The sequence below is a fragment of the Loxodonta africana genome, chromosome 18 (assembly GCF_030014295.1).
Source record: "Loxodonta africana isolate mLoxAfr1 chromosome 18, mLoxAfr1.hap2, whole genome shotgun sequence".
Classification (NCBI taxonomy): domain Eukaryota; kingdom Metazoa; phylum Chordata; class Mammalia; order Proboscidea; family Elephantidae; genus Loxodonta; species Loxodonta africana.
In genome coordinates, this window is record NC_087359.1 from 3,166,071 (window position 1) to 3,454,428 (window position 288,358).

The 288,358-nt window shown below is 39.1% G+C and overlaps 1 protein-coding gene across 8 annotated transcripts; it reads right to left on the bottom strand.

The window, feature by feature from the left end:
• Positions 1-95,688: 95,688 nt before the first annotated feature.
• Positions 95,689-231,214, bottom strand: RB1CC1 (RB1 inducible coiled-coil 1). Of its 8 annotated transcripts, none has more exons than XM_010599544.3 (25): positions 231,033-231,214; positions 184,112-184,226; positions 182,924-183,050; positions 176,812-176,933; positions 175,485-175,611; positions 175,102-175,272; positions 154,012-154,214; positions 151,825-152,251; positions 145,677-145,847; positions 136,928-137,112; positions 136,496-136,682; positions 136,335-136,416; positions 135,341-135,402; positions 134,103-134,206; positions 133,556-133,682; positions 131,572-133,469; positions 113,162-113,315; positions 110,273-110,381; positions 109,917-110,157; positions 105,900-105,954; positions 103,395-103,442; positions 101,412-101,470; positions 99,386-99,522; positions 97,436-97,506; positions 95,689-96,666 (listed from the first exon to the last, which is right to left on the bottom strand). In XM_010599544.3, exons 4-25 carry the CDS (start codon positions 176,880-176,882, stop codon positions 96,589-96,591), a joined length of 4,767 nt encoding a protein of 1,588 aa, XP_010597846.1. In that variant the 5' UTR covers positions 176,883-176,933; positions 182,924-183,050; positions 184,112-184,226; positions 231,033-231,214; the 3' UTR covers positions 95,689-96,588. The 8 variants fall into 8 exon arrangements, with proteins under 8 accessions (XP_010597846.1, XP_023394636.1, XP_010597847.1 ...); XM_023538868.2 differs by having other exon boundaries at positions 182,918-183,050; XM_010599545.3 differs by lacking the exon at positions 182,924-183,050 and having other exon boundaries at positions 99,395-99,522.
• Positions 231,215-288,358: the final 57,144 nt, after the last annotated feature.

Here is a 288,358-nt window from a genome sequence, read left to right on the forward strand (position 1 = left end):
CCATACAGCCCAGCAATTCCACTCCTTGGCACATACCCTAAAGAAATAAGAGCCTTCACACAAACAGATATATGCACACCCATGTTCCTTGCAGCACTGTTTACAATAGCGAAAAGTTGGAAGCAACCAAGTTGCCCATCAGTGGATGAATGAATTATGATATATTCACACAAAGGAATACTATGCAACAATTAAGAACAATGACGAATCTGTGAAACATTTCATAACATGGAGGAATCTGGAAGGTATTATGCTGAGTGAAATTAGTCAATTGCAAAAGGACAAATGCTGAATGAGACCACTATTATAAGAACTCCAGGTAAAGTTTAAACACAGAAGAAAATATTCTTTGATGGTTACAAGGGTGGGGAGGGAGGGAGAGGGATATTCACGAACTAGTTAGTAGACAAATTTTTTTTAGGTGAAGGGAAGGGCAACACATAACACAGGGTTAGTCAGTAAAACTGGACTAAACCAAAAGCAAGGAAATTACCTCAATACAAACAAAAGCTTCGGAGGCCAGAGTAGCAGGGACAGGGGTCTGGGGACCATGGTTTCAGGAAACATCTATGTCAATTGGCATAACAAAATGTATTAAGAAAACGGTCTGCATTCCACTTAGGTGAGAGACATCTGGGGTCTGAAATGCTAGCAAGTGGCCATCTAAGATGCATCAATTGGTTTCAACCCACCTGGAGCTAAGGAGAATGAAGAACACCAAAGATACAAGGTAAATAGGAATCCAAGAGACAGAAAAGACCACATAACCAAGAGACTCCATCAGCCGGAGACCTGAAGAACTAGATGGTGCCCAGCTACCACAGATCACTGCTCCGACAGGGACAGAGAATCTCTGATGGAGCAGGAGAACAATGGGATGCAGATCTTAAATTCCCATAAAAAGACCAGGCTTAATGGTCTGACTGAGACCAGAGGGACCCTGACAGTTGTGGTCCCTGGACGATTTGGTAGTCCAAGATTGGAACCATTCCTGAAACCAACTCTACAGACAGGGATTGGCCTGGACTATAAGATAGACAATGATTCTGGTGAGGAGTGAACATCGTGGCTCAAGTAGACACATGAGACTATGCCAGCGACTTCTGTCTGGTGGCAAGATGAGAAGGAAGAGGGGGACAGGAGCTGGTTGAATGGACATGAGGAATACAGGATGGAGAGAAAGAATGTGCTGTCTCGTTAAGGGGAGAGCAGCTGGGAGTGCATGGCAGGGTGTGTAAGGCTTTTTGTATGAGAGACTGACTTGATTTGTAAACTTTCACCTAAAGCACAATAAATAAATTGGAAAAGAATAAGCTCTGACTACTCAGCAGAAACCATGCAGACAAGAAGGGAATGGAATGACATATATAAAGCCTTTAAAGAAAAAAATTGCCAGCTAAGAATTATATATCCAGTAAAACTGTCTCTCAAATATGATGGCAAAATTAGGGCATTTCCAGATAAACAAAAGCTAAGGGAATTTGTACAAACTAAACCAAAATTACAAAAAAAATATTAAAGAGAGTCCTCCGATTAGAGAACCAACAATATCAGACAACAACACAAGACTAGAACACAGGACAGAACGACCAGATATCAACCCAGACAGGGAAGTCACAAAAACAAGTCAAAGCTAAAACACAGAAAATAAGGAAACAGAAATGTCTATATGCAAAAGATGACAATATTAAAACAAAAAAGAGGGACAAATAGCATAGTCATATAACTTTCCTACGGGGAGGATGTTAAGGCAGTATGAAGAAATAAAAGATTCGTTTAAACTTAGAAAAATAGAGGTAAATTTTACAGTAACTACAAAGGAAACTAACAAATCTACCCATCAAAATAAAAAAGAAGAAAATCATAAAGACTCAGCAAACACAAAATCAACAACAAAGTAAAGAGGAAAAGAAAATATATAAAGAAAAATGATACAGCACAGAAAAATAACTGGAACAAAGAAACTGTCAACACCATTAAAAAAAAGGAAAAAAGAAAAAAAAATCAAAGCAACAGCACTAAACTCATAAAAAAAAAATTCATACCTATCAATAATTACACTGCATATAAATGGACTAAAAGTACCAATAAAGAAACAGAGAGTGGCAGATTGCATTAAAAAAACAAGATCTGTCTATATGCTGCCTACAGAAACAACGTATTAGACTCAAAGACACAAACAAACTGAAACTCAAAAGATGAAAAAATATATACCAAGCAAAAACAATCAAAAGAGAGTAGGAGTGGCAATATTATTCTCTAACAAAATAGACTTTAAAGCAAAGCACACCAGAACAGATAAGGAAGGACACTATATAATGACTAAAGGGTCAATACATCAGTAGGAAATAACCATAATACATTTATATGCACCCAATGGCAGGGCTTCAAAATACATAAAACTAACTCCAACAGCATTGAAAAGAGGAATAGACAGCTCCACAATCGTAGTAGAAGGCTTCAACTCACCACTTACAGTAAAGGAAAGAACGTCTAGAAAGAAGCTCAATAAAGACACCAAAACAAACAAACCTGTTGCCGTCGAGTTGATTCCGACTCATAGAGACCCTATAGAACAGAGTAGAACTGCCGCATAGAGTTTCCAAGGAGCGCCTGGTGGATTTGAACCACTGACCTTTTGGTTAGCAACCGTAGCAGTTAACTAGTATGCCACCTGGGTTTCCAATAAAGACACAGAAGCTCTAAATGCCACAATCAAACACCTTGACCTCATGGACATATATGGAACACTCCACCCAACAGCAGCCAAATATACATTCTTCCCAATGCATATAGAACATTCTCCAGAATAGATCATATTTTAGGCCACAAAGCAAGCCTTAACTGAATCCAAAACTTGGAAATACTACATGTTTCTGACCACAAAGCCTTAAAAGTAGAAATCGATAACAGAAACAGCAATGAGAGAAAAAAAAATCAAATACTTGGAAACTGAACAACACCTTGCTCAAAAACTACTAGGTTATAGAAGAAATCAAGGCTGGAACAAAGAAATTCATAGAATCAAATAAGGATGAAAACACATTGTCTTAGTCATCTACTGCTGCTATAACTGAAATACCACAAGTGGATGGCTTTAGCAAAAAAAAAAAAAAAAATTAGCAAAGAGAAGTTTATTTTCTCACAGTAAAAAAAAAAAACACACAGTAAAACAGGGTAAAAATCCAAATTCGGGGTGTCAGCTCCAAGGTAAGATTTTCTCTCTCTGCCCACTTCTCTCTTTTATATCTCAAGACACAGTCCAATCTTGTAGGGTCAATCCTGCCTCGATAACACAACTGCTACCCATGCTCCCATATTAACACCATAGAGGCAGGATTTACAGCATATAGGAAAATCACACAATACCAGGAATCATGGTCCAGCCCAATTGATATGCAAATTTTGAGGGAGACCTAATTCAATCCATGACACACATCTTACCAGAAACTTTGAGACACAGCAAAAGCGATGCTCAGAGGGGGGCCAAGATGGCAGACTAGATAGAAGCTACCTCGGATCCCTCTGCAACAAAGACTCGGAAAAACAAGTGAATCGGTCACGTACACGAACCCTGACCATCAAATACAGATCTAAAGAGTTGACCTGAGTGACAGAGACTCAGCCAGCGCAAGCAGGCTGCACGCTGACGCGGCTAATGAGAGAAGGAGCCACCACGGGGAAGCAGCGACTGTTTTTGGAGCCTGGAGCCAGCGTCCCAGTCAGAAAACCTTGGCGCCGGGCTTTGGACTGGGTGCAGGAGGGTGGAGCATGGCTTTCTGAGACGGTGCAAACACAGACGCAGCTCTAGCCCCCAGAAGTGACCTCGGGGGAAGCTTAGCCAGTGCACGCAGACAGCGCAGCGACGCGGCTGACAGGAGGAGAAGTCACCAGGAGGCAGCAACTGGTTTTGGATCCTGAAGTGCAGCGTCCCAGCCAGGAAACCTTGGCGCTGGTCTTTGGACTGGGAGCGAAGGAACTGACCACGGCTTCTGAGACAGCACAAGCACAGGACGCAGGCCTGACCCTCGGGGGCACTCTCGGCCCAGCCAACGCACACAGGCTACACGCTCCTTGGGAATCTCAGATAAAACAGTCATTGCCAAGCAAGATAAGTAACTTTGTCTTTATTCCTGGGTGCTACTCTCTCCTATCTATCTGATCCCTCCCCTCCCTGCCCCAGACAGCTTCATTAATATTGGAATTTCCTGGGCCTGAGAGTGAAGTGCTCTGCGGTTTTTGTTTTCTGTTTTTGTCTTTTCCTAACCCATTCTCCTGGCCTGAGAGAAGCAGCTACAAAAAACCCAGGGACCAAAAGTCCTTCCCTGACTTCCCAAAATTGGACTAAAAATACAGAAGCAGCTCCAGCCAAGCATATGAGATCCACAGTCTTGGGCTTTCATCCCTACAGGGAAAAGGTGGCTATTATAAACCAAAGGCAATTCCAATACTGATCTGACTGTAATTGTTTTAGTGGATTACTAGAAAGACAAGTTTCCCAGGTCTGATAACTCTACCTATTAAACAGAGTCCTCACTGATCCACAACAGGGAACTGAGGTTTGAAGCTCCACCCAAACCACCTAGCCATCTGCCAAAGGGGTCTGAGGATACCGACACCTACCAATCTTTAGAGGTACATGCATTGGGTGCCTAAGGTACAGCTGCAGAGCCCACCCACCAAAGTGCTTTAGGAATAGAGACACACCTACATCACTGGCACATGGGGGAAGGCTGTCAGCCTTCTGCCCCCTCTGGAGTGTGACCCCTGCTGCTACTAGAATCTGGTGCACACAACTATCACCACAACGCCTCTAAGTGAATAAGAGACAGTCTACACCACACACTTGGTGACCCAAAATCAGAACACCTAAGCTGATTCTATCCAAGAATAGTGAATGGGCTCTTGGGTTATATATCTGGTAACAGCCCAAACCAGCTGGTAATAGGACATAAGTGATTCAAGGGCTACAACAATCAAGACAGCGCAATCTAGTAGCCATCGATGTATATTGAAAAAAAACAAAACAAGACTCAGTGAGCAAATATAAAATAAATCATTACAATATCTTATAGATGCCTCAGAGACAGCAGTTGATATCAAACCACATAAAGAAGCAGACCATGATTGCTTCTATAACTCCACAAATTAAAGAATAAAAATCTTTCCCAAATGCATATACGATCCTGGAATTTCCAGGTGCAGAATATAAAAAACTAATTTACAGAATGCTTCAAGACATCAGGGATGGCCTCAGAAATGAAATAAGGCAATCTACAGAAAAAGCCAAGGAACACACTGATAAAGCAGTGGAAGAAATCAAGAAGATTATGCAAAAACATAGTGGAAAAATTAATAAGCTGCAAGAATCCATATAGAGACAGCATTCAGAAATCCAAAAGATTAACAGTAAAATTACAGAATTATTCATCTCAATAGGAAGTCAGAGGAGCAGAATCAAGCAATTGGAATGCAGAGTGGGGGAGGTGGAGGATAAGGCAATTGATACCAATATAGTTGAAGAAAAATCAGTTAAAAGAATTTTAAAAAAATGAAGAAACCCTAAGAATCATGTGGGACTCTATCAAGAAGAATAACTTGCGTGTGACTGGAGTTACAGAACAGGGAGGGATATCAGAAAATACAGAGAGAATAGTTGAAGATCTGTTGGCAGAAAACTTCCCTGGCATCATGAAAGACGAAAGCATATCTATTCAAGATGCTTATCAAACCCCATATAAGATTGATCCAAAAATAAAATCACCAAGACATATTAGCATCAAACTTGCCAAAACCAAACATAAAGAGAAAATTTTAAAAGCAGGCAGAGACAAAAGAAAAGTCTCCTACAAAGAAGAATCAATAAGAATAAGCTCAGACTTCTCAGCAGAAACCATGCAGTCAAGAAGGCAATGGAAAGACATATATAGAGCACTGAAGGAGAAAAACTGCCAGCCAAGGATCCAGCAACACTCTCTCTCAAATATGAAGGTGAAATTAAAACATTTACAGATAAACACAACCTTAGAGAATTTGCAAAAACCAAACCAAAGCTACAAGAAATACTGAAGGAAATTGGTCAGAAAATCAATATCAGATACCAACACAACACAAGGTCCCAGAACAGAACATCCTGACATCAACTCAAATAGGGAAATCACCAAAACAAATTAAGATTAATTTTAAAAAGAAAACAAATGCTCAAAACAGGGCATCATTGAAGTCATTATATAAAACATCACAACAATCAAAAAGAGGGACTAAATACAGAAGGCATAGATCTTCCACATGGAGAGGAAAACAAGGTGATATAGGATCATACAAGTTAGGTTTTTAGTTAGAAAAATAGGGGTAAATATTAAGATGACCACAAAGAGGTATAACAACTCCATAATTCAAAATAAAAACCAAGAACAACATAACGGCTTAGCAAACATAAATTCAACTACTATGAAAATGAGGAAAACACAATTTACAAAGAAAAACATCTCAGCACAAAAAAGTAAGTGGAAAAATGAAATTGTCAACAACACACACAAAAATGCATCAAAATGACAGTACTAAACTCATACTTATCTATAATTATGCTGAATGTAACTGGACTAAAAGAAACAATAAAGAGACAGAGTCTCAGACTGGATAAACAAACACGATCCATCTGTATGCTGCCTGCAAGAGACACACCTTAGACTTAGAGACACAAACAAACTAAAACTCAAAGGATGGAAAAAACATATCAGGCAAACAACAATCAAAAAAGAGCAAGAGTGGCAATATTAATTTCTGACAAAATAGACTTTAAAGTTAAATCCACCACAAAGGATAAAGAAGGACACTACATAATGATTAAAGGGACAATTGATCAGGAAGATATAACCATATTAAATATTTATGCACCCAATGACAGGGCTGCAAGATACATAAAACAAGTTTTAACAGAACTGAAAAGTGAGATAGACACCTCCACAATTATAGTAGGAGACTTCAACACACCACTTTTGGAGAAGGATAGGACTTCCAGTAAGAACCTCAGTAAAGACACGGAAGACCTAATTGTTATAATCAACAAACTTGACCTCATTGACTTATACAGAAACTCCACCCAACAGCTGCAAAGTATACTTTTTTTTCTAGTGCACATGGAACATTCTCTAGAATAGACCACATATTAGGTCATAAAACAAACCTTTGCAGAATCCAAAACATCGAAATATTACAAAGCATCTTCTCAGACCACAAGACCATAAAAGTAGAAATCAATAACAGAAAAATCAGGAAAAAGAAATCAAATTCTTGGAAACTGAACAATACCCTGCTCAAAAAAGACTGGGTTATAGTAGACATTAAGGAGGGAATAAAGAAATTCATAGAATGCAACGAGAATGAAAATACTTCCTATCAAAACCTCTGGGACACAGCAAAAGCAGTGCTCAGAGGTCAATTTGTATTGATAAATGCACACGTACAAAAAGAAGAAAGAGCCAAAATCAGAGAACTGTCCCTACAACCTGAACAAATAGAAAGTGAGCAACAAAAGAATCCATCAGGCACCAGAAGAAAACAAATAATAAAAATTAGAGCTGAACTAAATGAATTAGAGAACAGAAAAACAATTGAAAGAATTAACAAAGCCAAAAGCTGGTTCTTTGAAAAAATTAACAAAATTAATAAACCATTGGCCAGACTGACTAAAGAAATACAGGAAAGGAAACAAATAACCCGAATAAGAAATGAGATGGGCCACATCACAACAGACCCAACTGAAATTAAAAGAATCATATCAGATTATTATGAAAAATTGTGCTCTAACAAATTTGCAAACCTAGAAGAAATGGATGAATTCCTAGAAAAACACTACCTATCTAAACTAACACAATCAGAAGTAGAACAACTAAATAGACCCATAACAAAAAAACAGGTTGAAAAAATAATCAAAAAACTCCCAACAAAAAAAAACCCTGGCCTGGGCGGCTTCAGTGCAGAGTTCTACCAAACTTTCAGAGAAGAGTTAACACCACGACTACTAAAGGTATTTCAAAGCTTAGAAAATGACAGAATACTACCTACCTCATTCTATGAAGCCACCATATCCCTGATACCAAAACCAGGTAAAGACACTACAAAAAAAGAAAATTACAGACCTATAATCCCTCATGAACATAGAAGCAAAAATCTTCAACCAAATACTAGCCAATAGAATTCAACAACATATTAAAAAATAATCCACCATGACCAAGTGGGATTTATACCAGGTATGGAAGGTTAGTTCAATATTAGAAAAACCATCAATGTAATCCACCATATAAATAAAACAAAAGACAAAAACCACATGAACTTATCAATTGATGCAGAAAAGGCATTTGACAAAGTCCAACACCCATTCATGATAAAAACTCTCAGCAAAATAGGTATTGAAGGAAAATTCCTCAAACATCATTCTAAATGGAGAAAGCCCATAAGCATTTCCCCTGAGAACAGGAACCAGACCAGGATGCCCTTTAACACTGTTCTTATTCAACATTGTGCTAGAGGTCCTAGCCAGAGCAGTTAGGCTAGACAAAGAAATAAAGGGCATCCAGATTGGCAAGGAAGAAGTAAAATTATCTGTATTCGCGGATGACATGATCTTATACACAGAAAACCCTAAGGAATCCTCCAGAAAACTACTGAAACTAATAGAAGAGTTCGGCAGAGTCTCAGGTTACAAGATAAACATACAAAAATCACTTGGATTCCTCTACATCAACAAAAAGAACATCGAAGAGGAAATCACCAAATCAATACCATTCCCAGTAGCCCCCAAGAACATAAAATACTCAGGAATAAATCTTAACGTAGATGTAAAAGACCTATACAAAGAAAACTACAAAGTACTAGTGCAAAAAACTAAAAAGGACCTACATAACTGGAAAAACATACCTTGTTCATGGATAGGAAGGCTTAACATAGTAAAAATGTCTATTCTACCAAAAGCCTTCTATACATACAATGCACTTCCGGTCCAAAATCCAATGACGTTTTTTAATGTGATGGAGAAATAAATCACCAACTTCATATGGAAGGGAAAGAAGCCCCAGATAAGTAAAGCATTACTGAAAAAGAAGAAGAAAGTGGGAGACCTGACTCTACCTGATTTTAGAGCCTATTATACAGCCACAGTAGTCAAAACAGCCTGGTACTGGTACAACAACAGGCACATAGACCAATGGAACAGAATTGAGAACCCAGATATAAATCCATCCACATATGAGCAGCTGATATTTGACAAAGGCCCAGTGTCAGTTAACTGGGGGAAAGATAGTATTTTTAAGAAATGGTGCTGGCATAACTGGATATCCATTTGCAAAAAAATGAAACAGGACCCATACCTCATACCATGCACAAAAACTAACTCCAAGTGGATCAAAGACCTAAACATAAAGACTAAAACGATAAAGATCATGGAAGAAAAAATAGGGACAACCCTAGGAGCCCTAATACAAGGCACAAACAGAATACAAAACATTACTAAAAATGACGGAGAGAAACCAAATAACTGGGAGCTCCTAAAAATCAAACACCTATGCTCATCTAAAGACATCACAAAAAGAGTAAAAAGACCACCTACAGATTGGGAAAGAATTTTCAGCTATGACATCTCCGACCAGCGCCTGATCTCTAAAATCTATATGATTCTGTTAAACTTCAACCACAAAAAGACAAACAACCCAATCAAGAAGTGGGCAAAGGATATGAACACGCACTTCACTAAAGAAGATATTCAGGCAGCTAACAGATACATGAGAAAATGCTCTCGATCTTTAGCCATTAGGGAAAGGCAAATTAAAACTACGATGAGATTCCATCTCACTCCAACAAGGCTGGCATTAATCCAAAAAACACAAAATAATAAATGTTGGAGAGGCTGCGGAGAGATTGGAACTCTTATACACTGCTAGTGGGAATGTAAAATGGTACAACCACTTTGGAAATCTATCTGGCGTTTTCTTAAAAAGTTAAGAATAGAACTACCGTACAACCCAGAAATCCCACTCCTCGGAATATACCCTAGAGATACAAGAGCCTTCACACAAACAGATATATGCACACCCATGTTTATTGCAGCTCTGTTTACAATAGCAAAAAGCTGGAAGCAACCAAGGTGTCCATCAACAGATGAATGGGTAAATAAATTATGGTATAGTCACAGAATGGAATACTACGCATCGATAAAGAACAGTGAGGAATCTGTGAAACATTTCATAACATGGAGGAACCTGGAAGGCAGTATGCTGAGTGAGATTAGTCAGAGGCAAAAGGACAAATATTGTATAAGACCACCATTATAAGATCTTGAGAAATAGTATAAATTGAGAAGAACACATTCTTTTGTGGTTACCAGAGGGAGGAGGGAGGGAGGGTGGGAGAGGGTTATTTACTGATTAGTTAGTAGATAAGAACTACTTTAGGTAAAAGGAAGGACAATACTTAATACAGGGAATGTCAGCTCAACTGGACTGGACTAAAAGCAAAGAAGTTTCCCGGATAAACTGAATGCTTCCAAGGTCAGCGGAGCAAGGCCGGGGGTTTGGGGACTATGGCTTAAGGGGACTTCCAAGTCAATTGTCGAAATAATAGTATTATGAAAACTTTCTGCATCCCACTTTGAAATGTGGCGTCTGGAGTCTTAAATGGTAACAAGCGGCCATCTAAGATGCATCAATCAGTCTCAACCCACCTGGATCAAAGGAAAATGAAGAACACCAAGGTCACACGATAACTACGAGCCCAAGAGACAGAAAGGGCCACATGAACTAGAGACTTACATCATCCTGAGACCAGAAGAACTAGATGGTGCCCGGCCACAACTGATGACTGCCCTGACAGGGAGCACAACAGAGAACCCCTGAGGGAGCAGGAGAACAGTGGGATGCAGACTCCAAATTCTCATAAGAAGACCAGACTTAATGGTCTGACTGAGACTAGAAGAATCCTGGTGGTCATGGTCCCCAAACCTTCTGTTGGCCCAGGACAGGAACCATTTCCGAAGACAACTCATCAGACATGGAAGGGACTGGACAATGGGTTGGAGAGAGATGCTGATGAAGAGTGAGCTACTTGTATCAGGTGGACACTTGAGACTGTGTTGGCATCTCCTGTCTGGCGGGGAGATGGGAGGGTAGTGAGGGTTAGAAATGGGCAAAACGGTCACGAAAGGAGGGACTGGCAGGAGGGAGCAGGCTGACTCATTAGGGGGAGAGTAAGTGGGAGTATGGAGTAAGGTGTATATAAGCTTATATGTGACAGACTGACTTGATTTGTAAACTTTCACTTAAAGCACAACAAAAATTATTTTTAAAAAAAGCAATGCTCAAATTAATGAATGCACACATCCAAAAAGAAGAAAGGACCAAAATCAAAATATTAATCCTACAACTCAAACAAATAGAAAGAGAGCAGCAAAAGCCCTCGAACACCAGAAAAAAGGAAATAAGTATTAGAGCAGAAATAAACGAAGTAGAGAATAGGAAAACAATTGAAAGTGTTAACAGGACCAAAAGCTTCTTCTTTGAAAAGATCAACAAAATCTAAAAACCATTGGCCAAGCTGACAAAAGAAAAACAGGAGAGGAAACAAATAACCTGAATAACAAATGAGATGGGCGATATCACAACAGAGCAAACTGAAATAAGAAGGATCATAACAGAATACTATGAAAAATTGTACTCCAAGAAATTTGAAAGCCTAGATGAAATGAACAAATTTCTAGAAACACACTACCTTGTTAAATTAACACATACCAAAGTAGGAAAACTAAAAAAACTATAACAGAAGAAGAGATTGAAGAGGCAAAAAAAAAAAAAAACCTCCCAGCAAAAAAAAAAAGCCCTGGCCCTAAGGGCTTCACTGGAGAAATCTACCAAACTTTCAGAGAAGAGTTAACACCAGTACTACTAAAGGTATTTCAGAGCTTTGAAAAGGATGGAATACTCTCAAACTCATTCTAGGAAGCCAGTGTAACCCTGATACCAGAGCCAGGTAAAGACACACAAAAAAGAAAATTATAGACCAATGCCTCTCAAGAACATAGACACAAAAAACCTCAACAAAATTCCAGCCAATAGAATTCAACAATATATCAAAAAAATAATTCATCATGACCAAGAGGAATTCATACTGGGTATACAAGGATGGTTCAACATTAGAAAAACAATCAATACAATCCCTTGCATAAATAAAACAAAAGATAAGAACCACATGATTTTATCAATCGATGCCAAAAATTTATTTGACAAAGTCCAACACTCATTCGTGATAAAAACTCTCAGCAAAATAGGAATAGAAGGGAAATCCCTCAACATAATAAAGGGCATTTTTACAAATCTAACAGCCAACATCATCCTAAATGGAGTCTGAAAGTATTCTGCTTGAGAATGGGAACCAGACAAGGATGCCCTCTATCACCACTCTTATTCAACATTGTGATGGAGGTCCTAGCCGGGGCAATAAGGTGAGCAAAGGAAATAAGGGTATCTAAATCGGTAAGGAAAAAGTAACTGTATCCCTATCTGCTGATATGATCTTATACACAGAAAACCCCAAAGAATCCACAGGAAAACTACTAGAAGTCATAGAAAATTCTAGCAAAGTATTAGGTTACAAAATAAACATACAAAAATCAGTTGGATTCCTATACACCGACAAAGAGAACTTCAAAAAGGAAATCACCAAATCAATACCATTTACAACAGCCCCTAAGAAGATAAAATACTTAGGAACAAACCTAACTGAGGACATAAAAGACCTATACAAAAAAACTACAAGACACTACTGTAAGAAACCAAGAGACCTATATAATTGAAAAAACATACCATGCTCATGGATAGGAAGACTCAACATTGTGAAAATGTCAATTCTACCCAAAGCAATCTGTAGATACAATGCAATCCAGATACAAATTCCAACAGCATTTTTTAACGAGATGGAAAAACAAATCACCAACTTTGTATGGAAACAAAAGAAGCCCTGGATGACTAATGTATTACTGGTTTTAGAACCTATTATACCACCATGGTAGTCAAAAACCTGATAATGGTACAACAAACAGATACATAGCCCAATCGAAAAGACTGGAGAATCCAGACGTACGTCTGCCCACCTATGAGCAACTGGTATTTGACAAAGGCCCAAAGTTCGTTAAAGGAAGAAAAGACAGTCTCTTTAACAAATGGTGCTGGCATAACTGGATATCCATGTGCAATAAAATGAAACAAGACCCATGCCTTACACCATGTACAACAACTAACTCAAAATGGATCAAAGACTTAAATGTAAAATCTAAAACAATAAAGATCATGGGAGAAAAAATAGAGACAATGTTGTTGTTGTTGTTGTTGTTGTTGTGTACCATCGAGTTGATTCCAACTCATAGCAACCCTACAGGACAGAGTAGAACTGTCCCATAGGGTTTCCAAGGAGTGTCTGGTGGCTTTGAACTGCTGATCTTTTTGTTATCAGCCTGAGCTGTTAACCACTTCATCACCAGGGTTCTAGGGCCAATGTTAGGAGCCCTAATACATGGCATAAACAGAATACGAACCATAACTAACAATGCACAAACATCAGAAGAGAAACTAGATAACTGGGAGCTCCTAAAAATCAAACACTTTTTTTTATGCTTATCAAAAGATCTCTCCAAAAGAGTAAAAAGAGAACCTGCAGACTAAGAAAAAAAAATTGTCTATGACATATCTGATCAGCGTCTAATCTCTAAAATATACAAGGTACTGCAACACCTTAACAACAAAAAGACAAATAACTGAATTAAAAAATGGGCAAAGTATATGAATAGACACTTCCCCAAAGAAGACATTCAAACGGCTACCAGACACACGACGAAATGCTCAAGATCATTAGCCATTAGAGAAACACAAATTAAAGCTAAATTAGATACAATTTCACCAAAAAAAAAAAAAAAAAAAAAACTGGCACTAATCCAGAAAATACAAAATAATAAATGTTGGAGAGGTTGTGAAGAGACCGGGACACTTACACACTGCTGGTGGGAATGTAAAGTGGTACAACCACTTTGGAAACTGATTTGGCACGTCTTTATAAAGCTAGAAATAGAAGTACCATACGATCCAGCAATCCCACACCTTGGAATATATCCCAGAGAAATAAGAGCTGTCACAGGAGTAGAAATATACATACCCATGTTCATTGCAGCACTGTTCACAACAGTAAAAAGACAGAAAAAACCTAGGTGCCCATCAAGGATCAAATGGATAAATAAATTTTGGTACATATACATGTTGTAACACTATGCAATGATAAAGAACAATGATGAATCTGCAAAATATCTCACAACATGGATAAATCTGGAGGGCACTTTGCTGAGTGAAATTAGTCAGTCTCAAAAGGACATTGTATGAGACTTCTATTTTAAGAACTCAAGAAAAGGTTTAAGTACGAAAGAAACTTTCTTTGATGGTTAAGACGGTGGGGAGGGAGAGCAAAGGGGATTCACTAACTAGATAGTAGACAAGAATCATCTTAGGTGAAGGGAAGAACAATACACTATACTGGGGAAGTCAGCATAACTTGATTAATCAAAAGCTAAGAAGTTTCCTGAACACAACCAAACACTTGGAGGGACAGAGTAGCAGGGGCGGGGGTCTCGGGACCATGGTTTCTGGGGACATCTAGGTCAATTGGCATAACAAATTTTATTAAGAAAATGTTCTGCATCCCACTTTGGTGAGTGGTGTCTGGCATCTTAAAAGCAACAAGCGGCCATCTAAGATGCATCAGTTTGTCCCAATCCACTTGGAGCAAAGGAGAATGAAAAACGCCAAAGACACAAGGGAAATATTAGGCCAAGAGACAAAAGGGCCACATAAATCAGAGACTCTATCAGCCTGAAACCAGAAGAACTAGATGGTGCCTGGCTGCCATCAATGACTGCCCTGACAGCGAACACAACAGAGAGTCCCCGACGAGTGGGAGAAAAGTGTGTAGCAGAACTCAAACTCATGTAAAAATACCAGAGTTAATGGCCTGACTGAGACAAGGAACCCCCAAAGCCACGGCCCCCAGACACTCTGTTAACCCAGAACTAAAACCATTCCTGAAGCCAACTCTTCAGACAAAGATTAGACTGGACTATGAAACATAAAATAATATGAAGAGTGTGCTTCTTAGTTCAAGCAGATACATGGAGATCGGATGGGCGGCTCCTGGCTGGAGGCAGGATGAGAAGGCAGGAAGAGCAGGAACTGGTTGAATGGATACAAGAAACCGGGGGTGGAAGGAGGAGTGTGCTGTCACATTATGGGAATCGCAGTATTGTCATATGACAATATGTGCATAAATTTTTGAATGAGAAATTAACATGAGCTGTAAACTTTCACCTAAAGCAGAATAAAAAAAATTTTGTTATTAAAAAAAAGAATTTCGTAAGACAAGTACATAAAAATGGTGTCTAAAAGGATAGTAGATATGAAAGAAAAAGATCCATCATTAGCATAATGGTGGTGTTTCTAAAGAACAGAACAGGAAAAAAAGGAATGGAAGAATATGAATTATGAATGGAAGAAAATTAATTATGTAATAGAAGACAACTTAATGCTTGGATTTTTTAATATGCCTAGCAAATACATGGTTCCAAAAATTCACATAAAATAATCAATACTGTTTCATATCTCGGTGAAATTATTGAACTTCAAGGATAAAGAAGGAAATTTATGAGCATTTAGATAGAAAACCAAACACAATTTGGGAAAAATCATAACAATATCACTGTGGGAAACTGTTGGAACAGTTGGTAAAACATTTTAACAAAACCCTTCAAGTTTTTAGTACAGCCAAGTTTTTCTCTAAGGATAAAGGCAACAGGCAGACATTCTAATCATGGAAGATTCAAGAAACTGTTGCTGTTTCCCTTTTTCAAGTGTCTACTTGACCATGAAATCCAGCTATGAAGAAGTGAAAATAAAGAACTCAGAAGTAGTGAAGACACAGTAAAAAGGTTGGCAGTGAGCACTAAATCCACTTAAATATAGCACTAAGTAGACACTTACCACATGTTCCAGCAGTTCTACTCCTGGGTATTTACCCAGGAGAAGTTAAGACACGTGCTTGCTGGGTTTGGCCCACACGCAGACATGCATGCAATAGTCATAATAGCCAATATCTGGAAACAATCCAAAAGCCCATCAACTGGTGAGTGAATGAACAAATTGAGAGTTGCTACTCAGGAATAAAAAACAATTAAATTGCTAATACATGTAACGACATAAATAAATTTCAAAGGCTTAATGCAAAGTGAAAGAAGACAAACACCAAAAGCTGCGATTTTCTGAGATTTCAGGATGTGGACATAGACAGTGATTAGAACCTAGTGGCCTTTGGGAGCAGCCACAATGGGCCCATGTCTATATACAGAGGAAGAACACGGGACAACCAAACAGACAGAAGCAGAGAAAAAAATTCTGCCCAGCCTTGCAAGAGAGAGTAATGGAGAGAGAAACTGCCTGACAATGTGAAGCAAGCCATGCTACATATTATTTTTAATTCTTAAAATAAATCCTTTTCCTAAGCTGGCAACCAAACGACACTAGCCTAAGACAGCCACATTTAAATCTCACCAATACTCACAGAGTCCTATAAAAATCAAAGAGAAGGGAAAAAAGACAGGGTTTCTGCTTGGCAGTTTCCCATCTACTTGCTCTACCGATTGCAAAGGGAAATATTGAAGTCTCCAGGTAAACAGTAGATTTGTCTATTTCCTCTTTCAGTTCTATCCATTTTTGCTTCAGGTATTTTGAAGCTGTGTTGTTATTTGTATACACATGTAGGACTGCTCCGTTTTCTCGGTAAATTGACCCTTTTATTAATATATTATGTTATGTTCCTCTTTATCTTGTTAACTATCCTTGTTTTGAGGTTTACTTTGATATTAAATTTAAAAAAAATACCATCACTTAATTTTCTTTTGCTTAGTCTTTGCATGGTATATTTTTCCCATTCTTTTACATTTAAGCTATCAATATTGTATTTTAAAATGGAATCTTCCAGAAAGCATAGAGTTGGGGTTTTTTTTTTATCCAATCTTACAATTTTTTTTTTAACTGTTGTGTTTATATCATTTACATTCAGTGTACCATTGGTTCTTGATCATATGCTACCTCGTGAAATGGTTGAATGCTGACGCCTTGGTTTTGGTCTACACACGGGTTCCTCATGAGCACAATTAAGTGTTATGGAATTTTTCTGGAACTTTTTGGTACAGTGACTCCGTATTTCTTCCAACTTCTTTTGATGCTTCCTGCATGGTTTAATATTTTCCCCGTGGAATCCTTCAGTAATGCAACTTGAGGCTTAAATTTTTTCTTCAGTTCTTTCAGCTTGAGAAATGCTGAGTGTGTTCTTCCTTTTTGATTTTCTATCTCCAAGTCTTTCTACCTTTCATTATAATACTTTGTCTTCTCAAGCTACCCTTTGAAATCTTCTGTTCAGCTCTTTTACTTCATCATTTCTTCCTTTCGCTTTAGCTACTCTATGCTCAAGACCAAGTTTCAGAGTCTCTTCTGACATCCATTTTGGTCTTTTCTTTCTTTCCTGTCTTTTTTTGTGTGTGTGTGTGTGAAGAAAAATTTTTATTTCACAGATGATGGGACAGGTCAATGAGGTTAACAGCTTGCTCGAGGTTATACAGCTGATAAGTGGACCTGGTTTGAAATCAGGTCAGCCTTGCACCAGAGCTTGTGTTCTTTCCACCATACCTCTCTGCCTCAAACGTAAACAATATGAAGTCACCTTTCCTTGCCATAGAACTATAGAAGCTTGTTGGGGTTTTTTCTCTATTTTCTTTTTTTAAAAAATGAAACTTTCTATTTTAACCATTTCAGTGACTTTAAGTACATTCACAACGTTGTATAACCATTATCACCCTCTACTCCCAGAAAGTTTTCATCATCCCAAACAGAAACTCCGTTTTCATTAACCAATAATTCCTCATTCCCACTTCCCTGCCTCCGGGTAACTTCTAACCTACTTTCTGTCTCCATGAATTTGCCTATTCTAGATAGTTCAATTTTTTAGATATTTCTTTTTTGCATAGGGTCGCTATGAGTCAGAACCAACTCAGCGGCACCTAACAACAACAACAAAGATATTTCATATAAGTGAGATCATGCAATATTCATCCTTTTGTGTCTTGCTTATTTCACTCAGCATAATCTTTTCAAGGTTCATCCATGTTGTAGCATGTATCAGAACTTTGTTTCTCTTTTTTTTCTAATAATTTTTATCGAGCTTTAAGTGAATGTCTACAAATCAAGTCAGTCAGTCACATATAAGCCTATATACAACTTACTCCATACTCCCACTTACTCTCCCCCTAATGAGTCAGCCCTTCCTGTCTCTTCTTTTGTGACAATTTTGCCAGTTTCCAACACTCTCTACACTCCTATCTCCCCTCCAGACAAGAGATGCCAACACAGTCTCAAGTGTCCACCTGATACAAGTAGCTCACTCTTCATCAGCATCTCTCTCCAACCCATTGTCCAGTCCCTTCCATGTCTGATGAGTTGTCTTCAGGAATGGTACCTGTCTTGGGCCAACAGAAGGTTTGCGGACCGTGACCACTAGGATTCCTCTAGTCTCAGTCAGACCATTAAGTCTGGTCTTTTTATGAGAATTTGGGGTCTGCATCCCACTGTTCTCCTGCTCCCTCAGGGGTTCTCTGTTGTGCTCCCTGTCAGGGCAGTCATCAGTTGTGGCCGGGCACCATCTAGTTCTTCTGGTCTCAGGATGATGTAAGTCTCTAGTTCATGTGGCCCTTTCTGTCTCTTGGGCTCGTAGTTATCGTGTGACCTTGGTGTTCTTCATTCTCCTTTGATCCAGGTGGGTTGAGACTGATTGATGCATCTTAGATGGCTGCTTGTTACCATTTAAGACTCCAGACGCCACATTTCAAAGTGGGATGCAGAATGTTTTCATAATACTATTATTTCGACAATTGACTTAGAAGTCCCCTTAAGCCATAGTCCCCAAACCCCCGGCCTTGCTCCACTGACCTTAGAAGCATTCAGTTTATCCGGGAAACTTCTTTGCTTTTAGTCCAGTTGAGCTGACCTTCCGTGTATTGAGTATTGTCCATCTCTTCACCTAAAGTAGTTCTTATCTACTAACTAATCAGTAAATAACCCTCTCCCACCCTTCCTCCCTGCCCTCTTGTAACCACAAAAGTATGTGTTCTCCTCAGTTTATACTATTTCTCAAGATCTTATAATGGTGGTCTTATACAATATTTGTCCTTTTGCCTCTGACTAATTGCCCTCAGCATAATGCCTTCCAGGTTCCTCCATGTTATGAAATGTTTCACAGATTCCTCACTGTTCTTTATCGATGCGTAGTATTCCATTGTGTGAATATACCACAATTTATTTACCCATTCATCCGTTGATGGACACCTTGGTTGCTTCCAGCTTTTTGCTATTGTAAACAGAGCTGCAATAAACATGGGTGTGCATATATCTGTTTGTGTGAAGGCTCTTGTATCTCTAGGGTATATTCCGAGGAGTGGGATTTCTGGGTTGTACGGTAGTTCTATTTTTAACTTTTTAAGAAAACGCCAGATAGATTTCCAAAGTGGTTGTACCATTGTACATTCCCACCAGCAGTGTATAAGAGTTCCAATCTCTCCGCAGCCTCTCCAACATTTATTATTTTGTGTTTTTTGGATTAATGCCAGCCTTGTTGGAGCGAGATGGAATCTCATCGTAGTTTTAATTTGCATTTCTCTAATGGCTAATGATCGAGAGCATTTTCTCATGTATCTGTTAGCTGCCTGAATATATTCTTTAGTGAAGTGCGTGTTCATATCCTTTGCCCACTTCTTGATTGGGTTGTTTGTCTTTTTGTGGTCGAGATTTAACAGAATCATATAGATTTTAGAGATCAGGCGCTGGTCGGAGATGTCATAGCTGAAAATTCTTTCCCAATCTGTAGGTGGTCTTTTTACTCTTTTGGTGAAGTCTTTAGATGAGCATAAAAAAGCATAGGTGTTGGATTTTTAGGAGCTCCCAGTTATCTGGTTTCTCTTCATCATTTTTAGTAATGTTTTGTATTCTGTTTATGCCTTGTATTAGGGCTTCTAATGTTGTCCCTATTTTTTCTTCCATGATCTTTATCGTTTTAGTCTTTATGTTTAGGTCTTTGATCCACTTGGAGTTAGTTTTTGTGCATGGTGTGAGGTATGGGTCCTGTTTCATTTTTTTGCAAGTGGGTATCAGTTATGCCAGCACCATTTGTTGAGAAGACTACCTTTTCCCCAATTAACTGACACTGGGCCTTTGTCAAATATCAGCTGCTCATATGTGGATGGATTTATATCTGGGTTCTCAATTCTGTTCCATTGGTCTATGTGCCTGTTGTTGTACCAGTACCAGGTTGTTTAACTACTGTGGCTGTATAATAGGTTCTAAAATCAGGTAGAGTGAGGTCTCCCACTTTCTTCTTCTTTTTCAGTAATGCTTTACTTACCCGAGGCTTCTTTCCCTTCCATATGAAGTAGGTGATTTGTTTCTCCATCCCATTAAAAAATTTCATTGAAATTTGGATCGGAAGTGCATTGTATATATAGATGGCTTTTGGTAGAATAGACATTTTTACTATGTTAAGTCTTCCTATCCATGAGCAAGGTATGTTTTTCCACTTAAGTAGGTCATTTTTAGTTTCTTGCACTAGTACTTTGTAGTTTTCTTTGTATAGGTCTTTTACATCTACGTTAAGATTTATTCCTGAGTATTTTATGTTCTTGGGGGCTACTGGGAATGGTATTGATTTGGTGATTTCCTCTTCGATGTTCTTTTTGTTGATGTAGAGGAATCCAACTGATTTTTGTATATTTATCTTATAACCTGAGACTCTGCTGAAATCTTCTATTAGTTTCAGTAGTTTTCTGGAGGATTCCTTAGGGTTTTCTGTGTATAAGATCTGTCATCTGCAAATAGAGATAATTTTACTTCCTCCTTGCCAATCTGGATGCCCTTTATTTCTTTGTCTAGCCTAATTGCTCTGGCTAGGACCTCTAGCACAATGTTGAATAAGAGCGGTGATAAAGGGCATCCTTGTCTGGTTCCTGTTCTCAAGGGAAATGTTTTCAGGCTCTCTCCATTTAGAGTGATGTTTGCTGTTGGCTTTGTTAGATGCCCTTTATTATGTTCAGGAATTTACCTTCAATACCTATTTTGCTGAGAGTTTTTATCATAAATGGGTTTTGGACTTTGTCAAGTGCCTTTTCTGCATCAAATGATAAGATCATGTGGTTTTTGTCTTTTGTTTTACTTATATGGTGGATTACATTAATGGTTTTTCTAATATTAAACCAGCCTTGCATACCTGGTATAAATCCCACTTGGTTGTGGTGAATTATTTTTTTGATATGTTGTTGAATTCTATTGCCTACGATTTTGTTGAGGATCTTCGCGTCTATGTTCATGAGGGATATAGGTCTGTAATTTTCTTTTTTTGTGATGTCTTTACCTGGTTTCGGTATCAGGGATATGGTGGCTTCATAGATTGAGTTAGGTACTATTCCGTCATCTGCTACACTTTGAAATACCTTTAGTAGTAGTGGTGTTAACTCTTCTCTGAAAGTTTGGTAGAACTCTGCAGTAAAGCCGTCCAGGCCAGGGCTTTTTTTTGTTGGGAGTTTTTTGATTACCTTTTCAATCTCTTATTTTGTTATGGGTCTATTTAGTTGTTCTACTTCTGATTGTGTTAGTTTAGGTAGGTAGTGTTTTTCTAGGAATTCATCCATTTCTTCTAGGTTTGCAAATTTGTTAGAGCACAATTTTTCATAATAATCTGATACGATTCTTTTAATTTCAGTTGGGTCTGCTGTGATGTGGCCCATCTCATTTCTTTTTCGGGTTTTTTGTTTCCTTTCCCGTATTTCTTTAGTCAGTCTAGCCATGGTTTATCAATTTTGTTAATTTTTTCAAAGAACCAGCTTTTGGCTTTGTTAATTCTTTCAATTGTTTTTCTGTTCTCTAATTCATTTAGTTCAGCTCTAATTTTTATTATTTGTTTTCTTCTGGTGCCTGATGGATTCTTTTGTTGCTCACTTTCTATTTGTTCAAATTGCAGGGACAGTTCTCCGATTTTGGCTCTTTCTTCTTTTTGTATGTGTACATTTATCAATACAAATTGACTTCTGAGCACTGCTTTTGCTGTGTCCCAGAGGTTTTTTTTTTTTTTTATTAACTTTTATTAAGCTTCAAGTGAACGTTTACAAATCCAATCATTCTGTCACATATAAGTTTACATACATCTTACTCTGTACTCCCATTTGCTCTCCCCCTATTGAGTCAGCCCTTTAAGTCTCTCCTTTCGTGGCAATTTTGCCAGCTTCCCTCTCTCTCTATCCTCCCATCCCCCCTCCAGACAAGAGTTGCCAACACACTCTCAAGTGTCCACCTGATATAATTAGCTCACTCTTCATCAGCATCTCTCTCCCACCTGCTGACCAGTCCCTTTCATGTCTGATGAGTTGTCTTCGGGAATGGTTCCTGTCCTGTGCCAACAGAAGGTCTGGGGACCATGGCTGCCGGGATTCCTCTAGTCTCAGTCAGACCATTAAGTATGGTCTTTTTATGAGAATTTGGGGTCTGCATCCCACTGATCTCCTGTTCCCTCCGGAGTTCTCTGTTGTGCTCCCTGACGGGGCGGTCATCGATTGTGGCCGGGCACCAACTAGTTCTTCTGGTCTCAGGATGATGTAAGTCTCTGGTTCATGTGGCCCTTTCTGTCTCTTGGGCTCTTAGTTATCGTGTGACCTTGGTGTTCTTCATTTTCCTTTGCTCCAGGTGGGTTGAGACCAATTGATGCATCTTAGATGGCCGCTTGTTACCATTTAAGACCCCAGACGCCACATTTCAAAGTGGGATGCAGAATGTTTTCATAATAGAATTATTTTGCCAATTGACCTAGAAGTCCCCTCAAACCATGTTCCCCAGACCCCCGCCCCTGCTCTGCTGACCTTTGAAGCATTCATTTTATCCCGGAAACTTCTTTGTTTTTGGTCCAGTCCAATTGAGCTGACCTTCCATGTATTGAGTGTTGTCTTTCCCTTCACCCAAAGCAGTTCTTATCTACTGATTAATCAATAAAAAACCCTCTCCCTCCCTCCCCCCTTCGTAACCACAAAAGTATGTGTTCTTCTCAGTTTTTACTATTTCTCAAGATCTTATAATAGTGGTCTTATACAATATTTGTCCTTTTGCCTCTGACTAATTGCCCTCAGCATAATGCCTTCCAGGTTCCTCCATGTTATGAAATGTTTCACAGATTCCTCACTGTTCTTTATCGATGCGTAGTATTCCATTGTGTGAATATACCACAATTTATTTAACTATTCATCCGTTGATGGACACCTTGGTTGCTGCCAGCTTTTTGCTATTGTAAACAGAGCTGCAATAAACATGGGTGTGCATATATCTGTTTGTGTGAAGGCTCTTGTATCTCTAGGGTATATTCCGAGGAGTGGGATTTCTGGGTTGTACGGTAGTTCTATTTCTAACTGTTTAAGAAAACGCCAGATAGATTTCCAAAGTGGTTGTACCATTGTACATTCCCACCAGCAGTGTATAAGAGTTCCAATCTCTCCGCAGCCTCTCCAACATTTATTATTTTGTGTTTTTTGGATTAATGCCAGCCTTGTTGGAGCGAGATGGAATCTCATCGTAGTTTTAATTTGCATTTCTCTAATGGCTAATGATCGAGAGCATTTTCTCATGTATCTGTTAGCTGCCTGAATATCTTCTTTACTGAAATGTGTGTTCATATCCTTTGCCCACTTCTTGATTGAGTTGTTTGTCTTTTTGTGGTTGAGTTTTGACAGAATCATATAGATTTTAGAGATCAGGCGCTGGTCGGAGATGTCATAGCTGAAAATTCTTTCCCAGTCTGTAGGTGGTCTTTTGACTCTTTTGGTGATGTCTTTAGATGAGCATAGGTGTTTGATTTTTAGGAGCTCCCAGTTATCTGGTTTCTCTTCATCATTTTTGGTAATGTTTTGTATTCTGTTTATGCCTTGTATTAGGGCTCCTAGGGTTGTCCCTATTTTTTCTTCCATGATCTTTTTCCTTTGAGTCTTTAAGTTTAGGTCTTTGATCCACTTGGAGTTAGGTTTTGTGCATGGCGTGAGGTATGGGTCCTGTTTCATTCTTTTGCAAATGGATATCCAGTTATGCCAGCACCATTTGTTAAAAAGACTATCTTTTCCCCAATTAACTGACACTGGGCCTTTGTCAAATATCAGCTGCTCATATGTGGATGGATTTATATCTGGGTTCTCAATTCTGTTCCATTGGTCTATGTGCCTGTTGTTGTACCAGTACCAGGCTGTTTTGACTACTGTGGCTGTATCATAGGTTCTGAAATCAGGTAGTGTGAGGCCTCCCACTTTCTTCTTCTTTTTCAGTAATGCTTTACTTATCCGGGGCTTCTTTCCCTTCCATATGAAATTGGTGATTTGTTTCTCTATCCCCTTAAAATATGACATTGGAATTTGGATCGGAAGTGCGTTATATGTATAGATGGCTTTTGGTAGAATAGACATTTTTACTATGTTAAGTCTTCCTATCCATGAGCAAGGTATGTTTTTCCACTTAAGTATGTCCTTTTGAATTTCTTGTAGTAGAGCTTTGTAGTTTTCTTTGTATAGGTCTTTTACATCCTTGGTAAGATTTATTCCTAAGTATTTTATCTTCTTGGGGGCTACTGTGAATGGTATTGATTTGGTTATTTCCTCTTCGGTGTTCTTTTTGTTGATGTAGAGGAATCCAAGTGATTTTTGTATGTTTATTTTATAACCTGAGACTCTGCCAAACTCTTCTATTAGTTTCTGTAGTTTTCTGGTGGATTCCTTAGGATTTTCCATGTATACGATCATGTCATCTGCAAATAGTGATAACTTTACTTCCTCCTTACCAATCTGGATACCCTTTATTTCTTTGTCTAGCCTAATTGCTCTGGCTAGGACTTCAAGTACGATGTTGAATAAGAGCGGTGATAAAGGGCATCCTTGTCTGGTTCCCGTTCTCAAGGGAAATGCTTTCAGGTTCTCTCCATTTAGAGTGATATTGGCTGTTGGCTTTGCATAGATGCCCTTTATTATATTGAGGAATTTTCCTTCAATTCCTATTTTGGTAAGAGTTTTTATCATAAATGGGTGTTGGACTTTGTCAAATGCCTTTTCTGCATCAATTGATAAGATCATGTGGTTTTTATCTTTTTTTTATTTATGTGGTGGATTACATTAATGGTTTTTCTGATATTAAACCAGCCTTGCATACCTGGTATAAATCCCACTTGATCAGGGTGAATTATTCTTTTGATGTGTTGTTGGATTCTATTGCCTAGAATTTTGTTGAGGATTTTTCCATCTATGTTCATGAGGGATATAGGTCTATAATTTTCTTTTTTTGTAATGTCTTTACCTGGTTTTGGTATCAGGGAGATGGTGGCTTCATAGAATGAGTTGGGTAGTATTTCATCATCTTCTATGCTTTGAAATACCTTCAGTAGTAGTGGTGTTAACTCTTCTCTGAAAGTTTGGTAGAACTCTGCAGTGAAGCCGTCCGGGCCAGGGCTTTTTTTTTTGGAACTTTTTTGATTACTGTTGCAATCTCTTTTTTTGTTATGGGTCTATTTAGTTGTTCTACTTCTGAATGTGTTAGTTTAGGTAGGTAGTGTTTTTCCAAGAATTCATCCATTTCTTCTAGGTTTTCAAATGTGTTAGAGTACAATTTTACGTAGTAATCTGAAATAATTCTTTTAATTTCATTTGGTTCTGTTGTGATGTGGCCCTTCTCGCTTCTTATTCGGGTTATTTGTTTCCTTTCCTGTATTTCTTTAGTCAGTCTAGCCAATGGTTTATCAATTTTGTTAATTTTTTCAAAGAACCAGCTTTTGGCTCTGTTAATTCTTTCAATTGTCTTTCTGTTCTCTAATTCATTTAGTTCAGCTCTAATTTTTATTATTTGTTTTCTTCTGGTGCCTGATGGATTCTTTTGTTGCTCACTTTCTATTTGTTCAAGTTGTAGGGACAGTTCTCCGATTTTGGCTCTTTCTTCTTTTTGAATGTGTGCATTTATCGATATAAATTGGCCTCTGAGCACTGCTTTTGCTGTGTCCCAGAGGTTTTGATAGGAAGTATTTTCATTCTCGTTGCATTCTATGAATTTCCTTATTCCCTCCTTGATGTCTTCTATAACCCAGTCTTTTTTCCGGAGGGTATTTTGTTTTTTTTTTATTGTTCAGTTTCCAAGTATTTGATTTCTTTTCCCTAGTTTTTCTGTTCTTGATTTCTAGTTTTATTGCCTTGTGGTCTGAGAAGATGCTTTGTAATATTTCTATGTTTTGGATTCTGCAAAGGTTTGTTTTATGACCTAATATGTGGTCTATTCTAGAGAATGTTCCATGTGCGCTAGAAAAAAAAGTATAATTTGCAGCAGTTGGGTGGAGAGTTCTGTATAAGTCAATGAGGTCAAGTTGGTTGATTGTTGTAATTAGGTCTTCCGTGTCTGTATTGAGCTTCTTACTGGGTGTCCTGTCCTTCTCCGAAAGTGGTGTGTTGAAGTCTCCTACTATAATTGTGGAGGTGTCTGTCTCACTTTTCAATTGTGTTAAAATTTGATTTATGTATCTTGCAGCCCTGTCATTGGGTGCATAAATATTTAATATGGTTATGTCTTCCTGATCAATTGTCCCTTTTATCATTATGTAGTGTCCTTCTTTATCCTTTGTGGTGGATTTAAGTCTAAAGTCTATTTTGTCAGAAGTTAATATTGCTACTCCTCTTCTTTTTTGCTTATTGTTTGCTTGATATATTTTTTTCCATCCTTTGAGTTTTAGTTTGTTTGTGTCTCTAAGTCTAAGGTGTGTCTCTTGTAGGCAGCATATAGATGGATCGTGTTTCTTTATCCAGTCCGTGACTCTCTGTCTCTTTATTGGTGCATTTAGTCCATTTACATTCAGCGTAATTATAGATAAATAAGTTTTTAGTGCTGTCATTTTGATGCCTTTTTATGTGTGTTGTTGACAATTTCATTTTTCCACATACTTTTTTGTGCTGAGACGTTTTTCTTAGTAAATTGTGTTTTCCTCATTTTCATAGTGTTTGACTTTATGTTAGTTGAGTCGTTACGTTTTTCTTGGCTTTTATCTTGAGTTATGGAGTTGTTATACCTTTTTGTGGTTACCTTATTATTTACCCCTATTTTTCTAAGTAAAAACCTAACTTGTATCGTTCTATATCGCCTTGTATCACTCTCCATCTGGCAGTTCAATGCCTCCTGTATTTAGTCCCTCTTTTTGATTATTGTGATCTTTTACCTATTGACTTCCATGATTCCCTGTTATGTGTATTATTATTATTTTTTTGATTAATCTCAATTTGTTTGTTTTTGTGATTTCCCTATTTGAGTTGATATCAGGACGTTCTGTTTTGTGACCTTGTGTTGTGCTGGTATCTGATATTATTGGTTTTCTGACCAAACAATATCCTTTAGTATTTCTTATAGCTTTGGTTTGGTTTTTGCAAATTCTCTAAACTTGTGTTTATCTGTAAATATCTTAATTTCGCCTTCATATTTCGAGAGAGTTTTGCTGGATATATGATCCTTGGCTGGCAGTTTCTCTCCTTCAGTGCTCTGTATATGTCGTCCCATTCCCTTCTGGCCTGCATGGTTTCTGCTGAGTAGTCTGAACTTATTGATTCTCCCTTGAAGGAAACCTTTATTTTCTCCCCGGCTGCTTTTAAAATTTTCTGTTTATCTTTGGTTTGGGCAAGTTTGATGATAATATGTTTTGGTGTTTTTCTTTTTGGATCAATCTTAAATGGGGTTCGATGAGCATCTTGGATAGATATCCTTTTGTCTTTCATGATGTCAGGGAAGTTTTGTGTCAGGAGCTCTTCCGCTATTTCCTCTGTGTTTTCTGTCCCCCCTCCCTGTTCTGGGACTCCAATCTCTTGCAAGTTATCCTTCTTGATAGAGTCCCACATGATTCTTAGGGTTTCTTCATTTTTTTTAATTCTTTTATCTGATTTTTTTTCATCTATGTTGGTGTCAATTCCCTGGTCCTCCAGATGTCCCAGTCTGCATTCTAATTGCTCGAGTCTGCTCCTCTGACTTCCTATTGCGTTGTCTAATTCGTAATTTTATTGTTAATCTTTTGGATTTCTACATGCTGTCTCTCTATGGATTCTTGCAACTTATTAATTTTTCCACTATGTTCTTGAATAATCTTTTTGAGTTCTTCAACGGTTTTATCGGTATGTCCCTTGGCTTTTTCTGCAGTTTGCGTTATTTCGTTTCTGATGTCTTGAAGCATTCTGTAAATTAGTTTTTTTATATTCTGTATCTGATAATTCCAGGATTGTATCTTCATTTGGGAAAGATTTTGATTCTTTTGTTTGGGGGGTTGGAGAAGCTATCATGATCTGCTTCTTTATGTGGTTTGATATGGACTGCTGTCTCCGAGCCATCACTGGGCAACTAGTTTTTCCAGAAAATCCGCTAAAAAAAATGCAGTCAGATCCCTGTCAGAGTTCTCCCTTTGGCTTAGGCTATTCGGATGTTAATGAAGCCACCTGGGGAGGGTGGGGGAGGGATCAGAGAGATAGGAGAGTAGCACCTCAGAATATAGCCAGAGTTGCTTGTCTTTCTTGGAATGACTATTATATCTGAGATTTCTGCGGGGCGCGTCGCCTATGTGTGCTGGCTGTGTGGAGATTGCCCCTGGGGCATCTGGCACCCTGGAGTCACGGTCAGATCCTCCTATGCCAGCCGCACGCCCAACGTCAAGGTTCCCCTACTGGGACGGTGCACTCCCGACTCCAAAATCAGTCGCTACCTCCTGGGGACTCCCCGTCCCGCCAGCCGCGTTGCCGCGCTGCCCCCTAGAACTGGTTGGGCCCCCCCCCGGGGTCAGCTCAGGTGAGCGGACCAGCTCTCCGCACTTGCGCCTCGACCGCGTGTCCCGGTTGGGATGCCGCTCTCCCCACTCCAAGACCAGTTGCTGCCCCCCAGGGACCTCCCCCAACTGCCGCCTTGCCACGCTGCCCACGCGAACCGGCTGGCCCCCCCTTGGGGCTAGTTCAGGGGGTGTAGCAGCTCTCCGAGCCTATGCCGTGCCTGCGCCCAGTCAAAATTCCGGCGGGACAGTTCCCAGCTGGGACGCCGCTCTCCCCGCTCCAAGACCCGTCACTGTCTCCCAGGGACTTCTCCCACCGGCTGCGTCACCACGCCACCTGTGGGAACCGGCTGGGCCCCCTCCCGGAATGAGTTCGGGGGCCAGGGCTGGGCCCCTTATTTGTGCCGTCTGCCCCGCTGTGCTCTGCCCCAAATCAGGCGCCGAAGGTCACCTGACTGGTACACTGGCTCCAGGCTCTTAAAACAATTGCTGCCTCCCCGTATTTGTTCCTTCTCCGTCTCTAAATCTGTGTTTGTTGTTCAGGGTTCGTAGATTGTTATGTATGTGATCAATTCTCTTGTTTTTCTGAGTCTTTGTTGCAAGAGGGATCCGCAGTAGCGTCCACCTAGTCCGCCATCTTGGCCCCGCCTCCATCCCAGAGGTTTTGATAGGCAGTGTTTTCATTCTCGTTGCATTCTATGAATTTCTTTATTCCCTCCTTAATGTCTTCTATAACCCAGTCTTTTTTCAGCAGGGTATTGTTCAGTTTCCAAGTATTTGATTTCTTTTCCCTAATTTTTCTGTTATTGATTTCCACTTTTACGGCCTTATGGTCTGAGAAGATGCTTTGTAATATTTCTATGTTTTGGATTCTGCAAAGGTTTGTTTTATGACCTAATATGTGGTCTATTCTAGAGAATGTTCCATGTGCGCTAGAAAAAAGTATACTTTGCAGCTGTGGGGTGGAGTGTTCTGTATAAGTCAATGAGGTCAAGTTGGTTGATTGTTGTAAGTAGGTCTTCCGTGTCTCTATTGAGCTTCTTACTGGAAGTCCTATCCTTCTCCAAAAGTGATGTGTTGAAGTCTCCTACTATAATTGTGGAGGTGTCTATCTCACTTTTCAGTTCTGTTAAAGTTTGTTTTATGTATCTTGCCACCCTGTCATTGGGTGCATAAATATTTAATATGGTTATATCTTCCTGGTCAATTGTCCCTTTAATCATTATGTAGTGTCCTTCTTTATCCTTTGTGGTGGATTTAACTTCAAAGTCTATTTTGTCAGAAACTAATATTGCTACTCCTCTTCTTTTTTGCTTATTGTTTGCTTGATGTATTTTTTTCCATCCTTTGAGTTTTAGTTTGTTTGTGTCTCTAAGTCTAAGGTGTGTCTCTTGAAGGCAGCATATAGATGGATCGTGTTTCTTTTTCCAGTCTGAGACTCTCTGTCTCTTTATTGGTGCGTTTAGTCCATTTACATTCAGTGTAATTGGAGATAAGTATTTTTTTTTATGTGTTTAGTGCTGCCATTTTGATGCCTTTTTATGTGTGTTGTTGACAATTTCATTTTTCCACTTACTTTTTTGTGCGGAGTCGTTTTTCTTAGTAAATTGTGTTTTCCTCATTTTCATAGTATTTGACTTTATGTTTGCTGAGTCTTTATGTTTTCCTTGGTTTTATTTTGAGTTATGGAGTGGTTATACCTTTTTGTGGTTACCTTAATATTTACCCCTATTTTTCTAAGTAAAAACCTATCTTGTATTGTCCTATGTCGCCTTGTATCCCTCTCCATATGGCAGTTCTATGCCACCTGCATTGAGTCCCTCTTTTTGATTATTGTGATCTTTTACATAATGACTTCAATGATGCCCTGTTTTGAGCGTTTTTTTCTTTTTAAAATTAATCTTAACTTGTTTTTGTGATTTCCCTATTTGAGTTGATATCAGGATGTTCTGTTCTGTGACCTTGCGTTGTGCTGGTATCTGATATTATTGGTTTTCTGACCAATTTCCTTCAGTATTTCTTGTAGCTTTGGTTTGATTTTTGCAAATTCTCTAAGCTTGTGTTTATCTGTAAATGTTTTGATTTCACCTTCATATTTTACAGAGAGTGTTGCTGGATATATGATCCTTGGCTGGCAGTTTTTCTCCTTCAGTGCTCTATATATGTCACCCCATTGCCTTCTTGACTGCATGTTTTCTGCTGAGTAGTCTGAACTTATTGATTCTCCTTTGTAGGAGACCTTTCTTTTATCCCTGGCTGCTTTTAAAATTTTCTCTTTATGTTTGGTTTTGGCAAGTTTGATGATAATATGTCTTGGTGATTTTCTTTTTGGATCAATCTTAAATGGAGTTCGATGAGCATCTTAGATAGATACCCTTTCATCTTTCATGATGTCAGGGAAGTTTTCTGCCAACAGATCTTCAATTATTCTCTCTGTGTTTTCTGATATCCCTCCCTGTTCTGGGACTCCAATCACACGCTAGTTATTCTTCTTGATAGAGTCCCACATGATTCTTAGGGTTTCTTCATTTTTTTTAATTCTTTTATCTGATTTTTTTCAGCTATTTTGGTGTCAATTCCCTGGTCCTCCAGATTTCCCACTCTGCATTCCAACTGCTCAAGTCTGCTCCTCTGACTTCCTATTGCATTGTCTAATTCTGTAATTTTACTGTTAATCTTTGGGGTTTCTGAATGCTGCCTCTCTATGGATTCTTGCAACTTATTAATTTTTCCACTATGTTCTTGAATAATCTTTTTGAATTCTTGAACTGCTTTATCAGTGTGTTCCTTGGGTTTTTCTGTAGCTTGCCTTATTTCATTTCTGAGGTCATCCCTGATGTCTTGAAGCATTCTGTAAATTAGTTTTTTATATTCTGCATCTGGGAATTCCAGGATTGTATCTTCATTTGGGAAAGATTTTGATTCTTTAGTTTGAGGAGTTGTAGAAGCAATCATGATCTGCTTCTTTATGTGGTTTGATATCGACTGCTGTCTTCGAGCCATCCCTAAGATATTGTAGTGATTTGTTTTATATTTGCTCACTGAGTCTTATCTTGTTTTGTTTTCTTTCAATATACGTGGATGGGCTACTAGATTGTGCTGTCTTGATTGTTGTAGCCCTTGAATCACTTATGTCCTATTATCAGCTGGTTTGGGCTGTTACCAGATATATAAGCCTAAGAGTCCATTCACTATTCTTGAGTAGAATCTGATATTGTGTCACGAAGTCTGTGGTGCAGACTGTCACCTATCCACCTAGAGAAGTAGTGGTGATAGTTGTGTGCACCAGATTCTAGTAGCAGCTGGGGTTCACACTCCAGGGAGGGTAGGATGCTGACAGCCTTCCCCCAAGTGCTAGTGAGGTAGGTGTGTTTCTATTCCTAAAGCACTTTGGTGGGTAGGCTCTGCAGCTGCACCTTAGGCCCCCAATGCAAGTACCTGTACAGATTCGTAGGTGTCACCCTCCTTAGACCCCTAAGGCCAGAGGCTAGGCGGTCTGGGGGGAGCTTCAGCCCTCAGTTCCGTGTTGTGGGTCAGTGAGGGCTCTGTTGAATCCGCAGAGATATCAGACCTGGGAAACTTGTCTTTCCAGTAATCCGCTAAAGCAATTAAAGTCAGATCCCTATCAGAAATGTCTTTGCATTATAATAGCCACCTTGTCCCCTGTAGGGATGAAAGCCCAAGACAGTGGATCACATATGCTTGGCTGGAGCTGCTTCTGTGTTTTTAGTCCAATTAGGGAAGGATTTTTGGGCCCTGGGTTTTTTGTACTTGCTTCTCTCAGGCCAGAAGAATAGGTTAGGAAAAAACCAAAAAAAAAGAAAGGAAAGAAAAAAAAATGCAGCCCAGTTCTCTCTCTGGCTCAGGAAATTCCAATGTTAATGAAGCCGCCTGGGAAGGGGAGGGGAGGGTTCAGATAAACAGGAGAGAGTAGCACCCCAGAATATAGACAAAGTTACTTATCTTGCTTGGGATGACTGTTTTATCAGAGATTCTCGAGGGGCGCATTGACTGTGTGCGCTGGCTGGGTAGAGATTGCCCCCGAGGGTCAGACCCGCGTCCCATGCTTGCACTGTCTCAGAAGCCGCGGTTAGTTCCTCTGCTCCCAGTCCAAAGCCCAGCGCCAAGGTTCCCCGGCTGGGATGCAGCACTCCTGGCTCCAAAATCAGTCGCTGCCTCCTGGTGACTTCTCCTCCTGTCAGCCACGTCGCTGCGCTGCCTGTGTGCACTGGTTGGGCTTCCCCTGAGGTCAATTCTGGGGGTAGGGCTGCGTCCCGTGTTTGCACCATCACAAGATGCCCTGCTCCGCTCTCCTGCACCCAGTCCAAAGCCCGGCTCCAAGGTTTCCTGACTGGGACGCTGGCTCCAGGCTCCAAAAACAGTCTCTGCTTCCCCGTGGTTGTTTGTTCTCAGTCTCTGTCACTCAGGTCAACTCTTTGGATCTGTGTTTGATGGTTAGGGTTCGTAGATTGCCATGTATGTGATCGATTCACTTGTTTTTCCGAGTCCTTGTTGCAAGAGGGATCTGAGATAGCTTCTACCTAGTCAGCCATCTTGGCCCCCCTTTCCTGTCTTTTTAATGATCTCTTGTTTTCTTCATGTTTAATGTTCATGATGTCATTCCACAACTCATCTGGTCTTCAGTCATTAGTGTTCAGTGCATGAAATCTATTCTTGAGATGGTATCTAAATTCAGGTGGGATATACTCAAGGTCATACTTTGGCTCTCTTAAACTTATTTTAATTTTCTTCAGCTTCAACTTGCATATGAGCCGTTGATGGTCTGTTCCACAGTTGGCCCTTAGCCTTGTTCTGACTGATGATATTAAACTTTTTCATCATCTCTTCCCACAGATACAGTCAATTTGATTCTTGTGTATTCCATCTGGCAAGGTTGGTGTCCATTTATGTTGTTGAAAAAAAAGGTATTTGCAATGAAGAAGTCATTGGTCTCGCAAAAATACTATTATGCAATCTCTGGCATCATTTCTATCACCAAGGCCATATTTTCCAACTACCAATCCTTCTTTGTTTCCAACTCTCACATTCCAATCACTGGTAATTATCAATGCGCATTGATTGCATGTTTGATCAATTTCAGACTGCAGAAGTTGGTAAAAATCTTCAGTTTCTTCATCTTTGGCATTAGTGGTTGGTGCATAAATTTGAGTAATAGTGGTATTAACTGGTCTTCCTTGTAGCTGTATGGACATTATCCTATCACTGATAGCGTTGTACTTCAGGATAGATCTTGAAATGTTCTTTTTGATGTTGAACATGATACCATCCCTCTTCAATTTGTCATTTCTGGCATAGTAGACTGTCTTTAGGCTCAGTTCTCTAGAGAAGCAAAACCAGTAAAGCATATAAATATATAGATACAGAGATTTATATCAAGGAAATGGCTCACGTGGTTGTGGAGGCTGAAACATCCCAAGTCCACGGGTCAGGATAGAGGTTTCTCCTGATTCATGTAGGAAACCCAAGAACAGCAGGTCAGACAGCAGACCTCTTGCTCACAGGCTGCAAGAACTGATGAATCCCAAAATCTGCAGGCAAGACTGCAGGTAAACTGCTAGCTCAAGTCCCAAGAACTAGAGATGAGATGAACAGGAGCCAGCAGCAGGATCCAGAATGAGCAAAAGCTCCCAGGCCCTGCTGGAATGTCCACCCACACTCAATGCAGGCCACACACCCAAGGAAACTCCCCCTTAACTGATTGGCTACTCACAGCAGATCCCATCATGGGGGTGATTACATAACAAATCTCAATAGGGAAGTGACCACAACATCTCATGACTGCAAAAACACTGAGAATCATGGCCCAACCAAGTTGATGCACAATCTTAACCATCACATAGACCATATGATTGTCTGATTCAAAATGGCCAATACCAGGCCATTTCAACTTACTAATGCCTAGGATATTGATCTTTATGTGTTCCATTTCATTTTTGACCATTTCAATTTCCCTAGACTCATGCTTTGTACAGTCCACATTCCAATTATTAATGGACATTTGCAGTTGTTTCTTCTCATTTTCAGTCATGCCACATCAGTAAATGAAGGTCCCCAAAGCTTGACCGCATCCATGTCATTAAGGTCGACTCTACTTTGAGAAGGCAACTCTTCCCCAGTCATATTTTGAGTGCCTTACAACCTGAGGGGCTCATCTTTTGGCACTATGTCAATGTTCCACTGCTATTCATAAGGTTTTCACCAGCCAATTTTTTCAGAAGTAGACTTCTAGGTCCTTCTTCCTAGTCTGTTTTAGTCTGGAAGCTCTGCTGAAGCCTGTCCACCAAGGGTAACCCAGCTGGCATTTGAAATACAGGTGGCAAAGCTTCCAGCATCACAGCAACACACAAACCATCACAGTATGAAAAACTGACAGACATGTGGTAGTGATTAAGTTTAGATCTACCATTTTAGTATTGGTGTTCTATTTGATCCCTCTGATCTTTGTTTTCTGTTGCCTTTTCCCTGCCTACTTTTGGGTAATTTGAATAATTTTAGCATTCCATTTTAATTTATCTTACTTATTTTTATTATATATACTATATGTTATGTAAGTAACTTATATAATCTATAGTATATTATATACATAGCATATTATGTGTGTATATTGAGTCATCAAGTTCATCAATATGATATCTGTTCATTTACTTAGATCTTCATTGATTATCAGTATTTTCTAGTTTTCAACATACAAGTTTTGTACTTTTTTTAGATTCAGTCATAAGAATTTATTTGCAATTGTTAATGGCACTGTATTTTTTATTTTGATTTCCAGATATTACTTTTTAGTATATAGAAATAAAATTGATTTTTGTATGTTGATATTGTATTCTGTAACCTTACTGTACTCACTTACCAGATCAAGGAGTTTTCGTTCATTCCTTGGGATTTTCTACACAATCATGCCATCTGCAAATAGGGACAGGTTTATTTATTTATTTATGATCTGTATATTTTTAACTTCATTTTCTTGCTTTATTGTTCTGGCTGACATTTCCAGTACTATGTTGAAAAAATGGTGAGGGTTGATATCCTTGCCTAGTCACAAACTTAGGGAGAAAACATTAAGTCTTTCACAGTAAATTTGATGTTAGCTGTAGATTTTTGTAGATGTTCTAGCTTTCAGAGAGCCTTTTCATGAATGGGTATTGAATTATGTGAATACTTTTTCTATATCAATTGATGCGATTATGTGATTTTTATTAGCCTGTTAATATGATAAATTATACTGATAGATTCTCAAATATTGAACCACCGTTTAATTTCTGGAATAAACCCCACTTGTTTGTTCTCTAATTTCTTAGTGCTGCTACAACAGAATTATCACAAGTAGGTGGTTTTAAAGAACAGAAATTTATTTTCTCATCATTTAAGAGGTCAGAAGTCCAAATTCAGGGTGCCAGCTCTAAGGGAAGATTCTCTCTGTCCATTCTGGTGGAAAATCTCTGTCTCAGCTCCTCTTAAGGTTCTTCTCAGCATTCCTTGGAGGTCTCCATGTAGCATCTATCTTTCCTCCATCTCTGCTTGCTTCTATTGTGCCTAATCTCCTCTTTTATATCTCAGTAGATTGGCTTAAGACACACACTACTCGGATATGACCTCATTAACATAATAATAAAAACCCTGTTCCCAAATGGGATTACATCCAGAGATATAGGAGTTAGGATTAACAACACACATTTTGGGGGGAATCAGTTCAATCCATAACAGTCATGGTGTAGAATTCTTTTTATGTATTGCTGAGTTCTATTTGCTGATAATTTGTTAAGGATTTTGTACCTGTATTCATGTGGAAAATTTTCTGTAGTTTTCTTATTTTCTACTGCCTTTTTCTGGTTATGGAATCGAGGTAATACTGGCTTTGTAAAATGAGTTGGGAATTACTCCCTTCTCTTTTATTTTCTGGAAAAAATTGGGTTACTTCTTTAAACATTCGATAACATTCTTCAAGGACAGCATCTGGGCCTGGAGAATTTTTTTTTGGGGGGGGCGGGCAGTTTTTATATTGTTAATTCAATTTGTTTAATAGTTACAGGGATGTTCAAATTATGTATTTCATACTGGTTGAGTAGTAGTGGTTTATGCTTTTTGGGAAATTGGTCTATTTCATCTAGGTTGTCAAATCCATGTGTGGAGTTGTTCATAATATTTCCTTATCCTTTTGATAATTGCAGAATATGCAGTGATATTCCCTGATTTATTCCTGATATTGATAATTTGCATCTCTTCCTTTTTTGTTAGTCTTCCTAGAGGTTTATCAATGTTATTAACATTTTCCAAAAAAAAGCTCTCTTTTCATTGATTTTCTCTATTGTTTTCCTGTTACCAATTTCCTTGGTATCTGTGCTCCTCTATTATTTTTTCCTTCTCCTTGCTTTGAGTTTATTTTGCTCTTTCCTCTAGTATCTTAAGGTTAGTGTTTACATTATTGATGTTAGACTCTTCCTGTTTTCTAAAATAAGCATTTAGTGTTGGAAATTTCCCTCTCAGTACTACTTTAGCAGCATATAGATTTTAATATGTGTCATGTCAGGGCAGTATCAATTACCACCACCAGAGAAGTCCCACCATGTGGAGGATGGCAAAGAGAATACCCCCACGACCAACAGCTCCAGGATGTCAGCCCACCCCATACCTAATATGTATTGAGGTCACCAAGGAAGACATGACTCACAGGCATTAAATAGAACACAGTTTACTCACAGAAAAGAGAAGTAGAGTACGATCACATCAATAGTGGGTATCAGTCCTCTATGGCCAGCAGGCCACATTCCACCACCAATAACAAATGGTAGGATGCACACACCCCTCTCATGCTGCAAGTGAGGGACCTGCTCCCTCCCCAACAGGAGCAGATACAACAGTGGCGTGGCATTGACCAAGTGCCATGTGACACACACACATAATCAGAACAAAGAAGTGCAAATTGAGCCTGGAACAGGGAAATATCACTGAACAAGAGAAACCCCCCAGTGCAGACTGTGCCATCTTCAGATAAGGAGATGTTCCAGGCCTGAGATCCTAATTAGGCAGTTCAAAAAAGTGGCAGAGAGTCATGCGAGGGCTGCTTTGCCAACATGTTATTTTCATTTTATTCAGTTCATTTTTTTTTTTTAATTTTCCTTGAGACTTCTTCTTTGACTTATGCATTATTCAGTAGTGTTGTTGTTTAGTTTCCAAGTGTTCAGAGATTTCAGTTATTTTTTTGTTATTGAATTATAGTTTGAGTCCATTGTGTTCAGAGGACATACTACGTATAATTTTAATTCTTTTACATTTTTAAGTTTGTTTAATAGACCAGGACATAGTCTATCTAGGCGTATATTTCATGAATGCTTGAAAAGAACATATATTCTGTTGTTGCAGTATTCTATGAATGCCAATTAGATCCTGTTTTGTTGAGTTCTATATCCTTGCTAAATTTCTATCTAGTTTTTCTATCAGTTGGTGAGAAAGGGGTTTTGAAATCTCCAACATGAACTTGGATTTGACTGTTTCCTCTTTCAATTCTAACAATTCTATCAGTTTTTATTTCACATATTTTGCAGCTCTGTTGTTTGGTGCATACCAATAGGGTGGTAATTCTTCTTGGTGGACTGACTTTTTAATCATTATGTATTGTCCCTCTCTCTCCCTGGTAATTTTCTCTGCTCCAAAGTCTACTTTTTTTTTTATATTATCATAGCCACTCCTATTTTCTTTTGTTTAATGTTTCCATGGTATATATTTTTCTAACCTTTTACTTTCAACCTACCTCTGTTATTACACTTGAAGTGAGTTTTTTGTAGACTGCGTATAGTTGGGTCAGGGTTTTCTTACACTCTGCCAACCTCTGTGTTTTACATTTACGTGCAGTATAAGCATTGTTGTATTAGAGCTTAAGTCTACCGTTTTATTTTTATTTTTGTTTTGTTCCCTCTGTTCTTCGTTTCTCTGTTTTCTTTTTGCTGCCTTGCTGCAGTTAACTTGTACTTTTTTTAGAATTACGTTAGTATGGTATTTTTTAGTGTAGTGTCTCTTTGTGTAGACTTTTTAGTGGTTGTTCTAGGTGTTCCATTATACATACATGACTTACTAAAGCCTACTGGTATCAACATTTTACCAAGTTGCATGAAGTATGCTGTCGTAATTGTCTCATATTCATGCCAATTATAAAGGGAGGGATTCTGCTCTAGGGTTAGGTTGTTGTTACATTGTTAGGTGCCATCAAGTCAGTTTCAACTCATAGCAATCCACTGTACAACAAAACGAAACACTGCCCAGTCCTGCACCATCCTCACAATCATTGCTATGTTTGAGCACATTGTTGCAGCCACTGTGTCAATCCATCTCGTTAAGTGTTTTCCTCTGTTTTTGCTGCACCTCTACATTATTGAACATGATGTTCTTCTCCAGGGGCCGGTCCCTTCTAACAACATATCCAAAGTACATGAGATGGAGTCTCACCAGCCTCATTTCTAAGGAGTAGTCTGGCTTTACTTCTTCCAAGACAGATTTGTTCATTCCTCTGGCAGTCCATGGTATAGTCAATATTACTCGCCAACACCTTAATTCAAAGGCATCAATTCTTCTTCAGTCTTCCTTATTCAGTGTCTAGCTTTTGCACGCATATGAGGCAATTGAAAATATCACGGCTGGGGTCAGATGCGTCTTAGTCCCCAAAGTGACATTTTTGCTTTTCAACACTTTAAAGAGATCTTTTGCAGCAAATTTGTCCAATACAGTATGTCATATGATTCTTGACTTTTGCTCCCATTGGTGTTGATTGGGGTTACAAATAAAATGAAATCCTTTACTACTTCAATATTTTTTCCGTTTGTCGTGATGTTGCTTGTTAGTCCAGTTGTGAGGATTTTTGTTTTCTTTATGTTAAGGTGTAATCCATACTGAAGGCTGTAGCCCTTGATCTTTTTCAGTAAGTGCTTCAAGTCCTCTTCCCTTTCAGCAAGGAAGGTTGCGTCATCTGCATATCATAGGTTGTTAATGAGCCTTCCTCCAACCCTGATGTTGCATTCTGCATCATGTAGTCCAGATTCTTGGATTATTTGCTCAGCATACAGATTGAATAAATTTGGTGAAAGGATACAACCTTGATGCACACCCTTCCTGATTTTAAACTATCCAGTATCCTTTTGTTCTGTTTGAACAGCTGCCTCTTGGTGTTTGTACAGGCTCTGCATGAGTACAACTGTTCTGGAATTTCCATTCTTTGCAATGTTATCCATAAGTTGTTATGATCCACGCAGTCAAATGCATTTGCGTAGTCAGTAAAACACAGGTAAACATCTTTCTAGTATTCTGTGCTTTCAGCCAAGTTCCATCTGACATCAGCAGTGATATCTCTGGTTCCACGTTCTTTTCTCAATCTGGCTTGAATTTCTGGCAGCTCCCTGTCAATGTACTATTGCAACCATTTTTTAATTATCTTCAGCATAATCTTACTTGTATATGATATTAATAATATTGTTCAATAATTTGTGGTTTCAATTGGGTCATCTTTCTTTGGAACAGACTCGGTTATGGATTTCTTCCAGTCAGTTGGCCAGATGGCTGTTTCCAAATTTCTTGGCATAAACTACTGAACGCTTCCAGTGTTGTATCTGTTTGTTGAAACACCTCAATTGGTATTGAATCAATCCATTGTTCCTTGTTTTTCACCAATGCCTTCATTGCAGCTTGGACTTCTTCCTTCAATACCATCAGATCTTAGTATTAGGATTATGGGGATGCCCTATATATAACACTGACAGCAAACAATGAGATCAACAGCAGTTTATTAGTCACAAACTTCACAGTGTGGGGGTGGACACAGCACATCACTCAGGGCCACAGGGGCTGTAGGAGGTAGGCTTTGTAGTACAAAATGTCAGGGAGCCCCCTGATTTCAACAGGAGGATGTAATTGGCTTGGTTGAGTGATTCCACAGGCTTTCTATTTTCTCATTTGTTTCAGTTGAAACCCAGTATTCAAGAATAAGCAGGACAACACACAAAATATGGAAAGTCAGCCCAACTGGACCAAAACAAAGGCATAGAAGTTTCCTAGACACATTCAAACGCTTTGAAGGACCAAATAGCTGGGGGCTGGGAGCTGGGGACCATAGTCTCGAGGGACATCTAGGTCAATTGTCACAACATAGTTCATAAGGAACGTTCTACATCCCACTTTGTTGAGTATCATCTGGTGTCTTAAAGACTTCTGAGTGGCCATCTAAAATATATCTTAATCCCATCCCGTCTGGAGCAAAGAAGAATGAAGAAAATCAAAGACAAAGGAAAATATTAGCCTAAAGGACTAAAGAACCACATGAACCAAAGACTTCACCAGTTTGAGACCAGAAGAACTAGATGCTCTCCAGCTACCACCAATGACCACTCTGACAGAGATCACAACAGAGAGTCCCGGACAGAGCAAGAGAAATATGTAGAACAAAATGGAAATTTATGGAAAAAAAAAACAAAAAAAAAAACAGACTTACTGGTCTGACAGAGACTGGAAGAACCTCTGGTCCCTACACACTGGTAACCCAGAACCGAAATGATTCCTGAAGCCCACTTTTCAGGCAAAGATTAGAGAGGTCTATAAAACAAAAAATAACATATATAAAGAACGTGTTTTTTTAGTTCAATAATGTATGAGGCCAAATGGGCAAATCCTGTCCTAAAGGAAGATGAGAGGGCAAGAAGGACAGGAACTGGACAAATGGGCACAGGTTGGAAAGGGGGAGCATGTTGTCACATTGCAGGGATTGCAACCAAAGTCACAAAACAATATATGTATAAATTTTTGAATGAGAAATTAATTTGAACTGTAAACTTTCACCTAAAGCACAATAAAATTAAAAAAAAGAATAAGCAGGAACTGCACCTGGTCCCTTAATGAGGAGGGTTTTTCACTGGGGACCTTATCTACAGAAGCAAAGTACAGAGAGTAATTTGCAGTTAGGTCATTCAAGGCCCTCCAGGTTTCACCAGATTCCAAGACTCATATAATATTTGGCCTTAATTTTAGGTCTTAAGCCACATGTACAAACCTTCCCTTCCCTTAAGCCTGTTTACCTTCACCTGCTTCTAGTAGAATTGTCTTAAATGTTTCCTTTACATACTTGGAGAGCCACATTAGATAATATTATTTTTGCTTAAATCATCAAACATAATTTAGAAAACACAAGCGGAGGAGAATTGTCTATTGCATTTTCCCCTATTTTTACCCATTTTGTTATTTCTTCTTCCTTCCTGAGGTTCCAAGATTCCTCCATTTGTCATGGCCTTTCTATTTCAAGAACTTCATTTAGTCATTCTTTTAGGGTAGGCCTGCTGGTGACAATTTTTCTTAGTTTTCCTTCCTCTGAGTTTATCTTGATTAATACCTTAATACCTGAAGGATATTTTTGCTAGTATAGCGTTATGTTTGACAGCTGTTTTCTTTCAGCACTTGAAAAATGTTGTGCCATTTCCTTCTAACCTCATGATTTCTGATAAGAAATTCACTGTAATTCAAATTGTTTTCAACAACAACTATGGGTGATGGTTGCATATCATAATTAATGTAACTAAATTGTGCACCAGAAAAATTTTGAATTGACTAATGTGTATGTTTTTACAATGATAAAAAATATTTTTTATAAAAGTGCTTATAATAATACCACCAGAAATCTCTTTTCTGGATTAAAACTTTTATAATTCAGTATCAACCAAGGCAAAACAAACAAAACATAAACTTCTCCACATTCCATCTGGAATTTGCTCTATATTTGGTCTTGAAGTTGCTTCAATTCGATTCTACCCATCACCAGTTATACAAAACCATTTATTGCTTTATCACCTTCTGATGTAATTCACATCAAATTCATTCACAGCCCAGCTTTCCTATGAACTCATATTTTATCTAAGATTTTCTTAAATTTAATGAAGAAATGCTCAAATAATTTGTTTTAAAATTGCGTCCTTTCATAAAAACTCTTGTATTATTTTCAATTTCTGGGTTGCACTTTCAAGTTTTTAGAGTGTTTAATGTGCATTTTCTCAATTTTTCTTCAGCCTAGGAAATTAAACCTCACAGAACTTAAATTACTAATTCAAGTTAATGGTGTGGTTGTAATGCTTAGGATAGGTATTGTCCATATTAAAAGGTTTTCTGTATGGAAGATGGATCTGAATTGTTCTGTATGCCTTGACAAAAACCAGCAAAAGAGGCCAACAGTAAGAATATTTTAGGGATGGGAGATTATGACAGATGACATGAGCTGTCTTGAGTGTAGTAACTTTTTTCATCGCTGAGCAATTATTTCAGCAATTATCAACAATTGAATGTCCCTAGGGAATTCAAAAATATTATAGATGAGATTTAAGCATTGTTTAGGCTCTTGGTGATGATGACCTTTATGGTTTTTCATTCATCTCATATTTTATGATTATTACAACTTTATTGATCATTTATACTAGGTATGAGTTTTAGAATACTAGGGTTCATGCTTTGTATCCAAACAACAGCTGAGCAGATCATATGCCATTCACAGAAATCATCTACAAAATTTTTATTTTCAGCAGAAATTACCTACTAGTTAGGGGAATTCATTTTGAGTCATTAATTACAATAAGAATCCATTAAGTATTTATTTTAAGAATAAAATCTAGATAATTGACAAAAATTACATCTTTATATCAGATATTTCATTCATTATCCTTCAGCTCAAAAAGAGATTTGAGGTAGATGTGTGATTAAAAAAAAAAGCTCGCTGCAATCTGCATCTGAATATTACCCAATTTCAAGGAAACAAAGTCAATTTCATATGTTCTTTTGGTGCCCTTATTAAAGCCTTTGCCACTTTTATAACTAGTACTTATAGACATCAAACTGAAGAGAAAAAAATAGAGTATTATAAACTTGATTACCAATAATTAAAACACTGCACTTACTTTAGCAAAATAATTATCATTTTCCTCAGTGGAACAATGCTCTGACAATTGTGAGATTTTGCCTATTCTCACCTTCTGCCACTCGGAAACATGTTCAGTCGTATTTTAGAGGAGCTGATGGGCAGTGATAATATGTGTTTCCTAAGTATGTCACTTAAAAGCTAAATGCCCTTTTGCTTATTTTCTTATTTTACTGTTAGTGGAATTCAGTTTAAGACATGTCTTGTTCACAGGATATTGCTTCAGTTGCTAAAATCTGAACTATTTTTTTCTGACACTGTCAGTAATTGGTGTTGAGGCCTTTGTTGTACTTCCGGGTTAACAAACTTTGGAAGATATACTGGAGACCTTCTTGTAAGTTTGTCCTCCAGGATTTTACAAGAAATTAGAATTAAAAGAAAATGACTTTTGTAGCACTAAATGTAGTCTTATGTAAAAAATATCTTCCAATTGTGTTTTACCCCTGGAAACAGGATATTTTGTCTTTATTTCTGGTCAAATAATTTTATTTAAGTATTATCGCTAATTTAAAATAAAATTTGAATATTGTAATAGAATCATTAGAATATGATTATGAACACTAACTAACTTGAGAAACACTGGCTTATACCTTATGTTTTTAGAGTATCTTTAGTCATAAGTATAATTTTAAGTACAAATGGCTATTGCTTAGATCATTTTTATTATGAAATATTGTCAGTATTAAGTTTGATGATGCAAAACTGAGATTATCTATGGCTATTTTTCATTGGTTCTGGGTCACAACTTCTAACAGATAATGCACTTAAAATAATTGATACTCACCAGTAAAAAATTAGTAATAAATTTCCATGAAAATTTAGTCTGTAATAATATCTAGGAATGCAGAATAAGTTTACTGAAGTACATCATAACTTTTCCTTCTATTCTTAATATATATGAATTTTGGGAGTAACTTGCTAATTATGGGAAAGATATTTAAAAAAAAGAATGCAGTGCCATGTGGTGACAATAGTTGACCATAGGACCTTTAGATTATTTGGCGTCATCCTGAGCACTTTACATGTTCTAACAACTTTCATCCTCACAACAGCCCTTTGAATTGCTAGTATTATTATTCCAGTTTTTTCATCGTATAGATGAAGAAACTGAGTCATGGGAAGGTTAATTTATCCAAGGTCATAGGGCTTAAAAAATGGCAGAGCCAGGATTGGCATCAGGCAATCTGCTCTAGGCCTCATTGCTCTTAACTTGCACCTAGTAACGAGTTAGTTTCCTCAGTCTAAACCAAAAAAACCAAACCCAATGCCGACGAATCGATTCCAACTCAGAGCAACCCTATAGGTCCGAGTAGAACTGCTTCATAGAGTCTCCAAAGAGCGCCTGGTGGATTTGAACTGCCAACCTTTTGGTTAGCAGCTGCTGCACATAACCACTATGCCACCAGGGTTTCCTCAGTGTAGCAGCAATTTATTCATCTTGCCTAATCACCTACACCAAATCAAATTTCACTAGTTTTGCATATCAAGAGGTTTTTTTTCTGACACTTTTTAGGAAGGTACTTGAAAGATTTATATTAATTTGCCTTTCCTCTTCTACAGACAGTACATTTGCATCTCTGAAAATTAGCAATTAGTTTGTTGGCTTGGATGCAAGTATTTTTACATAATTGTTACGATAATAAACAACTCCTACTTTTCAATAAACAGTTATCTATTAGAAGGCAACGGCCACAAAGGGGCCAAACACAGGACTGGCCTTCACTGGAACTTCTGCGCACATATATACACCCTTGAGTTCATTGTGTGAGGCCCTCCTGCACTACCAGCAAGCCTGCACATCTTGTACTGCAAGCCATCACACTCACCAGGCTGGGTGGCAATTGCCCTTTTGCCACGGTGTTCATGTGCATCACTTGGGTTAGATGTGTTCCTGTCCTGAGCATGCTTCCAAGGTAACATTTATTAAGGCAAGGTTTCCTAATTTGAGGCAATTTGGAAAAACCTATGTCTCAAATATGTGTTGACAAAAATTTTTAATTGTTTGTAAAAAATTAATATTGTTTTTGTTAGCTGCCATCTAGCCAGTGCCAACTCATGGCAACCTTATGCATAACAGAACAACACACTGCCTGGTCCTTCACAGTCTTCAGGATCGTTGGGAGGTTGAGTCCATGGTTGTGACTATTGTGTCAATCCATCTCGTTGAGGGTTTCCCTTCTTTTCGTGTGCCCTCTGCTTTACCAAATATGATGTTTGTTTCCAGAGATTGGTCTTTCCTGCTGACATGCCCAAAATAAATGAAACAAATCTTTGTTTCTAAGGAGCATTCTGGTTGTATTTCTTTGGTCTGGCACTCCACGGTATGTTCAGTATTCTTCACCAGCACAATTCAAATGCATCAGCTCTTCCTTGATCTTCCTTTTTCATTGTCCAGCTTTCACATGCGTATGAGGCAATTAAAAGACCATGGCTTGCGGCAGGCTTACTTCAGTCCTTAAAGTGACATCTTTGCCTTCGAAAACATGAAAGAAGTCTTTTGCAGCAGATCTGCTCAATGTAATACATCATTTAATTTCTTGACTGCTGCTTCCATGGCGATTTATTGTTGATACAAGTAGAATGAAATAATTACCAACTCAATTTGTCCTCATTTATCATGGCGTTGTTTATTGGTCCAGTTGTGAGGATAGGACATGTGTGAAACAGGCATTCTTTCAATATAGTTATTACTAGCATTTTCACTTGCTTCTCACTTGAGCCCTGCAGGAAGAACAAGCATAACCTGGACTTTCTGGGACTCCGTCTGTTTCACTACAGATAGTCATTCCAATCTGGACTAAGTAATGACAGACACCAGACCACTGTGGTCTTCCCAGGAGACCTCTCCTTCTGGGAGGCAGTTTAGAATGTGAATTCATTGAGGCAAAGTAAGCCTAAGAGGAGAGGCCTAGGAATAAATTTCCAAAGAAAGAAAGGAATCAGACAGCTTGGGCATCTCAGTGAGGACAGCCTCACCCTATCCACTTAAGGCATCACCTGCCTCACTGGAATGCAGATCACTTAGGGTAGAGGAAAGGCCCAGAAGTGCTGATACTTTAAGTTTTTAAGGAGAACTTGGTGCTTGCTAAAACACAGTTTCCTACAATTCTTAAGCCACTGTGACCTAACAATTTGTACAGCATAGATTAACTCAAGTGTGACTAGAATGCCAAAATTTTGTTGAATTTATTAAGATACCTAATTAAATTTTCTGATACCCCCATTAAGGTTCAGAGCTCAGAGATTTCCATGAACAGTCCGGTGAGATATAACTGTAGTGTTACATTTACCAGTGATTTAGAAAATAATACTGGAGTCGTTATTCCCTGTCCTTAAGCATAAATAGTATGACCCAGCTGGGACTGCACTTACAAGGACTCACAAGGACACATCACTGAGCCCTGAGGTATAAAGACAATAGCTAAGATAATCTTGGAAAACATCTTTTAGGGAAACATTCACATAAACAAATCATCAAAGGAAACACAAGAGACTTTCCACTCTTATATTTTTCTCTTAGCATTTAGTGACTACAAAATGTGTTGGACCAATGAAGACGCTCCTGACTGTCGTTACTGAAACCTGTACCAATGATTGTTAAGAAAGACCATCCAAAACGTGGGATCACAGTTTCTAGCCAATCTGTGAAAAGGTGAAGCTTTTAATGGTTTTGCCCGTTTGTAATGTTAATGTATACTGATGATTCTGTAATATTCCTTGGACTTTGGCAGACATGCCTCTGGCAGCATGCTTGTCTGTTTCCTGCTTTTGCCTTTTTGAATATAAGCCAAATAAAACTTTCTTTTTGCTTTACTAAACTTTGTGATGTTTTCCCCTACAATATCACGTGTCTCAAAGTATTGTAGGTATAAAACAGAAACATATAAATTAGGAAAGGGAAAAGGGAAATAAAATAATTATTGTTAAGTCGGGCTTCTATCTTTATGTAATAAATAACGGTTATCAAAGGTTTTAAAGTGTTAAAGCTATAAAAAGAAATAAGCCTAAACAAATGAAACTTATGAGCTTGCTAAGATTTTTATTTTGTTTAGGGGGAAAGCATGAATATAAATAAATATAAATAAAGCTATAGACACATAAGGGAAAAAGAAACCTATATATGGGTCTCAATAAGTTATAGATAACCACAAGATTATGATGCTATTTAAAAGTTGAATTTCCTCTAGAATAAAAAATAAAACCCACTAAAAAAAAGAAATAGGTAGGATTAAATGATTAAATCATCCTTTAGAGTAAACGACTTGTGATTTAGACCAGTGGGTGACATTTTTATAGTTTCAGCTTTATTTTTCTAAAGTTAAAAACTATACAGGTTCCAATTTGTGTAGAGGATTTCTTGGCATCTTTTGAAATAGTGTGATCTCATTCACCTATTGATCTTAGTAACTTTTTGGTTAATTTGTATTTATTTTTAATTATATAAAAATATTAAACCTTTATCATATTTGTAGAAATGTTTCTTTGCATGTCGTTTGCCATTTTATTTGGGTTAACACATTCACTGTGCAGAATTTTTCGTTTACATGTGGCCAAATCTTTTTTCTTTTCTATTTAATTTCTTCTCTTTGTAAGATCAGAAAGTCTTCCTGCTTCCAGGGGTTTGAAAATATTTAATTCTGTCATTGCTCTTGTTTTCTAATTGTGTGTAGTAGATTTTTCTATCTTCATCTAGACTTGAATTTAAGACATGAATGGGGTAAGGAACTGGGTTGATTTTTTCAGAAGCAAGGTCGTTGTCTTCCCTGACTAAATTTATAAGGTGTGCTTTAGTTACCTAGTGCTGCTATAACAGAAATACCACAAGTGGATGGCTTTAACAAGCAGGAGTTTATTCTCTCACAGTCTAGTAGACTAGAAGTTCAAATTAGGGAGCCAGCTGCAGTGGAATTCTTTCTTTCTCTACTGGCTCTGGAGGAAGGACCTTGCCATCAATCTTCCCATGGTCTGGGAGCTTCTCAGTGCAAGAACCACAGGTTCAAAGGACACGCTCTGCTCTTGGCACTGCTTTCTGGGTGGTACGAGGTCTCTCTGCTCAGTTCTTTCTTGTATATCTCAAAACAGATTGACTTAAGACACAAGCTAATCTTGTAGACTGAGTTCTACCTCATTAACATAATTGCCTCTAATCCTGTCTTGTTAACATCATATATACAGGATTTACAACACATAGGAAAATCACATCAGATGACAAAGTGGTGAAAAATCACACAGTACTGGAAATCGTAGCCGAGCCAAGTTGGGGGCACAATTCAATCCATGACAGTGTGTTTATCTGACACTAAATTGGCCTCTTTCTTCTGCTGCTTTATAAAAGTGAGCCAGGAAGGACCCCAGCTCTGTGCTGTGTGGGTGCTGCTACTGTAGGTGGTGGCTGTGGTCCCTGGGAAGAGGGGGCTATGGCAGGCATGTTGTCAGTGGACGCAGCTGCTTCTGGTGGATGAAGGGGACTTTGTGGTGCTTCATTGCTTAACCAGGTACCAGAACAGGGAATCAGTCAGTAATGGGGAGATGGGTGGCTTGTTTTAAGAAATCAAAATACAGCATCCTGTTATTACCTTATCAACATCACTAATGGTATAAAACTGCCCTTTTCTCTCTCTCTCTCCACAGACTTCAATTTTTGGAGCTCTTTTTCATGCATATACCTCTTAGGTGCCAAGCTACTTGATTTTATTTGCTTTAATTTGAATTTCAAAATCAGACAGATTATTTGTTCTGAATACTGAATCTTTTACTAAGGATGTTGTTAACCTTTGCAACAACTCACAACCTTTTAAAGTGTCACTGATAATAAAAATATGGTTTTCCCAATTTTCTTTCTTTGGATTCCCTCCAAAAGACCACGTTTACTATGTAAGCAGACATGGATAAAGGGTTCTATAGTCTGAAATTGCCTCAGGATAGATTTGGGCTCAATACAAAGAACTTGCCCATGGTGAGGACAAGGACTAAACTTGTTTTAAGCACATTCTGCCAGGACTTTTTTTTTGCCTTTTGGAACTCATGCAATATAAAGACATGCAAAGGTAAATAACAACAACAACAAAAAAAAAGACTTTTTCCCTGTATACTGAATAGCTTAAAGTAGTGATTCATTTTGAATTTTAAAATGTTTGAGTTTGGGAGACAAAAGGGAAGGCAGTGGCTACTTTGGAATGACAACATAGTCAGACCTGACTGGAAGTACCTGAGGGCTGGGATGGTGGTGTCTTCTTAACAATATCTCCCTTCACCTCACAATATATAGTAGACAATGAGTAATGAAAGGGAGAATAATGCAGCTTGTGGTAGCAAGTGGGAAGCTATAAAGAAGAGCTCGTTTTACATAGAAGGGATTTCCACTTGTCTGCAATAGTTGAAAGGCTGAGTAATGAATAGCATTCAGAGTCCCTGCTCCACTGTGACCTTGATCCATTAATCTCTCTAAGTGTCAGTATCCCTATCCACAAAAAAACAAAGAGAGGGATTTCCAGGTTGGAAAAGATGGTATACCTGTGTCCCTTGGCTAAACCCAATCATTGAAATTCCAGGCTAAAAATAGTCTGTCAAAATAATTTGGAACTGAATGAGAACACAATATACAAAAAACCTATGGGTGTGTCCCCCAGTAAAGGCAGCGCTCAGAGGGAAATTCATAGCATGGAATGCCTACATTAAAAAAGAAGATGCCAAGTCAGTAGCTTAACTCTCCAACTTGAGAAACTAGAAAAGAAAGAGTAAAGGAGCCCAAAGCTACCAAAAGAAAGGAAATAATAAAGATAAGGGCTGAAATAAAGAATAGAAAAACAATAAAATCAATGAAACTAGAAGTTAGTTCTTTGAAATACCAAAAAAAAAACAAAAAAACAAAACCAATCACACCCTAGACTGACAAAGGAAAAAAATGAGAAGATGAAAATAACCAAAATAAGAAGACATTACACAGATCCAACTGAAATAAAAAGGATCATAACAGCATTCTATGAAAAGTTATACTTCAACAAACTAGAAAACTTAGATTAGATGGAAAATTCCTAGAAACACATAACCTATTGAAACTAACACCATAATGAAGTAGAAAATCTCAACAGACCCATAACAAGAGAAGAAATTGAATCAGTCATCGAAAACCTCTCAACAATAACAACAACAAAAAAAAATCCAGGGTCAGATGGCTTTACTGGAAGATTCTACCAAACATTCAGAGTAGGACTGACACCAATCCTACTCAAACTCTTCCAAAATAAAGAAGAGGAAGTAATAATCTCTAATTCTATGAAATGACCATTACCCTGATACCAAAGTCAGACAATGACATCACAAGAAAATAAAGCTACGGGCCAATATCCCTCATGAATACTGACGCAAAAATTCCCAACAAAATTCTAGCAAACAGAATCCAACAACATATTAAGAGAATTATATCTCACATGGAATTTATTCCAGGAATGCAAGGATGGTTCAACATTAGAAAATCAATTAATGTCATATAACACATCAACAAAACAAAGGAAAAGAACCACATGATCATCTAAATAGCTACAGAAAAGGCTTCTGATAAAATCCAACACCTTTTCCTGATAAAAACTCCCAACAAGATAACAGTAGAAAGGAAATTCCTTAACATGATTAAAGGTATCTATGAAAAACAAACTGCCAGCATTATACTCAATGGAGGAAGACTGACAGCCTTCCCCTTGAGAATAGGAATGAGACAAGGATGCCCACTATCACCACCTCTAATCAATACCACTCTGGAAGTCCTAGCCAATCCAGCAAGAAAAAGAAATAAAAAGTATTCAAATTGGAAAGGAAGAAATAAAACTCTATTTGCAGATGACATGATACTATATATAGAAAATCCCAAGAATCCACACAAAAAAATTACTAGTACTATTATAAGAATTCAGCAAGGTTGCAGGCTATAAGATCAATACAAAAGAATCACTTGGGATCCTATAGACCAACAATGAGAAATCTGGAAAGGAAATCAAGAAAACAATAATTTACAATAATTTAGGTGCCATTTACAATAGTACCAAAAAAAAAAACCCAAAGAATAAATCTCACCAGAGACATAAAGGACTTATCCAGTGAAAGCTATAAAACACACTAAATGGAAATATATTCTGTGCTCATGGATTGAAAGATTTAATATTGTGAAAATGTCAATACTACCCAAAGCAATCTATAGATTCAATGCAATCAAAATCAAAATCCCAACTGCACTGTTTACAGGAATGGAAAAACTAATTTTTAACTTCATATAGAAAGATAAGAGGCCCCAGATAGCCAAAGTAATATTGAAGAACAAAGTAGAAGGCCTCACACTCTCCCATTTCAAAACATATTATACAGCTACAGTAATCAAAACTGTCTGGTACTGGTTTAATGATAGACACATAGAACAATAAAATAGAATTGAAAACCAAAACCAAACTCGTTGCCATTGAGTCTATTCCAACTCATAGTGACCCTACACGACAGAGTAGAACTGCTCCATAAGGCTTCCAAGGAGTGCCTGGTGGATTCAAACTACCGACCTCTGGGCTAGCAGCAGCAGCTCTTAACCACTACGCCACCAGGGTTTCTGAATAGAATTGAGAGCCCAGAAAAAACTCCATACATTAATGGACAATTGATATTCAACAAGGGTTCTAAGACCATTGAATGGGAGAAAGAACAGTCTCTTCAACAAGTGGTACTTGCAAAATTGAATTTCTACACACAGAAAAATGAAGCAGGGCCCATATCTCCCACACACACAAAAATTAGTTCAAAATGGATCAAGGGTTTAAATGTTATAGCTAGAACAAGAAAGTTCTTGGAAGAAAATGTAGAGACAAAGCTATGGCACCTAATATTCTTTAATGATAGATATCACATACAAAAAAAAACAATGCATAAGTAACAGAAGACAAAATAGATAACTGGGATCTCATGAAAATTAAATACTTATGCTCACCAAAAGACTTTATCAAAAGAGTAAAAAGACAACCAACAGACTGGAAAAAATGTTTGGGAACCACATCTCCAGTAAGGGTCTAATACACAAAATATACATAAAACTTCTACAACTTTACAACAAAAAGACAACCCCATCAAAAAATGGTCAAAGGATATGAACAGGCACTTCTCCACAAAAGATATTCAACCAGCCAACAAATACATGAAAAAATGCTCATCATCATTAGTCATCACAGAGGTGCAAATCAAAACTACAATGAGATACCACTGTATTCCTACTAAAATGGCAATGATTGAAAAAAAAAAAAACAGAAAATAACAAATGTTGGCGAAAACAAGGGGAGATCAGAACTCTCATCTACTGCTTGTAGGGATGTAAAATGGTACAACTTTTGTGGAAAACATTGTGGTGATTCCTCAAAGAATTAGAAACAGAACTACCCTATGGTCCAGCAATCCCAACCCTAGGAGTATACTTCAGGGACCAATAAGTAGAGACACAGACATATGTACCTGATGTTCAGTGCAGCAAAAATATGGAAACAACCCAAGTAACCTTCAGCAGATGAATGGATAAATAAAATGTGGTACTTTCATAATACTGAGTACTAAAAAAAAAAAAACCAAACCTGTGGCTGTCGAGTAGATTCTGACTCATAGCGACCCTATTGGACAGGGTAGAACTGCCCCATAGAGTTTCCAAGGAGCACCTGGCGGATTTGAACTGCTGACCTTTAGATTAGCAGCCATAGCACTTAACCACTACACCCTCAGGGTTTCCTACTGGTACTACTCAGCCTTAAATAAAATTGAACCCCTAATACATGCTATGTTATGGATAAACCTTGAAGACATTATGCTAAACGAAATAAGTCGCAAAACAACAAGTATTGTATGGTATCAGTTATATAAAATGACAAGAATACGTCATTCTTATCAGTCCTTATCAGGGTTAGGGACCAAAGGAAGATGGGGAATCATTCTTTGGGAAGTATTGAATTTCTGTCCACGTTGTTGCTGGTGGTGGTAGGTGCCGTAGAATCGGTTCCGATGCATAGTAGTACAACAAAATGAAACATTGCCAACCCTGAGCCATTCTTACAATCCTTGTTATACTTGAGCCAATTGCTCCAGCCGTTGTGTCAATCCACCTTTTTCAGGGTCTTCCTCTTTTTCACTGACCCTCTACTTTACCAAGCACAATGTCCTTCTCCAGGGATTGATCCACTCTGATAATATATCCAAAGTATGTGAGACGTAGTCTCACTATCCTTACTTTTAAACAAGCATTCTGGTTGTGCGTCTTCCAAGACAGATTTTGTTCGTTCTTTTGGTAGTCTATGGTATATGCAATATTCTTCACCAGCACAATAATTCAAAGGCATCAATTCTTCTTTAGTCTTCCTTATTCATCATCCAGCTTTCCCATGCATATGAAGTGATTGAAAACGCCATGGCTTAGTCTTCGAGGTGACATCTCTGCTTTTTAATACTTTCAAGAGGTCTTTTGCAGCAGATTTCCCCAATGCAATGTGTCTTTTGATTTCCTGAATGCTGCTTCCATGGGTGTTGATTGTGGAAACAAATAAAATGGAATCCTTTACAACTTCATTCTTTTCTCCACTTATCACGATGTTGTCTATTGGTCCAGTTGCAAGGATTTTTGTTTTCTTTATACTGAGGTATAGTCCATACTGAAGTCTGCCATCTTTGAACTTCATCAATAAGTGCTTCAAGTCTCTTCACTTTCAGCAAGCAAGGTTATGTCGCCTGCATAACACAGGTTGTTAATTAGTCCTTCTCCAATCTTGATGCCCTGTTCTTCATGTAGTCCAGCTTCTTAGATAATTTTCTCAGCATATACGCTGAATAAGTATGGTCAAAGGATGCAACCCTGACACACACCTTTCCTGACTTTAAACCATGTAGTATCCCCTTGTTGGGTTCGAATGACTGCCTCTTGATCTATATACAGTTTCCTCATGAGGACAATTAAGCATTCTGGGATTCCCATTCTTCGAAGTGTCATCCATAATGTGTTACAATCCACACAGTTGAATTGACGGAATATCAACTGAGATGTTTCAACAAACTGATGCAGCACTGGAAGCACTCACTCATCTATGCCAAGAAATTTGGAAGATAGCTACCTGGACAACTGGTTGGTAGAGATCCACATTTATGCCTGTTCCCAAGAAAGATGATCCAACTGAATGCAGAAATTATCAAACAATATCATTAATATCACACACTGGTAAAATTTTGCTGAAGATCATTTAAAACTGGCTGCATCAGTATATCGACAGGGAACTGCCAGAAATTGAAGCTGGATTCGGAAGAGGAGGCAGAACCAGGGATATCATTGCTGATGTCAGATGGATCCTGGCTGAAAGCAGGGAACACCAGAAAGGTGTTTACCTGTGTTTTATCCACTATACAAAGGCAATCGACTGTGTGGATCATAACAAATGATGGATAACATTGCAAAGAATGGGAATTCCAGAACACTTAATTGTGCTCATGAGGAACCTGTACATAGGTCAAGAGGCAATTCATTCTAACACAACAAGGGGATACTGCGTGGCTTAAAGTCAGGAAAGGTGTGCATCAGGTCTGTATCCTTTCACCATACCTATTCATTCTGTATGCTGAGCAAATAATCTGAGAAGCGGGACTATATGAAGAAGAATGGGTCATCAGCATTGGAGGAAGGCTCATTAACAATCTTCATTATGCAGATGACACAATCTTGCTTGCTGAAGGTGAAGAAGACTTGAAATACTTACTGATGAAGAGCAAAGACCACAGCCTTCGATATGGATTACTGCTCAACATAAAGAAAACAAAAATCCTTACAAGTGGACCAATGAGCAACATCATGATAAACGGAGAAAAGACTAAAGTTGTAAAGGATTTCATTTTACTTGGATCCACAATCAACACTCGTGGAAGCAGCAGTCAGAAATCAAAACATGCATTGCGCTGGATAGATCTGCTGTGAAAGACCTCTTTAAAGAGTTGAAAAGCAAAGACGTCACCCTGAAGACTAAGGTGCACCTGACCCAAGCCATGGTATTTTCAGTCACATCATATGCATGTGAAAGCTGGACAATGAATAAGGAAGACTGAAAAGAAGAATTGATGTCTTTGAATTGTGCTGTTGGCAAAGAATATTGACTATACCACAGACTTCCAAAAGAGTGGAAACCCTGGTGGCGTAGTGGTTAAGTGCTACATGTGCTAACTAAAAAGTTGGCAGTTCGAATCCAGAAGGCACTCCTTGGAAACTCTATGGGGCAGTTCTACTCTGTCCCAAAGAGACGCTATGAGTTGGAATCGACTCGACAGCAACAGGTTTGCGTTTTTTTGGCCAAAAGAATGAACAAATCTGTCTTGAAAGAAGTACAACAAGAATGCTCCTTAGAAGCAAGGACGGCGAGACTACATCTTACTTTGGGCATGTTATCAGGAGAGATCTGTCCCTAGAGAAGGACATCATGCTTGGTAAAGCACAGTTGTTGTTGTCAGGTGCCATCGAGTCGGTTCTGACTCATAGCAACCCTATGTACAACAGAACAAAGCACTGCCCAGTCCTGAGCCATCCTTACACTCATTGTTATGCTTGAGCTCGTTGTTGCAGCCACTGTGTCAATCCACCTCATTGAGGGTCTTCCTGTTTTCCACTGACCCTGTACTCTGCCAATCATGATGTCCTTCTCCAGGGACTGATCCCTCCTGACAACATGTCCAAAGTATGTAAGAAGCAGTCTCGCCATCCTTGCTTCTAAGGAGCATTCTCGTTGTACTTCTTCCAGGACAGATCTGTTCGTTCTTTTGGCAGTCCATCGTATATTCAATATTCTTCACCAACACCACAATTCAAAGGTGTCAATTCTTCTTCAGTCTTCCGTATTCGTTGTCCAGCTTTCACATGCATATGACACGATTGAAAATACCATGGCTTGGGTCAGGGGCACTTTAGTCTTCAAGGTGACATCTCTGTTCTTCAACACTTTAAAGGTCCTTTGCAGCAGATTTACCCAATGCAATGCGTCTTTTGATTTCTTGACTGCTGCTTCCAAGGCTGTTGATTGTGGTCCAAGTAAAATGAAATCCTTGACGACTTCAACCTTTCCCCTTTTATCATGATGTTGCTCATTGGTCCAGTTGTGAGGATTTTTGTTTTCTTTATGTTGAGGTGCAATCCATACTGAAGGCTGTGGTCTTTGATCTTCATTAGGAAGTGCTTCAGGTCCTCTTCACTTTCAGGAAGCAAGGTTGTGTCATCTGCATAATGCAGGTTGTTAACGAGTCTTCCTCCAATCCTGATGCCCTGTTCTTCTTCATATAGTCCCGCTTCTCGGTTTATTTTCTCAGCATACAGATTGAATAGGTATGGGGAAAAAATACAACCCTGACACACACCTTTCCTGACTTTAAACCAATCAGTATCCCCTAGTTCTGTCTGAACAACTGCCTTTTGATCTATGTAAAGGTTCCTCATGAGCACAATTAAGTGTTCTGGAATTCCCATTGTTTGCAATGTTATCCATAATCTGTCATGATCCACACAGTCGGAGTTCTTTGCATAGTCAATAAAACACAGGTAAACATCCTTCTGGTATTCCCTGCTTTCAGCCAGGATCCATCTGACATCAGCAATGATATCCCTGGTTCCACATCCTCTTCTGAAACCAGCCTGAATTTCTGGCAATTCCCTGACGATATACTGCTGCAGCTGTTTTTGAATGATCTTCAGCAAAATTTTGCTTGTCTGTGATATTAATGATATTGTTCTACAATTTCCACATTCAGTTGGATCACCTTTCTTGAGAATAGGCATAAATATGGATCTCTTCCAATAGGTTGGCCAGGTAGCTCTCTTCCAAATTTCTTGGCACAGATGAGTGAGCACTTCCCGTGCTGCATCCATTCGTTAAAACATCTCAATTGATATTCCTTCAATTCCTGGAGCCTTGTTTTTTGCCAAAACCTTAGTGCGACTTGGGCTTCCTCCTTCAGTACCATGGGTGCCTGATGATATGCTACCTCCTGAAAGAGTTGTGGATGTCAACCAGTTCATTTTGTATAGTGACTATCTGTTTTCTTCCCATCTTCTTTTGAAGCTTCCTGTGTTTTTCAATATTTTCCCTGTAGAATCCTTCAATACTGCAACTTGAAGCTTGAAATTTTTCTTCAGTACTTTCAGCTCCAGAAATGCCAAGCATGTTCTTCTCTTTTGGTTTTCTATCTCCAGGTCTTTGCACATGTCATTGTAATACTTCTCTAGCTGTCCTTTAAAATCTCCTATTCAGCTCTTTTACTTTATCATTCTTTTCACTTTAGCTACTCGACTTTCAAGAGCAAGTTTCAGAGTCTCTTCTGACATCCATTTTGTCCTTTTCTTTCTTTCTTGTCTTTTTAATGACCCCTTGATTTTCTTCATGCATGACGTCTTTGATGGCATTCCACAACTTGCCTGGTCTTTGGTCATTAGTATTCACCGCATCAAATCTATTCTTGAGATGGTCTCTAAATTCAGATGGGATATACTCACAGTCCTACTTTGGCTCTTGTGGACTTGTTTCAATTTTCCTCAGTTTCATCTTGAACTCAGCCCCTGGCCTTGTTCTGACTGACGACATTGAGCTTTTCCGTCATCTTTTTCCTCAGATTTAGTCAATTCGATTCTTGCATGTTCCATCTGGTGAGGTCCATGTGTATAGTCACCATTTATGTTGATGAAAAAAAGTATTTGCACTGAAGAAGTCATTGGTCTTGCAAAATTCTACTTTGCCATCTCCAGCGCCATTTCTATCACCAAGGCCATATTTTCCAAATACCAGTCCTTCCTCGTTTCCAACTTTCTCATACCTATCACCAGTAGCTGCCAATGCATCCTGATTGAATGTTCAGTCAATTTCAGACTGCAGAAGTTGGTAAAAATCTTCAGTTTCTTCATCTTTGGCCTCAGTGGTTTGTGCATAAATTTGAATGATAGTGGTATTAACTGGTCTTCCTTGTAGGCATATGGATGTTATCCTATCCCTGACAGCATTGTACTTCAGGATAGATCTTGAAACGTTCTTTTTGACGGTGAATGCAATGCCATTCCTCTTTAAGTTGCCATTTCCTGCATAGTAGACCATATAATTGTCTGATTCAAAATGGCCAATACCAGTCCATTTCAGTTGACTAATGCCTAGGATATCGATTTTGTGTGCATTCCATTTCATTTTTGATGACTTCTAATTTTCCTAGATTCATGCTTAGTACCTTCCATGTTCTAATTATTAACGGATGTTTGCAGCTGTTTCTTCTCATTTTGAGTTGTGCCACATCAGCAAAAGAAGGTCCCAAAGGCTTGACCTCATCTCCATTATTAAAGTTGACTTTGAGGAGGCACTTCTCCCCCAGTCATATTTTAAGTGCCTTCCAACCTGAGGGGCTCACCTTAGGGCAATATATCAATGTTCCACTGCTATTCAAAAAGATTTCACTGGCCAATTCTTTTCAGAAGTAGACCGCTGGGTCCTTCTTCCTAGTCTGTCTTAGTCTGGAAGCTCAGTTGAAACCTGTCCTCCATGGGTGACACTGCTGGAATTGAATACCAGTGACATAGCTTCCAGTATCACAGCAAGACACAAGCCCCTACAGTATGACAGACAAACTGACAGACATGTAGGGATTCTGTTCATAGTGTGGTTGGAAAATTGGCATTGACTAAGGATAATGGATTCATGAATTTTGTAACTGATATCACTAAACTGTACACCAGGAAAAAAAAGGTGGGAGGGGCGACATGGCAAATAGAGTGTTATATATAATTTTACAATAAAAACAGCAGCCTACGGCTGTTGACACTACATAAGCACAAATGAACACTTCATGGGAATAGTTTTCTTAGTTCAAAGGTTTAGGGGAATGGTTTCATGGGACTCTCCAGTCAAAGAGCCTAATATTGTTTTTAGAGTTTCTGCTGTTCCTCTAGTTCAGTGAGTAGTGCCTTGTGTCCTAAAAGCTTGTGGGCATCCACCAAGATACAGTTGGTGTTCATTCACCTGGAGAAACAGGACACCCAAGAAGCAGAGCAGGAAATGGACTGCATGTCTAATTGCCCTCCATGAACTACTACCTCCTTTGCCATGAGACCAGAAGCAATGGATGGTGCCTGGCTACCATTACTGAGCAAGTACTTAGTAGTTGGATCTTGATCAAAATGAGGAAAAAATGTGGAACAGAACTTCAAATTCATATTGGAAACCAGACTTACTGCATATATTGAGACTGAAGGACTCCCCCAAATTTATTGCTTGGTGTCATGTGTTGAATTGTGTTCCCCAAAAACATGTGTATCAATTTGGCTAGGCCATAACTCCCAACATTGTGTGGTTGTTCTCCATTTTGTGATTGATATAATTTTCCTGTGTCGTAAGTCCTAATCCTATGGTTAATGAGGCAAGATTAGATTATGTTAAAGAGGATTAGGATGGGAAGTAACATCCTTACTCAGGTCACGTATCTGATCCAATGTAAAGGGAGTTTCCCTGAGATGTGGCCTGCATCACATTCCATCTTAAAAGAAATGAAAGGAAAGGGAAGTGAGCATATAACTGGGGACCTCATACCACCAAGAAACAGGAGAATAGCACATCCTTTGGACCCTGGGTCCCTGTGCTGATAATCTTCTTGACTAGAGAAGATTAATGACAAGGACCCAGAGCTGACAGACACAGAAAGTCTCCCCCTGGAGCTGATGCTCTGGATTTAAACTTCTAGCCTACTAGACTGTGAGAAAATTAATTTCTTTTTGTTAAAGCTATCCACATGTGATATTTCTGTTACAGCAGCACTAGATAACTAAGACACGTGGAAACAACTTTTAAGCCTTGAACCAAAACTATCCCATGAAGTTGTCTTGAAACTAAACAACAGTTTAGCTCATTCAATAATGTTTGATATGAGCATTGCACTTTAAAAATATATATATATGTGAGAATAAATGGACAACAGTAACTATAAAACAGCCAAAGCTTTAAGAGGCATAGACTAAGTTAACAGTGGTGAAACAATATGGGCAGAAATAGGGAGAATGGTGACACAAAGTGAAGTATGCAACCAACATCAATGACCTGTACATGTAAAAATTGTGTAGGTGTGAGTTTTGTTGTGATATTAATACCAAAAATTTAATAATTAATTAATTAATTAAAAAATAATAATTTGGAAATAAAACTCTGAACAAACTAATACAAAAAAAAAAACTAATACAGGCAGTGTCAAAACAAACATTTGGAATTTATGAGCTTGTTAAGAACTCTTTGTTAGGGGGAAAGTATAGATATAGATAAATATCAAAGAAGTTATAAACATGTAAAAGGAAAAAGAGGCATATGTGTGTGTGTGTGTGTGTATTGGGAGACAGCTACCTGGCCAACCTAGTGGAAAAGATCCATATTTATGCCTATTCCAAAGAAAAGTGATCCAACCAAACTCAGAAATTATCAAATATCGTTAATATCACACGTAAGTAAAATTTTGCTGAAGATCATTCAAAAGTGACTGTAGCAGTATATTGACAGGGAAATGCCAGAAACTCAAGCTGAATTCAGAAGAGGACGTGGAACAAGGAATATCATTGCTGATGTCAGATGAATCCTGGCTGAAAGCAGAGAATACCAAAAAGATGTTTACCTGTGTTTTATTGATTTTGCAAAGGTATTTGACTGTAGATCATAACAAATTCTGGACATTTCGAAGAACAGTAATTCTGGAACACTTCATTTTGTTCATGAGGAACCTGTACATAGATCAAGAGGCAGTCATTCAAACACAAGAGGATACTGCGTGGCTTGAAGTCAGCAAATGTGTGCATCAAGTTTGTACCCTTTCACCATACCTATTCAATCTGTATGCTGAGCAAATAATCTGAGAAGCTGGACTCTACGAAGAAGAAGGGGACATCAGGATTGGAGGAAGACTCATTAACAACTTGCATTATGCAGATGACACAACCTTGCTTGCTGAAAGTGAAGAGGACTTGAAGCACTTATTGATGAAGATCAAAGACCACAGCCTTCAGTATGGATTATACCTCAACATAAAACAAAAATCCTCACAACTGGACCAGTAAACGACATCATGATAAACAGAATAAACATTGAAGTTGTCCATGATTACATCTTACTTGGATCCACAATCAACATTCACGGAAGCAGCAGTCAAGAAGTCAAAAGATGTGTTGCATTGGGCAAATCTGGGGCAAAAGACCTCTTTAAAGTGTTGAAAAGTAGGGATGTCACCTTGAAGACTAAGGTGCTGCTGACCCAAACCATGGTGTTTTCTATTGCCTCATATACATGCGAAAGCTGGATGATGAATAAGGAAGACTGAAGAAGAATTGATGCCTTTGGATTGTGGTGTTGCTGAAGAATATTCAATATACAATGGACTGCCAAAAGAACAAACAAATCTGTATAACCAGAACACTCTTTAGAAGAAAGGATGGCAAGACTATGTCTCATATACTTTGGACGTGTTATCAGTCCCTGGAGAAGTACATCCTGCTTGGTAAAATAGAGAAAGGCCAGGGAAAAAGAGGAAGACTCTTAATGAGATGAATTGACACATTGGCTGCAACAATGGGCTGAAGCATAACAACAATTGTGAGAATGGTGCAGGACCGGGCAGTGTTTTGTTCTGTTGTACATAGGGTCACAATGAGTTGGAACTGACTCAACGGCACTTAACAACAACACAGTGCGTGTGTGTGTGTCAATAAATTATAAATAACCACCACAAAGGTTTTTTTTTAAGTGAATAAATTTCAAACAGAAATAAAAAGGAAGCAGATAAAATTCTGCCAATATCAGGTAGGAAAATTAAGTCTTAAAATAACAATAGTTAAAATAATTTTTTTTGTATTGTGCTTTAAGTGAGTGTTTACAATTCAAGTCAGTTTCTCATACAAAAACTTATACACACATTGTTATGTGACCCCAATTGCTCTCCCTACAATGTGATAGCACACTCCTTCTCTCCACTGTGGATTTCCCGTGTCCATTCAACCAGCTCCTGTCCTCCTCTGCCTTGTCATCTTGCCTCTGGACAGGAGCTGTCCACTTAGACTTGTGTCTGTGTGAGCCAAGAATCACACTCCTCACCAGTATCATTTTTAAATCTTACAGCCCTGTCTAATCTTTGTCTTAAGAGTTGGCTTCGGGGCTGGTTTTAGTTTTGGGCTAACAGAGGGTACGGGGGCCATGTCTTCTGTGATCCCTCCAGTCTCAGTCAGATCATTAAGTCTCTTTTTTTTTTTTTTTTTTTTTACTAGAATTCAAGTTCTGTACCTCGCTTTTCTCCTGCTCCATCAGGAGCTCTCTGTTGTGTTCCCTGTCAAGGCAGTCACTGGTGGTAGCCAGGCACCATCTAGTTCTTCCAGTCTCAGGCTGATGGAGTCTCCGGTTTATGTGGCTCTTTCTGTCTCTTCAGCTCATATTTTCCTTGTGTCTTTGGTGTTTTTCATGCTACTTTGTTCCAGGTGGGTTGGGACAAATTGATGCATCTGAGATGGCCACTTGCTGGCTTTTCAAACCCCAGATGCCACTCACCAAAGTGGGATGCAAAGCATATTCTTAATAAACTTTGTTATGCCAATTGAACTAGATGTTCTCTGAAACCATGGTCCCTAGACCCCCGCCCCTGCTACTCTGTCCCCTGAAGTGTTTGGTTGTATTCAGGAAACTTTGCAGCTTTTGGTTTAGTCCAGTTGTGGTGACTTCCCTTATATTGTGTGTTGTCCTCCCCTTCACCTAAATTAATTCTTGTCTATTATCTAGTTTTTTTGTTAGTTTGTTTGGTTAGGGAATACCACCCTCCCTCCCTCCCCACCCTCATAACCATCAAAGAATGTTGTCTTCTGCATTTAAAACTTTTCTTGAGTTCTTATAATAGTGGTCTCAAACAATGTTTGTCCTTTTACAACTAACTAATTTCACTCAGCATAATGCCTTCCAGATTCATGCATGTTATGAGATGTTTCATGGATTCATCATTCTTTATCATTGCATAGTATTCCATTGTGTGAATATACCATAATTTGTTTATCCATTCATTCATTGATGGACACCTGGTTGTTTCCATCTTTTTGTTTTTGTAAACAGTGCTGCAATGAACATGGGTATGCATGTGAGGGCTCTTATTTCTCTAGGATATATTCTAAGGAGTAGGATTCCTGGATCATATGGTACTTCTATTTGTAGCTTTTTAAGGAAGTGCCAAACCAATTTCCAAAGTGGTTGTGTCATTTTACATTCCCAAAAGCAGTGTAAGTATTCCAGTCTCTCCACAACCTCTCCACCATTTATTATTTTGTGTTTTTTGGATTAATGCTAGCCTTATTGGGGTGAGATGGTATCTCATTGTAGTTTTGATTTGCATTTCTCTAATGGCTAATGATCCTGACCATTTCCTCATGTATCTGTTAGCTGCCTGAATGTCTTCTTCGGTGAAGCACCTATTCATATCCTTTGCCCATATTTTAATTGGGTTGTTTGTCTTATATTGGACAAATTGACTGATTTCTTTCACAAGGTATTATTTAACACTATATTAAAGTAAATTTACTTATGTAAAAGTTATGCATACATTGAAATTTTGTAAGTAAGTCATATTTTATATGTTCTTGGATAACTCATTATTTAAAATACTTTTGTTTTCTTGATATATTTTTTCCATCCTTTGAGTTTTAGTTTGTTTGTATCTTTAAGTCTAAGGTGTGTATCCTGTAGGCAGTGTATAGATGGGTCCATTTTTTTAATCCATTTTGCCACTCTGTCACTTTATTGGTGCATTTATTCCATTTAGATTCAGTGTAATTATTGATAAGTATGACTTTAGTGCTGTCATTTTGATGTCTTTTTTTGTGTGTGTTGACAGTTTTTTTTTTTCCACTTAATTTTCTGTGCTGAGTCATTTTTGTTTATATATTTTCTTTTCTTCTTTTTCATTGTTTTTGTATTTGCTGAGTCTTTATGTTTTTCTTTTGATGAGTAGGCTTGTTAGTTTCCTTATGGTTGCCGTAATATTTACCCCTATTTTTCTAAGTTTAAACCAATCTTTTATTTCTTGGTATAGCCTTGACTACCTCTCCATATGAAAGATCTATGGCCATATTTTTAGTCCCTCTTTTTCGTTTTAGTGTTGTCAACCTTTTCATACTGACATCTCTGTTTCCCTGTTTTGAGCATTTTAAAAATTTCCCTATCTGGGTTGATATCTGGTTGCTCTGTCCTGTGTTCTAGTCTTGTGTTGTTATCTGATGTTATTGATTTTCTAGCCAGAGGACTTCCTTTATTATTTCTTGTAATCTTGTTTTGTTTTTTGCAAATTCCCTAAACTTCTTTTTATCTGGAAATGTCTCAATTTCGCCTTCATATTTGAGAGGCAGTTTTGCTCGATATATAATTCTTGGCTGACCTTTTTTTTTTCCCTTCAAGGCTTTATATATGTCATCCCATTACCTTCTTTCCTGCATAGGTTCTGCTAAGTCGTCCAAGTTTAGTCTTACTGACTGTCTTTTGTAGGCGGCTTTTTGTTTATCCCTAGCCACTCTTAAAATTCTCTTTATCTTTGGTTTTTGCAAGTTTGATTTTAAAATGTCTTGGTGACTCTTTTGGGATCTACCTTGTGTGGGGTTTGATGAGCTTCTTGGGTAGATATCTTCTTATTTTTCACCATATTATCAGGGAAGTTTTCTGCCAACAAATCTTCAACAATTCTCTCCATATTTTCTGTTATCCCCCCCCTGTTCTGGTCCCACATAAATCTTAGGATTTCTTCTTTTTTTTTTTTAATTCTTTTATCTGATTTTTCCTCAAACATGTTGGTGTCAAGCGCTTTATCTTCAATCTCACTAATTCTGATTTCCATTACCTCAGTTCTGTTCCTATGACTTTCTACTGAGCTAATTCTGAAATTTTATTGTCAATCTTCCGGATTTCTGTTTGCTGTCTCTCTATGCATTCTTGCAGCCTATTAAATTTGCTCTTCTCTAATCTACTTAAGTTCCTCTCTTGCTTTGTCTGCGTGCTCCTTGGCTTGTTCCGTGTTTTGCCTGATCTCTTAAAGAGTTCTGTATATTAATATTTTGTGTTCTACCCCTCTGGCACTTCCAGGAAATTCTCTTCATCCAGAAGATTTCTTGATTCTTTGTTTTGGGAGCTTGCTGAAGCCATCATGCTCTGCCTCTTTATGTGATTTGATATTGACTGTTTTCTCTGAGCCATCAATAAGTTATTGTATTTATTTATTTTATGTTTGCTTAATGTGCCCTAGCTTCTGGTTTTGTTTTGTTTCAATGCCCAAATAGGCTGCTCAAGTGAGCTAGTTTGATTATTGGTGGCTTTGAAGCTCTAATGTCCTGTCACCATGTGGTTACAGCTGTTACTAGGTGTGTGAGCCCAGGAATCCATTTACTTTTCTTGTATGGATTCAGCTCAGATGTCCAGGTAGTTGGTCACCAAGTGTGTGGTGCACGCTCTCACCTACAGTCCTAGACAGGCAGGGGTGGTTGGTGTAGGCACAGGTATCTGGCTGCAGTAGGAGGTCACACACTGAGCAAGGCAGGGAGCTGACAGCCATCCCTGAGTGCCTGTGGGGAAAGCATGTCCCTATTCCCTAGAGCACATAGGTGGGTAGGTTTTGCAGCTGGACTATGGGCACTCAGTGCTGCTGGCTGTAAGGACTGGGAGGCACCACTTATTCTTGGACCCCTGTCATAGGTGTCTAGGTGGCATGGGTGTAGCCACCAGTCCTCAGGCCCCTGATGTGGGTAGGTGAGGACCCTGCTTAGTAGGCAGAGCAGTGTCAAATGTCATGAACCTATCTCTCCACCATAGAGCTGAAACAGCTGAAGGTAGACTTCAGGTATATACCCAGTTGTACTGTACTAATGAGGCCTACACTGTTGAAGTGGGCCCACATAGGTCTATACAAGCATTCAAAGTCTGTGGATCCCTTATGCCTGTGCCTAGGCAAACGAGCTGTTTCTGCCCTGAGTTCCCAGTTTAGGGGAGCTGGCAGATTATTTTTTCCCAGTTTCTTAATTTGTTCCTTCCCCAAGGCCAGGAAAATGGTTCAGGGTATGTGACGTGTCCTACTTCCAGCCCAGGGGACATGGCAATCTCTGAAGCCAGCTCTGACCCAGTTCAGAGTGAGAAAAGGGCAGGTAAGTGGGAGAGAGGTTATTCCCAAAGGGACATTTTTGATCTGCACATTATGTTAGATGCGTTACTTATCTTTTGCCAGCTAAGCATCACTTTTCACTGATTCTGGGGGCATGAGTAGACTGTCCATTGCTCCATCTCTCTTGATATGGAAAATGTGTCTCGAATGCCACTGCTTGCCTCACTGGTGGCACCAGCCGATCCTAGCCTGCAGAGTGCTGCTTCCCGCTGGGTCAGTTTTGGCATCTCCTTGCTGCCTTTGAACTGTCTTTCCCTCCCCCGCCACTCAGTCCAATTCCTCAACTTTGCCTTTGATGTTTGGGGCTCCTAGATTGTCGTATATAATTGATTCACTTATTTGAGGGGGTCTTTTTTGTAAAAGGGGACACAGGAAGCATCTGACTACTTCTCCATCTTGGCCTGGCCTCAAAAATAAATGTTTTAAAAAATTCATCAATATATTTTCTACAAAAGACATTTAAAACAAAATTCAATAAAGGATAAAAATGAAGAGATGGGAAAAGATATGTCAGGCAAATGTGGATTGAAAGAAATCAAGGGTTGTTTTTGTCATTTTTAGTGCCATCAAGCCGGTTCCAACTCCTAGCAACCCTATGTACAACAGAACAAAACACTGCCAGGTCCTGTGCCATCCTCACAATCATTGTTATATATTTGAGCCCATTGTTTCAGCCACTGTGTCCATTCATCTAGTCAAGGGTCTTACATTTCTTCACTGACCCTCTATCTTACCAAGCATGATGTCCTTCTCTAGGGACTGATCCCTCCTGATTACATGTCCAAAGTATGTGAGACAAGCCTCACCATCCTCACTTCCATGGACCACTCTGGCTGTACTTTTTCCAAGATAAACTTGTTCATTCTTCTAGCAGTACATGGTATATTCAATATTCTTTACCAACACCACAATTCAAAGGTATCAATTCTTCTTTGTTCTTCTGTACGTATAGTCCAGCTTTTGCCTGTATATGGGGCCTAGTGCATAGTGGTTAAGAGCTCAGCTGCTAACCAAAAGGTCAGAAGTTCAAATCCACCAACTGTCTTGAAAACCCTCTGGGGAAGCTCTACTCTGTCCTATATGATTGTTATGAGTTGAAATTAACTCAATGGCAAGAGGTTTTTTTTTTTATGGGAGGCAATTGAAGACACCATGGCTTGAATCAGATCCTCAAAGTGACATCTTTGCTTCCGAACACTTTAAAGAGGTCTTTTGCAGCAGACTTTCCCAATGCAATGTCGTTTGATTTCTTGACTGCTGCTTCTGTGAGCGTTGACTGTGGATCCAAGTAGAATGAAATCCTTGACTACTTCAATTTTTTCTCCATTTATCATGATCCTGCCTATTGGGCCACTTGTGAGGATTTTGTTTTCTTTATGTTAAAATGTAATCCATACTGAAGCCTCTACTAGTCTTTGATCTTCATTAATAAGTGCTTCAAATCCTCTTCACTTTCAGCAAGCAAGCCTGTATCATTTGCATATCACAGGTTGTTAATGAGTCTTCCACTAATCCTGATGCCTCATTCTTCTTCATATAGTCCAGATTCTTGGATTATTTGCTCGGTATGAAGATTGAATAAGTATGGTGAAAGGATACAACCCTGATGCACACCTTTCCTGATTTCAAACCACTCAGTCTCCACTTGTTCTGTTCGAACAAGTGCCTCTTTGTCTACATACAGGTTCTGCACGAGCACAGTTAAGTGTCCTGGAATTCCCATTCTTTGCTATGTTATCCATAATTTGTTATTATCCACACTGTCAGATGCCTTCACATAGTCAATAAAACACAGGTAAACATCTTTCTGGTATTGTCTGCTTTCAGCCAGGATCCTTCTGACATCAGCAATAACAGCCCTCCATTCCATGTCCTCTTCTGAATCCAGCTTGAATTTCTGGTAGTTCCCTGTCAATGTACTGCTGCAAACACTTTTTAGTTAGCATCAGGAAAATTTTACTTATGTGTGATATCGTTTAATAATTTTCATATTCTGTTGGATCACCTTTCTTTGGAATGGGCACAAATATGGGTCTCTTCCATCATTTGGCCAGGTAACTGTCTTCCAAATTTCTTGCCATAGATGAGTAAGCAGCTCCAATGCTGCACTCATTTGTTGAAACATCTCAGTTGGTGTTCTGTCAATTTCTTGAGCATTGTTTTTTGCCAAGCCTTCAGTGCAGCTTGGTCTTTTTCCTTCAATATCATTGGTTCAATGATATTTATTCCATGTCATTGGTTCATATTCTACCTTCTGAAATGGTTGAACATTGACCAATACTTTTTGGTACAGTGACTCTGTGTATTCCTTCCATCTTCTTTTGATGCTTCTTGCATCATTCAATATTTTCCCCATTAAAAAGAAAAAAAAAATTGCTGTCCAGTCAATTCTGACTCATAGCAACTATATAGGACAGAGTAGAACTGCCCTATAGAATTTCCAAGAAGCACTGGTGGATTCAAACTGCCAACCTTTTGGTTAGCAGCAGTAGCACTTAGCAATTACACCACAAAAAAAAAAAAAAAAAAAACCTGTTGCCATCGAGTCGATTCCAACTCATAGCGATCCTATAGGACAGAGTAGAACCCCCCCGTAAGGTTTCCAAGGAGTGCCTGGTGGATTTGAAGTGCTGAACTTTTGGTTAGCAGCCTTAGCTCTTAACCAGTACACCACCAGGGTTTCCATTTTGCCCATAGCATCCTTCAAAATTGTAACTCAAGTATTAAATTTTTTCTTCAGTTCTTTCAGCTTTAGAAATGCAGAGCATGTTCTTTCCTTCTGATGTTCTAACTCCAGGTCTTTGCATATTTCTTTATAATACTTTACTTTGTCTTCACACCAGCAGCCCTTTGAAATTTTCTGTTCAGCTCTTTTACTTCACCATTTCTTAAATTTGCTTTAGCTGCTCTACGTTCAAGATCAAGTTTCAGGGTCTCTTCTGATATCCATTTTGGTCTTTTCTTTCTTTCCTGTCTTTTTAATGGCCTTTTGCTTTCTTCATGTTTGATATCGTCCTACAATTAGGCTGGTCTTCGAACATTTTTTTCGAACATTTTTAGTGTTCAATACATCAAATCTATTCTTGAGATGGTTTCCAAATTCAGGTGGGATATACTGAAAGTCATAGTTGGGTTCTCGTGGTCTTGTTTCAACTTTCTTCAGCTTCAATTTGAACTTGAATATGAACAATTGATGGTCTGTTCTGTATTGAACTTCTCCATTGTTTCCACAGATGTGGTCAGTTTGATTCCTGTGTATTCAATCTGGTGAGGTCCATGTGTATAGTCAACCATTTATGTTCTTGAAAAAAGGTATTGGCAATGAGTAAATTGTTGGTCTTGCAAACTTCTATCATGCGATCTCTGGCATAATTTCTATCACAAAGGTCATATTTTCCAAGTATTGATCCTTCTTCATTGTTTCCAACCTTTGAGTTCCAATCACCCGTAACTATTAATGCATCTTGATTGCATGTTTGATCAATTTCAGATTGCAGAAGTTGGTAAAAATGTTCAATTTCCTCATCTTTGGCATTAGTGGATGGTGTGTAAATTTGAGTAATAGTCATATTAACTAGTCTTCTTTGGAGGCGTATGGATATTCTATCACTGACAGCATTGTACTTCAGGATAGATCTTGAAAAGTTCTTTTTGACAATTAATGCAATACCATTCCTCTTCAATTTGTCATTCCTAGCATAGTTGACCATATGATTTTCTATTCAAAATAGCCTATACCAGTCCATTCCAGCTCGCTAATGCCTAGGATATCAATCTTCATTTGTTTCACTTTATGTCTGATGACTTTCAGTTTTCCTAGAACCATGCTTCGTACATCCCATGTTCCGATTATTAATGGATGTTTGTAGCTGTTTCTTCTCACTTTGAGTCGTGCCACATCAGCAAATGTAGGTCCCAAAAGCTTGACTCCATCCATGTCATCAAGGTCAATTCTACTTTGAGGCAGAAGCTCTTCCCTGGTTGTATTTAGAGTGCCTTCCAACCTGAGGAGCTCATCTTGCAGCACTATATAAGACAAAGTTCCACTGCTATTCATAAGGTTCTCACTGGCCGTTTTTTCAAAAGTAGGCTACCAGGTCCTTCTTCCTAATCTGTCTTAGCCTAGAAGCTCCACTGAAACCTGCCCACCATGGGTGACCATACAGGTATTTGAAATATCAGCAGCATAATTTCCTATATTTCAGCAACACACAAGCCACATAGTATGACAAACAGAAAGAAAGTAAGGGTAGTAAGTAAACATAAGATAAGACATATTTTTAAAGCTGAAAACTTCACACAAAACAAAAAGGAATACTGTAGAGAGGTTAAAGCAAAAATATAGCAAGAAAATATAAGAATTTTTAACATAGATCCACCTAACAACATAACCTAAAAATACATATAGTATCATCAGACAAAACTGTGAAAAAAATATATGCCATTGAAGTTAATTTTTTAAATGAGATAAAACACACATATAATAAAGTCTATATGTGCTCATATAGCCCATTTAGCTCCACCTTTTTGAAAATACAGAAATTTCTAGCACCAAGAAGTCTCCTTCACACCCCCATCTACAAAATTAACAATATTATGATTTCTATCACCATGGTTTGTTTGGCTATTCTTGAACTTCATATAAATGGGATTAATTATTCAGTATGTAATTTTATCTTTATGTAGCAATTATTATGTCTATAATATTCCTCCATATTGTGTATAGCCCTTTAAATTGCTACATAATTCTACATTGTGTGAATATACAACTGTAAAAACTGCATGGCATCAGACCTCATTGCCTAACTTCAGGAGCTTGGAGAAGAATCAAGATCAACATCAGCCCAAGGTTGATTTCTATGAGGTCAAGGTCAGACGTACCTCCACTCTTCGACATTTTTACCAATTCTGACACCAGCCATCTCTCCCACAGCACTCTCTACTTCTCTGCAGGGCTTGAACATTTGTTCCAATAGCCACACAGAACTCATAGACCATACTTATGACTATGAGGTTTATTAGGGAAATAACAGGTTACAATTCAGGGTCAGGACCAACTTAGAAGCAACAGGAACAACCCAGAATACAGTTCTTTGATCAGGACAGATTCTTCTCAACTGTGCCTGCAGGCAGGCCTCTGCTGACCCTTTTGTTAAGGGCTCTTAACCACTTTGCCACCAGGGTTCCTTTACCACACTAGGTAGAAGTATCACTGTCCATAGCGCATTCCAGTAAACACATAAACCTGTTCTAAACATTCCGGTTTTATCTCTTATCCACCCCTTTACTATCTTCCCTTTCATATGCTGGGTGCAACTAGAAGACCCTGGAACCCTATCAATTAGCTTGTTTAACCTGCCTGGTTTTTGCCCCAAGCCACTCTAGATGCAGCTTTTCTCTCTTAAGCTGCAGCATAACATTTCTTAATTTCCTTTCAGCCATTGAAGATAACAAAGTAACCATCCGATAATCAAAAGTTTCATTTCCTACACCCCTTCATCCTTTCTCTTCCAAGGTTCCATACTTCCATGAGTTGGGATCCATTGCAATGAATCACACTTCTGACACCAGTTGTAAAAATGGCGTGGCATCAGGCTTCCTTGCCTAGCTTCAGGAGTGGGAAGAAGAATCAAGATCAACATCAGCCCAAGACTGATTCTTATGAGGTGGAGGACATTCATACCTCCACTCTCCAACCTTTTTACCAATTCTAATGCCAACCATCCCTCCCACAGCACTCTGTATTTCTCTGCTGGGTTTGGTAATTCATTGCATTGGCCACATAAAACTCACAGACCATACTCACAATTATGGCATTTATTAGGGAAGTAACAGGTTACAATTCAGGATCAGGATCAACTTGAAAGTAACAGGAAAAACTCAAGATAGTTTTTGCTCAGGACAGCTTCTTTCCGGTTGTGCCTGCAGGCAGGTCTCTGCAGCCAGGCCCTGCTCAGTCCTGGCTTCTCACTCTCAGCCTCCATCCTCACTCTTACAAGTAAGACAAGGCTATTTAGCTCTGCCAATAAGCGCTCAGAGGCACCTCACTCCCCCTGGAAGCCTCCTGCCAGAAGGCTCTCAGTTCTCTTACCCCAAGGGCTGGGAAGCCTACTGTGGCATCTTACACTGTTCTCCTAGTTCTGCTGCTGCTGGACTCTGCCGTGCTTGCCGCCACTTCTCACTGCCACTTCTTGCTGTCTCATTTTGTATCCAGTGTTACATCTCTCTCTGTCTTCTGGGTCTAGGATGTTCTCAGCACAGGGATCCTGTGTCTAAATGCACTCCATTCTTGGTTCTTCTTCTTTCTGGTAATGAGATTCCCCTCCAACCTCTGGTATTGGCTTCCTTCAAACCTAGCAGGTTGGCAAAACAAACCAATCCCCTACAAGAGTTCCATGAACTCTATTTGTATAGTCCCATCCCCATGAGTGTTTCACACACCTTACTTGCATTAGCAGGCTGTGCAATCCCCTTGATGGGCCATAAGCACTTCATTTGCATAATTCCATCCAATCATTTTGAGAGAGTTAAAAGACCATGGCTAAAAGGGCAATATAATAGCAATCTACTGCACCTCAATGACAGATTATTTATCCAATCTTTAATTAAAAGGCATCTTGGTTGTCATAGTTTTTATCCATGAACATTCTTGTATATGTCTTTTGGTGAACATATGCACATATTGAGTAAATACCAAAGAGTGGAATTGCCATGTCACAGCGTTGGAGTATGCTTAACCTCAAAAGATATGCTATAGTTTTTTTAATTATATTCCCACCAGCCATTTATGAGAGTTCCAATCGCCCCCACATCTTTGGCAGTATTGTAACTCTCATGAATTTTAGCCACCCTAGTAGGTGCATAGTGCTTTGATTTGCATTTACCTTCAGCGAGATGGATTGACACAGTGGCTGCAACAATCAGCTAAAACATAGCAAGGATTGTGAAGATGACACAGGACTAGGCACCATTTTGTTCTGTTGTATATAGGGTTGCTATGAGTCAGAATCAACTTGATGGCCCCTAACAACAAATAATAACAACACCAATGATGTTGAGCTTTTTTTTTTTTTTTTTTTATAGCTTATTGGCCATTTGGTTATCCTCTTTTATGAAGAGCCCATTCAAGTCTTTTGCCCATTTTAAAAATTGACTTCTTTGACTTTTTCTTATTGATTTGTAGGTGTTCTTTATACAGTCTATATACTGGTCCTTTGTTGGATATATTTATTATGAATATCTTATCCCAGTCTGTGACTTACATTTTCACTCTCTTAGTGAAGTCTTTTAATGAAGAGTAATTCTTAGTTTTAATAAACTCCAAGGTAGCAATCCTTTCTTTTATGTTAATTGTTTTTTATGTCCTTTTAAAATATTTCTGCCTTCCCAAAGAAGATAATTTTCTTCTAAAATTTCATTGTCTTACCTTTAACATTTAGTTCTATGACTCATTTCAAATAAATTTTTGTGTTTCAAATAAATGTGCAAAATATGAAGTCAAGGTCAAGGTTCATTTATTTTCCATCTAGTACCTTTTACTGAAGAAAACAACCCTTACTGACTGAATCGCAGTGGTGCCTTAGTAGTGGTAAATCAGATGACCTTATATATGTGGGTCTGTTTCTGGACTCTATTTTCTTTTTCATTTTAACTTGTGAGAACAAGACAGGACTGTATATGAGAGACCAGAAGTAGCAGTTTCCCAAGATGCTATTTTTAGGTTGCAAAGTGAATAATTTTGTCTTGGCAGAGTTCTCTTCCCTGATATGCTTACCATCCCTTTATAAGGACAAAGGTGGCAAGGAGCTTCAGGACATGTATTGATAGTGACAATCTTTTTCCATAAATTCTATTATGTATACTTTCTCTAATAGAAAAATATAAAATTTAGTCTGTTCCTTAACCCTATATCCTGAATGAAAAATGAACCTACATGAAGGCTAAGGAATATTTATTTTGCATTTTCAGCAGTCATTTTCTATATTCCTGACTGCATGTATGAATACCAATTAGAAATACTCTTCAGTGTTTTCAAATCTCAGAGAGAAAAAACATAGATATTACTACATTCTGGGATTTTCACTTTTTTTTTCTATTTTTTTTATGTTAAAAAAAGTATAACTTCATTTTAACATTTAATTTAATACATATACAATCTATGTGCAATGTATAATATTTTAAATTATCTCTTAATTAGGAAAATATATTTTTAGCTCCTGTGAATGAAAACATTAGCTACAAGAAGAAATATTTATATAAACTGGCTGTGATGTTTTATGAACTAAAATTCCACATTGCCTTCCTAAAGTGACAACTTAAAATCTTCTGATGTAAGTCTTAATTAATTTCCCTGATGCGTCGGTGGAAGTAGGATACTTCACTCAGTTTTCTACTAGTACTTAGAAACTGAACATTTAGTGCTTTTGGAAACAAGTTCATCACAGGATGTCCCTAACGAATTGATTGAGTTATATGTGGAGTTTTAGTTCTGGAATTATGGGTTTCTCTTTTCTCTGCTCCCTAGAGACAATATTGCTTCTCAAAAAGTTAAATGAGCTCTTCGGAGGTCCCTCCTAGTACGAGAACTCTTTGACAGAAAAACAGTTACATTCGATCATTCAGGTGAGTAAGGTTCTCTTATGAGAATAAATACAGACTGAGTAAGCATTGTCCAGCAGATGTCAACTCTGGCTTTTTAGCACTGTGAAAAACAGTTTGTTCGCATTCACATTATATGACAAGTATGAGGATTAAATCAAATATCCAATCTACTTATTTTCTTCTCGACTAGCTCTGACCCCATTTGACCCTAGCCATTTGGAGTTAGGTCAGATCTCACAAGTTAAAAGGACGCCATCCTTCAGACTCTCAAACAAGCGGACTCCAGCCAAAAGTTTCAGAATCCATACAACACCCTCACTTTTGACCTGCTGGCCACAGATTCAGAGGATTCCCTTTATCCCTTCACAATGCCAGCCATAAGCTCAGCAGTCCCCTTTGAACTCCTTACCTGCTGACCTGCCGGCTTCCACTACTCTTTTGGATTTGGTAAGTCCCTAAAACAATTCACAAACTTAGGGATAGTACAAGACTTATGATTACAGCTTTATCATAGCAGAAAAGGATACAAAGAGACCCACATGGCAAGGTCTGGGACGCTCCCAAATGTGGAGCTTCTGTGTCCCAAAAAGGAGTGAAAAGGGACAGGCTCCCCTCCCATTTGCATGGATGTCTTTTACCAAAGAAAAAGCCCATGGATTTTCCATGTCCAGATCCATTATCGGGGGCCTCATTGCATAATGCCAACTCCAGCCCCTCTCCCCTGAGGTCAGTTGATATCACGAGGTGATCAGGAGGTGGGGCTCTCCAGCCTGGCCACCAAGAGGTAATTATCGTGAGGTAGGTCCCTCAGGCCAGGCCAACCCCCACCCGAGCTGCCTCTCTGTCATAACCTGTCAGCTCTGGAGTTCTTATCGAAATTCCAAGGTTCCAAGGAGCACTTCTCAGAAATCAAGGACAAAGACCACATCACTTTTTGAAAAAAAAGAAAAATCAAATCAAACCTGTTGCTGTTGAGTCAATTCGGACTCGTAGTGACCCTATAGGACACAGTAGAACTGCCCCCATAGGGTTTTCAAGGAGTGGCCGGTGGATTTGAACTGCCCACCTTTTGGTTAGCAGCTGAGCTGTTAACCACTGTCCTCCAAATCACTTTATGTAAAGCAAAATCTTTTATCTTACGCCAAGTAAGACTAAAAAGTAATCACGTTTTTGCCTGATCTCTTTCAGTGAAGACCTTAGTTTGTAAAGATAAGCTAAAGGATATATGTGTGGAAGCAATGATATAACTCATCCTTTTGTAGTTCAAATATTTTTGATCATGTAAAGTGACTTAAGAAACATTTAGCAGACATTTTTGTAACAGACCAAAAAGTGATCATTTCAATTTCAAGATGGTTAATGAACATCTCTCATTTGGAGATGAAAAATTAATTTGTACGTGTACTTTTTTTATTGTGTAATTAATTTGATCAATTCTCTCAAGTCTTAAACTCATAAAGTATAATCACTTTTCATATGTGTCATCTTTTCCTAGAAAAAAATATTTGTATTTAATTTAATAGAAAAACAAATATTGAAATAGTGAAAATAAAAAGACTGTCTCCAATGAATTATATAAATTAAAATAAGGATCAAAATCTTTAAAAATGTTAAATATTTGCTAAAATTACTTTAAAATATAAAACGTGGATAATAGTCTTTATATGCTGCTCCACCATTAATTTTGGAGTGGAAATTAAAATATTTTATTAGCAAATGCTTGTCCTTCTTTGATATGTAAATGAATTCTGTGTCCCAAGAAAAAACAAGGAAGAAAGCAAAGATGCTTTTTAGTGCCTCTTTTTTTTGTGTTGGTAAATGTATCAGGGGTCATTGGCTATTTATGTCTGAGGGTATTATGATTCAACTTTTGAGGGATTTTGGTAGTGGAGCAGGTTAGGGTTAAAAATGTATAAACCCTTCTGAAAAGAAACTTTGAGTAACAATAGCATTGATGTAGAAGCCTAAGAAGTTTACCGTGAAACTTTTTGAAATATTTTTAGACATTTTTTTTTTTTTTTCTAGAAAGGTAGTTGTGCAGCACTTTCTCTCACTGCAATTATCACAACAATCTGTGTATGCAATTTGTTTCTTCCAGGTAAGGGAATTGAGGCTAAACTTATGTAATTTAACCAGTATGAGGACTTGGCTCTATCAACTAAAAGTGTTCTGCCCCTTATGTCAGAATGTTACATTGTACCATGCCTGGGATTCTAGGGAACAGTATCTGCATAAAACAAAGGAATTTTCCAGAGAAAAAAAGGTGTGAAGATGCTTAAACTTAGAAGGCCTTTCAAATAAATTATGACCGCTGTCTTGGTTATTTAGTGCTGCTGTAATAGAAATACCACAAGTGCATGGCTTTAAAAAAGAGAAATTTATTCTCTCACAGACTAGTAAGCTACAAGTCCAAATTCAGGGCGCTGGCTCCAAGGGAAGGCTTTCTCTCTCTGTCGACTCTGGAGGAAGGTCCTTGTCATCAGTCTTCCCTTGGTCTGGGAACATCTCAGCCCAGGAACCTCAGGTCCAAAGGACACATTCTGCTCCTGGCACTGCTTTCTTGGTGGTATGAGGTCCCCATGTCTCTCTGCTCGCTTCTCTCTTTTATATCTCAAAAGAGATTGGCTTAAGACACTATCTAATCTTTTAGATCTCATCAATACAAATGCTGCTAATCCATTTTATTACATCACAGTGATAGGATTTACAACACATAGGGAAATTGCATCAGATGATAAAATGGTAGACAATCATACAATACTGGGAATCATGACCTAGCCAAGTTGACAGATTTTTTTTTGAGGTACACAATTCAATCCATGAGAATGGCTACTTTCGATCCAAGTATTCTTGAGGTCTGACCATGGATATTGATGACAGCATTATGGATGAACTTGGGCAGAGCACAGTATTGAAGCCCTAACATGAACAGGAAGTGTAACCTGACCCTATGAATGCCAGTAAATTTCCAGTTAGTCCTTAAACTAGCCCAAGCTGGATTCGGCCTGCCTCCCCTGTGCAGGAGGGCCAGCTGTGATCACTAATTAACCTCAACAGAGGACACAGCAACAGGTGGAATGAATCAGAAGAAAAATCATCACCCAGGCCCTATTCTGAAGCGAGAGGTCTGACAAGAACAGGGTCACCTCCAGTTTCCTGGCCACTTTCTAGAATTTTCCCTCCCCAGTACTCTGCGAAGCCAGCACCTTGCTGCTCAGATCACATACAAGCCCTGTTTCCCCATAGCTCAAGGAGTCAGATCTGAGGAACTTCCTCTCAGCTCCTTGCTCTGCACATTGCTATAAAGTTACTTTCTCTTTCTCAAAGATTGGTGTCTGGATTATTGGCAGGTCTGAGCGTGCCAGACAGAACTCACCTTCTAGGATTTGGTAACAAAAGTATTTTTGTTTGTGAGCTGAGCACAGAGGAGCTTGAATGTCACTCTTAGGCACACAGTCGCCAATGTATTTTCCTAACATTAGGCTTCAGCACCGTTGTGGCTGACTGGCTGTGAGTAACTGGTTCAACACACCTTTTTTGACCAGGTTCAGAATTTTGTCTTAGAGCAAAAGGTATATTTCTATCTTTCAAATACAAAGACTAGGTTCAGACGGAAGGCCAAAGATCAGCCTTATAGACTCTGAGTTTCTTGAGCACTGTTATGGACTGAGTTTACAAAAATATGTGTTATAAATCCTAACCTTGATGCCTGTGGCTATAATCCCTTTTGGGAATGAGTTGTCTTTGTTATGTTAATGAGACAGGATTAGTGTAAGGTGCATTTTGAGTCAATCTCTTTTGAGATGAAAAGAGATTAAATAATGAGCAGAGGAAAGATGGGATAAGATAGATGCCAAGACACATGGAGATCTCCAAGGAACCAGGAAGCGGATGAAGAAACAAGGACCTTCCTCCAGAGCTGATAGAGAAAGCCTTCCCTTAGAGCTAGAGCTGTGAATTCAGACTTAGCTTCCTAACCTGTGAGAAAATAAATTTCTGTTTGTTCAACCATCCACTTGTGGTATTTCTGTTACAGCAGTACTAGATGATTAAGACAGGCATCATCTTTGAAAATGTTGACAACTCCCTGTAGTAGGTAGTTCTTACTATTACAAGAGCCTCCTAAAGAAAATTGTCAAGACATTCCTTGTCTAATGACGCAATCCTCTCAAGGTATGGCTGTGCTATCTCTGTTTATATTCATGTGGAACTTGCTCCAGGAAGGAGTCACATCACTTCCAGTAACAACCAACTTTGTCATTGTATTGCTCTTGAATATATGGTCATCCCAAAACTTTGAAAAAAAACTTGAGAGAAAATATTCTGCAAAGTAATTTAATGAGTTACAGATTATCAATCCTGTAATAACAGTGAACTTTTAAGTGTTGCTACAAATGCAGTAGGAGACACTTTGCTTTGAGCCTCCTAACCAAAAAAAGGCCTTTGGATTTCACTGTTATATAAGTAAGTGGAATTATTTTGATGTCAGGAATTGTTCAATGGAGACTTTCTGAACTTCATTCTAAACATAAACTGTTAGTGACATGCTCCTTAATTAAAAGAATTAGAAATAACATGGTAGTGAGTCATTGGGCTTGTATTTCTTTTGTAAAAATGTGTTGGAATTTTCAAAACTTATGTAAATAATCTGGGCTATTTCTGAATCCAGACTGGATTATTCTAATAACATTACAGAGGACACATGCAGGTAATTAAGCATCCCTAGACCCCCCCCCCAAAAAAGCTTGAGCAAAATTAGAAAAGTTTAAAAATAATTCAATAAGTCATCTGGAGAATAAGCCCAGAGGTTGGGTCTCTGTGGTTAGAATTTTTTAAACACTGAGCAGTCCAATGTGGATTGGGCTATGGTCTCAGGGAGTCATGACTAGAAAGTCATAATTTTGAAAAAGCTAACATCCAAACAATTGAAAAAGACAGCTTTAACCGAAGAGGGGTGAGAGGATGGGAGCTAGAAAAAGGAGTTGGGGGAAGGAGTGTCATGTAGAAGCACACTGAGGAGCATGCTCCCACATTAGACTACCATAGCTCTGGGACCATCATGGCCAGTGAACTACCAAGCTCTGTTTTTCAGCTAAGCATGGAACTTCATGATGAGTTTGATGTCCAAGGGGAAATAATTCATTTATTTGTCCATTTGTGTATTTCCCTTGGTGAGTAGAGTATGTGTCTGTGTGTGTATACATACACCAGTTGCTTCAAAATTACAAGCAGTGATATGACTACTAAGAGGAGGATTCTACTACTCAATCCAATTCGGTCATACATACAAAGATGCTTTAGGAACATTGGCAATTGAGAGCCGTTATTATTATTTATAGAAAGCAAACAGCAAACAACAAGAACAGATTTCATGGTGAACAGGTCCCGCCATCCTACACGTGACCCACTTTGTAGGAGAGGATACTGCTTACATCTACAAAAGGGACTCACTTACCCTTTCCCAAAAACCAATGTCCATTCTTATGTCACCAGGAGGGCTAGCAATGGCACAGGTGTCAGCAGGTGGATAGCCAGCTGTGGTCAGGTGCTGGGTTCACGTCACCACTGCCTCAGGCTCCCGCTGGCAAATCCCCAGACTAGGTCTCCCAGGACTCTGCAGGCAACCCCTTTACTGGATGTGCTCAGGCCTCTGCAGGCAACCCCTGCTTTTTCAAGTGTTACAGCCTTCAACTGAGCCAGGGTTTCTGCCTATGCCTTCTCAGGCATACTGCCTAGGCCCCATGCCACCATCTGCTCGGCTAGCTGGTTTGGCCTGTGTAATGGTTAAGGATGTGTGTCGGATTGGCTGGCACATGATATTCAGTGGCTTGGCAATTATGATGTAGTTTGGAGTTAGGCAATGATGTAATCACCTCTGTGATAAGATCTGCTATAAGCAGCCAATCAGTCGAAATGGAGTTTCCTTGAGGGTGTAGCTTACATCCAATATATATGGACTTTATGGCAAAGCTTGCTGATTTTTGCTGTACTCTGGATCCTACGTTCTCCTCGTCATCACCTGACCTTCGGATTCTTGGGACTTGAGCCAGCAGCCTACCCTCTTACCTGCCGATCTTGGTTACCTCAGCCACCACAGCCCGTGAGCTAGCAGCCTGCTGTCTGCCCTGCTGACCTTGGGTACATCACCCCCTGTAGCTACATGAGTCAAGAGAAGCTTCCAGCCTGAAGCCTAATCGAATCTGGTACTTTCCAGCCTCTACAAATGCGTGAGCCGTTTCCTTGAGATAAATCTCTCTCTCTATATATATGTGTGTGTATGTATGTTGTCGCTGTTAGGTGCCATCAAGTCAGTTCTGACTCATAGTGACCATATGCACAACAGAGCAAAACACTGCATGGTCTTGCGCCACCCTCACAGTTGCTGTTATACTTGAGCCCATTGTTGCAGCCACTGTGTCAATCCATCTCATTGAGAGTCTTCCTCTTTTTCACTGACCCTTTATTTTATTAAGCATGAAGTCTTTCTCCACAGACTGGTTCCTCCGGATAACCTGTCTAAAGTACGTGAGAAGAATTCTTGAGATCCTTGCTTCTAAGGAGCTTTCTGGTTGTACTTCTTCCAAGACAGATTTGTTCATTCTTCTGGCAGTCCATGGTATATTCTTTGACAACATCATAATCCAAAGGTATCAATTCTTCTTCAGTCACCACCAATAGATCAAGTATCAGCTAGAGGCGAGGCTCTGGATGATTACATGTTTGGTATTTTTCTACAATTTTGTCAGAATGAGAAGTATAAGGAAGCTGGTTGGTTGGTCCTACTTTTGTCAAAGTAGTGAAAGAAAGGGTTGAGTTCAGGGCTTCAGAGTCAAAGCTCAAGCACCACATAAACCACTGAAGAGTTGCCACTTATGCCACAAAAGAGAGCCTCATATGTAGTAGCAACAGAGCTGATATTGCTGAAACCAAACCCAGAGTCTTATTGTAAGACTAGCTGAATTACACCACCACTTGAATTTCCAGCATTGAAAGATGTCTGAAGTTAAAGTGAGGGCACTGACTGAGAAGAAATGGGATCCTGAAACTTGGGATGGGGATGTATGGGAAGATAATTAGGAAGCCAGGGACACTGAGCCCCTAAATTCCACTGAATTGCTCCTGACAACAGAAATATCAGCCCTGCCAGCCCATTGATAAGATTAACCGAGCTTATTTGAAGAGTCTTTCTTTGTCTGAGATATCACCTGGGGTGGCATTTGGGGTCACTGCCTGGAGCATCTCCTCAGGCAGATGCCTTACAAGACACTGCTGAATGTTTTCTAAACAATCCCGACCACCCGTTTTTGTTTCTAGACCTGTAACTAGACTTAAGTCCCAGCAAGCCTCCAAAGGCAAAGTGTGACTCAGGAGGAGGTACACTACATTCCAAAAGAACTGCTTGAGTTTTTGAATATGTACAAACAGAAACATGGGGAATATGTCTGGGAATGGCTATTAAGGGGGTGGGATAATGGTGCAAGGAACATAAAGTTGGATCAGTCTGAGTTTATTGATATGAGCTCACTAAGTGCAGGTTCTTCATTCAATGTTTCCGCTCAAGGGGTTAGGAAAGTATCTAATAGTTTTTTTGGTTGGGTTGTTGAAGCATGGATTAAGTGATGGCCTACACTAAGTCAAGGTGAAGTAGCAGATCTGCCTTGGTATAGTGAAGAAGGTATCCAAAGCCTTAGGAAAATTGGCATGTTAGAGTGGATTTATCAGGTTAGATCCACAGAGCCCCACATGGAGTGCCCAGAGGACATACTTTTTACCACAGTAGTGAGGGACAAATTTGTGAAGAGAGTGCCAGCATCCTTGAGGATTGCTGTGATTGCTATTTTATGTAATTCAGAATTGACAGTGGGAACACCCCTAATCGAATTAAGACACCTAGCTACAGTGGGGCTGACTGCGCCCCATTATGGAAGGTGTAAGGTGAGGGGCATTCAATAGACAAAGACAAGGTAGGTGTGGTTACTGTAATGGACAACCAAGTCAAAGTAGTAATCAGAATAATCTGACTCATATGGATTTATGGAGTTGGCTACTTAGTCATGGTGTCCCTGGGAGTAGAATAAGTGGCAAATCTACTAAATATTTACTTGATCTGTACAAGTGGAAGAACTGTAGGTCAAATGAAGAGTAGTCTAATCTGAATCACCAGAATAGTCATGGCCCCTCAATCAATCCCCAGATTTGAACCAGTTTACAGACCCACAACCCCTTGAATAAAGGAGGGGCTATGTCACCTTGAGGAAAGATCCCACTACACTGCCAAAAACTTATACTGTTAATCTATTCTCCCAGCCATCCCCAAAGTGATCTTCAGCCTTTTATGAGAGTGACTGTTCACTGGGAAAAGGAAACAATCAGACTTTTCAGGAGTTACTAGATACTGGCTCTGAACTGATGATAATTCCAGAAGACCCAAAGTGTCACTGTGGCTCACCAATCAGTGTGGGGGCATATGGAGGTCAGGTTATTAATGGAGTCTTCGCTCAGGTTCATCTCATAATGTATCCAGTGGATTCCCAACCCCATCCTGTAGTGAATGTGTAATTGGAATAGATATATTCAGCAGCTGGCAGAACTCCCACATTGGATCACTGAGAAGTGAGTAAGGGCTATTATGGTAGGAAAAACCAAGTGGAAGCCATTAGAACTGCCCCTACCTAGGATACCAAAAGCAATACAGCATTTCTGGAGGGATTATAGAGATTACTGCCACCATCAAGGAGTTGAAGAAGGCAGGGGTGGTGATACCCACCTCATTCCATTCAACTTGTCTATTGGGCCTACGCAAAAAACAGATGGGTCTTGAAGAATGACAGTGGATTACTGAAAACTTAAAGAGGTGGTGACTCCAATACCAGCTGCTGTTCTGGATATGGTTTCATCGTTTTAGTAAATTAATACATCTCCTGGTACCTGGTATGCAGCTGTTGATCTGGCTTATGCCTTTTTCTCCACACCTGTTTTGAAGGACCACCAGAGTTTGTCTTCACCTGGCAAGGCCAGCAATACACCTTCACTTGCCTACCTCAGAGCTATATCAACTCTCCAGCCTTACGTCATAATTTAGTTCACAGGGACCTTGATTGCCTTCCACAAGACATCACATTGGTCCATTACATTGATGACATTATGCTGATTGGGCATAGTAAAGAAGAAGTGTCAATGACTCTGGACTTATTGGTAAAGTATTTGTGAGATAAAGGGTAGGAAATTAACCCAACCAAATTTCAGGTGCCTTCCACCTAAGTGAAATTTCTAGTGGTCCAGTGATGTGAGGAATGTCAAGATGTTCCTTCTAAAGCAAAGGATAAGTTATTGCTTCAGGCCCCTCCCACAACTAAAAAGGAGGCACAATGCCTGGTGGGTCTCTTTGTATTTTGAAGGCAACATAGCTTTCATTTGGGTGTGCTACTCCAGCCTATGTATCAAGTGATCAAAAAGCTGCTAGTTTTAATTGGAGCCCAGAATAAAAGCTGGCTCTGCAACAGGTTCAGGCTGCTGTGCAAGCCACTCTGCCACTTAAGGCCATATGATCCAGCTGATCCAATGGTGCTTGAAGTGTCAGTGGCAGGTAAAGATGCTGTTTGGATTTTGGAGCAAAGCTCTGCCATCTGCAAATAACTACTCTCCATTTAAGAAACAGCTTTTGGCTTGTTACTGGGCCTTAGTAGAGACTGCACGTTTAACCATGGGCCACCTAGTCACCATGCAGCCTGAGCTGCCCATCATGAACAGGTGTTGTCTGACCCACAAAGCCATAAAGTTGGATATGTACTCCATCATTAAATGGAAGTGGTATATATGAGATCAGGCCTGAGCAGGACCTGGAGGCAAAAGTAAGTTGAATGAGGGAAGTGGCCCAAATGCCCACAGTCTCCACTCCTGTCATCACCTATGGCTATCTCCCAGTCTGCACCTATGGCCTCATGGTGAGTTCCTTATGATCAATTGACTGAGGGAGAGAAAGCTCATGCCTTGTTTACAGACGGTTCTGTGCGATATACAGAGAGTGCTCAAAAGTGGACAGCAGCAGTACTACAGCCCCTTTCTGGGACCACCCTGAAGGACAATGGTAAAGAGAAATCTTCCCAATGCCCAGAACTTTGAGCGGTGTACCTGGTTGTTCACTTTGCTTGGAAGAAGAAATGGCCAGTTATGCAATAGTATACTGATTCATGGACAGTGGTCAATGGTTTGGCTGGATGGTCAGGGATTTGGAAGGAACATAATTGGAAAAACTGGAAACATGGAGGTATAGGGAAGAGGTATGTGGATAGGCTTCTCTGAATGGGCCAAAGAAGTGAAGATATTTGTGTCTTATGATCATCAAAGGGTGGCCTCAGCAGAAGAGGATTTTAATAATCAAGTGGATAGGATGACAAGTTCCATGGAAACCAGTCATTCTCTTTCCCCAGACACTCCTGTGATTGTTCAATGGGTTCATAAATAAAGTGACCATGGTGGCAGGAATGGAATTTATGCATGGGCTCAGCAATGTGGACTTCCACTCTCTATAGCCAACTTGGCTACAACTACCACTGAGTGCCAGCATCAGAGACCAACACTGAGACCCCAATATGGCATCATTCTTTGAGGTGATCAGCAGTAACCTGGCAGCAGGTGGATTACATTGGACTATGTCTATCATAGAAAGGGCACTTTGTCTATCATAGAAAGGGCACTTTTTTTTTTTTTTTTTTTTACTGGAATAGACACACTTACTCTGGATAGGGATTTGCCTTCCCTGCATGCCATGCTTCTGCCAAAACTACCATCTGTGGACTTACAGAATGCCTTATCCATCATAATGGTTATCTCACGTAGCATCGCCTCAGTTCAAGGGACTCACTTCACAGCAAATGAAGTGCAGCAATGGAACCATGCTCATGGAATTCACTGGTCTTACCATGTTTCCCCATCGTCCTGAAGCAGCTGACTTGATAGAATAATGGAATGGCCTTCTAAAGACACAATTACTGTGCCAGCTATGTGGCAATACCTTGCAGGGTTGGAGCAGTGTTCCCCAGGGGGCTGTGTATGCTCTAAAACAGTGTTCTTTCTCCCATAGCCAGTATTCATGGGTCCAGGAATCAAGGGGTGGAAATGGGAGTGACACCACTATTACCCCTAGTAATCCACTTGCAAAATTTTTGCTTACTGTCCCCATTACACTATTCTCTCCAGGTCTAGAGATCTTAGTTCCAAAGAGAGGAATGCTACCATCTGGAGACACATCACTAATTCCATTGAACTGGAAGTTAAGAATGCCACCTGGCCACTTTGGGCTCTTATGCCTCTGGATGAACAGGTAAAGAAGGGAATTTACCATACTGGCTGGTGTGATTGATCCTGATTACCAAGAGGAAATCGGATCGATACTATGTAATGGAGGAAAAGAAGAATATGTCTGGAATTCAGGAGATCCCTTAGGGCATCTCTTAGTACTACCATGCCTTGCGATTTAAGTTAATGCGAAACTACAGCAACCCAAATCTGACATGACTACTAATGGCCCAGACCCTTCAGGAATGAAGGTTTGGGTCACCCACCAGACAAAGAACCACGACCATATGAGGTACTTGCTGAATGCAAAGGGAATATGGAATGGGTGGAAGAAGAAGGTAGTTCTAAATACCAGTTACGGCCACATGACCAGTTGCAGAAATGAGGACTGTAATTGTTGAGTATTTCTTCTTTGTATGTGTGCATCAATTATTTTTGTTTTCTTCGCTTATAAAATATAAGACGTAAACAGGGCTAGTGTGTTTTTGGTTGTATGCATGTTAGTTGTATCATGTTAGGCACAAGTATGTCTTTATAATTGTTTTTACTTAGAGATTATGAATAGTTTAAGGAGGTGTGTACGCCTGCTAAGTTGACTATGATGGTTAAGGTTGTGTGTCAACTTGACTGGGCCATGATTCTCAGTGGTTTGGCAGTTATGTAATGATGTGATCACCTCCCTGTGAGATTTACTATGAGTAGTCAATCAGTTGAAAGGGAGTTTCCTTTGGGATGTGGCCTGCATCCAATATATATGGACTTTCTGGCAAAGTTTGCTGGCTTTTGCTCTGCTCTGACTCCTGCATTCAGCTAGTCATCATCTAACCTCTGGTTCTTGGGGCTTGAGCTGGCGGCCTGCTTTCTTACCTACATAGCTTGTGTTCACAAGCCTTTGCAGCCTGTGAGCCTGCTGTCTGACCTGTCATTCTTGGGTTCATCGGTCCCTGCAGCTATATATATATATATATATATATATATATATATATATATTCACTGGTTTTGCTTCTCTAGAGAGCCAAGCCTAAGACAGGCTGGTAGTGCTACTGCTACTCCTGCCGCAGCTACAGGCTACCAGTCTCGTGGCTCTCACCACTCACTCTGCCTCTCTCTACTCCGTGGGCCAACCTTGGCCACTGCCACCGTCTGCTCCACCATTTCTCAGTCTTCGGTGTTATGGTATCAGTGTTAAGTCTCTTACTGGTATTACAGCTCTTTTGCCCTGGTCTAGGCATTTCTCAGAACAGAGACCCCAAGTCCAAACGACATGATCCTCTGCAGGCTCATGGATTAGGAGGTCCCAAAAAAAAAACTGTAAGATTGGCTGCTTATAGAGGAAAACTCCTTGTTAACTTTAAAGGCATGGCTTTCCTGGCAGGATCACAAACTGACCAATCCTTTAGGTGGGTTACAAACCTACAATCCTCTTAGATGACTGCAAGCTGCTTAGGCAGATGGCAAACCAACCAATCCTCTCAGGTAGATTGTAGCCCAACCAACCATTTTAGAAAACTGCAAACCCAGGGCTAGAAAGCCCACATAAGAGAAACTCATTGTATCACAGTAAGATTCTGCTCTCTGGTCAGAACTAAACTGCTGTTAATGAAACTAAACCCCTATTGTTTGAAATGTCTCTGGGGTGTCTGAAGGGACACGTGATTGCTTGTACTCCTCACAGTTCAATGTGGAGGCCCATCAGGAAATAGCTGGTACCGGAGTTAGAAAGTGATCACTGTCCGTTCGGTGCTCCTAGTCTATATGGGAGTACCAGGATCAAAGTGATGAGAGGATTCTTGTAGGCAGTAACGTTTTTAAATGCACTTGCCTATTTAATAGGATGATACTGTTATTTGTAAGACATTTAATAACATTTTAAATTATGCACGATTGCTTTTAGTGCTAAGTGGTTACTAAGAAGAGGCCTCCGGTAACAAGATTTCCAGAGTGTGCAATGACCATTGCCAAAGTTTAAAGAGTGAGCCACTCACTCATGGTCCCTCATATTCTTCAGTGCTATAGGTTAACTGTGAGGGATATACAGGAAAATGTGTTACTTTTAAAAAGGACCTAATCAATGTATGGTGGCACCAAAACAGAAGGGAAAAAAGGACACTGCATAACCTGTATAAAGCTGATGCCTACACGTAAGACAGTTCCAGAAGTCATATTTTCAAACAGGTTGGATGTAGAGATCAGCTTGCAAGATATGATTATGACAAATTGCTGCTGAGAGAATCCAGGCAAATGCTTGCGAGATTAGACTTCACACTTTTGTCAGAGTTAAGAATTCATTCTCTAAGAAACTAAACAACTCATGTTGGAGGCCTGGGCTGGTTATGTAGACATCCACTGATGCTTGCTTTCAACAGAATTCCAAAGAGATTACAAGGAATACTTACATTAACTATTCACTGAGTAATATTACCACTATGACTATTAGAGAAATTAATTGCTGTTATTTCTAAACCAGTCTAAGGATAGTACACCATTGATTTGGAATTAGGATTAGATCGTCAGAAGCATCTTTGCAATTAAGTTCCACAAAACTGTAGAGATAATTCTGAAGCAACACGTATTTGTAAAACAGCTCTTGAAAAGCCACTGAAAGTGTTTGAAATTTCTAAACTACTGACACTGAATTTTAGTGATAAATTCTAGAGTTGTGGAGACTCCTGCCTGTAATAGGCCTTGCACCTTGCTCTGTAGGAAAAGGGTGACATCTGTTAAAATGGTTCAAGAAAACAGTGTTTCAGTGGGCATGGTCACCAGATAAAGAGGCATCCCTTATGTGATGTATTCTTATTGCTTGGGTTACACGAGTACATGAAGGACTAATCTTGCATTTTGTTATCCTGGGGCTATTACGTTTCTACTAATAGAACTGATATTGCTTCTAAGCGTTATTAATTTTAAGGTGGGAATGAAACAAACAGGTGGAGCTCAAGCTAAACAGCCTCCAAGTCTGAGACACCTAAGAAGTATGTAAACCACATAGCTCACAGCTGACTGCTCAGTCTCATTACCACTATGCTAAGAATTGTTTGAAAGAATTTCCATTTTACCCATTAGACTATAATTACACAATGTATTTTTTTAATTGGCCAAAGACATCCTATTTATATACTAAGTGTATGACTGACATAAATTAGTGAATGTTAATAACAATTTTAACTGTTTATCAGTTATCACTACTTAGTAAAACAAACTGATGACAATTGGATTTTAAAAATAACACCCAGATCGGTGACTTTAAGAAGCATCATTAAGTCAAATGCTTTTTTATAACCTCCAAGGATATCTATTAATCTATATCTAAATCTTAAAGGATTATAGCTGTTTTAGGCCTAACTTCAAAATGAAGTTTGGTGGTTTAAAAAGGCCAGTTTTGAATATTTTGATCAAAGATTCTATAGAAGAATCCCGATCAAAAGGGGGGAAATGAAAAAAAAAAATTTCAAATTCTCACAGAATCCAGACTTTCTGGAGCCCTGGAGGCTGGACCTGAACATATTTCCCTAAAAAAATTTTTATACCTTAAATCAAAAATATTTCCTGATATCTACTTAAAACCAACCGTTTAGCTTAACTATTAAAGCATATTTGCCTTGAGCATTATGCAGTCTTTAAGATCTATGTGGAATCAAATTGACAACTCAAAATGTTAGATAGGAACCTTAGGGGGCAGTGAGTTTGTGTTAATGGGGGAGGAGCAATTCAGAAATGGAGGGTGAGAATGGCTGCACCGCTCAAAGAACTTAATCAGTGTTACTGAGCTGTACATGTAGAGAGTGAATTGGTGTTACGTTCTGCGGTGTATTCTCAATTAAAAAAAAAAAAAAAAAAGCCACAGTTGTTTTTTTTGCAGCTGCTCACACCCATTGGTGGTAGAACAGACGTGGTTTCCAAGCCTTAAATTTCTGCTGTCACGTCTTGGAATGCTCCTGCCACAATGTAAGACAACCGGGCTCTTTTGGAAGCAATGTGAAGAAGGCGTCCCTGTTGGCACTTACCTAACTACCAGATGCGCAAGGAGGGCATTTTGGATCATCCAGTTCCAGTGGAGCCAACAAATGACTGCAGCCATTGGGCTACTGCAAGGGAGAGTAGCTGAAGAACCACCCTCGAGCCCGGCCCAATTGCAGTCATGAGCAAAGAAATGGTTCATTTAAGCCAAGTTTTGCACTGATCGGTAAGACAGCCTCGAGCCCGGCCCAATTGCAGTCATGAGCAAAGAAATGGTTAATTTAAGCCAAGTTTTGCACTGATCGGTAAGACAGCAATATATACATACCTAATATAGAAATTGGTGTACAAAACTCAGAACATGTGGTATTGCCCCACCAAGGCTAGAAGCGTGAGATTGGAAAAGGGGAGAAACTGTTACTAAAAATGGGAAGATGGTGGCTCATGTTTTGTAGTAGCTACTCAATCAGCAAAATTACCAAATTTGTCAATCTGGTTAAGATTTCCAGGAAATGTTCAAAGTGTCAACTGGCTTGAAGCACGGGAAGAGAGATTATCTAGAGAAGAAGCTGTTGAGTTGGCAAGCAGAATTCAGCAGAAATAAGGGAGACCAGGACCTGCTGCGTTGGGCTCAGTCTCTCTGGCAAGCTAAGGACTCACAAAGTAATAAATTGTTTCAGGCTTCTGCTCAAATCAAGAGTGTGTCTGTTTTGCTCTTTACCAAGACTTCAAAAGGATTTAAGTCAGTACTTAATAAACCCTATTAGCTAGACCTTGTAAGGGCTTCTAAGAATCGCGTTTTCTTACAGCACTCTAGCACTACAGAAGCCTCTCTCTGAATTACGGTTTTAAAGAGCATATGTTGAATTCCAATCAGATTTATAGGAATAGGAAGCCCACAAAGTTTTCAAGGGAGTTGTACTATGCTAAACTAAAATGGCTCAAAATGAAAAGCCTCCGGCTCCCAACTTTGAATAAGCAGCTTCTTCAAAGAACTCGAAGCAAATACTGGAGTCTTAATTGCCAGCAAATGCACAGCTCTCAGACCCTATTCATTCTCTCAGGCTCATGTCTGAAGAGTACCATTGACAGGAACTATTTATTCTGACCACTGGAGAAAATCAGGCCATTCATTTTACTACTAACCAGAAGACCACTACGCTAGAACTCAGGAGCCATCAATTCAACTCTCAGCTTAGCTCCTGATCGCTCTGCGTCTGCTTTCTTATCTTGAAAAGGGCTAGGTCAGGTAATTTTTAAGATCTTAAATAGGTTTAAATTAGAATTCTAGAACCAATTTCTTTTCCAGGTCCTGGATTCAGGGCACAGGAAAGGGTTAAAAATAAAGTTTGAAACCAGCTTTTAATGTCGACTTTTGAAAATGAGAGGACAGTTAATCTGTTGGTGGACATTTAGGTTGCTTTTACCTTCTGGCTGTTGTAAACAGTGCTGCAATGAACATCAGAAGTTGTTTCTATTCCTGCTTTCAATTCTTCCGGATATATTCTTGAGTGGAACTGCTGGACCGTGTTTAGTGTTTTGAGGAAGTGATGGTTTTCCACAGCTGCCATACCATTTTACAACCCCAACAGTGGATGAGGGTCCAAATTGCTCCACAACAGCTGTCCCCTTTCAGCCCCCCAAGTCCTAGCCATTTCAGTAGGGGTGGTTTCTCATTGTAGTTTTGATTTGCATTTCCCTAATGATTAATGGGGGCCCTGGTGGCACAGTGGTTAAGCATTTGGCTGTTAATCAAAAGGTCGGCAGTTCAAATCCACCAGCCGCTCCTTGGAAACACCATGGGGACAGTTCTACTCTGTCCTATAGAGTTGCTATTAGTTGAAATTGACTCAACGGCAGTGTCTGGCTTTTTTTTTAATGACTGATGAGTTTTGGTGGTGCAGTGGTTAAGAGCTCAGCTGCTAACCAAAAGGTTGGCAGTTCAAATCTACCAGCTGCTCCTTGGAAATCCTATGGGGCAGTTTTACTCTGTCCTATAGGGTCCCTTATGATGTAACTGAAGTGGTATTTTCAATTGCATCACATGCTTGTGAAAGCTGGACAATGAACAAAGAAAACCGAAGAAGACTTGACACCTTTGAATTGTGGTCTTGGCGAAGAATATTGAATATACCATGGACTGCCAAAAGAACAAACAAATCTGTCTTGGAAGAAGTACAACCAGAATGCTCCTTAGAAGCAAGGATGGCGAGACTGCATCTTACATACTTTGGACATGTTGTCAGGAGGGATCAGTCCCTGGAGAAGGACATCATGCTTGGTAAAGTAGAGGGTCAGCAGAAAAAAGGAAGACCCTCAACAAGGTGGATTGATATGGTGGCTCCAACAGTGGGCTCAAGCATAACAATGATTTTAAGGATGGTGCAGGACGGGGCAGTGTTTTGTTCTGTTGTGCATAGGGTCACCATGACTCAGAACCGACTCGACAGCACCTAACAACAACAACAACACAGGGTCAGTATGAGTCAGAATCCACTCGATGGTTAATGGTAATGACTAATGGAGACATACATGAAATGGGATATAATCAGCCATAAAGAAAAATGAAGTCCTAATATTGCTACAACATGGGTAAACCTTGAAAAAAATGCTGAGTGAAACATGAGTCACAACAGGACAAATATTGTATGATCACATGAAATACCCAGAACAGACAAATATAGAGACCAAAAGTTAATTCATGAATACCAGTGGTGGAAAGGAGGAGAGAATGGGGAGTTACTGGTTAGGGGGCACTGAGCTTCTGTTAAGACTGATGGAAAAATCTGGAAATAGGATGGTTGTACAATATGATGAACTTATGTTAACATTACCTAATTATGTTAACAATTATGTTAACATTACCCAATTGTATATGTAAAAAATGTTGAAATAGCAAATATTGTTTTATATATATATGTATATGTATGTGTGTACATATATATATATATATAAAACACATGCACAAAAGGGACAAGAACAAAGATTGTCAGACATTTGAGTATGGATTCCAAAGTGAAACATTAAGACCAAATATAATTAGAGAAATGAATACACAGGATTCATGAAAACGTAATCAGCACTCTTGGAAATTAAAATCATGACTACCAACATAAAAAAAGAACAATGAAATGGTCAAAAAGAAACATTGAGGAAACTTCCAGAGAAAAAGAATGGAGGCCTACCAGGATTAACATTGGGTAAGAGTTTGAGAGAGGTGAGAGAAAACAGAATGTATTTTTCTCCCAGTGGCATTGTCTGTAAGAGTTCACTGGGGCTTGGGGTGGGGAACTGCACAGCATCATGTTGTTTTATTATACCAGGACTACAAAAAAGCTTCTAAAATTTCCTGGGGACCAATGGGAGTGTACAAAAGAACACAAAACGGAAGGGCACAAGATTTCTTAACAGAAGACAATGGAATGGCTGCAAAATTCTGTATATGATTAAACTATCAATCAAGTGAGATCCTATTACATTTACAGATATGTAATCACTCATGAAATTTATCAAGTAAAACAATGATGCAAAGTTGATTTACAAAGAAATAGCACTATAGCCTATAGTTTAGTGCAACAGATAAAAATAGCTAAAAAGAGAAAACAGTGGCCTCTAAGGGAGCAGAATTATGGAATAGGGCAGAGGCTTTGGGGCATACCGTTAAAATCATTATTAGTATTTTTTTAATCATGTTTATGTTTTACACTTTGATGACTTTTTTAAAATCAATAAAAATTTATTTTTCCTCATTCTGTTCTTACGTCCAGGTACCTTTGCCAAAATAAATAAAACTATATAATTCAAGTATGCTTAAAGTTTACTTGAAGTACAATGAAATTTAAATATTCATTCAGGTAATAAAGAAACTGACATTTATTTCTAGCAGAGTCCAAACTCCGAAGCTCACAGGATGCCTTTAACTACCCAAAAAGGGCAAACAATGAGTCTAGATTTCCAGTTTCATTTTTTTTGACATAGACAATCATTTCATTTTTTTGTTTTGTAAAGGTATACATGAAAAGTGATAGGGTTGTTACAAAACAGGATATAAGAAAAATTATAAGCAACAAAACGCAACATCAACGAGCAATACTAACGAGAGGGGGGATGTGATGCCATGTGCCAGCACGGCACAATGACCACACGGTACGTTTTAGGGCCAGAAACTGTCAAAATGGCTTATCCGGCAGATTCATTTAGACCCAACCAAACCTGCTTAACAAAACCACTCTGGAAATTTATTGCTTTTGTATGCTCTGCATAAAGATGTCATCATGGAAGGATTAAATAGAAACATGTGAAATCGTTTGTTCATTTATTCAGGAATATGTTGTCAGTTTGCTATACACTATGCTGTTTATTCCACTGTCTGTACTGCTAGATATACATATTTAAAAAAATACTTCACTTATTTTTGTGAAGAAATTATTTTCTGAAAAAAGAATCAACAAACCTGAAATAAGTCTCACCCAACTCAACTAATTTAAATACTCTTGCTCAGTGGCGTCTTCTCTACAGATCTAGTTTACACAATTCTATCGTAATTAACACTGCTTTACCCTGGGGTACATAGTATATAAAGAACAGTTTTGAAATAAACATGTTTCTCTTTGATATGATACAGAACAATTTTTTCACACTTCTCAGCAGTCACTCAAATTCGTTGAAAATGTATTCTTTAAAAGGCACACACATTTACAGGTTCAAATCTTTATTGTTTTAAAATTCTACATGTCTTTTACAATACAACACTTTGTTATTTAAATGACCTCTATATGGTTAATGTACAATGAATATCTTTTTTCTGAAACTCAACCATGAATTACGATTTCATCAATATGATTATTCTAAACAGAGTAATAAAGAAGATGGGAAGATTTGAGTGCTTCATTTGAAACTGTCTGGCACAGACTCTTCCCTTTAGAACCCAGATGACCAATCACTGAAAAGTGCTTTTAAAGATTGCTGATAATTTATGGCTGATCTTAAAAATCAGTCAATCAAATTACCGAGTTCCTTTTTCCTTGAAACATCAAAGGGCATTTAAAAAAATAAATGAAACAATTTGCTTTAGTAATCTACAGAGGCAAACTCAAAAGTATGATTATCTGCATGCAATAATACTCCTCTTTAAATAGTTTTAAAGAATTTACACATTTTATAAAGAATGTGTTAAACAGTGCAAGTATCTGATACTGATTTCACAAAAGGACAAATGCTGGTAATAATAACTAACATTTAACACCTAAGTTTAAGCTAATGTATACTTAACAGGCAATTAATATGGCTAATTATAAGCCACAATGCACAGGGTATGTATGCCCTTTGAGAAAATGAACTAGTTTGGTCCTCATTTCTAGAGTTATCTGGGTAAAAAAAACAAAAACAAAACCATTTTAATTCAGCCAAGGGTTTCAATGAATTTATTGTTCCTAAAATGAAGCCAGTTAAAAAGTCAATGTTGTACACCAATGGAGAGTATTGTCACGCTGAAACTGTATAAAAAGATGGCCTGCTGTTTTTTGGAGTGATGAGTGAGCACTATAGGACAGATCAGAAAAATGTCACAGAATGTTATTACTGTCTTCTATAAATTATACTTTCTTATTCCAGGACACTGCTTTCACTCTATAGAACTTTGTCCCCAAAGGAACTTTAAATCTGTTTTGTGCCTAGAAAGGAAAGAAAAGAGGGAATCACTTAAATGACTAAACCAAGTTACACAAGTCACCTTCTGTCACACTACGAATAGCTGGGGTAGTGAGGAGACTTTGTTCAACTACACAAAACTCATGCCCCGTCAGCTGAGCGTATTTTCAGTCACTATTACTGATGGAAGAAAAAGTTGGTAATCATGGCTAAAATGTATGAATTTTAGTACAACGTGAGCCTTATGTGATTACTTCAAGTATCAAACCTCAGTAACACACCGTTTGAAGTTATCTTAGTGTTTTGCAGCACTAAGGCCCCAAATTACAGTCAGGCAGGAGGAATGCACAGTCGATCTCCCTAATTCTATAGCACTGATATTGCTGACATTACTACCAGGTGTATTTTTAGTTATCAAATTTTTTTACATTTCACTCTTCACTGGGGGTAGGGTATAATAATAAAAAGACATCAAGTCTTCCTATAAAAAAAAATTCACCTTGAGCCAGCAGTTACGCAATGCTCTTCTGCATATGAAAACACCAGCTAGAGAAGAGAAAATCTGTAGTAGCGATTTTTCTTATAGGGATGGATTGTGGAGAATTTATTCTGATGTCTACAAATAGCACAAACACTTAAAAAATCGTTGGTTCAAACTCACCCTCAATAAAATTAAGCTCACACTGAAGTGAAAGGCTAAGTACAGCGCTAGCGCCAACTCCTAATTAAAGCAGCATGAGTCTCTTTCTGTAACTGCTAAATTCTTATCATATATGGTGGCAGCTGTTTTACCTTCTTGGCTTGACAGTATTCCTTTTCCATTACTTTTCCAAGTACCCAGGGTCTTCTAGATGCACCTGAAGCTGATAAATCAAACTGTTAATTTCTTTTTGAAGGTAAGGTTATTATTATTTATGTAAACGTAACAGCCAGTGTTAAAACAGACTCCTGAGGTTCACAGGAGCGAAAGAATACATGTAACTCCTGAAACTTTTGAAATCAGTGAAATATGTGCCAATTTATAAAATAAAACAAAATCCATGTTACTTTTCAAATAGCAACCTATGGCTTTTGTTACTCACTAACGAAATATAGATGGCGTATCAAATCACAGAACTGAGTTCAAGAAATGCTAATAATCTACGTATAAATCAAGAACAAAGAAATCTAGGAATTCTAAGCTAACTCAGTAGTGCCATCTACTGAAAGACCTAACAAAGTTGACCTTTCTCTTATCTGAAAACGAAGTTATGTAGACAAAACTTATTTTTTTCTTGGTTCAAAGTAAAGCATGATTGTTTGGGAGTCACTGTTCGAGACAAAAGTCCTCAACGGTAGGAACAGCTCCATTTACATGTTTGTACTCCACAGTGCCTGGCAGAGTTAAAACCCGATTCCGACTCTAACTCACGGTGACCCTACAGCACAGAGTAGACAGAACTGCCCCATAGGGTTTCCAAGGCTGTAATCTTTATGGACCCACACTGCCACATCTTTCTCCTGTGGAATGGCTGGTGGGTCTGAACCACCAACCTTTCTTTCAGCAGCCAAGCACTTAATCATTGCAGCACCAAGGCTCCATTGTGAACAGAGCTGTTGTTCAGTGGCTACCTAGTGGGATCTAAGAACCAAGAAAGTCTAGAAGGGCAGTACTTGTGTGGAAAGGAGATGGAGAATGTGTGTGTTGAGGGGGGTGGGGAGAGGCAAAATGAGAAGCTGTGTGATAAGCTTTTTAAATTCATCAGAAGAAGTTGCCATGAAAAAGTTGATTCTAAAAGCGCTTGGCCAATAAATTATTCTGTTTAGGCCAAAGCCTCTGAAATTCCAACAGAAGCCATAATCAATCTTTATTCCATAAAAATCTTTTAGCAAGATACAAATTCAAGACATCCTGAATAAATTATTTTTCATGTCAGAACTGAACGTATACCAATACTGTTACGTGATAGAAAGATAAAAGCCCTTGGACCACAGGATATGAAAAATACTCTCAACAGTGAAATAGCACTTCACAGCCAGTTCATAACGCCTGAAAGGGGTCATCTAGAATGAAGTGCTTGCTGACACCTGGGAAGTAACGTATTCAGTTATGAGTCTCACTATCACAGGAATAGAAACACTCTGGTAATCCACACACCCCTAGCGCAACACTACAGGGTTAGCACTCTCCCAACTGGGATCCTCTGGTTTGAATTCCTTAAAGAAAAAAAGTTTCATGGTTAAGTAAAACCATAAAATAAAGTGTCTGAGAAACACTGACCCACTTATGAGTGAACACCTCAGCTTGGGCAGTGTGACCAATTACTATGCTTTCTCTTTGAATTCCATAAAGAGTGGAGAAATAAATAAGAGACATTTATATCCAATATATTTAAATAAAGCTTACTGCCATTTAAGACAAAAGTATTGAATAGATTAATGAAAACCAAGGTAGGAACACAGGATGATAAATAGGATGGAAAGAACATTTTATAATTTATTAAAAGAACTAATAATTTTGACTTAATTGTGCTACTGCTAGGGTATGAAACATCTGAATCAATTACACACTATTCTGTTCAATAGACTGATTACATGAACTATAATCTTAATTTTCAAATGTCAATGGAATCCATTAACAAAGCTGGGTAATACAGATTTTAGATAAAAAGCAAAACGGATTAAGTAGCATTTCCTGCTAGAGAACTAATTCTGATATAATTAGACAATGGAAAGAAACAATCTTAGGAATGTGACACTTACCACCCTCACCTGGTTTGAGGTCCAGGCCAGGCAGAGATTCTGAATGCAGAAAGTATAAGGTAGGACTAACAGTAAATAACACGTAATTGTCATGGCGTTCATCTAGGATGATGAGTACCAAATCTCCCACCTGAAAACTGAATAAAGTAATGTAATTTTATTATATAGAAGAGTGGCCATCACCCTACTCTGGAAAATTAAGGATATAGTCTACAACGCTCAACCACACCGCCAAGCGTTAACGCTGCATTAACTTTCACGTTTAGATGATGTCCTTGTGGCCTTCTGTGCAGCCTCCCCGTGGGAATGCTTCAGCATGCACAACAGACGTTGCCAGGATGATACCAGCAACTGTCAGAGGTCAAGTTTCCTGAGGCAAATTTCCAATACTATCTAACATTTAAAAAGAGAAAAAAAGAAAAACACCTGCTTGGATGAGGAGGAAAATAAGCACCTATTATATTTCATCCAGTAATAGGATGATTATAGTCCTAAATATTTTATTTTACAAAAAGAAATCTAAGTTTCACTGAGACTTCAGAGATAGTGAAGTTATATGCAGTCACAGTGGCAAATAAAGAGCTGGAACCCACTTCTCCAAGCCCCATTCAGTGTTCTTTACCATGAAAGAGCTTGACAGGGTGTAAACAAGATAATGAATTATCACTGGTTGAGGGTATAGGCCTGAAAGAAATGAGCAAGGAAAGAAAGAAGTACGTACAACTGCTTGCATGCTCTAAGTGGTTGTCTATCTCTTCAGTACCCTTAGAAATGTGTTCAAAACATATTCAGTAGGCTGGGAAAGTTAATCTTAGATTTCTTCGTTGTCATGATCATTTAATTCAGTAGGTCCCATACCTGATAAATCATCACATCAAAGGCAGCTGGGGAGGCTTTTAAAAGTGAACAGTCTTATATTCATTCATCATCTGATAAATACAGCTTACTGACTTACTATGTGGCAGGCACTGTTCTGGCTGAATATCAAAATGTATTATCTCAAAAAGGGGAGACAGGGGCTCTCTGAAGCAATGTCATTTAAGCTCATCTCTCTCTAACCTCTGCAAGACTACAGACTACCCATTCATTTGACACACAGCTGTTACAACAGATGCCACCCAGCCCTTTCAAATTACTGAGAAAAGATAAAGTTATAATGAGATGTCAGAGCCCGGTGACCATGAGGTACCTCACAGCCAAAAATTGAGTCAACAAATCTATTATAAATAAAACAGCTTTAAAAAATATTTAGAGTTCAGTGATTTCTGGATCCATCTTGTCAGGAGCCCTGCTGACGTGCTGGTTAAGCGTTTGGCTGCTAACCAAAAGGTCAGCAGTTCGAATCTACCAGCCACTCTTTGGAAACCCTATGGGGCAGTTCTCTACTCTGTCCCATAGGGCTGCTAGGAGTTGAAATTGATTTGATGGCAATGGGTTTTTTTTTTATTGGTTGTCAGGTATAGGAGAGTGACACTGTTAACAATGCTTTTCTTTACTATTCCAGAGACCCTCATTTCAAATAACACAAGCCAAAGAATAATAATGTTATGGGTTAGTTTGGCCCAGGAAGACTGACTATTAAATCATTTAGCTAGTAAATTTAATAGTGTATTATGAATTTGTAGCATGTCAATAAAGTCTGAAAAAGAAAATGAGGAAATACTATAACTTTAAAACAAATTAAGACCCTCCAAATTAAAAATGAAAACCGCTAAGGGGATGAGATTTAAAAGAGTTAAATTTAGAAATTTAACTAGGGTCAGAAAGGTTCCAAGAATATTTATGTGTGAACTAAGACGTAATAGGAACATTTTAAAACGTAATCCTAACATTTCCAGAATAATAATATAGAACCTTCATTTTCCAATTAAAAAAACTGTAGTACTACTGAGTGAAAAAAAAAAATTAATTCAATGAACTTGGATCAGAAGGCTTTTAGCCACTGAAATACATTTTTCTTAATCAACAAATACTATTTAATACTTTTTTCCTACAAGAAAACCCTAGGTATAAATAAAATACTTACTCTCGAATGGCTATTTTTTCAGAATGCCTTGAAGATACTGAAGACATGCTCTGAGACATCTTAAAAAAAAAAAAGTTCATAAAGCTTATAAAATTAGAGCACCATTTTTTTTTAAGTAGGTCCACACTACAAACATTTCTTTTGAATATGCTACACACAATTAAGGCTGTATCACAGCTTTTAAGAGCCCAAACTTCTTCATTATTTATTTTCATTAACGCAATTCTATTACTTTAACAATCAGTTTCACCTGACAAATTTATCTACATTTTTTCTTATGTTACTTAATCAAAGCTGGTTGGATGAAAAACTGAATCTAGAACTGCATTTAATTTATAATTACAAATTTAATTTATAAAAATCAGTAATAACACAGAGAAAGAGACGGAAATCTTTAGATAAGAACTGCAAAACTCTAGCACACAGATTTTCAAACTTCCCTGGTAGAAAAAAATCTTTAAAAAAACCTTACTAGGAAGCGCAGTATCTAATCAGCAATAACAAACATTACTTTGGTTAAAATGGGCGTTGGTAAAGTCTCCTCTCTCTTATCTCCAATTCAACTCCTGAGATGCCTCAGTTTAAAAAAACACCATTTTTCGTCATCACTAAATAATAAAAGATCTGATGGGCCACCTGTTTCCTCTGCTGCTGATGAGTACAGGGACTGGTACACGCTAACTGCCTAGCTGTTGCCCAGACAGCTCTGCTCTTCGAATAGGCTTCAATCCACCATCTGTCCTCACACCATCAAGAGATACATGGACACTTGTTCAAAGAACTGGACCTAGGAGAGTGGCACAAACACCAACCCTTCTCCAGCAAAGTGGGCCCAGTGCACAGTTATACAAAGCAAGGGCAGAAAAACAAAAAATAATGAATAGAAAAGCCTGTAAGTAAGCAGCACAGATTTACACTTAAATGATTTACATTCTCTCTGGGCAGGAATGGGAGACTCTTTGGATTCATTTATAAATACTCATCAAGCAGGTATTATATACTTCTTACCATTCTAGATGCTGAGACACAACACTGAACAAAACTGACAAAAATTCCTGCTAAATACAGTTTACATACGACTGAGGCTACTGCATAAAACACATGGTAAGTGGTATCTGGAATAGGCAGTTTTTCCAAGTAGTTTTGAGAAACTGTTTTCTCTACTTACAGAAATAACAATTAGCCTTAAGAGTGTATTGGTGATAAATTAATGACTAACAGTCTAATTACTGTGGAATTAATATGTGATCCATCATGTTCAAGGTACTGGAAAGCAGACAGTTCACTATGACACTTTCCTTTTTAAAAGCTTTATTCTAAACACTATCTTAATGCCTGCTCAAAAGCATTGAACACAAGCCTTAAACTGGTACCTTAAACTGATTCTATTTCCTCGTAAGCAGTATTTACTAGAAGCTGAAAAATGAAGTAATTGCTTAATTAAAGCAATTATCATTGGCTACAAGACTTGAGTTGGTCGTCCAAGTAATCAGTTAAGTTCACCGGTCAGAGTAAAGCCAAGGTAATTCAGAACACTATACAGGTTCCTGTTTTCCAGACTTCATTTAAAAAAAAAAATCAAGGTTCTTTAGACTGCATCATTTTGTTGCTTTTAAAAATATCTCAGTGAGTTAGTTCATGTGGTCAGATTGATAGTCTTTTCTCACCAAAACACATTTCCTTTTATGCCAAGAAAAAAGTCTAAATTTACAGGTGATAGTCTACACCTACAGCAATGGTAAGCCCTGACCTAAGGAGACCTGGTAGTGGGGTGGTTAAGAGCTCAGGCGCTAACCCAAAGATCAGCAGTTCGAACCCACCAGCCACTTCCTTGGCGGGAAAAGCTCACAAAAAGATTACAGCCTAGGAAACCCTATGGGGCAGTTCTACTCTGTCCTATAGGGTCATTATGTATCTTTATAATAAAATACAATGCAAATAACTAAAAAATATCAAGACCAATTTGGCAAGAAAAAAACTTACAAGTCTTTGATTTAACCGCTTATTTTCTTCTTCTTTCAACTGCAATGTCTGTGGGGGGGGGGGAGAGGGGAGAACAGATCTGTGGTTTATTCTCATAGTTACTCAAAGAAATCCATACAGAATAATCATCATCAGACTACTGTTTGGGTTTCCTGGCAAAAAATGTTAATGGTGATATTATTTTCTATGAATCCTTTCCAACTCTTATTTACTGGCTTAAGCCAAAGGTTCTCAAACTTCAATATGAATTAGAATCATCTGTGGAACCTATAAATATGGAGGTATGTGAGATCCAATCCTAAAGACCCTGTTTTAGTAGGTTTGGCCTAAGGCCAAGAAATCCACATTTATAACATACACTTCAGGTGATTCTGAGGTAGGTGGTCACACAACCCTTTAAGAAAAAACAAAACATGCTACATTTGAAAAAAGCTATACGATTTTAATTTTGGGTATTTATTATGTTTATAGATACTACTGAAAAGACATCGTTGAAAACCTTCAACTCCTTAAGGGATAAAAATTGGTCTACGAACAAAGATTTGACAAATGTGTACAAAAGTTAGATCTTATCTGAGAGTACAACTAGAGTAAACCTCTTACGGAAAAATTTCTCCTATTCATTTCAATTAACATTTATAAAAAAAATAACTCTTTTCTTCACCATTGTTTATTTTTTAATGTTTTCATTCATTACTGTGGTATGTTGCTCCACCTTTTTTTTAAAAATATTTTACTGTGTTTAGGTTCCCATTCAACAATTTCCACACAAGTTTTTCAGTGACATTGGTTACATTCATCACAATATGTGAACATTCTCATTTCCATTCTGGTTGTTCCGTTTCTGTTAATCTAGTTTTCCTGCCCTCTTAAATTCTCATTTTTGTTTTAAAGTAACTGTTGATAATATGGTCTCACATAAGTGATTTTTTAAAGGAGTACAGTACTTATGGGTGATAGTGATTATTTTTTGAGCCAATGTGTTATTTAGCTACAAGGTGATCTCAGGGGTTAGTTTTGGTTCAAGGTTTAAAGAGTATCTTAGGAAAATAGTCTCCAGTTTCAACCAGTCCAGTAGGTCTGAGTTGTTTTTTTTTTTTTTTTTAACGAGTTTGAGGTTCTGTTCCACATTTCCCACCCACTCTATCAGGGTCCACACCTCTTGTGGCCATGATTAGAATGGTTGGTGGTGGTAGCCGGCTATCATCTAGCTCTTCTGCTCTCAGGGTAGATGAGGCCGTGGTTCGTGTGGACTATCTGTCCTGCAGACTAGTTTCTTCTTTGAGTCTTTGGCTACCTTCTTTCTCTTTTGCTCCAGATGAGTAAAGGCCAATAAATGTATTTTAGATGGCTGCTCAAAAGCTTTAAGACACCAGATGCTACTTTACCCAACACTAGGACGTAGAACATAGCTTTATAAACTATCATGCCAATTGACCAGGATGTCCCACGAGCCTGCAGTCCTAATCACTCAAGCCCAGAAATGTAATCCCACAAGGTATCTGGTTATGTCTGAGAAGTATCCGTAACTGTGCCTCCTATGTGCTTTAGTATATATCTGAATATATCTGCACACAATCAATAGATGCATACGTATATACATATACACACACACGTATGTCTAAATATATATACACAGGTATAGTTTTTGGTTTTTGTTGTTGTTTCAAAAGTATATATACGATAGCAGTTACCAGTAGGTCTTTTTTCTTGTGTGCTTTTTAGCCACATTGCTTACCTTCGTCAAGCCGTGTGCACTTCACCCTCGTTTCGTGTTACCTTTCCCATCACCCAGCTGGAGAGCAAATACCCCTTTCCCCACTCCTCTCTGTTGTTTACTCTTACGGCCCAAGTTTTTAAAAATGTGTATTTAACATTTTTTAATGTTAAATGTATATTTAACATTTTTAAATAAACCCATAAAACTCTTATTTATAATATTCTTCTAAATTTTGAACTGTTATTGAATAAATCATATTTTCTACATGTTGTTCTTGTTGTTAGATGCTGTTGAGTTGGTTCTGACTCACAGCCACCCTATAGAATGAAGCACTGCCCGGTCCTAAGCCAGCCTCACAATCACTGTTATGCTTGAACCCACTGTTACAGGCACTGTGTTACTTAGTTATTTTCTACATAAGGGAATAATATTCTGTTTTATAAAGATTAGCAAATCCTGAATTGTTATTGAATAAAACCACATTTTCTATGTAATAGAATATTATTCTATTTTGTAAAGACTAGCAACCCTTTTCTCTGACAGTTTATTAATTGGTAAGTTATGACAAATGAGGGGCTTGAAATATTACTGCCAATTGTTTAGGAGCTTGAATCACAAAATGGTAAGATTTCTCAAAACTTCAATTACAAAAATAAATATAAAAGATTTAATTTATAAGCATAAACAGAAAATCTAATAAAGTATGTTTTCAGAACTAAGATTATTTAACTGCATCCCCAAAATGAACATACTACACATCGTATTTCAAAAAAAGATTTACTTACCCGTTCTAACAGCATTATCCTCTGTTTTTCTTCAGACAACATATGGATATTTTCTCTAAAAATGAGAGAATGATTTACTTTAGTTTTATTCTTAATTTTGATGTAATAACATTTACTGGGAAATTCTATAGCTATTTAAAAAAACAAACTCCAAGACATGTGTAATTTATTTTTGCATATAACATAAAACGTAAAGCTAGCCGTTCTCCTACACACACACACACACACACACACAAAATGGGAAATCAGTTACAAACGTCACACTCTGAGGAGCCTATCCTTTTCCAAATGGACTTCAAACGCCATATATCAATTCTCACATACCCGTGGGTTTGTTTCAAGACTAACAATTCTGCTAACACACTTGCCTGTGGATGGTTAAGAGCTATGGCTTTTAACCAAAAGGTCAGCAGTTTGAATTCACCAGACGTTCTTTGGAAACCCTATGAGGCAGCTCTACTCTGTCCTATGGGGTCGCAATGAGTCGGAATCCCTCGATGGCAACAGGTTTGTTTTTTTTTTTAATACCAATAATACACTGAATAGTTTAATACTGTATCTTAATTGTATCTTAACATCTGGTAGGATAAACTCCATTCTCTGACCTTTTAGAAAATGTTATCAACTGTTTTTGCACATTAATTTTTCTGCATGAATTCAGCATCGAACTTACCAATTTTTATCTATTTTATCCTGTTTGGATTTTAATTGGGTTTATATTAAATCTGTAAGCAAATCTGGTGGGAAAACATCTTTACCTTACTGTATTTTCATCCATGAACATGGCGTATCTTTCCGTGTATAACTTTCAGGCCTTTTCATATACTTCAGAAAAGTTTTATAATTTTCTTCATAAGGATTTTGCCCATTTTTTTGTTAGATTTACTCTTAACGAATTATTTCTTTAAAATTTCATCGATATTTTTGTATACATATCCAAACTGATGGTAAATATGCAAACTACTTTTTGGATACATTTATGACTTACACCCTGATGTACTCAATAGTAGTTTTAAAAGTCTATTCAAGTCTTCATGATTTGAAAAAGTTATTATCTTGAAACGGTGACAGTGCCGTCTCTTCCTTTCCAGTTTTTATTGTTTATTTATTGTCTTGCTGAATAGCAATGGTGACAAGAGCTGGAATTCCTGTGGACTGTCTAAATTTATAGAAAATACTTCTAAATGTTTCAACATTAAATATGTTTCTATAAGTATCTCACATATCCTGTTTTATCAATTTAGAAAGTTCTATTCCTACTTTACTAAGGTTTTATAAAAAGTTATTATTTTAACAAATAAGCACTTAACTTTATCAATTGCCATTTCTACATCTACTGAAATGACCACACTATCCTTCTCATGTCTTCTGTGAATACAGTGAGCTACACTGAGAGATACTCTAATGTTTAACTATTCCTACTGCTTTCCTGAAATACTCCACTCAGTCATGTTAATGCTCCATTGTATTTGATATGGCACGATTGTCTTTAGGATTTTTTGCATTTATATTCACAAGTGAGATTAACCAACATCTTATCCATTTCTGTACCTGTGGTTATATCCCCTTTTGCATTCCATATATTTATTTGTACCCTGGTTTTACTTGACCATCTACCAAACAGCTTTTACTTTATCTTCGCTCATTTACTTTTATTATTTTCATTTTCTAAAAAAATGTAATTGAGGCTATAGAGGTCTCCAAGAGTATCATCTTGATTATATCCTTCAGCCTTTGATAGTTACGTTTAGTTCTGACTAACTCAATTTCCATTTTTATATCCTCTTTAATCCTAAATGGAAGGAGGTATTTAAATTTCCAGATGTATGGGCTCCTATTTCTGTTACTGCTATTACTTAGTGGCCTAAATTATGTTACTATTTGGAATTTTGACACTTCCTTTGTGATCTGGTATATAGTTGATTTTCTTAACTCTTCTATTAGATTAAAACTGGTAATAACTATATTATTCTATTTCTCCATTTATATTTACTTCTTTATTGCTTCTTGTGGGAGAAAAGTATGCTAACTATGGGCCTGAAAATTTATTTTATCTGTAACCATTTTTGATGCAAAGACAGTTCATTAAAATCACATTTTTTTAAAAAAAGAACTTTTTTTAAGCACCAACAAATTAATAACTAATGGCTTCCTGGTGATCTGTGCCCTTTTTCTATATGAAATATCCCTCTTTAGCTTTTTAAAAGCCCTTTGCCTTGAAATCCAGATTTGAGGGTAACACAGATAACCAGCGCCATTTTTCTTATTAGTTTTCTTACACATCTTTTCAATACCATTACTCTAAACTTCCTGTATCATTTTGCTTTAGGTGCTTCTCTTGTACATAGAGGGTAGCTGGATGGGTATGTTCTCCTTTGCCCCCCTCCCCCGAAGAGGTTTTGTTGCAATAGGTCAGTTTATCTCATTCAATCTGTTTGAACTAATTTTGTCATTTATGTTATGTTTTTTAATTACCATCTGTAGGGTAAAGACTTTAACTGTACCCAAAGATTCTGATCTTTGTCCTTCGATTCCAGGAGGTAACCTCTAAAACCGCGGAATTTCCTCAGTGCCAGAAGTGTCTCTTTTATCTATAAGGGCTCCAGACCACACTTACCTTACATGTTATGCTAATAACATAACTAAGGTGGGAGCTGGCCAGGCCAGAGAGACCAGGTGTATTATTAGCCCACCTCAGGGGAGAAGTGAGAGATTCAGTCAACCACACCTACAGGACCGAAGCCCCAGTAAAGGCTCTGGACACAGAAGCTCCAGGGGCCTTCCTGGTTGGTGAAAAGACCAGCACGTGGGAGGGTAGTACACCCTTTGATAAATGGATGCTACACACTGGGACCCCTTTCAGACCTCACCCTACGCCTCTCTTCATTTGTATCCTTTTTTGTAATAATAAAACTGTAATCTTAAGTACAGTGCTTTCTGTGAGTTCCGTGAATTGTTCTAGCAAATTATCAAGCTTGGGGGAGTAGTGGGAGTCAACAGGTTAGATTGTCTCGGTGTGAGGCAGTATCCTGAAAGCGTAGAAGGAATCCCCAAACCTGGAGCCAGGAGGTCAGAAGTGAGGAGCCCGGGTGGCGCAGAAGTTCAAACACACCAGGTACTCGGCAGGAGAAAGACGTGGCAGTTCTACTCTGTCCTATTGTGGCTATGAGTCGGAATCGACTCCACGGCAAAGGTTTTGGTTTCATATCGGACCCCTGAGCTTGCGGCTGGCATCTGAAGCCTACGGGAGACTTCGCAGTCTGGAGGACTGTGACCTTTAACTTGTGAACTCTGACTTAGCTCCCGCAGTTAGGGTCAGGGGTGAAGAGCTGCGTTTGCAGCTGGTGTCGGAACAGAAGGGGAACAAAGGGGGACAGGATTCATAATAAACCGATTTGGATTCACGCAGCACATCTGGTGTCAGAGAAGCGGGGTCTGATTTCTCAACATCGTGTTTGTATATATACGGCTTGGCTGCTCTTAACATATACTCTTAAGCTTTGTATCTTTCCAAGTCTAACCAGTTTCTATACCCTTTTCTTTAAACTAGACAGGAACCTTAACACACTTAAAGCTTTTCAAAAACTTCTTCAGTCCCATCTTTCCTCACCCAAGACACCTGCACCACAATCCAAATGCTTCTACTATGTATGATAATTCATTACTACAGCAACATGTTGTCCTACACATTGGAACTTGAGGCTTAAATATTGCCTGTAAATAAAAATGGCTCACCACCACTTTGCGATACTTAGCCTGGCAGCGTAAGAAAATTCTGATATACATACATGTGTGGTATCAAAACATCCTCCAAGAGACTCATATGGGCATACAGTCAGCAATGTTAAAATGATTTCTCACATTTACAGCTTAAAGAATTGTAATGGCACAAGTTTTCAGACATGTGGACTGTGGACAACCAGTAATGTTCCGTATTTCCCATCTTTATAACTTTATAGCTTATAGAATTGTAACCAGTGGCTTAAAACCCTGAAGTAATATAAAAGACAGACGTACTGTACAGACATCATGCTCGTCTCCATTGCTGAATCCAATCTCCCTTCGTCTGTGGTTTCCACGGCAGATCTCTCTGTTTCACCAGGTAGTTCAGGTGCACAAGCTCCAAAACGTTCTGGGGCTGCAGCTACATGGGGTGAAGGAAGCAAGCTGCTACTACGCAACTTACTGACTTCTTCTTCAAGTTTTTTCTTTTCCTCAAGCAAACGAGCTCGATCTTCAGAAAGTGACTCTATCAAATCTGAGGGTTCCCAAATTGAAATAAGCATTACATAATGAAAAATCATTTCAAATGAATACATATCTTTAGTTTTCTTAAAAAGGAATTAAAAATGTTACAACAAAACAGTACTAACCTTTATCTCGCTCTTGTTGCTGCATTGTACTTTTCAACTTATCACTTAGATCATTTATTATGTTTTCTTTCCTCATTTTCTCTCTTGTTAGAACAGTGTTAAAATTGGTCTGGAAAAACAGAATAACAACTACTTAAATAATCCATATGCACTTAGCTAAGGCTAAGAAAAGAAACCTGCAAATATTTTTGTGTGTGGTTGTGTGTGGAGAAGACACAGTATGATTTAACAATGACAGTTACTTTCAAACAAAAATGACAAGTTATAATACAAAGCTATGATACTGTGGTAAAGGTTATATTTTCTTGGCTCCACATTTAATATCTTGAAAACGAATTCTATTTTTCCACTAATGTTCACATATTTCTTGTCAGAAGAAAAGCATTAGCAGGTGATTTTGAAATTTTGGGTAAGGAACTAAAATGATCGAATACTTAAAGATGTTGTTAAGCTAGTAGCCCTAATACATGGCATAAACAGAATACAAAACATTACTAACAATGCAGAAGAAAAAGTAGATAACTGGGAGCTCCTAAAAATCAAACACTTATGCTCATCCAAAGGCTTCACCAAAAGAGCAAATAGATTACCTACAGACTGGGAAAAAGTTCTCAGCTATGACATTTCTGATCAGCATCTGATCTCTAAAATCTGCAACATACTACAAAAATTGAACAACAAAAAGACAAATAACCCAATTTAAAAATGGGCAAAGGATAAGAACAGACACTTCACTAAAGAAGACATTCAGGTGGCTAAAAGATACATGAGGAAATGCTCATGATCATCAGCCATTAAAGAAATGCAATTCAAAACCACAATGAGATTCCACCTCACTCCAACAAGGCTGGCATTAATAAAAAAAACACAAAAGAATAAATCTTGGAGAGGCTGTGGAGAGACTGGAACACTTACGCACTACTCTTGGGAATGTATAATGGTACAGCCACTTTGGAAATCCATTTGATGCTTCCTTAAAAAGCTAGAAATAGAACCCCCATACAATCCAGCAACTCCACTCCTTGGAATATGTCCTAGAGAAATAAGAGCCTTTACATGAACAGATATACACACACCCATGTTCACTGCAGCACTGTTTACGATAGCAAAAAGATGGAAGCAACCAAGGTGCCCATCAACGGACGAATGGATAAATAAATTATGGTATATTCACACAATGGATTACTATGCACTGATAAAGAACAATGATGAATCCGTGAAACATTTCATAACACGGAGGAATCTGGAAGGTATTATGCTGAGTGAAATTAGTCAGCTGCAAAAGGACAAATATTGTACAAGACCACTATTACAAGAACATGAAAAATAGTTTGAACAGAGACAAAAATATTCTTTGATGGTTACAAGAGTGGGAGGGAGAGGGGTTTCCACTAACTAGACAGTAGATAAGATTAGGTGAATGGAAAGACAAGACACAATACAGAAGAGGTCAGCACAACTGGACTAAATCAAAAGCAACGAAGTTTCCTGAATAAACTGAACGCTTTGAAGGCCAGCGTAGCAGAGGCGGGGGTCTGGAGACCATGGTTTCAGGGGACATCTAATCAACTGGCATAATTAAATCTATTAAGAAAACATTCTGCATTCCACTTTGAATAGTGGCGTCTGGGGTCTTAAACACTAGCAAGCGGCCATCTACGATGCACCAATTGGTCTTAACCCACCTGGAGCAAAGGAGAATGAACACCCAAGACACAAGGTAAATATGAGCCCAAGAGACCAATAGGACCACATAAACCAGAGACTGTATCAGCTTGAGACCGGAAGAACTAGTTGGTGCCCAGCTATCACCGATGACTGCCCTGACAGGGAACACAATAGAGAATCCCTGATGGAGCAGGAGAACAGTGGGATGCAGACCTCAAATTTCTCGTAAGGAGACCAGACTTAATCGTCTGATTGAGACTGGAGGGACCCCAGAGGTCATGGCCCCCAGACCCTCTGTTAGCCCAAGACTGGAACCATTCCCAAAGCCAACTCTTCAGGCAGGGATTGGACTGGACTATAAGACAGAAAATGACACTGCTGAGGAGTGAGCTTCTTGGCTCAAATAAACACATGAGACTATGCAGGCAGCTCCTGTCTGGAGTGGAGGTGAGAACGCAGAAGGGGACAGGAGCTGGCTGAATGGACACAGGGAACACAGGGTGGAGAGGAGGAGTGAGCAGCTAGGGTTACACGACAAGGTGTGTATAAGTTTTTGTATGAGAGGCTGACTTGAATTATAAACTTTAACTTAGAACACAATAAAGAAAATAAATAAGATATTTAAGGTGGAGTCTAGTCATAAGATGTCCTGGGCATTACAGTATATTCTAGAATTTTGGAACTGAAAAATCTGAAATAACCTATTCTACTCCCCTTTCTTCATTTTAGGAGCTCTGATGGCACACTGGTTAAGCGCTCAGCTGCTAACCAAAAGGATGGCTGTTTGAACCCTGCTCTGTGGGAGAAAGATGTCAGAAGTCTGAACTAGACTTATTTCTTACTGTACCCTAATTTTCAATTTTCCAATTCTAAAATGACACTAACTTAATCATCACTTTTGAGGAAAAGGAAAAATACCACATAATATTAAATACACACAGCAATTTTAACATTCATACTAGTTTTAGAAACGTACATCATCCCTGGCCTGAATTCCAACAGTCATCCAACCGTGCCCACAGCGCCCGCACCACAGTCCCCTGATCTGTCTCCATGTTGCGATGAGCGACCTTCACAGTAAATGTAAATCCAGTGACATTGCTCCCAATCTCTCTTCAACTGCTGTCCAGAACCACATCTAAGAGGGACCTTCAGCTACACAAGTTATATTTGTTAATTTATTAATATGTTCCTTAAGCCTCAAATATGGGGAATACACACCTGTTGTTCAGCAATCAAAGATGTTCGAACATTTTGCATTTCTTCATTCTTTCTTTTTTCTTGCTCTTCAAGTTGTTCTAGAAATTTGGCTTTTTCTTCCTGAAGCTTTTCTTGAAGTTCAGCAACTAAACTTGAAGACTCCTCTCTGGCAGGACTTGAAAATTAAATATTAAAAGTTTAAAAATCAAAGAAGTAATCACAAATATAGTAGATATTATATTTAATTTACATCAGAAAGGATATTTAGCCTAGTTAAATGTAATAGTAGTTAATTGGTGTTAAAGATATTTCTGTGTGAACCCTCTCATTATATCTACCAAGGAAAGGGAAACAAGTACAAGGGAAAAGTTTAATACAGGTTATATGCTCTTTGTAATTTACATCAGATAAATTTGGGGTAATCTGTTTCTATCAGCAAATGGTAATGCTTTCCATATAAAAATCAATATTCCTCCCTAGAGTCTAGATTCTAATTTCAGTTTTGCAATTCCTCATATATATATATATCTATATATATATATAGATATATATCATATATATCCTCATAGAGCTACTGAGAGTGGAAACATGAAACATGATTGAAGGTTAAGTATGTTTAAAGGTTTTGATTTCTTTTGTTAGCTAATGAACAATACTACAAAGCTAAAGCTGAACTTTACTACTCACTCCTGAATTCACATTAATTTCCCTCAAAACCTGCCAACACCTTAGGAGTGGCTGACAAAGCCTGAGAGAAGAAGACAGGGAAAGAAGAGAAGTACCTTACTGATTTTTTAACTTTTGGTATCAATACTCTATTAATCTTACCTACTTTTAACCTAGTCTCATCAAAGACATTAAAATATGCTAAAGCACAGCAAATAGGCAGTGTAAGTTTCCAAACTATTTTGGTTACTAAGTAAAATGACTGCTTAAATGTACAGCTATTTGATTTTAAACCATATTTTAATGTTTTTGGAATCAGGATACACCTTACCATCAATGTGGATATTTAAAATATTTGCTTTATTTATTCTTTATATAATATTTCCTAGTCTACAGAAGTGCAAAATGATAGCTAAAAAATTCAGTTGCTGTCAATTTTGACTCATGGCGACCCCGTTTGTGTACAAGCAGAACTGCACTCCGTATATGTCATGGATTAAATTATGTCCCCCCCAAAATGTGTGTATCAACTTGGTTAGCCCATGATTCCCAGTATTGTGTGGTTGTCTTCCATTTTGCAATTGTAATTTTATGTTGAGAGGATTAGGGTGGGATTGTAACACCACCCTTCCTCAGGCCACCTCCCTGATCCAGTGTAAAGGGAGATTCCCTGGAGTGTGGCCTGCACCACCTTTTCCCTCTCAAGAGATAAAAGGAAAGGGAAGCAGAGACTTGGGGACCTCACACCACCAAGAAAGCGGCACCAGGGGCAGAGCGTGTCCTTTGGACACTGGGTCCCCGTGCCTGAGAAGCCCCTCGGCCAGGGGAAGACTGAGGACAAGGACTTTCCTCCAGAGCCAACAGAGAGAGAAACCCTTCCCTTGGAGCTGACGCCCTGAATTTGGACTTGTAACCTACTAGACTGTGAGAAACTAAATTTCTCCTTCTTGTTGAAGCCATCCACTTGTGGTACTTCTGTTATGGCAGCACTAGATGACTCAAACAGCATGATTTTCATCTTTTGGAAACAGATCACCAGGCCTTTCTTCTGAGGTACATGTGGGGGGACTGGAACCTTTTGGTTAGTAGCAGAGCACTTAACCATTTTCGCCATCCATAACACACTGATACCATGTTAATTGATAATCATACTAGGACTTGTTAATAATTATGATTCTTTATTAATGTTTACATATTTACTGATAAAATCTACCAATTCAAATGAAGTTGTCTGTTTCTTCTGTTAGGGGTCGTTTTAAAGGGTCAAACACTGAAAATGAAGTTTGGTTTTCTTTTCCTCCTTGCATGCCTGGGGAAGACACACACCTCTGAGTATAAATCTTAGACATCTTGCTTAGTTTCCAGAAGAGCTGGTCTGGGGAAACCCTATTCTATAAGAAAATAAACTGCAAGGTATAAAGGAAGAATTTGTTTTTAAAGTTAATCCTTTGGGGCTAGAGTGGAGGGCGATATGGAAGTTAGAAATTATGGCTTTGCTGGAAAACTGACAGGCTGCATAGATCAAACTATTACCAATGAACTGGAAGGTTACTAATAATCAAGTCCTCAGGATAAAACCAGGCATAATCCATTGCAGTGGAGTCAATTCTGACTCATAGCGACCCTACAGGCAGAGCAGAACTGCCCAACAGGCTGTAATCTTTACGAACTTTGGACATGCTATCAGCAGGGACCAAGCCCTGGAGAAAGACATAATGCTTCGTAAAGTAGAGGTCAGTGAAACAGAGGAAGACCTTCAACGAGATGGACTGACAGTGCAGCTGCAACAATGGGCTCAAACATGCCAATGATTATAAGGATGATGCAGGACCAAGAAGAATCTCCTCTGTTGTAGTATGGTTGCTATGAGTTGGAACCGACTCTACAGTGCCAAACAACAATCTTCATGGAAGCAGACCGCCACATCTGTCTCCCTTGAGCGGCTGCTAGGTTCAAACCACTGACCTTTCTTTTAGCAGCTAAGCACTTAACCACTGCTCCATCAGGGCTTCCAAAGTGATTTACAAATACAATGCAGTACTGATCCAAATATCAACAACATTCTTTAAAGAGACGGAAAAACTTATCATTAACTCTATATGGAAAGGGAAACAGGCCCCAGATAAGTAAAGCACTACTGAAGAAGAAGAATAAAGTAGGAGAACTCATGCTACCTGACCTCAGAACCTACTATACAGCTACAGTAGTCAGAACAGCCTGGTACTGATACAACACACACACTAACCAATGGAACAGAATTAAGGACCCAGATATAAATCTATCCACCTACAGTCACCTGATCTTAGACAAGGGCCCAAAGTCCATCAAACGGGGAAAAGACAGGCTTTTCAACAAATGGTGCTGGCAAACCCAGATGTCCATCAGCAAAAAAACAGAACCCATACCTCACATCATACAAAAAACTAATTCAAAATGGTTCAGAGACCTAAATATAAAGCCAAAAACTATAAAGATCACAGACAAAAAAATAGAATCAATATTAGAGGCCCTAATACATGGCATTAACAGGATACAAACCACAACAACGACACACAAACTCCAGAAAATAAGCTAGATAACTGGGATCTTTAAAGATTAAACGCTTCTGCTCATCAAAAGACTTTGCCACTAATCTCTAAAATCTACAGGAAAACCCAACTCCTCTACAACAAAAAGATAAATAAACCAACTAAAAACGGAGCAAAGGAGAGATATGGCCAGGAAGATGGAGTAGTCAGAGCAGAATTTAGGCAAGGAAGGCAGAATTAGTGACAACAACTTATCTGAGAAAAAGTCAGATAAAAGAATTTTAAAAAAAATGAAGAAACACTAAGAATTATGTGGGACTCTATCAAGAGGAATAACCTATGAGCAAATTGGAGTACCAGAAGAGGAGTGGATGACAGAGAATTGTTGAAGATTTGTTGGCAAAAAATTTCCCTGATATTGCAAAAGATGAGAAGATAGCTATTTGAGAAGCTCACTGAACCCCATACAAGATAGATACCAAAAGAAGGTCAATGATAATCAAACTTGCCAAAACCAAAGAGAGAATTTTAAGAGCACGTAGGGATAAACCAAAAGTCATCTACCAAGGGAGAGTCAATAAGACTAGGCTCTGACTACTCAGCCGAAACAATGCAGGCAAGAAGGCAATGAGATAACATATATAAAGCCTTGAAGGAAAAAAATTGCCAGCCAAGAATTATATGTCCAGCAAAATTGTCTACCAAATATGACGGTGAAATCAGGGCATTTCCAGATAAACAGAAGTTTAGGGAATGTGCAAAAATGAAACCAAAATTACAGGAAATACCAAAGGGAGTCCTCCAGTTAGAAAATCAATAATATCAGATAACAACCCAAGACTAGAACACAGGACTGAGCAACCAGTTGTCAATGTAGATAGGGAAATCGCAAAAATAAATCAAAGCTAAAACACTCAGGATAGGGAAACAGACATCATTATGTAAAAGATGACAACATTCAAAAAAGAAAGAGGGAATAAATAATGTAGTCATAGATCTTTCATATGGAAAGGAAGTCACGGCAATATCAGGAAATGAAAGATCAGTTTAAACTTAGAAAAATAGGGGTAAATATTAAGGTAACCACAAAGGAAACTAACAATCCCACACATCAAAATAAAAAACAAGAAAAACATAAAGACTCAGCAAATACAAAATTAACAATGAAAAGAAAATACATATACAAAAACAACTCAGCACAGAAAATTAAGTGGAACAAAGAAACTGTTCAACACTACAAAAAAAAAATGCATTAAACTCATACCCTATCAGTAATTCCGCTGAATGTAAATGGACTAAATGCACCAATAATGAGACACAGTGACAGAACCCTACAACTCAAACAAGCAGAAGGAGAGCACCACGAGAAGCCCTCAGGCACCAGAAGAAAGCAAATAATAAAAATTAGAGCAGAATTAAATGAAATAGAGAACAGAAAAAACAACTGAGAAAGAGTTAACAAGGCCAAATGCTGGCTCTTTGAAAAGATCAACAGACTTGATAGACCACTGGCCAAACTGACAATAGAAAAACAAGAAAGGAAGCCAATAACCTGAATAAGAAATGTGATGGGCAATGTAACAACAGACCCTACTGAAATAAAAAGAATCATAACAGAATACTATGAAAAATTGCACTCCAACAAATTTGAAAAACCTAGAGGAAATGGGCAAATTTCTAGAAACGCACTACCTACCTAAACTAATACAAACAGAGGTAGAACAACTAAATGAACCGTAACAAAAGAAGAGATTGAAAAGGTAATTAAACTCCCAACAACAACAACAAAAAAGCCCTGGCCCTGACAGCTTCACTGGAGAAATCTACCACTTTCAGAGAAGAGTCACTACTACTAAAGGTATTTCAGATCATAGAAAAGGATGGAATACTCCAAAACTCATTCTATGAAGTCAGCATAACTCTGATGCCAAAACCCAGTAAAGACACCATGCCATAGATTGAATTGGGTTCCCCCAAAATATCTGTCTACTTAGCTGGGCCATGACTCCCAATATTGTGTGACTTTCCACCATTTTACGTGATTTCCATTTGTGTTGTAAATCCCATCGCTCTAATGTAATGAGATGGATTAGCGTCAGTTACACTGATGAGGTCTACAAGATTAGGTAGTGACTTAAGCCAAGGCATTTGGGGACATAAAAGAGAGAAGAAAGCAGAGAGACAGGGGTACCTCATACCATCAAGAAAGCAGAGCGAGGGGTAGGGAGCATCCCTTGGACCTGAGGTTCCTGTGCTGAGATGCTCCCAGACCAAGGAAAGACCAATGACAAGGACCTTCCACCATAGCCGACAGAGAGAAAGCCTTCCCCTGGAGTCAGTGCCCTGAATTCGAATTTCTAGCCTACTGGCCTATGACGGAATAAACTTCTCTCTGTTAAAGCCATCTACTTGCAGTATTTGTTACAGTGGCACTAGATGACTAAGACACACCACAAAAAAAAAAAAAAAATTACACACCAATATCCTCATGAACACAGTTGCAAAAATCCTCAACAAAATTCTAGCCAAGAGAATTCAACAACATATTAAAAAAAAAAAAAAAAACCCACCATGACAAAGTGAAATTCACTCCAGGTATGCAGGGATGGTTCAACCCTAAAAAACCAATCAATGTAATCTTTCACATACATAAAAGACAAAAATCACATGATCTTATCAACTGATGCAGAAAAGACATCTGACAAAGTCCAATACACATTCATGATAAAAATTCTCAGCAGAACAGGAATAGAAGGGAAATCCCTCAACATAATAAAGGGCATTTATAGAAAACCAACAGCCAATGTCATCCTAAATGGAGAGACACCTGAAAGCATTCCACTTGAGAATGAGAACCAGACAAGGTTGTCCTTCATGATCACTCTTATTCAACAGTGTACTGGAGGTCCTAGGCAGAGCAATTAGGCTAGAAAAAGAAATGAAGGGTATCCAAATTGGTAAGGAATAAGATACACCATCCCTATTTGCAGATGATACGATCTTATACACAGAAAACTCTATAAAGAATTCACAAGAAAACTACTGGAACTAAAAGCAGATTTCAGCAAAGTATCAGGATACAAGATAAACATACAAAAATTAGTTGATTCCTCTACACCAACAAAGAAAACTTCGAAAAGAAAATCTCCAAACCAATACCATTTAGAGTAGCCCCCAAGAAGATAAAATACTTAGGAATAAATCTTACCAGAGACGTAAAAGACCTATACAAAAAAAAAAACTACAAGACACTACTACAAGAAACCAAGAGACCTGTGTAAGTGGAAAAGCTTACCATTGTCATGGACAGGAAGACGCAACATTGTGAAAATGTCAATTCTACTCAAAGTGATCTACAGATTCAATGCAATTCGACCCAAATTCCAATGACATGAGATGGAGAAACAACTCACCAACTTCATACAGAAAGGGAAGGGGCCCTGGATATGTAAAGCATTATTGAAGAAGAACAACAAAGTGGGTGGCCTCACACTACATGATTTTAGAACCTATTATACCACCACAGTAGTGAAAACAGCCTGGTGCTGGTACAATACGTACATAGACCAATGGAAGAGGACTGAGAATCCAGACATAAATTCATCCACCTATGAGCAGCTTATATTTGACAAAGGCCCAATGTCTGTTAAATGCGGAAAAGGCAGTCTCTTTAACAAATGGTGCTGGCATAACTGGATATCCATCCGCAAAAAAATGAAACGAGACCCGTAACTCACACCATGCACAAAAACTAACTCAAAATGGATCAGACCTAAATATAAAATCTAATACGATAAAGAAAGGTCATGGAAGAAAAAACAGGGACATCACTAGGAGCCCTAATACATGGCATAAACAGAATACAAAATTTAACTAAAAATGCACAAATACCAGAAGAGAAACTGGATAACTGGGAGCTCCTAAAAATTAAATACTTACGGTCATCCAAAGATATCACCAAACAAGTAAAAAGACAACCTACAGACTAGAAAAAAATTTTTGGCTCTGACATATTCGATCAGGGTCTAATCTCTAAAATCTACAAGATACTGCCAAACTTCAACCACAAGAAGACAAATAATCCTATTAAAAAATGGGCAAAGGATATGAACAGACACTTCGCCAAAGAGGACATTCAGGCAGCTAACAGATACAAGAGGAAATGCTCATGGTCATTAACCATTAGAGAAATGCAAATCAAAACTATAATGAGATACCATCTCACCGTAACAAGGCTAGCATTAATTCAAAAAACACAAAAGAATAAATGTTGGAGAGGTTGCGGAGAGACTGGAACACTTATGCACTGCTCGTGGGAATGTAAAATGATACAACCACTTTGGAAACTGATTTGGCGCTTCCTTAAAAAGCTAGAAATAAAACTATCATACGACCCAGCAATCCCACTCCTTGGAATATACCCTAGAGAAATAAGAGTCATCACACGAATAGACATATGCACAGCCATCTTCATTAAAGCATTGTTCACAACAGGAATAAGATGGAAACAGCCTAGATGCCCATCAACAGAGGAATGGATAAACAAACTCTGGTACATACACAAAATGGAGTATTACAAAATGCTAAAGAACAATGATAAATCTGGGAAGCAACTCATAACATGGATGAATCTGGAGGGCATTATGCTAAGTGAAATAAGTCAATCACAAAATGACAAATATGGTACGAGACCACTACTGTACTGAAAAGGTTTTCACACGAAAAGAAACAATCTTTGATGGTTACGAGGGAAGGGAGGGGTGGGGATGGAAAAACACTAAACAGACAATAGATAATGGTAACTTCAGTGAATGGTAAGACAGTACATAATACTGGGGACGCTGGCACAACTTGCACAAGGCAAGGTCATGGTAGCTCCATAGACACATTCAAGCTCCGTGAGGGGCTGAAATGCTGGGCTGAAAGCTGTGGGGACCATAGTCTCAGGGAACATCTAGCTCAATTGGCATAACACAGTTTATATAGAAAATGCCCTGCATTCTACTTTGCTAAGTAGCATCTGGGATCTTAAAAGCCTGTGAGCAGCCATCTAGGATACTCCACTGTTCTCACCCCTTCAGGAGCAAGGAAGAATGAAGAAAACTAAAGATACAAGGGAAAGATTAACCCAAAGGACTAACGGGCCACATCTACAATGGCCTCCACCAAACTGAGTTCAGTACAAGAAGAGGTGCCCGGCTAACACCACTGGCTGCTCTGACAGGGAGCAAAACAGAGGGTCCCACACAGAGCTGGTGAAGAATGTAGACCAAAATTCTAACTCAAAAAGAAAGACCAGACTTGCTGGCCTGACAGAGACTGGAGAAACCCTGAGAATGTGGTTCCCAGATACCCTTTCAGCTCAGTAATAAGGTCACTCCTGAGGTTCAGCCAAAGATTGAACAGGCGCATGGAACAAAACAAGACTGAAGGGGCACACCAGACCTGGGGCAGGGACTGGAAGGCAGGAGGGAACAGGAAAGCTGGTAAGAGGGAACCCAGGGTTGAGAAGGGATAGTGTTGACATGCCCTGGGGTTGTTAACCAATGTCATACAATGATGTGTGTGCTAACTGATGAGAAACTACTTTGTTTTGTAAACCTTCATCTAAAGTTCAATAAAAATAAATAAAAACAAAACAAAAAAAGCCAGAAATAGAAGTACCATATGATCCAGAATCCCACTCCTTGAAATATATCTTAAAGAAATAAAAGCCGTCACATGAACAGATATATGCTCACTCATGTTCACTACAGCACTGATCGCAATAGCAAAAACATGGAAACAACCTAGGTGCCCATCAACAGATGAATGGATAAACAAATTACGGTATATTCACAGAATGGAATACTATGCAATGATAAAGAACAACAACGAATCCATGAAACATCTCATAATATGGGTGAATCGGGAAGGCATTATGCTGAGTGAGCTTAGTCAGTCCCCAAAGGACAAATATTGTACGACACTGCTATTGTAAGAACTCAAGAAAAGGTCTAAACACAGAAGAAAACATTCTTTGATGGCGGGGCGGAAGGGAGAGGGGAATTCACTAACTAGATAGTAAAAAGACAAGAATTATTTCAGGTGAAAGAAGGAGAATACACAATACAGGGGAAGTCAGCTCCAATGCACTAAACCAAAAGCTAAGAAGCTTCCTGAACACACCCAAACATTTCGAGGGACAGTGTACCAGGGGTGGGGGTCTGAGGACTATGGTTTCAGGAGACATCTACGTCAAATGCCATAACAAAGTTTATTAAGAAACTGTTTTGCATGCCACCTTGGTGAGTGGCATCTGGGATCTTAAAAGCTAGCAAGCGGCCATCTAAGATGCATCAATTGGTCCCAACCCACCTGGAACAAAGGAGAATGAAGACCACCGAAGATACAAGGTAAATATGAGCCCAAGAAACCAAAGGGCCACACAGACCAGAGACTCCATCAGCCTGAGACCAGAAGAACTAGATGGTGCCTGGCTACCACCAATAACCATACTGACAGGGAACACAACAGAGAGTCCCCGACAGAGCAGAAGAAAACTGGGGTGCAGAACTCAAATTCTAGTAAAAAGACCAGACTTAATGGTCTAAGACTGGAGGATTCCCAGAAGACATGGCCTCTGGACTCTCCATTAACCCAGAACTAAAACCATGCCTGACGCCAACTCTTCCGGCAAAGATTAGGCTGGACTGACTATAAGACATAAAACGATACTCTTGAAGAGTGTACGCCTTAGTTCAAGTGGATACACATGGCTAAATGGGCAGCTCCTGTCTGGAGGCGAGAGGAAAAGGCAGAGAGGGATAGCAGTTACTTGAATGGACAAGGGAAATCCGGGGAAGAAAGGAGGAGTGTGTTGTCACATTATACGGATAGCAACTGGGGTCATATAACGATGTGTGTATAAATTTTCATATGAGAAACTAACTTGAGCTATAAAGTTTCACTTTAAGCCCAATAAAAATAAAAAATAAAAATACATGGGCAAAGGAAATGAAGAGACACTTCACCAAACAAGACATTCAAGTGGCCAACAGAAACATGAGGCAAGTGATCAGGATCAGGAGCCATTAGAGAAATGCAAATCAAAACCACAAGGAGATACCATCTTACCCCAGCATTACTGGGGGGAATTAAAAAAACACAGGAAGTAACAAATGTTGGAGAGGCTGCAGGGAGGTTGGAACTCTTATGCACTGCCACTGGGAATGTGAAATGATACAACCATTCTGGAAAACAATATGATGCTTTCTTTGAAAGACAGAAATAGAAATACCATATGATCCAGCAATCTCACTCCTAGGAACATATCCTTGAGAAATAAGAGCAGTCACATGAATAGACATATGCACACCCATGTTCACTGCAGCACTGCTGACAATAGCAAAAAGATGGAAACAACCTAGATGCCTATCAAAAGATGAATGGATAAACTGTGGTATGTACACACAATGGAGTACTATGCAACGATAAAGAACAAAGATGAATCTGGGAAGCACCTCACAACATGGATGAATATGGAGGGCATTATGCTGAGCAAAGTCAATCACAAAAGGTCAAATATTGTACGAGACCACTATTATAGAAACTCATGAAAAGTTTTATATACAAAAGTAAACAATCTTCAATGGTTTTGAAAGAGGAGAGGGGTGGGGATGGAAAAACCCTAAATAGGCAATAGATAATGGTAACTTTGGTGAACGGGAAGCCAGCACAACTTGTACAAGGCAAGGTCACGGTTCCATACACACATCCAAACTCCCTGAGGGACTGAATTCCTGGCTGAGGGCTGTGGAGACCATGGTCTGGGGGAACATCTAGCTCATCTTGGCATAACATAGTTTATAAAGAAAATGTTCTGCATTCTACTTTGGTGAGTAGCACCTGGGGGTCTTAAAAGCCTGTGAGCAGCTACCTAAGATATTCCACTGGTCTAACTGGAAACGACTAGATAGCACTATTTTTTTTTTTTTTTAACCCCTTTGGAAGCAAGTGAGAATGAAGAAAACTAAAGACATGAGGAAAAGATTAGTCCAAAGGACTAAGGGACCACAACTACCATGACCTCCAACCGACTGAGTCCCGTACAACCAGATGGTGCCTGGCTACCACCACTGACTCTGACAGGGATCACAACAGAGGGTCCCTGACAGAGCTGGAGAAAAATGTAGAACAAAATTCTAACACAAAAAAAGACCACACTTACTAGACTCACAGAGACTGGAGAAACCCTGAGAGTATGGCCCGCAGATGCCCTTTTAACTCAATAATGAAGTCACTCCTGAGGTTTACCCTTCATCTGGAGATTAGATAGGCCCATAAAACAAAATGAGACTAAAGGGACACACCACGCCAGGGGCAAAGACTAGAGGGTAGGAGGGGACAGGAAAGCTGGTAATAGGGAACCCAAGTTTGAGAAGGGAGAACGTTGACATGCCTTGGGGCTGTTAACCAATGTCATAAAACTATATGCGTACTAACTGTTTAATGAGAAGCTAATTTGTTCTGTAAACCTTCATCTAAAATACAATTTAAAAAAAATGGTTGGAAAAAAAAAAGCTTACTATCTGACACTTAACAGAAAGTTTACCTACCATTTTCTAAACCAATGATTCACAATGTGTGACCCGCAGAACCCTGGGGGTGCCCAGGGCACTTTTGGGGTTTGGTGAGATTACAACTATTAAGGTATTTGTCTTTTTCACCTAGTAGACATTTGACCTAATGGTAAAACTGCTGGCAACCGAACGTGAATTAAGACAGTAGCACCAAGCTGTACTTCTAATTATTGTATTCTTCACTGTAAGATACTCAGCTTGTTTTTATACAGGTGGTTTATTTTTGAATGTCCTTGATGAAGTAGTACAAATTATTTTTATTAAATTTTGATCCCTGAGTACGTATCTGTTTAATATTCTGTGTGATCAAAAGGGAAATACAAATAAACACTTCCCCTGCTCACTGAAGTAGCACAGCTGTCTCATGGAAAAGCACTTTACAACTGTTTGAGTTGTGTGCTGATGTAGTTACTGGTTTTCAGGGTGTATGGTTTTTACCTGAAAAAAATTTGGCAATCTACGGTTATTCAGACTTGGACATGTGGCAAACATTTTCTCAAAACTGAAGTGAGTCTGCATACTTCAATGAAAACTGACAATTTGTTACCAATGATAAACTATGAGTCTCTAAAGAAATTTAGAATTTTAGAAAATGTTTATCAACTACTACAAGTTTGATATCTTCCAAATACTTAAGATCTAAGATTGGTGGTGATATTTACAAACCTAATTTTTTTTATATTGTCAATAACATGTGCTAATGTTTGGAAAATATGTGTAACTCAATGAATAAGATTTTTCCAAATAACTAATTCATGACATTATGAACATTACTGGGTAAAACTGCAGGACAGATCAGTGGATTTTAATGTAACAGAGTATGAAAAGTTCAGTGATAGTTTCACATGCTACAGGGAAACTAACCTTCAAGAAACTACTCCTTACTGAATTTTGATTTAGTATTAAAGAAGAGTCTCTTAAAGAAGAAATATACTAGAAGAGATTTATTATGTGTATCCTAAGAGGGTCCAAAGAGAAGTCCCTTCACAAAGGCTCTGACAAATACAGCCTTAAAGGGCTCTGCAGAGGTGCTATGCAGGACAGGGTTCTGGAGTGGCAGAGGCCAATAACTGGCACTTAACCATCAGAGGTGATGTGGTCCCATAATAGGCAGCAGGACCAGGACAAGCGTGACCCAGAAGAATCTTTGGTGGTGGTTGTCCTTAGTGTTATAATTGAATGGGACAAATTAGAGCTTTATTAAAATAGAACAAGGGAAAAAACTCTAAATCTGACTTAAATCAAGAGAATCACAACCTCTTACCCAATTCCCAGACCTATCCAGTTTACAAATCAATAATCTCTCTAAAGAGATTATTACTACATTACCAAAAATTTATATTGTTAAGTCTGTTTTCTATCCTTCATCAAAAGGATCTGTGGCCATTTTCCACTGACTAATAGACAACGGCCCTAAATGGACCCTAAACCCACAGTGTTCCACCAAGAGGAGATTACTGGCAGGCAGACAGACGCACTCAGTGGGTCCCTCACTGCACACATAAGAGATATTTCTTCAAATCCAGAGTGGAATAGACATAAAAAGCAACTGGCACAATTCCTACAGTGGCTCCTTTACTCATGGAGTGAGGACTATTATGGCACACTGGGCCAAGTAAAATCCCGAGAACTGTCTCTCCTTTCAAAAGACATAAGGGAGAGAAGAACTAGATGGTGCCCAGCTACCACTACCGACCGTTCTAATCAGGCCCACAAAAGATGGGCCCTAATAGAATGGGAGAAAAACGTGGAAAAGATCCTCAAATTTCTTAAAAAAAAAAAGATATAAAACCAACTGACGTACTGGACTGGTTGAGACCGTAAGACTCCCCAAGACTATTGTTCTGCAATACCCTTCAAACCTTGAACGGAAACTAACCTTTGTAGATAAGAAATTGGCTCAAAAAATAATGAGTATCACCTGTAAGTACTCTGCTCCTCAAAAAATGAGTATCACCTGTAAGTACTGTGTTCCTTAAAAAAATTAACCTATATGAGACCAAAAGGTCAACAATTACTTAAAGATGAGGATGTATGGAGGCAGGGAATCTAGATTAATGGAAATGGAACAACTAGAACAAAAATAATGAGAATATTCACATGCTGTGAAGAATGTAACCAATGTCACTGAACAACTTGTATAGAAACTGTTGAATGGAAACCTAAACTGCTCTGTAAACCTTCACAGAAAACACAATATTACTTTAAAAAACACAAAAGCACAGGGGAAGAGATTTCTATTACATTTCCTTTCAACTTGGATAAATGTCCTGTCCAGAGACGTATCATTGTGGAGACTAACAACCAATTATCATACAAAATTAGTCAGGTGACGGCTCCAATTACAGCTGCTGTTTCAAGTATCACCTCTGAGCGAATCAACGAGGCCCCTGCTACCTGGCATGAAGCTATTGCTGCAGGTGGATTTTTCCCTCTATTCCTATTAGTATTGACCAGGGATCGGCTACCTTTTTTTGTAAAGGGACAGACAGTAAAAATTTTGGGGTTGGTAAGCCAGACAGCCTCTTCTGCAATTACTCGACTCTACCAAAAGAGGCCACAGACAAAATGTAAATGAACAGGCATCGCTGGGCTCCAGTAATGCTTTGTTTACAAAAACAGGTGATGGGCTGGATTCCCAAAGTTCGCTAGCCCCCTGGTATAGACCACCAGGAGCAGTTCGTGTTTACATACAGGGGCAGCTATGCACCTTCACTGTCTTATCTCAGTCCTCCAGTCTTTTTAAAATCTAGTTGGCACGGGTGCTGGTCTTCTTGCTATTCCTTAGGAATTTATGGAAACATCTTGCTTAAAACCAAACCAAAGGCGATGCTGTCAAACCGATTCCAACTGATAGCGACCCTATAGCTTAGACCTAATAAACACTAAGTAGCAAATGCCTGAGCAAAATGCATGATAAAGGGTGAGCAATAAAGCCACAAAAAAATTCCGCGGTGTGCCAGCAATGGCCCAAGACACGTGAGATGTCTTCTTTAAGCACATGCAGGTGTGCTGCTCTGACCCAGTTACTTAAAGGCTGCTTATTCTTGTGTTAAAAAAAAAAAAAAGCCTGTCTTGCAACTCAGACCTCATGTGCCAACTGCTCTGCCACGTCGGCCATACTTCCCAGGAGACGTGACAGTACCTGCAGTGTCTGCAGCAGAAACGGATGTAGTATGCAGCCTTTGGCAGGTGCGATGGGAGAATCAACATTGAGATCCTTAGGATTTTGGAGCACGTAACCACCTTCCTCTTGCAAAAGAGCTTATGGTTTGCTACTGGGTCCTCGCAGAAAGTGAAAGCATGACCACAGGCTCGCTAGTTTCCACGCAACCTAAGCTGCCTCTCACACAGTGCGTATCGTCTGACCCATCCATCAGGAAATCGGGTGTGCCCAGCAGCACTCATCATCAGGTGGAACTGTCTATATGCAATTGAGGTCAGACAAGTCCTAAAGGCACTGGAAAGGTACAATGAGTTCAGATCCCCATGGTACCTATCCTGCTACATTACCTCCTTTCTCTCCATCCACAGCTACAATTTACCGATAACTCTGCACAATATGCTAGCACTATTCAAATGTACAACTGAAGCATTAAAGCCCAGGTGACAGGGTAGCCCTGAAGAACAGCAGTGAAGGGGAATCACAGTGGCGATAAGTCAAGCAGTACAGTTGAAGTTGAAGAAACAGAGAAATGGCCAGGGCTACAGATAGACATTGACTCATGGAGACTAGATAAGGGCTTGACTGAATGGCTTGGCTTGGAAATACTAGATTGAAAACTAGCTGTGAAAAGGGAACCTAGATGAACTTCTTGAAATGGGCACAAAGTATAGAGATATTTATGTCCTACCACACAGGATCATCTCAATAATCACACAAACAAGGTGAATTATTCTGAAGATATCAATCTCTTTATCCCAGCACATCAGTTCCTGTTCAATAGGCCCATGAACAAAGTGTTCATGGAGGCTGGAAGTGACATTATGCGTGGGCATGGGCACTGCAACATGGCTTTCCACACATCACGCTGATGTGGCTACCACCACTGTTGACTGCTTAGCTAACACTGAGCACCCCATACTGTAGTGTTTCCTAGGGAGCAGGCCAGCCACTTAGCAGCCAGTTGATTACACTGAACTTCGATCACAAAAGGGACAGCAATCTGTCTTTAGAAGAAGTGATTTCCCCCATGGATTCACTTTCCATGCTCACAATATTTCTGCCAAAACCAGTATTCCCGAACTTACAAAATAAGTCTTATCACTACTGTACCTCACTAGAATTACTTCTGACAAAGGGAATTCATTTTACAGTCAAAGAAATATAGCACTCATGCCCATGGAAGTCACTGGTTTTACCAAATAGGCCAATTTGCAAAGGAGCTGGCTTGATACAACTGTGAACCAATATACTGAAGACTCACTTCACTTATAGTGACATATGGGTTGCACCTCACATGGCTGGGATAATGTCCTAAAAAATGTAGTATATGCTCTGAACCAGAGACACTATGGCACTAATTCTCTCACAGTTAAAATACACAGGTGTGAGAATCAAAGGACACAGAGTTACTAGTACCACAATGAACGATTAGCAAAAATCATTTCCTGTCTCTACAACTACGGGCTACATTAAATTAGAAAGCTGATCTAGTTGCCCCCAAAATAATTATCTTACCAGGAAGCACAACAAAGGTACCACTGAACCGGAAGATGAAACCACCACTTGGCTCCCTAAGGCTAATCATGCTACTTGAACCAACAGGCAAAGGAGGAGGCTGCTGTACAGGATGAGGAGGCTGAACTTACTTATCAACTAAATAGGATGCTCCTATTTAACGAGGGCACAGAAGAACGTAACTGGATCCAGGAGATTTTCAGTTACAGAAAATCTACAGCAACTGCATACAAGAAGGATCCTTAATGGCAGTCTCTCAAGAAACGAAGGTTTGAGTCATGCCTATTGGGTAAAGAAGTAGAATCAGCTGAGGCACACCAGCTACCGCAAAAGACAGAATGGGTGATAGCATGAAGCTCTAAATATCTGCTAGAGTTATAAGGCTAGGTACAGAAATAGACTCTAGTGATTACGCCGGTCCATATTAATCAATTCTTTATCCCTTTCGCTTCCTCTGGTATGTAATATTAGGTATGATAACGGTAGTTAATCCTTTATTTAGCATTTAACCTACAGAGTATCAAAGAGTGATATGACTGAACAGAAAGAGGAATGAACACCAGAATGTTCACTCTACAGTAGCTCATGTGACAGAAGTTTGAGTCTTGCCCTTTGAAGACAGAGTGATATGAGAGATACTGTGTCTTTACTTAGAACTTAAATATGGATAAAGGAGATATATACAGGAATGCTGGCTGGAAAGGGGGTGTGCAGGGCTGGGTCGTCTGTTGTCACCTGGCATTGCCCTCACCCATCTTCTCATCTGCACTGCAACGCTGAGATCGACATTTCCCAGAATCCCCTGGAGAGTTCCAGGTTCAAGTCCGCCAATGGAAAGAACATGCATCAGGTCTGGAAGGTGGAAAAGAACCCCCGGCTCATTTTCCAGAGGTGGCTGTGGCCAGATGCAGTTCCACAGCAGGTGCCTGGCAAGTAGCTGAACGTTATCCATCTTACTGCCGCAGGCTGTGCCAGATCACCGGAGCTACTGCGAGATCCCTGAGGACTGCAGCAGCTTCCCTCCTGGGGAGCCTCTGGTAACCATCAGCTTTGGCCTGTGCTTCAACCTCTGTTTTCCTGATATTTCACTTAGAGCTCTCCTGGCCTTGATCTTTGCTCCTCAGCTCTGTCACTACACATGTATATTAAACCCTCTAATTCACCCAGAATAGGTAAAAAGTTTGTTTTTAACAGGAGAGACAACTGTTCACGAATTTATGAATTTACATAGCAGGGAATCAATCACAAGAGACAGATAAAGCAAGAAACAGGCTAAAATATGGGTTAATATGCCTATATTCTCTTGGAAAAGTTAACGACAGAACTATTGATATAATGATTATGTTCTAAAAACTGTTTATTAGACCACAAAACCCCTCAATAAATTTTTAAAAACAGAAATACCAAAGACCATTCTCTCTGATCAAACTGTAATAACATCAGGTAATAATAAAAATCTACCAAATCTGGAATTTAAGATTGTCATCATTTTAACCATAGAGGAAATAAGTGAAATCGCAACAATATCAAGAAACTAACAACGATGAAAACCCCAACCTATAACGCAGTTCTTGATAAACCACTGCTCAGAGGAAAACTGTAGGTTTTAACATATACACACTAATTTAAAGGAACACAAGTTAAATAATTTTTACAACCATAACTTAGGGAAAAAGAACTGCAAATAAAGCAAGACAAAGCAGAGATTTATGAATTAAAAAACAGAAACCTCTAAAAACCATTGCAAAAAAGTATTTCTCTCAAAATCCATAGTATTAATACGTTTTAAAAAGCCACTACTTAATTCATATAGCCTCTTATTTTTTAAATGTTGGCAAAATACTACTTAAAAATTAAGTTTTCCTTCATGAAAGTATCCCAAAACTGCTACATTTACGTCAGGTAAATGATTACATCTATAAACTTATTTCTTACCTTTTTGCTAACTGAGTCTCAAGATACTGAACTTTTTCTAGTAACTCTTTCTCAGCAGCGTCTCTCCCCAGTTTAAATTCATTGAGAGCAGCCTTAATGGCTTCTTCTTTTTCAGAATTAAGCTTCTGAATTAACTGTTCTCTGTCGTGGTCCTGGCTCACGATCAATTTTTCTTTGTCTTTTTCAAGTTTATGGATAATAGCTTCATATCTTTCTTCTTGCTGAATCATTTTTTTATCATTTTGTTTTTCAAGAGTACTCAATTCTGACTCCACTTTATTTTGTAGTTCAACTATTTGATCTTTCAGTTTTTTTTCTATTTCAAATGCTTGGTGATGCAAAGATGTTACTTCATTCAACTCAGCTTTAAGCATATTTGATTCCTCTTCGTGTCTACTAATTAGCTCTGAAATACACTGATCTTTTTCAATTGTCATTAAAGTTCTTAGCTCTGCTAAGCCTACCTGATGATTATCATTATTATCCTGAATCTTCTGGTTTAACTTACTTATCTCTGTTCTCAAACCTTCTGTCTCTTGTTCAAGGAGAGATTTTAAGGTCTCCTTCTGTTGGGCTTTGCTTTCTTCCAGCAAAAGTTTAATCTCATCAGTTTCAGCTTCCTTCAATGCAAGTTCAACCTCCAGCTTGCATCTCATGTCAGACAAATCAGAAACCTTGAGTTTTAATTCCTGTAGCTGTTGTTCTTTTTCTTGGACAATTGTTGCATGAGACTCTTGTATCTGATCAATTCTGTGTTGATTTTCCTCTTTTAATTTCTCCAAAGAAACTCTGTGCTCTGTCATAACTTTCTCAAACTCCTGTGTATGCCTGACTTGCAGAGTGTCCTCTAATTCCTTAAGATGACTTTGCTCTAAATACTGAAGTTCTGCTCTCAACAACTGCATCTTCTCATCATTTTCAACATGGAGCTTTTTTAAATCTCCTAGCGCTATTTCTCGGGACTCCTTCAGTTCTTTAATTTCACAACTTTGCGTATGCATTATATTTTCCATCTCTAAAAGTTTCTGATCCTTTTCATTCTGCAGGCAGATGACGGCTTCTTTTTCATGCTTAACCAAAGCAAATTCATTATCTTTATTTTGCAAAACCTCCTCAAGACATACTAGGTCTCCTTTCAATTTTTTAATTTTGTTTTCATTTTCTTCACTCTCCTTTATCAGTGCATCAAGTTTAGCTTCATATTCATTTTTTAAAGTCTGTAGTTCTCTTTGATGCTTTTCTTGTAGTGTTACTTCCAGAGAACACCTTACTTTTTCAATAATGTTTCTTATTTCTACTGCTGTACCTCTTAGAGAATTTGAGAAGTCACACTGCTCTTTTTGAACTAATGCTCTGAAGTGGCAAAGGTCTTCCTTGATGGTTTGTATACTGAAGTGAGAGTCTTGGGCAACAACCCTGCATTTTTCTAACTGGACGTTGGAAGCGTGACCTCCTGAATCCTCTTTACCACACACGTTTGTATCCTGCATGCGCCTACTATCGATCGCATTGATAACTGAGGAATAAAGTGACTCCACCATCATTTCCGGGCTCTGTGGGTCACTTACAGGATTAGGAGATGATGAATTTTCTTCAATTACAAACTCATTCACAGCAGACATAAAGTCTGATTCAGGACTTTCCGCTAATGAATCCAAGTCTAAGGAACCTTGGTCAAGAGTTTGCTCTGTGTTTGGATGGGGGATAGTTTCAAAATCAAACGTGTGTGCGTCAATGCTGTCCGGAGATAATTCTTCTAAAGGACACACTGCAGGGCAGAAGGGGCCCTGAACAGTGAGGGGAGGAGGCGTGCTCGGTGAGGTAGTAGGTGCTATTCCTGTCGCACTTTCTGTCCTTGGTGAGGAAGCAGACTGTGGGGATGCCTGACTTGCAGAGGTCTGGAAAACAGAGGGGAAGGCTTAGAGAGCTGCAGCAATACCTTTTTAAACTAATGAAAAGAACCACTTGAAATAAATGAATTTGCCTTTTGTTCACTCAGAAGATCTGTAATGGTCTGTGACATTTCATCCAAACTTTGTGCTGCTTTTACCAAATTATGTAGAGCAAGAACATGCTGGTGTAGAGGTTCGAAGTCACAAAGTAAGGGAACCCTGAAACAGAATGCAATCCAATTATGTTGATCTCTTAACGAAAAAACAGATAACCGACTTACAGAAACCAAGTATCTCAACATATGTAAAAAAAAAAAAAAAAAAACTGGAGATTATCACCCTTTTAAATCTGAGATATAAACAGTTTAACTGATAAATCTCCCACGATATGCACAATATACAAACTAACTACTACAAAAAAAAAAAAAAAAGACTACACGTAAGGCGTAATTTTCTTCTACTTTATCTTCTTCTTCTGATTAAATTTTATGTTCCCCAGAAACTTCTGAAATTAGTCATTTTTAAAAAAAGGTAACAAATGTTGCTGTCCTGGCCCTCTTAAGAGTACTGGTGCTACTTACCACAGTTCCAAAATAATGACAACATTTTAGGATGATAACTGATACTAAAGACATTTACCTGAGGAATGGCTGAACTTCTGAAGGACAAAATGATTGCAGAAACTGTAAATCTTTTAATGAAATATCTGGAAGTTCACAGTCAAACTTTCGTGGCTTTTGAGTCTATACAAATAAAATAATTTATCAACAAATATAATGGACAAATTTATAAGTAGACTTTTAGTATAATCAAATTCAATAAAACAAACTGAATTTACATATATTAAAAATATATAAAACAAAAATGCTTCAAATGATCTAATCACATTTAAGAAAGAATGACATAGCTCAGTACTCTTCAGTAAAGATATGGTACAGTTAAATTCTTGAGTCTTTAATAACTGAAACATTGGCTGTTGGTAATCAACCCATTTTATTTTTCCTCCTCTCCTCTGTTTTCCGTATATTTTTATGGGAATTCTAGCATTCCCATCAACACTGAAGAAGCCACGTGTTTCACCAGTTCGTAGACTCATTTTACCTTGATCTATACAGCATGATCAGGAGGATCCATCTAGCCCTAAATCTGCTCCTATCACCTGTCAGCATGGCTTGTTGCTATACATGGCAAAAATATTCTTTTTCTATATTCCACTTTTTTTCTTGCCTTTTCCTTTAGCATTCTCATTCTGTATTTTCCAAAATATAAACTCATAGTCAATTTCAGGTTCTTTTAAAAATGTTAATGGGTAAATCCTGCCATCCCTTCCTTTATAATACAGTCAAAAATTGCACCTTTTTAAATAACTTCAATTATTTTACTTATTACTCAGACAGACTTAAAAGATGTCAAGATGCTCTTTCATTTAAAAAAAAAAAAACAAAAATGTTTCTGGACAAAGGAGTGTGGGAACCCCTGCCTGTCACATGGCCTCTTTTCAGATCATGGCCCTCATGTAAGACAGGTTCAGAAACATAACAAGCTAATTTTTCATGGTTTAATTCCAATGAGCACTAAGTGAAGAGCCATCCTATTCTTATTTGTCAAAATATGAAAGAAAGAAGGAAAGAACAACAACAAAAGAGCCATTCCTACCAATCCAAAGAATACAGCATGAGGTCTCCTCTGTTACCAAGACTCAAAATTACAAGTATCTTAAAACCTCATGCCAACTGCCTTTTACAATCTAAAACATTTATGTTGATTTAAAAAAAGCCTATAAGCCCTTAATAAATACCTACATTTCTGAGAGAAAAAAAAAAAATTAAAAACAGAAAGTTAATCAAGGTTAGAAAAATTAGAAAATAAATACATACACAAAAGGAAGAGGGCCAGGAGTCCAGTCCCCTAAACAGACGATTTCTTAAGAAAGACTTCCCTGTGTAAAGAAATTAATAATATGGTTATATCAGAACTTCTTAAAGCAAAAAATTACCTCTGGTTTTTTAAAAGAGCTAAGTTAAAATTTGATGATGTTGTATATTTAAAATATAGCAAAAGATTCAGCTCTATAGGCTTTAAAAGGAATGCTTCTCTAGGATTTTTATGGTAATTAATAGCTATGCACTAAAGCTAAAAAGAGGTCAGCAAATAGAGGAAAACTCTCAAGGCCCTCTACAAGATGGACTGACACAGTGGCTGCAACAATGGGCTTAAGCCTAAAATGATGACTGTGAGGATGGCGCGGGACTCGGCAGTGTTTCGTTCTGTTGTACACAGGGTCACTACCCAGGGTGGCCGTTGAGTCAGGACTGACTTGACGGCACCTAACAACGGCACCTAACAACAACAAAGCTAAAATCGGGGGTGCATGGGGGGGGCAAAGAGAATCATATATATATACATATCTCTGCTTTGAAGCTTTACGAAGTCTTAATTTATTAACTCTTCAAAACACTATCCTTAATTTTTAGAAATATATTTTATGTTCAAAGGCAGTATTATTCAAAAACAAAGGGACTCTAACTGAGGTACAAGGTACCACACAGGATTAACTTTTAGTGTAGTTATTATTCTAAATTTCATAACATTTTCTTAGACAACTGAGAAACGAAAATTCCTAAATGAACACCTACTATAATAATTTCCATACGCAAGTTTTAATATTTAAATTTCAGCTTATCGGATACCTTACAAATGGAAATCCCTAAATGAATACTGCTATAATAGTTTCATACACAAAAATATTAGGCCTTTCTATACAGCACGACTGACATAGTTTTAGCTTTCAAAATACTATATTCACATTTATGAAATAAAAACAGTATTTAAAATGTAATGATATCTAAGTTATTAATGAAGAGCACTTACTGAATAATTTCCCAAAGAATTCCCTTTTTGATTTTTCAGCTTCATATAATTGCTTTCCATCTTTGACTAAAGCACCAGCCCACTAGAAGAGAGAAGCTTATGTTAATAACATATACCAATTAATGTTCATACATAGTTAAAACTGAATTTGGCCTGCTTACCTCCCTGTAGTGTTTTATGAACATTTTTCTTCTAACAACCTCAACAACAGCTAAGCAGTACATCTGAGGAACTGTACTAAGAGCTTCAACAATCTTGACTCTTTCTAATAGCTCTATTACAAGGCGAAGCAAAGCTTGCAATTTCTCTCCATCTTGATCAGCATGTAGCATTACAAAGCAACACCACCTACAGAATGAAATCCATTATTTTCAATAGCCTCAAGTTTGCTAAAAAGAATCCTTACTGCTTAAGCTAAGGAACAGATACTACAATTGCAGTCACAAAAATAATAGGTAAAATGAGACATACAAACTCTAACTCAATCACAACTATTTCAATACAGGGAGGAGGGAAATTTTCCCAATCACTTGGGAGAAACAAACAAACTTCAACTCTAGAAGTCCTAAATGAGTTACAGCAGAATCACTTACTTCAATCTGACATGCAGGTTATTTGCTAGTTCTTGTTTGGCAGTGGTACACTTCTGTTTAATATCCAATAGTTTTCTATGGTTTTGCAACATAATCATCAACTGATTTGCATGACTCAGGCACAAATCAGGCAATACAGATGCATCCTTCAAGTTTTCTGCTCTCATCTGATTAGCTAAAAATCCCTGAGAGGAAATATTTTAAAGGATATTAACAGTGTTTCATGACAGATACAAACATTCATTTAAGAAAATTTTCATGTTAAACATGAACTGTTCCATGTTCTTTTAAATGCAGGTATTTTAAATTTTCCTATTTTTTCTATGAGTATTTATTTTTTTATGAGATAAATACATTCCGTTCCTTTTAAACAGATTTTTTTTTTGCTGTTAAGTATAAAAAGTGCATTATATAAGTCATCTACCATATCCCATCTCCAGAGATAACTGTTCACCTATTAGCAGATTTCATTCTGTTTTCTCTTTTTCTTCAATATTGGTGAGCTGTATTCTTGTATCCTTTTCTCCCCCAACGAAGATTTACGGAGGTCATGGCACATCAATCAAAATTAACTTTGTAATGACTCCACAACTGTCCATAAGATAAATGTGTTATAAAACCATGTAGGCATCCTCCTTCCCCTGGACATCCAGGTTACATGTTATTAAAATAAAGCTCTCTCTATATATATCTATAGGAAACCCTGGGGGCGTAGTGGTTAAGTGCTATGGCTGCTAACCAAAGGGTTGGCAGTTCGAATCCACCAGGTGCTCCTTGGAAACCCTATGGGGCAATTCTACCCTGTCCTATAGGGTTGCTATGAGTCAGAATCGACTCGACAGCACTGGGTTTGGTTTATATATATATATGGGGCATCATTTTTATGCATTGATGTTTCTTAGCCCTGGCTGCATATTAGAATTTCCTGGGGAAGCAAAAGATCAGCCAGGCCCAGGCCCTATCTCTGAAGAAATAAGAAACTCAGGGTCGGCTTCAGTAACTATCTGTACTTTTTTTTTAAGCTTCCCAAGTGATTCTTATGTGTAGCCAGGTATGTGTACTAAGGTAACACAGGAGATTTGTTAATGTTTTGCTTGTAATGACCTAGTCTGAAGAATCAGAATAAACCAAAACCTAACCCACAGCCATCGAGTCCATTCCAACTCCTAGCCACCCTGCAGGACAGGGCAGAACTGCCCCATAGGGTTTCCAATGCTGTAAATCTTTACAGAAGCAGACTGCCACATTTTTCTCCCATAGAGTGGCTGCAAGGTAAGAATTAGAATAAGTATTTTTCCACTTAATAGACAATAGGTAAGTGGTAACTTTGGTGAAGGGTAAGATAGTACAAAATACTGGGGAAGCCAACAGAGCTTGTACAAGGCAGGGCCATGGTAGCTCCACAGATACACCCGAACTCCCTGAGGCACTGAACTGGTGGGCTGAGGGCTGTGGGGCCCACGGTCTCAGGAAACATCGAGCTCAACTGGCATAACAGAATGTTATACACTCTACTTCGGTGAGTAGCGTTTGGGGTCTTAAAAGCCTGTGAGTGGCCATCTAGGATACTTCACTGGTCTCACTCCTTTGGGAGTAAGGAAGAATGAAGAAAACTGAAGACACAAGGGAAAGATTAGTCCTAAGGACTAATGGACCACACCTACCACAGGCTCCCCTAGACTGAGTCCAGTACAACCAGATGGTGCCTGGCTACCGCCACTGACTGCTCTGACAAGGATGACAATAGAGGGTCCACAAAAGAGCTGGAGAAAAAATTCCAACCAGACTTGAGAAACCCTGAAAGTACGGCCCCTGGACACCCTTTCAGCTCAGTAATGAGGTCACTCCTGATGTTCATTCTTCAGCCAAACGAACAGGCTAAAGGGGTGCACCAGCCTTGGGGCAGGGACTGGAAGGTAGGAGGGAACGGGAAAGCTGGTAATAAGAAACCCAGGGTTGAGAAGGGAGATTGCTTACATGTTGTTGGGTTGTTAACCAATCTCATACGACAACGTGTACACTAACTGTTTGATGAGAAACTAGTTTGTTCTGTAAATGTTCATCTAAAGTTCAATTTAAGAAAATTAGATTAAGTAAGATAAACAGCCAACAATTATGTTTTTCTCTGCTTGGAAAATATAAACGAAACTCACACTAGGTTCAGTGCTCAGAGAGTAATTTTACATTCTTAAGATACATCATGAAGTTAAGAATCTAGAACAGAGGCTAGCACAGTATATTTAGAACACTGTTTGAATTTATTAAACAAAGCCATTAAAACTTGAGCCAATTACTGATTAGGCAAACACAAAAGCTAGAAAACACAGCCACTCTGCCACTCCCAATAGAAGAGTCTTAAAAAACCAAGGACATCCATTCAGGATAACAGTCTACCCGTTTCTTATAAAACTGAATGCATAACTACTACAGGACCCAGCAACTGACTCCTGGGCATTTATCCCAGAGAAATGAAAACTTATCTTTTAATTATTTAATCTAGCTGGAATTTACTTAACTTCCTTCTTCGAATAAAACATAATTGTCTTTGCAATATTTATTGAAAATCCATTCCTCTCTCCAGTATTTCTGGACTATATTTTATTCTATTAATATATGCACCTATCTTTAGAACAATGATTGAATGATCTAATTTTACAGTGTACTTTATTATTTGGTAGGAAAAAATGTTTCACATTTTTTCTTAGCTATTTTTACTCATTTATTTTCCTAGGTGCATCATTTTGTCAAATAGGTATTATGTTTAGGCTATCCGCCAAATTTAAAATTTAGTCTTTCATATCTCTTGATCAAGTATTTTCAGTTTGTTTTCTATAGGTCCCAAAATATATCAAGTAAATTATTACTAGGTCTTTTTATTGTTACTGTGAGGTTTTGTTCTTACTCTATTAACTAAATACTGTATTTTTAAGCAAATAACATGCACCTCCTACATTTGTGAACAGCTCCCACCCTCCTCGATGTGTTTTCATGAGCACATTATGTTTTTGTTTTTAATAGTGCCATATTAAAAAAAAAAAATTGGCACAGTGGTGCTTAAGAAAATACATCATGGGCTGAAGGTGTGGCTGGCAAGCAAACGTAGAAGGAGCGTGTTATTAGGGTAAAAATACAGTGGTTAACATGTATGTTATAGAAGCTTTGAGTTTTGGATATCTATGTGATCGCCACACTGCTACTGTAATAGACAATGATCCTTCTAGGAACTTAAGTATACGAATAGCAAAGGCCCAAGAGTGTGTCTTCTACTTTTTGGTAGTATTCCCTCCTCTCTGTTTCACGTTTTACTGAATATCACCAGGGTCATGATAAAAGGATGGATATTTATTTGTCTGTGCGTATGAAAATGAAGTTTAGTACCTGAAAACAAGATAATTTCAATAGTAACTTTACCTTATTTTTCTTTCAATATGCTCTAAACTTGCTTGTAGCTATAATTTTTCTGTAGTTCATCTCTTTAAAAATAACCTACTGCTTTTATCTCTACTTAATTGAAATTCTTGATCGGTTTTTAGTTATTTTTTAAATCAATCCAAATATAAAATCAGCCCCCAAATCTAAACCATTAGTAATGGATTACCTTACACCAAAAAGAAGTTTGCAAGTGTTGCCAAGGAAAGGAAAAGTGTTCTCCTGTTTTTCAGGAAAATAAAATCCTACATTTGTTAACCCATTCTGAGTATAATTTAGACTAAAGAGGAAAAAAACCCTGGTAAGCCATTTAGTACCAATATTCTCATGTGTAATGAAGGCTTGATATCTACAAGGCCTGTAATTTAAAAAGACGGGGCGGGGGGCAGACTGAGGGAAAGATGATAGCAGAACTTACAAACTACATCATATCCTTCTAATTTTGAATTTTGCTAGAGTACTTCACAAGAATTAAACAATCACAACAATACTCTAAAGAAATGTAATTACTTGCCATTTGGTTACTACAGTACTCACACCACCACTCTCCCTATCGTTTCCCTGTTTTGCTGGCAATCCTCGAGGATAAGAAGATGGCTAAAAGAAACGACAACACACACACACTGAATGAATTTTCAGGGCTCCAGTGTTGCTCAGCTACAAAGGTTTGGTAAGGTTTCTCTGCCAGACCAGGTAGAGATGCGTACAAAAGATCCTCATGTGTGTTGTGGTTTAAAAGAAATTACTCCTTTAAAGCTGGTCTTTATCAGACGAGATGTTCAGGCAATAAATACCTTTCCTTTATTCCTTTTCCCTTTTCTTTACTTGGGGGTGGTTAGAAGATTTAATTGTTATGTAGTTCAAATGTACTACATTACTTTGTAAATGTGTATGGCAAGACTGAAAATTAAGCCTAAAATTGGTTAATCTGAATTTATATACTATGGCCAAACTACATTCTGAAGACAGTGCTGATAAAGGGAAAAAAAAATCTGCAATAGGGAAAAGACTAGTAGCAGGAACAAAGCTGATGGATGAGACATCTGCAAATAATAAAGTACTCAAGCAAAAGCCTCTAGGCCAGCAATACATTAAAGAGAGTTCTTTTTTTCCACGCTCAAAGCCATATTAACTCAAATTCTCATTCTACAAGTATTTATTGTGCCTACTATGTGTCAGGAACTGTCTTAAGATATTGTGGATACAGCAATCAGCAATGACAAAGAGAGACCAGAGTCCTGCCTTCTTGGAGCTTATATTTTAAACACAATGTATAAAAGTAATCATTTAATTATAATTGTAATGCAAGAAGTACTGCTAAGAGAAAAACTGGATTTATGCTACAAGACCAGAAAAAGCCTCTCTGAGGAAATGATTTTTCAGTTTAAACCTGCTTCTGCACATCTCTTGGCACCTAACACAGGAAAACAAAGAGTATTCAGTATACCACACCTAACTTTCTCTCATGAGCTCATTGAGAATAATATTTTATTTTACCTAACTTCTCACATCCAGAGTCACCCCGGAATAATACCCAGGTGAAATTTATGTTCCTTAAGCCTAGGTTTTTATTTACTTTATACTTTTGCTCTGATTATGTAAGTAAACAATTTAGAGGCTTTCCAAACACTGAGAAATATAATATTGAAATGCTAACTACCAGAAAATTCACTGAAGAACTTAAATAATTAAATGCCTATCAATGTCTGCGAGGATTATACTACTTGAGGTACCAAAACCAAAGAAAAAAAAATTATTTTTCAAAAGTTTAAATACCAGTTACGGTGAGGTGTTCTAAAAGTTAAATGAGCCACTACTGTTTAAAGCATTAACAAAAAATAAATTCGGAGGAAAGCAGGTGTTTAAAACACAAGACACCAAAAATTAGTTTTGTAATTCCTCTGGGAATAATGAATTACATTTCAGGTTGAATTCAGGAAAGACTGAAAGCTCAGAAAGCAAGGCTCAGATCTAAAAGAAATGTATTCCTGAATTTTTTTTTTTTTTGGTGGGGAGGGAGAATAATACTATCACTCTCCACTGATCCTAACAACCACACTCCCAGAAGAATGACTTATTCTTGTATGACAAAACTCCATTTGCTGTATCCAATGGAGATTTGAGGACAACATCAGCAACAGATTCTTTTTAATTACCATCAAATGCAGAGCCATTCAGTGTTTCTGCCTGATTAAGCAGAGAAGATCTGAAGGGATATAAAGTGGCAGGAACATTAACAATATTTTAAAAAACCAATGGAGATTTCTCAAAGCAAAGAGAATATAGTATGATTACTTAAGATAAAAGAGTCAGAAATCCTGGTCTATTCAATGTGAGAAACGGTTACAAAGAAACGTGGAGATTGTCAATGAATGAATGAAGAGTCATGAGAGGAACTAAATATGAAAAAATATAGGACTGATAAACTTGACTACACCAAAATTTAAAATTTCTGTACAACAATTTGTGTAATACTATCAACAAAGAAACAGAGGCAATACACATTATTTATAAGGATTATCCAGATGATATAAAACAAAAACATTCAGACAAAAATTCAACAGAAATATTGGCAAATGAAAATTCATAAAAGAAAACACATGGCAAACATGCTATGAGGGAGACGGCTCTTATTAGCTACTGTGAGTGTTGACGGATTTTGCTTTTAAGGAGGTCAATATAACAATATTTATTAATATTTAAAATGCACAGACACCCTAGGGTCCTTCTAGAGATTGCTTCAAAAGAAATACTAGAACATATAAAGATAGATGCACTGGAATATACAAAAAAAAAAAAAAATTGTAATAAGGAAAAATGAAAACAACTTAAATGACCGTAAAGAAAAATATGGTTAAATAAATTGTTTCACTCATTCTATAAACTAAAACCCACTGCCGTCGAGTCAATTCTGAACAACAGAGTAGAACTGGCTCATAGGGTTTCCAAGGCTATAAATCTTTATAGAAGCTGACTGCCACCTCTTTCTCCTGTGGAGTGGCTGGGGAATTCGAGCTGCTGACCACCTTTTGGTTAGCAACTGAGTGCTTTAACCACTATGCTACCAGGGCTCCTATTCATTCTATAGAGGCTTAAAAAAGAATGACCCTGGAAAAGAAGCAAAAGATCAAGAATTCATAGTTCTTTCCAGCAAAGGTAGACTGGAATGAAATGACTAGAATGGCCTATAATTTAGACCAAACTTAAGGAAGCAGTGAAGGAGCCAAGATTCAGGAGAAGGAGGAAACATACAACAGTTAGCAATCAGGGAAATGTAAATAAAAGCCACAAAAGATATCACCACCTACTCATCAGAATGGCTAAATTAAAATAATGAAAACACACATATTTAATGTGAGGAGGAAGTAGAACAACGGGAACTCTCATAAACAGTTGTTGGGCATTTTGGAAAATAGTCTGCCAATACCTACTAAAATGAAAATAAACACACTAAAGACACAAGCAATTCTACTCGGGCAACTCCACTCGTAAGGATACTCCCAAACAAAACGGTGCACATATGCACTAATATACCATTTGTAGGATTTCATTTATATAAATAAAAACACAAGCACAACTAAGCTATCGTGTTAGATTTAGATGTTGAGAACGACGACTACTGGGAAGAAAAAGAATAGTGAATATGATGGTCAGAAGGTAATTCTGGGGTGCTGGCAATGCTCGGCTTCTTGATGAGGGCTGCTGCTACATGTCTGTTTACTTTGTTGTAATTCATCAAGCTATAATGACGTGTTGTGTGCTTTTGTATGTGTATTGTGTCTACTGTATTTCATGATAAAGAAAAATAAATAATAAATATCTTGAAAAGATAAAAAGCATAAAAGTTACATATTAATGAATCTATTACAATCTTATTTACTTAAACTATCTAAAAACTACTCAGCACATATACTACTACATCTACACACATACATAAAAGCACGGTGAAAGCTGTGAAAGGCTATACTTTAGTCACCTCAGGGAAAGTGAATATAACTAGGGAATTCACTTAAATGCAAAAAATATTTTAAACTTATGTAAAAGTAACAAACTCTGTATCTTTATCTACCTATACCACATTGTATACGTGTTTAGGAGATTACTGGCTGAGGAAAGGTGCCATGGATTGAATTGTGTCCCCTAAAAATGTGTCTACTTGTCTAGGGCATGATTCCCAGTACCGTGTGACCGTCCACCATTTTGTCATCTGATGTGATTTTCCTATGTGTTGTGAATCCTACCTCCCCGATGTTAATAAGCTGTGATTATCGGCAGTTATGTTAATGAGGCAGGGCTCAATCAACAAGATTAGGTTGTGTCTTAAATCAATCTCTTTTGAGAGATAAAAGAAAGCAGTCAACAGAGAGACATGGAGACCTCAAACCACCAAGAAACAAGAGTCAGGAGAACAGCACATCCTTTGGACCCAGGGTGCCTGTGCTGAGAAGCTCCTTGACCAGGGGACGATTGATGACAAGGACATTCCCCCAGAGCCAAGACAGAAGCCTTCCCCTGGAGCTGGCACCCTGAATTTGGACTTCTAACCATCTAGACTGTGAGAGAATGAATTTCTCTTTCTAAAGCCACTTGTGGTATTTCTGTTATAGCAGCACTAGATGACTAAGACAAAAAAACTAGGAAAGTATGAATTAAAATCAGATTATAAAATTCAACGGTTTGCTAAATGCTGTTTTGCCACAGTACTTGTCAGGGGGCTGGAGGACAAACCAGTCATAACATAAAGTCACCAAGGTGGGGAAAATTGACAAGAGTTCCTGTAACACTTCATTAAATTAGACCTGAAACCTAAGTATTAATAAGATCTTCAAGATTTCATGTTTTCCTTCTGTCCTGTAAAAATCTTTTTTTTTTTGTTTTTGTTTTTGAGTGGATAGCAGGAAGTACTGAAATGGTTAGTACAATGATGACTTTTATCATATGCTCTCAATATATCAAAAATGTCTAACTACAGGCAAAGAAGTCTAATAGCAATACAACTTTGATAAATGAGAACCACATTACTAAAAGTCCCAAATCACAACCTCCATTGATCTCTGTCCAGTTTCTAGTAGTATTTTCATAGTTTATCTTTCAATTTTCACCTAAAGCCTCAGTGCTTTATTCACTCGTCAAAAGTGAGAAATCACTTTACTAAACCCAACCATTAAAACATGGCTTTCCTTTTCACTACACAGGAACAGTAACACTGCAATGACCACACACATTCAAGGATGAAGTGAAGACATGATGCACACCAAATGGATATTCACATGCCATACTTCTATGAAAAAAAAATACAATTTCCTTGTCTTAAAAGTACCTGAGCAAGTTCTTTTTGTTCATTCACCAGTCTGCTGCAGCTAGCAATCATCTGGTCCAGGGCATAAAGCCTATCTTCAAGGCCTTTAATGGCTTTCATATTCTGATTATCAAGTTTGGCAATAGTTTGACGGCACTCTGCTAGAAATGGTCGAATAATCCTTGGGTCAAGCTAAATGACAAGGAAACATATATGAATAAGATCTGCAGCAAACATGATAGTTTAAAACATATTTCATGCTATTTTGGTACACGGCTTTAGAGAAAATCTAAGCAGTACGGAAAAATACAGAAAAGCAAAAGTATGGGGAATATGAGTGGTTCGTGCACGGGAAAGTAAAGAACAGCTAAACACAATTACTATAAAATGCTATGGGATACATAATCAGAAATATAGTTCCAGGAATTACCTATTTCAATCAATATATTTTGTTTTAAAGTCCTTACAGAATAAAGTAGAGTTAATGATTAAATCACAATACTCTTTCTCACCATTCAATCTCTCCTGTCCCCTGGCTTTAATTCTACAAATTTGCTTGAGTTCATGGAACCTAAAAAATTTCTCTCAATAATGCTCCCTTTTCCTTTGCAAGTAAAGAGGCTGGCTGCCTTTGTCTGCACTCTCCATGAAAGCTGCTCTGCCAACATTCACGTGAGGCTTTTATATAACCTTGTCCTAACTCTACATGCTGTGGGTCATTGCCTCTGCTGGTTCCTCTCAGTTAAGAGTTTCTATCAGAGTGTCTTTCTCTGGCTCTAATCCTTAAATACAGGTGATTCACAAGTCTGTCCTTAGCCCATTTTTTCTCTTCCGTATGTGATTTCACCATTAAGCATGACTTACCAACTCTGAAACTTATTTCAATCCCTTATATTTTTCACAAATTCCTAACCTGTTTACGATTGCTTGCTGATATCTCCACACGGGTATCAACAATGATGTCTTCTATTAATGGCTCATTATATGTGTCTCCTGATGAAATCCCCTAATGGCTTCCTTCCTTCTAAGCACAAACCACCAGAATAAACACAGACTACAGTAAAAAAACAAACAAACAAACTAAAAACTAGTTTTTTTTTTTTTACAGTAGAGCCTTCAGTGATCTGATCAGACATCAGTAAATCTTTCCAGGCTGCCTTTTTTTCAAATTTAATTACCTGTTATGTCCAGACAAACCCTGGTGTTTCTAGTCTTTGTCCACAAAGCTTGTTACTGGATCACAGTTCTTTAAGCCCATCTGTTTTGACTTAAAAAATTCTGGCTATATACTACCTCCAATCCTTTCTCTATAGTCAAAAGACTTGTTTATTTTATGCGGTATTCTTGTACATAAAGAGCACACAAAAGCATTTAAAGCTGAAAATCCCTTGTTAAATCTAGAATCTACCACCACCAAAAAAGCTAACAAAGCAAACTATTTAAGTATGGGTAGCCCCCTTTCTGCACAATATTGTCATAACTGAAACGTGTGCATCTGCGCATGTTCCCTCGCTTTTCTCCATGTCACGGTAGGAGTCCAAGGTGCCTGCATTTCCCTTACACAGTCCTGCACAATGCAAAGACTGACTGCAAATCATAAGGGAGATAAGCGGGTGAAAAAGAAGATTAAAGCTGGCTCAAACTGTCAACCTGGGCACAATTACAACTATGCATAAATTTAACACAGCTATGACTCAAGGAAGGTAAAACAATCACAAAACCAAGCCATCTGATTATGTGTCTGCATTTCATAAACAACTGAAAGTACAACTCCCAACTTAGGACATTTTCAAGTTACATGGAACTGCACTTAGGACCGCCTTTCTTTTTTGTACATCTTATTGTTGGTAATACACACAACACAGCGTTGCAGTACGTAATTTGCTGTTATCATTCTCGGATGTTCACTCACTGATTTTCAATTTTATGATTTACTGTTCAAAGCACTGCCGTATAGTTTTCTAAACTGAATGAGGGTTTCAGTTGCTTGAAAACACAGAATCAAACACTGATCACTTTGCTAAAGTCGACAGGCAGATTGGGAAAGCAGGGAGATGTTATCACAAGATATATGAAGAAAAAAAGACAATTCTAATTTTCTGACCAGAAACGCCACCCCCACTCCCAGGGATAATCCAGACAATCCAGAACCCTCCACAAGTGAAGTTATTACTGCAACTGATACAACGCCAACGTCTTCCAACTATTCATTGTCAGAGTAAATTTTTCTGGTTTGTGTATTTTTTTATGTATGCATTAAAATATATTTGTAAGTTTACATGTAATGTTTCCAATCCCCAAAGGCAAATAAAGATCAATTTATATAGATACTGATATACTGATAATAAAAGGCAATAATAATCAAAAGCTAAAAAAAAAAAAAAAAGAGGTATTCGACTTACGTCAGAACTGACTAATGAGGAAGCTGTTGGAACAGAACCCCATCATAAGTTGGGGATTAGCTGTATATTGCAACTGCACTAATGGTGACTCACCAAATACAGGCTATACAGCCTGACTTCCTAAAATTTTACTCTCCTTAGTATTTTAATTCCATTTGTCCATGAGTAATGAAAATTAAAATTTCCAAATGAAGACTTGGAAGAAAATTTTCAGATTATTTTAAGCCACAGAATAATAATATTAATAATTAGCAAATTAAACACTTACTGCTACATTAATTTTTACTCTTGGCTCTTTGACGCCTACAGAGACTAACATTATCGTTGCTTTACAGAAGAAGTGCAAAAATAAGAAAAAACTTCTTAGCCTCTCCATTCTCCCCATCCCACCTCTAAACCCACATCCCATTGCATAGGGCAAACAATAGTATTCCAACAAGATCCTGCTAGAAATACTAAGACATTGCTACGATTGGACAGCTTAGAAATGAGCTCAAATAACCTACCAGAAAAAAAAAACTAATTCATAAAACTAGCATCTATCAATCCAAACAAATGACATAAAACTGCAGATTAAAACTGTTAAGTGATAATTCTGGTAATAAGTGAATGGCAGTGCCAGGAGTTTACTCCAAATCCTGTGTAAGTTCCATAGTCTAGGTCTTAAACTTATTTCTTGAGAAAGACACCTGAATCTGACATTCACGGTACAGGAACAAAAAAACCACAGGTTTGGTCAGGTTTTACCTAAAGGAGATGAAAAAGCAAAACTATATCGAGCATAAATATATACAACTCCTGAGAAGAGAAAATTATTAACCCGATAAAAACACTATCATCTAGTACCTTAATAACAAATTGGCTCAAAACAGAATGTCACTCCTAAGTACTACCATCCTTTAAAAAACCATCTATACGAGACCAAACAGTCAACAATTACTTTAAAACCAAGACGAGAATGTAAAGGGGCAGGGAAACTGGATTAATGGAAATGGAACAACCAACACAGTAATCATGAGAATGCTCAAACACTGTTAAGAACATAACCAACGTCACTGAACACCCTGTACAGAAACTGGTGAACGGGAAACTAAACTGCTGAATAACCTTCACCTCAAAAGACAATAAAACAATATTAAAAAAAAAAAAAGCCCATCATGGCATAATGCAGTACAGTGATTTTAACAGAATATCCCATTTTGTGTAAAATAGAAGCACCAATCTATAAACAAATTCTTCAAAACGTGTTTTTTGAAATTATTTTTCTAATCTAATAGGTATGTACAACTGATGAAAGTGCTGTATTTTGGTCAGTGTTAAATACTTTTATAAGAAATAAGGGCAGAGGTTTGGGGACCAACTGGCGTTAAGAGTTTATTAAGAAAATGTTCTCCATCCCACTTTGGTGAGTGGCAACTGGGTCTTTAAAGCTTGCAAGCTGCCATCTAAGATGAATCAACTGGCCCCAATCCACTTGGAGCAAAGGGGAATGAAGAACACCAAAGACACAAGTATTAGCCCAAGAAACAAAAGGGCCACGTAAGCCAGAGACTCCATCAGCCTGAGACCAGAAGAACTAGATGGTGCCCAGCTACCACCAATGACGGCCCTGACAGAAAACAACAGAGAGTGCCTGACAGAGCAGGAGAAAAGTGTGGTGCGGCACTCAAATTCACATAAAAAGACCAGACTTAATGGTCTGACTGAGACTAAAGAAGCCCCAGAAGACATGGTGCCTGGACTGTCTGTTAACCCAGAACTAAAGCTATTCCCAAAGCCAACTCTTCAGACAGAGATTAGACTGGACTATAAGACATAAAATCATACTCATGAAGAGTGTGCTTCTCACTTGAAGTAGATACATGAGACCAAATGGGCAGTTCCTGCCTGGAGACAGGATGAGAAGGCAGAAAGGGATAGGAGCTGGATGAATGGACATAGGAAACCCGGGGTGGAAAGGGTAAGCGTGTTGTCACATTATAGGGATTGCAACTAGGGTCACATAACAATATGTGTATAAATTTTTGTATGAGAAACTAACTTGAGCTGTAAACTTTCACCTAAAGCACAGTTAAAAAAAGAGTATAACCAAATCAGCGTATTTAATTTGCTTTTCTATACAAAGGTTATTTAAAATATCTTTAAGATTTCAAATTCTATAAATTCTGAATGGCTGCCTCAACTAACAATGTGATTTCCCCAGTAATGATACTATTACCAACTTGTTTTCCCAACATATAAATACTTGTGAATTTTCTTTATTAACCCAGAAGATCATTATTTCTTCCCTCTTCTCATATAATATGAACAAAACCTGACTCTGCTAGATCTCTCATCTAAACATGCAAACACAAAGCAGATTTCAAGTCTGCTTTTTTTACAGATTTTTTTTGTCATTTAAATATTGATAGTTTAAGCAGGAACACTAGTTTTCATTCATTTTTGGCAGTAAATCTTGTGTAATACATACACACATACTTCCCTGCCTTAGCAAACATACCCTAACTGAATCTTTCTTTGAAGAAAAATAATAAATGGTCAAAATGAAATGCCGACCCTAACAGCTGTCATCAAGTAAATGGGAACAGAAAGAATTAAGAAACCTAGAAACTTATTTTTAAATGCTTTCCATGTCACTAGCATCTACTGGATGGTGGTGCAGAGGTTAAGACCTACAGCTGCTAACCAAAAGGCTGGCAGTTGGAATCCACCAAAAAAGCAGATCTATTAATTTAAGTAAGTATGCGCTGTATTCCGGGCATCCCAGACAATCTGTGTTCTCTGAACAGTGAATCAAAGATCAAGTCTCTTTTCTAATTGAGTACCCCTTGTACTTTCTTTAGACAAAAGCTGCCTTTAAAACATACTATTTCTGCATCGCTGAAACATATGCCCAATCTGCATCAAACAAAGATTTTGTATCAGGTTATGGTTCAGATATGAAGAGGTATTTATTCCTCCAGGTTTAAAAATTTTTGCAAGTATACTTGGAGAGACCTTAATCCAAAACATAAGCTCATTATAATTATAAAATGTAACTGGAAAGCAATGTCTAAATTTTGAATTTTAAGATTTCAGGAAGATGTATGTAAAATTTCTTCTTTTAAAAGTCAGAAAGAGGTTCCCTCTAGGGGGAATGTGATTGAAAATAAGCACAAGGGGGATTTTCTGGGCAATGTATATGTTTAATATCTTGTTTTGAGTGCTGGTTACTCCTTAACTAACCACCTGTGAGCTGTGATTTAACTGCATGTAAATATTCCTCAAAAACACCTGAAAGTTCTACAGCACACGCAGGTCTGAACATTCTGATTCATTATTAATGTAACAGGAGAGATGGTCAAATATTACCATTTTACTCAGAGTGCACAGTCCTCAAGGCACAGGAAAGAAAAACAACAGGTCTATGCAAGTCTCACCTAGCAGATAAAGGTATAACTGTATAAAGAAATGAAAGGATAGGAGAAATTAAAATATCCATGTGGTACAACAAGTCCCCCCTACCAAAAAATTAAAAAAACTCATCACTGTTTGAATGCATACTTGAAAAGTTGGGCACTGCCCTGGAAATGTTACTATATTGCCTCTTCACAAATTTACCATCAATTCATAAAAATACATGTGAAATAATCTGATTTGTCCAAGGTCACAGAGTTTGTTAAGAAGTTTTACTACAAGGCTCATTATTTCAGTTAAAACAAAATTCCCAATCTAATAATTCCTAAGCTAAAATAAGACTCCAGAAGTATTAAATTAACATTACTTACTCTGCTCATGGAATCAAAGCACTTCCTGACCAAAGATTCCACATCATTAGGTCTATCTTGAACATTTATCCAGTCTAATAAAGAAACATTGAAAAAAGGCAGATCGTCATCTTTAGCACCCACTGAAGTTCCGTCACGCTGGACAGCAGTGTGACAGGATTCCCTAACTTCTTTGCCACCTTCGCCATCTGCAGCATCTGGCATGACATCTTCCACTGACTTGGGAAATGAGGTTAATGACGATCTGTTAGTTGTTCTAGGCGTCTCAGAGGAGAGCACCGGTTCAGTGGATCTTTTCATCTCAGCCTTTTCTGAGCCTTCGTGTTCAGGTAAAGAATCTAGTCTTCCCAGACATTCCCTGTAACTATGTCTGGTTAGGCACTCCAACAGTGGAATCTTGGCCATTACTGAAACCGCTGTTCCTAAACTTAAAATACAAAAAAAAAAAAAATCTGTCATTAAGATCTTAAAATACAAAAAGATCTGTCAGTAAAACAATTAGGCTACTTAAGAATTAGCATGCTTGAAAGAAAAAAAGCACATTTTATTACAAATATAATCTCATCAAGTCCTTCTCATTACACATTACATGTATTATACATGCTTCAAATAGTCTATGAGGTGTTCTCTAAAAGAAGCCTGATACAGCAGAGAGACAGAAGGACGTCACTAGCACAGTTAAATATCACTCTAAGGTAAAGCTAAACCAGTTTATGCTAAACACATAGACAGTTGGCTTTTATCAAAGCTTATGATATAAAAAATAGATATTTCTTAAAAAAAGATTCACCATGGCTGCCACTTAAATTGTAACCTTTTACCTTTAAGTCATTAAAATGTTTTTGATACATGAAAAATACAAGATGAGCAATTTTAAAAAAGATTAGGATAACTCTTGGTTTCATTATACTCCCAAAATAAACCGAAAGATAGATCCTTGAATACTGTCACAGCAATGGGAAAACGTGAAATCTTAAAGATTCGATTTCTGTAGAATCACATATAAAGTGATGTAGGCCCCTACATTAAACTGACATACCTAACAGAATTCACGGAAAAAGTTACCTGAAAAAGACTGTTACGTAAACTTTAAATAATTATTTCCAGTCTTAGTGACTAATTTGACCAGTCACCCCCTTCCTTCCCAATATTCGCAACATTGCCAACTTAAGGCCCCCATGTCTGTCTAGATACTCATACCAAACACTAGAGAAATCTGAATTAATGAGGTTGACTTGACTAAATAAAGGGGGAAAAAAAAAAAAGAACGTCCCCACAATTCACGGTCAAGAGTAACCACCACACCCCCCCAAAAGAAAGATCAGAAAAAAATTAAAAACATAAACTGAATACAAAAATTGAAAGCACCCCACCAAAATCCAAACCCACGGCCGTCGGGCCGATTCCGACTCATAGAGGCTCTATAGGACAGAGTAGAACTGCTCCATAGGGTTCTAAGGCTGTAAATCTTTACAGAAGTAGACTGCAGTAGCCTCCTCCCACAGAGCAGATGGTGGGCTTGAATCGCCAACCTTTTGGTTTGCAGCCAAGCACTTTAATCACTGTACCACAAGGGCTCCTCATTGAAAGCACAAACATACAAATAAAGGGCTATTTTTTTATAGTCATACTGAATTCTTTTTAATTTTTACATTCATTTTTATATACTATATTTGTTTAGTGTATTTTTTTCCAGAACCACTAAGTGAATGTACAAACAACAATAAATAAAATCAAACTAGAACAAAACGGCTTTTTTCTCTTACCAAACTTACATCATCATGATGGCAATACTTAGAAGAAAATGTAACATTTTCCTTGACTGTCTATGTTTTGATAGCTTTTCTATTTCTATAGATGTGTTACTATCACATTATTGTTTTTTCTTTTTTGGAAAGTTGATAGGAGGGCAAGAGGTAGACGAAGATTCTCCCTCTTATGAAGATTTCAAACGTACTTTGAGCCTTGTACATAAAGGAATACGAGAAACTAAAAAATATGGTAAATAAAATCTACCATAATTTTTAAATTTTAGAATCTATCAATCTCTGTCATAGAAATCTTTAAAAATAAGTCAATTATAATATGCTGCCTATGAGAAACAAAATTACAGTGACTAAAACTAACGATAAACTGCAAAAGTATTTTAAACAAACGTCTCATTATCTATTTCAATGGCAAACATACTGAGTAAGTTTTAACTTGATGTCTTCTATGGACTGCAGATAATTTGAATAAATACTTTCAAACTTGAAAAGGAGCTTTTGGTATGAATTTGAACAGTCCTCCAAATTGGCCATGATAGCAGCCCAGCCTTGATGTTGAAGATGTTCGTCATGAACCAGACCTTCACAAAAAGAGCAAAGTTTCTTGGCAACTTCATACATCTCCTATATTAAAAAAAAAAAAAAAGGGGGGGGGGAAGAAAAGAGAGTAAGAAAAGGCAATGGTTTGTGTGCGCATTTTTGCATGTGTGTACGTAGATTTTTAAGAAATTGTTTTAAAAGGAATTTTTTTTGTTTACCTTATTGTTCATGCATCCCTTGGTAGTACAAATAGTTAACACGCTCAGCTGCTAACTGAAGAAAGGCTTGGCGAGTTTCTTCTGAATAATCAGCCACTGAAAACCCTATGGAGCACCATTCTACTCTGACACATCAAAGACTGACAAAAGCTGGAGCTGACTTGCTGGCAACCGGAAAAATTGTTCATGCACTTAAGAACTTAAAAATACCACACAGCATGTGAATAGTAAGATGCTTCTCAGCAGATAACCCAAGAGACTGTCAACAGAAGAATTCCCATAAGATGCCACCTTTGGGAAATAGAACACTTATCTAAAGCCGACATACTAAAGAAGGCAAAAACTGAAGATAAAGAGAAAAAGGAAAGAAGTGAAAAGTGTATTTCCTTGCATATAAATGTATGTTATTATTTGTGAGTTCAACCTCACTAATAATCCAGGAAATGCAAAATAAATTAACAATAAAGAACCATATCCTCTGCTCATAAGAATGACGAAATTAAATTCAAAAGTGTCTTCAAGGAGGGGAAACAAATACTCTCAACGCCTATTGTTGGACAAAGAGCAACGTAGAAACAATTATCAAATAAAATATATGACTGGGCACAGCAATTCTACTTTCAGGAATCTATCCTGCAGAAATACTTATACAGACACATAAATACAAATATCCAAGTATGTTGACTACAGCACTGTTTAATAGCCAAAAAAAGGAAGAAGAGACAGTTTAACTACTTATCCAAAGGGCTATTCATCTAAGTTATGATACATCAGAAACGGAGTCTGGAAAAATACACACTGAACTGTTCATCACTGGATGGAGCGAGGGAATAGAACAGAACAGAAAGTTCACTTTTTCCATATACGTCTTGCTATTATTTTAAAGTTGTACACGCATTTAAAAGCATAATTACCACTGCTTTAGAAAATAATACGTTAATACACAAATTGAGCCCAAAAGAAAATTTTTTTTTTTTAAAAGAAATAGTGTCAAAAGTAAAATATTAGTGTTTTCTTTGTGGAAGCACAGTGACATGAACGGAAAGAACACCGGCCACAGAAAAGTGGCCCCTCTTCAATCTAACTGGCTCGTTGGCCTTGAATAAATTACATAATCGCACCTGTCCTTCTCTCCTTATCTGTAAGACACAGTAGAGGTTCTTGTCGTGAGAGGATGAGGTAGAGACTTCTCCAGATCCTCCTCCCTGAAGCCAACCAAACACAATAAGCGAAACCAGAAACAAAAGCTCCCTGACGTATCTGCATTAACCCTGAGAAGACTATGAGAACTGGACCAAGTTGGACAGAGATAAAAGAGGTGCTTCTGCTGCGTATCTTTAACAAAACGTGGGGAGAACAAAATCCTCCCTCCTTGGAAACAAACAGAAAGCGGGGGTCGGCCGCACAAGTCTCATGGAGCTCTTATCTGAAAACCAAGAGCAGCAGGAGAGGAGACTATAAAATCTACCTATATGACATGCTTTCTAACTGAGCAAAATACCAGAAAAATCTGTGAGGTCACGCAGGGAAGGAAAGAGCAGCCATCTCTTCCTTAATCTCTCACACATAGACACCCTGCTTCTACCGGGGCTTCTCTGTGAGCTAGGAGATGCTGTCCTGCACCCGGAACTACCCTATATTCTGGGAAGAATTTAACTCATTTGAAGATAAGCAACAATTTAAAATGATGAACTAACATGAAATCTATACTAAATTATTGTAAGGGAAAAAAAAAAACGTGCACTATGAGGAAGGGAACATAAAGACAGCCCTGGATCAGATAGGAATGAATGAATCAGGCATGAATTAATATGAATTAAGAATCAGAAAATTCTTCCTGAAGAATTTAAACAACAAAAATTTTTTTTTTAAAGACAAAAGAGCTCATAACAGATCCATTAAAGATGATATTAGGAGATAAAAATTAGTATAGGAAAAAATACATCAGTGGCTACACTGTACACTGAGAAGAGACAAGAGAAGGAGCCCTTGCCTAGCTTCTAATAAACGATTATTTAATATAACAACAGCAAAAGACTAAGTAAATGGGACCTCATAAAATTAAGAACTTTTGTTCATCAAAAGACTTTATCAAAAGAATGAAAAGACAAGCTACCGACTGGGAGAATATCTTTGGAAACCATATAGCCAATAAGAATCTAATAACCAAAATATATATAAAACTTCCAACACTTAGCAACAAAAAGACAAAAAACTCAATCATAAAATGGACAAAGCATCTGAATAGACATTTCAATAAAAAAGACTTTCAAATGGCCACCGAACACATGAAAAGATGGTCAGCATCATTAGCCATCAGAAATACAAATGAAAACCACAACGAGATACCACTTTACCTCCGCTAGTAGAGCTAAGATGTAAAAAAAACAGAAAACAATAAATGTTGGCAAGGATGTGTGGAAACTGGAACCTTTGTCCACTGCTGATAGGAATGCAAAATGGTACAGCCTTTGGAGAAAACAGCGTGGCAGTTCCTTAAAAACTACCATATGACTCAGCAATTCTACTCCCAGGTATATACACAAAAGACTTGAAAGCAAATATCAAACAGATACTTGTACATTAATGCTCACTGCAGCACTATTCATAACAGTCAAAAGGCAAAAACATACTCAAAGCCCATCAGTGATAAACGGATAAACAAAATGTGGTACATATATACAATGGAATACTACTCAGCCAGTAAGAGAAATGAAGTCCTGATACATGCTACAACATACATGGAGCTTGGGGACATTACGCAGAGTGAAATGAGTCAATCACCAAAGGACAAATATTGTATGACCTCACTTATATGAAAACATGAGAACAGGCAAATGTACTGAGATAAAAGCATGCAACACTGGCTTTCCGTTTACAGGGATGAAAAAAACTGCATTAGGGTAGGATTACACAGCCAATTAATGTAACTGCTATCAATAAGCTGTACATCTATAAAAGGCTGAACTGGCAAAAGTTGTGACACACACAATGACAAAAAAAAAAAAAAAAAAAAACAGTAGCTACTGACACTGCTTATTTACAACCAGAAACCTCACAGGATTTGATTCCTTGGTTTGGAGGTTTAAGGTCTTGGTTTCAATGGGACATCCCAGTTATTGGTCCAATACCTCCTAGTTCGCTTTGTAGGGTCTGGGGTCTTAAAAGCTTGCAAGGAGCCATTCAAGGTACAATTGGTCTCTAGACACTGGAGCAAGAAAGGAAGGAGGAGAGTCAGGAATAGGGTGACAAAATGGAATGTGTGGTGATTATCTCCATAAACAACTGTCTCCTTTGGCATGAGAGCAGAACTGGATGGTACCCGACTACCTTTACTGAACATTTAGATAAAAAATTCTATACAAGAATCCTGATCAGAATGGGAGGAAATGCAGAACAGAATCTCAAATTCTAAGCCATGGAAGCTGGACAAACCCCTGAAACTACTGGCCTGAGAAAAATCTTTAAACCTTATGTCAAAAACATCCCCTGAAGTCTTCTTAAAACTAAACAATAGCTTAGCCTAACTAGTAAAGAATGTCTGTCTTGAACATTGTACTCTTTTAAGATCTACCTTTATGGGATCAAACTTACAAAAGCAACTCAAAATAGGAAACCTGGAGGCAGTGGGTTTATGTTAATGAGGGAGGAACAGCTCAGAAAAAGAAGATGAGAATGGCTGCACAACTCAAAGGCTGGAATCAATGTCACTGAACTCTACATGGAGGAACTTTTGAATTGGTCTATGTTCTGCTGTGCATCCTCTTCAACAACAATGAAAGTAAAATTCTAAGCTTAAAAAAAAAAAACAGAAACAATGAGTGAACAAAAACAAAAGACAAATATTTTGACTACGTGCATCAGAAAATTAAAAGGGACAGGTCGCTATGGATCACAATCGACTCAATGGCAATGGGTTTGGTTTTCGTTTTTTATCCCTGGAAAATCTAATGTAGATCAATCAACAGCAGGTCATAACCTAGTAAAATAAATGCATTTGAAATAGTCAATCCTATGGGCAAAAAGGAAACCCTAGTGGCATAGTGGTTAAGTGCTACAGCTGCTAACCAAGAGGTCAGCGGTTCAAATCCACCAGGCGCTCCTTGGAAACTCTATGGTGCAGTTCTACTCTGTCCTGTAGGGTCGCTATGAATCGGAATCGGCTCGACGGCAGTGGGTTTTTTTGGTTATGGGCAAAAAGGAGCCCTGGTGGTGCAGTGGTTAAGAGCTTGGCTGCTAACCAAATGGTTGGTCAGTTTGAGTCTACCAGCTGTTCCTTGGAAACCCTATGGGGCAGTTCTACTCTGTCCTATAGGGTCGCTATGAGTCAGAATGGACTTGACAGCAATCATTAAGGGCAAAAAAAAAAAAAAATTTTATATCACTATAAGATAGAAGACAGGAGGAAATCAACTTGGCTTCAGACTTGTACCCTGAGTATTTGATGCTAAAAGTCTCTAGAACAATATTTACATCAAAAAAGACACATAAGATGATAACACAATACTTTACATGTAACCAACAACCTAATAATTATTATATAGAATTTTTTTTTTTATAAACATCTTTTATGTCATGTTTCAAAAACAGGAGCCTACATATATTTGCAAATCGGCAAGAATTCAGATAACACACAGCTCCCATGATCCTTTCTTAAAGAAACTACTAAAGAACAAACTTCACTAAATAAATTTGACGTGTTGAAAATGAATGACCGGAGACCAGACAAGTTGTGGAATGATATCAAGGACATCATACGTGAAGAAATCAAGAGGTCATTAACAAGACAGGAAAGAAACAAAAGACCAAAATAGATGTCAAAACAGATCCTGGAACTTGCTCTTGAATATACAGTAGCTAAAGCAAAAGGAAGAAACGAGGAAGTAAAAGAGCTGAACAGATTTCAAAGGTCAGCACGAGAAGACAAAGTAAAGTATTATAATGACATGGCAAACACCTGGAGATGGAAAACTAAAATGGAAGAATATGCTCTACATTTCTCAAGCTGAAAGGACTCAGGAAAAAAATTCAAGTCTCTAGGTACAATAGTGAAGGATTCTATGGGGAAAATATTAAACGACTCAGAAGCATCAAAAGAAGATGGAAGGAATACAGAGTCAGTATACCAAAAATAATTGGTCAATGTTCAACCATTTCAGGAGGTTCCCTATGAGCAGGAACCAATGGTACTATAGGAAGAAGTTCAAGCTGCACTGAAGGCACTGGCGAAAAACAAGGCTGCAGGAATTCATAGAATACCAACTGAGATGTTTCAAGAAATAGAAATACTCATGTGTCTATGCCAAGAAATTTGGAAGACAGCAACCTGGCCAACCAACTGGAATAGATCTATATTTATGCCCATTCCCAAGAAAGGTAATCCCACCGAACGCAGAAATTATTGAACAATATAATTAATATCACACACAAGTAAAATTTTGTTGAAGATCACTCAAAAGCAGCTATAGCAGTATATTGACAGGGAACTGCCAGAAATGCAGGCCAGATTCAGAAAAGGACATGGAACCAGGGATATCATTGCTGACGTCATATGGATCCTGGCTGAAAACAGAGGATACAAGAAAGATGTTTGCCTGTGTTTTAATGACTATACAAAGGCATTTGACTGTGTGGATCATAACAAATTATGGATAACACTGCGAGGAATGAGAATTCCAGAACACTTAATTGTGCTCATGAGGAACCTGAACATAGACCAAGAGGCAGTCAGCAGAACAGAATAAGGGAACACTGAGTGATTTAAAGGAAGGAAAGGTGTGCACAAGGGTTGTATCCATTCACCATACCCCTTCAATCTGTATACTGAGCAAATAATCTGAGAAACTGGACTATATGAAGAAGAATGGGTCACCAGAATTAGAGGACGACTCATTAGCACCCTGTATTATACAGATGACGCAACCCTGCTTGAAAGTAAAGAGGACCTGAAGAGCTTACTGATGAAGATCAAAGATCACAGCCTTCAGTACACATTACAGCTCAACATAAAGAAAACAAAAATCCTCACAACTGGACCAATAAGCAACATCGTGATAAATGGAGAAAAGGCTGAAGTTGTCAAGGATTTCATTTTATGTGGATCCACGATCAACGCCCATGGAAGCTGCTGTCAAGAACTCAAAAGGGGGAGGCGGGGCGAAGATGGCAGACTAGCCAGATGCTTCCGGTGATCCCTCTTACAACAAAGACCCCCAAAAATAAGTGAAATGATTATGTTTACGATAAGTTAGGAGCCCTGAACATTAAAGGCAAAGTTAGAAAACGGACTGAGCAACAGGAGGAAGGAGAGACGGTTCGGGAGCAGAAAGGAGCTGCCAGACCTGAATTGCCAGGAATACTCAGGCACAATCCCCAGGAGCAAAAGCAGCGGGCTGGAGGTAGCGTTCAGCCACTGTTTCTTCAGGGAGAAACAGCAAGCCACACAGCCAACTCACACCTCCAGAACCAGAGAAGAACGGCAAAAGCTAAGTACTTCCATATATTTTACCATGCCCCCCTGCCTCCAAGCTGCTTCAGTGGCTTTGATTTCCCTGGGCCTGAGATAGGTTCTGCTGAGCACCCTGAGCCATTCTCCCAGCATTGGAGAAGGAATGAATTCACAATTGGAGGAAAAGATAATCTGCCAGATCCACTAACCTAGGACGCTTAGGACAGAAGCGATCCTATCCAGGCATAAATGGTCCACGGACTCTGAACACCTTTCCCCGCTGCATGGACCTGCGTGGGCCTATTTCAGGACAGTAGGCCCTTGTTGGCAGACTACAACTATTTCAGCTGTGTGGTGGAAAGGTGGCTGTTTGATATTTTGCACAGCTTTGCCTATTAAACAGGGTCCTCACCCACCCACATCAGAGACCTAAGGACTGGTGGCTCCACTCAGGTCACCCAGCAACCTGCGACAGAGGTCCAAGGATAACTGGTACCTACCTCCCAGTCCTTACAACCAAAAGAACTGGGTGCCCATGGTCTGTCTGCAGAACCCACCCACATGTGTGCTCTAGGGAACAGGGATGCGATTTCCTAACAGACACTCCAGGGACAAATGTCAGCCCCCTCCATTGTTCACATTGTGACCCCCTGCTGCAACCAGATTCCTACACCAACCACCCCTGCCCATCTAAGACTGTAGGACAAAGCCTGTACCACACACTTTATGACCAACTACCTGGACACCTGAGCTGAATCCATACAAGAAAAGTAAATGGACTCCTGGGCTGATATACATGGTAAAAGCTCTAGCCGCCTGGTGGCAGGACGTTAGAACTTCAAAGGTGAAAATAATCAAGCTAGCTCACTCAAGCAACATATTTGGGCACATCAAAACAAAACAAAGCAAGAAGCTAGGATACAATAAGCAAATATAAAATAAACTAACACAATAACCTATAGATGGCTCAGAGACAACAGTCAATATCAAATAACATAAAGAAGCACCCCATGATCACTTCAAAAAGCTCTCAAAACAAAGAAGCAAGAGATCTTCTGGATGAAGGTGCCATCCTGGAATAACCAGATGCAGAATATGGAAGATTAATACACAAAACACTTCAAAACATCTGGAACAATATCAGAAAGGAGATCGGGCAATACGTAGAACAAACCAAGGAACACAGAGATAAAGTAACTGAAGAAATTAAAAAAGTTTTAAAGAACATAACGAAAAATTTAATAACCTGCAAGAATCCATAGAGAACGAGCAATCAGAAATTCAGAAGATTAGCAATAAAATTACAGAATTAGACAACTCAATAGAAAGTCAGAGGAGCAGAAGAGAGCAAGTGGAAGGCAGAATTGGTGAGACTGAAGATAAAGCATTTGGCACCAATATATTCAAAGAAAAAAACAGAAAAAAAGGATTTAAAGAAATGAAGAAAACTTAAGAATCATGTGGGACTCTATCACGAGAAATAAACTAGGAGAGACTGAAGTACCAGAAGAAGGAGGGAAAACAGAAAATACAGAGAGAATTGTTGAAGATTTGTTGGAAGAAAATGTCCCTGACATCATGAAAGAAAACCCCAGTGCCATCGAGTTGATTCCGACTCATAGCGACCCTATAGGACAGAGGAGAACTGCCCCATAGAGCTTCCAAGGAGCACCTGGCAGATTCAAACTGCCGAACCTTTGGTTAGCAGCCATAGCACTTAACCACTACGCCACCAGGAGATATCTATCCAAGATGCTCATTGTACTCCACATGAGGTAGATCTTAAAAGAGAGTCACCAAAACATATTACAATCAAACTTGCCAAAACTAAAGACAAAGAGAGAATTTTAAGAGCAGCTAGGGATAAACAGAAAGTCACCTAAAAAAGGAGAGTCAATGAGAATAAACTCTGACTACTTGGCAGAAAGAAAGCCTGGTAGCGTAGTGGTTAAGTGCCATGGCTGCTAACCAAAGGTCGGCAGTTCGAATCCACCAGATGCTCCTTGGAAACGCTATGCGGCAGTTCTATTCTGTCCTGTAGGGTCACTATGAGTCGGAATCGACTTGATGGAAGTGGGTTTGGGTTTGGGTACTTGGCAGAAACCATGCAGGCAAGAAAGCAATGGGATAACTTATATAAAGCATTGAAGGAAAAAAACTGCCAGCCAAGAATCACATATCCAGTAAAACTGTCTCTCAAATATGAAGATGAAATTAGGACATTTCCAGATAAACAGAAGTCTAGAAAATTTGTAAAAACCAAACTAAAACTACAAGAAATGCTAAAGGCAGTTCTCTGGTTAGAAAATCAATAATACCAGATTTCAATCCAAAAAGAGAACACAGGACAGAGCAATCAGATGTCATCCCAGATAGGGAAATCACAAAAATAAATCAAGATAAGAAAATGCTCAAAACAGGGAAAAGGCGATGTCATTATGTAAAAGAAGACAACATTAAAAAAATAAAGATGGACCAGGAAATGTAGTCATAGATCTTTCATATGGAGACGAAAACAAGGCAATCCAAAAAAATAAGAGTTAGGTCTAAACTTAGAAAAATAGGGGTAAGTAATAAGGTAACGACAAACGAGACTAACAATCCTACTCCTCAAAATAAAATACTAGGAAAAAAAAAAGAGACTCAACCCAAAATCAACAACAACAAGTAAGAGGAAAAGACAAAACATAAACTCCTCAGCACAAAAAACTAGGTGGGAAAAAGAAAATGTCAACAACACACAAAAAAAGACATCAAAATAATAGCACTAAACTCATACCTATCTATAACTACATTGAATGTAAATAAACTAAGTGCACCAATAAAGATACAGAAGACTGGCAGAATGAATAAAAAAACATGATCCGTCTATATGCTGCCTACAAGAGAAAAACCTTAAGACTTAAAGACACAAACAAACTAAAACTCAAAGGATGGGAAAAAATATATCAAGCAAACAACAATCAAAAAAGAGCAGGAGTGGCAATACTAATTTCTGCCAAAATAGACTTTAAAGTTAAATCCACCACAAAGGATAAGGAAGGACACTATATAATGATTAAAGGGACAATATACCAGAAGGCTATAACCATATTAAATATTTATGCACCCAATGACAGGGATGCAAGATACATAAAACAAACTTTATGAGCATTGAAAAGTGAGATAGACTGCTCCACAATTATAGTAGGAGACTTCAACACACCACTTTCGGAGAAGGATAGGACTTCCAGTAAGAAGCTCAACAGACACATGGAAGATCTAATTGCTACAATCAACCAACTTGACCTCATAAACATATACCGAACACTCCACTCAACAGCAACCAAGTATACTTTCTTTTCTAGTGCACACGGAACATTCTCTAGAATAGACCACGTATTAGGTCATAAAGCAAGCCTTAGCAGAAACCAAAACATCAAAATATTACAAAGCATCTTCTCTGACTATAAGGTCATAAAAGGAGAAATCAATAACAGAAAAAGCAGGAAAAGGAAATCACACACTTGGAAACTGAACAAATGCCTTACTCAAAAACGACTGCGTTACAGAAGTCATTAAGGATGGAATAAAGATATCCATAGAATCCAATGACAATGAAAACACTTGCTTTCAGAACCTTTGCAGCACAGCTAAAGCAGTGCTCAGAGGTCAATTTATATCAATAAATCCACACATCCAAAAAGAAGAGCAAAAATCAAAGAATTATCCCTACAAAGAGAAAGTGGGCAAAAAAAAAAAAAAGGAAAGAAACCCTCAGGCACCAGAAGAAAGCAAATAATAAAAATTGGAGCAGAAGTAATGAAATAGAGAACAGAAAAACAATTGAAACAATTAACAAGACCAAAAGCTGGTTCTTTGAAAAAAATCAACAAAACTGATAAATCACTGGCCAAACTGACAAAAGAAAAACAGGAGAGGAAGCAAATAACCTGAATAAGAAATGAGATGAGTGATATTACAACAGACCCAACTGAAATTAAAAGAATCATATCAGAGTACTATGAAAAACTATACTTGAACAAATTTGAAAACCTAGAAGAAATGGATGTATTCCTAGAAACACATTACCTACCTAAACTAACACAAACAGAGGTAGAACAACTAAAGAGACCCACAACAAAAGTAGAGACTGAAAAGCTAATCAAAAAACTCCCAACAAAAAAAAAGCCCTGGTCCTGACAGCTGCACTGCAGAGATCTACCAAACTTTCAGAGAAGAGTTAACACTAGTACTACTAAAGGTATTTCAGAGTGTAGAAAAGGACAGAATACTCCCAAACTCATTCTATGAAGCGGCCATATCCCTGATACCAAAACCAAGGAAAGACACCACAAAAAAATCATAGAACTGTAACCCTTGTGAACTTAGATGCAAACACCCTCAAGAAAAATTCCAGCCAATAGAATTCAACAACGTATCAAGAAAATACTTTACCGTGAAGGAGTGGGATTCATACCAGGTATGCACTGATGGTTCAACATTAGAAAAAAAATTAATTAATCCATCATATAAATAAAACAAAAGACAAGAACCACATGATCTTATCAACTGATGCAGAAAAGGCGTGTGACAAAGTTCAACACTCATTCATGATAAAAACTCTCAGCAAAATAGGAATAGAAGGAAAATTCCTCAACATAATAAAGGGCATTTATACAAAGCCAACAGCCAACACCATCCTAAATGGAGCATTTGAAAATGTTCCCCCTGAGACTTGGGAACCAGAAAAGAATGCACTTTATCACCACTCTTATTCGACATTGTGCTAGAGGTCCTAGCCAGAGCAGGTAGGCTAGATAACAAAATCAAGTGCATCCAGATTGGTATGGAAGAAGTAAAAATATCTCTCTTTGCGGATAACATGATCTTATACACATAAAACCCTAAAGAATCCTCAAAAAAACTACTGAAATTAATAGAAGAGTTCAGCAGGGCATCAGGATACAAGATAAAACATACAAAAATCTGTTGGATTCCTCTACACCAATAAAAAGAACATCGAAGAGGAAATCACCAAATCAAGACCATTTACAGTAGCCCCCCAAAACATAAAAATACTTAGGAATAAATCTTACTATAGGTATAAAAGACCTACACAAAGAAAACTACAAGACACTACTGCAAGAAAACACAAGAGACCTAAATAAGTGGAAAAACATAACTTACTCATGGATAGGAGGCTTAAACATTGCAAAAATGTCTATTTTACCAAAAGCGATCTATAGATACAATGCAATTCCAAACCAAATTCCAAAGACATTTTTTAATGAGATGGAGAAACAAATCACCAACTTCATATGGAAGGGAAAGAGGCCCCAGATAAGTAAAGCATTACTGAAAAAGAAGAATAAAGTGGGAGCCTCACTCTACCTGATTTTAGAACCTATTATACCACCACAGTAGTCAAAACAGCCTGGGACTGGTACAATAACAGATACATAAACCAATGGAATGGAACTGAGAATCCAGACATAAATCCATCCACTTATGAACAGCTAATATTTGATAACGGCCCAAAGTCTGTTAAACGGGCAAAAGACGGTCTCTTCAACTGGATATCCATCAGCAAAAAAAAGAAACAAGACCCATACTTAACACCATGCACAAAAACTAACTCAAAATGGATCAAAGACCTAAATATAAAACCTAAAATGATAAAGATCATGGAAGAAAAAATAGGGACAACGCTAGAAGCCCTAATACATGGCATAAACAGTATACAAATTATTACTAACAATTCAGAAGAGAAACTAGATAACTGGCAGCTCCTAAAAATCAAACACCTACACTCATCCAAAGACTTCACCAAAAGAGTAAAAGGATTACCTACAGAGTGGGAAAAAGTTTTTAACTATGATATTTCCAATCAGCGTCTGGTCTCTGAAATCTACATGATACTGCAAAAGCTCAGTTACAAAAAGACAAATAACCCAATTAAAAAAATGAGCAAAGGATACGAACAGGTACCTCACTAACGAAAACATTCAGGTAGCTAAAAGATACATGAGGAAATGCTCATGATCATCAGGCATCAGAGAAAACGCAATTCAAAACTACGAGGAGATTCCATCTCACTCCTACAAGGTTGGCATTAACCCAAAAAACACAAAATAATAAATGTTGGAGAGGCTCTGGAGAGACTGAACACTTCTGTACTGCTGGTGTTAAGTAAAATGGTACAACCACTTTGGAAATCCATTTGGCGCTTCCTTAAAGAACTAGAAATAGAACTACCATAGGATCTAGCAATCCCACTCCTTGGAATATAACCTAGAGAAATAAGAGTCTTTACACGAACAGATATATGCACACCCATGTTCGTTGCAGCACTGTTTACAATAGCAAAAAGATGGAAGCAACCAAGGTGCCCATCAATGGATGAATGGTCAAATAAATTATGGTATATTCACATAATGGAATACTATGCATTGATAAAGAACAATGATGAATCTGTGAAACATTTCATAACATGGAGGAATCTGGAAGGCATCATGCTTAGTGAAATCAGTCAGTTGCAAAAGGACAAATATTGTATGAGACCACTATTATAAGAACTTGGAAAATAGTTTAAACAGAGAAGAAAATATTCTTTGACGGTTATGAGAGTGGGGAGGGAGGGAGAGGGGTTTTCACTAATTAGATAATAGATCTATTTTATGTGAAGGGAAAGACAACACACAATACAGGAGAGATCAGCACAACTGGACTAAACCAAAAGCAAAGAAGTTTCCTGAATAAACTGAACACTTCGAAGGCCAGCATAGCAGGAGTGGGGGTTTGGTGACCATGGTTTCAGGGGACATCTAAGTCAACTGGCATAATGAAATCTATTAAGAAAACATTCTGCATCCCACTAGTGGTGTTTGGGGTCTTAAAAGCTAGCAAGAGGCCATCTAAGATGCATCAGTGGGTCTCAACCCACCTGGAGCAAAGGAGAATGAACAACACCAAAGACACAAGGTAATTATGAGCCCAAGAGACAGAAAGGGCCACATAAACCAGAGACTAAATCAGCCTGAGACCAGCAGAATTAGATGGTGCCTGGCTACAGCCGATGATGCCCTAACAGGGAACACAACAGAGAGCCCCTGAGGGAGCAGGGGAGTAATGGGATGCAGACCCCAAATTCTGGTAAAAAGACCAGACTTAATGGTCTGACTGAGACTAGAAGGACCCCAGAGGTCACGGTCCCCAGACCTTCTGTTAGCCCAAGACAGGAACTACTCACAAAGACAACTCTTTCAGACAGGGACTGGACTGGACTACGGGACAGAAAATGATACTGGTAAAGAGTGAGCTCCTTGGATCAAGTAGACACATGAGACTATGTGGGCAGCTCTTGTCTGGAGAAGAGATGAGACCGCAGAGGGGGTCAGAAGCTGGCCAAAGGGACATGAAAATAGAGAGTGGAGGGAAGGAGTGTGCTGCCTCATTACAGGGAGAGCAACTAGGAGTATATAGCAAGGTGTATATACGTTTTTGTATGAAAGTCTGACTTGGTTTGTGAACTTTCACTTAAAGCACAATAAAAATTAAAAAAAAAAATCAAAAGATGTATTGAGCAAATCAGCTGCAAAAGACCGCTTTGAAGTGTTAAAAAGTAGGGACGTCACCTTGAAAAACAAGGTGCGCCTTACCCAAGCCACGGTGTTTTCAGTTGCCTCCTACGCATGCTAAAGGAACATCAAAGAAGAACTGATGCCTTTTGAATTGTGACGTTGGTGAAGAATACTGAATAGAGCGTGGACTACCAAAAGAACGAGCAAATCTGTCTTGTAAGAAGTACAACCAGGATGCTCCTTAGAAGCAAGGATGGCAGGACTATGTGTCACATACTTTGGACATGTTGTCAGGAGGGACCAGTCATTGCAGAAAGACATCTTGGTTGGTAAAGTGGAGGGTCATCAAAAAAGAGGAAAACTCTCAATGAAATGGACTGACACAGTGGCTGCAACAACAGGCTTAAGCACAGCAACAACTGTGAGGATGGTAGGACCGGGCAGTGTTTTGTTCTGTTGTACATAAGGTCGCTATGTGTCGGAGCCAACTCGATGGCACCTAACAGTAACAACATAACAAACCAAAATTGGAAAATGAAGAAGAAAGGACGATAGGGAGGAGGGAGTAGTAAGGTATAAAAATTTTGTCATTGCTCAGAGTAGAAACAGACACTCTATAAAGGAAAAAAAAAAAAAAAGATTGAGCATATTAAATTAAGCTATAGTTCTCAAGGTAACCACTACCATTTCACTGAGTTGAGAGCTGTTTATATTTTCATTTTTGTTCAAGTCTGTATATTTGTCTCTTTCTAAGATTATCTTATTTACTAAGAAAAGCTGCTGAATTTTAACAAATGCCTCTTTTGGGATATATTAATATGATCCTACAGTTGTTTTCCTTTAAGATATTAAAGATTGATGCAGTTAATTTTATCAATACATTCCCAAATATTAAACCATCCTTGCATTCTTAGAATAAACCCTCTTTGCTCATAATATTGTCTTGATAGTCATCTGCTGAAAAAATTTAAACTGGTAATTGAAGTATTTATATTTCATAAACATATAGAAAAAGTATACTCTCCAGTTTCAGGACATAAAGTATTAAACCTAATCCACTTGGACTGTATGATTACATAAGAGATGCATTAAAATCTCCCGTTATATTTTATTACGTTCTCTGGGATTTCTGATAACTGTTACTTTATTATTATTTTCCTTCGGTAATTGGCAAACGAAGCCCTAGTTGCACACTGGCTACGCCTGCTACCTAAAAGGTCGGCAGTCTGAATTCTTGGAAACCCTTTGGGACAGTTCTACTCTGTCCTTATCATTGGGTTGCTTGGTTGGAGTTGACCGGACAGCAATGGGTTTGGTTTTCTTTTTTTTTGTTTGTTTTAATTGGCAAATACAGATCTGACTTTTTCATAAATTGAACTTTTATTATTACCTAACATTTCTTTGTTCTAATGCTTTAACTTTAAAGTCTACTTTTAATTCCTTATCAGCTTGCATTTACCTATTAAAATTGTGTATCCCTTTCTTTTCACACTTGAGCAAACTGTTTTAAAACTATTTATGAATGTTATACTTTTTTCTTAATTATCAAGTTTATCTTTTAATAAGGGAAAAATGGGTACATTAAAACAAACCACTGATATACTAAAATCATATTAATTTCATGTTATGTTTTGTATTCATTAATTTACTGTTTCTATTATTTCCTTGGTAGATTAATACAATTATTATTTTTCCTTATTCTCTACTGCTCCTTATAATCCCTCAAGAACATCAGGCCTCTGTGAGGTAAAGGACCTAGTTTTACCTCAAGTAAGGTGGTATTTATCCTTGTCTCCTGGAAGATGACTTAGTTTGAGATTTCTAAGCCATATCTGAGATGTTCTGCTGGCAAGTGGTGCTGGCCAAACAAGACTCACCTACCCAGTGCCATCGAGTCAATTCCGACTCATAGCGACCCTATAGGGCAGAGTAGAACTATCCCATAGAGTTTCCAAGGAGCGCCTGGCGTATTCCAATTGCCGACCCTTTGGTTAGCAGCCGTAGCACTTAACCACTACGCCACCAGGGTTTCCAAGACTCACCTAGGATGTCAATATCAATTAGCTTCAGGAGGCATGATTTAGCCTATTACACAGGATTAAAAAAAAAAAAAAAAAATTTTATAAATTTTATACAGGACTGGCTGATGAAATGCCCTGAACAGTAAGGCTCCGAGAGCTTCTTGGTTGACAAAAACATCTTCTCTTGGGAGGGTAGTACATCCCTTGGTATATGAACGTTTCATGTTGGGAACCCTCCCAGACCTCACCCTGTCTCTTTATTTGTATCTTTTTTGGCTATAACAAATTTGTAGTTGTGAGTACAGTATATTCTCTGTGAATTCTTTGAGTCATTCCAAAGTGGTGGTAGGAGGCAGCCGGTCAGAAAGTAAAGGTGTTATATGAACTCTCCACCTTGCGGCTGGCATCCTGAAGGCATAGTGGGAAACCAACCCTGAATTTGTGGCCAGCAGGTCAAAAGGCTGGGGTGTCACGTGGACTCCCCATACTTGCGGCTAGCATCTGCCTATTTGTCAGTCTGAATGACAGTGTCTTTTTATTTGTGCGCTCTTACCCATCTCTGGGTGGCTAGGGTCAGAGACGGATGGTGCCTTAGGGGTGGGTGGGAATGAGGATGGAGAAGTGGGAATGTGAGGACTGGATAGCCACATTTTTGGGGAGTGGATTCATGCTGAGCCTTACACTGCAGTCTTCAAATGTTTCCACTTCACTACTATGATCCCGTGCTTTTTCTTAAGCCTCTCTTGACTCTTGCCTAAATGAAACCTTTAGAATGTTTTTACTTGTCACGCTGTACCCCCTTATTGGGGGATAGTTTACTTCTAATTCTAAGTTAGTTCTAGGTTTTACACCTCTTCTACCTCAAGAATTCTTTTTAGCGGTATCATGGGGTCATCGTGTGTGGGAGTCAGCTATGTAGTAACTAACATCATTACCCACATTATTAATATTTTGTGTCTTTTTGACATGTGCTTCCTTACTTTCTGACACATGATATCTCAAGGTTTGCCTTATTTTACTCCGCCAAGATGAGAAACCAGTCATTTCTGGAAGAAAGCCTCTGTTCTAATAGGAAATGATATTTAGAATGCTCTGGATTTTTCTTTATCTCCTCCACCTGAATCTCAGAACACCAACTTTGCATCTCAACAGCAATGTTGTTCTTTCTCATTTCATCTGCTTTTTAGATCTTTTTAAAATTAGATGCCAGCTCATATTTAATGATTCTTGATATATATGAATGTGCTTTTTCTCTGTATAATACTTGCTTGATTTTTACGTAATGCCTTTTTGTTTATTTGGTTTTCTATTTCTCCCTAATCACTTGAAATTTATATATATCCCCCATTTGGTTATCCTTTCATTTTGGTCACAAGTATTTAATATTACTTTTTTTCTATCAGCATGTAGTATCCAAACCAAAACTTTATTATTTTTTTTTTAATTCAGCAAAGGTACAGCCTAGCTTTTTACTAGTTTATTAGTATGTCAGTATTTTTACTGTTAATAAAAAAAAAGGTAAAGGACTCATGTAAGTTTGGTTTACAGAATGTGTTTTCTATCAGCAGCTAGTATCCAAATCAAAATTTTATTATTTTTTAAATTCAGCAAAAGTACAGCCTAGGATTTTACTAGTTTATCAGTACATCAATATTTTTACTCTGTTAATAATAAAAAAAACAAGTTTAAAGGACTCATGTAGATTTGGTTTACAGAATGTGTTTTGAGAAATACTTTTGTCCTCTCAAAAGCATTTTGGAGTTTTCTAATACTTATTAAATATGTTACAGAAAGATGAGGTTATTCCCTTTTAATGTTGTAGCATATGTGAAAACTGGCGTAGTTTCACAAATGCATATACTTTTGAGGTATACAGTTAAAATTTACCAAAAGATTGTGTTTTTTTTTACCTGACTCTTTGGAGGTAACCTCTAAACCCTTGGAATTTCCTGAGAGATTGGAATGTTTGTTATGCTAACAAAGTGACTGTCAGATGGGGGCTGAACATGCCAGAAAAAGCCATCAAATCAGGGGAGGAAGGATGAAGGTTGAGTTCAACTACAGGGGCAATGATTCAATCAATCATGCCTATGAAATTAAACACACATACATACATGCATATAACTCTAGACATTAAAGTGCAAGTGAGCTTCCTGGTTAGTGACATCCATGTACCAGAAGGTGATCTCTTGGGGCACAGACACTAAGGACTCTTCAAATCTCTCCCTATTTGTCCCTTCATGTGTATCCTTTTTACTATAATAAAAGTATAATCATGAGTGTAGTACTTTCCTGAGTTCTTTGAGTTGTTCTAGTGAACCATCAAACCTGAGGGGGTAATGGAAAGCACCAAATTTGTAGCCATCAAATCAGTACTGAAGGTGACTCTCAGAACCCCTGAGATTATGGCTGGTGCCTGAAATCTTAGACTTGGAACCTGAAGAACTATGCTCTTTGACTTGTACGATCGATCTATCCTAGAACAGTGAAGATCAGAATCAGAAGAAACACGCTTGCATTTGGCTTAAGTAAAGATATTTAGAGCTGGTAGATGTCAGGGAAGACATATACACACATACACACACAGTCACCCCTTAATACTACATTAAAACAAACTCAACGAATGTTAATACTTAACGATAATAGAATTTTATACATACAGTTTTTTATAAGATAAATATGGTTATTTTATTGATTTGAAGGCATGTCTGTTTTTATCATGTCTGAAAGCTGTCTAGCATTCTTAAGTGCAAGCATGCTATAATGTGCCTTACAGAGAAAATATGTTTATTAGCTATGTTTCATTCAAACATGTGTTACATGAGTTAGCTATGTGTTCAATGTTAATGAATCAACAGTACGGCACATTCAGAAAAAGGAAGAGGAATTTGCCAATCTGTACATGAGGTCACTCCACAACATGCTAAAGTAACATCTCTAGCATGTGATGAACCTACGGAAAAAATTTACGGATTCATGAGATGACTCCTGGTTCAAAAAAAAAAAAGGCATAGTAGACAGCATTGTTGTGAGTATGAAAGTCAAAAAAATTATGATCACATTACCCAGGGCCAGGAAAATGTTAAACCCTGCTCAGCTAGTGTTTTATCGTAAGGAAATACTGCATATAATTATTTGTAAGAAATACACATTAAATAAGGTGTCTTCAACACACAGAGACAGAAGACATAATTATGTATTAATTGGTTGATGAAAATGCTATGATCAGAGCCTCACAGGAACCAAATCCTGTATTTCCCCTAGGAACAGCAGCCCAATATTCTCTAACACAGTGTTTGTGGTAACTTTATAGGACGTAATTATCGCAGTTGACTACAATTATCTGCATCTTGCCATCCAGAAGCCCAACGACTCGTGTATGAACAACTCTTCTACTCTTAAATCCATAATTCTTGGTCAATGCAGAATGATTAACAGTGTATAGGACTGATATTTTAAAGACTAGACATACTAACAACAAAATCTTTTTCAAGGAAGTTTACTATTATCCAAGTTTTCTGCACGTATCCTATGTAATTTAGACTATTATGCTATTCAGCTTTGAATGCTTTTAGAAATGTAACCATAAGTTCATATTTACTAATGTCTAATGAGGTAATTCTCACAACTGGACCAGTAGGCAACATCCTAATTAATAGAGAAAATATTGAAGTTGTCAAGAATTTTACTCTGATTCACTATCAACATCCACGGAAGCATCAGCCAAGAAATTGAACAACAACATATCGCACTAGGCACATCTACTGCAAAAGGCCTCTTTTTAAAATGTTAAAAAGCAAAGATGTCACTTTAAGGACCAAGGTGCACCAGACCCAAACCATGGTATTTTGAATCGCCTCATATGCATACGAAAGCTGAACAATGAATAAGATGGAAGAAGAATTGATGCATTTGAATTACGGTGCTGGCAAAAAATACTGAATATACCATGTACTGCCAGGAGAATGGACAAATCTGTCTTAGAAGGTATGGTCTGAAAGCTCCTAAGGAGCGTGAAACTTCATCTCGCATAATTCGGACATGTTATTAGGAGGGACTAGTCCCTGGAGAAGGACATCACGCTTGGTAAAGCAGGGAGTCAGCGAAAAAGAGGAAGGCCCTTAAGGAGATGCAATGACACAGTGGCTGCAATAATGGGCTCAAACACAGTAACGACTGTGAAGATGGTGCAGGACTGGGCAGCATTTCATTCTGTTACACACAGATAGGGTCCACGTGAGTTGGAACCAACCCTACAGCACCTAACAACAAGAGCAACAACAATGAGCTAAGATGGTCCCTGCCTCGGTTTGTGCTAGATTACTAAGTGGAAGTTTGGTGGTTTAAACCCACCCAGCAGTGCAGCAGAAGAAAGGTCCGACAATGTGCTTCCGTGAAGATTCCAGCCAACAAAATCCTCTGGAGCTCAATTCTACTTAGTAACGTAGGAGTTCACCGTGAGTCAGAACTGACTCGGTGGCAATGCATAACTGAGCTAATGTGCATGAAAACATTATCATTTATATGAATAAGACATAATTTTAAAAAACTTTCCACACCCACCAGTTTGTCACCAGGCAGTGTTTCATTCTGCTACATGGGTTTGCCATGAGTCAGAGCCAACTTGACAGCAACTAACAACAACGTTTTTAATTTTAAACTATATTAGATGCAAATAATGAATTATATTGTAGTCTTAAAAAATAATTGTTTGTATCTTACCACTGCAAGTTGTGTCCTTGAAGCTACAGTGTGAAAAACTGCAGGCATCATAAGAGACTCTTCAACTTTTATTTCCATGTCATTTTCAGTTGAAAAGGTAGTTTTAGGAATAGCCGGGGGACGATCACATAAGATCATTTCTTTATTAAAAAGAAAAATTGGATTTGTGTCCTATATTAAAAACAAAAACATGTAAAAAAAAAAAAAAACTGAAGTAGTATGTATGATCTGATAGTTATTCAAATGCTCAAGATCAAAATAAAACTTTCATATTGCCTTATACACGTAGCACATAAACCATACTTCTGAATGTTGAGTTCCCACCTCCCTATCTCATGGGGAAGGTAGAGTATCCTTGTCCAAAAGGGCTCTTGGACACCTACCGTCCCAGCGCTGTACGTGCACACTCTTCGATCTGCAGCCATGCATTCTCCTCCATTGACCACGAGCACCTGGTGCTGAATAGCAATCTTGTATTTACTTTGAATGGCATGTTTAAGGTCTGCCACACTTTAAAACAACAACAAAAAAAACTTGGTTATTTATATTTGTCCTAATGACAAGTATTTTTAGTCTAATGACTTTAACCTCAAGTCTGAATTCTTAAAATTTTCCCCAAAAACATACATAAAAAATATAAGCTTCTTGTTTCTTCAGCTGGATTTCATAATCAACTAATTGGCTGATCTTAGATGAATAAAGCATCTGTGTGCCACATCCATAAAACATGCCCATGAAATACAGGAGGTACACAAATTATATGTGTGCTCTAAATATAATACAGCAAAAGAATATGCTTAAATTGGCATCAGTATGCTAAAATCCTCAGAATGTATTAAACAAACTACACTAAGTCCAAGCTACAGGAAAGTTCCTTTTCTCTCCTATCTTTCCTAAACTTTCCTTTAGATGTAGAACTATATTTAATGAAAACTAGTCCTTTGAAAAAATAAACTAATTCCATAATTCCATATTTAAAACTAAGACATAAGCAGATTTAGAAATAATATTTACTGCACCTATCTCCTTCCCTCTTCTGGGAGGTCTGAGAGCTCTCCCCACTTTCCAAAAACAGGAGGAAATTTATTATCAAATACTTGAAAACCCTGCAAAGCTGAAGTTCCACTAGTCTGGATAAAAAAGTTTCTTTTATTCTCTCATTAACAAACAAACCCTATTTACTTTATTCACATGAAGGAATAAAAACAAAAGATCAAAGAAAAACATAGGAGAAGTGGACTTTATCAAGAAATGTAATCCACAGAATGGGAAAAAATATTTGGGAATGATAGATCTGAGATGTGTTTAATATCCAGAATACAAAAAGAACTACAACTCAACAACAAAAATCAAAAAATTTAAAAAGAAAATATACAAAAGACCAATAACAGCAACGAGGTTTAGGAACTTATAATGATAGCTTTGTTTGAAATCAGTTTTTCTGTTGTTCTTGCTTATGGGTAGGATTGTTTATCGTGGACAATATTTTCATGTAAACAGAACAAAGGACAACAGAAAAAAAAGACAACTTTAGCACTTCTGAGAGAGATGACAATTGTATTCATAATGCATTGGGATAAATGATTTAAGAGTTGGCACATGGCTGCTCTTCCTTAATAATGGATTATTTTTCTCAAAACCAATTATTTCTTTTCAAACGTTTTACATGCATACAAAATGGAAAATTAGAGAATATATGAAATAACTCACGTTTGCACTGTAAGCTCAGTGTCAAATGTTAGGGTAGTTCCAGTATTGACCAGAAATACATACAACTTCATGATGATTTTTCTAGATTCTGTGAATTTACACCTCACACTCTGATACAGTTGCTAAAAGAAACAGAAGAAAATCGATCAATTTTACACACAACAAATACAAACACTTTCATCATAAAAAACAGCAATCTTAATCTATGGTTAACTGTACAACTCAGTAAACTGCTGCTTTAAAAAAAAATGACAAAAATGAGACAAGCAGAGAAAAGCATGACTGAGGTCAGTGATTAGAACAAAAGTCGGTATACTTACGTGTACATTTTAGACTGTTATCATGTTATTCCTCTACATTAAAAATAAAAATACAATGTTTCATCAAACATCTTCTAATTCCAAAAGTTGTTTCCCTATTTTTGCCTGTTGTTTCATGCCATCAAGTAGATTCAGGCTCATAGTGACCTTGTGTTACAGAATAGAACTACCCCACATGGTTTCCTAATGAGATGGACTGACACAGTGCCTGCAACAATGGGCTTAAGCATAACAATTATCGTCAGGACAGCACAGGACCAGGGCAGTGTTCCATTCTGTAGTACACAAGGTCGCTAAGGGTCAGAACCAACTCAATGGCACCTAACGACAACAATCTTTACAGGAGCAGATTGCCAGGACTTTTCTCTTGCATAGCTGCTGGTGAGTTTGAACTGCTGACCTTTCAGTTAGGAGCCCAGTACTTTGACCACTGCATTACCAGCCTCCTTACAATTTCACTTGTTATTCTTAGGTGCCGTCGAGTTGGTTCTGATTCACAGTGACCTTATGTACAATGGAATAAAACACTGCCCAGTCCTGTACCATCCTCACAGTTGTTGCTGTTTGAGCCCATTGTTGCAGCCACTGTGTTCATCCATCTCAGTGAGGGTCTTCCTCTTTTTCGCTGACTCTCTACTCTACAAACCATGATGTCCTTCTCCAGGGACTGATCCCTTCTGATAACATGTCCAAAGTCCTTGCCATCCTCGCTTCTAAGGAGCATTCTGGCTGTACTGCTTCCAAGACAGATTTGATCCTCTGGCAGCCCACAGTATATTCAGTATTCTTTGCCAACACCATATTTCAAATGCATCCATTCTTTCTCGGTCTTCCTTAATCACTGTCCAGCTTTCACGTATACAAGGCGAATGAAAATACCATGGCTTGGGTCAGGTACACCTTAGTTCTCAAGGTGACATCTTTGCTTCTTGACACTTTAAAGAAGTCTTTTGCAGTAGAATTGCCCAATGCAACAATTTAATTTCTTGACTGTTGCTTCCATGGGCGGTAACTGCAAATCCAAGTGTCTCAGGCTGGGCTCTCTAGAGAAGCAAAACCAGTAAAGCATACAAATATATAGAGAGATCTATATCAAGAAAACAGATCATGGGATTGTAGAGGCTGAAACGTCCAAAGTCCATGGATCAGGATAGAGGCTTCTCTTGATTCACAAAGCTGCAGGGGCTGGCGAACCCAAGACTGGGAGGTGGAAGGGCAGGGCTCCCACTCACAGGCTGCGAAGATAGAGGAATTCCAAGATCAGTAGATAAGCTGACAGCTCAAGTCCCAAGAACCAGAGGTCAGACGAACAGGAGGCAGCCACAGGATCCAGACCAAGCAAAAAGCCAGAACATCGGCTTATATTCAGACGTAGGCCACACCCCCAAGTAAACCCCCTTCAACTGATCGGCTACTCACAGCAGATTCCATCGCGGGAATAATCACATATAAACACTGAGAATCATGGCCCAGCCAAGCTGACACACTATATTAACCATCACAGTCCACGCCCTGTCAACTTGGCACATGTACACATCTCCTTAAACCATACACAATCTCTGAATAAAGACAATTACAAAGTCATACTTGTGCCTAATATGATACAAGGAACACACATAAAATGGAAAATGCACTGGTTCTGTGTACGTGTTATATTTTATAAGCAAACAAAAATATCAGATGCACACATACAAAACAGAAATACTCATAGCAATCACAGTCCTTGTTTCTGTAACTGGTCACATGGTTGTCACTGATATTTAGAACTACCTTCTTCCATCACGTATTCTGTGTTTCTATTTGCCCTCAGCAAGCACCTCAGTTGGTCGTGGTTCTTTGCCTGGTGGGTGACCCAAATCCTCATTCCTCAAGGGTCTAGGCCATTAGCAGTCGCGTTGGAAACGGGTTGCTGTAGTTTTTAATCGCAGGGCATGGTAGTATTAAGAGATGCCCCAAGGGGTCTCCTACATTCCATATACACTCTTCTTTACCTCCATTATATAATATCAATCAGATTTCCTCTTGGTAATCAGGATCAATCACACCAACCAAGATGGGGTAACTCCCTTCTTTGCCTGTTGATCCAGAGGCATAAGGAGCCCACTTCAATGGAATCAGTGATATGTCTCCAGGTGGAAGCATTCCTCCCTTTGGAAATAAGACATCTAGATATGCAGAGCATAAGGTCCTGGGGACAGGAAGCAAAAATCCTTCGAGTGGGTCACTAAGGGTAATAGTGAGTGGTGCCATTCCCATTTCCACCCCTTGATTCCTGGACCCATGAATCCTGACTATAGGAGGAACAGCACCATACACTGGACACTGGTTTAGAGCATATACACCCTCCTGGAGAACACCGCCCCAACCCTGCAAGGTACTGCCACCTAGCTGGTACCGTAATTGGGTCCTTAGAAAGCCATACCATTGTTCTATCAAGCCAGCAGCTTTGAGGATGATGGGGGACATGGTAAGACCAGTGAACTTCATGAGTATGGGCGCAATGCCACAACTTGTTTGCTGTGAAGTGAGGCCTCTGATTGGATGCAATACTGTGTGGGATACCATGATGGTGGATAAGGCATTCTCTAAGTCCACGGATGGTAGTTTTAGCAGAAGCATTGTGTGCAGGGAAGGCAAATCCATATCCAGCGTGTCTATTCCAGTAAGGACAAAACGCTGCCCTTTCCACGATGGAAGTGGTCCAACACAATCAACCTGCCACCAGGCTGCTGGCTGATCACCTCAAGGGATGGTGCCATATCAGGGACTCAAGTGTTGGTCTCTGTTGCTGGCAGATTAGACACTCACTGGTGGCTACAGCCAAGTCAGCCTTGGTGAGTAGAAGTCCATGTTGCTGGGCCCATGCATATCCTCCATCCCTGCCACCATGGCCACTTTGTTCATGAGCCCATTGAGCAATGACAACAGCAGCTGGGGAAAGAGAATGACTAGCTTCCACAAAATGCGTCATCCTACCCACTTGATCGTTAAAATCATCCTCTCCTGAGGTCACCCGTTGGTGAGCAATCACATGAGACATGAATATCTTCACTTCTTTGGCCCATTCAGAGAGGTCTATCCATATACCTCTTCCCCATAAATCTTTGTCTCCAATTTTCCAATCATGTTCTTTCCATGACCCTGACCATCCAGTCAAACCATTTGCCACAGCCCACGATTCAGTACACAGCCACACGCCACGCATCTGGCCATTTCTCCTTCCAAGTAAAGTGAACAACCAGGTGCACTGCTCGAAGTTCTGCCTGTTGGGAGGATTTCCCTTCACCACTGTCCTTCAGGGAGGTCCCAGTGAGGTGCTGTAGTGCAACCGCTGTCCACTTTCGGGTGGTGTCTGCATATGTCGTAGAACCATCTGCAAACCAGGCATGAGTTTTCTCTTCTTCAGTCAGCTGATCATAAGGAACTCCCCACAAGGCCATGGGTGCAGACTGGGAGATGAAAGGCAATGTGCCAGGAGTGGAGACCATGGGCATTTGGGTCACTTCCTCATGCAACTTACTTGTGCCTTCAGGTCCTGCTTGGGCCAGATCTGGAACTGCTGCTGTGCATGTCCAACTTTATGACTCTGTTGGTCAGATAACACCCAGTTATGATAAGCAGTTCAGGCCATATGATGACTTAGTGGCCCATGGTTAGGCATTCGGTCTCTACTAAGGCCCAGTAACAAGCCAAAAGCTGTTTCTCAAAAGGAGAGTAGTTATCTGGAGAGGACGTCAAGGGTTTGCTCCAAAATCCTAAGGGTCTGCGCTGTGATTCACCAATAGTGCCCGCCAAAGACTCCACATAACATTTCTATCTGCCACGGATACTTCAAGCATCATGGGATCAACTGGATCATATGACTCAAGGGGCAGAGCGGCTTACACGGCAGCCTGAACCTGCTGCAGAGCCTTCTCTTGTTCTGGGTGCCACTCAAAGCTAGCAGCTTTTCAAGTCACTTGACAAACAGGCCAGAGTAGCACACCCAAATGAGGACTGTGTTACCTCTCAAACTGAAAGACAACCACTACGCATTATGCTCCGTTTTTAGTTGTGGGAGCAGCCAGATGCAATACCTTATTCTTCACTTTAGAAGGAATATCTCAACATACCCCCACACCACTGGACCTCTAGAAATTTCACTGAGGTGGAAGGTGCCTGAATTTTTGTGGGATTAATTTCCCACCAACTAGCACGCAATTGTTTTACTAACAAGTCCAGAGTCATTGACACTTCTTCCTTACTAGGTCCAATCAGTACGATGTCATCAATGTAATGGACCAATGTGAAGTCTTGTGGAAGGCAATCAAGGTTCCTGTGAACTAAATTATGACTTAACGCTGGAGAGTTGATATAGCCACGAGGTGGCCAAGTTAAGGTCTTCCCAGCTGAAAGCAAACTGCTTCTCATGGTTCTTCGAAACAGGTACGGAGGAAAAGGCATTGGCCAGATCGACAGCTACGTACAAGGTGCCAGGAGATGGATTAATTTGCTCAACCAATGAAATTACATCTGGAACAGCAGCTGCAATTGGAGTCAACCTCCTGGTTAAGTTTTTCATAATCTACTGTCATTCTCCAAGATCCACCTGTTTTTTACAGGCCAAATAGGCAAGTTGAATGAGGTTGTGGGGGGAGTCACCACCCCTGCATCCTTCAAGTCCTTGATGGTGGCAGTAATCTCTGCAATCTCTCCAGGACTGCCGTATTACTTTTGGCTTACTATCTTCCAGGTAGGGGAAGTTCTAATGGCTTCCACTTGGCTTTTCCTACCATAAAATCCTATTTGTCAGGGATCCAGTGTGGGGGTTCTGCAGTTGCTGAGTATATCTATTGCAATAATGAATTCCACAACTGGGGAAATCACTACAGGATGGGTTCAGTGACCCACTAGACCTACTGTGAGACTGACATGAGCTAAGACTCCATTAATAACCTGACTTCCATATGCCCCCACTCTCAGGGCAAAGCTATGAAGGCTTCCTAGACATATCCAAACACCTCACACAATTGGTTACTAGGTTAAAACGCCTGGGACCATAGTCCTGTGGGACAACTCCGCCAATTGGCATTGGCATAACATAGTTCATAAAAATAATATTCTACATTCTAGTTTGTTAAGTAGCGTGTGGGGTCTTAAAAGCTTGCAAGCTGTGGTGCAACTGACCACTTTTACGTGGCCTTTCTTGCCATGGTCTTGTAACTCCACCCAAGTAATCGGGCAGGACCGTGCAGATAGGGTAATTGTGGCCTAGTGAGAGGACTGGTCAGTTTTGCCATCCCGCTGGGCTCGAGGTGAGGCGCAATGGAAAGGATCCTACCACCATCAAGGAAGAACAGCCTGGAGCAGAGAACGCATCTTTTGGACCCAGGATCCCTGCACCGAGAAGCTCCTGGACCCAGGAGACAGAGTTGTAACAGCGAAGACAGTGAGAAGCAGTGGCCGGAGAGGCCAGCAGGAGACCGACCACACAGTGGGCTTCCTAGCCCATGCAGCAAGAAAGCTGAATACTTTTGGGTAGAGGTCGAGGGCCAGAGAAAAGTGTGCCTGCGAGCAAGGCTCACAACAGGCTGTCCTGAGGGAAGAACTATACCCTGAGTGTTCCTGATCCTAAATTGTAACCTGTTAACTTTCCTAATAAATCCCATAATCATGAGTATTGTCTGTGAGTTATGTGTGGCCACTGTAATGGATTATAGAACTCAATAGAGAAGTAGAGAGCACTATGGGAGGGGCAGTTGGCGGCAGAACTGGTAAAGATGGCAGGGAGAGGAGGTATATCTGACCTCCACCTTATAGGAATCAGCTTTGAGTAGTTGATCTTGATACTCCTCCTCCCTTGTGAAGTTAGAGGTCAGAAACCATCTTCATGCTGTTTTTACACGACTGGACATCTAAAATACAAGTATTGGTTTCCACCTGGAACAAAAGAAAATAAAGGAAACCAAAGACTCAAAGAATAAACTAGTCCACAGAACTAACCCATTGCCATCAAGTCAATTTTGAATCATAGCAACCCTATAGGACAGAGTCAAACTGCCCCATAGGGTTTTCCAAGGAGTGGCTTGTGGATTTGAACTGCCAACCTTTTAACCCCTGTGCCACCAGGGCTCCTAATAGCCCACATGAACCACAGACTCATCGAACCTGAGACAAGAAGAGCTAGAGGGTGCCTGGCTACCACTACCCACCGTTCTGACCAGGGACACAACAGAAGGTCCTGAACAGAATGAGAAAATAAAGTAGAATAAAACTCAAATTCCTACAGCCAGACTTACTGGACCAATAGAGACTAGAGAAACCCCCATGACTATCACCCTAAGAAACCCTTTGTATTTGAAACTGAAGTCACTTCTGGAGGTCACTTTTCATCCAAATAATATATTGGCTTGTAAAATAAACAATATAACTCATGAGTACTGTGCTCCCTTAAATAACCAAGTATATGAGAGCACACAGTCAACATTTACCCTAAAACAAAACTGAGACGGTTAAGAGGGTCAGGGAAGCTAGATTAATGGAAACAGAACAAAAAGAATGGAAATAATGAGAATGCTGACACACTGAAAATGTAACTAATGTCAGAGAACAATTTGTAGAAAAACTGTTAAATGGGAACCTCGTTTGCTATGTAAACTTTCACCTAAAATACAATAATTATTGATTTAAAAAAAAAAAAAACTTCATCTATCAAGTACCCTCATCTATAAAGACATAAATAACAAAATCTAGCATTTTAAGCAAATACAGGTTTAAATCCCAAAGACTCAAAAAAGTGCTGAAAGACAAGTATGAACAAAATCCCAGAAGTTAGCAGGCATCTTCCTTTATCTTTTTCCATATGATCCTTTGAGTACAGTTATCAGGGATGAAGAAGCAAGCAAATAGGTTTTAAAATTAAAACAACACTTCCAAAACCATTTCTTAAAAAAAAATGCACTAGATCAACAACTGCTATGAAGGTAAAAATTATGACTTACCGTCAAGCACTGTGAAAAAGACTACCACTTTTCTTAAAATGCAGATTAAAACTGGTTTATATTTGCTTTGCTGGATATCGGCAACTGAATGGCCTTCTTGGTTAAACTCAGTAAACTGGAAAAGAAAATTTTCTGGATCAGTATAAGGAGGCACAATCCAATATGTAACAGCATATGATTAGTACACTATTTCCTGCTTCAAAATTACTTCTTCTAAGTCTCTACTTGGACTCTTTCCTCTAACTACATATTCTCTGAAACCACAACCATATGGCTCCCACTCAGACCATTCCATTAAACTCCATCAGACAAGAAGTCACTACTGAACTCCCTAGAACTGCCAACCCCAAAGCCATTTCTCAATCCAGAGATTAAGTCAAATCCCCTGGGGTAGACCTTGGCCCCATTTTAACTATATGATCTTGGGCAAGTTACCTGTCTGTTTCCATTTTCATGAAATAAAAATCAAAATGGTATTTTGTGCCTACCGACAATAATCTCTGCTACTTCTGTCTCTTGGTACCCCCGTTCTAGTATCTTCTCCCCTCTTGAGTATGGGCAGGACTTATGACTGTGTCTAACCAATAAAATATGGCAAAAGTAATAGGATAATTTCCCTGATTATGTTACTCAAGGGTATAACTTCTGTCTTGCCAACTGACTCCTTACAGGCTTTGATTAAGTAAACCACAGTACGAAGAGGCCCGTGTAGCAAGGCTAAGGGTGGCTCTGACCAACAGCCAGCAAGAAAATAAGGGCCTGCAACCTGCAAGGCACTAAACCTTGCCAATAACCATATGAGCTTGGAAGCAGGTGTCCTTCCCCAGCTAGCCCTGGTTGACACCTTGATTGCATCTTTGTGGGAAACCCTGAAGCAGAGGACCAGCTAAATTGTTCCCAGAACAGAGTACGTATCATAGGGGTTAGTGAGAATTAATGAGAGAATTTTTTTGTGTATTGCATGATCCTTGGCACATAATAAGCATTCAACAAATGACCCTCAGACACCTTCCTCAGCTATTCTTCCTTCCTCTACCAACTCTAAAATGTCTGGATTGGATTTTAGTAGTGTTTTAAGGCTGCTAAGCAAAAGATCAGCAGTTTGAATCCACCAGGTGTCCTTGGAAACTCTATGGGGCAGTTCTACTCTGTCCTGTAAGGCTGCTGTGCGTCGGAATCGACTCAACAGCAAGGGATTTTTTTTCCTCACTTTCTTGTACAGGCAAGCTCATGTGCTCCCATGGCTTTGACAACCACCACAGCTGACTTCCAGCCTAGCTCAAATGACTCTAGAGCTGCATTATCCACCCAACCCTACCCAAACAAATCCAAATTCATTTCCTGGTATGCATTTCAATGTTGTTTCTAAAAGGGTACTCCTTATCTTCTCTGCCTAGTAAACCTACTTGCTGGAATCTACATTCACCAACTCTCATACACTTTCCTAGATCTTTCATCCTCACGAGATATATACATCATCAGTACACACCAGTTCTGCCCTGTCAACTCTAATGCTCAAGTTTTTGTTGAGCATCTATGTCTACTCCTACTGCTGCTGACGTTCATCATCTCCACCTGCTCCACATCTCCTCTAGCCCTAATCCACCATCCTCCCATTACCTTCAAAGAGATTACTCTAAATGCCAGGCTGATCAAGGTTTTCTGCTGCTTAAAACCCAAGGTGATCATGATAATTTTTAAAGATGTGTTGCCATTTTATGAATACTTACTATATCCAATGCCACTATTCTTATTACTTTGTTATTCCACTTGACGCTCACAAGAATCCTTTAAGGTAGATACTATTATCGCTCTCATTTTACAGAATTTGTCAGGTTAGTAAGTGACAATTCCAAGCCAGGCAGTCCAACCCCACTGTCCCGTACCTTTAACCACAATTGAGCTTCTGCCTCTCCACCAGATACAACTTCCCACTCTCATTCTTCCTCCACTCCGGGCTTTTCACTCCCGAACACCACACTGCTTAAACTCTGAACAAATCAAGCTGTTTAAAGTCTCCATGCCTTCAGAGGGCCAATTCTCTGGCTTAGAATCCTGCCCCCGGCCCTGCCTGCTCTGATGGCTCCTTCTCTGCCCTCCCGCTCATGCATGCAATTTCTTCCACAGGCTCAGTGACACATAATCAATCACTTCATGATCTGTACTAACTATGCCTGCACACGCTGTGCTGTTTCTTTTCATATTTCTCACCTCTGATGAATAGCAAGGACTATGCATTCCTGTGACATAGCTCTAAAATACTTTCTGAATAAAATTAAATGTGAACACTCCCAAGAAGTCTCTTTATACCTTTTCTCCCACTACTCCTATCTGTAATAGCACCTCATGTCAGCACAGAGATCAGTCAACCCTCATGGAAACATAAATAAGCATCTTTAAATCCTTCTTTAAATGTGATCTTACCCCACTACTCCTACCCCATATTCCATATTCCCAGCCCCAGTCGCTAGACTTATAATTTTAAAAAATTGTAAAATGGTGTTATTTCATAAATGGAGATCACATGAGGGCTGCACAACTTCGAACATACTAAAAACCACTAAAGTATATACTTTTAAAGGATGAATTTTATGGTATGTGAATTATGTCTAAATTTAAAAAGTGAACATCCAAAGTAATTAGTGTTACCGTCCATTTTTTTGCTTCTAGTGTCACATATTCATCTCTAATATTAACTTTGTGCTTACTATGTGCAAGGCACTGCGATAAATACTTTATATATAACATTACATAATCCAATCCCCAATTACATATGAGGAACCACACTCCAACTTGCGCAAAGTCATAGAATAGTGACAGGACCACGATTTAAATTTCATGTCTTTATTCTTTCTGTCCACCAGCAGGGTGTCCACATAAGCCACCTGCGTGTTTATACACCTGGGGCGTTCAGCTAGTATCCACCACTCATCTGTCAGTTTGACGCACTATGCAGGCCTGCATGTTGATACGATGCTGAAAGCTACGCCACTGTTATTTCAAATACTAGCAGGGTCACCAAGGGTGGACAGGTTTCAGCAGAGCTTCCTAAGGGTGACTAGGAAGGAAGGCCTGGCAATCTACCTCCAAAAATTAGTCCAAAAAACCTCATGGGTCACAAGAGAACATTATCCAACTCGCCTGCTTGGGACACATCATGAGGGATCAACTGCTGGAGGATGCCATCGCACCTGGTAAAGTGGAAGGTCAGTGAAGGAGACACTCAGATGGACTGGCGCAGTGGCCACAGCGATAGATTCAAACATGCTGGCAACTGTGAGGATGATGCTGGACCAAACGACATTTCGTTCTGTTGCACATAAGGTGGCCATGAGTTGACATCGACTCAACAGCAGCTATCTCTCTCCCTATTCTTTCTGTAATTTCTAACAGAATATCTAAAATCACCCCAAAACAAAAATTCCAAGTATAATCAAAACTAGAAAGTAACTTCGCTGCTTGAATATATGCCCACCCACTGTACTACGAAGTTCTGACAGATAAATCTGATAGATTATATTAGACTATATATAGAAATGAATAAGGAAGACCGAAGAGTTGACGCCTTTGAATTGTGGTGTTGGTGAAGAATAGTGAATATACCATGGACTGCCAAAAAAACAAACAATTCTGTCTTGGAAGAAGTACAACCAGAATGCTCCTTAGAGGCAAGGATGGTGAGACTGCGTCTTACGTACTTTGGACATGCTGTCAGGAGGGATCAGTCCACGGAGAAGGACATCATGCTTGGCAGAGTACAGGGTCAGCAGAAAAGAGGAAGACCCTCAACAAGGTGGATTGACACAGTGGCTGCAACAATGGGCTCAAGCATAACAACAACTGTAAGGATGGCGCAGGACCGGGCAGTGTTTCGTTCTGTTGTGCACAGGGTCGCTATGAGTCGGAACCGACTTGATGGCACCTAACAACAACAACGATAGAAAAAAGATTTGTGTTCTCAAGCCCTATGTGGTTAAAGTAGCCAAAGGATAAAATTTTCAATGTTTTTCTTTAAAGATATATAAAGCAGAACATTCAAACTTCAGGTAGCCAATCAATGTGCAACCAATGTGTAACTGAAAACTTCCTACATCAGTTGCAATTGGGGCCCCTGCCAGGTGGCCCACTGAATAACTCAAACTTTTCACAACAACCTAAAGAGTATTTTAAAGTTCCGAAAACTGTATCCAGAATATATTTTAAAAAATAAATAAAAACTCTAAATAAGACAAAAGCCCAACCAGAAAAATGGGCAGGATTTAAAGATACTTTACAAAGATGGCAAATAGTGTATGTTCCATATCATTAGTAATTAATGAAAAAAAAAAACCAAACACACTGACACATGCGACAAGGTGAATCAATTTAAAAAGCACTATGCTAAGGGCTGAGATGCTAAGCCAAAGAATTCAGACATAAAAAGTTACATACTGTTTGGTTCTACTTGCATGACCCTTTAGACAGGAGAAAACTCCCCACTGTTGTCGAGTCGATTCAAACTCATAACAACCCTATAAGGACAGAGTACAACTACCCCATATAGTTTCCAAAGTGTAGCTCGTAGATTTGAACTGCCGACCTTTTGGTTAGCAGCCGAACATTTAACCACTGCACCACCAGGGCTCCAAAGAGAAAACTACAGAGGCAGAAATCAGGTATGTGGTTTGCCAGAAATCAGTGGTGGAAAAATGGGACTGGCTGCAAGGGGGACCTGAGGGAACTTTGTGGGTGACAGAAATGTTCTACATCTTAGATACACTCATGATCACACACAACTGTGTACATTTTTCAAAACTCAAACTATATACTTTAAAAGGGTGAATTTTATTCTAAGTAAATTATGCTGCAATAAAGCTGACCTTTAAAAAACACTCCAAGAAGATGTCTAACGGTTACTTTAACAATTCATGTGGACAGTGAAATGTATGGTAACTACTAATTCAAGAAACGTTTACTGTCTTCCTTGGAAGGTGTTTTCTTGACTTAAGTACCATAAAAGTTAGTCTTGTTAGTAACACAAATAATCCCCGCCTAATTTACCAGTTTGCAAACTTCTGGTTTTTACATATTTCTTCTTTAAATTACTGATGTGGTCATTAATAGTGACCACCAAATAGTTCTGGTTCCTCTATGTTCTAACACCTGGTAGAACTGTACTTCCTGCTCCTTTGAGGCTACGTATGGCCATGGGACTGGCACTGGCAGATAAATATGAGGGGGAGTAAGATGGAACACTTCTAGGTAAAAGCTTTAAAAGCCATTGTACAAGTTCCACATCACCTTCTATTTCTGTAACAGGATGAAGTTTTAGTCCACCTGGGTCCCTGTGCAAGGTTCCCTGCCAACCCCTACAGGGCATGTAGGGTGAGAAAAATAAATATATGTTAAAGTCACTAAAATTCTGAGGGTTCTGTTCTGCATTATCAGTCTATCCCACCTAATTATTTTTCTTGCCCTAATAAGCATTTCCACATTATTACAAATGCTTCATAAGCATTAATATTAATGCCTAAAAAAAAATTCCAATTTGTGAATTCACTTACTGCCTTGCAGGTTTTTATTTTTATTTTTTAATCTCACAGACATATCTTTTTTAAGATGGATTCCTAGAAGTAAAATTGTCAGGTCAAAACATTCAAATATTTTTAACACTACTAGTGTTATGTTTGAAGAATAAATTGAAGTTCTCAACAATTTTATTCTAATTGGATCAACAATCAACGCCCATGGAAACAGCAGTCAAGAAATCAAATGACGTACTTAACTGCACTGGACAAATCTGCTCCAAAAGACCTCCTAAAGGACCTCTTTAAAGTTTTAAAAAGCAGAGATGTCACTCTGATGACTAAGGCAGGACCTGACCCAAGCCTTGGTTTTTTCAATCACTCCATATGCACATGAAAGCTGAACAATGAAAAAAGGAGACAGAAGAACTGATGCATTCAAATTCTGGTGTGGATGAAGAATACTGAATATAGCACGGACTGCCAGAAGAACGACTGATCAGACTTAGAAGAAATACAACCAGAGCGGCGAGACTTCAGCTCATGTAAATCAATCGCTAGAAAAGGATAACACAACTGGTAGAGGGCCAGTGAAAACGAGGGAAAGCCTCCATGAGACGGCCTGACACAATGGCTGTAACAATGGGCTCAAACATACCAACAATCAACCATGAAGATGGCCCAGGACCAGGCAGCATTTCTTTCTTTTATATATAAGGTTGCAATGAATCAGAGACAACTAGACAACTAAGTGTTACGTTAAAAAGTTGCTTCTTCCCAAGACGTTTTTATCAATTTATACTCCTCAGGCCATATATATCCAATCAGTGTAATCACCTTATCATTGCCAGTATCACATTATTAAATGACTGCTAGTATTATTCTATCATTTCATATTTACATGTCACCTTTGATTATTAGTGAATTTGAACTTTATTCACAGATAGGCTAATATATATGAGGCATTATGCTAGACATTCTAACAGTGAAGGCGGCAAGAAGCACGTGACTGGGACTGGTCTGAGGTGACTTTCCCAGAATCTAGAAGCACAAGAGATTAGCCACAGGGTTCAACCATAGAAAAGGTATGTGGAACTAAGAGAACTTGGTAGGAGACAAAGCTAGAAGAATAAGGAATCAGATTATTGCTTTAAATAAAGTTTTGTTCAATGAATGAATGAATTGACACTGAACGCCAAATTCAAAAGTACCGGCTTTTGTTTTCTGAAAGAATAGCTAAAGTGTGGTGACTAGAATGAAAGGAATATTGGTGGCAGAGAGGTGACCTATTAACTCATCCAAATCCAACACTTAGATTATGTGCCAGGCTCTGGATATTCTGTGAACAAAACAAACATGATCTTTGCCCTTACTGAGCTCACAAACTCAAGAGAGAGAGACGCATTAAACAGGAAGAGACTGAACACAGTATAAATAGACAGGTGAGTCCAGTCCGACTCACAGTGACCTTACGTACAACAGAATGAAATGCTGCCAGGTCTTACACCATCTTTACAATCGCCATTGTTGTTGCCACTATGCCAATCCATCTCACTGAGGGTTTCCCCTGCCCTCACTGGCCCTCTCACTTCATCAAATATGATGTCCTCTTCCAGTGACTGATCTCTCCCAATGATGTGTCCAAAGCTAGTGAGTTAGACGATGTTCTGCTGCGTTATACAGGGTTTTCACTGACTAGTTTTTGGAAGAACACCAGGCTTTGCTTCCTACTTTTAGTCTGGGAGGTCTGCTGAAATCTGTCCACCACGGGTTAACCCTGCTGCTATTTGAAATACCAGTAGCATAGCTTCCATCATCATAGCAAAACACAACCCACTGCAGTACAACAAACTTGACAGACAGGTGGAAAAAAATGGTATAAACTCTGATAAATGCTACGAAATAAAAGAAAAACACCGGGAGTAGATTTAAGTGATCAGCTACGGCCTCTGTGTGGGTTAGATTTAAAAAGCCAGACCTAAAAAGGTAGGGATAAACTAGACACATTTTTTTCTTTTCTTTATTTCCTTTTAAACATTTTCTACCTCTTCATTTTGATGCAATTTCACACTTTGGAGAAAACTTGCAAGAATAGCACGAAGGACAACAACAAATAGCACAAAGAACTGTTTCCTTTACCCAGATTACCAATTGCAAACATTCTGCTCCACTGGCTTCATCACCCATACATGCAGGTGTGCGTGCACGCACACACGTGTACACACACACACCCTACACACAGCTTTTCTGAACCGAGTAATCTGCAGAAAATCCTTTTATCCAGTAAAATATCAGGGTGTAAATATACTAAAAGAAGGGGTTTTCTCATACATAACCAGAGTACATTTACTGAATCACGAAATTCAACACTGATTTAATACTAGTATCTAAATCACTAGTTCATATTCAAATTATTGTCCCAGTAATATCTTTTTAGGTTTGTTGTTTTGTTCTTCCCTCCCCTCGTGGTCTAGAATCTGATTCAGGGTCACATGCTGCATTTAGTTATAATCTCTATTAAATCATCTTCAATCTGGAACAGTTCCTCAACCTTTCTTTCTCATGATCTAGGACCAATACTGCCCTCAACCCGTAAGATGCTTTACGAACTATTAAAGACTAAAGATGATCTCAGTTCCATTCCCTGTTCCACAACGCTAAAAACCAGTTGCCAGAGTCAATTCCAACTCCTGGCGACCCCATGTATATCAGAGTAGAACTGTGAACCACAGAGTTTTCAACGGCTGATTTTTCAGAAGTACATCACCAGACCTTTTTCTGAGGTGCCACTGGGTGGACCTGAACCTCTAACCTTTCAGTTGGCAGTGGAGCAATTAGCATTTGAGCTCTTTAACAGTTTGTACCAGTGTGGGGGTGGGGGCTGGGGGGGGGGGACTGTAGCAGCTACTATGTGCCCTGTGCTCAAATGGTAGAAAGGTACTAGACATTTGGACACTGCAACAAAAGCAGTATAGTCCCTAGAGTCTCTAAGCATGATAGTATGAAACAAAGGGGCGGGGGGAGGAATATATTCTACCACCATGTTAACAACATGCTAATCTGACAGAAAGGAAGACTATTAGCATATACTCCAGAATAACATGAGATGGGAAATGGCCTTTAAATCAAACATCAATCTCTTTATCTGGTGTTCAACCTAAGAAACAGCTCAACCTAACTGCATACTTCATGAACAACTTAAACTATAGTTTTGATTGCCCTGGTTCTAGGACCCATATTAAAATTTGACTTTGCTACACAGGCACACTTGATACCATTATTTATCATTTAGCTCATTTCTAAAAGTTCCTGTGATGTTAGCATATATATTTGTCTGTTTTGAAAAGCAGCTTCTGATCTACTTTGATATAACTTTTTTGTGGGTGTGTGTTTGAGAATATACACAGGACATACACCAATTCAACAATCTCTATATAAACAATTCAGTAACACTGATTACATTCAAGTTGCACAACCATTCTCCCCCTCCTTTTCTGAACTGCTCCTCCCTCATGAACACAAACTCACTGCCCTCTAAGGTTTCTATCTAATCTTTTCAGTTGCTATTGCCAATCTGATCCCATATGATAGTTCTTTAAAAAAGCAAAATGCTCAAGGCATTCTTTTTAATAATTTTTTAAAGTAATTTTTATTGTGTTTTAAGTGAAAGTTTACAAATCGTCAGCCTCTCACACAAAAACCCATATAAAACCTTGCTAAAAAAAAAAAAAAAAACCAGTGCCATCGAGTCAATTCTGACTCATAACGACCCTATACACCTTGCTACACACTACCAATTACTCTCCCCCTAATGAGACAGCCTGCTCTCTCCCCCCACTCTCTCTTTTCGTGTCCTTTTCGCCAGCTTCTTACCCCCTCCACCCTCTCACCTCCCCTCCAGGCAGGAGATGCCAACCTAGTCTCAAGTGTCCACCTGATCCAAAAAGCTCACTCCTCACCAGCATCCCTCTCCAACCCGTTGTCCAGTCCAATCCATGTCTGAAGAGTTGACTTCAGGAATGGTTCCTGTCCTGGGCCAAGAGAAGGTCTGGGGGCCATGACCACCGGGGTCCTTCCACTCTCCGTCAGACCATTAAGTCTTGGTCTTATGAGAATTTGGGGTCTGCATCCCACTGCTCTCCTGCTCCCTCAGGGGTTCTCTGTTGGGGCAATCATCGGTTGAAGCCGGGCACAACCTAGTTCTTCTGGTCTCGGGATGATGTAGTCGCTGGTTCTTGTGGCCCTTTCTGTCTCTTGGGCTCGTAATCACCTGGTGTCCTTGGTGTTCTTCATTCTCCTTTGATCCAGGTGGGTTGAGACCAATTGATGCATCTTAGATGGCTGCTTGCTAGCGTTTAAGACCCCAGACGCCACTCTTCAAAGTGGGATGCAGAATGTTTTAATAGATTTTATCATGCCAATTGACTTAGATGTCCCCTGAAACCATGGTCCCCAGACCCGAAGGCAGACATTCTTTACTAGTTTAGCCAAATTAATATTTGATTTTAATTAGACTTTAGAAAATATTTTTAGTTTTTAAGATTATCTCAGGGCAATAGTTTCAGGGGTTCATCCACCCTACATGGCTTCGGAATGTCTGGATTCCATGGGAATTTGAAATTATCTTTTGCATTTTTCCCCATTTTGATCAGGATTCTTTTTTAGTATCTTTGATCAAAACATTCAGTAATGGTAGCCGGGCACCATACAGTTCTTCTGGTCTTATGGCAAAGGAGACAGTTGTTCATGGAGACAATGAGGCTCAGATTCCATTTCCTCCTCTTGTTCCTGATACTTCCTCTGTGTTGCTCCAGGTGAACAGGGAATAATTGTTATCTCTTGGATAACATCCCATGTTTTTATCCAGTATCTATTTTAACAAGATGTCCCTTCTGAAGCTTAACTCTCTTTATCCTCATTCACTGCTAGATACCACAAAGGGCCTACCTAGAGGAGCACAGAGAAAAATCTAACTAGTAAGGAAATAAGGCATTATTACTCCATGGTCCACTAGTACTGGTAGTCTGTGAGTAAAGGTTAGGTTCATGGCTTTCGTGGCACAAATTGTTCTTATCTACCCCACATATCCTAAGTAGATGTTACATAAAATAAATACTAACTGCTAAGAAACCCTGATGGCACAATGGTTAAGAGCTACAGCTGCTAACCAAAAGGTCGGCAGTTCGAACCCACCAGGCGCTCCTTGGAAACCGTGTGGGGCGGTTCTACTCCACCCTACAGGGTCGCTATGAGTCGGAATCAACTGACAGCAATGGGTTTGGTTTTTTTTTTGGTTTAATATCTACTGGGAGCCCTGGTGACACAGTGGTTAAGAGCTTGGCTGCTAGTCGTTAAACGGAGTCATTATACCAGGTAGTTTATAGGCGCTACCTCACTTATTTTATTGTTAACATGCAAGACATCCATATTATTACTATTTCCATTTGCAGATAAAGATACAGATTTAGGGGTTACTCAACTTGCCTACAGGCCAGAGTCTTGAACTCAGGTCAGTTTACAGCACTTATTCCATAATAAATATCAACTGAGAGCCTAGTATGTACTAGGCATTTTCTTAGCTTTGGGAAGAAAATACAAAATGAGATAAAATTGCCTGCCCTCGTGAAGCTTACATCCTACTGGGCAGCATGAAAATTTCCTATGTATACACCAATTCCATGATATCAACCTTGAGGGGGGAAAAAAGCTATCATCATAGTTACAACAAAGCATTTAAGTAAAAACAAAAAATAAATCCCCAAATACATACTTTCACATTTCTGTTTTATTCTTAAAAGATAACGATACTCATACCATAACAATGGTGACTATCGGTTGAAAACATAACTACATAAACCAGGTACATGATACATGATGTTCTTACAATTCCTATTGTAAGAAGGGTTATTTTAACGATGATATTGAGAAAACTATATAGCTCAGAGTTCAGTTACTTCCCAAAGTCCTGAAACAAGAAAGTAGCAGGAACAGAGTTAAAATCCACATGTGGCTCAAAGACAAAGAAAGGACATGAATGGAATACAAAAGATCTACTGAAGATCCCCTCTACTGCATGACTTGCCACTTTCAGAAATCCCAATACTCCTTTTTTCTCCCACAAATTGAACTCCTTTATCAACCATTTTTAAATCTTCATCTTCTGAATACAATACAAAAACTTCCAAGAGGGGGATGAAGCGGTAGAAATGCAACAAGGTAAGGTTTTCAGCTGAAAGTGAAGTCATTCAGCCACGAAACAGCAAGGACCTAGGTGCTAGGAAAACAAGATTTCCTTGGGTGCAAAGATGAGTTGGTGACTCTTGGTATGTAGCCAACTGGAAATCCTTCTGATTAGAATTCCACACCATGGGATTCTCTGGGACTGTGTATACTGATAGCTTCATAGCTAAAGAAATGTGTCCAGGGTATCAGTATCAGGCAATCTCCGGGCAGAGAGTAAAACTGACCACGGTGGCTTTTCCCTGCCAAGCCTGTCCTCAGGTGGTCCTGGGTCTGTAGTTTCCAAATGATGGTAACCGGGCACAGAGTATGCCCACCACCCTGGGCAACCCACTCTAGGTAAAAGAGGCAAGCTAGGTCAGAAGTCATTTCTTGTTATATAAGCGCCTATATATGATAGCCTAAATTTTGCCTTTCAGACAGCAAAGCCTAAAGTATTTACTATCTGTTCCTTTACAGGAAAAATATGCTGATTCCAGCTCTAAAACAGTTAACTAAAATCAACAACATCCATCTATCTATCTAGATATCCTATCAAAACTGGACAAGAGAAATCAACCTGAAATGGCTTCCACTGGCAAGGATAGGGCAATTTTTGCATCAAAAGATAATGGTTGAATAATACCAAATTCATGTGTTCATACTGATACTAAAAAACAAAATAAAGCCTTCACTGGCCATCAGGAAAGGTGAGCTAGGGCAGCAATCCATTACGAAAATTGAAAAAGGAGAAGAATTAAGCACTTATCCTGTCTTTCCTATATGAAATGTATTTTAGGATAATCAAATTGTTGGTAGAAAAAGTCCTTTTTTATAGAAAAACTACAGCTAATAATTGCAGATGAAATATACATCACATTTTACAGTGAAATAATGGATCTAGACATCAACGGATATTAAAGAATTGGGAGAAACGATGGATAAATTTAAAAGGGTAAATTCAACTGACAATACATTAGTCTCTGTATGTGATTCAACTAAAAGTACACAAAACCCACTGCTATCCTGTCGACTCCAACTCATAGCAACCCTACAGGATAGAGCACAATTGCCCCATAGGGTTTTCTAGGCTGTAATCCCTACAAGACCTGATCACCAGGTCTTCTCTCCCTGGAAGCTGCCGGTTGGTTGAAACCACTGATCTCTCAGTTTGCACCTGAACACTTTAACCATTACGCCACCAAGGCTCCTACATCTATAAATTACTCTTGCCAAAAAAAAAGTAAAATTTAATTATACCTATACATCTTTTTTTTTTATATATACATCTACCTAAACTTTAGAGGAAATATGTGGTTATAGATGAAAAACTCAATATTACAAGGCAACAATCAACTAAATTCAGAATTTTTCTCAACAAATAAATGGCTTTGAAAATTAAATAAAGGAAGGAAAGTTATAGATTAAAGAGACATAGACAAAATAATCAAATGCAATGTGTGGAACTCTTTGGATTCTGAATCAAACAAACTGTAAAAAAAACATTTTTGAGATAAATGAGGTAATCTAAATACGGACTAGATATTAGAAGAATTACCATTAGTCTTGTTCAGTATAACAGCATTGCAGTTATCAGAAAAATGAATTCTGAAAAATTAATGTGTAAAATAAGGTTTGAGATTTGTTTTGAAACAGTCCATCAAAAGTAAAAGAAGGGGGCGGAGCCAAGATGGCGGAATAGACAGACACTTCCATCGAGTCCTCTTTACAACAAAAACCTGAAAAAACAAGTGAAACGAGTGTATTTGTGACAAGCTGGGAGCTCTGAGCATCAAAGGCAAACCTGGAAAACAATCTGGGAGGCAGGGGGAGAAAGAGGCCCTTACGAAGTGGAGAGGAGTTGCCAGACCTGAGTCACAGGGAGCCCTCAGGCACCATTCCCAGAGCCGCGGCGGCAGTGCCAGCGGTCCTAGCCTTCGGCCGCAGTTTTCTCAGGGAGAAGCAGCCAGCCACACAGCCCACTCACACCTCCGGAACCTGAGGAGAACGGAGCTCTCGGCAAAAGCTAAGTATGTGCTTATATTTTGCCGCACCCCCCCACCCCCACCCCCACCCCAGCTTCAGCGGCTGAGTCCCTGGGCCTAAGATAGACTCTGGTGAGCACCTAGAGCCATCCTCCCGGCCTTGGGGAAGGAAAAAAATTGCAACTAGGGGGAAAAGATAATTTGCTAGCTCCATTAACTGGGGGAGCTCAGGACAGAAACAGATCCTGTCCAGGAATAAACTATCCGTGGACCTTGTGCACCTTTCCCTTCTGCATGGACCTTGTGCACCTTTCCCTTCTGCATGGACCTTGTGCACCTTTCCCTTCTGCATGGACCTGTGTGGGCCTCTTTCCGGAGAATACGCCCTTGTTGGCAAACTCCAACCATTTCCGCTGTGCGGTACAGAGGTGAGTGTTTGATGTTTGACACTGCTTCGCCTATTAAACAAGGTCCTCACCTACCCACAACAGGGACTTAAGGACTGGTAGGCTCCACTCAGGTAACCCAGCCACCTGCGACAGGGGTCCAAAGATAATTGGTACCTCCCAGTCCTTACAACAAAAACTTTAGGTGCCCATGGTCCCTCTGTAGAACCCACCCACCAGCACGATCTAGGCAACAGAGACGCATTTTCCTCAGAGACACTTGGGGGTCGGCTCTCAGCCACCTGCCTTGGTAAGAGTGTCACACCCTGCTGTAATAACGTACCGCTATATGCGCCAATCACCCCTGCCCCTCTAAGACTGTAGGACAGAGTCTGTACCACACACTTGATATCAGCTACCTGAAAACGTGAGCTGAATTCATACAAGAAAACTGAATGGACTCCTAGACTGATATACCTGATAACAGCTCTAGCCAGCTGGGGACACGACACCAGAACTCCAAGGGTGAAAATAATATAGGTAGCTCACTCAAGCAATCCATAGCAGTAGACCAAAACAAAACAAAGCAAGCAGCTGCAACACAGTAAGCAAGCATAAACTCATACAATAACTTACAGATGCCTCGGAGACAACAGTCAGTATCAAGTCACACAAAGAAACAGGCCACGATCACCTCAACAAGATATCAAAGAATCCAGGGATCTTCTACATGAAAGTACATTCCTCGAATTACCAGAGGCAGAATACAAAAGTTTAATACACAGACCCCTTCAAGATATTAGGAAGGAAATGACGCAATACACAGAAGCAGCCAAGGAACATACAGATAAAGCAACTGAAGAAATTAGATTATTCAGGAAAATAATGAAAAGTTTAATAAGCTGGAAAAATCCACAGACAGACAGCAATCAGAAATTCAGAAGATTCACAATAAAATTACAGAATTAGATAACTCAATAGAAAGTCAGAGGGGCAGAATTGAGCAGGTAGAAGCTAGAATTTCTGAACTCGAAGATAAATCACTTGGCACTAATATATTTGAAGGCAAATCAGATATAAGAATTTAAAAAAATGAAGAAACCTTAAGAATCATGTGGGACTCTATCAAGAGAAATAACCTACGAATGACTGGAGTACCACAACAGGGAGGGATAACAGAAAATACAGAGAAAATTGTTGAGGATTTGTTGGCAGAAAACTTCCGTGATATTGTGAAAGATGAGAAGATATCTATCCAAGATGCTCATCGAACTCTACATAAGGTAGATCTTTAAAAAAAGTCACCGAGACATAATCAAGCTTGCCAAAACCAAAGATAAGGAGCCAATTATAAGAGCAGTGAGCTATAAAAGAAAAGACATACAAGGGAGAGCCAATAAAAATAAGCACGGACTACCCGGCAGAAACCATGCAGGCAAGAAGGCAATGGGATGACATATTTAAAAAATTGAAGGAAAAAAATTGCCTGCCAAGAATCCTATATCCATCAAAACTGTCTCTTAAATATGAAGGGGAAATTAAGACATTTCCAGATAAACACAAGTTGTGGGAATTCGTCAAAACCAAACCAAAACTACAAGAAATACTAAAGGGAGCTCTTTGGTCAACCCAGACACGGAAATCCAAAAAAAAAAAAAAAGCCCAACACCGGGTAACAGCAATGTTATTATATAAAAGAAGACAACATTAAAATAATAAAGAGGGACTAAGAAATGTAATCATACACCTTCCATATGGAGAGGAAGATACGGCGATACAAAGAAATAAAAATTAGTTATAAATTTTGAAAAATAGGGAAAATAATAAGGTAACAACAAGAGAGACAAACTATCCTACTCATCAAAATAAAATACAAGGGAAAAATACAGACTCAGCAGAAACAAAATCAACAACAACATATTTGAGGAAAGGACAATATAAAAAGCAAATCTACTCAGCACATAAAATAAAGTGGGAAAAGGAAGCTGTCAACACACAAAAAAAGACATCAAAATGATAGCACTAAATTTATAACCTATCCATAATTATCCTGAATGTAAATGGACTGCATGCACCAATAAAGAGAGAGAGAGTGGCAGAATGGATTAAAAAACAAGATCCGTCTATATGCTGCCTACAAGAGATACACCTTAGACTTAGAGACACAAACTAAAACTCAAAGAATGGAAAAAAATATACCAAGCAAACAGCAATCAAAAAAGAGCAGGAGGGGCAATATTAATATCTGACAAAATAGACTTTAAAAAGTTAAATCCATCAGAAAGGATAAGAAAGGACACTATATGATTAAAGGGACAATACACCAAGAAGATATAACCACATTAAATATGCAGGCAATGACAGGGCTGCAAGATACATAAAACAAACTCTATCAGCATTGAAAAGTGAGACAGACAGCTCCACAATAATAGTAGGAGACTTCAACACACCACTTTCGGTGAAGGACAGGACATCCAGAAAGGAGCTCAATAAAGACACAGAAGATCTAAATGCCACAATCAACCAACTTGACCCTGTAGACATATACACAACACTCCACCTAGCAGCAACCAACTATACTTTCTTTTCTAGTGCACATGGAACATTCTCTAGAATAGACCACATATTAGGTCATAAAGCAAGCCTTAGCAGAATCCAAAACATTGAAATATTACAAAGCATCTTCTCTGACCATAAGGCCATAAAAGTGGAAATCAGTAACGGCAAAAGAAATCAAACACTTGGAAACTGAACAATACCCTGCTCAAAAAACACTGGGTTATAAAAGACATTAAGGATGGAATAAAGAAATCCAGAGAATCCAATGAGAATGAAAACACTTCCTATCAGAACCTTTGGGACACAGCAAAAGCGGTGCTCAGAGGCCAATTTATATCAATAAATGCACACATCCAAAAAGAAGAAAGGGTCAAAATCAAAGAACTATCCCTACAACTTGAACAAAGAGAAAGAGAGCAACAAAAGAAACCCACAGGCACCAGAAGAAAACAAATAAGAATTAGAGCTAAACTAAATGAAATAGAAAAAAGAAAAACAATTGAAAGAATTAACAAGACCAAAAGCTGGTTTTTTGAAAAAAATTAACAAAATTGATAAACCACTGGCCAAACTGACAAAAGAAAAACAGGAGAGGAAGCATATAACCCAAATAAGAAATGAGATTTGCGATATTACAACAGACCCAACTGAAATTAAAAGAATCATATCAGATTACTATGAAAAAGTATACTCAAACAAATTTGAAAACCTAGAAGAAATGGATGAATTCCCAGAAACACACCACCTACCCAAACTAACACAAACAGAGGTAGAACAACTAAATAGACCCATAACAAAAGAAGAGATTAAAAAGGTAATAAAAAAACTCGCAACAAAGAAAAGCCCTGGTCTGGTGGGCTTCACTGCAGAGTTCTACCAAACATTCAGAGAAGAGTTAACACCACTACTACTAAAGGTATTTCAGAGCATAGAAAAGGATGGAATACTGCCAAATCCATTCTATGAAGCCACCATATCCCTGATACCAAAACCAAGTAAAGACACCACAAGAAAATTATAGACCTATATCCCTCTTGAACATAAATGTAAAAATCCTCAACAAAATTCTAGCCAATAGAATTCAAGAACATATCAAAAAAAATAATTCATCATGACCAAGTGAGATTCATACCAGGTATTCAGGGATGGTTCAACGTTAGAAAAACAATTAATGTAATCCACCACATAAATAAAACAAAAGACAAGGATCACATGATTTTATCAACTGATGCAGAAAAGCCATTTGACAAAGTTCAACACTCATTCATGATAAAAACTCTCAGCAAAATAGGAATAGAAGGAAAATTTCTCAACATAATAAAGGGCGTTTATACAACAGCCAACATCATCCTAAATGGAGAGAGTATGAAAACATTCCCATTGAGATCGGGAACCAGACAAGGATGCCCTTTATCACCACTCTTATTCCACACTGTGCTGGAAGTCCTAGCCACAGCAATTAGGCTAGATAAAGAAATAAAGGGCATCCAGATTGGAAAGGAAGAAGTCAAAGTATCTCTATTTGCAGATGACATGATCTTATACACAGAAAACCCTAAGGAATCCTCCAGAAAACTACTGAAACTAATAGAAGAGTTCAGCAGAGTATCCGGATACAAGATGAACATACAAAAATCAATTGGATTCCTCTACACCAACAAAAAGAACGAAGAGGAAATCACCAAGTCAATGCCATTTACAGTAGCCCCCAAGAAGATAAAATACTTAGGAATAAATCTTACCAGAGATATAAAAGACTTACACAAAGAAAACTACAGTACACTTCTGCAAGAAACCAAGAGACTTAGATAAGTGGAAAAACATACCTTGCTCGTGGATAGGAAGGCTTAACATTATAAAAATGTCTATTCTACCAAAAGCGATCTATACATTTAATGCAATTCCGATCCAAATCCCAAGGACATTCTTTAATGAGATCGAGAAACAAATGACCAATTTCATATGGAAGGGAAAGAGGCCGCGGATAAATAAGGCATTACTGAAGAACAAAGTGGGAGGCCTTACTTTAACTGATTTAAGAACCTATTATACTGCCACAGTAGTCAAAACAGCCTGGTACTGGTACAACAACAGATACATGGACCAATGGAACAGAATTGAGAATCCAGACATAAATCCATCCACATATGAGCAGTTGATATTTGACAAAGGTCCCAAAACAGTGAAATGGGGAAAAGACAGTCTTTTTAACAAATGGTGCTGGCATAACTGGATATCCATCTGCAAAAAAATGAAATAAGACCCATACCTCACTCCATGCACAAAAACTAACTCAAAATGGATCAAAGGCCTAAATATAAAATCTAAAACAATAAAGACCATGGAAGAAAAAATAGGGACAACGTCATAAGCCCTAATACATGGCATAAACAGTATACAAAACATTATAAAGAACATAGAAGAAAAACTAGATAACTGAGAACTCCTAAAAATCAAACACCTATGCTCATCCAAAGACTTCACCGAAAGAGTAAAAAGACTACCTACAGACTGGAAAAAAGTTTTAAGCTATGACATTTCTGATCAGCTCCTGATCTCTAAAATCTATATGATACTGCAAAATGTCAACTGCAAAAAAGACAAATAACCCAATTAAAAAATGGGCAAAAGATATGAATAGACACTTCACTAAAGAAGACATTCAGGTAGCTAACAGATATATGAGGAAATGTTCACCATCATTAGCCAATTAGAGAAATGCAGATCAAAACTACAATGAGATTTCATCTCACTCCAACAAGGCTGGCATTAATCCAGAAAACACAAGATACTAAATGTTGGAGAGGCTGTGGAGAGATTGGAACACTTCTACACTGCTGGTGGAAATGTCAAGTGATACAACCACTTTGGAAATCAATTTGGCGCTTCCTTAAAAAGTTAGAAATAGAACTACCATACGATCCAGCAATCCCACTCCTCGGAATATATCCTAGAGAAATAACAGCCTTTACGGGAACAGATATACGCACACCCATGTTTATTGCAGCACTGTTTACAATAGCAAAAAGATGGAAGCAACCAAGGTGCCCATCAACAGATGAATGGATAAATAAATTATGGTATATTCACACAATGGAATACTATGCATCGATAAAGAACACTGAAGAATCTGTGAAACATTTCATAACATGGAGGAACCCGGAAGGCACTTTGCTGAGTGAAATTAGTCAATTGCAAAAGGACCAATATTGTATAAGACCAATAATACAAGAACTTGAGAAATAGTTTAAACTGAGAAGAAAACATTCTTTTGTGGTTACGAGGGGGGGAGGGAGGGAGGGTGGGAGAGGGCTATTCACTAATTAGATAGTAGATAAGAACTACTTTAGGTGAAGGGAAAGACAGCACACAATACAGGGGAGGTCCGCACAATTGGACTAAACCAAAAGCAAAGAAGCTTCCTGAATAAAGTGAATGCTTCAAAGGCCAGCGTAGCAGGACCATGGTTTCAGGGGACATCTAAGTCAATTGGCATGATAAAATCTATTAACAAAACATTCTGCATCCCACTTTGAAGAGTGGCGTCTGGGGTCTTAAACGCTAGCAAGCAGCCATCTAAGATGCATCAATGGGTCTCAACCCACCTGGATCAAAGGAGAATGAAGACCACCAAGGACACAAGGTGATTACGAGCCCAAGAGACAGAAAGGGCCACAGGAACCAGCGACTACATCATCCCGAGACCAGAAGAACTAGGTTGTGCCCGGCTTCAACCGATGATTGCCCCAACAGAGAACCCCTGAGGGAGCAGGAGAGCAGTGGGATGCAGACCCCAAATTCTCATAAGACCAAGACTTAATGGTCTGACGGAGAGTGGAAGGACCCCGGTGGTCATGGCCCCCAGACCTTCTCTTGGCCCAGGACAGGAACCATTCCTGAAGCCAACTCTTCAAACATGGATTGGACTGGACAATGCGTTGGAGAGGGATGCTGGTGAGGAGTGAGCTTTTTGGATCAGGTGGACACTTGAGACTAGGTTGGCATTTCCTGCCTGGAGAGGAGGTGAGAGGGTGGAGGGGGTAAGAAGCTGGCGAAAAGGACACGAAAAGAGAGAGTGGAGGGAGAGAGCAGGCTGTCTCATTAGGGGGAGAGTAATTGGTAGTGTGTAGCAAGGTGTATATGGGTTTTTGTGTGAGAGACTGCTTTGATTTGTAAACTTTCACTTAAAGCACAATAAAAATTATTATAAATAAATAAAAGAAGATAAATTTTAAGAGGGGGAAGGGGTAAGACGAAAGGGAATGTTAGTTGGGGAGGGTGGGGGAGAGATAAGAACAGCAAAAGGTTGGTAAGTATTAAAGTACACAGGACGAACACATTAGGGTCATTACAATATTCTCTCTACTTCTGTATATATGCTTGCAAATTTCCAAAATAAGGTAATTACGTGAATTATCACAATTAACGTAACAGTCATAATCAATATTCATATATTGTAGGTAGGAATAGAGTGTAAACAGTATGACCATCCAGGCAACAAACTCATGTTCACGGGAATAAAATACACAAAAAGATTTTAAAACACTCATCTCCCTTAGCCCACTAATTCTACCATAACAAGCCACCTTCTTAAAGGCTGCTGTAAAAAACCATGTCTACTGAAAACTGACGTACCAGAAGTGCCCATACAAGGGGTACGTGCATGCAAGAAATTATCCACATGCCCATATGCTCCACAAAAATCTTAATTTTTCCCATGTCCTATTGGTCATCTTTTCTCACGCTGATGAAGCTACTGAGACACTTTCTGAAAGCAAGTTTTTTATATCCTTATCGTTATACTATAGAGCTAAGAAAAGTTCTTTCATACACTGTCTCCAAGAGCATCATCATATGTTGTTAATACGTCTTAGCATATCGTATTTGCAGCCAATCAATATGAGCAGACATACCAATACTGTCTAACTCTATGACCACCATGTATTCAGGGCAAGAACTAAAGGGAAAACTGTAACAACTGCAAATAGAACGAAAATCACAAGCAAATATATACAGAAACACGCAGATCAAACTTCCATTTTACACCAACATCTAAGCAAGATAAAGGGTAAAGGATATTTAAGGCCTTCTTTATTTTCAAACTATACTCTCAGCCTTAATTTTTCAGCAAAAGTCATCACAGACATGAAAAATGAAATATCTGCTTTTGAGATAAGCGTTCCCCTGGACTTGTCAGAGCACTGAGATGTCACTACAGTGCGCCCTCCTATTCATAAAATAAACTTTACATATAAGGCTCTTGAACTGGCTATTTAGGGAAACAGACAAAATTGGGTCTTTCTCTTGAAGAACTGTACAATCTTAAGCGAGTGGCAAAATAGAAGTAAAATTTGCAAAGGACCCAGATATGTGCATGAGAAAGGAGCTCTATTACTCTCTTTCATGAGTATACCAATATTTACTGTAGCGTTATTCACAAATGCCAAAAGGCGGAAACGACCCAAGTGTCCATCAACAGATGAATGGATAAACAGAAGAAAGTGGTATACACAACGTAATATACATGGATGAACCTTGAAAACACTATGCTAAGTGAAATATGCCAGGCTTAAAAGGACAAATATTGTTATGATCCCACATACATGAAATATCTGGAGCAGGCAAATGCATAGAGACAGAAAGCAGATTAGTAGTTACAGGGGTTGGGGGGTGAAGGTGAAGTGGTGAGGTGAGTTATGGTTTAATTGGCATGAAGTTTCTGTAAGGGCTGATGTAAATGTTTTGGAAATAAATAGTATTGATAGTTGCACACACAAAAAAAAGCCTGTAACAATTTAAAGCAATCTATTTAACAATGGCTATCTCTGCATGCCAGACTTTAATTTTCTGATTCCCTTAAAAATATTTATAATCAGGAGGAAAACAGTTATTCCCATTTTGAAAATGGACAAAAGAGGACAGACACCCTATGCATTACAAAGAAATAAAGAGCCTGAATTTCTGCCCTATAAGAGCTTGTCCAAATAGGACAAAGATCCCCACACACTTAGACCTCCTTTGATAACACTGCCTTTCCCATTCCAGCTTCTAGCCTAAGGTCCCATGGTGGGCTAGAAGCTCTGTGCCACCAGCACACCCTACTCTAAATATCAAACCAAAAAAACAAACACGTTGCCTTCAAGTGATTCCAACTCATATCAAACGTACAGGACAGAGTAGAACTTCCCCACATGGTTTTCAAGCCCATAGATCTTTACAGAAGCAGACTACCACATCTTTCTCTTGCAGAGAGGCTAGTGTGTTCAAGCTGTTGAACTTTCTGTTAGCAGCTGAGCACTTTAACCACTGTGCCACCAGGGCTCCTTACTCTAAATACAGTCTTTCCCAAATAGCCATTCATTTTCAGTGCTCCAACTGTTATCTTTATGTAGACACAAGACAAAAATCAGTGAAAGGAATGTGAAATTTGGAATCCAATTGGAGAATTCCTCTGTTTGCAGTTCTTACCCCCATTTAAGGAGGTAGCATATAATCAAGAACCGCTAGTACTGAAAAAAGAAGTACACACTGAAGCCAGTGGTGAAAAACAAGGCTCCAGGAATTGATGGACTATCAATTGAGATGCTTCAACAAACAGATGCGATGCTGGAAGCGCTTACACATATATGTAAAGATACTTGGCAGGCAGCTACTTGGCCAACTGACCGTATTCATACCTATTCCAAAGAAAGCGATCAAACATGGAAGTTATCAAACAATATGATTAACATTACATGCCAACAAAATCTTGTTGAATGTAATTCAAAAACAACTGCATCTGTACATCAACAGGGAACTGCCATAAATTCAAGCCAGATTCAGAAGACGGCATGGAACGAGGGATATCGCTGCTGATGTCAGACAGATCACAGCCAAAACAATACCAGAAAGATGTTACCTGTGTTTTTATAGACTACGCTAAGGTATCTGACTGTGTGGATCATAATGAATTATAGATAACACTGCAAAAAATGGGAATTCCAGTATACCTGTGCTTATGGGAACCTGTACATGGATTAGGAGGCAGTCATTCAAACAGAACGAATGGATACTGCATGGTTTAAAACTGGAAAAGGTGTGCAGCACGGCTGTATCCTTCTACCTTGCTTATTCAATCTATATGCTGAACAAATAATTTGAGAAGCTGGGCTGTATGAAGAAGAACATTACCAGGGATGGGAGGGGGAGAGAAGGAAAATCACCAACTAGAGAGCAGACATGTGTTCAACCTGGTGAAGGAAAAGGCAGCACAACACGACCAAGGCAAGAGGAAACACTGAGAGGTACTCTAAGGATTAAAGATAATGACGGTAAATACTATAACATATACAATCCTGCAACAACAGTAATAACAAAAAATAATTTATGAGTGGATACACAGATAGATAATTATGCTGAATAAGCATGGGAGGGTGTATGAGAGTACACTCACACGCATAACTAGGTTTAGCTGTGGATATTTCTACACACATATTTGTATGCACAGCCTGTATATTCAGATATATAAAAGAGCACACAGGAGGCGCAGTCATGGAAACACCCCAGACATAACCGAATACCTCTATGGGCTGACTTACTGGGCTTAAATGCTAAGGACCATAAGACAGCTAGGTCAAGTGGCTCAGCTGGCAGAACAAAGCTCATAAAGAAAATGTTCTACATCACACTTTGGTGGGTAGCGTCTAGGGTCTTAAAAGCTTACATGCAGCCATCTAAGTTGCAACTACTGGTCTCTTTCTGTCTGGAGTGAAGTGAAGAAAACCAAAGACTCAAGGAAACAATCAGTCCAAAGGACTAAGGGACCACAGGAACCACACCCTCCCCTAGCCGGAGACCAGAAGAACTAGATGGTGCCAGGCGACCACTACCGATAACTCTGACCAGGATCACGACAGAAGGTCCTGGTTAGAGTGGGGGAGAAAAAAAGTAGAACAAAATTCAAATTCATAAAAAAAAAAAAAAGCCAGATTTACTGGTCTCAGAGAGGCTGGAGGAACCCCCGTGACTATGGCCCTTAGACACCCTTCAACCTTGGTACTGAAGCCACTCCCGGAGATCATCTTTCAGCCAAATAATAGACAGGCCTATAAAATAAACGATAACACCCGTGAAGAAAGTGCTCCTTAGAACAATCATCTACACGAAGTCAAAAGGGCAACATCTGCCGAAAAGTAAAGATGAGAAAGCAGGAAGGAGCAGGAAAACCTGACAAATGTTAAAGGTGAACTCAGAGTAGTAATGGGGAAGACTGCTGACACATTGCGAGGATTGCAAACAATGTCACAGAACAATTTGTATATCAACTATTGAATGGGAAACTAATCTGCTCTGTAAGCCTTCACCTAAAGCACGCACACACGCGGAAGTGACATCAAGATTGGAGGAAGACCCATTAACAACCTGAGATATGGAGATGACACGACCTTGCTTGCTAAAAGTGAAGATGACTAGAAGCACTAACTCACGAAATTAAAAGACTACAGCCTTCAGTATGGATTACAACTAAACATAAAAAGAAAAATCTTTATAACTGGACCAGTAAACAACATCATGATAAATCGCGAAGAAGTTGAAGGATTTCATTCTTCTCAGGTCACCAGTCAATGCCCACGAAAGCAGCTGTCAAGAAATTAAATGACATGTTGCACTGGGCAAATCTGTAGCAAAAGATTCTTTAAAGTGTTTAAAAGCAAAGATGTCACTTTGATGACTAAAGTGTACCTGACCCAAACCATGTTCTTTTCAATTGCCTCATAGGCATGGGAAAGCTGGACACTAAAAATGAAGACCAACGCATTAGAATTGTGGTGTTTGAGAAGAATACTGACTATACAATAGACTACAGAAAAAAAAAAAAAAAGGATGGACAAATCAGTCTTTGAGGAATACTGCCAAAATGCATGGCAACCCATGTATGGCAGAGTAGAACTGTGCTCCCAAGGGTTTTCAATGGCTGACGTGCTGTTGTTTGTGTCACTGAAGCTACCTAACTTTTCTGTGACTTCCCTTTCTCCACAGGCCTCTCCCAGTTTAGCTTAATTTCATTATCTGCCTGCCCCTCTAGGGATGTGCATTTGCCAACCCTGACATAAAGCTAGATTAGCACAAAAATGTCAGACTCTGGAGCACAAACTACCTGTGTTCGCATATTATCTTTGCCACAGACTACCTATGTGAGGCTCAGATAGCCTCTATACATCAGATTGCTTATTTACAAACTGAAATGGTATTTTCTGCAGAATTAGTGAGATGGATAGCAATAACGTATTTCAAAATTCCTTTCCAGTGCTAGGAATACAGTAAAAAAAAAAATTTTAATGGTGGCAATTATGGTTTTAATTAAATCCCAGCTTTCAAGGTCTTCATAATTAACCCCAGTTTATTTTTCTGACAGAATCTCCAACTATTCCCCCTCCACAGAATCTCTACTCTCACTTTATACGTTTCTGCCAGGTAAATCACTGCTCCCCATCCTCACCCCCAATCTTTGCTTATTTAAATTTTACTTACCATACTTATTCAAGTATGGTCCCATTACCACTTCTAGGAAGCTTTCCCTCATCACAGGGGACCCAGGGTATTCTTTTTTCTTTCTCTGAACTTACAGAAGTAGCTATATAAAGTAGTAGGAATTATCTTAAAAGGGGGGGGGGGCACCTCACATCATAAGAGGACACTTGTTTCTACTAGATCCCTCTGGGGGCAAACCCGTTGCCATCAAGTTGATTCTGACTCACAGTGACCCTATAGGACAGAGTAGAACTGACCCCTAGGGTTCCCAAGGAGCGACTGGTGGATTTCAACTGCTGGATCTTTTTTTGGTTAGCAGCCATGGCTCTTAACCACTGTCCTACCAGGGCTCCATTAGAGCCAGCCATAAACGGTGGGAAAGAGGAAGGGTGGACACTAAGGAGAGGTGTATTTTTTAAAACACATTTGTTTTAAAAACAATTGGACTTTCACAAGGAAAAAACCCAGAAAGCCCCTCACGCACTCAAAAAAATAAACCCATCTATTCAATTTATCAACTGAAGATTTACAATTTCTTCTGAGAGAGACCACGATAATGATTAGATCAGTCAGTCATTTCAGCCTTATTGTCAACTACTCTAATCCATTCAAAGCTCAGAATTAGCCAACTTATACGAGAGAAGCATGGGTGAAAATTTCTGACCTCCAAAACTGAGCACATTCATTATTCATCCAACACTTGTTGAGCACCTCACGTGTCAGACACTGTGCTATACTGGGGATAAAAATACCCTCAAGTTGCCTTCGAGTCTTGTAGAATACATGGGAAGGGATTTGGATGACATAAGCTAAACAGAAAGCTTCACAGAACAAAGACAAAGACTGGTGTCATTCTGCCTGATTTGCAATTCTGCAAATTACAATTCTTGGCTATTCTGCCTGATTGAGGGGTCACTAGCTGCTACATCAATGAAAATAATCTTCACCACAAATGGAATGCCTAAGTTGCCCAGATTCTGAAAAGTGGGCTTCAGTCTCTCCAAATCAGATTTATTCCCATCTGATCCGACCCTTCCCTGTAAAAAGGAAAAGGAGAAGCAGAAGGAAGGTCAGCCTTCTTCCTCACACTGCCCCTAAGAGAACCTTCCATAAAGGTTCAGGGTCTCCTAAATACATGCCTTGGCTACAACTAGACAAGCAACTTCATGGAATGGCAGTCAAAAATGGAGACAGCATATAGAAAGTTAGTGCAAAAGACACCAAACGGGGTGGTAAAAATAGAAGAGAAATATTTTTAAAACAAAGTTTGGAATATGTACACTGTTTTTCCCCCAGTGCTTACAGATAATTTATGTGTATATACAGACAATTTTGTTTTGTTAAAATATGAGACATCAAAAATGCTGCTACGCAATTTGTTTCAAACAATACAAAATGGAAATGTTATATATGAGAAATACATAAATGTTTTCACGTCTTGTCGTTCGAAAAAATTATATAAAATATATGACTCTTTGGAAGTATTAGTGCAGTGTGTCAGATCACTTTTGTATGTGGCCTTCCTAGTCATGGTCTTGTAACTCCCACTCAAGTGATTGGGCAGAACTGTGTGATAAGGTAATTGTTGCCCATCAAAGGGACTGGTCAGTTTTGCCATCCCACTGGGCTTGAGATGAGCCACCCAGAGGCAGGAAAGAGAAGATGCCACCACCACTAAGGAAGAAGAGCTAGTGTATACTTTGGACCCAGGATGCCTGTGCTCAGAAGCTCCTGAAACCAAGAGACAGAGAGAACTGTTTAACACTACAGGCAGTGAGACCCGACCCGGCAGCAGGAGATGGCGCTGAGAAAGTTGAGTGCCTTTGGGCAGAGGCCTAGGGTCAGGGAGATGCATGTCTTCGAGCACAGCTAGGAAAACGCTGTCCTGATGGAAGACCTGTATCCTTGAGTGTTCCTGAGCCCAAACTGTAACCTGTTTCTCTCCTAATAAACCCCATAATCATGAGTATGGTCTGTGAGTTCTGTGTGGCCATTGCAATGAATTATGGAACCCAGCAGAGAAACAGAGAGTCCCGTGTGATGGTTGCTGTCAGAGTTGGTAAAGATGGTGGAGTTGTTGTTGTTGGGTGCCATTGAGTCGGTTCCGACTCACAGCAAAACTGTGTACAAGAGAACGAAACACCGTCCTGCACCATCCTCACAATCGTATGCTTGAACCCATTGCTGCAGCCACTATGTCAATCCATCTCACCGGGGGTCTTCCTCTTTTCTGATGACCCTCTACCAAGCATCATGTCCATCTTCAGGGACTGATCCCTCCTGATAACATGTCCGAAGTATGTGAGGCATAGTCTCATCTTCCTTGCTTCCAAGGAGCATCCTGGTTGTACTTCTTCCAAGACAGGTCAGTTCCTTCTTTTGGAAGTCAATGGTATATTCAATATTCTTTGCCAACACCACAATTATAAGGCATCAATTCTTTAGTCTTTCTTATTCATCGTTCAGCTTTCACATGCATATGAGGTGATTGAAAACATCATGGTTTGGGTCAGGTGCACCTTAGTCTTCAAGGTGACAGCTTAGCTTCTAAACACTTTAAAGAAATCTTTTGCAGCAGATTTGCCTAATGCAATGCATCTTTTGATTTCCTGAATGCTGCTTCCATGGGTGTTGACGGTAGATCCAAGTAAAATGAAATCCCTGACAAATTCAATCTTTTCTCCATTTATCAGGATGTTACTTATTGATCCAGTAGTGATTTTTGTTTTCTTTTTGCTGAGGTAATCCACACTGAAGGCTGCTATCTTGGATCTTCCTCAGTAAGTGCTTCAAGTCTTCACTTGCAGCAAGCAAGGTTGTGTCATCTGCATAACGCAGGTTGTTAATGAATCTTCCTGCAATCCTGATGCCCTGTTCTTCTTAATATAGTCCAGCTTCTTGGATTATTTGCTCAGCATACAGATTGAATAGCATGGTGAAAGGACACAACCCTGATGCACACTTTTCTGACTTTAAAACACGCAGTATCCCCTTATTGGATGGGGGAGAGAGGAGACATACCTGATCTCAGCCTCATAGGAATCTGCCTTGGGCTGTGGGTCTTGACTCTCCTTTTCTCTTGTAAAGTTAAAGGAGGTCAGACACTGCCCCCAAGTCACTTTTTATAATTAGCAAATAAATAGTCTGGGAGGAAAAAAAGCTGTCCATGCCAGAATATGATTAAACTTCAACTCCTGTCATTTTGAATAAATAGCCTCACTCACTTTATATTACGCTATCCTTTGTATTTTAAAGTTGTTTTTTTTTTTTTTAATATATGGTGTTTCATTTGATAACCTCTGCTTAACAGAAGCTTAAAAGAATTAGTAATTAATTTAAGTCAAGCCTGTTACCAAACAGCTCTCCTACCTCCAAAGTGTACCAGGTATGGGAGCCACATCCACTACACCCATATTATTGTCACCAGCTGAGAGAATGACATCCAGGACCGTGCACAGTACCACTTCTGAGGAATATCAGTATTAAGTAGTAAAATTTCCTTTAAATGTGAATTCTTTTTAATTTTATTTTTGTTGTTATTGCTAATATACACAGCAAAAACATATACCAATCCAAGTTTCTACATGTACAATTCAGTGACATTGATTTCATTCTTTGAGCAGTACAACCATTCTTACCCTCCTCTTCTGAGTTTTTGCTTCCGTAACTCACTGCTCCCTAAGGCTCCTATCTAATCTTTAAAATTGCTGTTGTCAATTTGATCCCATATAGATAGATCTTAAGAGCATAATGTTCAAGGAAGGCATTCTTTACCAGCTAAGCCCAACTTTTGTTTGGTTTTAAGGAGATTTCAGGGGACTTTTTGATTTAAGGTTTAAAGATTATCTCAAGGCAACATTTTCAGACATTCATCCAGCCTCCATGGCTCCAGAATGTCTGGAATCCACAAGAATTTGAAATTCTTCTCTGCATTTCCCCCCTTTTGATTAGGATTCTTCTATAGAACCTGTGATCAAAATGATCAGTAACAAAACCCAGGCATCATCCAGTTCTTCTGATGTCACGGCAAAGGAGGCAGTTCTTTTTGGAAGCAATTGGCCTCACATTCCATTTCGTCCTATTCCCGACTCTCCTCCTCTCTGTTGCTCCAGGTGAATAGAGACCAATTACTGTACCATGGGTGAACCTTTTTTTTAAAATTCTTAACATTCACATAATTATATCTATAGCAAAAAAATTCTAGTTGTGTATTTGATTTTATAATAGACACTAAAAGTAAAAAATAATGAAACCAATGTTACCTATACAGAAAATATTTTATTCTATTAAACCAAGGCTATCTGTATAACATACACCAATAACAAAAAAGCATTTGCAAATGTGGCGTTTGTAGTGTAATAGCTACAAGAGCCTTGGAAATATTAACAGTATGATACTGATTTGATAAGGAGCCCTGATGGCACAGTGGTTAAGCGCTCAGCTGCTCACCGTAAAGTTGGCAGTTTGAACCCACCCAGCAGCTTCCACGGAGAAAGACCTGGCTACAGAACTCAGCACGCCTAGAAAACCCTATAGGACAGTTCTGCTCTGTCGCATGTGGCTGCTAGGAGTTGGAATCGACTCAACAGTACCAAACAACAACAACTGATTTGATTTTAATATTCCAACTGAGATATTCTGGATAATTACCAATTATTACACGTGAAATATAAAGCAAAAAATGATGTGGATAGCCCTAAATCAATAACAAAACAACAAGAACAGAAAGGAAATGATCATAGTTGTTTTTATCCTTTAATATGAGTCAGAACTGACTCAGTGGCAACAGGTTTGGTTTTGTTGGTATAATTACAGAGTCCCTGGGTGTTGCAAATAGTTAAGCGCTTTACCACCAGCTGAAAGATTGGTGGTTTGAGCCCACCCGGAGTTTCCTTCGAAGACAGGCCTGGCAATCTGCTTCTGAAAGGTCACAGCTTTGAAAACCACCTGGATCAACAGTTCCACTCCGACACACATGGAGTCATCCTAAGTCAAAACTGACTCGATGACAAATGAAACATAATTGCAAGCCAATGAAATATGAGAATTAAAAAGAGTGCAAAATCACGGAGGGAAACAAAGTGTTATTCCATAATCCTCAGGGCACTCACTGAACAGCTGTGAAAGACAGAAACAAAATTAACAATAAAAGAGGAGGTGGTTGGAGGCAGTCAGTACTGTACTTACAAAAAGTAAATCAACATACCTTGACTTCGCAGTGGGATACTCTAGTTTACAGGTAAATTATCTTTATTAGGTCCATAATTAAAGAATCAGAAATGTGATAATCTTTCTATCATTTTGTAAGTACAAACGCTTTAGCCTAGCGCTTCCCATCTGCTTCTCTAGCCTTCTATCTATTCCACTACCTCAAAGGAATTCATGCTCCTTATTTACCTTCTTTAAAATTTCTAAGCATTCACCATTCTAAACCTTACTTGCACAACTTCAATATAAAGTGCCTCTTGTTCACTATGATACTGCTGGAGCTAAAACACTTTGTTTCAAGGGTTCAGTTAATGTCATGAATGAACGAAGCTGGATCCAACTTACTTTCTCAACTTCCTAGGTTTCCTGGAGCTCACATCGGCGCTTGTGCACACGCAGGATTAGAATACACTACAGGTTTCTTACCGCGACCTAAAAAGCCCGACATTATCCTTAGAGACCGCTCTCCTGCATTCTCCCACTTCTCTGCCCCTCATTCACAACGAGCCACCTTCAGTAATCTCTTCATGTTTTCTTGTACAGGTCAGCTATCTCAGAGCCTTCACATTCACTGTTCTGCCAAGAATGTTCTTTCTCCAGATAGTCACATAGCTAGCTCCCTCACTCCCCTGGGGTCGTTACTCAAAAGTTACCAATAAGTGCAATCTCCACTGGACACCTTATCTGAATTTCAACACCCCAACCCTGATACTTTATACCCTCCTTTCTAGCTTCATTTTCTCTCCTTAGCATGTATCACTCTCTAACAAGTTGATATTTTATCTTGAATGACGACAGGGATTTTGGTGTGGTAGGCTCACTAGTGAACCCCAGCACATCTAGAGCAGTGCCAGGCACATAGTAAGAACACAGTAGATATCTGTCAAAACCGTTTGAGGTGGGGACATTTTTAAAGAGAGGTGAAGTGACTTATCCATGGCACACCTAGTAACATGAGATCACTGAACTATTTCACATTCTCAAATCTACATGTTTGCTCATGCTTTTTCCTCTCCCCTAAATACCCTCCTACAAATCTCTTCATACCAACTTCCAATAATGCCCATACTGTAGTTATATTTATATAGGACTGAGCTTTCTTTCAGAAGGCAAGAACAATTTCTTATATTCCTCGCAGCAATTGGGTCGATGGTCTGTAAATAATAACTGAATAAATGCATGTCTCCAGTAAGGTATTACTAGACTTTCACTGAAATTTCTTGGGCCAGTATTTTCTTAATTTGGAAAAGAGCAACTGGGGTTTAGAGAGTACCATTCCCTGAATGAAAAGATTTACTAGTCATTCTTTTTTAAAAAACAAAAGTTATGTACATCTCCAAAGTAGCTGCTCAGATATTTGTTGTGAATACATGAATAAGAATTTAAAGATAATCTCAAAATTAGAGGCCAGATATAAGTTCTTCTCAAGTTTAAACGATCAAAATTTAAGGTCAAAATTATGACCTCTGAAAAACAAAGATCTCGTGTCCTTTGCCCTTTTGAACTTTATGAATTTGGCTTGCTAAAAGTAAATCTGCCATGCATTCTGACCTTTTGTTTCTTACCAAGGGCCAGTACAAGAGTACTGCTTCTTGCTTCCCTGTTGTTTATATAATAACAATACATAAAGGATTAAAACAAACAAACAAAAAAACCCAAATCCATTGCCATCAAGTCAATTCTGACTCACAGAGACCTACAGGATGGAGCAGAACTGCCCCATAGGGTTTCCAAGGCCATAAATCTTTACAGGCTGCCACATCTTTCTCCCACAGAGTGGCTAGTGGTTTCAAACTGCAGACCTTTTTGGTTAGGAGCTGAGTGCTTTAACCACTGCTCCACCAGGGCCTACAAAGAATTAGATTCATAAATAATCCTAACTAACTAATGTGAAAGAATCAAAACAGACCGTAAATACATTTACTTTTAAAAAGTGGTCTGCCCAGAAGAACTAGGTGGTGCCTGGCTACCATCCATGACTGCCCTAACAGGGAACACAACAGAGACTCCCAGATGGAGCAAGAGATAAGTGCAGAGCAGAACCCAAATGCAAGTAAAAAGACCGGGCTTAACAGTCTGACAGAGAGGGGAGGAACTCCCAAAACTAGGGCATGCTCTCTTAAGCCAGAACTAAAACCATTCCCGAAGCCCACTCTTATAACAAAAAATTATACTTGGAAGGAGGGTGCTTTAGCTCAAACGGATATACGGGACGAAATGGGTGGTTCCTGTCCAGAGGCAGAATGAGAAAGCAGGAAGGGACAAGAACTGCTTGAATGGACACAAGAAACCCGGAGTGGAAAGATGGAGTGTGCTGTCACGTTGTGGGGATTGCAACTAATGTCACGTAACAATATGCGTGTAAATTTTTGTATGAGGTATTAACTTGAGCTGTAAACTTTCACCTAAAGCAAAATTAAAAAAAAAAGAGGCAGGAGGAAAAAAAAGTGGTCCGTACAATGCGTTATCTGATATAATAACAAAAGCACAAACAGTGAAAGACGAAAAAATAAACAGCACCTCAGAAAAACTAAAAAATCTGTTCATCAAAGGACTTTAACAAAAAAGTGAAAAGACGAGCCACCAACTGGGAGAATACCTTCAGAAACCATATATCCGGTAAGAATCTAATAACCAAAATATACATAAAACTTTGACAAACGACAAAAAAAAATAACCCCAAGCATAAAATGAGCAAAGGACTTGAAGAGACACTTCACCAAAGTGGATGTTTAAATGGCCAACAAACGCATGAACAGATGCTCTTCATCATTTCCCCATCAGAGGTGGACATCAAAACCACAACGAGATACCATCTCACTCAGACTGGGATAACTAAGATTTAAAAAAAAAAAAGAAAAAAATGTTGCAGATGTAGGGAAACTGGGATTCTTATCATTGCCGGTGGGAATGAAAAATGGTAGCACTGTTGTGGAGAACAGTGTCGCAGCTCCTCAAAAAACTAAAAACAGAACTACCATAAAACTCATCACCCTCAAGTGCATTCCTACTCGCAGCGACCCTACAGAACAGAGCAGAACTGCCCCTTAGGATTTCCAAGGAGTGACTGGCAGATCTGAACTGCCAACCTTTTGGTTAGCAACTGTAGCTCTCAACCACTACACTACCATGACCCAGAAAATCCCATTCCTAGGAATATACCCAAAGGGCTTGAAAGCAGAGACTCAAACAGAGGATTGTACACTGATGTTCAATGCAGAACTATTCACAAGAGCCAAAAGGTGGAAACGACCTAAATGCACATCTACAGATGAACAGATACACATACAACGGAATTCTACTCAGCCATTAGGAGAAATTAAGACTTGATACATGCTACAACATGGAGAGACCCAAAACACATTATGCTGAGTGAAATAAGTCAATCAGAAAAGGACAAATAAGGGGGCCAAGATGGCAGAGTAGTCAGACACTTCCTGTTGTCCCTCCTATAACAAAGACCCCAAAAAACAGTCGCTTATATAGGACAATCTAGGAGCCCTGAACATCAAAAGCAAAGCTGAGGAATCAGGCTGAACTGAACAGCACGGGGACAGAGAGACGGTTCAGAAGCAGCAAGGAGTTACCAGACCTGACCTGGCAGGAACCAGCAACCTGCAGGCCCGGATCGGCTGGGCTGGGGCCAGAGGTGGGGAACGCAGTGGCGTTCAGGGCACATTTTCCACATTGGGAGCAATCGAGCGGTGGATAGTCTACTCGCACCTCCAGGATCAGTGAAAAGCAGTGTTCAATTGGCAAAAGATAAGTACATGCGTCTAACCTACCGGGTGAATCAAAAAGCACCCCTTTGGAAAAAACCTCTCTCCTATTTACCTGACTCCTCCCCGACCTGGCTTCAGAGACAGCAGTTCCCTGGGCCGGAAGTAGAAACTGCGCATGCCCTGAGCCATTCTCCCAGCCTTGGAGAGGGAACAAATTAAAAATAATCTGCCAGCTCCCCTAAGCCAGGAACTCAGGGCAGAAACAGCTCCTTTGCTTAGCCACAGGCATAAGGGGTCCACAGACTCTGAATACCTTTTACCCTTGAACAGACCTGTGTGGGCCATTTCAACAGTGTAGGCCCTCGTTAGCACAGTACAACAGGGTATATACCTGAAGGCGAGCTTCAACTGTTTCACCTATATGGTGGAGAGGCATGTTCATGACGTCTGACATCACTCTGCCTAATAAGCATAATCCTCACCTACCCAAATCAAGGGCCTAAGGACTGGTGACCCCACCCATGTCACCTAGCCACCTGTGACAGGGGACCAAGAATAAGTGGTGCCTCCCAGTCCTTACAGCCAACAGCACTGGGTGCCCATAGTCCGGATGCAAAACCCACCTACCTACGTGCTCCAGGGGACAGGGACATGCTTTCCTCACAGATAATCAGGGACGGTTGTCAGCTCCCTGCCTTGCTCAGCAGGTGACCCCCTATTGCAGCCAGATACCTGTGCCTACACCAATCACCCCTGCTCATCTAGGACTGCAGGTGAGAGCCTGAACCACACACTTCGTAACCAACTACCTGGACACGTGAGCTGAAAACATACAAGAAAAGTAAATGGACTCCTGGGCTTGCATACCTAGTACCAACTCTAACCACCTGCTGACAGGACAGGAGAGCCTCAAAGGTACCAATAATCAAGCTAGATCACTCAAGCAGCCTATTTGGGCGTATCAAAATAAGAAGCTAGGACACAGTAAGCGCAAACATAAAATAGGTAAATACAATAACTTGCTGATGGCTCGGAGACAACAGTCAATATTAAGTCACATAAAGAGACAGACCATGATGACTTCAGAAAGCTTCTAAAACAAAGAATCAAGAAATCTTTTGGATGAGGAGAACTTCCTGGAAGTACCGAAGGTAGAATACAAAAGATCAATATAAGAACTCTTCAAGAGATCAGGAAGGACATCAGGCAAAATGCAGAACAAGTCAAGCAGCACACAGACAAAGCAACAGAGGAACTTAAGAACATTAGAGAGGAACATAATGGCAAATTCAAAAGGCTGCAAAAATCCATAAAGAGACAGCAAACAGAAATCCGGAAGTTTAACAATAAAACTTCAGAATTAGGCAACTCAATAAATAGAAAGTCAAAGGAGCAGAATTGAGGAAATGGAACTCAGAGTTAGTGAGGCTGAATATAAAGCAACTGACACTAACATATTTGAGGAAAAATCAACAGAAAGAAGGATGTTTAAAAAAATTAAGAAACCCTAAGAATTATGTGGGACTCTACCAAGAGGAATAACCTACGAGTGGCTGCAGCACCAGAATATGGGGAGACAGCAGAAAACTGAGAGACTGTTGAAGATTTGTTGGTAGAAAGCTTTCTGATATCATAAAAGATGAGAAGATATCTATCCAAGATGCTCATCGAACCCCACACAAGGTAGATCCCAAAAGAGTCACCAAGGCATATTAGAATCAAATTTGTCAAAATCAAAGATAAAGTGAGAATTTTATGAGCAGCTAGGGATAAACAAAAAGTCATCTACAAAGGAGGGTCAATAAGACTAAGCTCAGGTTACTCAGCAGAAACCATGCAGGCAAGAAGACAATGGGGTGACCTACATAAAGCCTTGAGGGAAAAAATTGTCAGCCAAGACTCATACGTCCAACAAAGCTGTCTCTAAAATATGACGGTGAAATTAAGACAATTCCAGACAAACAGAAGTTTAGAAAATTTGCAAAAAACAAACCAAAATTACAAGAAATACTACACAGAGTCCTCTGGCTAGAAAGCCAGTAACATCAGATAACAACCCAAAACCAGAAGACAGGACACAGTAACCAGATGCCAACCCACACAGGGAAATCACAAAAATAAATCAAAGCTAAAACGCTCGGAACAGGGAAACAGAGACGTCATTTTATAAAAGATGACAACATTAAAACAAAAAAGAGGAACTAAAAAACGCAGTCACAGATCTTTCATAAGGAGAGGATGTCAAAGCAATACAAAAAAATAAAAGACTAGTTTAAACTTAGAAAAATTGGGGTAAATATTAGGGTAACCACAGAGGAAACAATCCTACACATCAAAATAAAAAATAAAAAAAAACAGACTCAGCAAATACAAAATCAACAACAAGGTAAAAGAGGAAAAGAAAATATAGAAAGAAAAATGACTCGGAGCAGAAAATTAAGCGGAACAAAAAAACTCAGCAAAACACAAAAAAAGATACCAAAATGACAGCACTAAACTCATAACTATCAATAATTATGCCGAATATAAATAGACTAAACGCACCAAAAAAGAGACAGAGTGACAGAATGGATTAAAAAAACACGATCCATCCATGTGATGCCTACAAGAGACATGCCTAAGGCTTAAAGACACAAACTAAAACTCAAAGGATGGAAAAAATACATCAAGCAAACAACTATCAAAAAAGAGCAGGAGTGGCAATAATAATTTCTGGCAAAATAGACTTTAAAATTAAATCCACTTGAAAGGATAAGGAAGAATACTATATAACAATCAAAGAGTCAATATACCGGGGGGACATAATCATAATAAATATTTATGCACCCAATGACAGGGCTCCAAAATACATAAAACAAACTCTAATAGCACTGAAAAGAGAAACAAACAGCTCCACAATAACAGTAGGAAACCTTCAAACACACTTTTGGGGCAAGACAGAACATCCAAAAAGAAGCTCAATAAACACATACCAAACCAAAACCAAACCCAGTGCCGTCGAGTCTATTTCAATTCATAGCGACCCTACAGGACAGAGTAGAACTGCCCCATAGTTTCCAAGGAGCGCCTGGCGGATTCGAACTGCCAACCCTTCAGTTAGCAGCCATAGCACTTAACCACTACGCCACCATAGTTTCCCAATGAAGACATGGAAGATTTAAATGCCACAATTAACCAACTTGAGCAGCCAAGTATCCTTTCTTTTCCAACACACATAGAACAATATTCTCCACAACAGACCACATATTAGGCCACAAAGCAAGCCTTCAAAGAATCCAAAACACTGAAATACTAAAAAGCATCTTTTCTAACCATAAAGGTAAAAAGTAGAAATTGAAAACAGAAAAAGCAAGGAAAAAGAAATCAAACACATGGAAACTGAAGAACACCTTGCTCAAAAACTACTGGGTTACAGAGGAAATTAAGAATGGAACAAAAAAAAAAAAAAAAAAAGAATCAAATGAGAATGAAAAGACTTTCTGCCAGAACCTTTGGAACACAGCAAAAACAGTGCTCAGAGCTCAATTTATACCGATGAATGCACACATCCAAAAAGAAGGGCCAAAATCAAAGAATTAACCCTACAACTCAAACAAATGAAAGGCAGCAGGAAAAGAAGCCCTCAGGCACCAGAAGAAAGCAAATAATAAAAATTAGAGCAGAATTAAATGAAATACAGAATACAAAAACAATTCAGAGTTAACAAGATCAAAAGCTGATTCTTTGAAAAGATCAACAAAATCAAGAAACCAGTGGCTAAAGTGACAAAAGAAAACAGCAGAGGAAACAAACAATCAGAATAAGAAATGTGATGGGCAATATAACAACAGAACCATCAGAAATTAAGAGAAACTTAACAGAATACTATGAAAAACTGTACTCTAACAAATTTGAAAATAGGAAATAGGCCAATTTCTTAGAAACCCACTACCTAAACTACTACAAACGGAGGTAGAATGACTAAACAAACCTATAACAAAAGCAGAAATTGAAAACATAATTAAAAAACTACCAACAAAAGAAGCCCTGACCTTGATGGCTTCACTGGAGAATTCTACTAAACTTTCACAGAAGAGTTAACATCGCTACTGCTAAAGGTATTTCAGAGCATAGAAAAGGATGGAATACTCCCAAACTCATTCTATGAAACCAGCATAACCCTGATACTAAAACCCAGTAAAGACACCACAAATAAAGAAAATTTTAGAACAATTTTCCTCTGAACTTAGAGACAAAAATCCTCAACAAATTCTAGCCAATAGAATTCAACAACATATCAGAAAAATAATTCACCATGATTCATACCAGGTATGCAGGGATGGTTCAACATATGAAAAACAATCAATGTAATCCATCTCATAAGACAAGAACTACATGATCTTATTAATTGAGACGGAAAAGGCATCTGACAAGTCCAATACCAACATCCAAACTGGCAAGAAGTAAAAGTATCCCTATCTGCAGATGATATGACTTATACACAGAAAATCTTAAAGAATCCACAAGAAAATTACTGGAACTAATAGAAGAAAAAAAAATAGAAGAGTTCAGCAAAATATTAGGATACGAGATAAACATACAAAAATCCGTTGGATTCTTCTACAACGACAAAGAGAATGTAGAAGAGGAATTACCAAATCCATACCATTTACGAAAGCCCCAAGAAGATAAAATACTTAGGAATAAATCTAACCAGAGACCTATACAAAGAAAACTACAAGACAATACTGCAAGAAACTAAAAGAGACCTACATATGTGGAAAAACATACGCTGCTCATGGACAGGAAGGTTCAACATTGTGAAAATGCCTATTCTACCAAAAGGGATCTACAGATACAATGCAATTTCAATCCAAATTCCAATGGCATTTTTTAATGAGATGGAGAAACAAATCACCAACTTCACATGGAAAGGGAAGAGGCCCTGGATAAATAAAGCATTACTGAAAAAGAAGGACAAAGTGGGGGACCTCATACTACCAGATTTTAGAACCTATTATACCACCACAGTAATTTTTTTATACCACCACAGTAATCAAAACAGCCTGGGAGTGGTACAACGACAGACACATAGACCAACAGAACAGAACTGAGAATCCAGACATAAATCCGTCCACATATGAACAGCTTATATTTGACAAAGGCGCAAAGTCAGTTAAATGGGGGAAGACAGTGTCTTTAACAAATGGCACTCGCATAAATGGATATCTATCTGCAAAAAAATGAAACAAGACCCATACCTCAGACCATGCACAAAAACTAACTCAAAATGGATCAAAGACCTAAAAATAAAATCTAAAACAATAAAGATCATGGAAGAAAAAAATAGGGACAATGCTAGAAGCCCTAAAACACGGCATAAACAGTATACAAAACATTAAGAGAAACTAGATAACTGGGAGCTCCTAAAAATCAAACACCTACGCTCATCCAAAGATTTCACCAAAAGAGTAAAAAAATTACCTACAGACTGGGAAAAAGTTTTTAGCTACGACATTTCTGATCAGCACCTGATCTCTAAAATCCACAAGATACTGCAAAAACTCAACTACAAAAAGACAAATAACCCAATTAAAAAATGGGCGAAGGATACGAATAGGCACTTCACTAAAGAAGACATTCAGGTACATGAGAAAATGCTCACAATCACTAGCCATTGGAGAAATGCAAGTCAAAACTACAATGAGATTCCGTCTCACTCCAACAAGGCTGGCACTAAACCAAAAAATACAATAAATGTTGGAGAGGCTGTGGAGAGACTGGAACACTTAGACACTGCTGGTGGGAATGTCAAATGGTACAACCACTTTGGAAATCGATTTCACGCTTCCTTAAAAAGCTAAAAACAGAACTACCGTACCATCCAGTGACCCCACTCCTTGGAATATATCCTAGAGAAATAAGTGCCTTTACACAAACAGATACATGCACACTCATGTTCACTGCAGCACTGTTTACAACAGCAAAAAGATGGAAGCAACCAAGTTGCCCATCAATGGATGAATAGATATATTATGGTATATTCACACAATGGAATACTACACAATGATGAATCCTTGAAACATTTCATAACATAGAGATATCTGGAAGGCATCATGCTGAGTGAAATTAGTCAGCTGCCAAAGGACACATATTGTATGAGACCACTATTATAAGAACTCGAAAAAGATTAGGCAGAGGAGAAAATATTCTTTGATGGCTACGAGAGCAGGAAGGGAGGGAGGGAGTGGGTTTTCACAAATCAGATAGTTGATAAGAACTATATTATATGACGCGAAAAACAACACACAATACAGGAGAGGTCAACACAACTGGACTAAACCAAAAGAAGTTTCCTGAATAAACTGAATGCTCAGAAGGCCAGCATAGCAGAGGCAGAGGTCTGGAGACCATGGTTTCAGGGGACATCTAAGTTAAAGGGCATAATTAAATCTATTAAGAAAACATTTTGCATCCCACTTTGGACAGAGGAGTCTGGGGTCTTAAAAGTTAGCAAGCTGCCATCTAAAATGCATCAATGGGTCTCAACCCACCTGGAACAAAGAAGAATGAACAACACCAAAGACACAAGGATATTACGAGCCCAAGAGACAGAAAGGGCCACATAAACCAGAGACTAAATCAGCCTGAAACCAGAACTAGATGGTGCCCAGCTACAACCAATGACTGCCCTGACAGGGAAGACAACAGAGAACCCCTGAGGGAGCAGGAGAGCAGTGGGATGCAGACCCCAAATTCTGGTAAAAACACCAGACTTAATGGTCTGACTGAGACTAGAAGGACCCCAGAGGTCATGGTCCCCAGATCTTCTGTTAGCCCAAGACAGGAACCATTCGCAAAGCCAACTCTTCGGGCAGGGATTAGACTGGACTGGGATAGAAAATGATACTGGTGAAGAATGTGCTCCTTGGATCAAGTAGATGCATGAGACTATGTGGGCAGCTCCTGTCTGGAGAAGAGATGAGAGGTCAGAGTGAGGCAGAAGCTGGCTGAAGGGACACCAAAATAGAGAGTGAAGGGAAGGAGTGTATTGTCTCATTAGAGTGAGAGCAAGTAGAAGTATACAGCAAGGTGTATAAAAGTTTTTGTACGAGAGACTGACTTGGTTTGTAAACTTTCACTTAAAGTACAATAAAAATTACAAAAAAAAAAAAATGTTCTGCATCCCACTTTGGTGAGGGGTGTCTAGGGTCTTAAACGCTAACGAGCGGCCATCTAAGACGCATCAATTGGTCCCAGCCACCTGGAGCAAAGAATAACGAAGAACACCAAAGACACAAGGTAAATGTGAGCCCAAGAGATAAAAACGGCCACATAAACCAGAGATTCTATCAGCCTGAGACCAGAACTAGATTGTACCTGGCTACCATCAATGACCACCCTGACCAGAAACACAATAGAGGGTCCATGATGGAGCAAGTGAAAAGTGGGGTGCAGAACTCAAATTCTAGTAAAAAGATCTGGCTTAATGGTCTGAGACTGTAGGGACCCCAGAAGACATAGCCCGCGGACTCTGTTAGACCAAAGCTAAGACCATTCCCAAAGCCAATTCTTCAGGCAAAGATCAGACTGAACTATTAGACATAAAATGATACCGGTAAGGAGTCTTCTTCTTAGCTCAAGTAGACACATGAGACTAAGTGGGCAGCTCCTGTCCAGAGGCGAGATGAGAAGGTAGAGGGGCACAGTGTGAATGGACACAGGAAACACAGGGTGGAGAGGAGTGTGCTGTCACATTACGGCGAGAGCAACTAGGGTCACATAACAATGTGTTCATAAGTTTTTATGCATGAGAAACTGACTTGAATTGTAAACTTTCACTTAAAGCACAATTAAAAAAAAAAAAAGACACATATTGTCACTTATGTAAAATGAAAACAGGCAGATGTATACAGACCAAAGCTTAATAGTGGTTACCAGGGATGGGAGTGAGAGGGAAAGGGGGGTTAACAATAATGGAAATATCTCATTGATTAAGAGTAGGGTACACAGCTGATTATTGTAATTGCTGTCATAAGTAGTATACCTGTTAAAAGGTGAACTGGCAAAAGTTGTGTGATAGACAACGACAAAAAAAAAAAAAAAGAGAGAGGAAAAGCGAAGAGTAGCTGCTGAGCCTGCTTACATACAACCAAACACCTCAGGGGATCTGGTTCCTTAGTTTGGAGGTCTCACGGTATATCCCAGTTAATTTACCTAATAAGGTGTTCAGTGTTTCTGTTCTATCTTCTAGTTCCCTGCATAGTGCCTGGGGTCTTAAAAGCTTGTAAGGGACCATCCAAGGCACAGCAATTGGTCTCTATTCGCAGGGAGCAACAGAGGAAGAAGGAGAGTCAGGAATAGGAGGAAATAGAAGGGTAGCTAATTGCCTCCATGAACAACCTCTTTCTTTGCCACTAGAAGAACTGGATGGTGCCCAGCTACCATTACTGAACATTTCTGATTCAAAACTCCATCGAAGAATCCTGATCATAAGGGGAAAAATGCAGAAGACAATTTCAAATTCTCATGGACTCTAGACTTTCCGGAGCCATGGAGGCTGGACGAAATCCCTTAAACTATTGCCCTGAGAGAATCTTTAAACCTTAAATCAAAAAATAATCCCCTGAAGTCTTAAAACAAAGTAATAGTTTAGCTTAACCAGTAAAAAATGTTTGCCTTGAGCATTATGCTCTTTTAAGAACTATTGATATGGGATCAAATTGACAAAGACAACTCCAAAGATTAGGGGGCAGTTTGTGTTAATGAGGGATTAACAACTCAGAAAAGGAGGGTGAGAATGGTTGTACAACTTGAAGAATGTACTCAATGTCACTAAACTGTACATGTAGAAATTGTTGAATGGTATTTTCTTTGTTTTGCTGTGTATATTCCCAACGACAACAATAAACTAAACTTCAGAAAAAGAAAAAAAAAAAGTGGTCTGATAACAATGCAAAATAGTGCAGTGACTTTGGAAAACAGTCTGCCAGTTCCCAGAACAGTTAAACATAGTTACTATATGATCCTGCCATTCCACTCCTATGTATGTGAACAAGAGAATGACAAAAATCTGTGAACTAATGTTTACAGCAAAGTCCCTGGATGATGCCCTCTTTGCTAACCAAAAAGATGGTAGGTTTGAGTCTACCCAGAAGTGCCCTAAAAAATCAGCCACTGAAAATCCTCTGGACCTCATGTTCTGCTCTGACCAACATGAGGTCACCATGAGTCAGAATCGACTCAAAGGTAACCGGGATTGTTTTTTTTTAATTCATAGTTGCCCAACAGTGCAAACAATCCAAACATCCATCAACTGACCAATGGATAAACAAAATGTAGTATATTTATATTATACAGTAATAAAAAGGAATAAAGTGTTTATCCGTGCTACAATACGGATGAACCTTGAAAGACGCCAGTCACAAAAGACCACATAGTCTATGATACCAAAGCCAAAAAAAACCTCATTGCTGTTGAGTCAATTCTGGCTCATAGTGACCCTATAAGACAGAGTAGAACTGGCCCCTAGGGTTTCCAAGGAGCGCCTGGTGGGTTCGAACTGCCGACCTTTTGGTTGGCAGTTGTAGCACTTAACCACTACGCCACCAGAGTTTCCTCTGATACCAAACCAAAATGAAATGTCCAGAAGAGGGAAATCTACAGACAGAAAGTAGATTAGTGGTTGCAGGGATAGAGGGAGTGACAGCCAAAGTGTACGGGGTTTCTTTTTGAGATGGTGAAAATGTTGTAAAATTGACACTCACGTTGGTTGCGCTAATCTGTCAATATACTAATAACCATTGAACTGTACACTTTAAATGAGTGAACTGTATAGTATGTAAACTATATCTCAATAAAGCTGTTAAAAAACATGGCTGAGTCTACATCCAACCTCCAATTAACAGAGATTTATCAACATAAACGTTATTTGCCTAAAGCAGTCCTAGCTCTATTCAAAAATTACCTAGGTTTAAAACCAACTGTGACCATTAAAACATGACAGGAATGATACTGAGAAAATATGTCCTGCGAATACTGCTACATTAAAAGCAAAAATATTTCCAAACATCTAGCAACGGTCCGCTTAAAATATCAAATAATCACAAATAAGTAAATAAATCAGCATCGCCCTTCTGATAGTAATATCTGACCAGAGTTGGAAGGGTTCCCTGGGTCATGGGTTGAATCATGTCTCCCCCAAAAACGTATGTCTCAGTTTGGCTGGGCAATGATTCCTGGTACTAGGTGATTATCCACCATTTTTTCATCTGATGTGATTTTCCTGTATACTGTAAATCCTGCCTCTGTGATGTTATTGAGGGAGGATGGGTGGCAGGTGTGTTAGTGAGGCAGGACTCAAACTAGGAGACTGGGCTGTGTCTTGATGCCATCTCTTGAGATATAAGAGAGAGAAGGCAGCAGAGAGACAGGGGGACCTCATACCACCAAGAAAAAAGTGCCAGGAGCAGAGCACATTCTTTGGACCTGGGGTCCCTGCATGGAGAAGCTCCTAGTCCAAGGGAACACTGATGAGAGACAATGTCTTCCCCTGGAGCTGATGCCCTGAATTTGGACTTTTGGCCTACTTTACTGTGAGGAAATAAATTTCTCTTTGTTAAAACCATTCACTTTTCTGTTACAGCAGCACTAGATGACTAAGACACCCTGTATGATATATAATGATAATATTCTCGATAAAACACTGATTTAAGTCTATTTAAAATAAAAGTAGTCTCCTAAATTCCTAGAGTTGCTGACCTTTAAACCCTTTGGGTAAATCATGTAAGTCCCACAATACTATCAACACACAAAAACTGAGAAACTACACAATACATGGTCAGAAAGATAGGCACACTTAAAAACTCAGGAAAGGAGGGTGAGAATGGCTGCACACCTCGAAGAATGTAATCAATGTCACTGAACTGTCCACACAGAAACTGTTGAATTGTTGTATGTTTTGCTATGTATATTCTCAACAACAAAAAATTACAAAAATAAAAACGGGAAAAAAGGAACATTTAATGTGGCCCAAATCACTTCTCTATGTAAACTTGAGAACCTCCCCGTCCAGCTGCATGTCTCATAGCAACGTGACTCTATAAACACTGAGCACGTTTGTCTTCCTTAACACCTAGGCCTGCACCACTTCAAGGGATGAGCACACTTTAAAGAGTCATGACGGCAAAGAGTAGATTACGAAACCATAAACAGTAAACACGGCACATCCACCAGGCGCTGGAAAGACTACTACAGAGGTATTCCACTCAAAAGCTGCCATTTCTCATGTCAGTTAATGGGTTTTGTTTCTACCAAGGCAGTTGTGAAACGCATCCACACTCCATCCCAAATCTATCAGTGGGGCTGACAGAGGCTGAGTCATTCCTAAAAGTAACTTTACACCGATCCTCGCACTCCAGGGTCGGGACAAAGACACTGTCTCTCGGTTCTTCCCACCCCATGCGCTTCGCCCGGCCTCAGCCAACTCCACTCCGCGGTTTCCAAAGTCTGAGCCCATCAGGGTTGAGCCCTTGCAGTGCTGACAGCGAGGAAGGGTGCGTCCCGGGGTTCTGGGCGTGCCTCGCCCTCTGCCGGGTCCTGACAGGCGGTGGCACTGGCAGGGACCCGAGACCAACGGAGAACGCCTCCCGCACCCGGGGGTCGACGCGGACGCCTGGTCTCCACAAAGACCGTCGCGCTGGGGTCTGGGGGTCCGCGAACTTGCACAAATGCCATGGGCCGGGGCCCGGGCCAGTGAGGAGGTGACTGCAGCCCCGGCGCCCCCGGCCCGGCTTGCCGCCGGCCGTGCTGCCCAGATGGGGGCAGGGGATGAGAAAGGCGGCACTCACCCGGAAACGCCTCCTCCTCCGCCAGCGGCGGCAACAGCAAAGCCCGAGGCCCCCGGCACCATCTTCCGCCGCCGACTCGTCCTCGGCGGCGGCTACCAACCGCCCATTCGGCTCTGCCAACCGACACAACCGTCGGCGTCCCGGCACTCGGCGGCGGGCGAGCGGGAGGGGCCGGGCGGCGAGGGCGCGCAGTCAGGCCCCCCGGCTCTGAGGCGGGCGCGGGAGCAGGGGCCGGGCAGAGCCGAGGGGCCCGGACGGCCGGGGACGCCGGAGGCAGCAAGGAGGGTCGGCAGGGTCGCGGTCTCCGTCGCTCGGCTCCGTTTGTTATTGTCGACTCGGGCGCTTCCTCCGCGGAGCATGCCGGGAAAGGCCGGCCGTGCAAGGGAGGGGCTCGCCGAGCACCGAGAGAGCCGGGGCGCAGAGCGGCGTCTGCGCAGCCCCGGCGGTGGGGCATGCCGGGAAGGGGGCGGCCCCAGCGGCAGCCGTCGCCTGGCCGGCTCGCCGGCTGTCCTGCCAGCCGGCCGTGTCCTGAGCTGACGTCCGGAGGCGGCTGGAGTTCCCTGTGGCGGTGCTAGCCATCGACTGCCCAAAGGTGAACTTGACCTTCCTCGCTGTGGCGAGTTGGCCCGGGCTGTGTCGACCCCGCCGCCTTGGACCGCGCTAGGACCTGTGACCGACGGGACGACGTGCAGGGAGGGCTGTGGCTCATCCAAGTGAGGCTGCCGCCAGCATCGCCACCCCACACCCGGCCACGGCCACCAAGTGCCCCCGTAACTTTGCGCGGTTGGGGCGGCAGTTTTTTCCACTCGGTAAGACAAAACGAGCAAGGCTGAGAGGGCTAAGGCTCGGCCTATTGGAATGGAAATCCAAGCGCCACGACCACCCATACTGGTTTCTCTCGGGGGATAGTGTGAAGACCCTAATGGAAAGGGTGCTGATTTCAGGACAGTCCTGCAGTTTTGAAGATGGTCGTTCACAGGTGGTTACTTGAAGCCACAGGGCTTGAGTGTGAAACGCTGAGGAGCAGGAGTTAAGCTTAGCATGATGAGTCGGAATCAACTCGATGGCAACGGGTTTGGTTTTTTTTGTTGTTTTGTTCTTTGTTTTTTAACTCCTGGTATATCCAGGAATATCCGGTGTGAGTAAAAGCCTAGAGGCGCGACCTCCCGCAGTGACTTACAAGCTACAGAGAACTTTTGAGCCCTGTTTGCATAAGCATGAGATCGCCGATTTCAGGAGCACCAAAACAGACCAAATGCTATTTAGGAAGCAAAGTTTGCAATTCTTCCTTTTGTCATGGAATGTTAAAAACATAGAATGCTAGTAAACACCTATTTTCAGTTTCCATCAAACTGGTCCATATCTAAAGTCGCAGTCCAGTTATTTTTACCACTTTTTATTTTTTATTTATTTTGCACTGCTGCCTATCCCAGAGAGATCTTGTCTTTAAAGCCTTTGGAAAGTCGTTTTACTTGTTCGTATTTTCTAAGCTGGAATTTTATTACACCACGCCAGCAAGAGAGATGAAAATTAAAGTCCTAAATTGTCACGAAGCCTTGGGGGGAAGGTGTGAAGTGGAAAGACTAAAGGATCCAGCTCTATTAGGCACAGAATGTTGTTATTATGTGCCTTCTTTAGCCTATTCGGACCCATGGTAGAGGACAGAGCAGGATTTCCTAGGCTGTGATCTGTACAAGAGCAGATCGATGGGTCTTTCTCCCACTGGTTTGACGGGTGAGTTGAAATCGCCTACTTTCCCACTAGCAGCCGAGTGCTTAAACATTGCGCCATCCGGGCTCCTTAGACACAGGATTTAAAAAAAAAAAACCAGTTGCCGGTCTAGTGGATTCCGACGCATAGTGACCCTATAGGACAGAGTAGAATTGCCCCATAAGGTTTCCAAGGAGCGGCTGTTGGATTCGAACTGCAGACCTTTTAGTTAGCTGTGGAACTCTTCACCACTGGGCCATTAGGGTGCCAGGCACAGGATAGTAATCAGCAAAAAAAGTAAGTGGTGAGGATAAGTTTGGCCAGAAAATTGCTAAGAAAAATATAACAATATTTAGGCTCTAAAAAACATTTTGGTGTTTGAAATTCCCCTTGATTATCAATGACATTAGCTGTTTTACAAATATGATCCAGCTTAGCATGTAAACGCTTTGGAATATGCCAGCAATCTATTAAAAAATAAAATATTTTAAACATTACTTCTCTTTGACTTTTTTTTATTAGAAAAAAAAATTCAATCCTGAATTTCTCTCTTAATCATAGACTGGAATAAATCACCAGAGATTACTGGTTCATACCTTCTCCAGATTTTGTCAAACTCCAGGAATACTGGGTATGAGTAAAAGCCTGGAGGTTTTTTCATCACACAGGTTTGTCACGCATCTGAAATTCTTTCCTAGTGATTAGTGTAAATAGCGTTTCTACTATACGTATTAGGTATCTAAAAGAAATACTATTACAAGTTACTAATAGTGCATGTGTCCATAGTTTGTCCATTATAATACAGTGCAAAAGGTGCAAAGATAAAGGTGCTATGGGAGAGAAGAGACTCATCCTGCCCTTAAATTTAATAAGCATCGTAGGTGCTTTGATAGATTTTCAGTGAGGTCAAAAGAAAATGCCTGTCTGCAAGATGTGTAGAGGAAGTATGCAGGATCTACTGATGATAAACACTCTAAATACTTCAAATCACTTCTTTAAAATCCTGCTTACCCTTCAGGTCCCACCTTCATTGTCACTTTCTCCGGAAGCCTTCCATGCCACAATTGTAACCCCTGTAGGTCCTGTGTTATATATTTCACATCTCTGTACAGCCATCACCTTTGTAAATTTTTTAATATCTGACCTACTGGCTGTAAGCTCATTTTTGAGATACGGAGCTCTGTCTGCAATGCCTGGTATGCAGCTAAGTGTACTTAGTAAACATGAATTGACAGTGGCCCATACTTTGTTCAGGCCTTCAGTTTACACCTGGACTGACATAACTAGTCTCCCTTATTTACCCGTCCAAGACCAGTCCAATTATGTGTCTTCCCCACCAATCAGCCTTTGTTTGTTTTGCTTTGTTTACTAAATACAATTTAAACTTCTTAATTAGCATAAAAATCTATTGATGTTACCAACCCATCTCTCCAACTGTCCTAGCACTTTACCCCTTTACACTTGCCCTTTTAGAGTTCCCTCATCTGGGAATGTACTTGCCCGGTTGTTTACCTTTCAAAGTCATCCTTTAAAACAGTTTGGACATCAGTATCTTCTAAATTCTAGAGGGTGGGGTGATCTCTCACCTTTCTGCTACCTCTGCTCCATATCATAAAACTATAAATTTTTGTCTCCCCTCTAAGTCTATGAAACCATTAAAATTAAGAAAAATATTAGTTATTTTTTAATTCCTAGATCCTTACAGAGATCTTGGCACACAGCAGACAATAAAATTATTGAATGTAATAAATCCTGTGAAAATTGAAGATGGATTAGATAACAACTACTGTGGAGAATTCCTGCCCTGAAAAATTACAAAGACTAGTACAGGGACTGACAGTTCGAAATGATTGTAGTGACAAGTTTATAAGGCATTAATCCTTTGCCCACATACACTGAGGATATTGGGAAAATCAAGGTACACATCTTAATTTTGCTAAGTCTGCCGGATTTGGGATTGCATTCAACCTATGCATTAGATATTTCTCCAACAACTTAGTGTTATTGCCATAATTTTCACTTAGGTTATGTTCCAACAACCAATAAACAATACACATAATTTGGCTTTATTCCAAGTATTATTGTCCATTTTTTAAAGGATAAAAAAGATACACAGTTTTGGACTTTATTTTAAGATCATAGCTAATTTGATGTCTTTAATATGGTTATGCTTTATTTAGAGTGCTGTTAGCACAGATTATTCAGTTAATGTTTTTAGTGCTATTTACAGACCTTAAAGCTACCCTGCTCATTTGGTCTGTTGTTACTCACTGATACCATTAATTATAATGATGATGTTTAACCTATAAATGATTATCCTCAAAGCTAGTGAAGAGCTTAATGAGCTAGTGAGCAACACTGCTTCTGATGTTTCCACACATCCAAGAAAATACTTGTAGCATGCTTAATTTTCCAGAAGATGTAAACCAACAAAAAAAGGTAGAATATCTCTAATCATTTTCACATTGGAAGAAATTATAACATCTCTTTGATATCATACTTTGTTAGGTTCTTGTCTTTTTTTGAAGAAGAAGAGCTTCTTAGCAAAATGTCTATAGAGTTAAAAATCCTATCACTGGAATGTCTTAAAGTGGAAACTAATCAGTCACATAGTTAATGATGTTGTAGAGTTGACTCAAACTTTACGTGGTAATTGAGTTCAGGTAGTAGCTTCCAAACTTCTTTGTGAGTAACCCGCAGTAAGAAATACATTTCATGTATAGAGACAGTTTATTGCTAGTTACCAGGGGCAAGAGGGAGGGGGAGAGAAAGTAGGGTTGCTTATGGAGTACTGAGTTTCAGTTTACAATAATGGAAAAATTACATTAAGGGTAGGGTTGCGCAGCTGATTATTTTAAGTGTTGTCAATAAATGCACCTGTAAAAAGTTGAATTGGCAAAAATTATGTGATATATTTACAACAATGACAAAAAAAAAAAAAAAAAGAATAGCTGCTGAGGCTACTTACGTACAACCAAACACTTCATGGGATTTGGTTCCTTGGTTTGGAGGTTTAGGGTCATGGTTTCATGGAACATCCCAGTTAATTCTCCTAATATCTTGTTTTCAGTGCTTCTCTTCTACCTCCTAGTTCGTTGTATAGTACCTAGAGCCTTAAAAGCTTGCATGTGGCCATCCAAGGCACAATGGTTGGTCACTGTTCAGCTGGAGCAACAGAAAAGGGGAGTCAGGAAGAGGAGGAGGAAGTAGAATGTGTGGCTAATTGCCTCTGAACAACTGCCTCCTTTGCCATGAGACCAGAACTGGATGCTGCCTGACTACCATTACTGAACGATTTGATCAAAGATTCTACAGAAGAATCCTGGTCAAAAGGGGGAAAATGCAGAAGAGAATCTCAAATTCTCATGAAATCCAGACATTCTGGAGACACGAAGCTTCAATAAATCCCTGAAACTATTGCCCTGAGATAATCTTTAAGCCTTAAACTAAAGATATCTCCTGAAGCCTTCGTAAAACCAAACAATAGTTTAGCGGAGCTAATAAAGAATGTCTGCCTTGATCATTATGCTCTTCTAAGAACTATGTGGGATCAAATTGACAACAACTCGAAAGATTAGGGGACAGAGAGTTTATGTTAATGATGGAGTAACAACTCAGAAAAGGAAGGTGAGACTGGCTGTACAACTTTAAGTATGTAATTACTGTCGCTGACTTATCCGTGTAGAGACTGTCGAATTGTTGGAACGTTTTGCTGTACGTATTCGCAACAACAAAAACAAAATGTATAAAAAACAAACATTTTAACATCCTGACTGGTACACACATACACAAATGTTTTGTGAAAAAAAACACTTGCTGTTTGTAATGCATTCTGATATATTATATTCTATTTTTATTTTTGCCAATGCTAGTCTTGACCCATTAAATTGATTCCACTACCTTCTGATGGCTTGAAAGACATTCGATTCAATGACTTAGGCACAAGACCTTGATATTCTTTAATCTTGTTTTTTGCTTCCATGGCTTCCTATTTTGATTAGATGCCTGAATAGTGAAACTTGTGATTATGTTTATTAAATATGTATATATATACACATATATATGGAAACTCTAGTGACATAGTGGTTAAGTGCTACAGCTGCTAACCAAAATGTCGGCAGTTTGAATCCACCAGGCACTCTTTGGAAACTCTATGAGGCAGTTCTAGTCTGTCCTTTCGGATTGCTATGAATCGGAATAGACTCGACAGCAACAGGTGTATAAATATATATATAAAATATATATAAATAACCTAACTAAAGGATATAAAACACTTGTCTTAACAGCCGTATCAGGTTTCTATTAATTTTTCCCAATTCGTCTGGCTGGGAAACGAGAGTCGGAGAGGTTGAGGTTAATTTGTTAATCCGACGTACTTCCTTCTAGTCAATACTCTTCAGCCAGTAAGTGTCAAGGCCAGAACTTGAACCTAGGTAATCTAATTCTACAGGCTATATCCTTAAACAGTACACTATGCTGCCCCTTAATTTGGTGTCAGTCCTAGGATGGGGTGGGGGGGCAGTCAAAGCTAAAATGTAGCAAAAGGGGGATGTTGTAGGATGTTTACCAGAATCCCTGTCTTTGCCTGCAAGATGCCAGTGGCACCCTCAGTGATGATAACCAAAAATGTTTCTCTGGACATTTGGTAATGTCCCCAGAAGGGTAAAATCACCCCCGCTGAGAACCACTGGGCTGAAGTATGGTTCATCTGATAAAATACTATGCAGACATTAACATTTTATTCTAGAAAAATATTTAATACTGGAAAATATAAACCAAAACCAAACCCAGTGCCATCGAGTTGATCCCGGCTCATAGCAACCCCGTAGGACAGAGTAGAACTGCCTCACTGAGCTTCCAAGGAGCGCTTGGCGGATTCGAACTGCCGACCCTTTGGTTAGCAGCCGTGACACTACGCCACCAGGGTTTCCCTGGAAAATATAGCTACCATATTTTATTATTTTTAAGATACACTACTTTTTCATATTTTAAGATCTCCAAAATCTACTTTTTTCATGTTTCAACACCTGTATTTAATAGTGGAAGGAGCACTGGTGGCACAACAGTTAAGCACTCAGCTCCTAACCAAAAAGTGGGCAGTTGAAACCCGCCCAATGGCTCTGTGGGAGACAGAGCCTGGCAGTCTGCTTCTGTAAAGATTACCAGCTGCTTGGATATCAATGACATTAGCTGATAGACATTCTACTCTGTCAGATGGGGTCACTAAGAATCAAAATCAGCTTGAAGGCACTTCACAATTTAATAGTGCTTGAGGTCCTACAGCCTTGTCAGCCAGTTGTCATGCATTGCTTGTGCATGCAAAACATCCAAAGCACTGGCATCAACACTTGAGGAATCGGTATCACCAGCCTGGGGGAAAAACCCTAAAGACAAAAATGGAGCATTCTTTTAAACACAAAGTACCAAAAGTTTGAAGAGAGGGAGCAGAAGTGGTTAATCAAACTACACTGAGTAGCATTCCAAAAGACAGTTCAAAACCGGCTATCTCTAAGTAATTGGAAAGTCGCCTTGGAAGCCCAACACCACAGCTTTGAATTCTTTTATGAATTCTTTAAGGAAATGCTCATTGCCAATGTTCTCAGTGGCGCAAGAATGTTTTATATGGAAAAACCCAGACATCTGAGTCAAAAAGTAATTCAGAAGAGTTAGATTTTGAATGTGAGCAAATTTGAGGAATACTTTGACAAATTTACTTTGCTTATACTTCCCTTTTTTATATATGCACAAGAACAACATGATGAAAATGTGTTTAATAAAGTCTAACCAAACCCATTATCGTCAAGTCAATTCCGACTCACGGCAATCCCGTGTGTTACAGAGTAGAACTGAACTCCATAGGGTTTTCTTGGCTGCAGTCTTCACAAGAGCAGATCACCAGGCCTTTCTACCAACCTTTCAATTACTAGCTGAGCACAAACCATTTTTGCCACCCAGGGACCTTAATAAAATCTAACAGAACTTTTATAATAGGTTAAAAAGTGATTATAAGTTTTTCTGTTTCTATGCGTATATTCACACAGTCAAACGCCTTTGCATAACCAAAGGCGTTCGACTGTGTGGATTGTAACAAATTATGGATAAGACTGCGAAGAATGGGAATTCCAGAACACTTAATTGTGCTCATGAGGAATCTTTACATAGATCAAGAGGCAGTTGTTCAAGGGGATACTGATAGGTTTAAAGTCAGGAAAGGTGTGCATCAGGGTTGCCTTCTTTCACCATACCTATTCAATCTGTATGATGAACAAATAATACAAGAAGCTGGACTAATATGAAGAAGAATGGGGCATCAGGATTGGAGGAAGACTTATTAACAACCTGCGTTATGCAGATGACACAACGTTGCTTGCTGAAAGTGAAGAGGACTTGAAGTACTTACTAATGAAAAGCAAAGACCACAGCCTTCAGTATGGATTGCACCTCGACATAAAGAAAACAAAAATCCTCACAACTGGACCAATGAGCAACATCATGATAAATGGAGAAAAGATTGAAGTTGTCAAGGATTTCATTTTACTTGGATCCACAATCAACAGCCATGGAAGCAGCAGTCAAGAAATCAAAAGATGCATTGCATTGGGTAAATCTGCTGCAAAGGACTTCTTTAAAGTGTTGAAGAACAAAAATGTCACCCTGAAGACTAAGGTGCGCCTGACCCAAGCCATGGTATTTTCAATCGCACATATGCGTATGAAAGCTGGACAATGAATAAGGAAGAATTGAGGATGCCTTTGAATTGTGATCTTGGTGAAGAATATTGAATATTCCATGGACTGCCAAAAGAACAAACAAATCTGTCTTAGAAGTACAACCAGGATGCCCCCTAGAAGCAAGGATGGCGAGACTGCGTCTTACATACTTTGGACATGTTGTCATGAGGGATCAGTCCTTGGAGAAGGACATCATGCTTGGCACAGTACAGGGTCAGTGGAAAAAAGGAAGACCCTCAACTAGGTGAATTGACACAGTGGCTTCAACATTGAGCTCAAGCATAATAACAATTGTAAGGATGGCTCAGGACTGGGCAGCGTTTCATTCTGTTGTGTATAGGGTCGCTATGACTCAGAACCGACTCGACGGCATCTAACAACAACATGTATTTTCCAAATTGCATGTCTTTTAAAATATATCAGTCTTTTGCAACTTACAGTGCTTTCTCTATTTATCATATACAATTTAAAAGATTTTTCAAATTTGCTAAAGTCCACCTTAATAACTTCATTTGTTTTTGTCTTCTTCGGGTGGTCCCTCTGCTTTTTAGTGAATCCTACCTCACATCCACACATGCCAAATATTTTCCCTTTCCAATATGGTTCATTAAATGGAGCGCTGAACTGAAAACCTGGTCTCCAATCCTGCCTCAGCCTTCTTTGTTGCTTCCCTAGTAGTCAGCTCTTTCTCTGCACTCTTTATCAGACTGTCTGCACTATTCTCAAATTCCTAATCCCCATCCCCCCCAATCCTCTCATTTTTGGTAATCTCACCTCCTGCTTCACTGAGGGAATAGGATCCATCAGATAGGAACTTTCTCACCCTCCTGCCATGAAATCTACAAACCAATCTAAACCTATACCTATACTCCCCACCAGCAGAAACCTTATTTAACCCTTGCTGAAGTGGTTGTTCTTTAGGAGATTTCTCCTAATGGAGTAATGAATGGTAGTTCAAAAGATCTGCAAGTTCTTAGCACAATTTTTTTTTAATTATTTTTAATGAATTCTTATGCAAAAGTTTAAACAGGGGTGATGGGCTTCCCTTGTATTATTTTACTAATGTAGGCATAAATTTAGAAGCCCTGGTGCCATAGTGGTTAAGCACTTGGCTGCTAACCGAAAGGTCAGATGTTCGAACCTACCAGCTGCTCTGCACAAGAAAAATATGGCAGTCTGCTTCCATAAAGATTTACAGCCTTGGCAACCCTATGGGGCAAATTTACTGTGCCCTGCAGGGTTGCTATGAGTTGGAATTGACTGGTTGGCAGTGAGCAAGTTATAAATTTATGATTCCAATTTTACAGACACACTGCTCACCGGATTCATTAAATTAAAACAAGTTATACAAAACTTAGAAAACAAAAACAAATGCTATGTGTATTTATGGGATTGCTATGAGCTGTAATCAACTTGATGGCACTGGGTGGGGTATGAGTCGAAAATCAACTTGGCAGTACCCGGCAACACAATGTGTGTATATATATATATGTGTGTACTTTATATATATCGGTTTTATATAGCCAGGGTAGTGCTGTGCCAAAGTGGTTGTGGGAGACTGGGTTCCAGCAATAAGGGAGTATGTTGTCCATATTACTTTACAAAAAAAAAAAAACCTAAAGTCAGCTTTTATTATCACCATTTGCCATCAATACTAAATAGTATCAGTGAAAAAATATTCTTCCCCCCAAACAAAGAATTTTGTTAAGTCCCAAGCAGGGTTTCTTAATCTTAGCACCATTGACATGTTTGGTCAGATAATTCTTTGTTGTCAGGGGTTGTCCTATGGATCTTAGGATGCTTAGCCGCATTCTTGGCCTCCATCCACTAGATGCCGGTAGTACCTTCTTCCCAGCTGAAACAACCAAATATATCTGTGGAAAATAAACTTTTCACTACATGCTCTGTTAAGTCATTTGAATCGTGTCATACGAATTACCCATTCACATACAAGACAATTGGGGAGCAGAAGAGAGCCGAGAAATACACACGCAAATATAGTCAACTGTTCTTTGACCAACTAGCAAAGGCAATTCAATGGAGAAAGGGTAGCCTTTTCTGCAAATTATGCTGCAACAACTGGACATCCATATGCAAAAAAAAAAAATCTAGACCATGATCTTACTTTTTGCAGAAAGATTAATTCAAAATGGATCACAGACCTAAGTATAAGACACAAAACTATACAACTTCTAAAAGATAACATAGGAGAAAACCTAGGTGACCTTGTGTTTAGCGATGCCTTTTTTAGATACAACACCAAAAGCACAATCCATAAAAAGACAAAAGGGTAAGTTCAAGTTCACTAAAATTAAAAACTCTGTGCAAGACACTGCGAAGAGAATGAAAAGACAAGCCACAGATTGAGAAAATATTTGCAAAACGCCTGATAAAGGACTTGAATCCAAATGTAAGAAGAACTCTTAAAACTTGACAATAAGTAAACAATGGGCAGAAGATCTTAATAAAAACTTCACCAAAGAAAATATACAGATGGCAAATAAGTATATGAAAAGATGTTCAAGATATGTCACTACGGAATTGCACGTTAAAACAAGGAGATGCCACTACACGCCTATGAGCATGGCTAGAAACCGAGACACTGGCCCTGCCAAGTGCTGGTGAGGGTGTAGAGCAAAAGGGCTCTCGTTCACTGCTAACAAATGCAAAACGGTACAACCGCTTTGGAAGACAGTCTGGCACCTTTCTTACAAAGCTAAACATAGGCTTGCAATACAATTCAGCAATTGTGCTCCTGTATATTTACCCAGAGGAGGTGAAAACATGTCCACTTAAAAATCAGCACACATGTTTTAAGCAGCTGTATTCATAATTGCCAAAAGTTGGAAGCAACCAAGATGTCCTTAAGGAGATGAATGGAAAACCTGTGCTACAGCCATACAATGGAGTAGTATTTAACAGTTTAAAAAAAATGAGCTATCAAATCCAAAACATCGAAATATTACAAAGCATCTTCTCAGACCACAAGGCCATAAAAGTGGAAATCAATAACAGAAAAAACAGGGAAAAGAAATCAAATACTTGTAAACTGAACAATATCCTGCTCAAAAAAGACTGGGTAATAGAAGACATTAAGGAGGGAATAAAGAAATTCATAGAATGCAACGAGAATGAAAACACTTCCTATCAAAACCTCTGGGACACAGCAAAAGCAATGCTCAGAGGTCAGTTTATATAGATAAATGCACACATACAAAAATAAGAAAGAGCCAAAATCAGAGAATTGTCCCTACAACTTGGAACAAATAGAAAGTGAGCAACAAAAGAATCCATCAGGCACCAGAAGAAAACATATAATAAAAATTAGAGCTGAACTAAATGAATTAGAGAACTGAAAAACAATTGAAAGAATTAACAAAGCCAAAAGCTGGTTCTTTGAAAAAATTAACAGAATTGATAAGCCATTGGCCAGACTAACTAAAGAAACACAGGATAGGAAAAAAATAACCCGAATAAGAAACGAGATGGGCCACGTCACAGCAGACCCAACTGAAATTAAAAGAATCATATCGGATTATTATGAAAAATTGTACTCTAACAAATTTGAAAACCTAGGAGAAATGGATGAATTCCTAGAAAAACACTACCTACCTAAATTAACACAATCAGAAGTAGAACAACTAAATAGACCCATAACAAAACAAGAGATTGAAAAGGTAATCAAAAAAACTCCTCCCCAAAAAAGCCCTGGCCCGGACGGCTTCACCGCAGAGTTCTACCAAACTTTCAGAGAAGAGTTAACGCCACTACTACTAAAGATGTTTCAAAGCATAGAAAATGATGGAATACTACCTAACTCATTCTATGAAGCCACCATATCCCTGATACCAAAACCAGGTAAAGACACCACAAAAAAAGAAAATTACAAACCTATATCCCTCATGAACATAGATGTAAAAATCCTTAACAAAATTCTAGCCAATAGAATTCAACAGCATTTAAAAAAAATAATCCACTATGACAAAGTGGGATTTATACCAGGTATGCAAGGCTGGTTTAATATTAGAAAAACCATTAATGTAATCCACCATATAAATAAAACAAAAGACAAAAACCACATGATCTTATCAATTGATGCAGAAAAGGCATTTGACAAAGTCCAAAACCCATTCATGATAAAAACTCTCAGCAAAATAGGAATTGAAGGAAAATTCCTCAACATAATAAAGGGCATCTATACAAAGCCAACAGCCAACATCACTCTAAATGGAGAGAGCCTGAAAGCATTTCCCTTGAGAATGGGAACCAGACAAGGATGCCCTTTATCGCCGCTCTTATTCAACATTGTGCTAGAGGTCCTAGCCAGAGCAATCAGGCTAGACAAAGAAATAAAGGGCATCTGGATTAGCAAGGAAGAAGTAAAATTATCTCTATTTGCAGATGACATGATCTTATACACAGAAAATCCTAAGGAATCCTCCAGAAAACTACTGAAACTAATAGAAGAGTTTGGCAGAGTCTCAGGTTGTAAGATAAACATACAAAAATCACTTGGATTCCTCTATATCAACAAAAAGAACATTGAAGAGGAAATCACCAAATCAATACCATTCACAGTAGCCCCCAAGAAGATAAAATACTTAGGAATAAGTCTTACCAAAGATGTAAAAGACTTCTACAAAGAAAACTACAAAGTACTATTGCAAGAAACTAAAAAGGACCTACATAAGTGGAAAAATATATCTTGTTCATGGATAGGAAGATTTAACATAGTAAAAATGTCTATTCTACCAAAAACAGTCTATACATACAATGCACTTCTGATCCAAATTCCAATGTGATTTTTTAATGTGATGGAGAAACAAATCACCAACTTCATATGGAAGGGAAAGAAGCTCCGTATAAGTAAAGCATTACTGAAAAAGAAGAAGAAAGTGGGAGGCCTCACTCTACCTGACTTTAGAACCTGTAATACAGCCACAGTAGTCAAAACAGCCTGGTACTGGTACAACAACAGGCACATAGAACAATGGAACAGAATTGAGAACCCAGATATAAATCCATCCACATATGAGCAGCTGATATTTGACAAAGGCCCAGTGTCAGTTAATTGGGGAAAAGATAGTCTTTTTAACAAATGGTGCTGGCATAACTGGATATCCATCTGCAAAAAAAATGAAACAGGACCCATACCTCACACCATGCACAAAAACTAACTCCAAGTGGATCAAACACCTAAACATAAAGACAAAAACGATAAAGATCATGGAAGAAAAAATAGGGACAACGTTAGGAGCCTGAATACAAGGCATAAACAGAATGCAAAACATTGCTAAAAATGACGAAGAGAAACCAGATAACTGGGAGCTCCTAAAAATCAAACACCTAAGCTCATCTAAAGATCTTCACCGAAAGAGTAAAAAGACCACCTACAGACTGGGAAAGAATTTTCAGCTATGACATCTCCAACCAGCGCCTGATCTCTAAAATCTATATGATTCTGTCAAAACTCAACCACAGAAAGACAAACGACCCAATCAAAAAGTGGGCAAAGGATATGAACATGCACTTCACTAAAGAAGATATTCAGGCAGCTAACAGATACATGAGAAAATGCTCTCAATCATTAGCCATTAGAGAAATGCAGATTAAAACTACGATGAGATTCCATCTCACTCCAACAAGGCTGGCATTAGTCCAAAAAACACAAAATAATAAATGTTGGAAAGGCTGCGGAGAGATTGGAACTCTTATACACTGCTGGCGGGAATGTAAAATGGTACAACCACTTTGCAAATCTATCTGGTGTTTTCTTAAAAAGTTAGAAATAGAACTACCATACAACTCAGAAATTCCTCTCCTCGGAATGTACCCTAGAGAAACAAGAGCCTTCATACAAACAGATATATGCAAACCCATGTTTATTGCACCTCTGTTTACAATAGCAAAAAGTTGGAAGCAACCAAGGTGTCCATCAACGGATGAATGGGTAAATAAATTGTGGTATATTCACACAATGGAATACTACGCATCGATAAAGAACAGTGACGAATCTGTGAAACATTTCATAACATGGAGGAACCTGGAAGGCATTATGCTGAGTGAAATTAGATGCAAAAGGACAAATATTGTATAAGACCACTATTATAAGATCTTGAGAAATAGTATAAACTGAGAGGAACACATTCTTTTGTGGTTAAGAGAGGGGGGAGGGAAGAAGGTTGGGAGAGGGTTATTTACTGATTAGATAGTAGATAAGAACTACTTTAGGTGAAGGGAAGGACAATACTCAATACAGGGAACGTCAGCTCAACTGGACAGGACCAAAAGCAAAGAAGTTTCCGGGATAAACTGAATGCTTCCAAGGTCAGCGGAGCAAGGGCAGGGGTTTGGGGACTATGGCTTAAGGGGACTTCTAAGTCAATTGGGAAAATAATTCTATTATGAAAACATTCTGCATCCCACTTTGAAGTGTGACGTCTGGGGTCTTAAATGCTAACAAGTGGACATCTAAGATGCATCAGTTGGTCTCAACCCACCTGGATCAAAGAAGAATGAAGATCACCAAGGTCACACGATAACTATGAGCCCAAGAGACAGAAAGGGCCACATGAACCAGAGACTTACATCATCCTGAGACCAGAAGAACTAGATGGTGCCCGGCCACAACCGATGACTGCCGTGACAGGGAGCACAACAGAGAACCCCTGAGGGAGCAGGAGATCAGTGGGATGCAGACCCCAAATTCTCATAATAAGACCAGACTTAATGGTCTTACTGATACTAGAAGAATCCCGGCGGTCATGGCCCAGGACAAGAACCATTCCCAAAGACAACTCATCAGACATGGAAGGGACTGGACAATGTGTTGGAGAGAGATGCTGATGAAGAGTGAGCTGCTAGTATTAGGTGGACACTTGAGACTGTGTTGGCATCTCCTGTCTGGAGGGGAGATAGGAGGGTAGAGAGGGTCAGAAACTGGCAAAACCATCAGGAAAGGAGGGACTGGAAGGAGGGAGCAGGCTGACTCATTAGGGGGAGAGTAAGTGGGAGTATGGAGTGAGGTGTATATAAGCTTATATGTGACAGACTGACTTGATTTGTAAACTTTCACTTAAAGCACAATAAAAATTATTTTAAAAAATGAGCTATCAAGGCTATTAAAGACATGGAGGAAATTTAAATGCAAATTACTGAGTAAAATAAGCCAGTCTGAAAAATCTGCATACTCTATGATTCCAACTGCAGGACATTTGGGAAAACGCAAAACTATAGAGACAGTGAAAAAAGATCAGTTGTTGCCAGGGGTTCTGGGGAGGGAGGTAAGGATGATTAAGTTGAGCACAGAGCATTTTGAGGGTATGTGTCTACTATAATAGTGGACATAAGATATTACGCATTATAGTTAAAAATTACGTATCAATATTGGCTCATCACGTGCATCAAATGTACCACAGGATTGTAAGATATTAATAGGAGAAACTGCTGGGGGAAGTGGGGTATACAGGAATTCGATGTACTTTCACAATTTTTCTGTAAACCTAAAACTGCTCTGAAAACTATGGTCTTTTTTTTTTTTTTTTAAGATATTTGGAATATTTTAAAGATGATGTAGAGTGGAAAAAAAAGTAACAAAAACAATGTACACAGAAAAAGTATAAATACATGTGTGGGAATGATATACAGCAAATTCTGAATAATGAGGAGGGATAGGAGAGAACTGGGATAAGATAGGTTTACACACGGAGCTTCAGCTCTATTTGTGATATATTGTTTCTTTAAAAAAAAAAAACTATGAATTACATATAACCATACATTAAGACTTGTTAAAATTGGATAATGGATAGCTGAGACTTCATCACCTTCCTGTGTATACTTTTGTGCTTATTTGAAATTTTCAATTTTTTGAGAGAAAAAAAGATAAGATATACAAGACAGCTGTTCATATTTATTTACATGAAATATCTATTTGTTGGCACTACCAAAGGATATAAGAACAAAAAAGTGTTCTTCTCTTTTAGAGATTGTATCTGTCTAGGAAGGGTAAGAATGTCACTGAGCAGGTGAGGAGAAAGCAGATGCCTCACCTCATCTGGAGAGCAGCTTGCCTGAAATGGAGGAGGGCATGAAGGGCACCCCCTCACAGAGCTGGCCGGTAAATTAGGAAAACAGCCTTCCCACTCTCATGACTTCTCGTCCAGACCGAAGTAATGTAATGCCCATAAGGGAACGCCTACTGTATTTGAAAGTGTTCTCAGGATGCATTTTAGACCCTTCAAATTAAGACTAAACCTGCATAAGGGAGTATTGTGGAGAGGCGAAGAACTCCAGCTGGCTTTGCATCCTGGCACTGACTTACTCGCTAGGTAACCTTGAGCAAGTGCCTCGGTTTCTTCATCACTAAAATAAAAATCATAATGTAACATTTCCTATGTAAGGGCACAGAGGGAAATGGGATACTAACAACACCTAACAACAACATGTGAGGGTATATTAAGATACCCTTACAGTGCCTATGTGCTGTAGAGTCGGTTTTGCTTGTAACGACCCTGTGGACAACAGAAGGAAACACTGCCTGGTCCCGCGCCTCCTTAAAATCATTGCTGTGTTTGAGCCCATTGTTACCGCCACTGTGTCAATCCGTCTCATTGAGGGTCTTCCGCTTTTTCACTGACCCTCTACTTTACCAAGCATGATGTCCTTCTCCAGGGCCTAGTCCCCGCTGCTAACATGTCCAAAGTATGTGAGACAAGGTCTCGCCATCCTCACTTCTAATGAGCATTCTGGATGTACTTCTTCCAAGACAGATTTGTTTGTTCTTCTGGCAGTCCATTGTATGTATGTATATTCAGTAGCCGTCACCGGTGCCATAATTCAGAGGCATCAAGTCTTCCTTTATTCATTGTCCAGCTTTCGCATGCTTCGGAGGCTATTGAAAATACCATGGCTTGGGTCTGGTGCACCTTAGTCCTCAAAGTAACACCTTTGCTTTTTAACACTTTAAATAGGTCTTTTGCAGCGGATTTGTCTGGTACAATATGTCGTTGGATTCCTTGACTGCTGCTTCCATGGGCATTGATTGTGGATCCAAGTAAAATGAAATTCTTGACAACTTCAACATTTTCTCTGTTTATCATGATGTTTGTTGGTCTACTTGGGAGGATCTTTGTTTATGTTGAGGTGTAATTCATACTGAAAGCTGTAATCTTTGATATTCATCAGTAACTGCTTCATGTCCTCTTCACTTTCAGCAAGCAAGGTTGTGTCATCTGCATAACGCAGGTTGTTAACGAGTCATCCTTCAGTCCTGATGCCGTATGCATCTTCATATAGTCCAGCTTCTTGCGTTATTTGCTCAGCATACAGATCAAATAAGTATGGTGAAAGGATTCAACCTTGATGCACACCTTTCCTGATTTTAAACCATTCATTTAAACCATTGTCATACTTTGCTTACCTGGTCAAACCATTCCCAAGAGGTAGCCACTATTGATAATTTAGTATATATCTTCTTTCAGATGTATATGAATATGTATATAATATCAATAGGCATAGATATATTGTATTTCTTTTAATGCCTTCAGAGTATTCCATCATGTGGATATATCACTATTTTTTAACTAGACCATTTTTGACGGAATTTGTTTTTTTTTGAGGTATGCTCCAATAGATTATAATTATGCAACTACCTTGGAGGGAAGGAGGAGAAAATCTTTTTTTTTTTTTTCCTTCCACTCATTCCTCAATAAATCATGAATAAACTGCCACACACAGTTGTAAGTCAGTCTTAGGTAATGAAAAAACAGGATTTTATATTCCATAATCTCTATCTGTGAAACCTAATGGCTTCAGCTGCCTCAGAATGCTATTTAGGATTCATGAATACTTTTCCATCCCCTTTCTAGTACATTAGACTATACATAATTTTGAATCCTACATTATTTTTACTTTTCACATTGCTTTATTAGTTGAAGAGGTTTGATAGAAATGAACAATCTGTTTCTATTGTAACTGTTTTTAAAGGCAGTACAGGTATTACCTAATACCATGTTCCACTTTTGTTATGTTTAGTGTACAGAATCTAATTTTCTTTGGACAAAATTTGCTATTTATCTCGTGGCCCACTCCTGCAAGGAGCTATTTCTATGTGCAGTCACAAAGATTCAAGGTATGGATAGCATACTGCATGTTTTTCAAAATAACAGCAGGGGTCACTGTAAGCTAAAAGCCAACCAGGTTCAGAATTCTTGAGCTAATATTAATCATTAGATTTTTATTTGAATTCTTACTGGTGAGAGGTTTTTTTTTTTTTTTTTTTTTGCTGTTTTTGTAATAGCCCATATTATCAGCAATCATCTTAAAATATCTACTTTTCATTCAACAAAAAGGAAAATAAAACTTATTTTGGATTTTTAGAAGCACAGTCACAATCAGGTAAATAGCGACACTATTATTCGGCCAAGGAAGTTGGAAATCCCTGTTTTCAGCAAATTAGGTTATCAGAGTTTAATAGATGGAGCCGGACTTAAAATCAGGAAAGATGAATTCTTGAGTTTGTTGTGTGTAGTATAATCTTCCTGCCTCAATTTCCATCTGTAGGGAAGAGACTAGATGGTATCTAAGACCCTATCTACTTCATAGTTTTATGTTCACACCATTAAACAAACCTCAACAATCTATTGCTTTCAAGTATTCTGATGCTATACAGAAAGCCACAGAGCCTTTTCCTCGTGTTCCTGGAGGGCCATTTTATTTAGAAATGGGCCTTGGGGGAACAATGAACTAGATCTAGGGCTATCTTGGAGGTCTTCATCCTATCCTAGTCCTGGAATTCATAACCAAAGAGGATGACCCTAACATCTTTCCAGGCGGCTGGATCTGACACTTTCTTTCAGGTCCTGCTATTCGGACTCCTCAGCCTGGACCTAATTCTACACTAACTCCTGCTCGCCCTGCATTAGGCCTCTGCTCCCACACTCCCTCAAGCACACCCACGTTAATCAACTGAAATCAATATTCCTCTGTTCCAAGATCTTGGGCCAGGGCCTTTGAGGGGCTTTTCCCAGCCGTGTCTTCATGCTCCTCCAACCACAAATTTTTACTGTAGCCAGTTCCCCTCCCAGGACCCTTGCCTTCCATAAATGATAAATCACTTTTATTTCAATTCACGGATATTGTGTAACCTCCTCAGAAGCCTGGCTCCTCCCTTTCTGTGAATGCTCATAGAACTCACTAACTTAGGGTCTGTGCCACTCACTTTCCCGCTTTCCCATTTGTTTTGTTGAACAAAACAGTGATGTAGTTATTTCCAATAAAGCATTAAACTTCATGTAAAGTGATCAGATCACATGTACCCCCACCCAGACTCTCAACCAAGGCCCAGCACAGAACAGCTTTTAATGGATCACTGACTAAATCTGGAAGACAAACCGAACACTACCCTATTTTAATCTCACAGGGCCCTGTTATAGCCTGGTTGATTTGTAACATCAACGAACAGAATTTCCTGCATTTTTCATCACATCCAGTTTACCTCAGTATTTTTTGAATCAAGTTGCATGCATCTTTAATGGTATATCTCGAACCCTGAACATTTCCCAATTTTTCAAAGGCAGAATGATCACTAAATGATCAAAAATTCTTTGCCTGGCAACGCATTATCCTATATGTAATAAAAGAGAATCAATGTCAATATTAAAATTTGAATTTCTTCTTAGTCTTACCAAGTTTAAAAGCGGTGGGGAAGGGATGAGTTATTGAAGAACTAACGAACAGCCCTTAGGAGGATCTGAATTTAATTCCGGGTGTCCATAAATTAGAGAAATACCTACATTTGGTTTTATTCCTACTTCATACTTGTCCTTTCAATAAATTAATATTTATTGAGCAACAACTGTTGTCTTGGTGATTTTATAGTGCTTAACTTCGAGCATTTTCAACCTCACTGCTGTCTTTGACATAAAGAAAGCTACAATTCATTTGAAATCTTGTTTAACCATTGCATTCTGTTACGAAATTCCACTGCAATTGCTACATTTCTAACATAACTATTTTTCAAATCCAATTCACTCTATTCTCCCCTTTATTTTTTTAAATACGCTCATTGCATGAAGCATAAATGAGAAATGTTGGTGTGTGTAGATTTACATGAGAGGGAAATCAAGAGGAAATTATGTTCTGTAAAATGCTGACTATTAACCCTCTCTTGGGAGGGGAGGATAAACCCCTTCCATTATTTGATAAAAGGGATAGGACTTTACTAAGAATAATGCACATATGCACAAATGTTGCTCTCATAGGTTTCTGTGGATGAGATTAGGTTAAGAATCCTAGTTCTCTATTATTTCCACCAAAAAGCATATTAATCAAGGATACATTAAATTAAAAGCTACCATTAACTCTCCTGATAATACATATTCACGCTTCAGTGTCAAATCTTCACCCAAATAAGAATAGACTTCTGGAATTATGCTGGTTGGAATGGGACAGAGAGATTGAAACTGCAAAGCAGAAGAGGCCGGAAGCCTTGGACAGAAAAGTTCATGTGTAGGCGCCGCAGGCTCAGGGAGCAGGTGGAGATGAAAGGCAAGCTCTGTCTTACTCAGCCAATCTTCTCAAACCTGTCCTAGTGCCTGGATTCCATTTTTCTGGGCCTCAGATGTCTTAAGATGAGGAAATGTTTCATTGGCATGGGAATAAAAGGGGGAATAAAATTATTGAGTCCAGAAACAAAATTTATGTAACTGGGAATTTAGTATGTGATAAAGATGTGGAGAAACTATTCATATCTTATGTTGGGCCCCTCAAACAGACTTACACATGGGCTAAAGATCCAAGTGTAAATGCCATTACCATACAAGTACTAAAGACAAGTAAGACAGAAATACCAGATGCTGAAAGATTTGATTACATAAAAATTTAAAACATTTACACTATAGTCAAGGAGTCCTGATGGTGCCACATTTAAGCAGTTGGCTGCTAATGGAAAGGTTGACAATTCGAACCCACCCACATGCTTTGTAGGAGAAAGATCTGGCAACTGATCTGCTCCAATAAAGATTAAGCAAAATCAAACCCATTACCTTCGAGTCAATTCTGACTCTTTATGACCCTATGGGACAGAGTAGAACTGCTCCTAGGGTTTTCTAAGGCTGTAACATTTACAGAAGCAGACTACCACATCTTTCTCCCACAGAGCAACTGGTGGGTTCTAACCATCAACCTTTCGATTAACAGCCAAACGCTTAACCACTGCACCACCAGGGCTCCTTTCATAAAAGATTACAGTCTAGAAAACCCTATGGAGTAGTTCTACTATGTCACATGGGTTGAAAATCCCCTCAAGGGCAACCACTACCAACACTACAGTCAAGAAACCAAAGAATATATTGCTTTGGGAAAATCTGCTGTTATAAGTGTTAAAAAGCAAAGAGGCCACTTTGATGACTAAGGTGAGCCACGGTCTTTGCAGTTGCATCATATGCATGTGAAAGCTGGCCAATGAAAAAGGACAGTTGATGTATCCGAATTCTGGTGTTAGCGAAGAAGAACAAATAAATCACTCTTGGAGAAAGTACAGCTAGGATGATCCTTAGAGGTGAGATTGGTGGGATTTCATCTTGGGACATGCCATCATGAAAGACCAATTGCTAGAAAAGGACATCATGTTTGGTAAAGTAGAGGGTCAACGAAAATGAGGGAAACCCTCGAGGAGATGGATTGGCACAGCGGCTGCAACAATGGGCTACCAAAGTTCATGAAAGTGGTGCAGGACTAGGCAATGTTTCGTTCTGTTTTTACGTAAGTTTGCCATGAGTCGGTACCAATATCAGGGCAACTAACAACAACAAATTAACTACTAAAGTCATTATAAAGATTAAATAAAAAAATCAATCTGGGAGAAAATAATTTGTTACAAGTAAACAAAGATTAGTACTCAGAATAACCAACAACCCGATAGATACTAGTGAAGAATACAAAAAATGAATTCACATGGGGAAATGCAAGTGATGGATACTGTCATGGATTGAATTGTGTCCCCCCAAAATAAATGTGAACTTGGGTGGGCCACGATTCCCAGTATTTTGTGGTTGTCCTCCATTTTGTGATCTGATGTAACTATAAAAAACCCATCCATTGCCGTGGAGTCAATTGGGACTCATAACGACCCTACAGAACAGTAGGACTGCCCCATAGGGTTTCCAATATAATCATACTGTGTTGTAAATCCTAACCTCTTGACATTAATGAAGCAGGATAAAGGGCAGTTATTTTTTTTTTTATGTTAATGAGGGAGGACACAATCTACAGGATTAGGTTGTATCTTGAGTCAATCTCTTTTGAGATATAAAAGAGAGAAGTGAACAGAGAGGAGAGGGACCTCATCACCACCAAGCAAGAAAAGCCAGAAGTGGAACACATCCTTTGGACCTGGGGTCCCTGAGCTGAAAAACTCTTAGATCAGGGGAAGATTGTTAACAAGAACCTTCCCCCAGAGCTGACAGAGAGAGAAAGCTTCCCCTGGAGCTGAAGCCCTAAATTCGGACTTCTAGCCTCCTAAACTGTAAGAGTATAAATTTCTGTTTGTTAAAAGGCATTTGCTTGTGGTATTCGGTATAGGAGCACCAGAAAACTAAGATACATATGTGAAAAAAACAAACCAAATCCATTGCCATCTAGTCTATTCCGATTCATAGCGACCGTATAGGACAGAGTAAAACTGCCCCACAGGATTTCCAAAGAGCAGAGGGTAGATTCAAACTATCAGCCTTTTGGTAAGCAGCCAAGCTCTTAACCACTGCTCCACCAGGGCTCCCATAGGAGCATCCAAATCAAAAACCAGACTCACTGCCGTTGAGTGGATTCTGACTCACAGCGACGCTATAGCACAGTGTAGAACTGCCCCATAGGGTTTCCAAGGAGCACCTGGGGGATTCGAACTGCCAACCTTTTGGTTAGCAGCTTTAGTTCTTAACCACTATTTTTTATACCACCAGGGTTTCTGCTGTGGGAGGATACTAATTTGCTTATAAAAACCCTGTGCCGTCACTAGTGGCAAATACTACTTTTAACCAAATAGCAAATTATGAAATGTACACCCATACCATGAAATTCTATGAAAATAAGATAGTGCTCATGGAAAGATTTGTATTGATATGAAAATATTAAGTGAAAAAAAGCAATTTTCAAGGCACCTCAGAAGACAGGTCTGGTGATCTGCTTCCAAAAGGTCACAGCCTTGAAAAACCTGTGAACAGTTCTTCTCTGCACACATGGGGTTACCATGAATCAGAACGGACTTGATGGAAACAAAGAACAGCAACAATGTGTATAAACCAAAAACCAAACCCAACCCAGTGCCGTCAAGTCTATTCCGACTCATAGCGACCCTATAGGACAGAGTAGAACTGCATCGAGTTTCTAAGGAGCGCCTGGTGGATTTGAACTGCTGACTCTTTGGTTAGCAGCCATAGCACTTAACCACTATGCCACCAGGGTTTGTAGTATGATCATATATGCACACACACAAACATACACGTATATGTGTGTTCATTTAAGCTTGGGAGAAAAGTATGGAAGGATAAAAAGCAAACTGCTAACAGTAGTTATTGCTAGGTTGTGAATCAAGGTGTAATATACATGCTTACTTTAGAGCAAGGTGTGAAATGATCAAGTACCTTTCCAAATTTATTTAATCCTCACACCTTCAAAGATCCATACCATGACTGTGATGGGAGAGCCCTGTTTGGAACTTGTGTCCACTTTTCGATTTATAAAGACAGTTGTGGGAAAGAGTAACAAAAAATGTCAGTGCTGATCTAGATTTGTAAGCAATTAAAACAGATTAAGGGGATTTTGAACCCAAAGAATTTATTTAAACATTTGTTAAGTAATTGGGATATTGTGCAAAGAAAGGAGTCCCTGGGTGGTGCAAACAGTTAATTTGCTTGGCTGCTAATCAAAAGGTTAGAAGTTCGAGTCCACCTAGAGGTAACTCAGAAGAAAGGCCTGGCAATCTATTTCTGAAAAATCAGCCATTGAAAACCCTATGGAGCACAGTTGTACTCTGACATACATGGGATCGCCATAAATCAGAATCAGCTCGAGGGCAACTGGGTGAATATAAAGAAAAAATAAGAACAAACACCAATAAAAGACTTATAATGGGCCAGTCTTTACAGTATTAGTTTATCAAAAATCATCACCACAGCCTTGTTAGATAGGCACTATGATGGTTCCCATTTTCCAAAGGAAGCAGAGTGAGTAATTTGCCCAAGATTACCCAGGTAGAAAGTGGTCATGGTAGAATTTAAATCCATGGAGTTTGGCTCTGGCTAAGTTCTGTTCCTAACAACTGCACCAAAATGAAGAAAGCCCAGAAATTTCAAGAATTAAAAAAAAAGCTGTAAAGTAGCCATTTAATTAAGTCAACATTTATTGAATAGCAGCTGTAACATCTGCACTGTGCTAAGGGGTAGGGTGTTGAGATGAGAGATAAACTCAGCTGATAAGGACTCAGTATAGAGTTTGTATGACTATTTGGTGGAGGCGGGGAGGACACAGGCGTGTCCTAAACAAGAGTCCCTTATAATACTTGTCACCATCGAGTAGATTCTGACTAACAATGACTCTATAGGACAGAGAAAAACTGCCCCATAGAGTTTCGGAAGCCAGCTGCCACATCTTTCTCCTGCGGAGTAGGTGATGGGTTCAAACCACTGACCTTTTGGTTAGCAGCCAAGCAATAAAGTTTTTTTGATAGAGGTAACAATACAAGGGCGTTTTAGGAGGCCTTAGGAAAGACATATAACCGAGGTGGAGGTGGTAAGGGGTTTGAGATGAAATTAAGGAACAAAGTTTGTAAGGCAATACAGAAAATGCTCTGTGTGCAAATTTGAACTATTTAGGGCAGTTTGAAGGAGTTCCTGAGTGGCACAAATGGTTAGGTATTCTACTAACTGAAAAGTTGGTATTTTGAACCCACCCAGAGGTGCCACAGGAGAAAGGCCAGAGGCATGAAAACCTTATGGAATGCAGTTCTACTTGAACAAACGTGGTCACCATGAGTCACAATCGACTCCATGGCAACTGGCTTGGTTTTTTTTGGTTTTTGGCAGTTTGGACATTACTTGAAGGAATTAGTGAGAGCTTTTAAGCCAGGGTGTGGGAGAATCAGATTGGGCTTTTTTAGAAAATCACTGTGGCATTCGGGGAGGATTGGATTAGTGGAGGCAGGGTATCCCATCAGACGTGAGATGATGCCAGTGGGAATGAGTAGGGGAAATACTTGAGGATTTAGAGAAGACCAACAGGATGCTGTTTATTTTCATCTCTGTGGTGTCCCCGGGAACCAAATGTGTTCATACAGTTTTAGGCATCCAATAAGTGATTTATAAATGATTTATAATTTATGATTAGATTTAAGCTATAATAATTTTAACATTATTTGCAATGAGTATATATTACATAACAATATATTTTTCAAGTTTCTGGTTTGGCTAGTCAGCAATTCACTGAATTAGGTAAATAAATCTTTCTAAACATTAAGCAGTGGAAGACTTCAAAAAAGGAAGATAGATATACACGCATAGACAGATTTGGCTGTAAGAATTTTAAATGTTCACACATCAAGATGACTGAGTAAAATTAGAAAGTAGGAAATATTTGCAAAAAATGATCGTATGCCTATTCGACAAAAAGCGCATGCAAATCATTAAGAAAAACACGAACACTTCAAAAGGATGTAAGACAAAAATGACACCAACAAGTAAATAAATATTAAAAAAATAAATGAATATAGATGACTATATATTGCTAACTTGGGTTTTGTTGCACTTTTGTTGGGTTAGAACGCAGACTTCTGCAACATTATGATACATTTGTTGTTTCAATAATGCCATTATAATCAACGTTTCATGCTGGAACTCTGAAGCATGCAATAGCCTGTTTCTAATATTTTTATTTGTGGTTAATGAGACCACTTATTTAGAAGATAATGATTTACAAAAAAAAAAAAAGCAGCAGCAGGAAGATCATGGGTTGGCAGACCTCTTAGGCATACGTGGCTTTTTCAGCTTAAATGTTGCAATTTTTTACTCTAGTAGCTAAAGGATTCAAATTGTGAGTATTGCTAGTAACTATTTTTACTTAATTATAATTAAAAACTAAATGATCCATTCTAATATGGGAAAACTTTTAATTTTATTTGGAAGAACTCAGATATGTGTATCTATTATTTTGACCATAAATTTTTTGAACTATAAATACAGGTGGGGTATTTTGATGCAAACCTCAGACCTGAACTGAAATGCGCTGTAAGTGTAAAACATGCTCTGGATTTTGACGACTCGGTGTGACTGATGTAAAATATAAAATACATCAGTAAGACTTTTTTATATTGATTACACTTTGAAAAGATAATATTTTGGATATATTGTGTTAAATAAAATACATTATTAAAGTTGATTTTAACTTTAAATGTGGCTACTAGAAAATTTTCATTAGACACATTGTCTGTGTCTCCCCCTCTGCCCAAAACCCTGGCAGCGTAGTGGTTCAGTGCTACAGCTGCCAACCAAAAGGTCGGCAGTTCAAACCCGCCAGGCGCTCCTTGGAGACTCTGTGGGGCGGTCCTGCTCTGGCCTATCGGGGCGCTCTGAGTCGGAGTCCACTCGACAGCAACAGGTTTTTGTTTTATCCCCCTGCCAATACTACACATTCTTAATTACTGTAGCTGTGTAAGTACCACTTTTTTCTTTCTCAAAATTGTTTTAGCTAGTCTAATTCCTTTGCCTTTCCACATAAATTTTAGGATAATTATGTCTATGTCAACAAAACATCTTGATGGAATTTTGAGTAGGACTGCATTAAATCTGTAGATCAGGTTGGGGAGAACTGACATCATTTCTACGTTGAATATTCCAGTCCATAAACATCTCTCCATTTATTTTGATCTTTGATTTCTTTCATCAGTACTACGTAATTCTCTTTGGAGCCCTGGTGGTACAGTGGTTAAGAGCTTGGCTGCTCACCAAAACGTTGGTAGTTCGAATCCACCAGCTGCTCCTTGGAAACCATACGGGGCAGTTCTACTCTGTCCTATGAGGTCGCTATCAGTCAGAGTCGACGGCAACGGGTTTGGTTTCTTGATTTTGGTATATAGTTCTTAGCATGTAAGTCTTTTACTTATTTAGTTAGATTTACAAATAAGGATTTTATCTTTTTTAACTGATTGTAAACAGTATTGCATTTTAAATTTCAGTGTCCACATGTTCGTTACTAACCAAACCAAAAAACCCAATCTGTTGTTGCCATGGAGTCAATTCTGACTCATAGCAACCCTACAGGACAGAGTAGAACTGCCCCATCTGGTTTCCAAGGAGCACCTGGTGGATTCAAACTGCTGACCTTTTGGTTAGCAGCCGTAGCTCTTAACCACTATGCCACCAAAGTTTCCGTTTTTAACTGGTTGTAAATGATACTACATTTTAAACTTCAGTGTCCATGTGCTCATTACAAGTATATAGAAATATAATTAATCTTTGTCTATTTACTTGCTGTACTCATTAGTTCTAGGATTATGTTTTTGTAGATTCCTAGGGGTTTAATACATAGATGGGACCTGATTTTATATTAGAATTCTCTCTGCTGGAACAACTTTCTTCTATGAACTAGGAGCCAAAATCAGCCATCCTGACTGCCCCCCCGCCCCACTATCTCCATGATGCAGGAAGATGGAATACGATACATAAATGTCCCTGAGATTCTTTCTTACAGCATCTCGTGAATCTTAGTTCCAATCCACTAGGAAAAGAAAACAAAAAACCAAACCCATTGCGGCTGAGTTGATTCCAGCTTGTAGCAACCCCATAGCATGTAGGTAAATGAGTGGGAGCAAAAAGCCCAAGGTTGAGTCTTACTTTTTGCTAATAGTTTTTCAGTCCACGTCCCATTCATTGCTTAAGCATCTGAACTGTGAAATTGGCTGTTACTATAAGAATATTTTGGAAACTCTGGTGGCGTAGTGGCTAAGTGCTACAGCTACTAACCAAAAGGTTGGCAGCTCAAATCTACCCAGGCCCTCCTCAGAAACTCTATGGGGCAGTTCTACTCTGTCATATAGGCTCACTATGAGTCGGAATGACTTGAGGGCAATGGGTTTGATCTTTTTTGTTTCAGAGTATTTTAGGAGCCCTGGTGGTTCAGTGATTAAGCAGTGGGCTGTTAATGGAAAAGTTGGTGGTTCGAACCCACCAATCACTCCATGGGACAAAGATGTGGCATCTGATTCTGTAAAGATTACAGCCTTGGAAATGCTATGAGTAAGTTCTACTCTGTCCTGTAGAGTCACTATGAGTTGGAGTCAACTTGAAGGAACTGGGTTTGGGTTTTCTGGTTTGTAGAGTATTTCACAGTTCTGCTTATAATTAGTACCCAATAATTACATACCATTTTTGGTAATGGTTACATGGCTTTTAAGTTTCCCTGCAATTACACTTGTCTGATACCTGATATCAACTCACAGCGACCCTACAGGACAGAGTAGAATTACCTCACAGGGTTTCCAAGGCTGTAAACCTTTACAGAATTCTACTGCCACATCTTTCTCCCATGAGCCTCTGGTGGGTTAGAACCGCTGACAGTTTGGTTGGCAGCCAAACACTTAAGCACTGTGCCGCCAGGGGTCTGAGTCCTAATCGACTGGCCAGCAATAGTTTTGGGGTTTGGAATGCCTGGCATGTTTAAAGAATCTGATGTTTTAGTTCATGATGACGGCTCTAAATGTGCCGCATTTCTTGTTTAATCCACACAACTACTGGAAGGCACCGTTGTTATTTTTATTTTACAGATGTAGAAACCAAAGCCTAAAAACTTTAAGTAACTGGCCTGAGGTTATTTATATTTTAGTTGATGTATTGAAGTAGTAAAAATGTTTTTTTCTTTAGTGCTTTAATATTAGGGAGAATATATTCTCTCATTTGTTTTAATATAGCTGTATAAGCTGTGATTAATCTCTAGTCCTTGGAAAATGGTGCAGGCTCTGTTCAAAATATAACTGAGCAGCCTGTTCCGCTCTTAAACGTAAACACCCTAATACCTTACAATATATTTTCCCTTATTTAAAATAGGCAATTGAGAGCTTGACATGGCTAACACCATAATGATGCTCTAAGTAATCTCTAAACATTTTTTAATTGCACTAGCTGCACCGGTCTCTTCCGAAGGGGTGCGGCACTATCTCAGCTCCTGTGGCTTTGTTTTGTTGTCTTGAGAAATGGCCTTCAGCCTGAAAACCGACAAGAATGTTTGCTTTTTTATCTCAGCCACAATGGACTTGGCAAAACAGCCCCACTAGCCGAGAGATTCTTATGAGAGTTTTTCAGCCTGTTACAAATATACTGATTAGAGTCCAGGAGCCTGACATGTTTATCTTTAGTTTAATAAAGAGTTTTTGTAATTATTTTATAATGTACAAGACCATCTGTGGACTACGTGCTCAAAACATTAAGTAACTGTGATCTTTTCTGTATAAAACCCTCCCATCAACCCTTTAGAGCAGACAGAATTTGGGAAAATTTAACCCCCTCTGTCTCTTAAATACCGGTACTCAGTAAAGCCTTCTTACTGCTTACCTCCTCCTGTCTCAGTATTGACTTTGCGGCAGGCGGCTCCAACCCACAATTTGCGGTAACAGTATGATATAAACCAGGTCTGAATAATTCCAGAGACCTTAACTACCACTCAGTACTGTCCCTTTTACATTTGGTTTTGTTTCAAAATGGTTTGTCTTTTTAAAAAATTATGTTTTAAGTTTCTGTGTGTCATTTGTCCAGAGAAGGTCTGAGGGAACTGCTGTTAAAAAAGATTCTAGATTCAGCTATAGTTATCAAAACAGCCTTGTATTGGTATAACAATAGGCACATAAACCAGTGGAAAAGAACTGAGAGTCCAGAAATAAACCCACACATCTGTGGTCAGCTCACTTTTGACAAGGGCGCTAAGTCAGTTCTGTAGGGAAAGAAGAGCCTCTTCAATAAATGGTGGTGGGAAAATTGGATTTCCACATGCAGAAAAATGAAATAGGACCCATGCCTCACAGCTAGCTTTTTCACATTTAAGGAATAAATAGTTTTATTCAAAAATCTAAAATAGTTGAACAGAATAATTTACAAGGAGAAAGATTTCTAAATGTATATATGTATTGCAACTCATAGTGACCCTATGTGACAGAATGGAACTGCCCCATAGGATTTTCCAGGCTGTAAATCTTTATGGGAACAGGTCACCAGGTCTTTTCTCCAATAGAGCAGCTGAGTGGGTTCGAATCACCAACCTTTCAGTTAGCAGCCAAGTGCTTAACCATTGCACCACAAGGTCTCCATCTCCCATGGAGCGACTGGTGGGTTCAAACTGCTGACCTTTTGGTTAAGCAGCCCAGTGCTTTAACCACATATATATACATATATATATATATTTGTAATTTCATTTAATAACAAGCTAAGTACTTAAAAATGACCAAGCTAATTTAAGTTTTTATACTGGGAAGAAATAAATGCAGTACTTTTTTTTAGTATCTGAAATTACTTTTCTTTAGTATCTGAAATTTCAGTATTAACAATTGCTAAAAACATACATTATAAAAGTTTCCTTCTTACCCTTTCCACATAGATGTTAACAGGCAGAAGAGACCAAATGCTATTAGCATGGATTCACAGGTCTTCTTTAAATCCTTTTATGCATTACCCAACCTCTAGCCGTCTAATTTAAATGTGAAAGAAGACAAAAGAGTGTTTAACCTCCTGCCCCTGAGGAGATAGGATATGGATTTAAACTATGAAACTTTGTGAAAGGGTTTCATAAATTTCTGTTCTTGAATAGATTGGAATTGATTCACTGACTCAGTCAATAGTTGTGGGTCCCTCCTGTGCTCCAAGGAAACCCTGGTGGGGTAGTGGTTAAGCGCTATGGCTGCTACCCAAGAGGTCAGCAGTTCAAATCTGCCAGGCACTCTTTGGAAACTCTCTGGGGCAGCGCTACTCTGTCCTATAGGGTCCCTATGAGTCAGAATCCACTCGACAACAGTGGATGTTTGGTGGGTTCCTGTGCTCCAGGCCATACTAAACCAAAAAAAAAAAAAAAAACCCTTTGCCTTAGGGTATATTCCAGCTCAGAGTAGAACTGCCCCCATAGAGTTTCCAAGGAGTGCCTGGTGGATTGGTCAGCAGCTGTAGCACTTAACCATTATGCCACCAAGGTTTCCAGAGATCCTACAGGCACTGTAAGTGTAAAAAGAAAAAGAAAAAACCAATCAATACAACTCCTGTCCTTGAAGAATTTCCAGTCTTGTAGAGAAGGGTGATAGATAAAACAGCAGGATACTTGCCACGATATGGAGGTGCACTGGTTAGCTATGCAGTCTTGGGAGGGACACAGACCTATCTCTGGAGATAAAACAAAGAGTAGAGAGTGGGGAGGTGAAGGGATTTGGAAAGGCATGCTGTAGGAGTATTCCTTTAAATAAATGAAAGATAAGCCGGAGAATCTAGCCTAGAAGAAAGAAAGGCACTCTTCCCTCCACCCTGCCCTGAGGTTAAGGGCCAGAGCCTGGCAAAAGCTAACCACTTAAAAGGGGGAGTACATAAGGTATCTTTGGAAAATTCAATGTGACTCAAATTGAGAGTTTTGAATTTAGGGTAAGGGAGTAAATTGAGTCAAGATTATGAAGTTACTTATGACATACTGCTTTAGGAAATAATATTGGAATCATTATTCCCTGTCCTTGAGCCCAGAGAATGTGACCCAGCTGAAGCTGGGCTCACAAGGTCTCACAGGTGCTCACAAGGACTCACAAGGACACATCAACTGGGCCCTGAGGGATAATGACAATAGCTAAAATAATCTTGGGAAATATCTTTTAGAGAAACTGTCACCTAAGCCAGAACACAAAAGACTTTCCACTCTTATAGAAATTTGTTGGACCAATGAAGACCCTCCTGACTGTTGTTACTGAAACCTGTACCAACAATTGCTAAGAAAGGCAATTCAAAATGTAGGATCACAGTTCCTAGCCAATCTGTGAAAGGATGAAGCTTTCAATGGTTTTGTTTTGTCATGTTAATATATACTGATAACCCTATAATATTCTTTGGACTCAGCCAGACATGGCTGTGGCAGCATGCTTGTCCGTTTTCCCACTTTTGTCTTTTTGGAAATATGCCGAATAAAAGTTTCCTTTTGCTTTACTAAACTTTATGATGTTTTTACCCTACAACAATACAAAAGACATTGAGTTTTATCCTGTAAGTCAGGGGGAGCCATTGAAGGTTTTTGAACTGGCAATGACAAAATCAGATTAGCACTTTGGAAAGACCACGCCCCTGCCCCTCATCCTCAGATGAGTATGGGGTAGAGAGGAGGCGAGAGCGTTGATGTGGAAGCATTCTAAGATAAGGCTGTATTAAGACAGGGAGCAAAGTCCCTGAGATTAGAGAGTGTCTGTTTGAGAAATAATGAAGAGACTGGTGTGGTTAGAGCAGAAGCAAGTAAAAGAGAAATAGACTACACTATCAGGAAGGTAATAAGGGGTTGAGTGTGGAACCCAGAGCCTTAGTAAGACAGAGAAGAGAGGGGCCCTCAAATCTGCAAACAAAGTAACAAGAAATAGGCCAGGGCACAGAAACAAAGCCATTCCCCAGAACAACAGGGCAGGGTATCTAAAAATAGCCCACAAACGTCTTTAAAGTTGCGTTTCAGAAGCAGATGGAGAAAACCAGGCCCAGGGACGTACGCAGAACTTCCACCTGTGACCGCTGTATGACCTTCCACCAGGGGCAGTAAGGGTCTACAGCCCCAGTCAGGGAATGGAACCCGGGAGCGAGAGACTGCGCAGGCGTGACAACTCATAATAAGTCCTGCTATGAATCACAGACGCCTGCAGGAAAGGAGCCATCTTAGAAAGCTGCTGCACGCACCTTAGTTACCACAACCGTGTCTGTGCCTATGAATAAACATGAATCTTTTCCCTCCCAAGAACTTTTAAAAACTCTGGCCTGTCTTTTGTTCTGGTAGATGAGGGTATGCGTTGCTCTAGGCCCTCCTCATCTCCACTTGCTAGCCTCTTCAATAAAGCTTTGCTCTTGTAGAAAACTATGTGCCTTACCTGCTCATTCTTGACCAGTGAGAGGCAAGAACCTTATTCCAGTAACAGTACCAGTGTGTGGGCAATATAGACAGGATGTCAAGGTTATTGAATGGCTCAGTCCAAGGGTTTGAGAGACTAATACATGAATGGATTGTTCATTTTACCAATAAAATCACCAGGTAGAATGACAAACCAAAAAACCAAACCAAACCCATTGCCATCGAGTCAATTCCGACTCATAGCAACCCTATAGTACAGAGTGGAACTGCCCCATAGGGTTTCCAAGGAGCGCCTGGTGGATTTGACCAACAGTTAAAAAAAAGACAACTGTGAGTTAAAGTCTCAAATGAACATTAATAATAACAACAGGTAACAAGGCCCGAGCCATTGCTGTATGCCTAGCACTGTGCTAAGAGTTACATATGGGTTATATTATCTACTCAGAACACTCCATGGACAGTTGGAACAATCAGGAGGTCAATAGCTGGAAGTAATAAGTAGGGTGGTGGTGTTACCAGATTAAGGTTCTCGCCTCTCTCTGATCAAGAATGAGCAAGTAAGGCACGTAGAGTTTTCCACCCAAACAAAGCTTTATTGAAGAGGCTTGCAAGTGGAGACGAGGAAGGCCTAAAGCAACGCATACCTCCGTCTCACAGAACAAAAGACCCACCCAGGTTTTTAAAAGTTCTTGGGTGGGAAAAGATTCATGTTTATTCCCAGGCGTAGGCGGGGATATATTAACTACGGAGCATGCACGGTAGCTTTCCAAGATGGCCCCTGTCCCGGAGGCCTCTGGGATTCATAGCAGGACTTAATACGGGGTGTCTCACCTGTGCAGTCTCCCGGCTGCTGCTGCAGCCCCTCACTGCCCCCGGTGGAAGGTCACAGAGCGGTCACAGGTGGATGTTCTGCGCATGTCCCTGGGCCTGGTTTTATCCAGCTGCTTCTGAAAGACAACTTTAAAGAAGTTTGCAGGCTATTTTCCACTGTTCTGGGGAATGGCTTTGTTTCTGTGCCCTGGCCCATTTCTTGTTACTTTGTTTGCAGATTTCGGGGACCTTCTGTTTCCTGTCTTTGTGGGGAGGCTGCAGATTTAAGAGGGTATTTTACAGAGGGAACAGTTGATGACGTGAAAGCCTTTTAGGGGACTGACTCAAGGTTCAGACCCTGTGGTATGTATGATATGGAGTGATGAGAGGGCTATTGGGAAACAGTATCCTCAGAAGAGAGGCGAAGAAGTAGAAGTCTTTGAAACCTCGTTGTCAATAGCAGTGTTTTACTGTATCATAAAACGGCCAAAGGGATAGGTTCTGACATAGACTGAAAGGATTTGGGAGGATGGAAAGCAAGAGATTTGAATCAAGGAAAAGGAAGCACTGGTAATTGAGTCTTTGTTTCTGTGATTATTTTCTTTAATTCATCTCCTGAATTTGGTCATCTTCCATTTCACATCTTCTGTCTGTCCATTTCTATTCTGATTCTTTTGAAATCTAGATTCATGGTGTTTGTTCATATGTGAGATTCTTGTTTAATTATATATTTAATTTCTGTTGAGTTATGTTCCGTTTTTTCTTTGCCTTTTTTTTTTTTTAATGGGAGGGGAGGAGTGTTTCTTTACCTGAAAATATTTGATTCTCGTTTTGTTTCCTTCTTTTAAATTTAATGATGAGCTTTTATTTTTTTGCATTGGGCTTTTCTGAATCATCAATAGCAGACAATCTTAGAAAGTGGTGCTGTTTAATGAGGCCGTATCAGAAGCAGCATGGACACAAGACAAATAAGCACAAAAGAGGAGAGAGAGATGCCGTGTGAAGAGCACCAAAGAACCAAGGAAAAGGAGCTGAAAGAGACAAAGATCTTTCCCATAGAGTCCCCTGGAACCGACAGGGAGGGTTAGCCTCCGCCTATAGCTGGTGCCCTGAATTCAGACTTCTACCTTCCTAAATTGTGAGAAAATTAATTTTTCTTCTTTAAAGCCACCCACTTATGGTATTTCTGTTACAGTGGCACTAGGAAACTAAAACAGGTGGTTTCATCTTAATTTCAAAAGTGCAATCTTCTGTCAAAACAGTTAAGTAAAATTTCTTTAATAAAATAACATTTTTGTTTTGTCTCCTTTTGATTCTTTGGTCATCTTATTTTAACTGAACCCTTATTTCTGCCACTTCCATTTTTCCCTTAAATACCAAACATCCAAGGTATGCCTCCTCATGCCAAGGGGCATTATCTAACCCCAAAATGGTGCCTTCCCCAAAATGACACCACTGTTCCCATGACCTTTCCAAGCTCCTGCTTTTTTCCACACTCCAGTAAATAATCCTCTGACCCAAAAGATTTCAGAGCTGTTCTCAATATATCCCCATTCTTGTTGGGACATTTCCAGAAAGTAATCTCTGTTCTACCACCACTGGGAGCCTGCATTCCACTGATAACCCTCACCTGGCTGCACCGGTCTGGCCTGGCGCCAAGTCTGCAACTCTAGACCGTTATTTCCCTACTTTCCGGGACACGAAGCTTGCAGTTTAATACTCAACTCTTGAGTAAGCTGTGAATTTGCATCTTGGTGATTTTGTTTGTTCTCCTTGCATTTTGGGAAGGAAGTGTGGACGAATTTGAATTTAGGGGGGCCATTGTATGTTTTTTTTTTTATGTTTTCATTGTATGTTATGGGATGCTAGAATTACATTTCAATTATTAAAAAAAATACACAGAAATTAAACTTTATTTCCATTTAAAACATGGATTGACTCTCTATTACACTACTCAAACCTCCATAGAGGCTTCCCCCACTCTGCTGGGATTCTCCCCGTTTCATCTGCAGCTGGCCTAGCTGCCAATCGTAACCGAGGTTTGAATTTGGCATCAGATCTCTGCGCATGCGCAAGCCAGAACCTTGTCACATGCGTGGGACCTAGTAAAAACTGTATGCTCAACCTGACTCCAGACCTGAGCAATGCCGGAGGGGAAGCTACTCTCTGACACAATGGCACCCGAGATCCTTTGCAAAGGGAGAGGTCTCACAATGCGGACTTTCTTTGCAACATGACTCGGCATCGGAATCTCGAAATTTGGGCATGGGAGGGCTTGGGGTTTGCATTTCCAGTGCCAATCCCTGCGCCCTGGGCACTCCAGGACATAAAAGCTCGGAGCTCCCTGAGGGGAGGGTTTGTAGCCTTTTGGCTGCTCGGCCTATAGTTGCTCCTTATTAGCACAAAAAATAAATTCCTACTTTCTGTTTTCCCTTGCAATTGGTGGTGTATGCCCACCTTTTTTCTTTCTTTTAATTTTTATTGTACTTTAAGAGAAGATTACAAGTCAAGTCAGTCTCTCACATAAAAATTTATATACACCTTGCTATATACTTCTAGTTGCTCTCCCCCTAATAAGACAGCACTCCTCTCCACCCTCTATTTCCCTGTCCATTCAGCTGGCTTCTGTCCCCCTCTTCCATCTCATCTCATCTCCTCTCCAGACAGGAGCTGCCCACATAGTCTCATGTATCTACTTGAGCCAATAAGCTCACCACTCACCAGTATCATTTTCTCTCCTATAGTCCAGTCCAATCCCTGTCTGAAGAGTTGGCTTTGGGAGTGGTACCTGTCTTGGGCCAACAGAAGATCTGGGGACCATGATCTCCGGGGTCCTTCTAGTATCACACCATTAAGTCTGGTCTTTATACTAGAATTTGAGGTCTGCAACCCCCTGCTCTCCTGCTCCTTCAGGGGTTCTCTGTCGTGTTTCCTGTCAGGCCAGTCATTGGTTCTAGCTGGGCACCATCTAGTTCTTCTGGTCTCCAGCTGATGTAGTCTCTGATTTATGTGGCGCTTTCTCTCTCTTGGGCTCATAATTACCTTGTGTCTTTGGTGTTCTTCATTCTCCTTTACTCCAGGTGGGTTGAGACCCACTGATGCATCTTAGATGGCCTCTTGATAGCATTTAAGACCCCAGATACCACTCTCCAAAGTGGGATGCAGAATGTTTTTCTTAATAGATTTTATTAAGAATTCTATTAAGAATTTTATTAAGAATTTATAAGAATTAACAATTCACCTAGATGACCCCTGAAACCATGGTCCCCAAACCCCCACCCCTGCTACACGAGCCTTTGAAGTGTTCAGTTTATTCAGGAAACTTCTTTGCTTTTGGTTTACTCCAGTTATACTGACCTCTCCTGTATTGTGTTTGTCTTTCCCTTCACCTGAAATAATTCTTCTCTACCATCTAATTAGTGAATACGCCTCTCCTTCCCTCCCTCCCTCCCCACTCTCACAACCATCAAAGGATATTTTCTCCTCTGTTTAAACTATTTCTTGAGTTCTCATAATACTGGTCTCATACAATATTTGTCCTTGTGCAACTGACTAATTTCACTCAGCATAATGCCTTCCAAATTCCTCCATGTTATGAAATGTTTCACGGATTCATCATTATTATTTATTGATGCGTGGTATTCCATTGGGTAAATATACCATAATTTATGTATCCATTCATCCATTGATGGGCACCTTCGTTGCTTCCATCTTTTTATCATTGTAAACAGTGCTGCAATAAACATGGGTGTGAATATATCGGTTCATGTAAAGCTCTTATTTCTCTAGGATATATTCCAGGGAGTGGGATTGCTGGATCATATGGTAGTTCTATTTCTAGCTTTTTTTTTAAAAAAAAGGAAGTGCCAAATGGATTTTCAAAGTGGTTATACCATTTTACATGCATTATACCATTTTACCAGCAGTGTATAAGCATTCCAGTCTCTCCACAGCCTCTCCAACATTTATTCTTTTGTGTTTTTGGATCAATACCAGCCTTGTTGGAGTTGCATTTCTCTAATGGCTAATGATGGTGAGCATTTCCTCATTTTTTGGGTTAATGGCTAATGATGATGAGCATTTCCTCATTTATATGTTACCTACCGGAATGTCTTCTTTAGTGAAGGGCCTGTTCATATCCTTTGCCCATTTTTTAATTGGGTTATCTGTCTTTTTGTTGATGAGTTTTTGCAGTATCATGTAGATTTTAGAGATCAGACGCTGAATGGAAATGTCATAGCTAAAAAGATTTTCCCAGTCTGTAGATAATCTTTTTTTTTTTTTTTTTTTTTTTTAACTCTTCTTACTCTTTTGGTGAAGTCTTTGGATGAGCTTAGGTGTTTGATTTTTAGGAGCTCCCAGTTGTCTAGTTTCTTTTCAGGTGTTTGCACATTATTAGTAATGATTTCTTTACTCTTTATGCCATGTATTAGGGCTCCTAGCTTTGCTCCTATTTTTTCTTCCATGATCTTTATCGTTTTAGATTTTATGTTTAGGTCTTTGATCCATTTTGAACTAGATTTTGTGCATAGTGTGAGGTATAGGTTTTCTTGCATTTTTTTGCAGATGGATATCCAGTTATGCCAGCACCATTTGTTAAAGAGACTGTCTTTGCCCCATTTAACTGATTTTGGGCCTTTGTCAAAAATCAGCTGCTGATATGTGGGTGGATTTATGTCTGGATTCTCAATTCTGTTCCATTGGTCTGTGTACCTGTTGATGTACCAGTCCTAGGCTGTTTTGATTACTGTGGCAGTATCATAGGTACTACAATCAGGTAGAGTGAGGCCTCCCACTTTGTTCTTTTTCAGTAATGCTTTACTTATCCAGGGTCTCTTTCCATTCCATATAAAGTTGGTGATTTGTTTCTCCATCTCATTAAAAAATGTCTTTGGAATTTGGATCAGAATTGCATTGTATCTATAGATCACTTTTGGTTGAACAGATATTTTTACAATGTTGAGTACTCCTATCCATGAGCAAGGTATATTTTTCCACTTACGTAGGTCTCTTTTGGTTTCTTGCAGTAGTGTCTTATAATTTTCTTTCTATAGGTCTTTTATGTCGCTGGTAAGATTTAGTGCTAAGTATTTTATCTTCTTGGGGGCTACTGTAAATGGTATTGATTTGGTGATTTCCTTTTCGCTGTCGTTTTTGTTGGTGTAGAGGAATCCAAGTGATTTTTGTATGTTTATCGTGTATCCTGATTGCTGAACTCTTCTATTAATTTCAGTAGTTTTCTTGAGGATTCTTTAGGGTTTTCTGTGTATAAGAACATGTCATCTGCAAATAGAGATATTTTTACTTCTTCCTTAAGAAACAGGATGCCCTATATTTCTTTATCCACCCTAATTACCCTGGCCAGGACCTCCAGCACAATGTTGAATAAGAGTTTTAATAAAGGGCATCCTTGTCTGGTTCCCGTTCTCAAGGGGAATGCTTTCAGACTCTCTCAATTTAGGATGATGTTGACTGCTGGTTATGTATAAATGCTGTCTTAGTCATCTCGTACTCCTATAACAGAAAACCACAAGTGGATGGCTTTAACAAAGAGACATGTATTCTCTCACAATCTAGTAGGTTTCAAGTCCAAATTCAGGGCATCGACTTCAGGGGAAGGCTTTCTCTCTCTGTAGGCTCTGGAGGAAGGTCCTTGTTCTCAATCTTCTCCTCCTCGAGGAGCTTATCACGCTCAGGGACCCGGTGTCCAAGGTACACAGTCTGCTCCCAGCACTGCTTTCTTGTTGGTATGAGGCCCCCATTTCTCTGCTTGCTTCCCTTTCCTTTTATCTCTTGAGAGATAAAAAGTGGTGCAGGCCACACCCCAGGGAAACTCCCTTTACACTGGATCAGGGAGGTGACCTTAGTGAGGGTGGTGTTACAATCCCACTCTAATCCTCTCAACATAAAATTACAATCACAAAATGGAGGACAACCACACAATACTGTGAATCAGGTCCTCACCAAGTTAACGCATATTTTTTGGGAGGGACACAATAGAATCCATGAAAAATGCCCTTTATTATGTTGAGGAATTTTCCTTCTATTTTTATTCTGTTGAGAGTTTTTATCATGAATGGGTGTTGGACTTTGTCAAATGCCTTTTCTGCATCAATTGATAATATCATGTGGTTCTTGTCTTTTGTTTCATTTATATGATGGGTTACACTGATTGTTTTTCTAATGTTGAGCAGTCCCTGTATACCTGGTATGAATCCCACTTGGTCGTGGTGGATTATTTTTTGGATATGTTGAATTCTATTGGCTAGAATTTTGTTGAGAATTTTTGCGTCTACGTTCATGAGGGACACAGGTCTGTAATTTTCTTTTTTTGTGGTGTCTTTGCCTGGTTTTGGTATCAGGGATATGCTGGCTTCATAGAATGAGTTTGGGAGTATTCCGTCCTTTTCTATGCTCTGAAATACCTCTGGTAGTAGTGGAGTTAACTCTTCTCTGAAAGTTTGGGAGAACTCTCCAGTGAAGCTGTCAGGGCTAGGGCATTATTGACAGCAATTACATTAATCAACCGTGCAGCTTTACCCTTAGTTATTTGATTTTTCCATCACTGTAAACCTGAATTCAGTATTCCATAAGCAATAACACTCCCTTTTTTCCCCCTCTCTCCTACCCCTGGTAACCACTGATTAGCTTTGGTCTCTATACATTTGCCTGTTTCTGTCTTTTTACATAAGTGAGGTCACACAATATTTGTCCTTTTGTGATTCATTTATATCACTCAGCATAATGTCTTCAAGATCCATCCATATTGTAGCATGTATCAAGACTTCATTTCTCTTATTGTCCAAGTAGTATTTCATTGTATGTATGTACAACGTTTTGTTTATCCATTCATCAGTTGAAGGGCATTTATGTTGTTTCCACCTTTTGGCTTTTGTGAATAGTGCTGCAATGAACATTGGTGAACAAACATCTGAGTCTCTGCTTTCAAGTCTTTTGTGTTTAGTATACACCTAGGAGTGGAATTGCTGGGTCATATGGTAGCTGTATTTTTAGTTTTTTTTGAGGAACTGTCACACTGTTTTCCACCATGACGATACCATTTTGCTTTCCCACCAGCAATGGATAAGAGTTCCAGTTTTCCCATTTCCCCACACCCTTGCCAACATTTGTTATTTTCTGTGTGTTTTGTTTTCGTTTTTTAATTTTAGCCATCCTAGTGGGAGTGATATGGTAGCTCATTGTGTTGTTATTTTTTTAATTTATATTTTGTTGTGTTTTCAGTGAAGCCTTACACAACAGTTCAAGTTCCCATTCAGCAAATTCTACACAGTTGTTGAGTGACATTGGGTACATTCTTCACAATGCATGAACATTCTCATTATTTTCATTCTGGTTGTTCTGTTTCCATTATCTAGTTTCCCTGCCCCCCCTTACATTCTCATTTTGGTTTTAAAGTAATTATTGACCATTTAAAAATGAACCTTGGTGGTACAGTGGCTAAGTGGTCAGCTGCAAGACTAAAGGTTGGCAGTTCAAACCCACCAGCTGTTCTGCAGAAGGAAGATGTGGAAGTCTGCTTTCCTAAAGCCTTGAAAACTCTATGGGGCAGTTCTATTCTGTCCTGTAGGATTGCTAAGAGTCAGAATTGACTCAACAGCAGTGGGATTGACTGGTCTCACAAAGGTGATTTTTTAAAGAAGCACAGTAGTTACAAGTAGTATTCTTTATTTTTTGAGCCTATTTGTTATTTAGCCACAAAATGACCTCAGGAGTTAGTTTCTGTTCAAGGTTTGAGGAGTATCTCAAGGCAACGATAGTCTTCAAGAGTTCTACAGTCTCAACTTGTCCAGTAGGTCTTTTTTTTTTTTTTTTTTTTAAGGCATTTGAGATGCTTTTCCACATTTTTCTATCATTCTACCAGGAACCAACTACTGTGGCCCTGATTAGAGTGGTTGGTAGTGGTAGCCGGAGACCATCTAGTTTTTCTGGTTTCAGGGTAAATGAGACCGCTGTTCTGTAGACTATTTGTCCTGTAGACTAATTTTCTTCTTTGGGTCTTTGGTTTCCTTCTTTCTCTTGTGCTTTGGACAAGTAGAGACCAATAATTGTATCTTAGATGGCTATTCGCAAGCTTTTAAGACCCTGGACACTACTCATCAAACTAGGTTGTAGAACATAACTTTATGAACTATATAATGCCAATTGTTTGAGATGTCCTATGAGACTATGGTCCTAATCTTCAAACCCAGAAGTCCAGTTCTTTGAGGTGTTTGGTTATGTCTAAGAAGTATCCATAATTGTGCTGCCTATGTGCTTTATTATATATATGAATATATGTGTATATAGTCATGCAGATATATGTGCATAAACCTATATATACACACATACGTATATACCTGCATAGCCCTGGTGGTACAGTGGTTAAGAGCTCAGAGCTTGGCTGCTAACCAAAAGGCTGTCAGTTCAAATCCACCAGCCGCTACTTGGAAACCATGTAGGACAGTTCTACTTTGTTCTATAGGGTCACTATGAGTTGGAATCAACTCAACAGCAAGGAGTTATACATACCCATACACATATATACCTACCTACATGCGTATATACGCACACATTTTTTTTTTTGGTTGTTTTTGCTATTGTTTCAAAATTATATATGCCATAGAAATTACCAGCAGGTCCTTTTTTCTTGTGTACTTTTTTGGTGACATCGTTTACCTTCATCAAGCTGTGTACACTACACCCTCATTTGGTGTTACCTAAGTTTACCTCCTTAGTGCCTATCCACAGCCCTCAGCCCTTATACTCCAGAAGCTGCAGAAAGGTTCTGCCCATGTGCAGGGCAGTTCAGAATTGCTGAGAAATAAACACCTCCCTCCTCATCCACACACACACCTAAAACATTCCTTAACCAACTATTTAGGTCCCTTGAATTTTGGGTAAGATAACTCTGAGGTATGTGCTCTGTACTTTTCCGGAGTTTCCTTGAAGGATCAAACTTCAGTCACACGCATGGAGTTTATTAGTTCCCTTCCCTATCTGTTGACACTTCTCTTCAACCCTATCAGTATTTCTAGCGTCTTCCAAACTATTTGCATTTGAATCGTTTCCTCAGTCTGAACGTTAAAAACAAAAAACAGCCCATTGCCGTCCAGTTGATTCCAACTCATAGTGACCCTGTAGGACAGAGTCTAACTGTCCGATAGGGTTCCCAAGGACTGCCTGGTGGATTCAAACTGCCAACCTTTTGGTTAGCAGATGTAGCTCTTAACCAGTACAACCTTTTGGTTAGCAGATGTAGCTTTTAACCAGTACACCATGCAGGAAACCAAATTAATTCACAATCATTTGACCATCAGGATAACTTTAAGAGGGTCACAGATTAATATTTAAAAACCAGTTACCATGGAGTCTATTCTAACTTATGGCAACCCTATGTGTGTCAGAGTAGAACTGCTCCATAAGGTTTTCTTTTTTCCCCCCATATAGCTGATTTTTTGGCAGTAGATTGCCAGGCCTTTCTTCCAAGGTACCTCTGGGTAGACTCAAATCTTCAGCCTTTTGGTTAGCAGCCAAGCGTGTTAATCACTTGCACCATCCAGGGACTCCAGAATAATATTATTTCTTTTTTAAAAAAGAGAGACAGTGGTTGTGCATTTTTCAAAGCAACGCACATAGTAAGAAGCTGAGTTGAGAGAGGAACTTCTGATCTGGAGCTCTGTGTCCTCTTCCCTCTATCACAGGCTGTGGGGTATGTTCTTGCCCACAAGGTTATATAGCAATGGGAATGGAGAGAGGAAAGGGTAAGTGGATGTGTGAGTGTAGGTAGGAGAATGCATGGGCATCCTACAGGAAATCAATGGTCTTAGGTTAAAAATGGACATTATCAGTACAAAGAAGTATGTATAATGAGAAGAATTAGCCAAATTAGGAGATGATCCAAGAACTCAGGGCTGTGAAAAACCATATTTTAGTTAAGGTGATAAGGCAGAAGGAAAACCATCACTGATAAAGGTAAGCTCATTTGTTGTACAAAGTAGGCTTGATTAAAAACCAAGGGAACAGGTTGGCAGGTGGCCCACAGCTGTGCAAAGGGAAGACCAGGTTTGGATCTGTATGCTGGATATTGTCAGTCTGGTCTCTAGTGCCTGACTGGGGAGGCTCCCTGGACCATCAGAGATGGTCGTCACCCTGTTCGGAGAGAGGGTTCCCTCCAGATCTCATACAGCATGTCTGAATTCTCATTCAAAAATATCTTTGCAAGACCAGAAGAAGGAGAAGTTGGGAATCTTTTGAGACATCTCTTGGTCATTAATAAGACAACATTTCAACATCACAGATTTATTGGAAATAACATCACAGACTTTAAAGGATTACAATAGAGGTTTAATCTTCATTATTATACATTCTTCATTATTCTACCCTTCTCCTATCCCATGTGACTCTTTTCCCCTATCTATATCCAACAATCCTGGTGGCACCTGGCTGTTGGCATCCAGACTACTTAATTCCTTCTAATGATAGTCCCAAAACCCTGGTGGCATAGTGGTTAAGAGCTATGGCTGCTAACCAAAAGGTTGGCAATTTGAATCCACCAGTTGCTCCTTGGAAACCCTGTCCTTTAGGGTCGCTATGAGTTGGAATTGACACCACGGCAACGGGTTTGGTTTGGTTTTGATTTAAAGATAGCCCTAGTGGGTTAATAGACACCCAGGCATCCAATATGTAATATGATGAAGCAAATATATTCCTATAGAACATTATTTCCATAAATAATATTGAAATGGTATTTGTATTGTCTAAATTAGTGACATTAAAGTAAACTCTTCTGTTATCTGTACTCTTTTTTTTTTTTTTAAAAAAACAAGATTAAGTTAGCTGAGATCTATTGGGTTGACTGGAAGGGCGTTTGTGAAATCAAAAGGCCTTGATTTCTCTCTTCGTATATCCTTCTGACTGATTGTGGTACTACAGCAAGCCATATAATAGTCTCATTAGAAGACCCTGTTGAGAAAGGCAGGAGCCAGGAGCAGGGAGCCATCTGGTATGCAAGGTGCCTGCTGGTTGAAAAGTTACGGGGCTAAAAATAATCTCAGTGTGATGACACTGTTGAAAGGAGGCACCCAGGCAAACAGCTGGCTATTGAACAGCTCAGGAGACTATTTTCCCATTCCCTACATAGAGAAAAACAGATCTGATAAAAATCCCCTGGAAAAACCACAGGTTTAGTTTGGGGGAGAGGGTGATCATAAAACGTGATCAGTCATTATTATGATGTTTCTTAACTGCTTTGGGTAGAGCATAGTGCACATGGGGAGGAAAAATGAACTACTCAAATACAAAGAGGAATGATTGGCCCAGAAAGGGATTGGCAATGCTGAAAATGGCCAAGGGTTTGGAAGATATAGTCAATCCCAGATGAATGCCAATGATACTAAAAAAAATGCTATAGTGCTATATTAATTCCAAATTTACACGAAATAGTAAAAAATCTTGCAGTCCATTTTCCATCTTTTTATTCTGCCCCATTGTTCTATTTGTTGACTCTTATGCCAGTATGAAACTGTTTTGGTTATTATGGATTTATAGTAAGTCTTGAAGTCAGATGGTATAAGCTTTCCAACTTTAATTTTTTTCAAGATTGATTTTCACATTGTAAATGTTTTGTATTTTCCTATAAATTTAACAGTCAATTAATATTGTTGGTGAAGAATATTGAATATGTCCTGAACCACTAGAAGAATGAACAAGTCTGTCTTAGAAGAAATACAGCCAGAGTGCTCCTTGGAAGTGAGGATGCCAAGATTTCCTCTCACATACTTTGGACGTGTTATCAGGAGGGACCAGTCCCTGGAGAAGGACATCATGCATGGTAAGGTAGAGGGTCAGTAAAAAAGAGGAAGACCCTTGATGAAATGGATTTACACAGCAGATGCAACAACGGGCTAAAACATAGCAAGGATTGTGAGGACGGACAGTGTTTCATTCTGTTGTACATAGAGTTTCTATGAGTCAGAACCGACTAGACAGCACCTAACAATGAATGGTATATTTCTACAAAAACAAACAAGCAAAAAAAAAAAGAACATTGCTAGGATTACAACTGAAATTAAAATGAATCTGTAGTTTATTTCTGAATGCAGAGAAAGCAGGTGGGTTATTTGAGTATTAGATCTTAATCTGACCACACTTATAAGACAAGCAAAAAGAAAATAGAATAAAAGTAGTGCAAGATCATGATTCAATAGTTGCAAACTAAAACCAAGTGCAGAGTGTTGGAATGGCTTGGATTATGTCTATATGTGGCACACTGTTTGCAATTTTTATTTTATATTTTGCTTACTATACAGCAGTTTTTATGCATACTACCTAAGGCAAAAAAGAAAAAAAGCCCACCTAACTCAACCTGACTTGCTTCCTAAATAATTTATGGGTTCTACTCTGGTTCTTATACTAGGAATGATACAAGGGAATGTATGCCCACCTGACCCAAACATAAATGGAAAATTCTGTCACAGGGTGAGGTGTAACCTCAGGACTTTTACCCCATCCCTATTGACCAACTTCCCTCACTACATCTGAGAAATGTTCTGCATCATTCAGCATCTTTTCCTTCTCTTTCAATTCTTGCTCCTCTTGCCATCAGGAATGCACATTGCACAACTCAGCCTTAGATTGGAAACAAAAGGGCATGATAAACCAGAAAGGAGAACTGATTTACTGCTTCGATCCCATTTCGGTCCAGCTTTATTTTATGATCTAAACCAGGGAGAATTTATATTCATATCATGCAAACAGGGAACATGTAAAGCAAGAGCCTTCCCTGCTTTGTATTCCAGTTTTAAAAAAAAAAAAACTCATTGCCATGGAGTTGATTCAGACTCATAGTGGCCCTCTAGGACAGAGTAGAACTGCTTCATAGGGTTTCCAAGGAGTAGATGGGGATTTGAACTGTGAACCTTTTGGTTAACAGCCAGACGCTTAATCACTGTGCCACTAAGACTCCAATATACTCTTAGTATGTCTAAATATACTATTTTGAGGGAAGTATCGCCACTCATTTGTCAGTTTGTTGTACTGTTGTGACTTGTATGTTGCTGTGATGCTGGAAGCTATGCCACTGGTATTTCAAATACCAGCAGGTTTATCTGTGGTGGAAAGGTTTCAGCAGAGCTTCCAGACTAAGACAAACTAGGTAGAAAGGCCTGACAATCTATTTTCAAAAATTAGTCAGTGAAAACCTTTTGGATCACAACAGTCCATTGTCTGATATTGTGCTAGAAGATGAGTCGCCTAGGTTGACAGGCAGTACAGTAGGTACAACAATGAGTTCAAATGCACCGTCAATCATGAAGACGGTACAGGGCCAGGCAGTGTTGACTTCTGTTGTACATGGAGTCACTATGAGTCATAGCTGCCTGTACAGCCACTAACAGCAATAGTGTGTATCAAGCATTTTGTGAGAGACAAAGCTTTGGAATTTGGTATCCTTTCTGCTTTTTGACCATATTTTGCCAAGGTCAAAACTTTGAAACCGGATAAGAAATCCCAGTCTTTTAAATGTCTTCAGGATTCCCACATGAGTGGTCACTGCCAGGCTTTCTCAATTTGGGTGACAAATATCTGTAAAGAGTCAGGGAGACATTGCCCAGGGTTTATTACCTGGAAGGTAGCTTACTATCAGATGCTTGTAATCCTATTTCTTTTGTAGTCCAACTGCCTCGCCCAGCATCCAGAAGAGAGTATGTGCATTATTTAATATTTGTTAAACCAAATGTCATCAGTCTCTGGGGGTCTTCCTTGTTTTGGCTAAAAGACAAGGAAATTAGCTGGATGTCCATTCCAGGTTCTTGTCTGACTCACCACTCAGATTTTAACATTCAACTCAATTTCACAGTCATTTTATCTTTTTATTTTTAGAATTTTTTATTATGCTTTGGGTAAATGCTTACAGACTAAATTAGTTGCCCATTCCATAGTTTGTACATAAAGGGTTTCATGACGTTGGTTGCATTCCCCACAATGTGTCAGCACTCTCACCCTTTCCACCCTGATGTCCCCATTTCCTTTTAACAGATTTTTCTACCCCTTCCTGCCTTCTTATATTTGTTTTTGGAAAAATGTTGTCCTTTTGATTTCATATACTTGTTTGTTCTAAGAAACACATGCCTTTTTGGTATTATTGTTTATTTTATGGGCCTGTCTATGGTTTGGCTAAAAGGTGGTGTCAGGAATGGCTTCAGTTCCAGGGGAGAAGGGTGTCTTAGGGCCATAGTCTTGGAGGTTCCTCCAGTGTCTGTCAGTTCAGTAAGTCTGGTCTTTTTTGTGAATTTGATTTTTTGTTCTACATTTTTCCCCCACTCTGTCTGGGACCCTATGTTGTGATCCTAGTCAGGGCAGTCAGTAGTGGTAGTGGGCACCATCTAGTTTTTCTGGTCTCAGTGTTTTTAGGTTTTTCCTTCTCCTTTACTCTGCTAGGTGCAGACTGGGAGAAGGAAGGTAATGTGAAAGGACTAGAGACCATGGGCGTTTGGGCCACTTCTTCATGTGACTTGCTTTTGCCTTGAGGTCCTGCTCAGGCCTGATCTCGTATATACCACTTCTATTTAATGATGGAGTACTGCTGGGCACGTCCAACTTTATGGCTTTCTGGATCAGATTACACCCAGTTCATTATGGGCAGCTCAGGCCACATGGTGACTTGGTGGCCCATAGTAACGTGCTCTGTCTCTAATAACGCCCAGTAACAAGCCAAAAGCTGTTTCTCAAAAGAAGGGTAGTTATCTACAGAAGATAGCAGGGCTTTGCTCCAAAATACTAAGGGTCTGCACTGTGATTCACCAAAAAGGGCCTGCCAAAGACTCCAAATAACATTTCTATCTGCCACTGACACTTCAAGCACCATTGGACAAGCTGGGTCATATGGCCCAAGTAGCAGAGCAGCTTGCATGGCACCCTGAACCTGTTGCAAAACCTTCTCTTGGTCTGGGCCGCCCTCAAAACTAGCAGCTTACCGAGTCACCTGATAAATAGGCCAGAGTAGGACACTCGAATGAGGAATATGTTGCCTTCGAAATCCAAAGAGGCCCACTAGGTGTTGTGCCTCATTTTCAGTTGCGGGAGAGTCCAGATTCAATAACTTTTCCTTCACTTTAGAAGGAATATCTTGACATGCGCCACACCACTGGACCCTTAGAAATTTCACTTAGGTGGAAGGAGCAGGAATTTTTGTCAAATTAATTTTCCACCCTTCAGAGTGCAAATGTTTTACCAGTAAGTCCAGAGTCATTGACACTTTTTCCTTACTAGGTCCAAACATGATGCCATCAATGTAATGGACCAGTGCAACATCTTGTGGATGGGAAAGGTGATCAAATTCCCTGCAGACTACCTTATGACATAGGGCTGATACAACCCTGAGATAGGACACTAAAGGTATATTTTTGGCCTTGCTAGCTGAAGGCAAAATGCTTCCGGTGGTCATATGAAACACATATGGAGAAAAAGGCATTAGCCAAATAAACAGGTGCATACTAGGTACCAGGAGATGGATTAATTTGCTCAAGCAATGAAACTACATCTGGAACAGCAGCTGCAGTTGGAGTCACCACCTAGTTACGTTTTCAATAATTCACTGTCGTTCTCCAAGATTCATCTGTTTTTTGCTCAGGCCATATAGGTGAGTTGAATTGGGATGTGGTGGGAATCACCACCCCTGCATCCTTTAAGTCTTTGATGGTGGCAGTAATCTCTGCAGTCCCTCCAGGAATGCAGTATTGCTTTTGGTTTACTGTTTTCCTAGGTAGAGGCTGTTCTAATGGCTTCCACTTGGCTTTTTCTACCATCGTAGCCTTTGCTCCATTTGTCAGAGATCCAACGTGGGTGTTCTGCCAGTTTCTGAGTATATCTATTCCAATTATGCATTCTGGAGCTGGGGAAATCACTACAGGATGGGTTCGGGGACCCACTTGACACACCGTGAGATGAACATGTCTTCCGTATACCCTCACTCTGACTGGCGGGCCATAGTGACATTTTCGGTCTCCTGGAATTAATGTCAGTTCAGAGCCAGTATTCAGTAATCCCTGAAAAGTCTGATTATTTCCTTTCCCCCAACAAACAGTCACTCTAGAAAAGGCTGTAGATCCCTTTGGGGAAGGCTCAGAAAAAGTATAAAATTTTTCCCTCAAGGGTACCCAGCCTCCTCTTCATTCAAGGGGTCGTGGGTCTTTAAACTCACTCAAGTCTGGGAATTAATTGAGGGACCGTGATTCTGTATCCTGGCAGTTCAAGTTAGACTCCTGTTCACATGACCTAGAATTCTCCTCCTTGTACAAATCAAGTAAATATTTAGTAGATTTCCTATCTATTTCACTCCTAGGGGCACCATGACTAAGTAGCCAATTCCGTAAGTCCATATAAGTCAGACTTTTCTGAGTTTGCTTTGAATCCACTGTCCATTACAGTAACCATGCCCACCTTGTCTTTGTGGGTTGAGGGATGCCACTTGGCTCCAACCACCATGGGGTTCAATCAACTCAATTGTAGTTACAGTACACAGGACTCGCTGCCGTTGAGTCAATTCTGACTCATAGTGACCCTATAGGACAGAGTAGAATTGCCCCATAAAGTTTCCAAGGAGCGCCTGGGGGATTCGAACTGCTGACCTTTTGGTTAGCAGCTGTAGCTCTTAACCACTACACCATCAATTGTAGTTAGGTGTCTTAACTCAGTTAGGAAAATTCTTTTGAAGTGTAGCATACTTCCTCTTGGGTCACACTTTGTACTTCACCTATTGGGGCTCGCTGGGACTTAAGTTTAGTTATAGGTCTAGAAGCCAAAATGGGTGGTGGGGATGTGTTTTAAGAGCATTCAGCATTGCCTTGTAAGGCATCTGCCTTAGATGATGCCCCAGGCAATGACTCAGACAAAGGCTCTTCAGATAAAGCTGGGCTAATCTCATCAGTTGGGGGTGGAGTGGCTAACAGCCTTCCTGGGGAGGGTGGCTTAGCAGACAAAGATGGGGTAATCTCTTCAGATGGGATAAGAGGGCTGGTTCTGTTGGCAGGGATGATTCAATGGAATTTAGGGGCTCAGTGTACCCAGCTTCCTTATTATCTGCCCTTATGTCCTCATCCGAAGTTTTAGGATCCCATTTCTTCCCAATCAATGCCCTCATTTTAACTTCAGACACCACTTGAGGTTGGGAATTCAGTTGGTTTTGTAATTCAGCCACTCTTACAATAAGACTCTGGGTTTGATTCTTGGCAATATCAGCTCTATTACTATGAGAAACAAGGCTTTCTTTTAAGACGCAAGTGGAAAATTTGAAGTCATTTTTGCAGTGCTTGAGCTTTGACTCTGAAGCCATGAGCTCATCTCTTTCTTTCACCACTTCGTCTAGTGAAAGTAGGGCCAACCAACCAGCTTCCTTATACTTCTCATTATGACAAAATTGTAGAAATGTGTAAGCATGCAATCACCCAGAGCCTCGGCTCTCACCAGTACCTGATCTATTGGTGGCGATATTTTGCTTATTTTATTGCCACCTCATGCCATGGATTAGCAGTGCCCTCTTTACTCCTGGAAGCAGACTCATCAACATTTTTGAGACTAAATAGACTTGAGAACCAATTTAAAAAAACTCATCCTTACAATTATGTTTCTCTAGAACCACTCTTGGTACCAAATGTTTTAGGCTGTGTTCTTTAGGGAAGCAGAACGAGTAAAGCAGACAAATACATATATATAGAGAGAGATTTATATAAGGAAATGGCTTACATGGTTAAAAAAAAATTTTTTTTCTTTTTTTTTTTTTTTATAGAGGAGAAAAGTCCCATGTGTCGGAATGGAGGCTTCTTCTGCTTCACAGGCTGTGGAGACTGACGAATCCTCAGATTGGCAGGCAAGACAGCAGGTAAACTGCTAGCTCAAGACCCGAGAACTGGCAGTCAGATGAAGAGGAGCCAGACGCAGGATCCAAAATGAGCGAAAGCCCACAAACCTTACCAGAAAGTTCACCTACATTGGATGCAGGCCACACCCCCAAAGATACTCCCTTTCAAATGATTGGCTACTCACAGCAGATCACGTCATGGAGGTAATAGCATTATGTCAAATCTCATCATGGGGGTGATTCCATCATTATATGACTGCCAAACTACTGAGAAACATGACCCAGCCAAGTAGACACACAAACATAACCATCACAGTATCTCACTGTGGTTTTGATCTGCATCTTCCTAGTGACTAATGAATGCGAGCATTTCTTATGTATTTGTTAGCCACCTGAATGCCTTTTTTGGTGAAGTGTCTGTTCATGTCCTTTGCCCGTTTCTAAATGGGATTGTTTGTTTTTTTGTCATTGAGATGTTTAAGTTTTTAAGATTAGACCCTTGTCAGATATGTCATGATGAAAATTTTTTCCCAGTCTGTAGGTTCTCCTTTTACTCTTTTGGAGAAGTCTTTTGGTGAGTGTATGTGTTTAATTTTTAGGAGGGATCAGGGAGCACTCCTGCCATTTATCTAGTTCATCTTCTGCTGTGTGTGCATTTCTAGTTTTGTTTGGTATTCTATTAATGCCATATATTAAGGCCCCTAGTATTGTCCGTATTTTTTCTCCCATGATCTTTACAGTTTCAGGTTTTATATTTGGGTCTTTGATCCATTTTGAGTTAGTTTCTGTGTGTGCTGTGAAGTATGAGTCCTGTTTCATTTTTCTCATCGGGTAGTTCCATTACCATTTCTTCTTCTGGAAGGTTTTCTGGTTCTTTATTTTGGTCACTTGCTGTAGCCATCTTGTCCTGCTTCTTTATGTGATTTGATATTGTCTGTTGTCTCTGAGATATTAAGGTATTATTGTAGTTATTGTTTACTTGTTTGCTGCATCCTGATTTTTGTTTTGTTTTGATATATCCAAGTAGGTGGGATGTACGTGCTACTGTGGGCACTAGTCTGGCCACACTGGAGCACTCATCATCTGTCTCTGAGTGGGTGGGATGGCAGCTGGGTGTGTCAACATGGTTCTCTGTTCTCTGGTCTTTTGAGGCAACTGAGGACGTAGCTGGTGCTGCTGATGAGGTAATATGTCAGCCTGGCTGTTCACCTGGACATGAGTGCAGGAAGCATTCTCACTGGTCACTGGGTTGGGGATTGTGTGTGCACACTGTCATTTGTCAGGTGGCCAGGGCGAGGATGCCTGGGTCATCAGTCACAGAGTAGGTAGTATGGAAACTCTCACCAGTGGTCCCAGGCCACACAGGTGGTCAAAGTAGGCAGAAGCCTTTGGTTGCGGGGGCTGGGGCAGTGCAGGGGGCAAGACAGTGAGCATGCTGCCAGTCCACAGGTGTCCACTAGGAGGATGTGCCCTTGTCCACTAGAATGAGATGCTGGGGAGGGTGTGCCACCTGTTCTCAGCCCTTGGCATAGGCGGCTGGAGAGAGTAGGAGGTGCTGTTGGTCTGCGGGTGTAGGAGGCTGGGGGTCCATGGTGGGTGAGGTGAGTGCACTTAACTTTTGCAGGGGCAGGAAGCACTCCTCCCAGGCTCCAGACATGAGTGCAGACTCGCTCCTTCTTGGCTCACCAGGTGATAGGGGCTTTGGCTGGGAACACTGCTTGCTTTGCCTCAATATGGCCAGACTGTGCAGATTTGGCTAGGTAGAAGCCGGAGATCCCTAATTCTCTATGTCCACAGTTTTTGTACAGTCTCTCCTTCCAGTTGGAACTTGGTCTAATTCTCCAGCCTTGCCTTTGATGCTCAGGGTTCCAAAGTTGTCATCTATGTCTGATTCACTTGATTTCTTGGGTCTTGTTGTGAAAGGGACATTATGAGACATCTAAATACACAGCCATCTTGGACTGCCCCTCAGTCATTTTATCTTTCAAAAAGTTTAGAATGTTTTTATAAGCCTATCTGCCTGCAGGGCCCTCTTCCCCTGTGTAGTTCATAGAACATCTGTGCCAAAGAACTCTGTGCATATGGAATTGGCATCTACTGCTGGAGGGTTGTGGCAGTGCTGAGTGTGATAGCCATCATTTTAACAAACTGTTGCACGTTCTGCTATATAAAACAGTGCTAGAAGGGGAATGATGATAGGATCCTCTCTCTGCCTCCCCCAGGACTGCTCCAAGTTGAATGTTTCTGTTGGTTTTCCAATTTTTTTTCTTCTAGATTGAAAACTCATGATAATATTTCAGTACTGAGGAAAATTCAGTATAATCTGGGTCTGCCATGGATCTCGTTCCAAGGAAAGTGGCTAGGGGAATGGTAGGCGGGAGAAGGAAGGTGACTAATTTAATAGAGCACTCATTAGGTGCCGGGACTTTTCATATAACCATGCTACACGTATTAAGTACTTATTTATTTAATACTCATTATGTGCCAGGGGTTTTCATTTATTACATTTTGTCTCATTTGATCTTCAGAGGAACATTGTGAGGTCAGTAAGATTATAATACCTATTTTATGGATTTTGAAGCTGAGGTTTATAGATATGACATGATTTACCTGTAGGATTTGAATCTAAGTCTGTTCAATTTCAAAGCCCAAGTAATCTCCATTCCATCACTCTACTCAGAGGGGTTTGTCTTAGTTATCAAAGGCTGCTAAAACAGAAATACCACAGGTGGATGGCTTCAACACAAAGAAATTTATTCTCTTTCAGTCTAGGAGGCTAGAAGTCCAAATTCAGGTGCCAGCTCCAGGAGAAGGCTTTGTCTCTCTGTCGGTTATGGGGAAGGTCCTTATCATCAATCTTCCCTTGGTCTAGAAGCTTCTCAGTGCAGGGACCCTGGGTCCAAAGGCACGCTGTTCTCCTTGCTCTTGTTTCTTGGTGGTCTTTCTGCTTGCTTCTGTCTTTTATATCTCAAAAGAGATTGACTTAAGACACAACCTAATCTTATAGATTGAGCCCTGCCTCATTAACATGACTGCCACTAATCCCACCTCATTAACATCATACAGGTAGGATTTACAACACACGGGAAAATGACATCAGGTGACAAAATGGTGGACAATTACACAATACTGTGAATCATGGACTAGCAAGATGACACATATTTTTGGGGGGATACAATTTTCAATTCATAATATGATTCTATTAACTGAAGTATTTTATTTCAAAATATTATAGGAAGGGATCTCAGTCTAATTCATTCATGTTTACAGAACTCCAAATTTACTTTCAGGACCCCAAGTGCTGGGGAAAGATTCAGCTTCCTTCAGAGATTTTGGAAACAAAGTCTGGTAATAATTTCTCCTGTTTCTCACTGCCCCTTCTCCTTCCCTTCTTAGATGTCTCCTGTCGTCACTGGCTGTAGAGCATCCGGGTTAGTGACAATGGATAAGAAAAAAACAATGACAAGAATGCCAGGCAGTGAATAACATTTTCAGCAGGAGGTTTCTATGTCTCTAGTGCAGTGATTGCTGTTGGCCAGCATCATCCAGCTAGGATAGTAACTTGGCAGTGCATTTCTACATCCTGCCCAGAAGGCACCCATTGTCCTCGTGCTGGGACTTGGCATCATGGAGCATCCCCCATTCCTGCACCATGGTGTCCCAATTAGGCTTACTCAGGGTGACTGGCGCCCATCATCCAAAATTATTCCTTACTTCTCGGCAACAGAATTATCATTTCTATTTCCAACTGACAACAGCTTGTCCCCCTTCCCTGATACATTTCCATGTTAACAAAGCTCTTATCATGCTAGTCTTTGCATACAAATTTTCAGTGTTTTCCCATTGTACTTAGAATAAAACCCAAGCTCCTTTCCATAGTCCAGAAAACCTTATGTGATCTTATCCACCTCTTCCACTTTATGTCCCATTGTTCTCCTCCTCACTCATGGGAGCTGACTACACTGGCCTCCTTGCTTTTCCTCAAACACTTCAAACAATTTTCATCTGATTCCTTCTCATCATTCAAGGCTCAGGTCATTTGAATTCTCAGAGGGGCTTTTGCTGACCCTCAGTCTTACATAGGTTCCTGCCCCACCCACACTGGCCTCAATTTTTATCACATATCCCATTCTATTTCTTCCAAAGGAATTTTCACAATCAGAAATCATGCTGTGGATTTATTTATTAATTTTGTTTTCTGACTTTCTCCATTGAAATGTAGGCTCTGTTTGCGAGGGATTATTTCTCCCTGTTTCCCACTGTAGTCCGTGTGCATGCTCAGGAAATATTGATTGAATGACAGAAGCATTGGGTTGACATGGAATGATGGCTGAATTCTAGCTATGATGGCAAGCAGGTAAAAGAAAGATTTTGCATAGAAATGGGGGTAGGAGGTGGAAACCAGGTCACATTCTTGCCCCGAGCTTTCTCCAAATTATTGGCATATGTAAGTCATAACAAAATACAAAAACTAACTCCAAGTGGATCAAAGACCTAAACATAAAGACAAAAACGATAAAGATCATGGAAGAAAAAATAGGGACAACCGTAGGAGCCCTAATACAAGGCATAAACAGAATACAAAACATTACCAAAAATGACAAAGAGAAACCAGATAACTGGGAGCTCCTAAAAATCAAACACCTATGCTCATCTAAAGAGTTCACCAAAAGAGTCAAAAGACCACCTACAGACTGGGAAAGAATTTTCAGCTATGACATCTCCGACCAGCGCCTGATCTCTAAAATCTACATGATTCTGTCAAAACTCAACCACAAAAAGACAAACAACCCAATCAAGAAGTGGGGAAAGGATATGAACACACACTTCACTAAAGAAGATATTCAGGCAGCTAACAGATACATGAGAAAATGCTCTCGATCATTAGCCATTAGAGAAATGCAAATTAAAACTACCGTGAGATTTCATCTCACTCCAACAAGGCTGGCATTAATCCAAAAAACACAAAATAATAAATGTTGGAGAGGCTGCGGAGAGATTGGAACCCTTATACACTGCTGGTGGGAATGTAAAATGGTACAACCACTTTGGAAATCTATCTGGCGTTATCTTAAACAGTTAGAAATAGAATACCATACAACCCAGAAATCCCACTCCTC

Coding starts and splice junctions, on each gene's coding strand:
- RB1CC1 (XM_010599544.3), bottom strand. CDS start 176,882: ATGAAGTTGTATGTATTTCTGGTCAATACTGGAACTACCCTAACATTT. Junction 101,471..103,394: donor AGCGGTTAAATCAAAGACTT/GTAAGTTTTTTT, acceptor TTTTTTTTTAAG/ATGTCTCAGAGCATGTCTTC. Junction 96,667..97,435: donor AATACTGTCAAGCCAAGAAG/GTAAAACAGCTG, acceptor TTTCCTTTCTAG/GCACAAAACAGATTTAAAGT.